The sequence below is a fragment of the Opisthocomus hoazin genome, chromosome 7 (assembly GCF_030867145.1).
Source record: "Opisthocomus hoazin isolate bOpiHoa1 chromosome 7, bOpiHoa1.hap1, whole genome shotgun sequence".
Lineage (NCBI taxonomy): Eukaryota > Metazoa > Chordata > Aves > Opisthocomiformes > Opisthocomidae > Opisthocomus > Opisthocomus hoazin.
The window spans coordinates 62,953,746-63,215,884 of record NC_134420.1 but is presented as its reverse complement, the minus strand read 5'-3'; the positions used below and the strand labels follow the sequence as shown (position 1 = coordinate 63,215,884).

The window sequence follows — 262,139 nt, the reverse complement described above, 5'->3', positions numbered from 1 at the left end:
GTGTTTTTGGAGCAGTTGTCCTGGCTGTGGTCCGCGGGCGTCCTGAGTCACCCTGCTCTGAGTCCGGACATCTGAGTCATGGTCCCACTTCCCTGCTGGGCCTGGAGGGTTTGAATCAGAACATGATGGCATGAATCAGATCTGGAAGGAGCCCTTCTCCTGAGCGTCAGGAGGCTCTGAATCAGGTTGTGAAACAGCCCTTCCTCCCCAGACAAGGAGGGCCTGAGTCAGGGTCTGAGCTGATACTTCTACTCCAGAGCAGGGGACATTAACTGTCATGGCCAGTATCCCTGGCTGGCAGAGTGAGAAAGGAAAGACCCTAATTGCATGGCTTGATTAAAAACTGCCTGGATGTTCTTGTTCTCTGCCAGTTTGCCGTAATGTCACAGGCCCTTAGAAGTGGAGGCAAGAGGGAGGAATAGAAAGAGGAGTATTCCTGAACAGTAATGATGATTGTGTTGGAGAACGGGCACGAAACAGGACATTTTCCATCTCCTCACAGGGATGTCTGGTTCCCAGAGACTATATCTAGTAGTCTTCAGCCCACTACGGAGCCACTTGCCTCATTGTCTCTACGTTTAATGCAGGGGAGCACAGTTTGTGCAGATTGTTATTGAAGTTTCGAGGACTCCTGCCTAGAGGTGGGAGATCCTCTGCACTGGGCAGAGCATGGTCACCTACCAGGAGAACTTCAAAAACCACCACATCCAGATGGACAACAGTGCAGGAAAGGAGGCACCATCCATACTTTGCAGAAAGGAGATTGACTTTATCCAAAGTCACCCAAGGGCACAGTGTGGCCAGCACAGCTTCAGGCTCAAATTTTCCTACTGCCTTTGAAGATTTGTTTTGCTGATGCAGGCTTCCTCCCTCTTTGTCAGGGAATAAGAGGTTCTGTCTCTTTTTGTGTGTTTTACACTTTTTCACACACATTCGTGCTTCGATTCATTGATTTCTTAGTGATCGGAGTGGGCTGCACATGTTTTTCTGCACTCCTTATCTTCTTTATAATTCTCCTTGATGCTAATAGTGCTCTCTGGTTGGGATGGTGATGATTCATGTGACACATTGTCATCTGAGAATGAAGTTGACAAGACATTTTCTTCCAGTCAGCACCGTGGTAGCATCTCTCAGAGTTTGGTGGTATCTAAGAGCTGTTGCAGTGGAGTATTTCTGTGGTGTGAGCCATCCAGAGAGCTGGTTTGTTGCAAGAGAAGATGGAGGTAGAAGTAAAAATTTGTTAGAAGTGTGGGCCAGGTCTATCTGTGTGTGCAGCACTCTGGTTTCATGGTGTGTATGGGACAGGACAATGGGGCCAGCCAGTGTCTCACTGCTGACAGCTGATGACTGAGAGACATGAGTAGATTATTGGGATTGCCTGAATTTTTTCTCTCCACCTTGGCAGCTGCAAATGTGACATCATGGCTGCCTCTCCCAGCTGCCAGTGTCAAGGCAGGAGATGTCAGAACACATTTGGAGAAGGAGGACAAAGAATGGTGTTTCTAAGGGCTGCTTTAGTAGAAGATGTGTTACGGTTGAAGACAAGACTGACAAATATCTGGCAGGAATGAAAGGATATTTTGAGCAATCTGTGTAACCTTCTGTTTCCCTTACTCTTTTCCTACAGTATTCCCTCCTTCCATTTCTTGCTGCTGTTGTTTCACATATCTGCTCGAGATCTGCTTTAGCACCCCTGGGAATCCCTCTGCTGACTTGATACAGTTCCTTTGGCAGGGACTTCTCATCTATCTCTGTGGTTTGTAGGAGAATTGCCATGCTAGGTTTGAGCCAACAGCGATGATCAGAGTACAAGTAATGCAATAAAAATAAAATAATGATAACTAAGTGGCATCTGCACATACAGAGCTCAGCACAGACCAAACCAGGCTACTGAAACAAGCAGAGCCCAGCAAGCCATTTCAGGCTATTGCAATGAAGTGCAACTATAGAATCATAGAATCATTTAGGTTGGAAAGGACCTTTAAGATCACTGAGTCCAACCATAAACCTAACACCGTCAAGTCCACCACTAAACCATGTCCATCACAATCAGGAGTGAAAATCAGCTGTATTTTCCAATTTCCAAACTCTGGAACTCTTCCAGCTCCTAGTCTAGAGTGCCTGATTTACCCACAGGGAAGTATCCTGCTTGTTTAATAGTAGATGATTTCTAATTTCAATCTCTCCTAAAAGGTGTGTCTACAAGGAAAACATCATTCCACAATCTTCATTTGCCTAGTTTTTCTCTATAGGTCAACTCAGGAACACTTAAAAAGTTTTGAATATTTATTTTTGAGGGCTTACTGAGAAAGATAAGGCTAAATCTGGAGAAGATCCATCCTACAGACTGGCATTAAATCTAACGGGCATCTCCAGTATTCTACTGTATCAAGAAAATGTTATGATAAGGGGAACAAATGGAAACACTCGTAGACACGCACAGGATCCCAAGCAGAAACGGCAGGAAAGAAAACCACCTCACATGGCTTTGTATGCTTAAGTGGACTTAAAATGCATGTGCAGAAGACAGATACTGTTTTTAGTTTCACTGGGCTAACATGTACAAACTGGGATGCAATTAATGTAGTGATTATTGAAGTGCCTCTGGGGTAAAACAGCTGTCACGCAAGCCCGTTCCACATGGCTGATGCCTTTTTAATGTCTCTAACAAGACATCGGCATTAAGCATTTGGAGCCACTGAAATACAGCGCTCAAGTGTGCAACCGCTTGGTATTAGCACAGCGTTTCTTGCCCCTGCACTGAGGTTGGGCAGCACCTTTCTCTGCCAGTTTTGCTTAACGTGCAGTGCCTGGTCCCAGGGTGTGTGGGTGCTGCTGGGATGCTGACATCCCTGAGTGTGCATCCCCCACCCCAGGGAGCTGCTCGGGCAGCTCACACAGGGACAGAGCTCCATCACTGGCAGAACGAAATAAAACTGGTTTCCACCATTTGTCCACCCCTCAGTCCTTTTCCACGTCAGTTACTGGTTGTGCACCACTGGAATTCACAACACGTATTTAGGTTGCCATTTAAAGAGGAATTTGGTACCTCAATTTAATGGGCAAGTTACAACATGAGGCAGATTCCCAGTCTGGACAAAGCCAACAGCAGCAGGCAACAACTTGGGATGAATTTTTGCTTTTGTTTTGCTGTAATCCTGCAGTATTTTCCAAGTGTTTATGTGCCTGTAAGAAGAAAAATCTCTCTCGTTTCCAGTATGTTGTCTGGTGGGAGTGTGATGACATTTGTGTGCTTCCAAAGAATCCCAACAGAGGAGGGCTGGGAAAGCAGGAGGAGGAGGGGGACGTTGCTTGCGTCTGAGCAGTGTTTGCAACAGAACCACAGAATGTTTGGGGTTGGAAGGGGCCTCTGTGGGTCATCTAGTCCAACCCCCCTGCCGAAGCAAGGTCACCTACAGCAGGCTGCACAGGACCTTGTCCAGGCGGGTTCTGAATATTTCCAGAGAAGGAGACTCCACAACCTCCCTGGGCAGCCTGTTCCAGTGCTCCGTCACCCTCAGAGGGAAGAAGTTCTTCCTGATGTTCAGACGGAACTTGCCGTGCTTCAGTTTGTGCCCATTGCCCCTTGTCCTGTTGCTGGGCACCACTGAAAAGAGTCTGGCCCATCCTCCTGACACCCACCCTTAAGACATTTGTAGGCATTTCTAAGGTCCCCTCTCAGCCTTCTCTTCTTCAGGCTGAACAAGCCCAGCTCCCTCAGCCTTTCCTCATGGGAGAGATGCTCCAGTCCCCTCATCATCCTCGTAGCCCTCTGCTGGACTCTCTCCAGTAGCTCCTCCTCTTTCTTGAACTGGGGAAGCTCTGGGAAACCTGACAAGAGTTATGGGTCTGGAGGCTTTGGGGTGTAGAGGCACTGCTGCTGGAGGCCAGGGGGAAATCTGTGGCTCCTGCTGCTGAGCTACAGAGCAGGAGACATGTCGGGAGGGATGGGGCACCTGGCACGGGCTGTCGCAATGGAGAGGACCAGCTCCTCCCTGCTTCCAAAGGGCAGCAGCTCTGATCGGCATGTGTCCACAGGGCTGCCAGATGTTCCTGTGGCTGCCCTGGTTTTGGCTCACTCTGATGTCTTGGCTTGCGGAGCGGCAAAAGCAGTTAGTGTCTTGTCCTTGAAAACATCCCCTTGGCCCTGCTCAGACACCTATGCCTCTTCCCCGCCATGGCCAAAGGATGTTCCCTGCCCAGCTCCTCTGCCTGCCAGACCTGCTTTGGCTGACCAAAGGAAGACCCTGTCACCCTGCACCGCATCTGCCGGGGCTCTGGTGGGGAGATGCACCAGCAATGACGGGGGTGATCTCAGTGCCAAGCAGGACAATCGCAAAGCGCAGCCCTCAGCAGGGATGCTGGTGTGCCACTGCCCTGCCGTGGGCTCTCCCTGGTGCGGTGGCCTGCCCGTGGGATGCTGCAGGGCCGTGACCTGCCACCCAGACCCACCCGAGTGCTCGGGGTGGGGACCAGCTTCAGGCACCCAAACCCTCCCCGGAGAGGGAAGTCCTGGAGGAGTGAGCCCAGCCTGGAGAGCAGATTTGGCTTGCCCAGGGCAGCACTGGCTGCTCCCGTGTATGGTTTTCCCCTCTCTTCTTTCACAACCCCCTTGCTTCGGGAGGGAGAGCGCGTCTGCTAACGGCAAGCTGACAAGTGGATCAGTGCATACGTGCAATCAGCAGTGCTGGGGGAAAGAAGCAAGGATTTATCCTCCCCCTGTTGTTTTAGACAATGCTTCCGCTTGCAGCCTGAGCTCCAGCTAAGGACGTTTATTGATTGCTTGTCTGGTTTACTACTGGCTGCCCAGGGAGCAAATAACAACATTTTAAATGAACAGGCTGAAATATGGCAAGGCAGGAGTTGGCAGGCAGTGATTAAGCAGCTCTCTGATCTGGAGGAGGGCACGAAACAAATGGCAACGTATATAGATGTATGACGGCTAATATAGCAGGGGAGAAAATTAACTCATTGCAGGAAGGTGGAAAATCTTTCAGCTACTCTTGTTCCTGTCTGATGATTAAGCTGCTGAACTAAAGGTTGCCAGAGGGAGGGATGATCAAAAATACGTTTTTAAAACCACTGCTGCAGAGCGATATGTATCCCTGTTCCTGCAGCACCCGCAGAAACGAGGGGCTGATTCAAAGCCTGCTGAACTGAACAGGAGGGTTTCCAATGACATCCGTGGGTTTAGATCTGATCCCTAAATCCTGGGCATGGTTTCATTGAAATAAACACTTCATACATGGCAGCCTTGGAAACTGCTCCCCAAATTACTGTCCTTAGAAGAAATGAAGCATTGCTGGTGAACTCCAGCAGCTCCTGGGTACCACAACAGCACCTTGGAACATGGACACGTAGTTTCACATTATAGATATTTATATTATATTGCCCATCTCAAGAGTTTAAGGGATTAAAACCACATTTTCCCCGCACCCCACCCTGATCCTGAACTGCCGTGTTTATAGATTGGCGGGTCCACTCAAAGGTGCTCTGCAAAGCGTTTTGCTAAATGGCTCATTTGTGCTTAATGGTTCATTTCTTATAGTTGGTACAAACAGCTTTTTAGACGGAAAGAGTCCACCTGCTGTTCTGCATGGTACCATGTGCTACCGCTGTGTCACCTCGAGCCCAGGCTCCTTAATCGCATATGCCTGGTGGTGCAGGTGCATTTATCTGCTGATAAGAAGTATTTGTATAAGGCAGATAGATTTTTTTTATATATATCCTGATATAAGAGGAAATAGGCTCCTGGAAAATATTGGCAGAGAACTGGAGAGATACTGCAGTTCCTATGACATCCCCCATCGGGCTTTAATCTCCCTCTGTCACTGGTATTACCATTTGCAGTGGGGTTGAAAGGCATTTCAAAGAGCTCAGGTGGTAAAAGCACTGTCTGCAAGCTTGGAGTCCACGGCTGAAGGTGACGTGCTGAGGTTGGGCCCGTGATGGCAGGTCTGACAAGCAGGTTGAAAATCAGGTTCTCACCTTGCAATTTCTTTGCTAGACGTGAATTCAAAAGCCTTTCAAGGTCAATGGTAGAGTCATCTAGTAGGCTGAGGGGAAAGGACTGTCTGCAAATAAACTTTTCACCAAATGCAGTGTTATTATAGAATCAAAGTCCTCTTTGTTTAACAAGGACAACTGGTTTATAAAGATCTTATCGCTGCTGGGATACTGCTGTTGCTCTGCAAAAGCACACAGCAGGGTGCCTGAGAGCATAGGAGTGACATTATATCACATTAAAACCTGTAATTTAAAGAATAGTTCTTGCTTGGAAAAAAATTAACAGAGAATGCCAATTCTTCAACTGTTTGCAGGCAGGCAGGATTCAGAGAGGCACCGTGCAGGTGCAGCAAGGTGTCCCTGTTACATGATGCTGGGCTGGGCCTTTAAAGAAGCAGCTGGAGAGAAAGCCCAGCAGCGGTGCTGCGAGTCGAGCCCTGGGGCTACGACTTTCAGGGGTCCCACGGGACTTGCCGCTGGTAGTGCAAACTAGCTTGACTTTAATCTCTCGGAGTTTTCCTTTCTTCTCATTAAAATTAACTTTCCCTACTGATATTTCCTCCTAGTTGCCACTTGGTGAGATGCTGGGCTTCCCTCGGGGAGAGGCAGCTGCAAGGCCGTGTTGTGTATGCTCCGTAACATGGACTTCGGAGGAAGGTGGGAGGAAAAAAGGTTGCAAATTTGGAGAGATGCAAAAGGCACATTTAAAGCTGTTATTTAAATATGAAATGGCAAGTTTTTGAAAACAAAGCATTTTCATGAATAAGAGAAGCTCATTAAGACTTCTTAAACAGTGCCAGCTCTAATGAAGAGACATTTTCGTTTAGCTCTGTGTGTTGCAAGGGAGAGTTTTTTGAGATTCTTGATGTTTACGTTGAGAACAGGCTATATCTTGTGAAGATCTGGAGAAAAATGACAGAATGCTCTCTTTACGAGATTGAAGCACTGCCCCTGTGCAGCCCAGCCTGGTGGGATGCCGGTGCGAGGCACAGGGGATGCGGCTGGGGCATCGCACCGCTCCCTCTTTAACCTCTGCTACCACAAGCTGATCTGGCTTCCAGCTGGGGCGCGTTGCAGCTGAGCCTGGCTATGGCAGCTTTGCTCCAGAGGCCTCCAAACACTTTGCTTTCATACTGGATGGAGAGTACAGAGCGCTTATTTTGTGCAGAGATAGGGCTGAATTATATTGGATTATTCCCCGGCTTTCAGAAAGCTTGGATATAAATCATAGGCCTGAACTATGCAATTTATGACAGATCTTTTTTTCAATGTACATAAGCATTCTAAAAGACATTAATTCACTGAATAAACCACTAATATGCTGGCTTTATAAAGCACCCTTCTCTTTGCTTTCTGCATAGAATCGATCATCATGTCCATGTGGTCTTTGTAGAGTAGAAACTAATATTATAAACAAGCATGTTAGAAGGCTTAATACGAAGAACAAACAGAGAGCAGAGTGCTAAGGGCAGTGCCAGCAGCAGTGTCTGGCCCCGTGCTGACTGACTGCAGAGTCCTTGCCCGTGATGGTGCCATGCTGGACCCCACTGACCCGCCCAAGGTCAAACACAGAGCCTGGTTTGGCAGCAGCAGGCAGGAACATTGGCCCTGCTCCATCGGATGAAGCGTTCCCGTACAGGTAATCATGTTTTCCTTGATTTCTTTGTTTTGACTTTGCAAGAAACTGCACATGGCAGCTGGAGGGATCGATTCCCTGGAGGGGAAGCAGTCTCCCTGCCCGTGCCCTCCCCAAATTGGCACTGGCGTTTAGCATTTCCTCAGTGACAGGGCTCACTGGGAGCAGGAGGAACTGGGAGAGAAGTGGAAAGACCAGTTTCAGCAAGGACCATGGCAAAACCCCAGTTCTGGGGTTTCTGAAGTTTCCTCCTCCCTCCTCGCTTGCTCCTGGCGAGACAGGGAGAGAACATGGTTCTTCTAACATCAGTCCCCTGCGGTATCCCAAGAGGTGCCAGGGGCACGGTGCGGGCACTCCTCCTGCTCCTGCAACTCACAGCAGCGCTGCCTCTGGTGTTCTCTTGCTGCCCAGCCTTTGCTTTGCAAGTGCATATTGATGACAGAGTGCCATTATTTGTGGTGAAGGTACAACTGCTTTGTTTTCCCCAAATAAAACCTTTAATGCAAAAAAAAACAAAACCCCATCCGTAACTAATGTCTGAATTGGCAGCACATGACGCAGGCAGGTAAAGCAATAAAGGTGATTACAGAATCAGAATCACAGAATCACAGAATAGTAGGGGTTGGAAGGGACCTCTGTGGGTCATCTAGTCCAACCCCCCCGCCGAAGCAGGGTCACCTACAGCAGGCTGCACAGGACCTTGTCCAGGCGGGTCTTGAATATCTCCAGAGAAGGAGACTCCACAACCTCCCTGGGCAGCCTGTTCCAGTGCTCCGTCACCCTCAGAGGGAAGAAGTTCCTCCTCATGTTCAGACGGAACTTCCTGTGCCTCAGTTTGTGCCCATTGCCCCTTGTCCTGTCACTGGGCACCACTGAAAAGAGCTTGGCCCCATCCTCCTGACACCCACCCTTCAGATATTTGTAGGCATTTATAAGGTCCCCTCGCAGCCTTCTCTTCTTCAGGCTGAACAAGCCCAGTTCCCTCAACCTCTCCTCGTAGGGGAGATGCTCCAGTCCCCTCACCATCCTTGTAGCCCTCCGCTGGACTCTCTCCAGTAGCTCTTCATCCTTCTTGAACTGGGGAGCCCAGAACTGGACACAGTACTCCAGATGAGGCCTCACCAGGGCAGTGTAGAGGGGAAGGAGAACCTCCCTTGTCCTGCTGGCCACACTCTTCTTGATGCACCCCAGGATCCCATTGGCCTTCTTGGCAGCCAGGGCACACTGCTGGCTCATAGTTAACCTGTCATCCACCAGGACACCCAGGTCCCTCTCCGCAGAGCTGCTCTCCAGCAGGTCCACCCCAAGCCTGTACTGGTGCATGAGGTTGTTCCTCCCCAGGTGCAGGACCCTGCACTTGCCCTTGTTGAACCTCATCAGGTTCCTCTCTGCCCAGCTCTCCAGCCTATCCAGGTCACGCTGAATGGCAGCACAGCCTTCTGGTGTATCTACCACACCTCCCAGTTTGGTGTCGTCAGCAAACTTGCTGAGGGTACATTCTAACTCTTCATCCAGGTCGTTGATGAAGAAGTTAAACAAGACTGGGCCCAGTACTGACCCCTGAGGGACACCACTTGTCACCAGCCTCCAACTAGACTCAGCGCCGCTGATGACAACCCTCTGAGTTCTGCCATTCAGCCAGTTCTCTATCCACTTCACTGACCACTCATCCAGCCCACACTTCCTCAGCTTCCCCAGGAGGATATCATGGGAGACTGTGTCGAAAGCCTTGCTGAAGTCAAGGTAGATAACATCCACAGCTCTCCCTTCGTCTACCCAGCCAGTCATGTCATCATAGAAAGCTATCAGATTGGTCAGGCATGATTTCCCCTTGGTGAATCCATGCTGACTACTCCTGATAACCTTCTTTTCTTCCACAAGAAGGATTAAGGAGATAAAGCAAAGGCTGCTGACTGCATTGCCTTCCCGTATGCCAAAGTGCCTTTCGGGGCATAAACCGACCTACCCCGTGCCTACCACGATGCGCAGAGCCGTGAGATGGGAAGGTCGTCCCCGCGGCGCTGCTGCCGTGAGAGCACCTGGCACCGTTCCTGCTCTGGGGCATCAGCCCCAACGCCGCCGCGTGGCCCCGCAGCTGAGGGAGAAAGGGGAAGAGATTTAAACCGACACATTACAGAGAGACCAAAATGACATGTTGTGCAGGCGATTTCAATAAATGCTTCAGAGCTTGCACTTGAAAATAGCACAGGGAAGGGGTTTTTAAGCCCTGTGCTGTATTTCTAAGTGGCTCTTTGGATAAATTGACACAAATTCCAGAGGGATTTTAAGTACAAGGACTGGGATCCAGAGCCTCTGCTCAGCCTGCGTGCGGGCTTTAACCATGTCATGGAAAAAGCCTGATTTCAGTTCCATGGGGCAGGGACAGGAATTTGGGAAAGGAGCGTGCTTATAATGTGCATGTTTGCACAAGGTTTATTAGGTGGTTTTTAGGATTATTTATGGTACCTGGCCAAAAGTGTATGGTGCAACACAGGCTCCCTTCAAATAACAGACGTAGTTTTCTGAGAAATTACAAAATAAACATCTACCTAGTGAAAGGCACAGGAATAGAGTTAATTTTTCTTTTATTTTCAGCCTGATTTCTTGCTAAAGAAATAATTCTGCTGTTAAAGCTCCATTTGCAGAGAAGCATGGTCTTGAAACGGACTTCAAGCTGCATCATGGGGAAAGAGTCTTGGGGACTTCCCAAATAATACTTTTTTTGGCGGGGGTGGCGGTGGGGGAAGAGACACACAAGCGTTACTAGGATCCGGTCAGCTCCTGCTGACTTTCCCCAGCTACCGCGCCGCGGTGCAAAGCCGCTCTGCTCTGAACCACGGGGAAGGCACGAAGCATCGCGGCGCAGGTTCGCTCCAGGTGCTGAAGAGGTGAAAGTGGAATTTGTCCTTCCGCTGGCAAAACCCGCTGCTTGCGCTGTCACCCCCCTGGCAGCGCAGTTCCCCATCCGTCGTTAAACCGAGCTGAAATGCCTTGCAAGGCTGTGCCGACGCCCACAGCCCGTGCCGCGGCGGGGCTCAGTCTGGTTACGGGGCCGCATTGCGAAAATCAGGCTCCAGCACTGGGACATTCTTCAGATGTTTTGGAAGCCGTCTTGCCTCTTTTATCTGTATTTCAAAGATTAGGAGCCAAATTTCTGATGCCATTGGTTTACATTTCCTCATTAGCTCTAATTGCACTGGGTATGAGCACGGGGGCTCTGGGCAGAGACGTGGCAGCCTCCTGCTCTTGAGTAGCGAGGAAGGGCTTCGGTGGCGATGAGGGGAAATCGTTAGAGCAGTCTCGTGTACGGGTATCCCCCAAGTAACCGCTGAAGGTGAAACGGTCTGGGACGTTAATCAGATCAGATCAAAGAGCAGAGCCTGTCTGGCCCAATCAGCCCTGACTGGCAGCTTGATAAGGTCAGCGCCAGTGAACTCAACCGAGAGCCCTCCCGTGAAACCGGTACCGGTGGGATCAGGAGGTCACCCTGACTGCGTGTGGCTAACCAAACAGGAACGCAAAACCACCTCTTTAACACACCTGGGATTTAACAATGTCACCTTAGGCACGACGGGTCCGGTTCCAGAGAGACGGTTCCAAGTTTGTCCACATTATCCCATCAGATGCCAAGCCTGGGACAGCAGAATCCTCCCCTGGGACCAGCACTGAACCCACTTCCCCAGCGCGTTTCTTAGGACCGTGACTGTCAGTGGCATTTGTTGGATGGGGCTTGAATCACGGGGCTGCCGCCGCTTCCTCCTTGCATGAACGCCGCTATCGCAGGCAGACAGCTGCTTTTGCCTCTTCTCCGAAATTCTGTGAATTTTGGACCCCGTTCAGGACTGAGCAAATCAGCTGGGGACTTTCCATTGTTTGCCGTGCGCTGCGGAGCAGCTGTTATTGTTCTTCATCAGCGGCTGGAACATTTCTGATCGAGTTATTGTTGTCTCCCAAGGAAACTTTTAGAAGACTTTCAGAATGAAGAAGCCTTCACATATTGGCAAAGCGGCTTTTTGGTTTCATTCCCAGGGCAATAGTCAGAGTTTTTCCTTTTTGCTGACGTCATGGCTTTTGGATGTGCTCAAACTAACTCGTGGGTGAATTCAACATTCATCCTCATAGCTTCTGCTACATTTTCCTTTTTACCCCGTGGTGGTTTATGGCCACTAGTTCTTACAGAATCATGTTTAATTTCCACAAAAGAGAGAAGTCAGAAAAAAGTCTTTATTCTTGACATATTTAGAAGAAAAAAAAAATTAATTGCTCTTGCTTAATATCCCAATGTCTTTTGTTTTTTCTTTTTTTGCAAAGGCTTCTTACAAATACCTCCATCTGTAGCCATTTTTCTGGTGCGTCTGGGCTTTGTCTCTCTCTTCTTGTGGGAAGACTGATGGGCATTGTCAGCTCTTTCCAAAGCTGTGGACTTAGAGATCCAGAAATCTACTAATTAGTTCATGTTTAATCTGCACAATTTGCAAGAACAGTCCTGGAGTCTTGTAAATTTGTTCCAGCACAGTCAAATTATGCTGATTGGATTGGTAAAAAGCCAAAAAAATAGCATAAATAGCAATTATTTTAAATAAACTCCAAGCACATAAAGACTGATTTTAGCCTGGGCTGTTGAAGAATTTCATGCAAATTGTAGTGTCTGTGTGTTGCATTTTTTTCCCAAATGAAGTGGAAGAGTTGGACTTAGTCGTCAGAAAAAAGTTGAAATGCCCTCAGCAGCTGTGATCCAGAGCAGTGAAGCAGCTACTCCCCGCAGCTGTGCGGAGCCTTGCAGGGGACAGCACTGTCACCTTTGCTGCGTCGCCTGTTCCCGAGGCACAGAGCCGGCTCTTCAACCTCCCAGTAAAATCCCAATGCCTGTAAAACAAACTGCTCCTGCCGAACCATGCCATCTCCCAGGGTCACCCCAGGTGCCTGGCGGGGGGACAGGGCTGCTCCCTGCTGCAGCCCAAGCCCCGCTGCAGGACACTGGGCTGAGAGGTGCTGTCGCAGCACGAGGAGGGTTGCCCAGCTCCCCATCAGTTCGTGCAGCTGAAGGTGCTACCTGGCAGTGCCCTTCCTGGCACTGAGGGGGTGGCTGTCCTCATTTTGGGGGTGGAATGGAGTTTAAACGAGGAATTTAAAAGTCTCACTCTCTGGTTCATCACAAATTCAGGGATGAGAGCCAGGAGGCTGCTCCCCAGGCTGCACGGCAGGTAGGAGGCTTCTTCCATCATTGGTCTCACAGGACTTCTGCACTTGCTAAACAGCAACATGCACACTCAGAGGATAAATGCAGGGTAGAAAACAAGTCAAGGATAATTTGAATGTTTATGGACACAGCTGAGCAAACCCTCTGCCTTTCAAAGGCTTTCAGATGTTTAGGAAACAAAGTCATAATGAAAACCTCCCACCTTACAAGTGGGCAAATGTGCTGTTAAGAACCACTAGAGTTTTGCAATATAAATCTTATTACTGTGGTTGAAAACACAACTGCAACTTGACTCTGACTTGCAGAAAGCAGCCATTACATGTTTTGGGAAGTGTCACGGAGCTTTACCATGAATGTACAGTGGGACCTTGGAGTAAATGGCCACAAGCTCCTAGGCGACCTCCACTTAGTCACGCTCTGCTACGAGGTTTAAAACTGCTCCTGTGAAAAGGAATAAGCCTGTCCTTCCCTCGGAGAGGATGATGGTGCTCCTCTCAGCCGTGTCACTCATCCTGGAGCAGCTGCTGCTGGGAGCTGCTGCTGAGCACCCAGCTTCTTCCTCCTGCTGCAGCCCCAACACCTGGTACCCAACACCCATCAGCTCATGCTTCCATAGGGTTTCCCCCCTTCCCCTCACCCTGGCAGCCCTTTGCATTTATCTACACTGAGTTTCACCTGCACTTTATTGCCCAGTCAGTCATTCATTAAGAAGGACTCACCTGTAAGGTCTTTCTAGAGTTCTTTACAACCTGTCCCCATCCTTATTGCCATAAATAACTTTGTGCGATCAGCAGACTTCCTCGGCTAACTGCTCAGCCCTTTTTCCAGGTCATTTACAACTATGTTGAGCTGCACAAGTACCAGCACGGACACAGGGATGTCACTTGCGACCTCCACGCTCCTGTGAGAGTCAGCTAGAACCTCTACCTTCCGTCCCTTACGCCTCAACTCATTACTTTTAGCCTTATTTATCCTACAACTAATGGCTTCAGAAAGTGCCTTAATTCCATTAGATTCCTTAGCTTTTTGTGTGGGTAGCTCTGCAGCCTTGCTCATGGTATTTCAGTATTACTTTGAGGTGTATAATCGAATTCAACCGCTCTTAGGTGCTCTGTAACGCAGTGGGGCAGAGCGAAAGGAAACCGCTGGCTGCGTGGCATTTGCGCAATTAGCGGCCTAGACTGCTGCTAGGGTGACTGCACTGGATCCAGGCTATCCGAAACCAGTGCCATGTTTCATCTGGCAGGGGAAAAGTATAGGCTCTATCTACAGTCACTGATCCTTCTAATTCACAGGGAATTTGGAGGGGTTTTTTTCAGCTCTGATAAAAACAATGCAGCGCATAAGCCTCTTTGAGTCATCCTCTCTGCTATAAGATCAACCATAAACAGCTGATTTCTATGAGGCAGATGTATTTATAGGCTTGGGATAGAATACGGGTTTAAAAATGCCACTTTTCTGCTTCAAAGAGATCAACTTACATTTTTAATCTATAGAAAATTAATCCAGCTAATTAATGAAAATGGCTACAGAGTAAAATGAATTAAAGTTTCAGAAAATCATTAAGCATTGATGTGGCTGCATGCTCTGATTTGGTAATAAGTCGTGACACGGTGAACGTTATCTAACTACATTTGCATCCAGATACTGGAAGAACTTGTGGGCAATGAGACGCTGCCATGTGAGAGCAGGAACAGCTTTGCTCTGGAGGAGCTTTTTGCTTAGCATTAGGGGAGCACTGTTATTTAGGAAGGAGCTGTAACCCTGCTAGCAGAGGGAAGATCTGGGATGCCAGGTCCTGTTTTCCATCCTACCACTGACTCACAATCCCCTCATGTATCAGCCTTCAAAATGAGCATGGTGCTGAACGATTCCCAAAGAAGCCGATGCAACCAGGGCCCAGGTCATCCAGGCAGCTGTGGCGAAATTCCACTGAAATAAATGAGTAAGGAAAGTCATTTGGTGCTGGGGCATGAAATACCTTTACCTTCTTTGAGAAATCTGCTTTTTCTTTCTGCAGCCAGCCGCTCCCTAAATCAGAGGTACCACCACACTCTCACAACAGCAGCAAGTACTTCCATCTCCCGCTGCAGCCGTTCTACAGATCCCTTCCCCTCCCTGAGTAAATGTTTGCAGGATCAAAATCAAACTGCGTGAGAAATGAGGAACTGTTTCCTTACAGAGCAGAAATCGTGTCTCACACGGAGATTTATCACGCGGAAGAATCGCATTTTCTTCTCCTAGGGAGGCATGTTGCACCTTGACTCCTCTAATATACCTCCATCAGATGTGATACAGCAGGAGCTGGCAGGTGCAAAGGCGCTTGCTCGGTCTGAAGGAAACACCGAGCCCTGCATACTCCCTCGGAGGCTGAAAATGCTCTGAAGGGTAATGCACAAGATCCGGCGCTGTTCCTGAGGTCGGGAGACAGCCCTGGGCTGGCTGATGCGCTGTGCGGTCGCACCACGTTCTGTTCTGCCTGCGGCTTGCTGAGCGGTGAGCTCTTCGGGACAGGCTCTGCGGGCAGCGTTCGGCCCACCTGGTCCTCTTGGTGTTGCTTTCATGCCAGCAACGTGTCGGGGCTGAGCATAATAGTAGCAACCCACTGAGGCGGGATACAGTCCCTTTTATAGTCTGTGTAAGAAACCCTAAGGAGTCCAGCGCTGTCGTCCTTGCTCTGACGTGTGTCCACAGGCTGGTGATCAGCCGTAGCCATGTGACTGTCTGCTCTCTCTGCTGAAAAAGGGCAATTTTCTCGCTCTTTAAAGTGCTGCTAAGATCAATGAGGAAATGTTGACAATGAAGGATCCTCCTGGGAGCACCGTGTGGTAAAAACTGGAAATCAATCTCCTACCTGCGAGGCTTTGTGTGCTTGTGGGGTATATATTCCCCTCAAGTATTACCTGTTTTCTTCAATGTTTCCACCTTATCTGAGAGGGGACAGAAAAACACAGTAAGAGAACATGCAGAAACCCTAGCTGCTGTCTTAGTTAAACCTGATTTCTGAACACAGGTAATCAAACCTCTTTCTTGTCCCTTGCTCTTGCCAGTAGTGTATTGAAGCAGGTGATTATTTTCTGTATTATATATATTGTAGAGGTGTATTGTATATTTTGCAAAGATAATTTAGACCACTTCTGTAACAACAGCATGACATGATGCACGTGTAATCCAACAGGTTGAACGGAATGCAGATGCTTTAAAAATCTCTTTTCCTTTCCCTCCCTCCTTTCCACCCCATCAGCTGTAGATCCCAGCCTACATGCCTTGTTAAAACAGCCTGACTGAACCGACATCCTCGCTAATGAGCATTTCTGATCCACTGCTTTCAAGGGGAGCAGCTGGAACCTGCTGGAGAATTGCCTCTTTGTTGCAAAAGGCCAAGAAAGGAGGTGCCTTCTCCCAGGAATCATTCTCTACCTCGCTACTGCTTCTTCCACTTCTTCCTCCAAGCAGATTTGATTCTTATATCCAGATGATTCGTAGGAATAGGTGGCTCTTGATTTTTTTTTCAATTATTCTGAAACAGTGCATTATGGACAATTTTTAAGGGCATGGGGGACCAATGTAAAAAGTACCACCGGGCCTACAATCTCATCATCTTCCTCACCCTTCCCAAGTGGAATAAAACAACTTGTGGCTCAGAATATTTTGGCATCACAAATTTTCATTCCACATAGAATCATAGAATGGTTTCAGTTGGAAGGGACCTTACAGACCATCTAGTTCCAACTCCCCTGCCATGGGCAGGGACACCTTCCCCTAGAGCAGGTTGCTCAAAGCCCCATCCAAACTGGCCTTGAACACTGCCAGGGAGGGGGCAGCCACAGCTTCTCTGGGCAGCCTGCGCCAGGGCCTCACCACCCTCACAGCAAAGAATTTCTTTCTTAGATCTAATCTAAATCTACCCTCTTTCAGTTTCAAGCCATTACCCCTTGTCCTATCCCTACAGGCCCTTGTAAAAAGTCCCTCTCCAGCTTCCTTGTAGGCCCCCCTTCAGTTACTTTAAAGCTATAAGGTCTCCCTGGAGCCTTCTCTTCTCCAGGCTGAACAACCCAACATGCCAGGGAGCAGCCACACCGAGTCCCAGACACCTGTGTCAGGGGTAACTATGCTAATGCACTTTTGCCTCAAGGAAGGAGAGGGGTCTACAGCTCCCCCCAGGCAACAGAAGAGAGAGGAAAATCTCAGTGCAGACTTCCCGTCCCTGCACGGTGCCTAATACGAAGGGAGGCTGCTAAAGCAACAGTTTCTCCCGTCTGACGAGAGTCAGTCATGCACACGGGCTTCGCGGTGAATCAGTGCCGGTGCTATCAGAGAAAGACGGAAAACGCTCCCTCCTCTACTTGCGTAGCTTTGACTGCTCAGCCAGCACCTCTGGGAGCAGTAGCTCTGAATTCACTCCCTCCTGGTCTCTGACATTTCCTGCAGCTCTCAAGACCCCTGGGGAGAGCTTCCCCACAGCTCCACTGGAACCATTCATGTAAATTGCCCTCTTAAGAACTATAAAGGAATAAGATATCTAGCATCAACCCACTGAGCCCCCACTGAAATAATTTCAGGCTGAGGTCTTCAGCTGTGAAGTGGAATGATGCTGTGCTGTTGCCAAGGCAGCACACCGCTCTCGCAGGGTGCCCGGCCTCAGGAGCGGCCTCTTGCCGCAGCACCTCGCAGCAGCCATACCTGCAGAGCCTCTGCGGCTGCATCTCCTGATGGGGTGGCAAAAACCAGCCCTTCTCCCCGCCTCGCGGGCCAGCAAAGAGAAGGGGAAAATGCCTGCCTCTGCCAAAAGCCTGGCTGTGCAATCTGAGTCGCCTCGGAGCGCCAGGAAGAGCTGGTGCGTGCTAGCAGTACGGCTGTCAGCTTTGGGTTTGAGGGCAGAAGGGGGGAGATGATGGGAAGGGGCTGCTCTGCGGCAAGGGAAGCCCAGTTGTGGGTGATCTACCTTAGCAGCCAGGTAGAAACACGAAGGTACGGTGAGGTGCCCCGCAGGCCAGTGTTCCCAGCTGGCTTTGGCATTCATTTCTACCAGCATATCAGCCAGCGAAGAGTTCAAAGCTGTTGCCCTCCGGCAGAGAACAGCGCGTCCTGAACAGCCTACAGAAGGACACAGAGCTCCTGGGCGATATGCAGGTAAAGGGCTGGATACCAGTGAGGAGGATTATTTTTATCTGACTATTTAATTCAAGGTTTATTTGTTCCCTGCGTTGATACTGATGCAGATTCATTCCAGCTCAGAAGCCGTCACGTAGGGAGAAAGGAAATAACACAATCTGCCTCCCCTCTTTTGGCATCTGAACAACTTAGTTCCTCGGGAGCACTCCAGAGGCCAGCAGCATGTAAATACTTTCCCTCATGGTGACACAGACGGAACTTTCTGGTACTAGAGTAACCCCTTTCCTCCCTTTCACTAGCCCCAGCTGCACGTACCTTTGGTGTAAGATCATGGTTATGCAATGCTGACTCTCCCACTTTGCTCTTATTGTGCCTCTCTCACATTTGCAAAAGCAGAAGCTGAGACAGAACCTGGCAACGGCCTCCGAGAGCTCAACCATTTCTCAACCCTCCTTTTCTGAGCCTGTGCTGCTCCCACTGGCATCAGGGGTGAGCCAGGGGCACCGAACACCACTGAACTGCAGCCCAGGAAGGTGGAGTTTTCTCCACTTTGTCCAGAAGGAACCTGGTAAGGCATGAACGTGTGGGCTGCCCAGTGCACTCACCCACCTAAATGATGCAGACTCCGCTGGGATGAGCATTAGCATTCACAAGTAGATCTAGGCTCGCTGCATCTCTGGGCCCCCCTCCTTTCTAGGTCACCACGACTTCCGCAGTCATCCAGTTGACCAGGACTAATGGAGCACAGATGTGCTCTCGAGGGAGTGAGCGTGAACCAGAACCCTCATCTCTGCAACGCTTCCCAGGAAGCACCATCTCCTCGCCATCACGTATCCCAAAGTACCTAAGAAGGCAGAGCAGGAAGAGTGCCTTCCTAGCATTTTTGATACTTTATCCCTTTAAGGTTCTCAAGCAGGATTTATGATCACATCTTCTTCAGAGGAAAACAGTGCTGTGCTAACAGGTAAGCAGGAAACAACCACAGTGAGATACAGATCTGTCAGGCTTTAATTAAAGCACAGGTAAACAGCGAACAGCAGCAGACCTCTGAAGTGTTTTGCAAGCCTCATCTTTGTCATTACTGTTTGCCTTGTAGCTCACAAGGTGCCCAAGACTGCTCTCTGCGCTAGCCTGTAGGGCATGGAGCACAATGGGACAAGCTGAACCTGGCTGTCGGGCAGAGCTGTGTGCTGGTGCTTGTCCACAACAACTGAGGGATCCAAGCGCACGGCAGCAATGAAAATGCGCAGCCTGCCAACGTGTGACCCCACTGTGTCACGGCAGGAAGAAGAGATGTTTCATTCCAGACTGAAGATTAAAAAGTATTAAAAAGATAAAGGAGTCTTTGAAAGTGTGGCCCCGGCAGATTCCCCCTGTGTGGCAGGAAAGATCCATGTTTCTGATTTACCACTTTTGGCAGGGAATGTAGCCAGAGTGTAAAACATGGGTGGTGATAAGCAGAATTAAGCAGCAGGGGGTTCTGGCAGCACAGTACCATCCACGCTGGACAGTGTGGGATCCTCCTTGTGACCCTGACAACAAAGCAACAGCAGGAAGCGGTGCGGTGCTGCTGGCCATGGCTGTGATTGGCAACAAAAACACAGAAGCCTTTTTAATATTGCAAAGACAGAAACGAAATCCTTCTCCTCTTACGCAATGCTTGCCCTTCCTCAGCAGGGATCAAATCAATATGGGACCATGCAAAGTCAATGGTTTATTTCAAGAGGTTTTGAATCGGGCTTTGTAGGCAAAAAGGCATCAGCCTTGTTTCACGCTCCACGGAGACACATCCGTATTTCCGTAACACGTCTATTTGTAGGACAGAAATGTGACTTTGTTCCTCTTTAATCCTGTTTAAATGTTACACTATTTTAAAAAAAGGTCTGTCAGGAAAAAAGGATCAAGTCTAGGGCTGGAATTATCCCTGGTGAAGACTGAGGATCCCACTTGACAGTGAACAAGAACCACCTTGAAGGAAGTTAAGAACAACCTTATAGCATTAATGTTGTGTTTCCCCATCCTTTCTTCTGGTTTCTTGTTAGGACCTTAGCAGTACTGTTACGGTGGTGGTTAAAGCACACAGACATGTGCATATGCATAAATATGCAAGCATGTCATTATAACACAGCTACCAAACCATATACACAGTGTCAGCAGTAAGCACCCCTTTCTGGAGGACCTTAGCAGCAGAAGGAGAACTTTCACGTTATTTCTGGAGAAATGCTACAGCTGTAGGCCAACTTACATAACTGATTTAGTTCAACAGAATTGCTTTCTGCCTTTAATCTGCTCAACTGTTTATCTTTGCTGTCGTGATTGGTTGAGCTTTCTTTAAACCGTTATGGATTAGCGTTCTGCTATAACACGTTAAAAGCTTAGCTTTGTTTATTTTTGTCAAGAATGGGGGAGGGATATCAGGTTCAAATGTTCAGGCAGCAGTTTATGAATGGTTATTTTTCTGACATAGCAACCAATATACTCAGGTATCAAATGCAGGGCACAGCTAAGCGCTTCCAGAGACAGTACTAGTGGCTGGAATAAAAGTATTCGTGAATTCATTAAAAAAAAAAAAAAGAAAAAGAAAAAGAAAGAAGGACCTTTATAAATTTGCATAATTATTTTAATCTGAAAATACAAAATTTAATCCAGTATTGAAACAGTTTGTCACACCCACCAGCTTTGTATGGAAGACCAAAGAGTAAATGGTCTGAAAGGTTAATTAATAAAGCTGGTTGAGGATTTTACTAAGTTTGCATTGTTGTTGCAATCTGGAGACAATTTCTGCCAAGAGCAATCTTTCTGTCATTCAGCTGCAGGAAGACAGTACACCGTAATGCACACAAACCACCAGATGAACAGAACCTCCGCCACAGTGCTTACAAAGAGGTGTTCAGATAATATTAACCAGCTGTTCAGTGAATTTTCACAGTGGATTCATCAGCTATGAAAGTGGACGATCTATTAGCAGACTACAGTATGAACCCAGGTCGAAATTTCTACTACAAATGGATGAGCACAATATACTAATTTAAACCAAATCCAGCAATCAGCATACTTCCTCGACCTTTGTGTAATCTAAATGATTTGCAGATGCCAGCCTGGAATGGAGTAAGAGGTTGTGTTCCTGAGCACTGCCAATAATCCTCCGTGTAGCCAAACTCTGTTCCAAGGAAACACTAATTCTGTGATCAGTCGTGCTGGCAACCCTATGACCTTGCAACTTTCGTATCTAAAAGCATGCAAATAGGCACTCTCACATTCATAAGAGCTACCCAGACACTAGAGAAGTTAAAAAATAAAAGTGTCTAGTAGTGCTAGGAAAACATAAAAATGTAAACCTGAAAAAGTAATTTGGAAAAGAGGAGGAAAAAATCCAACTTATTTGCAATTAGTGTGCTGTTTGTTTTGCTTTCTTATCGGGAGAGATCTTTATTCTGTACGTTCCATTGAATGGGAATGGCCATTCGCTACTAATTTATCTTCTTTCTGACGGCAAGTGGAGCACCATTCCAGAGTTTCAACATTCCCTTGATGCTGCTCTGGTTAATGCTTGTGTGCTATTTAAACAAAGCATATTCCAACCCAATCTGACTATATATGGAATTCCCTGACAAGTAAAAATTTGGATGCCCTACAAAAAAGAACCATGAAAACAGAATACACACACAAGCACACAAAATGCTCCAAACTGCGCAAACTCCACACGTACTAAAAGAGGCTCTTGGTAGCAAACGTCAGGTACCCAGTGTGCCCGACCATCTCCCTGAGCGGCACGCCGCTTTTGAACTGCACAGTTCCTTGCTGCAGATTGGTGCACCAGCTTCCTTGATTTGATGGGTTGCTGCTGTCAAAGCCAGTGCTAGCATCACCCTCCGCTGCTTTTCCAAGGTCAGGGATTTGCAAGTTAATTGTCCTTACATTGTACACTCGGAGAAGAATTTCCAAGGTGTTAATCTCTGTAAAACCATATTCTTCCATCGCTAGGCATGTTCTCTGGACTTGTTCAATGCAGGGAGAGAAAGAGCAGATGCGGCCACCTGCAAAATGAGACAGGTAGTGGAAAAGAGAGCAACAACCCAAACAAAGCACTTATTATCTTTTTTTCACGTTCTCCCAGATGCACACAGAATTCCTATTATACAGACAAAATGAAAACATTCTTCAAGAAAATCTCCATGAGGCAACTATGCGTGTTTGAAGTGCACAAAACCAAACATGGATGACTCCACATGATGCTTCAGACCCTTTAAAAATTGCAACAGCATATTCATTCATCTTCCAAATCCACTGCTGTCCACCACATTTGTTCACGATAAAACCGATAAAGTTGATCCCTTTAGAGCAGCCACTCTTTTGGAATCACTATCCACTATCCTGGACTGAGGCACCGAGCTGAAGTTGGCACCCATACAAAGCCAGAAGTCATTCCCCACACACTGTACAGAGTTGCCTTCATTAGAATATAAGTGTGCGTGCACACTCACTCTGACAAAAGCGGCTGTGTTTATTTGAGAATGATGGTATGCGTGTACAGAATAAAGTAATCTCTCCAGGCCATAGATGGAGTGCTGTTAAGGCTTTACCCTTTTAGTCAAACTGACTAGCATGTCTCCTGAGCATTAAAGTTTACTGGATATCACAATGGGCAGTTTTAAAGCAAATGCTTCCAAACTCTGGGACAGGACTTCTAAGTCATAAACTAACACTTGTCTCCTTGTCTGTGCACAGCTCAGATTTTTGATTCTAAATACAGAGTATTAATAGGCCCCCTACAACTTTCTGCGTGCTACAATGTCACCTTAACAGCTGAGAATAGAATGATTCAGATTTACTCTGAAAAGCTACAGCCAAATCAGATCAAAGAATTATAAGGACACTGTCTGCCATAAAGCCAGGGCATGTGCTTTAACCCAGGACACAGTGTCCCACACGGCAACTGCCCTTCCTGAAGAGCTTTTGTGCTGGGGAAGGAACACTGGGCAAGGCAGCTTCAGCTATTGTTTTACTTATTACAATTAGATGGAAATGCTTGCTGACCTGATTTGCATTCCTTCCCAGCCGTCTCCCCGGCTCATGCAGTCAAGCCTTCCAACACCAGTTGCCTAAGTAGTTAAAGAACCCGTGCAAGCGAGAGCGAAGCATCGGGCTAAAAATAGAGGCTATGCTGGGACTACATGCAGCCTGCTTTATCTCAAACTCCTTGGTTTTTTCCTTTTTCGTTTCTAAAGTCACATCTCTAAAAAAAGAAAGCATCAGGTCTGAAAGCATCATGTAGCACTCTAGTTTACTGTGCAGCAATGATGTGCTGGGTACTGACTGGGGAAGAACACTTTCCATGACCGTTAATCCACCATACTCTAAGTAGGATTTAATTTTAGTCCTGAAATAAAGTCTCCACAGCCAGGGGTTCTTATCATGCATCTTCAGATCAAAGTACCCTGGACAAGTAATTCCCTGGAGTGACAATGAAAAAACAAATCTAATAATCACCTGCAAAATTAATGCTGGTGTGTGTCATTATTAACCAACTCTGTTAACGCCAATTTAATTGCACACCCAGTCCACTAGCTCCCATGAAATTAGATTTATATGTTCACCAGCATGACCAGGGATATCAAAATCATTCTGAATCAGACAGCTAATCTTTTCTGGCCAAAGCAGTACATGCTTCTACCATGTCTGTAGACGTAAAAGAGAAAAGCTCAGGAAGAAATTTCTGTTACGTAATTAGAAAGCTACTACAATGCACACAGGTCATAAAGAAAGATGTTATATTCTTGTTGTGTAGGGAACTGAACAAATGTCTAACTTAGCTAAATGTCAGTTCACAATAACTCTTTGTCTTCAAAGCAAGAATTTGCAGAGACCAGAGTCTTACTACTATTTCATTCAGACTTTTTGTTTTTGTCTTTTATACTGCAACAAAAAATGGAAATATATTTACATTTACAGTAAGTCTGTTCTTATTTCTTCTGACAACAAGGGTTTCGAGATATGTTTAGGCTTTCAAATTCACATGCTCTAGATTTACAGTCAAAAACTAAGAAGCCTGCACACAGCTGGTGCCATACAAGCTTCAGAGCCGCCCACAGTTCTTGTCAAGCCTTCAATTAAAGGCAGAGCACCCTTCATTTTGCCTAAGGATGGTCAGCTGAGCACAGCATGTCAACACCAAACTTGATGATTTATCAAGACTGCCTCCTTGCAAAGCAGACTGCTTGGGGGAGTAGGGTTGCAGAAAATGGGCTTTCAAGCCACTTGGTAGGGAAGAAAGCTCTTTCTTGCAATAGCTAATATCCAGAGAGGAAGTGCGAAAAATAACATTACTTTACTTAACTGCACTGCTGGGAGCTTCTCAGGTATGACGAGTGAGAAAACAGCGTAATAGCTGGTATTCCATGTAACTGAGAGCATCCAGTGGGTTTTAGTAGTTCTGCCAATTTCATTTTTTTGCTTTCATACCTATTGTTCTGGTTATTAAACATCTCTCCCAAATAAACACACCTACAAACAGCTTAGAAGCAAAACCACCAAGCATCTTTCTTTACTCCCTAAGAAGTGGGAGAGGCGTCTCCTCTGCTTTTCCCTGTACACACCACCGGGCAGGCCGCATTTGACTCTCAGGCTGGACTTGCTTGCTTAGGCCGATATTAAGAGAAGACTGGAAAGCTACAACAACAAAACTGCAGTTCCAAACCGAAAAAGTCTGTCTAAAATAGAGAGATTTGGGAAGCTTCAATTGCCAGGGTGCGTTCAGACCAGCAAAAAGAAGTGGACTCTGAGCAGCAGACCACCAGCACTCAGAAGGACATGCTCTTCTGTTCCAGGAGCAGAGGCCCTGTCATCTTCAACGCACCAGATGCTTCTGAATTCTGCACGCTGTAGGCTGCCCTCTGCACCCCGCCGGATTACCAGCTAGGCAACACCCCTTCTGTCACAATCACCAAACAGATATAAATCTAGATTTCAGCATTCACAATTCTCAGATTCTCTAAGAGCCCTCTTGTCCTTCAGACATCAAGAGGCATTTAGGCTTAAAGGACTTGAATATGCATTGCTTTGTCTTGCCATGCCGAGGATTCCTTAGTGAATGAAGAAAAGACGTGTAACTCCCCCCCTCTCTGCTCGCTGGGGCACACTGCTCTGTCTGTGGATCACAAAGGGGTGGACTAGACTAGAGAGCAGTGAAAACAACTGAACGGCAACTTTTTGGTATAAAATGAGTTTGTGTTCTTTCAGAGTCCTCCTTTTAGGAAAGATACCATTCCTAAATTTGTTTAATGAGATCTATGTGTCATCATAAATTGATACAGTAATTATCTGAGATTAATCCTGTTCACATTGGGAAGCTGTGTGAGCTTTTTGATCTGAAGAGCTGTCTAAAAATGTGTTTATTCATGTATAATGCATCTGACAAGTGCTACAGTTGAGGAGAAGAGAATAATGAGACTATATAAAAGACTCAGGTTTTTTCCCACCTTCAATTTTACAGGGAGTGAGTTAGTTTGAAACATTTAATAGAGAGGTTAAATCTCCCAAACTCGTAGGCTGGAACAAGCCCACAGAGTCCTGGCAGTCACTGTAACCAGCAACAGGGTCAAGAGCCTATGAAAACCGAAGTACAGTTCAGACTGGAATGACAAGAGCAGCGAGCTTAAGGGAAGGTGGAAGGGAAGCTTTGCATCCACATAGCGCTGCACATTTTGAAACACAGAACAGACAGTATCTACTTAATAATCACGGGACACACCCTTGCATCTTTACAAGCACTCAGTGCATTCAAAGTCACTCCTCCTTCAAGAGCAGTTCCTGGTACGTTCCCGTGCAACGCCAGACAATTCTCTTTCTGGTTTGTGTAAGCAAGGGCTAACAGCTCTACCAGCTCTATTTAGCTAACAACTGCATTAGGTTTCAAGTATGGAAAATCTGGCAGTGCTACCCAATTGATAAGAACTCCAGTGCATGCTTACAATACAGAAAACGGGTCCAAGTTATGTGCTCTCCCCTCTGTAGGTTATAGTATGTGTCACAAGTGCTCTGACAGGTTTTTTCATCATCCCAATACTATTCAGAAGATGTGAAGAGAACATGTGTAGTGCAGCACCATTAAGTTCCAGGGAAAAGGGCCTGTAATTTCAGAAATGGTTCTGTGATGTAAAGAATACAACACAGCATTTTTATCTCTGGTAAGAGAACACAGCTCTGCGTTTTGGGACTTCAGTGCATTGTCATAATTGGAAGATTACGTTACAAAGATCTCACGGAAGAAAAAAATCACACAGGCATTATCATTATGTAGGGGCGAGGCAGGAGAGTCACTGAGCAGCATCACCACGGCATTTACGCTGTGCTAGGAGGACACTAAAAATATTGCCTCTGTAAAAGGGGACAGAACGTCCTTTCAGTGAGTGTGCTCGTGGGCGATTTGATGCAGCTTCCCTGACAAGTGAAATTAGAGGATTCGGCTGTTGGAAGAAATTAAAGGATGTTTCTTGATTCAAAAAAGAAAATCTTCTCCAAATCACTTGCCAGCTCATTAGTAGCAGCTTGATGTGATTTTCTGCAAATGTGACCTTAACCTCTACATTTGTAGGTGCACCCTTCAAAAGGAATTTATTCCTCCTCACTGTTATGGGCTGGCAAAAGCATGCAACAAAGACATTAAAAAATCAGTCGGCTCCAAATTGGGGAAGAAAACCCAACAACTTCTTTTAAGGATCCTTTCATCCCAAACGACTTCCTACAAACTGTAAAGGCTGACAGCTTTGGCCAGCACTCCACAGCAGGGATTACGATGCAGGAATCCTTCTGCTTGACTCTTGACACAGGAGAGAACCACTTTTACTTCAGGCGAGGCCCATATTGTGCACCTGACCTACCAAGCCCTGACAGACCAGAGCTAGGTTAATGCCCTCCAACAAGACACAATTAGTGGGGCTGGCTCAGCAAACAGCCAGTGCTTGGGAACCAGATGAAGCTGCTTTCTGGGTTAGCACCCAGGCCTAGATCCTCTCGGGGCAGCTTTGCACTAGATCAGATGGCCTTTCAATGTTGAGAGGATATGCTTCAATTTAAAGTTAGTTTGCGGATTTTTAACCTTACCTTGAGTTTATTCTCTTTCAGATCAAAGCAGGCACCACACTAGCAAAGGCTGGTGCTGACATTTTAGCAAGCACTTTTTGCTTCATCCATTTATTCCAAAACAATCTCCTGGGGACATGAGCAGTGTTGACACCGACTTGAGTCCCACCTGCATGGGTGAAGGAGGACAGTCTGAACAGCATGCTAGACTGTCAGGCTCCACGTCCCGCCTTAACAGAGTCCCCGTGCGTTCCTGAGGCATCCCCAGCCCAAACAACATCAGCCTGGATGCCACTGCCTTCTTCTCAGGGTGATTCAGCCTGGGGTACCCCAGATACCACAGGGGTGAGATGTGTGGCCAGGGATTTCAGCTGCTCCTCAAAGCCACACATGGTTGGTTTAAAAACAGGACCAATGAACAACTCTGAGGCTCCAGAAAAATAGCCAGTGAGATTTTCCACGTGGACATGGCATTCCCTGAAAGCTCAGAGGAGCAGTGAGGCAAGCCCAAGTGAAAACTGAAGCTAGCTGAACCAGGCAATGCCGTACCTGCACCAAAGGCTACTGGGAGGATGAGATATTATTTATTCTCTTATACAGCATATGTAATAACCAAATCTGGCATGTTAGGACAACAATTGATGGCTATGCTAAAAAATGCGAACAAGACCTGTCTTAAGTCCATTGTGAAAAAATGAAACAAACAAAAGAATCTGGAAGTGAAAACCAACTACTGCTACAAAGAGCAGAGTACTGCTGAAGGGCTTCTATGATAGCAGGAAACGCAGAGGCCCAAACAGCGAGACATTCAGAGGGAACCTTCCCTGCAGAGTTTTGGGGGAAGACCTGAAAGCACCACGTTACCTGATTAAGGTGATATCTCAAGGATCACAATTTTACAAACTCATAATTTAGGGGCTTTATGATGCTCAAGAGAGAGTGGCAAGTCTGGATTTAAGAGCAAAATCTCTTAAGAGAAAGAAAGGAAATAAAAGAGAGGTGTTTTTAATAATTTTGACTCAGGCTGTTAATTTAAACACCACCAAGCACTGACTTGTAACGCAAGACACCAACTGATGTATTTTTCCATCTCCCTACCTGAAACTTTAAAACCTGTATGAAAAATACTGTACAAATGGGTTTCTGCCTCATATTGCACAGCCTTGGAAGAAACAGACAATATTTATGAGAGTTGAGTAGCTGGGTGCAGAATTATATTCAAAGCACTCCAGTATTCAGCTGTGAGATGACTGTGAGTCAAAAGTTTCAGGGCATTTAAGAACAGTAGAATATTGAGAATATTTTTGTTACCTCACAATGTTTTCATTTTCTTCATTGTTTTTAAATTTAGCCTGAAGGGGTTAACAGCACCTTTGCAAAAACCACCAAGGTCAGGTATTGGGAACAGCAGCTATGACTACAGAAAAGCATTAATCAGCAGATACTGCAAAAGAAAAACAGTGCAGGTCTGGAAATGAAAGCACGTTCTGCAGTGCAGCCATGCCTGAGGGATATTAGAAGCAACATTTCTGCTGAAAGTGTGACTGGTGAAATCGGCACAGAGGGATGCAGCTGAGATGCAAGCCTGTACTTCAGCAGAGCACAGCACCAGAGAACAAGAAAGTTCTAGTCATGAACCTACTGTGCCATTTTATTCTTCCAGCTCTTCAGAGGTTGGCAGTGCTTTAAATGGGAGGCCAAGCTACTCTGCGTAGTGTACTTAGAGCATACTGCAAGGCATAACATGAGTGACAAATGTACTCTGCAAAGCGGATCATTAACACTCAGCCTACTAGGAGCTGCAACTGTTCAGGATCTTGAGCTTAAGTAGGAGAGAAAATACTGATTTGATAAGGTTTTGTTAATGTTAAGAACTCACTCTTACATACTGTCTCAGCTGAACACTCCATATTGAATACTGTGTTTTTAAAGAGGAGGCTAGCTGATGCTACATATCGAATTTTCTTAGCTCTGATTTCATTCAAAATACCTGAAGACTTAGGGAATGAACTACCACTATCTGGCAGCACAGCTGCGATATTTGCATGGCACATCACAATAAAACCCACAGTGTGAATGGTTCAAATGTGACCATGTCCAGATGTGAGAGAGAGGACGTGGAGGGAAGAGTGGAACGACTCATTTTCTCCAGTGATGCTTTATCACTATACTAACCCTTGGAACAGCGGTGAACAACGGCAGTATGTGTACAGAATGTTCTTACTGTAGAAGAGATTTAACTATTTGAAAACAAAACAAAGGAGCACTATAAAATTATCTGTCTGCGGTAGAGAACTGGAAGCAGTTACAGATACCCTCCCATCATATTTTAGATTTTACAGCAGTAAAAAAAACCACAACGAAACTACCCACATGATTTGGAATAAAACAGAAATGTGTGTAAGTTTGTACCTATTACTACTGCAATCAATTACATTTTATACGAAAAACAGCTTTTGTTTATACACAAAATAGCAAAATAAAAAAAATGCCCCCTGGCTCAGTCAGGTACTATGCAACCCAAAAGATGAGCCTTGGACCAATACCAGATCTCAGATGCTGGTGGCTGTTTGCAGCAAAAACTGCAGCAAGGATCAGCAACTTTGCCTTTTAACTGGTACCTACAGGGCACGATACCACAAACAGAAAAATACGGGATTTAAAGTATTATTTATATTGCCTAAGCAGATGTAACATTGTAGCATAGCACGGAAAAGTATAGCCAGATGGTATGGCCAGTTTGGGACTATAATACCTTTTCTAGGATTTCAAATGCTGGAGCGAGACAATGATTCAAAACCTGAAACTGTTCAAGCAGCTCTGCTTAGTATTCTAAACATGCACCACTTCAATAATTCAAATTGGACTGCGCAATGCAGCGCCTTCTAAGCTGGCAAGTCAGCTGAGTGTTGTGCTCACTAGATTAGATAATTTGAGCATGGGAAGGGCATTGTACAGTGCAGCAAAAATTACAATTTCTCCCAGGACACACTGGAAAGCAGCTACAAATTGAGCTGTAACTCTTGCAGGTACAGAGTGCTAACAAGTCTCTCTGTATTTATTCACTTTTTAAACAAAGCATGTGTTACATTGGTATTGGAAAGCCTTCGAGAAAATTCTCAGTAGTAGCTAAGGCAGCCTAACAGTCCCGACTCAGCAAGGTAATGCACATTCAGTGACCTTTAAGAAGAAGCTTAAACTCTGTGATTTCTAGAAGACCTAGCAATTCACTTAAAGTCAGGTTTGTGATTATGTATTTTAACAAAGAACTGGGCCTTGGCACATAATCAAGTTTTACTAAACTTGTATCTGAGCACGGGCAGTGTTCTGATGTCTATGCTCTCTTGACTAGAAAAGGCACTTTTGTAGACAAAAGGTTCAGATCCACACTAGTATAGTTACACTAGTATAACATTAATCAGGGGAAAGCTAATTCCAGGATAAAAGAATGATTTATTCACTGAAGCTTATTTTTCAATAGGGAAAAGATTTACAATAAACTGATGAAATCCATCCAATAACTCGACGGTAGTTCTCACTTGCTGTCACCATCCTGGAGTAACTGGCATAAGCTAGAACAGCCTTTCTGTTCCATTCGCACTACAACCAATGGCAAACTTCTCATTAGCTCCAACAGCAGAGACTTAAGGCAGAAATTGGCAAGCATATTTAACTATAACCACATTTTCTTTAGCATTACTGATGGGGTGCTCTGTTAAATAGGTCCAAATCTGCAAGGATTGATGTGAAGTGCATCTGAACACCTTTTATACAGACACCTTTCCACTGAATTGACAAAGAAATTTGCTTTCAGCATTTATTGTTACTGCTGCTTCCCACACACTCTCAGATCTAGCAAAATGCACCTGACAAAGTTTCAAAGGGTTTTTTATAAACTGCCCATGCTAATTGTAGCAGCTAGCACAGGCCTGTAGGAAAAAGTTGTTCTTCTTTCAAATCTTCTACTGTCAACTGAAGACCTCATCTGAAGGTTTTTCAGCCTTAGAACTGCCTAGAGACTTCAACATTTGAGAACAGTGATCACACAGTGGAAGCGAGCAGATCTAGCATGCGGCTCAAAGGCAGAGCGGTGTGCATGCATAGTACTTCCTGAGCAGAAAGAGGCAAGTGCAGTTACCTTCAGCTTTTAACGCTGACTTTGCATGTCCTATGGCTTCCCATGGAGATGGAATATCTAGGAACACAGCATCCGCAATGTTTGAGACACCAAACCCATTTTTGCAGACATCCTGGTTGGTTACGGTGACCAGATGCTCCACGCCATGCTCCCGAAACTCCTCCCTGGCCTTCTCAGCCCTTTGTTGGTGGAACTCCACTGTGTACAGGTGCCCTGTGGGAGCCACTGTCCTGATGAGAGCATGGGAGAGGGATCCACTGCCCGTACCTAGAAGAGACAAACAGCTCATGAAATATCTTCTAACAGTGCTAAACATTAGAATAAAGGTGTTCTCCATTAGTCCTCCTGCTTGGAACACTTACTCAAAACCCAAATGAACAGAAACCATTGGTTAAACTACTGAAAGAGAACAATCCTTCCTTCACAAGGAGAGAGGAACTAAATGACCTAGGAAACAGTCTTCAGGGTCCTCAAAGCATTAATTAAAAATCTGGCAAACTCGGGACCTGTCCTATCTCCCTGGCGTAGTAAAATATGCCAAGGGTCAGCTCTAGCTCTAAGAAGTGCCAGAAGAGAACACAAGGAAGTAAATGCCACAGGAAAAATTCAGGTAAGTTAACCAGAGAGTTTTTCTCAAAGTGCCAATCTTCCAGAGTGAAAAGAGATGAAGGCAAATTTTAACATATTCTCAAAACCTTGTACTTCATTAAAACAAAGACAAGATGTTGGCACGGGTCCAAGCTGAAAAATCCTGTTGGCATCCATGCAAACAAATGGCCTTCAGGATATGGAGTCTGTTTGCCCAGGCCTTTTAAGAGACACTGGCTATCCTCAACTCCCACCGAAATCATCCAAAACTAAGGCCTCTGGGCTCCTTGCAGTCACACTGACCAAACCACCTCGTTTCACTCACATACATACACACCTACACAATCTTAATGAAGTCCAATGAGATCCATCATATACCTGAAATTGTATCTAACTACAATTACCATGTACAACCGGAAACTAACTATTAAGACACAGATTTTTTTCCTTGTTTCAGTTTGATAATTTAGGAAACTTACTTTAAATGATCCACTGGTGTATTAAATAGATGAATGACTAATAACCAACGTTTTCACTGAAGAAAACACCCATATACCAATTCACATCACAAATTACTCACTCAAGTGGCATTTAACAGAATAACCCCACAAACTCAAAACACCACAGCAACCCCAAATTATGTGTTTATTGATTTACAATTCTGTACTTGCAACACATGTCTCCCATGGAAAGAAAATCTGTTTCTAGCTATCTTCAATGACTGTTCAGGCTGAATTTCAGCCTGAAGCAAGTTCTTTCAACTAATATAAAACTTCGAAAATGTATAAAGGACAGAAATTGAAGTACAGCAGTGGTGAAGAAAGCTCAGAAACTACTAGAAAGGAAATTAATTAGGGGACACAGGGGCTGGTACAGCTGCTTAATTGGAGTAATACGTTCCGTAACTGTACAGGAAGTCAGAGTTTACCAAGGGATCCAAGGTTCTTGCCCTCTAGTCACATAAGAGGAGAAATATTGTTGTGGCACTCTATTTAATCCGACAGCTCTCAAAGGGGAGCCATTCAGACTGTAAACAGAGCTCAGGGCCCATGTTTGCCACCAGATCAACTGACTGCACTGCGGCATCAGCACCGCTCCTCTGCTTCCCTCTGAGAGGGCTCTGACCCCAACGAGTAGACCAGCACCCACGCCCCAGTCTTAATGGGCAGATTAGACAGAGAGGGAGGACCTACAGATTTTAGCACTGGCTCCAAAGAGATCCAAGGGAAGAGAGAAACTATGACACACACTTTTTTAAAGTGAAAATCCATGCATTCATGCCAGTATTAAAATAAAGCAAACGAAATGCAAAAGACACTTACATGTGCACACATGGAAAACTATCTGGTCATGGGACCTGTACACTCTAAATGTCAACATAAACTCTTCCCTGGTCAAAAGGAGTGATGGTAGCACAGTAGCCACATGGTTGTAAAAACTCAGTGATATATGTGCATAGCAAAAAACCAGCATTTCACTGTTGGGTTTTTTTTAATGACAAGAGCAGGGAACTGTTGTTCACAGGATGCTAAAATGACTGAAATTCTGCCTTTACATTTCATGCCAGAAGGCAGGACTGCACAACTGAGATCTTTTGCAAACTGACAGAATTTAATTATTCTACCTCTCAAATGGGTAATGCTGCACACTTTCTGCATCTTTCTCTGCTAATCTGAAGGAGTGAACAGAAGGCCTGTCAGCACAGCTGGGCTGTAAGCAGAAGAGCGAGGCAGCTTGTGTATGTATCCAGTTTCCTTGTTCATATTCTTTTACATTTTTAATCACTTTCCTTTTAAATCTGCTCTTAAAAACACCCCAGAAGATACAGTTTGTCTCCTCCCTAGGAAAACCCATTAAGATTTTTTGGCTTCTTTTCTGGCACTCTGTTTTTATTCACAAACACTCCAAGCCAAACCCTGAACAAAACCCAGGATGCTGGAAGTCACCACTTGCAGGTTTATTACAGACCAAGCTTTTGTTAAACAAGGTTGCCAGGAATCATTTCTTCTTGACTGGCTACCACAAACATGAGAATAATACATACATATCACATTTTAATATATCAAATTCTATCACACTAACATAATTAATGAGAGTATTTCTGAAGATGCTGCCTGCCTTCTCTGTGACAACACTCTCAAAACTGCAGGAAACAAAGAACAAGATGGTTATCAATCACCCACCATTGTAAAATCTCTCCTTGAAGAGACAACAGACTATAAACCCAGTCCTGTGAAATGATGAAGACCCTCAACTCTCACGTGCCTGACATCACACTTGATGTGATTCATCACGAATATGAGGGTCTGGCAGTTCAGCATGAGTCCGTACTCAACACAACCCCTGAAGCCCAAGCAGCACCATCTATAGAAGGCAGAGGTTCAACCCTGTGCTTCTCTGATATTGCAGAAGGGGAAATGAATGTTTACATTCACCTTCTCCCCTGCAAATCTGCAACAATCAACATTTGAGTCCTCCCGCCACCTTCTCAATTACTTTTCAATTTTTCTTTGTCCATATTTCAAAACCACTACTGAAGAACACAGTATTCAGCAATATATGACAAAGAGGCTTAGGCACCTGTCTGGAGTAAGTTCTAGTCAGGTTCAGGTTCAGGCTTCCTTGTGAAATGAGAGGTATCCTTAGCACAATATAGAGTCAGTCAGGAAAGCAGCAAAACGCAAGGAGTACTACTGAAGACATGAAGTAGAATGCTACAGCAAACCTGAAATATCATAGCTGAATTACCTGTATATAAATGAACCAAAAACCTGAATGCTCAAAAATTAATATTTTGTATCAGAAGAGGCAAGTTAAGAACCGGATGGACTTCAACAGATTGTTGTTCTCATACAGGTGCAGTGAGATGCCCATGTTCCTCATTTGACCTAGAAAGCGGAAGGTAAGACAACTTCTAGAACAAATACCGTTCCTAATTTTTACACCAGGATGCTTGCCTTTCTGACAGCTTGCACTATAAACAGCCTTAGAAGCTCTCTACCACAGGACAATGTCCATTTAATTACAGCGTATTAATCATGAATGGACTCTATAGAAGAGAGGTAAAATGACGATAACTCAAACTGTACTGAAGACATTCTTAACACCACAGCTGTTGTTTTAGAGCTCACTTAGGTGAGAACTTAGGTCACTGCTAGTGCCTTTGGAAAATATTATGCTCTTTTACAGACTATTCTGTGATCTTAAACACCTTAGTCAAAAAGCAGACATCTGCATTGCTGGCATTTAATGAGACACTGCAGGGTCCCCAACATACCATACTCTAAGCTCAAAATCTGAGGGAGGAGACACTGTGTAGGGGATCAGCATGCAGACTAGGAAAGTGTCCATCTCTGTTCAAAGGCATGAATCAAGGTCCTGTGTTAAAACCACACGAGTTAGGTGGCTAATGACCTTGCAGACTGATTTAGCATCCTTCCCTTCATCTTGGGCTCAAGCACACCCCGTTCTTCTTCTCTGATACACCTAAGCTCACGGGAGTGTTTCTGCCCTTTGCCAAGACAAGGAAAACACTGCAGTTTTAGAAGGATTTCAATCCTTAACAAGTGGACTCCTAGATGAAACACTTCAGCTCAGCACCTACTGGTTACTTCCTTTTGATTTGTAGACAAGAAAGCTAATCAGAGGAACTCCCTGATCATTTCCCTGACCTCAAACAGATCAGTTCTTCTCACTCTCTGCTTATTCAAATGACAGGTGTTCTGCAGAGCAGCCTCCACACACCTCAGCCAGCTTGAGTCAATGTCCATGTTAAGATCGTTTTTCACCTGTGGAGAACATCTGAGCTGTTCAAAAACACCACATGGTATTTCAGTACAGTACAGATACACATCAGAATGCTGTCAAGAGGAAACATGAGTGTTACCACAGCATCTAGCATAGCACTTGACTGATAACTGAGTAAGAGAGTACATTTTTACACTGTTTTCTGTTTAGTCTGGTTTTCTTATTGCAAAGGATATTTGTCTAACTTCCTGGAATCCCACCCGTGCTATAAACATAAGTGACCTGATTCTGTGTTCCACTACATTTCCTCATTGCAGGCTATTGCTAGACTTGTCTTCCCTAAAAATTTCTCATCGTGGGTGCTTCTTTTTAAAAAAGGAACTACAAATAGTGATTTAGGACCCATAAATGTTTACAAGAGTGCACAAGCAAATGCACTTTGGAATACAACTGAAGAAGCTCTTCAAGTGCATACATAGGTTCATATTGCTTGAAAAGAGGAAAAGTGAAAAGTATGCAGGGTATTACTTAATACTGGGTCAATACAATATCTAGTAACATTTTAATAGAACTGAAGTTTCTGCTGAATGTTTGGCTACCTAAGATATTCTAAAATGAGTAAATACAACAAAACAATGACAGCGTTGCTGTATTGGTCTCCTAGCTACGCCACTTAGACCCAGCAAATAATAAGACAGGTCATGAGTCAGCCATGAGAACGGAAGGAGCCTCAAAGCAAAGGGAAATGAATCTTCAGACACAGCTAACAACTCCACAGCTAATATCTATCAAGAAACACTGAACAGAGAAAGACTGCTCACTGTACATGACAAGTCTGTGTAACAGGAGAATAATTAATATTTTTTAGCAAATATATGAAGAAGTATTAAGCATCTGATGGAAACTAACCCAAAGATCTTACTGTGAAGACAGCCAAGGGCACAGATCATGGTGGCAGAGGTGAGACACGGCAAGAGCAGGGACAGGGAGAGAGATGAGGAGAGTGGGGAAAAGTTTTAAGGAGATGAGCTGGTGGCTGAAAGAGGAAACAGCGAATCAAGAAGCTCTCTTTACAGAAGACAAACTCTTTCTCCTGTTGTGAACACCATACTGAAACAGGCATTTTCAGCAACAGGCTGGAGGTCAGAGAGGGCCACAGCTCACTGACCAGACTGAGGAGTTGGGGGAAGGATAGTAGGCAACTTCTCATGACTGGCACTGCCTACAAAAGCAATGGGAATGCGAAGACTGCAAAGAATTCTTCCTTAGAGATTCAAGAATGGGGAATCCTTTAGCGAGGGATCTTCTGCAAACGAACATAATATTGTTAAGTTCAGAGCTGCATGAGACACCCGCGTGGTGATCAAGTGAAACGGTAAGATGAAAGTAAGTCCAGAAAGTCTGGAAACAAACGCTTTAGGGTATGAACAGCATTCCTCATCAGCTGCAGGTCAGCCAGAAGTCTGAATACATTAGTGATGCCTCATGTGGCCACAGTTTTGGTTCATTTCTTTGATATATCAAGAGAATACTATGCTCGCCAATGTGTGTACTGATGAGGCCTGCCTTATACTTCAAAAAGTGCTATACAGGCATTGGGTTTTTGAATTCTTCTCTCACTCTAACCTGAACAGCTGCTAAGACATACATACAGGAGGGGTTATAAAACATCATTAGTATGAGCACGTTCCAAAATGAAATTACTACTTAGAAACTTTGGTCTGTACTTTACACTAAAGATAGAGCTGCAAACAGTTTACATATACTTATGCCCCCAAAACTATAAAGACATGAGCAGCATTTGTCAAAAAGTCTATACGCACTTCAAAAGAGTCATAAGCATACAGCTGACTTGCTGGGACTCCACAATAAACTATTAATCATTTATTGAGTATCCATTAATCATTAAGTCCTCATTAATTTTTTATGAGTGTACTCTTAACAAAATCTATACCCAGGCTGTGAGTTTGAAAATTTCATAATTGCTTTTGAGAAGCTCTAGTGTAAAGCTGTTCAGCAGCTCTCATTACTCTGCCACAGAGAAACTATGAGAACCCAGAATGCTGTTTTCAGTCTTCCAAAATCCAGTCTGTGGGCTCAGAAATCCATTGCTGTGTGGCAATGAACAGGGTTTAGCAATTTTTAATTTGGGATTTAGCTGAAGGGAAACGAAAAATCCAATTAATGTTTTTGTTCATGTGAGTCTGCTTTTGTTGAACGCTGAAGGATCACTGGAGTGGTGGTTAGAATACTTTTGACTAAATTACATTTTGTCTATAAATACAATGCTCCATCGAAGCCAAAATACTTGTGAGATTTATCAGATTAAATGAGGTTTCACAGTGCTGTATTGCATTCCCTGAGTCACTTACAGGGCTAGGACAGACATTTGTTCAGGCCTTACCAGGGAGAGAGGCCATTAAAAAAGCCTAGCTTCATGGGCATTGGAAAGACATAAAAAAGGGTTCCACACACGTTTGTTTGGAAAAAATACTTGAAAGGTTTCATATTGTTTCCAGTGTACTAGAAAAATAAATGTAAAAACCTCAAAATTTGTTGGCAAATGGAGTTCTTCTACTATAGGCAGCTGTAATCACTGGACTGACAATAGCCTTGCCTGGGAAGTTGACATCAAGATTAGTTTTGGAGAGTGTGGCGACACAAAAAATAAAAAAAAGATTTGGCTTATTCCTTTATCTAGACGGTGGCTGCACATGCAACGAACACAAATGGGATCAGAGTTACCTGAATTAAAGTTCCACACTACCAGACCACCCACAGCAAGTACTCTAGCTGCTATCTCAAGTGTCCTTTAATTCTGGAAAGATCGGGCTGTTAGACTGTACCAGAGTGGGGAATTCCTCAGACCAGGGACCAATGCTTTCAAGAGATCTTAGCTCCAGCAACAGTGCTAACAGTTTTTAAATCTCAAGATACCTTTATAAATTAGGTATTAGCAGAAGACAGAAAAAGGATCATATTCCTACACCTCCATCATGAAACATCAGGCAGATGCCGAGTTCCCTTATAACCTCAACAGAGTATGCTTCGATCATTTTAATTATGCATGCACTGCTGACAGGCTTGCTCTTCACGTATTTATTAAAGATGGTTAAAAATAGTAAAAACTGTATTAATACATGTTTATATCATTTATGAAAAATCATGACTAATCAATTTGAACAGCATAATTCAAGTGATATAAAATTAAGCCTTCTGGTTATTCTACTGAATTTTTCTAATCACACACAAAAGATCATTTACACTCATATCCACAGCATTACAACATGACACAGAGGTCATTACTTTATCAATCCTTTCTTCATAGAGTTGTGGAGACTAATCCATAATTCTGCTTTCTTACGCTGGGTAAACGCAGGGCACTCTTCCACAGTCTAATTAGTAAGACGAGAGGAAAAGAGCCTGGCCTCCTTACAGTGCCTGCTTTGCCAGTCCATACCGTAACTATGTATATCGGTTCAAATTCAAATAATAAAAAAGACAGACCTCCATGCTAATTAATGCTCAAAATACATCTAAAACCAGCACCAGCAGGAAGCAGACTCCAATGTCATTACTAGACCAGATTTCCTGTCTTGTTTCTATTAATCGCCATTGGGCCGGTTCCGCCTGGGCCACACAAGGTTAATCCAGAAATAATGATTTTGGATCACTGAATGCTGTCTAATTCAGGATGGCACCAAAGTAGGTTACATCATCACACTGGAGGCTCCAGTTGTCAATACGTGTAAAACTTTTAATTCAAATCACCACTTCTGGTCAGTTGCAAGCAAATTTGCAGTAAGATCTCTTGCTTCAAGATTAACCAGATGAATTTGATGCAATACTCTTTCTTTCTTTCTCTGTGAACAGTGAATCTTTCAAGCTATACAAGCAAAATTCTCGTAGTAAAGCTTCACTTTCCCTGGAAAGCTCAAGTTACAGTACTTTGGCAGCACAGGCATTAAAATAAACCTGGGGACAGGTTCCCATTAGCGAAAAGGATTGTTTGTGGCTATGACTTCTGACTCGTAACATTTTTGGGAATCTGGATAGGTTACCTCATCAAGTGTTTCCATTTCTTGGCTGTTTAGATAAACGAGCTTTTAAACATTTTCAACCTCTCTAGTACCTTTGACATTACTGAAAACTTTCTACGTGCATCTCTGTACTTTTAACATTCACCTATTCCAAGCGAGGCAGGACACGGAGAAATTCACATCTCCCCCACCCTGAATAATTTGCTGTGTTTATTTTTCCCATCCTGTCTAAACATAGCAGGGAGGGGAAGAGGTGAAGAGCTGCCCAATGAACAATACTGCTACTTCCCATGACAACCTTAAAAATGCCTGATCTTACTACAAACCAAACCAAATTACAAACTCACAGGACCCAACCATTCTAGCAGTACCAGAGGTTTCTGCATGCGGCTTTGCCTGTTGAAGTGCTGCTATACAGCATCCAGCTCCACGTACCACCTCCTTCTTAACGGGTGCAACTGGACGCAGAGATAAGCGGCGTTTCAGTTGTGTTGGAAAGTGGTCATTACGCTCAAAAAGCTGCCCAAAGTTATGCTTGGGTGGGAACGGGAAATGTTAAATGCAAAACACAGTGCAGCACAAGCCCATCACGCTGATCCTTTGCCTTATTTATGCCTGAGAGGGAAGTGTATGAAACCGCTGCATAAAAAGACTCAAAGGAAACAGCCAGAAAAAACAAGGACAAACTACCTCAGTTTGTATTTTTCCAAACTAGAGAGATGCAATCAAATCAAACAAGCCTCATACTGCCTGCAGTAATAGTCATGAAGGCATTATTATAACCTGTATCTAACCAGGAAAATGCCTATTAATATAAAATTTTGCTCCTTACTTGCAAATTAAGCAAAATCATGGAAGCTGTATTAAATTAAACCAAGTTTAGAAACAAAACACAGCCCTGTGGTTAACACATCATCCACTGTATTATACAGCTACAGTGGTTTTGCATGCAGTTGCAGTGCTACAAGTGGATCACGCTTAGGAAGAGAAAGACAAAAATACATGTACTTATATGGTATCACATTATATAAATACTGCCAATTTATTTCTTTTATTGGTTCAACGTCCTATCATCAGAGTCTCTTTCACTGGTTTATCTCAATCATTTTCTCTCAAACTGCAAATACAATGCCTGAATTTCGATTCAAAGCATGTATTTAAAAGTACTTAACAACAGTTTCAGAAAAGGGAAAGACAAATGTTTATATATTTATTTTAAGCAGATGAACGAATCGAACACATACTCAGAGGTATACCTGCAGATGAGGCCAGCATACTGAGTAGCATTACATGTTGAAGAAACAGCAGCTGATAGCACGTGCACATGAAATAGAACTACTCCATGTGCAGGCTGGGAAAATTATTATCACAAGGGAAAAAAAAAAAGGGAATTTTTTCAAAATGTAAAGACAAGCCCGTTTTTTCATGAAAGTGTTGGTGTTAGTTCTTCATAAAGGATTTCAACATATTAATTACCTGATTCGCACACTATGGAGCCTGGCTTCAGTTCTAACATCATGGTGATTATAGAGATGTCAGTGGAATACAGAATCTGCGTCCTGTGTGGAAGATTCATGGTCCACAGTTCTGGAGTTGGATGAAGAATAAACACCCATCCTCCTTTACTGCAGGTCACTTTGGAGCCGTACTTCTTGCCTATGAGGTCCGTGGAATGCCTGATGACCCCGTACTTAGTCTGAGTTACAGTGCCATGCTGGACTTTCACAGGAAACATGGAATCATGGCCCAAGAACACAATAGCTGTGTCACCATCCTTTATTGTATCTCCATATTCAACAAAACTCATTGTGACAGTCTTGTACTTGGCTGGTGGTTGTCACCTAGAAGAGAATAAATATGTCAAGAGAGTTTTGCAGGATCATGATGGAGCTGAAACTACAGACACAAAACCAAGTTATTTTATTTACCCCAATAAAGAACAAGAACACACTGCAAATGAGACGTTAGCAAGAGAACTCCGTGAAGTTCAGGGACCTCCCCGCTGCTGCTCTCTTGGTCCAATTAAAATCAATTGAAAGATCCCACAGATTTCAATACAACCAGTATTTTTCCTATTTTACGGTACGTTTTAAAAAATATTTAGCAAATACGTTATAATTTACTCAGCCTGCTCCACAATATCACCGAGAAACTTGCAAGGTAGTAGCAGTTTCAGCACTCTGTTCAATTCCATTTCAGAAGCTCTCCGAGTATGTTGTTAAATAGTAACTTCTATTTCCATCTGCTGGCTTACCCCTTGGTGATTTACAATATAAGACAACTGCTACTTGCCTGGGTATCACTCACTAGTTATTAGGACTGCTAACAAAAGTTTACTTGGAATTTTTTCAAATGAAGTTTTAGAGATAGGATAAAGGTAGTATCTGCAATAATTTATGCATAAATTTAACTAACTACAAGGAAAACAGAATATGTGGCCTTTAATTTGACAGTGGGGGTGCAAAGTAATTGCCTGGGAAGTGATCTGTGCTGCAACTACACGTAAACAACTATTTGCAAGCTAACGCAAACAGTTGTATCACTTTAGCCCCATGGTCTCAGAGCTGTAATTTAGAGAATTACAATCACAAGACAACCTAGAAATGAGAAGACAGCTTACAATGGAACCTGGCATTGCCTGTTAACTGTCTAAGCTTCAGGTTGATCAGTTTGTAGAAGGAATTGTTTAATGAAGTAACAGTGATCCCAAAGTTAGAAATTAAAGCCTATGACAGAAGGCTTTGAAATTCAGATTTCTGGTACCTCTTCCATGAGACAATTCAAAGCAGTGTCACTTTTAGTTTCAGAATAATGATTTGATTCCTGTGCTTTTGTATTTGACGTGTAACAGCTTGGTCCTACTTCATCGCTTTCATTAAAAACTTTTAGTTCTCAAATTCTAGTCTGTTTTTGTTGACCAAAACTTGTAGTTCAATTTGCTGTAAAGCAGCTAGATTTGTAATCTTTCTGCTGCAGTCGAGACCAATAAACAGATGTGCCTGTGGCCACAACTTCCAAAGCTTATGACGTGCTTATTGCGTAAGGTATTCAGATGCTGAAGCAGAATTGGCCTGTCTGGACATACGGTGAAATAGTAAAAAGGGCTTCCCACGAATTCAAAAATGTATACATACTGGACTTTGTGAGGTAGTACAAATACTTAATGATGTTTTATAGCTTGCACGTTCTGATTATATTCATCTTCTTAATCTTTCATAAATGGCACTCGTAGTTTTCATTCTAGGTATTATTACACAGAATCACAGAATGTTCAGGGTTGGAAGGGACCTCTGTGGGTCATCTGGTCCAACCCCCCTGCTGAAGCAGGGTCACCTACAGTAGGCTGCACAGGACCTTGTCCAGGCAGGTCTTGAATATTCATCTCCAGAGAAGGAGACTCCACAACCTCCCTGGGTAGCCTGTTCCAGTGCTCCGTCACCCTCAGAGTGAAGAAGTTCTTCCTCATGTTCAGGTAGAACTTCCTATGCCTCAGTTTGTTTAGTTTTTATTAATGCAGTGTAGTTTTCAGCTCTTAGTTTGAAAGGAACTTGACTGTAATCTATTTTGTTCAGAGTATTTAGACTATAGTTACACCCCTGTACAAAAGCAACGTCCCTGCAGCATGTCTGCAGAGACAGAAGCACAGAAGCATACAATAGCAGGGGTTGGAAGGGACCTCTGGGGATCATCTAGTCCAAACCCCCTGCCAAAGCAGGGTCATGGAGAGAATTCTTCTCCCTTTGATTACACAAACTGGCTTCCAGTTTCTTTGCCTTCCTTTGAGCCGCTGCACTTACCACAGCTGACTGTCACAACAGTGCATGCTGACATCCCAAGCGACAGACCTCTCAGGCTCAGATCTCACCTGTAACATTATACCCACACACTTGGGGTAAATTTGGGGTCTGGGAAGAGTTTCGGTAGTCTCTTTCCTTCCTGCCACTCCCCTACGGCAAGGAGCACAGAGATCTACAGGCACTCGTTTTCATGCATTTTCAACTGTTTTCCACTCCCTGCCAACGCAGGGCCTCGTGTTCTGTTGTCGCCCCGTCTCTCTCGTTGCCCCATCTCCGCTCGCTGGGCAGCGCGCAGATGGCGTGGTACGGGGTCACCTCTGCCTCACGGGGCTGGCGGGCAGCAGGGAAGGTGAGGCAGGGGCTGGCAGCTGGGGGTTCGGACTCCTCTACGGGCTTGCCATGACTCCAGCAACCTAAAACCAACGAGCCAGGCGACCCCTCGCAGCCTCACAAATCAAACCACCGAAACGATTCTGTTGTTCCCTCCAGACAAAAAACCAAGACACACCTCTCCCTCTCCCGACCGGCTTCCACCCAGAGCCGGCAGGCTGCCTCTGCCCTCTCCGAGGAGCCCGGCTGCTCGACACGGCAGCCGGGGAACCTCCCGAGGAGGAGGAGGCGGCGGCAGGCACCCCCGCCTCACCTCCCGGGCAGCGCAGGGCCCCGGGAACACGAAGGCCGGCGAACCCGCCGCCGCCGCAGAACGCGGCCTCCCGCCCTCCCCTCAGCTGCGGCCCGGCCCCTCGCCCCGGGCCGCCGCCTCTCCCCCCCAGCAGCCACCGGCCCCCCCATCCCCACAGCCGTTACCTTCCGGGGCTGAGCCCCGCCAGCAGGCCCGGCCAGGCCCGGCCCGGCTCTCCCCACACGCGGTGCCCGCCCAGCGTCTCCTCCCGCCCCGGTCGCAGGCTGCTGACGCTCCCGCCGCCTCCGCCCCCGCCAGCCCTGCCTGCAGCCGCCGACTCGCCGCCGCCCGCCTGCCCGCCCGTCCCCGCCGCGGTCCGCACCAGCGCTCACCGCCCGCCGGGTCCCTGAGGAGCGGGGGGGGCGGTCACCGACCGCCCTCCGCAACCCGCCGGGCCCCCTGCGCCTCGCCTCATGGCGAACCTGGAGGGGTCCCCGTGGGCGGCGGGCTGCTGCGAGGGGCCGCGCGCGTTACCAGTGAGCCCAGTGGGAGCTGGTGTTTGTCACCCGTCGTGTTTGGGGGCCCTGAGCAGGGGGGAAGCCCCTTCCCCAGGGGATGGCTCTGCCTTCGCCATCGGCCGGCCCGGCTTCCAGAAAGCTCTGCCTGCCCTCCCCCGGGGCAGCCCGCTCGGGGCAAAGGCAGCTCCAGGCCAACCAAGCTCTCTCTATGGGTTTCGTAAGGCTGCAGGAGAAACCACAGTGTGGGCTCAGAAGCAGCGGAATTGTTGTCTAAACCCCAAATAGCACGGTACTGACTCCTACTTGCGTCTCGTGTTCAGGATTGAAGCGGTGTGGGGAGCCCCGTGTGCCCCGGCAGCCTGGGGGATGGAGTCAGGAGGCAAGGAGGAGCAGAGGAGGAGAGTATCGCCTCATCTGCTGCTTGCAACAAGCCCAGGCCACCGGGCACGGGAGGGGTACGGGCGCAGCAGGGAGCAGGTGAATCACCCGGGACGTGCAGGTAACAGTCCCGGCTAAATCAGATAGCGCTCCGTACCATGCTGCCTTCACCAGGGTCCTGTAGTGCACAATAGTGGAGAAAAAGTCATCCTTCCACCATCAAGAACACGATACTGGAAAGCCGTTTAGATCTAGATAGTTTGTGATTTTTTTAATTAATGTGATTCCATCAAGTATAAGGGAGTTTTTGCGCATTGCCTTCAGTGAGAATGTGTTTTTTTGTTATGCTCTTGACCTGCCCATATCATAATTGCAGTAGTCTGTGTTATTGAGTTATGAAACTCTCCTCCATCTAATCTAAACATAACGTATGCAGTTTCAGAGGTTTCTTAAACTGCAAACTCCTACTCAACTGTTTTCCTCACTGGCAATCATGGCTCTACTGCGCCTTTATATTTGTACCTACCTTGTTTTTTTTCTGTCATTTTTAGTGTCATTGGTTGCATTTGTCATTGTTTCTGTTCTTACGTCCTTTCTTTCCCATGATTAACTGCTGTTCAGATCACTGTGGGCTGGACTGTGTACAAGATCAAGACACTCAGCAACTCCTAGGTTCCACAGGCACTCAGCTCACTGGAAACGATCAGTAATTTTCAACAGGCTGCCTAAGCAGTGTGAAAAAATATGCCAAGGATAATAACTAGGCAAATATATTTTAAGTGATAAATGTAAATAGGATGAGAAGTTTCATTTGAGAAGTTAAGCAGATGCAGCTATAACCAATTTCTTTACGGAGACATGAGTGTTACGTTTAATTTTCAAGTGCTGTTTAGTTGTCGGTTAGGGATTGGAAACAGTTCAGTTGCTTGTAGCAAACAACTTTCTTTTGCTGTTTCCTAATTTGGAATATTCTTCCTAGATTTTCAAGATGTTTATCCCCTAATTCTTCAGGTTCATCTTACGTTCATGTGAGTAATTTCAGAAGACCCATTCACTAGCTAACACCCATCTCCTCTTGCAGTTGTACACTGCACAACATTTATAATTAAGCCTCTTAGGAAGTTAGCTGCATGGCCCATGATTAACTTCCCTTAATTCTTCATTGTTAAAGCTCAGTGCAGAGATCTCTGGAGTCATCACCCCACCTTCCCACCCCGAGCTGCAGAACGGCAACATAGCGTATCAGTCACTATGCACTAAGGTATCATCCCAGCACGGACAGTACCAGTACGTATGGGTGCCTTTGTCACCGTCTAACAGCCCATACAGGCTTATCCAAAGAAAGCATTCTCTCAGCAGATGAGCTAGATAAAACGGTTGATCAGAGACTGTTGACACACTGCACAGCATCTATAATTAAGTCACTAGGGAAGCTGGGATGGGGTGCTGTAACAAAGGTCGGATCCAATTTACACACAGCTTTCAGCAAATCTTAAAGTGCCATCTGAATAAAGCCCAGTGAGGTAATAGCCACTTCTGACTTCCTGCATGCTAGGAATTTGTCAAACAGTGGTGAGGAAAAGGGAGTAGCGGGTGCATTGTTTATTAAACACGTAAATGGGATATATTTTGGTGGTTTTCCGCCTGTGACTCTCTTGCCATGTCTCCTGTTCAGACAAAACTTTTGTGAAGAAGAGGTGTCCGTTTGTGTCGGAAGTGCTATAATGACTGGCACACTAAGAATACTACCAGCTACTGGTATTCGCTGTTCTGCAAGACCAGGGGGGAAGGAGCGTATCCCATGAATAGAAATGGATCCTTGGATTTTGGTTCTTGAGGTGACCTTGAGTCCACAGAATCTCCAGAACAATTATAGTACAGAACAGTTGGTTGCTTCTGTGTTTGCGTGGCAACAGTTTATGGAGGAAGACAAAACGAGCCTTCAGTACCTACCCTGATACACTTTTTTTTTGTGAAGAAAAACAGCACAAAAATATGGTGCAATGTAAGAAAATGCTCTTAGTTGTATTTCTATTGTTCTAAGTTAAAAATAAAACCTGAGTGTTTTACATTAAAAAAAATCTACAGTCAGAACTGTTTCCAACTGAGGTCATCCCGCAATGTTACATTTATTTTGAGGACTCGGTATGATTTTACACATTCTTTTCATGCTTGCTTAGCGATGACATCATTTGCAACTTACACTATTCTGAAGCATGAGCGTTGTGTGAAACTAGTGAAACGTCAGGGAAGACTTTGTGAGGTTAAAAGGCAGAGGAGAACTACAGAGAGGATTTGTTCTTTGATCCGGGAGATGAGAGAGCAGCCTTGCACAGATGCCGAGCCCCTGGCTTCTAGGGGAGATCTGCATGCTCAGCATCTCAGTCTATCAGACCTGGAATAACTCGGAAATCTGGATGGCAGCCAAACTCAACGCATTTTTATTTGAAGCAGTCTGTGCTTTTGATTTTGTAATGGTTCCCTCTATATGTACATTATTTTTTTTTTAAATCTGAAGCAGTTCTGTACAGCGCACAAGCTTCTCGTGGTCGGGGTGAGGGCACTGGTTGTGGTGCTGAAAGATCTGTGGTGGGGAAGGAGTTCCAGCTGACGCCTCCCGACATTCACAACTTGTGTCACAGAAAGGAACCTGGCGACGCAGATCCGTGTTCACGTGGGCAAGTACAGTCTGTTTGGACAGGAGGATAAACCTGGGTTCTGTTGTGAGAAACGCACGTCAGAGAAAGATAAACTGTTATGTAAAGGTGAAAGTCAGAGCAAGATAGTCGTTCACGTCGCTAGTGTATTTATTTCTGCAAACACTGGGATTCCCAGCTGCGTCTTAGCGTTGGGACAAACCCTCGTTCCTACGAAGAGACCGATGGAAGTCACTATTTTCAGGAATTCCCGGTGAGCTTTAGATGGGTCAAATCCCAGCCTTCCTGCCTCTGTCTTCAGCGGGAAAGCAACCACTCTCCGCTAAAACTTCAGGCTTTGTTTTTTTTACGCATGAGAAGAGCAGGAGAGTCTGGCGCAGGTCAAGAGCAGGAGACTGGCTGCGCTTTACATCACCACCCCGCTTCCTGTCCAGCTGAGGCACAGCAGGAGCCCGCGGCCCCGCTGGCGCTGGGGGCCTGGCGCAGGGCGAGCCGCAGGCCCTTGCCCTGCGAACCAGGCCCTCGGGGCCGAGCAGCAGACCCACCACCGTGCCGGCGGCTTCCGCCAACCCAGCCTGGGGGCAGCTGACTCTGGGCGCGTTGGTCCCGGCACGACAAAGCCCGCACGTGTAGGACGGTGGATTGTCACACTGGCACTGAATCCTCGGCCAAGGTGTGAGGCCCGACCAGCAACCGGCCGCATGCCCGTGTCGGCGCGGGACGGCACCGCCGCCTGCGGACAACCCTTGGCCGATGGGACGTGGAGATGAAGTTCCGCACGCATGTCCGCGTTTGGCGAAGCGGCCGCTGCGGGGAGCAGCCCCGGCGCAACCCCGCCAGCCCCGCACCGCTCTGCCTCCCCGAGGCCAAGCAAAATGGCGGCAAGCCCGGGCCCGGCCAGCGGCGAGGCGCTCGCCCCGCCCCCCCGCGCCCCGCCCAATGGAATGAATGGGCTATAAATAGTGGCCAATGGGACGGTGGGTGGAGCTGTCTATAAAAGAGGCTCGGCGGTTGTGACGCGGCTCCAGTCCGGCTCGGGCGGCGGCGGGGCGCAGGGCGGGTGCGGAGGTCCTTGCTGTGGCTGCGGAGCCCTCGGTAAGTCCCGGGGCAGCCGAGCCGTCCTTCAGCTTTCAAATCACATTTAAGAAAAAAAAAAAAAAATTATTCTTTTTCCCTTCGTCGCGTGGGGTGGAGCCGGTCCGGCTGAGGAGGGGGAGCGGGGCTGCAGGGGGGCAGCGCGGGGAAGGGTCGGGGGACGTGGCGCGGAGCTCCGGCGGGGCAGGTGCTGGCCGGGCGTGCTCCCACTCTAACACCGGATTAACCCGGTATTTAGCAGGGTAGTTACATATGCTCGCCCCAGCCGGGTCCCCCGAGGGAGCCGTCCGTTGTATAACGCCCTGCTGGGTGCTTCCCAGCTCGGGGTGGCTCGCCGGGCGCTGCCGCTCATCGGGCCGGGGCCGGCGGGACCCCCGGCGGCGGCGGGAGGGGGCGCGGCCGCCCGGCGAGGGCACGGCGGAGCCGCCCCGCTCACCTGCCGCGGGGCCGGACCCTCCCCGCAGCCACCGGCGGGGTCTGCCCGGCGCGGCCGCTCCCTGCCGCCTCGGGCGCGTCCCTTCCCCCGGGCCGTGTCCGGAGGAGCGGGGAGCCCCTGCCCTGCCGCGTCCTCACAGATCCCGGGGCAGGGCTGGTGGAGGCGAAGAACTTTTTTCTTTCCTCCTTCCTGGCTTCTCTGGAAGGTGGTGCGGCAGCGAAGGTGTGAAAGGCAGGGGTGGAGCAACAGCCAAGGTGACCTTGCCTGGGCGCCCGGCTTCCCACCCCAGGCGTTTCGGGGGCCTGCCAAGCCCCCCGTGATAGGCTTCCCCTCTTTCTCCCCTAGTGACTGCGGTAGGGTCAGACATGCCCTTCTCAAACAGCCACAACCTTCTGAAGATGAAATACCGTACCGAAGAAGAGTTCCCTGACCTGAGCGCTCACAACAATCACATGGCCAAGGTGCTGACCCTGGACCTGTACAAGAAATTGAGGGATAAACAGACTCCCAGTGGATTTACGCTGGATGATGTCATCCAGACTGGGGTTGACAACCCAGGTAACGGCTGGGGACCGTTAGATCTGCGTAAGGATCTGCTCTCCCTCCTTACTGGAAGTGCTTCTGGACAACAGCACCCAAAGCTCTTGAGCTACTGAGAGGCAAATCTCATAAAGTGTTGTGAGATGGCTCTGAACCCATGGCTGTGTTAAGAGGCCTTGTTCTGTCGAGCCACGTTCCTTGCTGTGATCTGACACATTGCTTCCCAGACACTTCGATTATGTAACTGCTCTGCTAAATACTTTCAATCCGAACAAAAAAAAAAAGCAAAACCCCAAATGCATTCTAATTATAACACAACCGGGGGAGGGAAAAACCCAACCCTGATGTTATGCGGGCTTACCTGGCTGTTCTGGTCTATACCTATTCCAAACTGGTTATGTGATGTTCTCTAGCACTTCTATGAAAAAAGGGGGAGCAGATGTGTTTTCGTGTTAACATTACAGTATTTATTTTTACTCTAGCAATATCAAAATGGCCCAACTAAATAATCAGAGACTGCCTCCTGATGAGGAGTACCCGGACCTGAGCACCCACAACAACCACATGGCCAAAGTTCTAACCCTGGATTTATACAAGAAACTGAGAGACAGAGCCACGCCCAGTGGCTTCACCCTGGATGATGTCATTCAGACTGGGGTTGATAATCCTGGTAAAATGCATTGAGAATATTCTGTGTGAGCCAGCTGGAGTAACTGGTGCTTTAGAGTGTGGTGACTTAAAGCTAATCTTGTGGAGGTGGTATTTATGAGCGGACTACGGAAATGCAGCTCTGTCTGTAGCAGAAGGAACAAAAAGCGAAGCATGCTTGCCTGCAGCAAAGCATGATGGTTCAGACATAAAGTTGTATCTGGTGGTCTAAACTAGCTAGCGAAACTGGATGTGCTGTGCAAATTTGTCCTAAACCAAGCTTGACAAATGAGTGTGATTTAATGGCAATAGCTGTGGCTTTCCATAGCACTGCATTTGCCTAACTGGATGCAGTGTAAAATGTAGGGCTTCTGCAAGTGTTTGTATGTAAGAATACGTTTCGAAGTGACTAGACCTACCACTAAAGAACTTGCCTGGTTAGTGCTGTGCTGGAATACAGCCAAACATCACCCAAACTTAGCTCTTCTGACTTTATTACCACTCCAGGCCATCCCTTCATAATGACAGTAGGATGCGTAGCTGGTGATGAAGAGTCCTATGACGTGTTTAAGGAACTCTTTGATCCAGTTATCGAAGACAGGCATGGTGGTTATAAACCAACTGATGAGCACAAGACCGACCTGAATGCTGATAACCTGCAGGTATGAACTTTTGATCAATTACTGATGCTTACTGGTCTGAGGGCTGGGTAAAGTTGTTGGCAGCTGCCTAAACTTGACTGCTCAGTGTCTGTCCCTTCACTTTCACCCAGGACAGACCCATAGGCTGTGTGTCCAGTGCAATCAGACTTAAGATCTTGCTGCTGTAGGATGTCAGTGGCTGGGTAGAACCAGGCAGCTGGCATGCAGCAGCAGCTTGCTTCATGTGCTGCTGCAATGTAGGGCATGCCAAACATGTTCGACATGTATTTCCATAAACTGTGGGCTAAGTCAAGCTAAACAGCACTGGCCTAGGACTCTCAGACTGTCATAAAACTGAACACTTTCTACGATCTTATCTTGGATCTTAAATGTCACCTGGTGGTCTTGTGCTATAGAACAGACTTTGTTATGGCTAGGAGTAAGGATTTCTGCCCACTTCATGAATTTCAAATGTTACTGTAGACTTGAGGAATTCCTAATGCCACATTGATTGGCGAGCCATAGGTCATCTTGAAAAGAGACTTTGGATGACAGTAGTGAATAGTTCTCATTTGCAAGAGTAAACGCCTATCTAAGCAACAAGGGTTTGCCTCATGATGACACCTCTAGATTGCAGATCTGAAGGGGTAATGGAAGCCCAGACCTTAGTTTGAAATGGGGATAAAACTGATAGTCTGGTTGTATCTCCGTCTTCTGGCACTACTTAGTAGCTGTAGCCTTAGCCTCAAAACAAGGGTTGTGTTACACATATGCTTGAACTAATGCTGAAGAAAATGGTCCTGAAATAAGACACTGACTTACAGGCCAAGTAGTCAATATCTCAAGTTTAAGATGTATGCTTAAATGCATGGAAGCTACATGGATTTACGGTAGGTATCTTGGCAACACAGTTGTACTCACTGGTTTCCTAACCTTGTAGGGAGGCGATGACCTGGATCCCAATTACGTGCTAAGTTCCCGTGTCAGAACTGGTAGAAGCATCCGTGGATTCTGCCTTCCCCCGCACTGTAGTCGAGGAGAGAGGCGGGCTATCGAAAAGCTCTCTGTTGAAGGTAAAGCGCGTTGGGGAAACTACTTAAATCCTTTGCGCAAGAGGCGTTCTTTGCATTTTGAAAATGGAGGCAGTTGGCAAAAGCTGCCTGCCTCAGTACTTAGTCTGAACACAGAGCCTGTCCTGGAAAAGGCTGGTTACATTACAGCTGCCTCAGCATTGCAGTTTGTAGCTGAGAGCAAGAGCACATGTCAGAGGGAAGCTGGACTGCATTAAGTTGGCCTTTGCCAATCTTGACAGCTTCTTTCTATGTGTGTGGGGAAAGAGCTTGGTTCATCATGACTCAAACTTGAAATGCAACAGGTACGTAGCAACTTCAGGGCTTGAGTCATGGTTGCAGTATTTTGTGGCTGCTTTTTAATTGACTTTCATTAACGTTCAGCTTGCTTAGAGGTGTAGTCTTGCTCCAAATGTGGACTAGAGTAAGCCCTAGTTTTCAGTGGAACTCCTCAGCTGCAAGTTTTTTTTTCTATTGCCTCCCAACTCTATTGAGAGGAAAGGATATGCTCAAGGTGCAGCTCTGGAAACTGAGAGTGTAATTGTTCCAAAACCTCTCAAGGGCAGGGTAACAGTCCTTGACTAGAATAATACTGTTTGTGTATTGATGACCTTGATTCTCCTTGGAAGAAAGCACTGCACTTCTACAGTTAAGCAGCAGTAATGATTCTATACTGCATGTGAGGAACAACGGCTACTTGTATCAGCCTGGAAGGTGCAGACACATCATCTGATACTGCCTAAGTTCCGTAATGCTGTGAGGGCATTGCCATTGCAGATTAAAGCGAGGGAGGAACCAAACCCAGCAGATCAGACCTTGCCATACTTTGTGTGTGGTCTCTGACATGCTGGTAGTGTCTGGCATCTCTGGTCCCATCCTAAAAGTGACTGTTTCTTTCAGCTTTGGGTAGTCTGGAAGGTGATCTCAAGGGGAAGTACTATGCTCTGAGGAACATGACTGATGCAGAGCAGCAACAGTTGATTGATGATCACTTCTTGTTTGACAAGCCAGTTTCTCCTCTGCTGTTGGCATCTGGGATGGCACGAGATTGGCCTGATGCCAGGGGTATCTGGTGAGTATGCCTGGAAGGGAGGAGTTGTACAAAGTCCCTGCAAAAAAAAATCTTGCAGATTTGCTTGTAGCTCGTACTGTTGGGCAAAGTGGCAGCTTCTGAACTTATATTACGGAATCTAATGAGAAATGTGTGTTATCCTCTGGGGAAGCTACATGTAAACCAGCAGAATTTGGACAAGTGTTACCATGAACCACACTGGGCTGGTAGAAACAAGCCAGTTCGACTAGCCTGTGACCAGAGCCTACCCATCCAGCACAGATTAGTGAAGCACCAGGCAATAACTGAAGCAGGTTGTGAAAGTAGATCACTTGTAAAGGAGCAGATGTGCCACTACCTTCAGCTCTTGTCCTGGGAGCTTAGAGTAATGTGTGGTAACAAACCGTAGCGTTGGCTTAGCTCAGACTTGGTACTGGATGCATAGTTGCTTCCTTGCAGTCTCATTGCTTCTGCGTGCAGAGGCTCACTGATGCTGGACTAGTATGGCTTTACTTGGACTAGTGATAAGATTCCCCCTTCCCCCCAGCCCCCAGACACTCGGTGACATGAGTTGACTGATGAAGAGGTGTGGAATGGAAGGATTCTGCTTGTCGGATGTAGGTCACCTACATAAAACTCTGCATCTCGGGAGCTTCTGCAGCATAATTAACTTGCTCCCTTCTAAGCCAAGGGCTAGGTTTTCTCAACTGGAATGCTCTGACTTTATTACTGTAGCTGCTTCAGTACAACGCAGAGGAAGCATGCTTTGTTTCTGTAGGTCACCTTTAAGATTGCATCATCTACCTGGAGATTGCCAGCACTAGATAGCGCTGTCATCTGAGCATGACTAATCTACAAACTTGAAGTGTAAAGTCTCAGTGTTGTCTGCATAAATAGCTTTCCTCAGGTACTAGTTAATTTTTGATCCTAATCAAGCTGAGAAATTATCAGCATGATAAATATTGATAGTACTTGCTTCCAGCTGCAAGCTAGGACAAGAGGGGCTCATTGGTGTTCGGAGGCTTTTATGGTGTCTTGGAAGAGCCCTGATCTAAAATTAATAGTGAAAACTCAGCTTAGTTCTCTGGTAAGGTACGAAGTGCAGTTGAACAGAATCTGACAAAATTCCTGATAAAAGGCTTTGTTATACATTGTCAGCGTGGTGTCATTATGAAGATCACTGTACAGGGCTGCCTCTAAGTCTGTACTGATCACCCTTCTGAAAATTCTGCTGAACAAGTGAAATCTCCTAAATTTGTAAAGTTAGGTGACAAGTGAGCTAGGGGGATGGATGGATTTTAGGGTTTGTTAGTGTAAGACTGGCTAATGTCATGTTATTAATCATTCTTGCCTGTTTAGATACAGGCCAATTCAAACTACCTCTTGAAAAGAGCAGGGTGAAAACTACTAGCTTAACTCCATTGAGTCCTGTGTGGACAAAAGAAGTAAGATTCATTTATTTGAAGAGGCGACTAAGTGAGCATCTCGAAATAAAAGCTACAATGATGAGTAATTTGGTGATGTAATAACTATACTGAAAATGTCAGGTGGGACAGACAAAAAGTTGTTTGCTTTGTCTTCTAGGCACAATGATAACAAGACCTTCCTTGTTTGGATCAATGAGGAGGATCACCTTAGAGTTATTTCCATGCAGAAAGGTGGCAACATGAAGGAAGTATTTACCCGCTTCTGTACTGGGCTAACACAGGTAAGTCAATATTGCCCGAGCTGTAGGTTCAAATAGTACGTGTTTCTCTGGTTAGAGCTGAGAATGCAAACTCTTCCAAGCCCTTTCCCATGTCCTGCATGGTGGTGCTTCATAGCTGGGGTCTCTGGGAACACCATGATAAGATCCAGAGCTGTGAGGGCTCTGGAACACCTATACTGGCAAAGCATTGCAGCTATGAAATCTAGAATAACTCCTCTAATGTGGCACTCTTACCCAAGTGTCTAAACTGTACTTAAAGAATTTCTACATGGTTCTATAAATGGAGTGTTTAGAGACCCTGGGTGGGAGAAGAAATTCCTTGAACGTGGACAGGCAGAGCTGAACTGAAGTTTCTAGGCTGAAAGTTCTTCTATGCTTTTGGTCTTGATATGAACTTGAGCCTTACCAGCCGCTTCCCTAATCCAAACAGATGTGCCAGCTTGACATGTACTAAATCAAGCTTCCCAAAAGATAGTGACTTCAGATTTTGTAGTGTAGCTTAAACTTAGCCTGTCTCACTGCTAGGAGCAAGATAAAGCAACTTACTGGTGGCCCTCTTTTTTCCAAATGGAAGGGGCTTATGTGACTGCCTTAAATAGCTGTTCAAACTGTTGTGGCTGTTGCTATGTAACTGAAGCTGTAAATGAGCACTAATGGATGACCTGCATCCTTCAGGCAGAAAACAATCTCTAAACATACATTCTCTCGATTTATAGATAGAAACTCTCTTCAAGTCCAAAAACTACGAGTTCATGTGGAATCCACACTTGGGCTACATTCTGACCTGCCCATCCAACCTGGGAACAGGGCTCCGTGCTGGTGTGCACATCAAGCTACCAAACCTTGGGAAACATGAGAAGTTTGGAGAAGTCCTGAAGAGGCTTCGGCTGCAGAAACGGGGCACAGGTGAGAGGTGATAGTGATGTCCTACTCAGGCTGCCCTAAGAAACCAGCAAAAACCTGGCAGAGTCTGTCAGACTGTCCAAAAGGCACCCTGGTAAAAGCACATGGAGATAGCCAAGCCTCAAAATTGTATCTTGAAGCTGGGGGTGCTAGTGCTCTGCTTGTACCTTACTGTATCTGGCTATCTAGGTGTGTCCTGTGTGGTATTCTGAGCACCAGATAAGGGGGACTTGGTGGCAGCTGTTCCTGTTGTAAGCAGGGGTGGGAATCCTGATGTAACTTCTGGCTAGGAAATAGCTACAGTGGTTACTTCTGACCACGTTAGCTTGCTCATGGGTTAAAAGAGCAAAGAGCTGGCCTAATGGCATGTTCTGTGGCTCATGCTGGCAGTCACATGCAGCTTTATCTCCTTGTGTGTAGGAGGGGGCAGCAGTGGCAGCTTGTAGAGAATTGCCTTGCTGTGTTCCCACCTCAAGCTAGTGAGGGAGGAAAGGTAGACTCACCTGCTCCAGCAGTGGTTGGTGTACTGACTAAGTCTCTTGCTCCAGGTGGTGTGGACACAGCTGCTGTCGGAGGAGTGTTTGATGTCTCCAATGCTGATCGCCTTGGCTTCTCTGAGGTGGAGCTGGTGCAGATGGTGGTGGATGGTGTGAAGCTGCTCATCGAAATGGAGAAACGCCTTGAAAAAGGCCAGTCCATTGATGACCTCATACCAGCTCAGAAATAAAGCACTTTGTTCTCATGCTTCCTAACTTATTGGATGAATAATAAAATGTCACTCCAATTCAAACCCCTGGAGTCAGAGCCCACTTAGTTACACTGTAGAGAAGTCTTCCATCCATCTGTGTTAGAGTTTATTTTTTTGATGGCTGAGATGTTGCTGAAAACAAAATAAACTATTGTTTTGGCCTGAGATGTCTTAGATGTGTGAGCTTAAATGTCTTTGAGAATTAAGTGACTTGGTTTTCTTAGTTATGCTAGATGGGCTGGTTTTGTGTGTTAGCACATCTTCCTGGCTGTGCTGCTGCAGCCCACTCAAGTTGAAATGTGGTTAAAGCAGTGGCAAATGTGAACCTTTAATGTGATTATAGTTGCTGCAAACTTGAGAACTAGTGTTAAACATGAGTCACTGCAAACATGCCCTACCTCCAAGGCTTTCACTTCTGCATCTGCTTGCGGCAGCTGTGAACTGTCATTATCCTGACTACAGCAAGCTGGCCTGACTGCTGTAAAGGAGGGGAGACAGATCTGGGTACAAAGGGCTACTGTTTTCAGACAGGTCCTGCTGGGGCTGCAGGGTGATGCTCTGAGGTCAGACTTCAGTGTATAATAATACAGACACTAAGCTAGTTTGTGGGAGGAAGACCACATCTTTAATCTAGAGATGTGTAGAGAGTTGGTACAAACAGCTAATCTCTCTTTTGGGGGTAAGTAAGGAGTGGAGTGAAACCCATGCTTCTTTCTATGGGGTTTCAGCTCAGCCAGGAAAGAGATGGGGGGCTGTAAGCTGATAGTTACAGGAAAATATCAGATAACTGTAGCTTTCTTCAGCTGACTCTTGTTAGCCTATGCACCAGTTGTCCCACAAACCTAAAAATGAACTGTGTAGTTGGTTAAAACATGGTAATGGTCATTTTTTTTTCCAAGCTGCATCTGACTTGCAAGCTCAGGCTGTTAGGCTGTTTGTTCTCTGGGTGTGAGCTTACATTGTAGTATCAAGTAGGTCTGTTCTCCAGAATGGCTGTTGTCAGTGTACATGGTGCTTGCTGTGTGGAAGCATCACATCAGTAACCTACAAGAGCAACTTTTTCCAGAAGTATTGATAGTTAGGAGCATTGGACCCTTGGTAACAACAGCTTTTGTAGCTCGTGCAACCTGGGAAGCAGATAGCACCTGCCCAGCAGCTCTACCCACTGCTAAAGCACAGCTTCTACAGAGGGAGCGTGATGAAAGGTTGATACATAGCTTCTCAGTGTGCAGCTTTATATAGGTTCATGTAGATAACTGAAGTTTTCTTTTGTAGAGGCTGTGATATTTCTAAGGCTGTGATTGCAGGCTGTCACTTAGCTGAAGTGATGATTCCAGCTGGGGTACGCTAATTAAATTTTAGTGAGGGAAAAGCTGAACATCTTAGATGAGATTTTTTTTTTTTAAATATAGCTTTCTATGTGATTCAAATTTAACTGGGTGGGGGAGAGGAAATCACATGTAAGAGTTTTGTTGGGTGCTGGGTGATGTTCCTGTATTTGAGTTAATCAGCATGGGGATTTTTCTGCACAAGGCTTGTGAGAGCATGGAAGGGAAAATGGTGCAAGAGACAACCGGTTGGTTCTGTGTATTCTTCAGATTCCCCTTGCTATGCTTCGTGTCACTGTTCACAGGCGCTTGGCAAATAGCTGGTGCTGCATCTTGTAATCAGAGAGTGTTCATTTAGTGGTGCCTCTCCTCAACACGGTGTTGTTACTGTGCTGGTAGCAATTACCTAATGGAAGGAGGTGCCTGAAAACTTGTCTGTTTTCTTCGAGCTATATCAGCTGGACTAATAAAAACCTCTCTCTCCCTGTGCACCTTGTTTCTCCTATGTCTGTAGCCCACCAGAGCTGCTGTATCTCTTTGTCTAGTTTTAGCCCCTGGGTCCCTGCAGTCTGAGGCAGGACCTGTAGCTGACTAAAAAATTATGGTCAAAGCTGCAGGCTAGTTTTGAATGCTTGCATCCAACAGGAAAGTATTTATTTTTAATTGGTTTTACTTCCCACCCACCACCTTTACTGTGTTCCCTGCTGTTGCTGCCACGAGGAATAACACGACCGTGCTTTTGTTTCAGCTTGCACAAAGCAATTGAAAATATTCCAGAGAACGAACGTGTCGCGGCAATAGGCTGGACACAGTGACCTACTCCAGCTGGGACTTGCTACAAGCCTGTGATCGAGAGGGAAACTAAACCTTCCACCCCCTCACCTTCAAAGCCGTGGTTTGATTCCCAGCCTGACTCACCGTCGTGCCCCAGGTGCCAGCCGTGGGTCGCCCAGGCACTGCGGCCGGGCGAAGTAGGGCGTGCAGAGCGGTCGTTCCTCGGGCACCTGGAATTGTGCTGGGCGATGGGAGCTGCCGCGGGCCCCGGGTGCCTCGGCCTCCAACTGAGCGCAGGAGAGGGAGGTCGTTCGTCGCTATGCTTTATGCAGGGGAATGGCAATCAGCCTGGGTGGCGGAGCCGCCTGAGTCACGTAGCTGCTGGGAGGGACGCGGGAGCTGGTGCAGCCGGCTGGGCCCTCTGGACGGGCGAGCTCGTGCTTTGTGTCGCGCCCAGCGGCGATGGCGTCGCTCCTCACCGTGCCCGGGGCGGTGCGCGGGCTCCGCGGTTGGCCCCGAAAGTGCTGACACATGCGGCTGCGGGCTGGGGGAGGAGAGGGGCCGGGAAGCTGTCCCGTGGAGTTTCAGCTGAACCTCCCTCGCTTCCAGCCTGGGGAGCAGCGATGGCCGCTGCCGTTGGGGAGAGGCACCGAGCTCCGCCGGCTGCAGCGCGGGCCTCGCGTGGTGGCCTTTCCCTGCTGCTCGCGATGGCACCGGGTTTGCAAAGGGAATTTCTTTTTCTTTTTGTCCTGCAGAAGGTTTCTGCTTTCCCTGGGGGAGCAGCTGCCCAGCCCTGGCTCACCCCGTCCCCCTCCCTCTCGGCACCTTGCCCGCTGACACCCCAGGGCCCTCGCTCAAGAAATCCACCCGCTTGGGAAACCATTCGCCTCTCACGTGGTGATTACTGGCAGCAGACCGCCCATAAACACTCCTGATTCCACAGTTCGTGCTATCGGCCATCAGGAAAACGATTCACGGCCTTTTCCCTGCTTGCGGACTAAGCTGCAGGGAGGATGGCGGCGAGCTCAGCATGGCGGCGCGGGCCCGGGGCACTTTGCCACGCGGTGGGCAGCTCCTGGGCTGGAGTGGAGCGCTCCAGCTCCCCGCACGCTCCCTCAGCCCCAGCCACGCGAGGGGACGGCGTTGCTGCTTTGCGGGGAGACCCGGCCACCCCGGGGAGGCTGCTGCTCCTGGGATGAGGTGGCCGAGCCCTGTGACTCCTCTCTCCTGAGGACAAAGTTTGGAGCGAGTTGGTTTTAGCTGCTGGACACCTGGCGAGAGCCCTGCCCGGGGTGCGGGGGGCTGCTGCTCGAGTCCTGCCCTCCGCCGGGGATCCTCGCTCGGCTCAGCCCAGCCACGGCCGAGGCCAGGGCAGTGCTTTCCTCCAGGTTTCCATTTTGCCCAGTGTAATTAACTCATTGCCAGGCCTAGAAGAGAAAGGAAGGTGCTGTTGCCTAACGTCTCCGGCACCCATCAGGGAGGGAGGAGTTTTAGGCTCCAGCCTGTCCTCAGATGAGCGTTACCATGTTTTTACGCAATGTGGGTGATTTTTCTTTTTTTTTTTTTTTTTGCTCCACCCACCCACCCACCCACCAAAATTGTGGTGGCGTGGTGGGCAGGGCACTCTTCTGGGAATGGGGACAGCATCCCAGCTGTTTCATCTCCTGTTTGCTTTTCTTTTTCCCCGGGGAAGCAGCAGGCCAGCAGGCTCCTTTGGCTGCCCCGCATTCCTCCGGCTCGTCTGGCTTCCCACTTCTCCTGAAAAATCATAGTAACAAAGCTGGAAATAGCCCGGGTGACCGTTTGCTCCAGCCCTTCACCAGAGGGACAGGGCACTTCTCCACCATCCCGGGGCTTTGTTGGGTTTGCTTGTCCCCAGTGAGGGGGAGCCAAGCCCCGTGCTGGAGGAGAACACCCCACAGCCTCACACGTTGAGCTGAGAGGCTGATCAGAACCAGGTCTCTTGCACTGCTTGGCCCTCTTCCCCTGTCTTTGACGTGCTGGGCTTTATTTTCTCATACAGAAATTACACAAGCTCCCGGCCAGCTCTGTTTCAAGGCCCAGCCCCCTCGCCCCGGGTTCCCAGCCCCCCAGCACCTCTCCCTCACCGGCTGCGAGCTGCCGGCTGCCGCGCAGGAAAACCCTTGGGCTGCAGAGGTGTTTGTACGTGAACATACGGGGCTTCCCCCTCCTTTTGAAAGAACATTTTTTTTTTTTTATTCAAACACTGCGTAGAGCCAGGTTGAGCGCGCCAGGTGAGAAGCTGTATCTACTACACCCGCAGTATGGGTCCAGTAATTAAACTGGCAGCGTGGGCTCAGACGGGGATCGACAATTAACGGGGAAAATCTGCATTACCAGACAGGGTAAAAATAAACAGAGCTGCATCCAAACCTACCAAAGATTTTTGTTTTCCTCCTCCAGCCAGTGAGTAAGACTATGAGAAACCATATGTATATTTATATATACATATATATGTATAATTTAATATATAGAAGTGTGTGTATATATATGAATATAAACACTTTCAAAGGGTAAAATGTCTCATACTTAGCACCTGGGAAAATGGATAGAAAGGGTAACACTCAGAAAAAAGTGAACGTTGAGGTTTTTTATTGAATGTCAAAAGCTTCAGCTAAAAATACAGAATGGGCAACCCCGAGCTTTCTGCGATGCAATTTCAGAACAAAACCAGCACTGAAGATGAATTTGACAGACACACATGAAAGCCCTGAATTTTTGCAAGGACCTCAGCTTCCCACTGGGTTTAGCGCAGGTGGGTATGAGGTTCAGCCGACAGCTGCGATGTGCTTGCTCTTTCCACATCCAGTATCGATGACCAGAGAGTAAACTGAGAACAACCTGTGCTGAGGAGACCTTGGAAGTGTCAGCTTGTGTTTTTGCAGTGACTTCTTGTGATGGTGTTTGGTTGTAGCACTCGAGCACAGCAAAGCTCGTCTGGATTACTCGGGAACGAGCAAGACTGGAAAACAAGAGAGTTAACTCAGCTGAACCCCCATGTTGTTTCGCCTGGTCCGGCAGAGCAAGTAGCACATACACCGAGGACAGTTTTCTGGGGCTGTAAGCAGCGGTTGTTTGCAGTTCAAACGCTGCCGCGTGTTCAAGGCGCAGTGAAACCAGAGGGAAAACCCAGGGCAGGTTCAGTGCTGGCACCAGCCCTGCCCGCGGGACCTGACGGAGGTGGCGGACTGGCTGTGGCACCGAGGGGGTTTTTCCTCCTTCGCTGGCCTGGGACAAAGCTGGAAGCGACCACGGCTCCGAGAGGCAGACGAGACAGTTTTAAGGCACTGGGTGGTGAAGTCATCTTGGGCGGGAAAACTGGTGTTTCAGTAAGCGTGGGCCAGGCTGCGTCTGCCCGCAGAAACTGGCCGGTCTCCCTCCACAGCTGTGGTGAAATCCCCTGAATCGCTAATCACCGCTCGGGCTGACGATGTTCCCGGGCTGCTGGGCAGAGCGCGCCTGCGATTACCAGGAAGCCGGCAGAGCTGTCCTGCGCTGGCCGTGCCGATCCGGAGGGACGCACTGGGACCGAGTGACTGACCGTGTCCAGATGGGCGTGAGAGGAGAGGTCTCCAGTGGGGAGGGCCACCAGGAGAGCCATGGGACCATGCTGCTCCATGAGTGGGCTGTCTTCAGCAAAGGCCATCAGGATACCTCCGTATCGAATCGCTGCTGTAACAGCCTCCGAGTTGGGACTTGTCCGGGGAGAGATGGCTCCAGAGATACTTGTGGGTTCATGCATGAGAAAAGGATTGCAAAGACTGGGAATGCTCATGGTCCCAGAACGTCAGCTCCTGGCCGTGGGAGAGTGATGGCTGGCTTGTTTTTTTTATAAGCCATTGTTTTAAGGCAAAACATTGTTGAGCATTTTGAGGATGCTCTTTCAGATGCTCTTTCCCCCGGAGCTGGAATAAGTGCCTTCCTTCCCTCTGCCTCGGGGATGTCCCCCCTGCCCACCTGCCGGGCCAAGGAGACATGCTGCTGCCAGCACTGCTTCCTCTCCTCTGTCTGGTGGGTGGCATGGGGTGCTCTCTGCTCCCATGGAGGGGTAGCTGGTGGGGACCCAGCAGTGCCCCAAACTGTGCACCTACCTAGAGGATGGAAAGGGCCGTGAGGAATCAACAGCTCAGCTATTTCACACTGCTGAAAACCTTGGGAGAGGCTTGAGGACTTCTTACAGCTGTCCTGGAGGCCAGAGGAGAGCAGAGGTGGGAATGCAATGCCAAGTGCCCACCGGGTGCTCTGGACACATCCCCATTCTGCCCATGGCTCTCCAGAGGGTGATCCCCAGCCTGTGCCAGCTCTCACATCGTCTCAGAAGGTCCATCCTTCCCCCACCAAACTCTTGTGAAGCCCCCGTCCCAGCAGCAGGAGGTAAGTGCTGGGGAAGGGTGGACCTCCCCACCGCAGGGATGTCTCAAAGGGCTGGGTTCTGGCCGGCGTCCCTGGCCACCGGTGACCGTACAGCCCGTTTCTCACTGCAAGGCACCTACCAGCCGCATTAACGTGGAAGGGAGCCAGGCGGAGCGGCAGCGGGGGTTGCACCAGCCGGCTCTCTGCAGGGCTGTGTGAGATGCACACTAATGCAGCAGCTGCTGCGTGCCGCCCCTCGCATCTGAGCATCAGCCACCCTTGTGCAGTCGCTAAACTGCCCATTGGTCATCTCACCGAGGCACTCGCTTGGACTTACTCATTCTGCGGGGTGATCATCTGGGCCAAAGGCTGAGCTAACCTCACAGCCAGCACGCAGGGGACGTGGCCAACCCAGAGCCACAAGATACGTGTTCTCTGTTACTTGGTGGTTTGGTCTTTTTGGGGGCTTTTTTTTTCCACGGTGGTTTTTGTTTGCAATGAACCCTGTGGTTTGCAAAGAGACTTGTCAGCAGGATGGAGGCCTTGCGGCTTAGCATGCGGGGAGCTGCCTGTCTCGGACTGCAGGCAACAGCCCGTGTCACTGGGGAGCCGGAACAAGGAGATGAGGACAACTTTGGCAGGGGACGGAGAAGGTCCCTCTCTGCCAGACCTGCCGCTTGCTGCTATGGGGCAGCACCCCTGGCATGGGGGGCTGGTGTCTGAGTGTGTCAGAGGGGAAGGGTCTGGGAGGCAGCACAGGGCTCTGCCTTGGTTCACGTGCCTCACTTCCTGGCAGTAACCTAAATTTTGGGCAAAAACAGGCCCCAGCCCCAGTGGGAAATCACCAGTCTGGCCCCAGCAGCCACCCCGAGAGCATCCAGCCTCTTATCCTGCCGGCTGTCACTTGTGTCCTCACACAGGCAACAGGACTGCGTGTCTCAGGATGCAGCCCGGGGCTGATACCCACTGTTGAAAAGGTCCCTCCCCTCCCCTCCCCTCTCCCTCCCCTCCCCTCTGGGACAGGGATGTCTCCAGCGACTGAGCACCCCTCCCCATGGCCCCCTCCTGCTTCCCTCGAAATGCCTTCGCACTGATTCAGGTGGTCCTGGTGCTTGGGCATGACACTCCTGGACGCGTGGCTGGGAAGACCCTTGCATGTCATATAAAATACATTTCTGAAAGCAAACATAATTTATACTTGGTTTCTCCTCACAAAGAATAAAGGATCAGCCCTCGAGCAGTATTTATGAGGAATGACACCAAGCAGTGGGTCAGCTGGAGCCCCTGAAGAGGCACAAGACAGCAGATGGCCAATGTATCTTTTCCAAACACTTTTATGTAATCAGTGCCAAAGCCAGCAATGACACGTCTTTGCAGACAGCCTATGTGCCCTTTCAGCCTTTACTTTCCTGGGCTACCTGTACAGTCCTTCTCTTTTGAGATCATTTCCATTTCGCTTGCCATTGACGTAGCCACATTCAGATTTTTCATACAACTTAGTTCAAGAGTGAAGCCTCCACCAAGAACAACAGCTCCTCCGGAGAGCCATCGTCTCGTATAGGGTCTGTTTAAATGCCCAGCTGAGGTGCCTTTCAGCTCAGTTTACTCACTTTCAGTTAAAGCCAGGCCTGAGCAGGGGCCACTGAAAACGCAGATTAGATTACCTAGAAGGGATTTGGAATAAACACATCAAAAAGATATAGGGAAACAGAGAAGTACGTTTATAAACCCAAGAGATATTCGAGGCTGAATGGGCATGGGAACAGTTATTAAAAAGACTCATAAAGGCAAAACAAAGTTTAAGATGCTGAGAGATATCTTCCAGTGGGTACCAGTAAGGGGGGAACCACTTTGTTGTTTGCCGGCACTCTTAGTCCCATGACACTTTCAAACACAAACATCCACCATTAAACCTTTATTAATCCTCCCTTCTGATTTTCGTGTGGGTCATTTCGGATTGCTTAATACAGAGCTTAGGGGAAAACCTAATAAACCAACCACTAATCTTTGAACTCGGCACATAATTCTCCGTTTGCTGTTTCTCAACATGTTGTTTCTTGTCCTTCCACCCCACTGAGAAAACCCTGGAGTGCCGGCAGAGGTAATTGTGGACGGCAGCAGCAAGCCGGCCGGCAGCCAGGCTGCCCTCATGCCGCCATCCGGGACACGGTGGCCGTGGCCGAGTGGCTGTGGTTTCCAAACGAGCTGTTGCGGGAGATATTTTGAGACCTGGAACTGAACCTCTCAGAAAAGGTAACCTGTGGTGAGGGACTATTATCAAGCCACACTAAGACTGTGGGATCTTTGGAAAATACGACAAGAAAATTAAATACATATATATTTATTTTAAGCGACAGCACTTACACTCTGCATGAAGCATGCAGCTAAAGCATATTTTAAAAGCACCTAAAAGCTTGGCAGTATTTTCTTTCCTTTCCAAGGTACAAAAGCCCCCTGCTACCCTCCTGGAGTGGGGGGAAAGCGATGCTAAGCAGGAGAGGGAACCTCCAGGGGTGGGCTTTGGGGACATCAACAACAGTGAAACCCCAAACACTGGCTTGGAAAAGCAAACAAGATCCCTCCTTCAGCTTACGCCAGTCTTAGTGCTAACAGTGCTTTGCACGTGCACGATGCTGCATTAGCCAGCACCGCGCAGGCTTTTAACCGGCCTGTGGAGAATGTCATCAGCCCCATTTCACAGTGGGGAGGAAGCAGCTCTGCTGAAGCTGGGGACAGGGTGGTTGAGATGGCTCTTGGACAGGATCTTCTGCCTTTCCCACTCATCTTCTTCAGAGGTGAGGGTTAATCTGGTCACTTCTCTTCTTCTCCAGATGGAATACAGAAAAAAAAATCTGATTTGAGGTACAGAATCCTCCCTTATCTGAGTGTCTCTGTCACGCATAAACTCACTCATAGCCCTGGGAGAGGATTTCCAGCACATACTTTTGTACCAACTAGCTGGACTTTATTTATGCCCTTTTTAGTCTGTTCCTTCCTCAAGATTAAAAATAAAAAAGGCAACAAAAAAAGTAAAAATAAAGTACAAAGGTCTCAAGAGAGCTCAACCTTTCCTCTCCCTGTTGCCTCTCCTGCAGAAATAGAAAATTCCTGCAGAATTTCTCTTGGGAATGGAAAAGACTGTATAAAGCATGTTATCGGAGGTGAAGAATCTCGTGGTCCACTCGCAGCCGGAGACCCTGGTCCCCTCCACAGGCCACCTCCCACCAGCATGGGGAGGGCACCAAAGGGGACATCACCCTCCAGCCCAGCTCAGGGCAGACCTTCGCTCCAAGCCAAACGCTGGCAGCAATAAAGCCCTGCAGCAGATGTGGATGACCCCTGGTCCGCAGCCCCCCAGCCCCTTGTTTCAGATGCTGGGCTTTGTCCTCCAAGTTTTGGCCATTTTGCGGTGTGGGACCCCTCCTGCCCCACACCCTGGGGTGCTGGTGGTGGTGGGATGGGGGCTGATGCCCCAGGAAGGCTCAGAGGGCTTGGGAGGCAGCAGGAGTGGTTGCAGAGAGCAGGGACCAGAGCAAAGGTCCACCCCAAGCATCCCCAGTAAGGAAGGAGGGTAAAAGCAGGGAAGACCCGGGGAGAAATCTCCTCGCAGGGTGAAAGCAGAGTCAGAAAGCCGAGGCCGGAGCGGTGCTGCCCTGGCAGGCTGTGTTCCCTCGTTCTCATGGAAACAGGAGCAATGCCCTCCAGCTTGGCCTTTTGCTCAGCTTATTTCTAAACACGGCTCCTGCTTACGCTGGCGAGCATTCCAGCAGCCCCCTTCCTGGGGGCTCTCCCCGGCAGGACCCCGGGGCGGCCTTCGAGGAGCAGGGCAATGCTGTGAGGCCCAGGAGGGAGCGCAGCCCCTGTGCCATGGGAGCCATGTCTAATCAGGGCAACGGCTGGAGCCCCATACATGGCAGTGCCGGCGAGCCCCGGCCCCATGCGCCAAGGAGGCTCTGAAAAACTGGTGGTAACGCCCGTATGCGCTGCAGGTCAACGCCACATTTGGCAGAGGTCAGGAGCGCAATCTGGCAGCTTTCGACTTCACCTCTACGCTGAGCAGGCGAGGAATCTTTTAAATAAAACAGTATCTCCCTTGGCCCAAGCGCAGCAAACAGCCGCCTTTCGAGTAGCTGGGTTGAGCAAGAGACTTCCAAATCAGGGCATCCCAGTCCCCCCGTGGCTCTCGCGCTGCCTGCGTGCAAGCTCTGAATGGGGAATGCTCTTTTCTCCCCACGCTAGAAACGGGTGCCTGTCTGTTCCTATTAAAGGACATTGTTTAATCTCCAGCTGGGCTGATGTTCAAGCAGGCTGGAAGCAGCAGCCCGGCAGAAATCCTTGGCAAAGTCGTGTTAGGACCTCGAGTCCGTTCGGGGATGCTCACATTCCTGCGAAGGGAGCAGCTCCAAAGCACAGCAGGGCATTGCCGTTGCAGCCAGGGGTGCCTGCAGCAGAGCTGATGGGTTCCTGGAACTGGGCCTCCGCCCCACCGCTTCGGTGGTGTTTCCACGGGGCAGTCCCCACCAGTCAGGTCTTGCAAGACTCATGCAGGTCTGAATGATGCTTTCTGAGCCTGACCATCACTCCGTGGGTGACAAGAAGGCGGCCCAGGGGAGGTGGACGTGGCGCCTCCACCTCCATCTCCACCATGGCAGGTGGACAGGGCAGGCCAGGACCCACTGGACGGGAGGAGCTGGGAGCACAGGACTGCACCGCTCGCAGTGAGCAGGGTCGCAGGACATGGCCGCAGCCACCACCGGGAACCCAGGCACCCAGCTGGATTTGGGCCAGGCTCAGGGACACTTATCTTGGCGGGCGGTGAAGGCTGCTGCCATCACCAGCCGTGACCAAACAGTGCCAGCAGGCAGGGCGCAGCCCTTCACTGTCCAGGATTTGGTTACCCCCCAGCTGCATCACCCTCCAAACCCAGGCTGACTCCAAAGCAGCAAGCTGCGGACTGGTCTTCGTGCACCTTTGGAGCTGTATTTCCAGACCATCCACCCGCAGGCCACAAATCCACCACCAGCATGAGCCGCTGCAGCTTGGGGCTGACCTGTTTCAAACCACAGATGGTCCCTCCTGTCACCTCAGAGTCCGCCAAGCTGAATGGGGCCAAACTGGACATGGTGTTTCCTGCAAAGCATTAAGGTTTCTGCTGACATGTTCACCCCAGTGAGGTTCAGCTTGGCCCAGAGCTTCACAAAAGCGGTAGCTGCCATTGCCCCAGGGCAGTGAACAGGGAAAAGCGCTCCCTTGCTTTTTCCTACGTGCACACCAAGGCATTGAGCTTTGCCTTTAGCTCAGGCACAGCCAGGTCCAGCCAGCAGTGTGCCGAGACACCTCCATCCCTCCTGTCTGCTCGTCCCAGCTCCCCAAAGGCAAGGACAGGCACAGGCTCATCACAGCAGCAGATGACTTTTTCCACAGAAACCGATGCCTACTTTGACTGACGCATTGTCTTTGTGTTGAGCTGAGTGCCGCCTATTCTGATTGTCACTGTTGTTATTATTTCCATAACCATTTCTCCTCCAGGCTTCCAACACATTACTGCTCCAGGAACACATTATTTCAGCCCTGCCTGCTCCCAGGGCATGGCAGCTTCAAAAGGCATCTGAGAGAAGTGTCCTTCCTGGTAACGTGTTCTCCTTCCCTTGGATCCTCTGGGGACATCGTCTGTAGTGCGTCACACATGGGGAGTAGCTGCTCAAGAGAGCAGGACCACGACTGTGGCCATGGCAGGAGGCATGTCCCACCAGCAGCCAGCCCGGGAACCACAAGGCTGGGGAAGGAGGGAAAGCGGCAATGGTCTTGGCTAGCACCGAACCAGAGGGTGGCTTCACTCCTTCTCTGCCAAGGGAGAAAGCTTTCCTTGAATTCAAGCACAACAGCCTAAGGAAGAGCCAACAATTGAGGTTTTTCTGGGTTGCTGCAGGCTAAAGGATTCACCAAACAGCTTGCTGCTTCCTTCAGCGATGGGGTGAGATGGTGACAGCAAGGTGGTCACAGCTACCCTTCCGGAGAGGCTTCAGCACACATCCCCATCTCCCTCCCCGGGATGTCCACAAGCTGGCACCGGCGGCCACGCTTCGGCCATAGCCTGGGCTGTCCATGAGATGAACAGCCCTTTTCAGCATCGCTTCAAGCAGATGTCAGCTCCTTACGGTGAGGATTTGAGAGACCTTCTAGGCTCCCCAGAGATATGACTGGCCAACCATCTGCCCAAGCTGACTGTGAATATTTATGATTTACAAAAAGGACAGCAGCAGCCTGTGCGCAGGACAAATAACCACGGGGCTGATGAATTGTGCCTCCTCAGAGTTCTTTGCTGAGCCATATGACCGTAATACAAGGTTGAAGGTCCTCCTGACAGCGCCCTTGGATGCTGTGAACCTCCCCTTCCCTTCTCCAGGAGAGAAAATTTCAGCGAAGTTCTCACAAGACTATGTAAAATCATCGCTTTACTTTGCTGAGAAAAAAATTTGGGACCCTCTCAAACTGCTCCGCTTACGTCTACCATCAGAGAGCTTTTGTTGTCCTACACATCAGCCTACCCACACTCCTTGCGGCGGCCAGGAAGAGATCTAACTTGAGACTTGGGAAAGCCTGCCTCCTACTCTTCCCGCCTTGTGACAGACACTTGCACAAGCTGCACCGCTCCCCGTGTGCGAGGCCAGGACCTTCGCTTCCTCTTTCGCACAGGGGCCAGCCCGGCCCGCGCAGAAGGTCCTTCCGAGGAGCACCCAGCCAGCCAAAGGAGAAGTAGGTCTAGCAACTAGACAAGAAACCGGGGCTAGGAAGTGTCCTGGCCCCAACCCAGCCTGGATTTGGGCCAGAAAAGAGAAATGAAACCAGCCGAGATAGGAAGAGGCTTTTGGCTACGGTTATGCAGCGGCTTGTCCTTCACCCTCCAGCCCACCCCCGTCCTGGGGTGGCACCCACCCCTGGCACCCACGGCTGCTGCGCGGTGGGGTAAGATGGCAGCAGAGCGGGGTGCTCATCTATGGAAAGCCGTAACTGGAGAGGGATGTGTCAGTGGGTGATCTTATTTCTCATGGGTGCTCCCCCACACCGGACCCTCGCTGTGGGCAGGCAGCACTGGTGACCCTGCGTCGGTTGTACGGGGACTGCCCCACAGGGGTGCAGCTTGAGGGGACCCTGTTGTAAGCACACGACAGGGAGGAGGAGCAACAAGTTGCTGTCCTAAAAAACTGACCCGATCCTCCAGCCGTGCCCGGGAGAAGCGTGCTGAGGGAACTCCTGCTACGTTGTTTTCAAATCCATCGGTCTGTTCTACCTACTTGAAAACAGAAGCAGACATCAGCTCACTCCAGCCTCTCTCCTGGACTGGGCTCCACTTCTGCTCAGTCTGCTGCTTCAGATGGCCTAGTTAGGGACCCCATCACCCACGACAACAGATTTTAGTACCTTTTCCTGAATCTCTGCCCGCTCCCGGATTTTCCACACGGCAGCTGGTGAGTGGGATTGCTGGCAGGCCTTTTTGCCTTCGATGGCATCAAGGCTGAGCAGGGCTCCGTTCTAGTTCCTGCTGGGTTTAACACCTCGTTTCCTTCGCTGTCTGCTGCAGAAGCACAGGGAAAGGAGGCTACGCGCCCTTTAGGCTCAACAGCAAATTGTGCACCACCACACCAGCACAGAGAGCTTGGTGCACTGGCCTGGGAGCTCAGATCTGCTGGTGCCCGCATCCTCTTTGCGCATACGCTGATTTCTGAGCAGGCACAAGCTGTTCAGCAGGGTGCCAGAGAGCTGGTGGAGGTCCTCCTAAGCTGCACAAAGAGCGTCTTTGCTGGGGAGGCTGCCCGTGCCTCGGCCCTTCGCCCTGCAGCAGAAGCCAGGCTGGAGGGTGCTCTGCGCCTGTGGTGGGTGTCAGAGCAGAGGCTGAGAAAGGCGTCCAGAAAATCCTCCTCTAGCACAGCCAGTTTGACGTGGCCAATATTGCACAAGAGGTCCCAGCCAGCGTGACCCATGTTTGGAGATGTCTTCAGCCATATATTTGTCCACATGGTAATTACAGAAAGGGCAAGTTACAGCAATGAGTGCTGACTCTTCATGCTCAGTTTGCTGTAATCTTCAGACCTGTCTCCTGCAGTAATTTAGTTTGAAAAGGCTGACTGACAGTGTTGTTTCCAAGACATTGCTGTGGACACAGAAAAGTGGGAGCTTCTGGATTTTTCCCCCGGCAGGCTGCATGGTGCTGGGGCTGGGCAGAAGACATGGCTTCAGGTATCCCAGCCCCAGCAAAGGGTTCAATAAAGATTTGGATGTGATACCAAAAGTACACACAAATCTGAGCAGATGTTGGTAAAAAGGTTTGAGCTGTTGGAAAAAACAACACTGGACTCGTAACAGAGGTGGACCAGCAGCCCCCTCCTTCCTTACTTCTCATCTCACTTTCAAACTTTCAGGGTCTCCCACCTCTCAGGCCACGGGGCTTCTGCAGGTTTAAGCCGTGTAGAAGCGGATCTCTCCAGAGCTCGGGTTGGAGCAGGCCCGCATAGCTTAGACTTGCTAAGTAAGGGCAAGAAATTACCATTTTCTGTCTCCAGGCATACAGTCTTTGCTCTAATAAGCTGCAAAGGTTGAGCACTGCTGGCAGGAGAAAGGAGAGCCCTAGCACAGTGTCCCACACAGCCCTTGGGTGGGGAGAGTGGGGGGATCAGATCCTTTCAGAGATTGGAAATTGGCCTCCAGCCTCTACAATGCCCTAGGGTTACTCTGTCACCGGTGAACTTCACAGCAAAACCCACTATTTCTCTGCAACCAGCTGATGCGACAGAAGAGGTCACTGCCACCACGCTCCACATGTCCCCAGGCAGGACACTTGCACGTGTCATAAACGAAGATAAAACAGCAAGTTACTGCAGGGAGTGTAACAGCAGCAGCACAACCACTAATTTCAATGCAATGCCATGCTGATCCAGAACTTTCCTTCCAGGTTTTTGGTCTTCCATTTAGCAGCATGTCTATCTTTGGTTCAGTCCAAATTTAGGACTTGTTTTCATCCCCTGCCTTCCCTGAACTCAGCTGCTAAATCAATGAAACGCAGCTTTGCAGTGAAATGCTGAGTGCTGTGCTTCCAAGGAAGAAACTGGCAAAAGGCATCATCTGAGTGACAAAACAAGGCGAGAATGAAACATTCTTCATTCTCGGATGTTGTTGTAGGACAGAAGGGGAGGGTAAGGTAGAGGTAACAGGGAGTTAATGAGAGATGCTGGATGCTGGTTAAATAAACAGCGTGTATCCCCATAAACCTTGGCTCTCATCCCTCTGCTTTATTTTCATCCTTGACAAATGCTTCTGCCACTGCCTTTATTTTTACTGCTTTGGAAAGGTGCTTCCACATTTCCCTGCTTCTTCAAATATCTCAAGGGTGGGTGTCAGGAGGATGGGGCCAAGCTCTTTTCAGTGGTGCCCAGTGACAGGACAAGGGGCAATGGGCACAAACTGAGGCACAGGAAGTTCGTCTGAACATGAGGAAGAACTTCTTCCCTCTGAGGGTGATGGAGCATTGGAACAGGCTGCCCAGGGAGGTTGTGGAGTCTCCTTCTCTGGAGATATTCAAGACCCGCCTGGACAAGGTCCTGTGCAGCCTGCTGTAGGTGACCCTGCTTCGGCAGGAGGGTTGGATTAGATGACCCACAGAGGTCCCTTCCAACCCCTACTATTCTGTGATTCTGTGATTCAGCAGAACTAGCCAGATGCAAAAGAGTCGGGGGGGGGGGAAAAACCCCAAACTGTCTTACATCATGCAACGCTCACCCTGGCAGACCAAGCTAATAATGTCACCCATAGAGAGAAAACTGGAGAACAGTCGTCGGTATTTGAAGTTACCCAAGATATCAGGTGCACAAAGTAGAGCTGGCTCCCTTTTGCGCACAGCAGAACCCACCCCTACTCCACCAGGATTCACCCCGAGCGCCGCTCTGACCTGAAAAGTGACCTTTTCAGGACAGCTGCCTCTTGCTCGGCAGATCTGGTCCCTGCTCTGAACTGTCACGGTTCTCAGGCCGGTTTCCTGGAGAACCAAGCCTGACGTAGCCACGCGCCGTGTGTGAGCGCCTGCGCAATCTGTCCTCCCTGTAGCTGCCGACCCTGCAAGCCAGCTTCAACCAGGGTTGCCGGGCGGACGGGAGATGGGCGTCCCTGCAAGTGCCCCGAAGCAGAGCTTAGAGGAGGAACGGGCCTCTCCGCGCAGCCCCTGCGAGCTGCAGCAGCACCCTACGAGCTGTCTGCACCAGAAATTAGTGGTGCAAGATGTACGGGAAATGGTACAGCTGCACCCCAAACACAAACCCATCCGAACCCAGGGCCCCTTGAGGTGGTGCTCACCAAGCTGCTCTTTTGCCCCCGGTAAAGCTCCCGCCACCCTTCCCTTTACATCTTGCCACACTCCTTTTAGTGCCTCTCCTAAGCAAAGCCAAAGGGCCAGCAGGGAGAAAAATGGACACGGTTCCCTACAGCAACACGACCAGGACGAGCTTGCCCTCCTGCTCGTGGAGGCCTTGCAGTGAAGAGCAGGCTGCTCCCTAGAGACCCACAAGAAGAGGACACTCCTGCTCGTTTCATCAGAGCACAGAGCCCACGCAGCTCCTCGCTGGGGCATTTTGTCACCGTGCACATTGCCCACCGCTGCGCAGGCCCTGCACGCATTACAGAATGCACCTAATTAAGTATGCATCCTGGTGAGGTGTCTGACGACCTAACGAGAAGTCTGGAAAGCACCGATGAACTGAAGTCATCTGGAAGAGGTGACTTGCCTTCCTCCTCATGGTACTTACGGACTGCTCCAAATTCAACCATTCGCTACAGCCTTGTGCTTACTTGAGCTAAACTGTCCCCCAGGTCTGACGAATCACTTCAGCAACTGAACAGCCAGGAGATCCCTTTGCTTTTGCCATGCTCTGTACCACAGACCAGCGCCGAGATGCTTCAGGGTGCCCTCCAGCACTTGTAAATCTTCCCCCAGGTAGAAGTGCGCTTACGGACTTGGTCTGGAGAGATTCATGGAGCTCTGACACCGCAGAAGACCTCAGAAAGGACTGTCCCTTCAATCGAGACCTTAGCTCGAAGAAGTGTTCAGCCAGAAGGGTTCAGCCAAGGCCCATCTCTGGAGATACGGAGACAGCAACAAGTTTTAGATGCCAGGGACAGAGGAGTTCATAAAGGGGTCAGTTAGATAAAACCACTAAAATATCTGACCCAACAGATTCTCTCTGGTGGCTGCTCCCAGGCTGGTGATGAGGAACAGAACTTCCTGACAGCAGAATTCTGCTTTCTTTGCTCCCACTGCGCAGCCACGACTTGCAGCGATGAGCCCTGCAGCGCCGCGAGTCCAGCTGCACCCGACACCTGAGGGCATCGCCTTGGGGGCGCAGAAAAGGGCTCGGCGGCCACCGATGGGCTCTGCGACTGCGGGGACGAGGGGACGAGGCACGGGGCTCCTCCATAGAAAGAACACGTAGGAGCCTGAGATCGACCGAAATAAACAGCTTCTCCATTCCCACCCGCTGAATCCAAACATCCCAGTGATAAATATTAGTACCAGTCTTTGCTGACTTGCCTGGATTACAATAAAAGTGAAAGCTGTAGCAAAATATGCGATTTGAACAAAATCCTGAGCAAATAAGGAAGTTTCACTTGAAGCACAAGCGACAAGATTTGTTTGAAGATTGAAACAGACTGCAGGCATGGAAAAAGCCAGGCATAAAGCTTTCAAATTACTTAATACAGTGAAAAAATAAATGGCAAGTGATCCCAGATTATTTTAGAAAAGACTGGCTGCGATTTACAGCCTTGATTAGACTGATTGCTAAACGATGAACAGCCAAATCGCTTCAGTAATTAAATTTCCAAGCAGGAAAACAAAGATTCTTACTCTTCAAAAAGCTGGAAATCAATTTCAACATCCAATGCTCCTTTTACCCTTCTCAGCAGAAAAGCCTGCTGCCCGACAAGGTGATACTCCAGGAAAGGAGACGGAGCAAGGTTTTCCGTGGCAAAGCTAAAGACCACGTAGCTACACCTCGGCTCCGACAGCAATACAACCCGACGGGAAGTTGCACGTAGCATTCGGGGATTTTTCAACCTGAAAAACACGCAACTTCCCTCCATATCTTGTGGTGCGTTTTCCCCCCCAGTGCTTCTAACAACGAGTGGCAGCTGCCCAAGCGGGTGGTGACACCAACACCCCGTGCCACCCTGGGGGCTCCTCTGGAGCGCTCCGGGCCAGCATCGACAGGAGCCCTGCCTCTGCGCCTGGGAGCCATCCCCTGGCCACGGCAGACGCTGCAGCAGCCCTCAGCACCTTGCCCAGCCTTCCAGAAGGGTCTGTCCATCCGTCCGTCCATCTGTCCATTCATCCGCCCACCGCCCGACCCTGCCGGGCAGCCTCCGGCTTTTCGGCGGGCGCCGCACCCCGCCACCCTTTGCTCCCGCAGACACCAGACAACTAAACCGCAGGCGGTCCAGTGTCCCCGAGCTCCCACCGGGCCAGTGTTTTTCCCATCTACGTGGGAACGTGTGTGAAAGCGATTCATTTCACGTAAGCCGGGGGAAATAATTCTGTGCTTGGAAAGACTTTGGAGTTGGTTACAGCGCTCATACTGCGCTGCGGTCTTGGGACAGACAGGCAAATGATCGCGACCGTAACACCAGCAGTGTTCCACTTTCTGATTTGGCATCCCTATATGCTTTAACAGAATTATTTTCATGGTGAGATATTCGAATATCTGCTTTTATTCACCTAACACATTCAGTGTGATCGGCAACTACAAGGAAACATGAACTGTAGGAATATTTTGTTTGTATGCCCTGAATTTCATACGGATATTACTAAATGATAACATAAGGGTATTAACAGGATGAGAACTGCAACATTTCTATGTCTTGAAATTCAATGCTGTGGTTCCTACAGCAACCATAACCATGGCCACTCTGCAGGCATTTTACATCCCCGTCTCCGAAGGCACAGTTCCAAGTGCTCAACATACACAAGCAAGAACCGAACGAAAGCACTTTTATTCCTGCAATAAATATCTTACCTGCTAAGTCACAACCACTGCCAGGTGTTAACGGCACTTGTAGGCGAAGATCAACTCCCCACAACCGGCACTCAATGCCCTGAACACAGCTCCTGTGCACAGATACTCACCGGATTGACACAGCTTCTGCTTCCAGTTACTGCTGGAACAAGAGCCCACTGTTTGTCCCAAAGCTTAAACCATTCTTAGAAAGCTAAAAAAGACCACTTCAGGGTCTTTCAAATACTATAGTTTCGACTTCAGAAGCGCTGGGTGAAACGACTGCTTCTCCATGGTTGTGCTCTCGGTTTACCCAGCCCCTTTGCTGGGAGGCAGTACTTGGTAGCACATGAAGAAGAGACCAGCAGACGCAGAAACATGAAAACCACCGAGTCACCCAACTGAAGTTCATGGGTTAGCTTTTTTCTGCTCTTCAGTTTGTCAGAAGCAAGGAGCACACACACACAGAGAACAATTACTGTATCTGTCTTGTTTTTCTTGGATTTATCCACGCATTCGCTGCCGCTGGAGCACAGGACACTGACAGGCTTTTGCTATGGAGAAGTGTAACTTTTAAAAAATTCTTACTAATTGCACTAGGCTGAGCTTTTCTCCAAAGCTGAGGCCCTTCCTGCTGGGTAACAGTTTCTCCTCTGTAGTGATGGAGTCATGGTCAGTGGTGAAATCCATGAAACAATTCACTGCCACTGGAGGTAAAAACTCCAGAGGTGGAATTTTCACAACCAGACTTACTCAGAACGTCAGATCAAGGCTTTCACTGGCAGCGCCAGTGATTTGCAGTAACGTGACCCTATCTTTACGGGAAAGCTCCAGGGCTTTTCTACACAAATTTACAGAAATGAGATTGTACTGACAGTCAGAAGTACAGGAAATTGCAAATCTACATGTTTAAAATTAAATGTTAATCTACACTGGGATCGGCTTTCTAAAACTATATTTAATATTTCCTAAACATCTGCACCGTGAATTAGAAAACAAAAATTTTGAGTTAGTATGATCCCCCCCCAAATAGCAGAAATAGCACCTACTACTGAGATTCTCTAAATACCTCGCTCTTTGGGTTACCGAGACAAGACCTGGTCCTGGATCGCTGACCACAGACTGCGCAGCAGGGAACCCCCCTCCAGCCCACCCTGAACCATGGAGAATGACTGCAGCTCGTGGGCGGCCTCTGCCCACCCCCAGCGAGGCACCCAAGCTCCCCAGGAACTGAAACAGCATGGCCAAGTGCGTCTGAACTCAACGCGGCCACGTACATCCCACTGCCCCAGGCCAGGGCTTAGCAGATTCTCCAGGCTGGCCACAGTCCTAATGAAACTGCAGTCCACAGCACGGTGTACGGCACAGCAGCTGTGGGAAGGACTGATTAAAAGCCTCTACACATTATCCCAATCGGCCCATGTATATCCGAGCTTTTTACTGGATTGGAGAGATCTCTGTTTAAAGTCCAGATCTGCTGCAACCCTCCTATATGACTAGAACGACTCCTGAACCTCTGACTTCAGTTCTTTAACACAAACACGTGCATACTAATTTCAAATTTTTTTTTAATAATCTATCTTGACAAAAAGTGCTGTAATTAAAAAAGTCCGGGATACAGCATCTCACTATATTTGAACTTGAAATTTCACTGATGTACAAGAGAAAGCTGAACCCTGCTCAAATCTGAACTAAAAATCTTTGAACCCACAAAGACTGGACCAGATGCTGCAGTTTTAATAAACGTAGTATGCAAAACACTCAGACCAGCAGAACTAGCTGGTTCTCTAACCCACCTCTCCCTACTTCTTCTCAACACGGTCTAGGTCCTTCGACCTTGTCTTATGTCTAATTCATGACAGGGAGACAGACTGAAGTGTTTTAGAAAGCCTAACTACAGGAAAGGTTTGCAGGAGAAATTTTAACTGAACGCATTTAAACCACGTTCAACCAACAGGACAAGAGGCAACGGGCACAAACTGAAGCAGAGGAAGTTCCGTCTGAACATGAGGAAGAACTTCTTCACTCTGAGGAAGCCATGGAACAGGCTGCCCATGGAGGTTGTGGAGTCTCCTTCTCTGGAGATATTCAAAACCCACCTGGACGAGGTCCTGTGCAGCCTGCTCTGGGTGACCCTGCTTTGGCAGAGGGGTTGGACTAGATGACCCACAGCGGTCCCTTCCAACCCCAATCATTCTGTATTTGTTCCTGCTCCACGTTCAGATTTTCTTTTTTAATGTACGCATCTCTCAAAACTTTCATTTAAGGCAGTCAACACCCTCCCCCCTAACCCAAACTCTGACGACATTTTTCTCTGTCGGACCCAGCAAGCAAGAGACCTCTTCAGCACTGCATGATGTGAGTTTTAGCGACGCAAACCTGCAGTCACAAGCCCATTACAAACACCTGCCAACACACCACTCGGACCACGCATTCCAGGACACCAGTCATGCCCTTACATAAAACCACCGGCCGGCTGCTAGACACACATCTCAGAAGGCCTAGGCCTGCTGCCACATTCTCGCCACACGCTGACCTCCGATTATTTTTAAAGCTCGTCCCTTAAGGAGAGACAACCCAGCCGTAGTTCTGCAGAGCCGTATCAGCAGCAGTGCTGATAAACGTACGCTGATGCCCAAGGAACACGAACAAGTACAAGGTCTGTGTTCGGGAAGAAGTTCGTCTTCGGTCTGGAGATCTGGAGGAAGCAGTTTTCCAGGCAAATCCTAGAAGCTTGAACAGTGAGCGTCAGGATGCTAAAGAAACAGGAGTATATTCTTGCAACCTGATGATTTTACAAGGCATTTGGGAAGAAGGCTGTTAAAAATCTGGTTCTGATCATAAGAAGTGTTTTTTTTTTTAATACCTCGAATACAAATTTACTGTGAAAACCTTCTGAGAACACTTCAAGAAAAATACTTCAGTACAAACTTTAAATATCCAAGGTATGATACTGGTGCACTTTTTAGAAACAATTACATACTTAACAGGTGAAGTAGGAAGAGAGTATTTCAGAAAACATTTAATATGAAAGCTTTGGAACTTCCATCGAATACAGATTTACATCGTTTATCAGAACACTTTTTCAGTTCAGACAACAAAGTGCGCTGCTGGGTGAAAAAAAAAATACATTTGGAGGAGTGCTTAAAACGTAGGAATTGAAAGGATAGGTGACCATTCACCTGAGAAAGTACAATGACTGCCCTGAAACGTCTTATTGCTATTACAAAATAGAGTTTTCATGGAAAAAACCATACTGAGCAGCACAGGCACGGGCAGAGCACTGAAAGCCAACTGAACTCCGGCAGCACCTGGAGTTCTCAAGCCATGGTACAGAATATACAGAGAATAAAATGCAAATTCAGGAATATTTACTACATTTAACAACTATGATTACCCTTTAAACTAGCATAATCAATATCAACGCTTAGGGAAAGAGAGGGGAAGTCTGCTGCCATCACAGACTACAGATCACAAGAACTAACTTGCAAAATATTATGGATTTTGTATTTTCACCTTGGGTCAAATCTGAACTGTGTACTAGGAATAACTATTAGCTCACTGCAAATTTTAAATGCAAATTTAGGCTCCAGTTTAAAGCACATGTTAAGTACATGCTTAAGTGCTTCACTGAAATATAACCATAAAACATTAATACAAAAAGTCAAGTAGAATGCAGGGTATTATCTACAGAAGTCCTCGACGAAATAAACTGAGTATCAGTAGGAAACAACACATGAAGAAATCTCTTCATTCTAGTTTGCAAAATCAAATCCAGGCTCACCACAGTGGTGGTTAAGAAGTGGGGACCATCCCGGAGCAGCTTCGCATTCTCCAGAAAGCTAGCTGGCCACTGGAGTTCACCAAGGATGGGTTTCCACACTGCACATCCAAGAGCAACCGTGGATGCCCTGCACAGCAGAAGCCAGACACACAGCTGGCATAAAGCCACCAGAAGCAACACAGCCAGAGCCAAGCGGAAGCACGCTGGAAGAGAGCTGCAAGGAAAAGTTATCACCGCTACTGCCTACGGCTGTAGTTTAGCAAGCTGAACATTACAACAGAGGAGATCAGCAGCCAACCTGACTCCCACTTTGGGGCTTCAATACTGTGCGTGCCCAGAACGCAAAGGACGGTATTGCGGCACGTGCAGCACTACCTCACAACGGCACTGACTCGCGTCAAAATACGGTCGTTATCCGAGAGTCTTTTTGTGCTTGTATCAGTCTGACCTAGTCTAACATGGAGAACTTGGTCTGAAAGAAAAAGTCACTAGTCAGCATTTAGCACATCCTTTTAGACTGCCTCATTCCGCAGAGGAACAACAGAAGAGTGTTCTTAGCTGCAAACAATACTCACAAGCCAAAAGGACAAAGATACGATTTTAGTAGTTTAGCAGAAGCAGAAGAATGGAAGCATTTACCCAAATTTTAATGCACTAATCAACTACACTTAAAAAATTTGATTCAGACTTAAATAATAAATAGGTGGGCAAAATACAATGCAAGACTTACTCAGTAAAAGTGAATTTTTAATAATCTCATGAGATCTACTTAGAAAACAGGACTAATAATGTTCACAACCGTAAATCCAAACCCTTCACACACTTCTTTTTTTCTTAACACAGCAGTGAACTGTAAACCTGCACTCACTGGTTACCGCTTCAGTTATTTTAAATATTAACTCAAGTGTTTCCTCCTTGGCCATTTCAATTTTTAGCACCAAAATTAGCCCAAAAAGAGGTACTGGTACAGCTCGATGTTGTAAATGAATTGTTTACATATAATACTTTATATATTATACACACATACTGTACATTCACACGTCCACACAAACGGAGGCATATTTAAATGAATATATTCTGTGTTTCAATTTGTTGTCAAAGACTTAGGAGCAATGGAAATAAAGCAGAAGGGGTAATATTTTACATAGTAGGCAACTTTAATGCTGTAGTGCACTTATAAAAAAGTCCAACTCTCCCTCCCAGCTCAGCAGCTTTTTTTTTTTTTAATATCACTATTCAGAAGGATGCAGAAGTTATTGCCTAAATGTTATTCTATACATTTCCATCGGAATTCTCAAAAACACTTGAAATTGCTAACTAATTTACAACTTAACTATTTTTGTTGTTACAGCTTTAACTCATTGGCAATTTTGGAAGCAATGTTTTTAAAAGCTATGGATGTTCCCGATATCCGCTTAAAGCGAACTCCATTCAGGGACAGTCTTGGCAGTTTACACACCTCCATCTCCCACTGTACAAGGTTTTCTGCATGCCCATCTCCATGGACGCAGAAAAGCAAGAAACGCTCTCTTTGTTCATAGTCACAATTATTGGCATCCAGGACCTTTCGTATTTCCCTCATCATGTCATTGGGATCCATGGAGCTGGTGGTTTTCATGCTCCAGGTAAAACGCAGAGACCGAGGCTTGGCTTCCTTGTTCTCGTCCTTCTGATCCACAGCTACATTGCGGCTGAAAGACAGGAATTCGTCAGTTAGCAGGGCCAGCTACCTCCTCCACATTTCATGTTAGTGAAGCAAACGAACACTCAACGCACACTACCGGGATTAGAGCAGCATCTAGAGGCTCCGGCTGCGAGCAACGCCCCGCGTTCCCAGCTGCTGTACAAACACACAGTCAAGGTAAAGCATTAGCTGTTGGGGCTGAAACGAAGGTACGGTATGACGGGTGACACAACTGGAAGTCACTGGAGTTAGGGAGGGAATCGGCCTTGCAGAGGCAGAACCACATGCATCACCTACAACTCGATTGTTAGTCAGCTTCTGCTCAAAGCCCTATTCTCGGGCCGTGCGGACACCTGAAACACCAGCTCTGCGCTAGAAGTTTCTGGAACATTCAAATAGCCGTGGGCAGTGACAAAAGGGCGCTGAGACCAGGTCGTGGGAGTGCCAGACCATGGGAGGCACCCACTCACACACAGCCGGGGTGAGCCCATGGGGGTTCCTCCACACCACCTCCTGTGCACCAGGATGGAGACCAAGCTCCAGGAGGGCCCGCGGAGTTCCAGGACCACAGCTGACTGCGAGCAGGACCCGGGGACCTTGCAGGGGCCATCCACCTACCCACTGCCTCAGGGCCAAGGCGTGCTGCCCTGCTCCGGCTGGTTTGGTGCCACTCTGGCCTTTGAGATGGTCACTAGAGACCCACCACACTGTAGGCTACCGGGGTTACCTTTAACAGGGAGGAAACACTTTGTCTAAGCTGGTCAGTAATTCGTTTAACACCAACGACTGATACAGGTAAGGACACGAAATCTTTCATGGCTACAAGCTATGCAACTAAGTGCCTTTGAGGCTGAAATGCAGCAGAGAGACCTCATCAACATCATTAGTAAAGACAGGGAATAAGAGTGTTATTGTTACTGACAGTTTTAAGAGATAAGAGCACAAAATATTGAAGCTGCAACTTTTTTTTTTTTAAATAAAAAAAGTTTTTCCTTTGGTAAGGGTAAATAAAGTTATACAGGACAAAGAAAAGAAGCGTTCCAGAAATTTCTAGTTTGCAGTGATTCTTCTACTTCCATTAAAATCAGTGGTCATGCAGCTAAAGAATAAGGAATTATATTTGGACCTGGGGGGGGAAGACAGATTTGCTTTATGAATATTTGCACACTGTCAGTTGCCTCTTTAAACTTACTTGTCCTCAGGACAAGACGCTTAAATATACTGACTGTCATGCTTAAATAGTTTCTGAACATACCTAACCTAGCTGACCCCAAACCACACAGTTTAGGTCTCATGTTGAACTTCAAAGCTCAATTTACAATATTAAGTCAAGCTGCTCTTTAAAATAGTTGGCAAGGAATTTCTGGTTACACAATGCTTTTCCTTCTATCACCATTAAGCGGGCAATTATGAAAAAAATAAAAAGTGATAGCAAGGTCAAAACTAAATAAAAAGCTCTCTCAAAGATAACCTATTTCATAATTTTACATTCTACTAGAAAGACTTCCAGTAACTGAGAGAGCCATAGGATTATGCTGTCAAATCCAAATATGTGATTTGCTAGATGTTCTAAAAATCAACAAGCAATTTGAGTACTTTGCTTAACTTTAAAGCTTTAATTTAATAACGCTGTTAGGGGGCAGCGGGAACACAGACTTTTATTCAATGCTCATTTTATTTTTGAAAACTTCTTCTACTTGAAAACAGTTGGCAGAACCAGCCCAAGTTTGATCATTTCTAGCATTTTTTGATATGCAGATTTTGGAAGAAGAGTATAACATGAAAAATATTGTTTAACTATCTGTGATTCTGGAGATGAGAAACATCTTCTCACCCTTCAGTGGTTATCCCACACATTTGCAGCCTCACTAGAGACCACTTAGCTACACATCTACAAGACAACAGCAAACTGTAACGACTAAAATGCAAAAAACCACACAAGGGAAAAGGCAACAGGAAAGATCAAAGTTTAGAACCAAATCAGTCAGTGCTTTAACAGCTGTTTTGCAGACAGAAATGCTTCTTTGTTTAGTTTCAAAGCCTCACACGAAACAAAAGCTGCTGCCTGAAGCCACTATGCCACATAATCAAGGGGAGAAAGGTTCAAACTCACCTAAGTAACATTTTAAACAAAAATTTTACCCTCACCTTGAGCCCTCAAATCTCCCGTTCCTCTCATATTCAGTCGGGAGCCTCATTGAAAAGAATGCAGAAGCAAAAGGAAGTGGGAAAGAGAAGACAAATCTTACACTACAATATACAAATCTGAGTAGCTGCTAAAAGATATTGCAAGCATACCAAAGGTGTGTTAAGATACAAAGCAACAAAGATGTAAAGAACTTTGTAGGTTAGATCAAATTCAGAATATAACATTATGTCAAACCAAATGGAAGTCTATAAACTACGTTTCTTTAAAAGTCCATAACTAACTTTTACAATGTATGTTTCTTTATATTAATGTTGTAGAACTCATTGAATAAAGCTGAACTTTTAGCAGCAGAAAATGTTAAACTAAAGTTACAAACCATATTGAAGTTTTTGTATTATTCAGTAAGTACCTCATAAATAACTCCCAATTATTTTTAGGCTAATTATATTTTCAAGTTTTATATTTAATATAATACATATTTGAAAAAATACACTGTTTATGGACAAGTCTGGTCACCCTATGCGTTTGCATGCACATGAGATCTGAGGTATTAGGTGTTAAAACAATGCTAAATACCTCAAAGCAAAAGAACAAGAGGTATACACATTTTAGCAAAGATTTAGAGGGAAATCCAAGATTTCTCAAGCTGTGGTAAATCCATCCTATTCATTCCCACACCAACCTATCTTGAACACCGGAGTGAATTTAAGCTTTCTGTCCTGCTTGCATTGACTAAAGCATGTTGCTGATCACTACCATTTTTTAAAAGCCCAGTATCAAGCAGAATTAAGCGGTAAAATCACCTTCCTCTACCTTCCCTTTACTGCAGTACCATGGTTCTATGTGTCAGTGCTAATTCTGCTCACAGGGAAGCTGTTTTTATAAGGCTCTTATCAAGCATACTCTAAGCTAGTACACGGCTTCTTCACTGAATAACTGATTATTAAAACAGTTTGGTTGACAGGTGCCTAGGGACAGGAATGTAAGACAGTAAGCTTATACTTTGACGCACGTTGGTATTTGTATCAGGGTATGTGGGGTGTTACAAGGCTTAATTTCCTCCTTTCCTGCCTTTTGAGGGTTGCAGTGAGGAAACAGGCTTGTCAGAGGGCTCTGTGCAGTCCCTGTCGCAGGGGAATGGACGCTGTGTTGGCACTGCGAGGAGCACGGTGGCCGCACACGCTGCCCCAGCTATGGAGCCTGGTCCTTGCTCAGCACTGACGCTGCTATCACAACAGAAATTCAGTTAAGAAAGTGGTTAAGTCACTCAGCTATGAACTGTTTATCACAACAGCATCCGATCAGAACCCTGCGCTCCGAGGTACTGCCCAGCCCACGGCCAGATGGGGTCTCTGCTAGGAGACGATTCCATCGACTAATGCAAAGCTGGCCCAAGCAAAAAGGACAAGGAAGATAAGAGGAAAAAAACTGACAAGTCCTCAACTACTTCTAGAGTTTCAAATCATGTTTTTCATGGTCATCATTTTCATCATAGCACAGTTTTATATACAATTGTTAAAATTCAACTTTGTTAAAAAAGAAAGAGGGAGAGAATTGTTCCCCTCAGTAACACAGGAGGGCAACTCACCCAGAGGCTGCAGACCTCACGACCTCCCAAGGACCTGACTGCAACCAGTACTTGATGTCAGATTTCGGAAACCCACATTAAGAGCTGAAAATGTCAATAGCACTGATGATCATTTTAGTAGGCAGATTAAGATCACGTGCTACTTTACTATGGTGGAAATCGGAGAAGGTGCAAAAAGACTTACAAGGTCTGCAGAGAGTCCATGAACTCATCCTTTACGACAACTCTACAGGACTGAGATGGGGGTAGGTGGGAAGAGAGCGAACCACCACATGTACCAACTGAACAAATCCACACCTTTCAGATGACAAGGGAAAGGCTTGTTTTACTGGGCAAAACATTCAACAAATCTGAAGATACTGCTCAACTGAAAAATTGAGAGTACTTGAAGTTTAAAGGGTTTACTGTCTTCCTACCAAGCGAAAGATGACCTCTTCAAGATTTAAGCTTGCCAAAGGTTGTAGAAAACAGGCGCATAACCAGTCTACCCAGCAATGAATAGTCTTACTGTTACTGGAATCTGTCCAGAAAAGTCTGGGAGGAAAAATCCCTACTGATGTTCTCAGACCCTTTTTAAGCTGAAATTTAGCCAAATTGTTCCGTTTCTAAACCACTGTAGTCTAAATCTAAGAAAGGTCATTATTTACAAAATACCTGTCACTTTGAAATAATAAACTCTCTTTCACAGAAGCCTCTCAGAAAATCCTTACTTTGCTCAGCTTTTCCACACATCACTGTTCCATTCAGTTAGCAGCGGGAACTGCATTTGGTGACACGCACCCTCAAATATGAGCCGTCATGGCAAACTCTGGAGAGCCGTGCCAGTCTCTCCAGATACTCCATCCTTCATGAAGGACAAGGTTAGGGTTGAGTTCCACAGCCCAGCACTGGTGCTGTGGGAACAGTCACTTACTGTACTGCCAGCATTGTTTCGGTGGGTCTGCAAGTCAGATGCAGCCCTGAGGCCTCCTCGCTGCTAACACAATCTTCACTTCTGCAGGAACCGCAAATCGATGGTTTGTGTTCTAAATTTTCTGGTTTTGCTTGTATTTTTATATAAATTAACTTTATGGACCAAAACATTCCTTGGTCCTGAGAATGGAACAAGTATATAGAAAAGTTATGTTCTTACTTGTCATGCGATGCCTATACACTATCTCCTTTATGCTTTTGATATAAAGTTTGTGAAAGGCTTTCAAAAATAAGAGTGCTTCCATACATCTGTCCTGAGTTATGCTGTGTTTTCTGTTCTTTACATCTTTGTATAGTCTGTGTTAAAAATCCAAATAAACACAAAAACAGTCTAAAAAGATATGGAAGAAACAGCAAAAAAATACAAGGTGCTAAAATAAGACCAATTTATGGAAATGGAGAGAAGATGCTGCAATAAAATTCAGAACACAGAAAGCAATTTTTGCTGTCAGAAGAGAAGTCAGACTTCCACAATATGCAGACTGGCAAAGACAGTGCATGGTACAAGAGAGATATATCTATATTTTATATCTCTGTGTACCAAGTACAGTATTAGAAATCATCAGTTTAAAGAGGAATGACTGATTATCTAGCTTTGTTCAGCTCCCTAGAATGATGCTGGAGTGCTATATATACGTGCTATTGGGTGATAGTAGTTCTTTCAGTATCAAAGACAGCGAGTTTAGGTAAGATTCATAGCATAAAAAGCACAAAGAAATTGCCAAAACCCCCAACATTTTCAGTTTAGTTTTGTACCTCCCATACAGATCAGGTATGGAGGGACACCATGCACCCTTAAACAGAATGTAAAGAGCACAGTCTGGTCCCGTGTAGGTGGTGCAAGACTTTGCAGATCTCTTATTCAAAAGACATATTCATAGAAGCTGCAGCAGCTATTTCCACAATAGCCTAAGATTCCTGGCCTCAGGTCAAAGGAAAATTTTAGAAAATTATTTTTAAAAATTACCTTTTTAAAGTCTCAAATTTTAACAGTAACACCCTAGTTTAAAACTGTACTCGTATTAGAATTTTTCACCTTTCTTCAGAGCAGCAGAGTAACAACCTTATATGCATCCAGCTGTGGAAGTTGCACAAATCACAATCCTTTATTTTACAAGGATTACAAAGCTCCCTCTTACCAAGTGGTATGCACCCCACAGCTCACAATGCACACTGGGTAAAACTATTGCCGCTGCTCAGTTTCATCTGTATACTGTGCTGGATGGTTTCTTTCCTTGACAAACAGTTGGTGCATGTTCCTTTTCTCAAGTCAGCTGTGACAACGCCAGCCAACACAACCAACACCAGTTCTAAACATAGTCATGTTTGGAAAAGCCCTGATTATTATTACTGTGGCATGGAATTTACTCATTTAACCATGGGAGTACCTTTAGACTCAGACTGTACATAATAAACCCAAATTTAAGCTGCAATTTATGTATCTCGGGTCTCCCTAATCTAAGTATTTCCTTGAAACGGTCTGGAAAACTTCACTTTACAGTCATGCACATAGCCTTGCCTTCTGAAAGTTAAAACAGATGTCTGGTTTTTGGCCCTGTCTCCCTAGGTGGAAACTGAAAGTATTACCCTTTAAGAAGCTCCAAGGTATAACTAAACAGAGCATCACAAAATTCTACTGGAAAATTTACCTGTTTACTAACTTTTGTGAGTCATAATGGACTAACAAGATACATATCAGCTTGACTCATACCCAAATTGTAAAACTAAATTCAATCCTTTGGACTTGAAATGTGAATCAGACTTTTGAGTGTCTCCCTTTTGTTAACAAATTTGCATAGATGTTATACTTCTTGCTTATAAGTGAAGTGCTCTATTTGCACTTCAGCTAATGCATCTCATTTTAAAAGAAATACACAGCCACTGCATCTTCATTCAATCTTCCATACAAAACCGCTGGATTCATAACTGTGTTCAGTCTTTCTACTGTATCAACTCCAAACAACACTTCAAACTGATTTGTTTTTTATAGAATACCATACAACAAAGAGAGAATGTAAAATTAGCATCACTTACCTTTATTTGCTCATAATCTTATGTTTTGTTTAAACTTTCATCATTGTTATCAAACACCTCATTCTTCAAACATAAACATGCTAAGTGTATTAGTACAGAGAACAGAATTACTTTGGTACTACCAACTCTATCAAAGAAAGAAGAATTCATGAGGCATGCTTAGCATCTTGTTATACAGGTGCCACAGATTCTTAAGTATCATCATGAGTTAATGGATTTATTCTACGCTTTCCTCTCAAGAAAGAAAGTATTTAGTTCTCAGCAGAAAGTTTAGTTTTCAGAAAACCAAGGCTAGAAAGCCAAATCTGTTGTTAATTGCAGGAGCCACTTTTTTTTTTAAATATAAATAAATCCTACCTTTTGATAAACCTGAATGACATGTTTCTAAAAGAAATTAAGCCAAAATAATAATTAACAAGAAGTTTTACACAAAATAAATTGAAAAAGCCATTTAGAGTGAAACATGCAAAAAGACCTCATTTAAAACGCACAACGAAATTACACTTTGATACATTCTGAGATTAGGCAGATGATTTAGGGGCTGAAGAGTCAAACTCTTAGCATTGCTACTTCCAAACTTAATTTTCCTGGGAAATATGCCACCAGTTGTTATTACAAATTAAAATACCTACTGGTGTCAAAACACTTTAAAACTCCTAATCTGCAAGGTCACATAAAAATATGTTTGGATTTTCTTCATGTATTTCAAATAGAAAGCAAAAATCAATAACTACTATAATTAGATCTCAAATATCTTCAGAGTTAGATTTCTTCCTTCCTTCGCAACATTAGGTCAGCCATGTTGTGCCAAAAACTGCCTTAAATACTTAGTTAATTTAGTGGCAGAAGCTGTAACAATTGCCTACACCAGAACATAATTAAGTTCATAATCAAAAGGATTCTGATCTCCCGTAGAGAATGCTAGAATAAACTAACAGGTTTTAAGGTTTCATAAATTTATCTAAAGAAAAGAAATATAACTGCGTCCTTTGATGGGACTATTCACCTCCTTAGTAGTTTGCACAGCACCTAGTACAAGAGCCCCGACTGTAAGAGGTCCTCCAAGTGCAAACTTAACCATCTGTAACAGAACTATTGTGTTGCAAGTTATTTAATCAAGTCCAGCTGGAATTTAAACTATTGTCAAAAGTAGTGGGGGAAAACTTCTTCAAGAAAACCACACTGCACTGCCGAAGTTGAAACTTGGAGGTAACGACAGAACTTTGAATGCTGTCTAAACAACTGAGTGACACACAATGCTACATAGTATGTTCCAGCAGCACAAGTGAAAAGCTTGCATGTTCACAGCTTGAGCGTCCGCATTTGGAACGTCAGATGGAAAATTAAGTAAGGATATTACAAACAAAAGTAGAGAAAGAAAGATGTGCCAAAAGGATGTCTTTAAGACTTCACTTGACAAAAAACAGATGACTTAATTCTTAAAAAAAAAAAAAAAAAAAAAATTCAAATTAATCTTTTATCTCTCTCTCAACAGAAAAAGAAGGAGAAAAAAAAAAAAACCCAAAATCCAGGGAAGTGTTACATGGCAGAGTGCTGAGCAGGGTAAAACTTTGACCAAAGGCTAGGCTGTCACATTGTTATTTTTCACAGAAAATTCACTCTCTAAATTGAAATCAGCCAGTTGTGAAAAACTGACATCTGGCTTAGCATTATTTTGTAAGAATAGGAGACTACAAAGAGGATGCTGAGAGGGAGGCATGTACAGTCACAGAACAGACAGGAAGGAAAAGACTTGGTGCTGATGTGATATAAACCTAAAATAAAAGCAAGCAGGCCAAGACCAGAATGATATATTCCAAAAAATCTCACATGATGAGGAGGGTACAAAAGCATGGAGATCCTCTTAAGGTAAAGACAAACAAACCCCCACTTCTGCAAACACAAGCTGTGGATGTCAGAGTGGTCTGAAGTATGCAGTACGTAACCGACAGGTTTTAAATACAGGTGGTTTTCAGTTTTAGGGTTTGTAGGAACTAACTCAAAAAATCGTACACAGATTTGAAACTAGAAGTCCAATTAGAATAAAAACTGTTAGTGCATGAACAATACCTGCTTAAGCTAGGCTCTGGCTGGACCAACACACCTTCACACCAAATCTAGAATCTGCACATGAACTAAAGGTCAAAACAGGAGTTTTTCAAGGTCTGACCAGACTCCTGCCTAGGCTGAAACCACAGTACTACCATTATTTTAAGATGACCTATGCTAGCACCACTGCCAAAAGAAGCTTTTGTCTCCTGGCCCTACCCTTTCACCTGTGACATTTCTATTCGTGTGCTGCCAGCAAGATTATTCTTGAAATATTATCAGCTGACTGGGAAACACAACCTCAGCTTCTATCGCTATGTTAAATATCAAGACTGGGATCCCAGTTTATGCCATCTACTGACAGACCATGCAATCAGAGTGAGCAACTTTTGACCTAAACTGAGATGTTTCAGCTCTGCAGCATCTGTGCCTCGGATACGAGGATGAGGAGCACTGAAGCAATAGCACAGACCCAGCTGTCTCACTTTTTATCCCATTTGATTCAACTGCTAAAAACAAATGGCTTCTGTAACCAAAAAGAACTACGAAAACCTCATAAGCCAGTGCGTTTTAAGTTGCAGAAACTGTTAAACCATTAATCAGAGCATGTGGACAAAACAACCTAAGCAATAAACTACTAGGTATGTCTACTACCTGATAAAGAGGAAATGTTGCACTACCATTTTAAAAGGCTTACCTTCTTGTTAGTTTTGAAGTTAGTTTACTAAACAGATTAGTGGAACCCCTGGTCCGAGTCTGTGAGAGTGGTGTTGCTTCGTGGGACAGACTGGGGGAGGCTGGCGGTCCGTTGTAGGTAGCAGTACGTCGCTCTCTGAGCTGGCCATGGAAAGTGCTCCGACTAGCTGTTCCTCTGGGGAAACGAATACGATCAGGTGTGGTCGCACTGCTAATGCTGTGAGTTGAAGCAACAGGAGTTCTTTGATCGGGAATAGTGCTAGAGCAGAAAACAAAAAACAACGCTAGAACAACTTCACAGAAGCACTACGGTTCTGCAGGAAACACAAAACACTACGCTCTACAGTAAAGCAAAAGCAGACACTCTTATATAGGCCAGGGTTGCAAATATCAAGATCACTACAGCACTGTATGGAATCAAAACTTGTAAGAAGTTAGGATTAAAAGGCTGCCAAAACAGAAATCTACATAGGCAGAAAAACGCAACAGGAGTATCCTGGAAAAGACCAGATAAACCAGGCATACAATGTTTCACTGAGAAGACTGATAAAAGAATAGATGAGTAAAGTTTCCTCCCAGGAAAGAGAAGCAATAGGTAACTTTAGTGTCTCTCCCTCCATATTCTCTATACACATCTTTGAAAATATTGCTAATTTGAAAGCATCCTACACAAAATTCTCTACAAGTGAACAAGTAGTGAAGTCCTTCAGGATACACAGTTAAAGTCTCCCACAAACTCTGACAATAGGGCATGTCCAATACTCCTAACACTAGGAAAAAAATTAAGGTTCATTATTGCAGGATTATGTCACAGACAGCCTGACACACCACAAGACAAATGTAAATAAGACTAAAAAAAATGAGGAAACACACATCTTGTGGGCAATATGTACTAGAACAATCTAGGACTAAAATTCCACAGCACAAAGTTAAGAAGCAGTGGGTATAAGTTAGTTTCACAACGATTTCAGGTTCTTACATAGGCCTGAAGTTATCTGCGCCATTGTCTATTGGAGGCAACATCATCTTCGTGTGCACAGAGGCTGACATGGACATCGACTTCTGATGTCGCAGCCGAACACTGGAGAAGGATGTAGTACAAACTGAAGCAGGGCTAGCTGCGTAAGCGAACATTTCTGTCAGGCTGTGAGGGGGTTTGGGTTCAGGCAGAGGCAGAAAGAAGAGCATGATGGACCAACAACAAACTACTGCATAGAAACAAAGCAAACTTTTCCTTCTGTTAATTGGTTTATCAAAGAATATGAACTCTAACAGCCCTCTCGTATGTAAACAGCAGTAACTACCCTACGCTCCCCTTAAAAAGCATCTTTACTATAGGCATCTTTACTATAGCACTTGACATCTATGAAGTGACCATTCTCTTACCATTAGCATTAGTTTGCAGCAAAACGCTCCTTGATGTACAGAACCCGAGTAACTCAGTGTTCTGTGCCAAAGCACTAGTATAAAGCACTGATATAACTCGCATTGGTCTTAACATTAAAAAATGCATTAAACCACCAACTGCACTTTCCGAAAGACTGATGATAGCTCCATCCCAGTGTTAAAAGAAATCAATGTCAGCTGGGCCAGCTGTCAAATCTTGATCTACATCTGGAAACTGAGGGACTTCACAGGCACAAGCGAAACCAACAATATCACGATCTTTCACAAGTCCAGAGAGGCCCAAACAAAAACATTACTATTAATCAACCTGTACACCTCAGAGGCAATGAATAATGCTGGGTGCTCTGTAAAGGAAGAGGTATGGCTGTTGAAGAGCATCTCGTATTGCTTGGCCATAAACCTTAAATTCTCCAAATTACCATTCAGGCTTTGAAGGAATGGTCTACAGTGCTATCTTAGCAGAATGGCCAGTAAGCTGCCAGCCCTATAATATGTTAAAATAGGAGCATGAAATCTATTTCTTTCTTTGGGCCAAAATACTCTTTGCAGCCTTCACATTACCTAGTAACGATAAGGACGTGAGGAAACTGAGAGGCCACAAGATGTATCCGGCCTTTCAGGCTACCACACCATATATCATTCATCTTAAGTTTGCTTTAAAAGTAAGGCAACTGTAATTCAGAAATATCATCTGGGGTTAAGAAATCAGTAATTGTCAGTGAAAGTTTCATGACACTGCATGATCACTTCCAAGTTATCTCATGGTTACACATACTGAAATTCAAGTCCTGTTATCTCATTCTAGTATGTCAGACTTGGGCGAGGAGAATGCCAGTCCAGCTACAGGTACCAGCTGACCCACCCCTCGGGCTTAGCTCTCAAAGCACTGGTAGAAAACACCTCACAGCTCAGACATCAGAACTGCTGGCTAACATGGTTAGCAAAATCTACTCCTGTTTGTTCTTAACTTTTCAGAATCTACAAAACTTCATCTGAGTCATGCATGCACCTCTTTGCTGAATCCAGCAGGATGCCGACTACAAGCATTACAGCAATGAAGCCTGCCACATAGCCCAGCTTTTACATTACCCCAGGGTACTCAGAAATTGCAAGGAAGTGAACATTCATCTCAAAAACAATACCCTGAAGTCAAGTAATCCCCAAATAATTGGTCACTAGCCTCCCAAGCACTTCTAGCCCTTTTCCTCTCCATTTGTTGCAACAGACAAAGAAGAAAGAATCTAGTTTTACAACACATTAGACCCAAGTTTTATTTAGTCATCTGCCTCCAAAGATGTGATAGCTAAAGGTATCAATAAGGTATCAGAGCACATATTAAAGCATTTACAGCTCTTCCCCTGAAGCTTTGCTAGAAATCAGCTTCCTTGGATTACTAGCCTGGGAACACAGAAACAGCGAGCTAACAGTCACCAATTAGTGCCAAGCCTTATTAAAAATCTGAGGCTGTTGTAAATCACTTGTTACAAATGTTTTTAAGCAATTGCCTATCATTATGACGAGTGTTTCATGAGTCCCCAAGTGTGTTAATTAATGCTCAGGCTTTGGAGGAAAGCCAACAGAGTCATCTCCAGTGGAATGCTTGTGTCAGCCACACAATGCATTAAAGCAGGGATGTGTGACTTAAAAACCCTTTGCTTGTACCAGTCTGGCACGGGGTCTTCAAGACTACTTTCTCCAACGTCCAGTTGACTAGCTGCCTATTGAGTCTTCAAAGCTTCCATGCCTTCAGAAATGGTGCCTTCTCAGAATTCAACGTGCAAGATAAAAACAGAACAGGCAACATTTTAACACTTTCTCTACAGAAAGAATAGACTTTAAATGTGACCATATTGCCTTTTAAGGCAAATCCTTCAAGTTTTCACTTGGTCACAGGCAGTATCTGACTGGCTATGGAAAAGCTAAAATCCAATCTGTAACAAATCACTTGTAGTGATTACTCTTGTCTTCAACATCTGTCACCAACAGACATTTCAAGAGCACAGAAAGCATTTTTAACAAAACCTTGGATTTATACGAAGCCCAGGTTGTATTTCAGATCTTGCTTCACAGAAGAAAAAACACTACAAGTTTCTAAAGTTACTTTCTGCCAAGTTGAGAGTAGAATAATTAGAGACACTACAGAAACACCTGGAAGGCAGGCAGAACTCATTCTGAAGAGCCAGTCCCATCAATAGCCATGTTTTTTTTAGCCTGCATTAAAGGTCTCTCCATTTCATGTCATCAGTCCAGCCTTTCCCCAGTTTCAGCAACAAAATATACTCAGACATAAATTCTGAACTCTGTGCCAAATCACAGTAATTCTGAAACTGTGCCAAAACGAATGTGGTTTAGCACTGAAGCATTTCAGACAATGTGAAATCTCCAACTGTAGAACAATTAGCAATACAGTCTCATCTTTTCTTGTTTTAACTCTCTATAAAGAGTAATGAAAGCAGCAATCAAAAGTACGCAAGAAAAGCTACAAAGATCCCCCCCGACAATGAAAATATAAATGCTCAGACACTTCAAATGACCCAAATAGGACTAAGTTTGCAGGATAAGCAAATGATGTTTGGATACCATATTGACAATAAAAGGTAAATTACATTAGGACACCAATTATGGATATGAAACAGAATTAATATAGTTGCCAAGTACTACTCAATGTTAACTTTGAGCTTAATGCCCATACTTGACAAACCAGAAAGGCAGCAGTTTGCTGAGAAACTCAAAGCTGGGACAAAAGAATAAGTAACAACTTCAAAAGACAGCTCCTTAGGAGTATGAAGTTATGCCTCAATTAAGGCGACATCTGAATCCCAAGCATTTCTAGTAAACAGTAGCTAATAGAGAAATTATAGACAAGATATTGCAAAGATATTACAGATGAACAAACCCCAAGAAATCAGGTGACAAATCTGACGAAAACTACTTTGGATAGAAAGATTCATTTTTCAAAGAGATTTCGGAAAGAAAAAATAGCTATTAACATACCAAATCAAAGAAAGGATTGGGAGTTTTAATCTAAAACTTGGTAACATTAACAAGGATTAACCAATGAAGGCTGAGAGAGACACACTAAGAGACAGTACCAAATAGCTGTGCTGTACTTCACAAGAGAGTTGACTGCAGGCCCAGCTGGCCAGATAGACTTTTGGCACTCTTCAAACTTATACTTGACTTTTTCCTTAATCACTTTCAGTTTGCAGAAAGCTAGGAGGAAGAGACAGGGTCAAAATCATGTTTTTTATCCCTAGGGTCCAGGAGCAAAACAAGGGACAGACAGACTTTCCATTCAACATCACAACTTCGCCACTCTTCCTGATAAACTGCCGAAAAGTGAAAAATGGCGTGCAATAAATGGCAGGTATTTCACAAGCTTCAACACGAGCTAGAAGAAAACTGTTCTCTTCCCACCCTTTACAATACACCATAAAATTCGGAAGGGGTGGAGACAATTGGGAAGAGTAGGAGAGAGGTACACATTCCTCCAAGCTTAAGTATTTTTATTAAGTACTAGCTATCTGGGCGCTCTCCTGGCAGCGGTCAACTTACTTAATGTTAACAGCTTTTGAGACCAATAACATTCCGTGAAGAACAGTTGGTTGGAACTTAGAACACCTCAGCCAGCCACCAAATGTGGTGCTATTCTACACAAGTATTACTCTACATCTAATATCTACGTTAACTATTCATTTTCTACATCTTTCCTCAGCCTTTGGTACACAGGGAACGATGACACTAGATGTGGCACATGAGCGGGGTGACTCCAATTCCATTGCATGCTCTAGTCAGGCTTTCATTCGGTAAAGTAAGAGGAAACCTGTTATTTCTGTTTTCACTCAGAATATGGAGATATCAGTGCTTCCCTTCTTGAGGTGTAAATACTGGAAGGCAATTACACTACAAGGATATTGGTAAGGAATGTTACTAGTCCAAGACAATGGCCTATTACTATTTCATCAAAAAAATTACTTTCTCCCTCAGACTTTGCAGAAAAAACAGCATTCCAAATAATACCAAAGTACAGTTTCAAGCGAAATGTAAAAAGAGAATGGCCCAAGAGAGATGGACTTCGTAGTCTGACACTAAACAAGCCTCTTCTGCAAGCATATGTTGGTTGGCCACAGGAGTTAACAACTGATTAAAGATGTAGGCTGTACAAATAGGACATGTATTTCACCAGAAATCGGGAACTCCCTTTTACATCCTAAGTATAAAGACTGCATGAATTATGCATAGAAAAAAACCCCAACATACTTACACGTGCTCCATAAGCAAAGATGTGTACTCACCTTTCATTACGAATTATACTAGCATATTACTGATTTTTAAATTAGGCATCACAATTTTTTGGAAATGTGAAGACAAGGGACATACACCATAGGAAGACATTGCATATACCTGTTCTCCTTGCCGTTTTGTATCACTGAATGCCTATCAGCAGTGGTTCTTTCACTACAAACATATGTGTTGCGCCGTGTCATTGCTCCGGGGGCAGTATTATTCTACAATTAAAAAACATAGGCTTGTTATTCCCCACAAAAAGGCTTTTCTGGGGTTAAGTCTACATATAATTGAAGGCTGTTTTACTACATGCTAGTTCTACACAGTTATAAAACTTACAATAGCTAAATAAGTTAATACACAAACACCTTCCAGTATTTTTAAGGAATAATGCAATCAGAAAAATGTAATTCTAACAAGCTGTTCTTGTACTTTATGTTGATGGCTCAAAATTAGTATCACTTATAATTACCAATGTTCTGAATTACGAATTCTCAGCATGTATAGCATTTGTCTACATCTGTATGGCCGTATCTTTCTCACCTATTTTTTGAAATACTTTACCACTTGTAGATTGTAGAATTTTCCTTTAAGTTAAAATCATACCCTTAAAACAAGACAGGAAAAGCAAAGACTTAAGAAACAAATGTGGTAAAATTCAGTAGGAAAGTAAACATGGACTTTTAAATATTAAAATACTATAAAACACTAGACAAGTTTTAAAACCAGGGAAGAATAAGTCAAATTAAAGAGACAAATTGCAGAGAATTTTAGTAAGACATTGGAAAAAATACATTTAAATACAAGCATAATACATTGAGGACAAGAGAACCAGGGGAACTTAAACTACAGACCTTACTTTAGAGGGGAGAAAAGAAATAGAATTACTTTGCCTCTGTCTTTACAGAGAAAGAGGGTGGAGATATGCCCAAGTTGGCGATCAATTTTCCAGGAACGACTGAGAAGCTAGGTAATTCACAGATAACAGAATTATAAAAAGTTAGATGCAATTACTGTAGGAAAAACATGGTGGTCCAGACAAACATGCACCCCCAGGCTGTAGAGGAAGTAAAAGCCGGCAAGCCTTACATTTTTTTCCCCCACCCCAAGAACATAACACAGGAAACTGCACATGGTTGGAAAGTGGAAAAAAACCTTGAAAAATTTTCTTTAAAGAAAAGGATCACGGGGCAAAGCAGGAAACAAAATAGGCTATTAACTTTAAACATCACTGCTGGGGAAAGTCTTGGAGGAGGCTAGCTTAAGGGAATGACTGGTCAGCACCTGGATAAGCACATGTTGAACAGGGATGGCCACTAAGAATCAGGCAGGGGACTTCATGCTCAACTAACCTTTTGGAGTTCTTTGAAGAATTACTGCTATGGTAGACAAGGGAAATTCAGCGGATTTTAAAAATAGCACTAAGAAAAGGTTCACATAAACGGTCACAGAATCACGGGAAGAAGGATAAAAAAAAAAAAAAAGGAAAAAACTAGTTCAACCACAAAAGGAGAGTAGCCAAATCTGTTTTGTTTCTGAACCTGAAATAAAACTGTTAAAGTGGAGTATTCTCAATAACCAGCAAAAGCTCCTCCAGTGCCTTAAGGCAAAATATTTGCCACACAGGGAGTCTGAAGCAATGCAATCCCCGAGTTGCAGATTTAACAATGAAGCCACCTTCCCTGTTTAAAAGAGTGCTGACCTGTTACACATCTTCTTGTGAATGTGCAAATAAAAATGAAAGAGTGAACTGCCCAACGTCCTGGTGTTAAAAAGTACAAAGAGTATCACAAGTATTTTAGATTAGCAGAACTATTAATTAAATCATAAGATGCATGTAGTTGTCAAGGATTCTCAAGTATTCTTCACTGGATATTCCTTGGTGATAGGCATGTGCCAAACATCAGCAAAAACCATTGATCTGCTTTCCTCTGACATCTGTCATTGCGCAAACTCCCCTCTCTTTACTAAACCTGCTAGCAATGAAACTGTGCACCTAACTAAGTTTTGTTTATATGTTCTTGAGACATCACGCTGTGCAAGCCACTTTTTGGAGCCCTCACAAACCAATGGTACATTGAAGTACTGCATATTAATATCTGCATATCATTTTGTTCTGTGTTCCTGAACATACTAGAGAATGAAGCACCTAGAACATCTGACATTGTTTTTCTGGTGGGAAATACGCACAATAACAGGTGGCTTCCTTCCTTCCACCCGCTCCCTTAGAATATTAAGTATTTGGTTCCCTTGAGAAGACACCACATAACATTAAAATGTAAGGTGATGTCTTGTCTCTGTGCTGGATCAAACTTTAAAGACTATGTGTTTTCAGGTTTGGGAATGGACAAGTTTTGGTGTTAGTATCTGAAATCCAGAGGACTCTAAAGATGCACTTTCCCAGCTCTTCCGAAACACAAAGACAGAAGGATCTGTACACTTTTCTCAGATTTCAGAGGTTGTGAGAGGAGATTTAAGCATTTCAATCTTCCCAATTTCAGTTTTAGCAAGAACACAGTCTTGGTCTTGGGGCCTTTAAGACTTTTCAGCGTGCAACCTTTCATGATCCATCAAGGAAATTCTTCAGCTACAACTTTTTTGTTCAACCAACCTGCAGGCTATCAATCTCTGGACATGACTAAACTGCACAGGGGCACAGCACAGGAAGCCTGAAACTGGTGTCAACAGCACCACACTCCCCAATGGAATGACAGGCCCCAGGGTTGGGGTTAGCTGGCTAAATTCATCCTGGTGGCATTGTCTGCCTTCTCTGCAGGTGTTGACACTGCAAAAGCCCATGCTGAGACTTCTGACCATAGGCACAAGGTCCATCCACCACAGCACGATGGATGAATTTGCGGTACAGAGTCCTCCTCTTTTCCTAGAGAGCCTTGTGCCCACTGCTACGCCAGGCTATTTTCACATGAAGAGGCACCACGGAGAGGACTAATGAAAAACTTTCAAAGGATCAGCTTCTGACTAAAACAATGAACCAATCTATTTACTTAAGAGCACTAGTATGTTTTTCGGTCCTAAAGGATTTTAAAAACATACCATCTACTCTCCTCTTCCAGTTTTCTTGAACTATACTAAGGGCTCTGGGGTAGCCTTATTACAAGCACTGAGGAAAAACAGGAAGCTGTGAGTAATAAACAAGGACTTATTAAAACAAGGAGTTATTAGTTGCTGCTAATTATGTAACCCCTGTCGCAGGTTTTCGTTATTAATTTGGTATTTGCCCAATGAACCTGAAGATTCTTTTGATGTGCACTTGTCCAGCTTACAGAACTATTTAGTTTGCAAGTGTTTAAATGCTCTGTCAACTTCACAAGTACAGGTTGGAGCCGCTTACTCCAATGCCAGACTTAGCTATCCGCTCTACAAACACAACTCTTATCCTTAAGTGCATGCTTATAAGCTTTGTTATTTAATAAGAGCAGCACACAACTGGCTAAGGGTCTCTAGCAAGGACCAGTTCTACTACTCTCACTGTATCTGTCAAAGTAATAATAGTTTTTAAACAGTATTTTTCTTTCTCTTCAGTGATTTTCTCATCATATTACTGATTTGAGGACTTAGGTGCTCAGTGAGAACACAAACTCTCTCCACCTCAAACTTTTTTCAGGATAATATGGCAACTCCAACACCCTTTTTTTCCTCCTAGATGCATGTCAATACTGTAAGAAATAAAACTCCCTTATCAGTTCCAGGAGCTGTGTAAAAAGCCAGTGCTTCCCTCCGTTCCCAATAGCCAGAAAGCAAAAGACTAATCTACAGCAGGGGAAAAAAAAAAAAAAGAAAAAGAAAAAAAAAGAGTTTGCACTGGCTGGCATGAAGAGCTATAAACAGAGACAATTTTAAACACTAATTAACTGAGTGACATCACAAGTCTGATTCCATGTTCACCACCTTGTACCACGGCTTGTAAAAGATCAGTTGGATCAGCTGCACAGTGAATCAGAACAGAAGAGTATCCTATGGTTACGAGCTCAAATTTCACAAAATTTGAAATAAGACTACCACATTAAATCCCCAGGATCTGGGAGCGGTGTAGAATAGCAGATCAAAATACTAAAGATACCAAATGTAAAATATGTTGTTAACTGTGATAGTAAGCTCTCGAATAAGGCACTACACAATACTGCCTGAAGTCCAATGTAGGACAAAACTGACTTGACTATCCTACCATTTTGAGTCTCAGTAGCTAAAGAGCTGTCAGGTAAGAAAAAACAAAATCTGAATGGTTCATGGACTGATCAAAAACCAAGGGAAAGGGCAGGTGACCACAAAAATCAGAAAATGGTCCCCCAAAATCATGAGCTCTCGTTCACATTGATGAATAACAGCTGCTACAGTAAAAGGCAGTTTTCCAAGGAACCTCTTTGCCTGAAATCCTCCAGCCAAGTCACTATCAGCCACTGAGCCAAATGACAATACAGAGCCAACCAAGTAAAACAAATCTTATTTTACTACTTTTTGCTTCAGATTGTCAAAAAGCTGTGAGCTCAGGAAGTTCAGTTCTCATTTGTTGTAAGTAATGGTGCTGAGTGTATGACCAAATATGACAGCTTTGTGGGACAAGTTTCAAAAAAAAAAAAAAACAACAAAAAACCAAAAATCACTTAATTACAAGTTGCATAAAGCACTGGGAAGTTACTTCTTCTGAAAAGAAGGAAGTTTTTCAACACAAAATCCCGAAGTTTTAGAAATTAACTGTTACAAGACTAAGGAGTTATGTAAAAACAGATTTCCAACTTTGCCTCAGAGGGGGCACCACGGAGTATACAAGTTACAGCTAAAGCGAACAACAGATTTTCTTTCTTTTGGCACACTGCCTACTGCTTGACTCTGTAAATTCACTAGTGTGGTTTTTTTGTTGTTGTTAAGTTTTAGGGACAGGCAGGGGAAGCCCACAAGGACAAAAGCCAGTCACACTGCTTTTAAATACAGCTTGAAATACACCTTCGAACAGTTTTTAAAGCTACACTTTGATAATCTTAACATACATAACTATGACTTGGAATAGCTTGTTTGAGAACAATGATTAGGTGGTGCCTTACACATAAGAAACTAAAAAAAACAGATAATAAAACTAGATTTCATTCTTCTGTACAGAGGCCACAGACAAGTAGTTCGTGAAATCAGAAATAACTCATACAAAATTTCAGGGGACAGCCTTTGGGTTCAGTTTCTTTTTTTAAAATGATTTTTGAATATCCAAATTATGTCTGTTGACTAACAGCTACTAGTGCTAATTACTGACACCTACTAACTACTTCAGGAATATTAAGAGGTAACTTGAGTAGCTGACTGACGCAGGGGAAAAAAGGCAACAGCATCAGATACCTGTATTTACTTTTGATGAACGAAAAGTAGAATCAGCACCACTGATAAATCACAGCTTTAACATTTCCACCCCTCAACAACATTTCATGGTTTTGATAAATAAGCAGTTTTACTTACACTAGGAACAGCCGAACTCTTCTTACGTTCAGGAATATCAGCCTTATTGGGATTGCTGGCATTTCCAAGCATTGGACTAGCTGGTGCAATTCCTCTTCCTGCAACTGCACTACTGCTGGATTTTCTCGACTGAATTCCTTCCTCTTTGAGGTCACTGTCTGTAGTACTAGTCTGGCTTCTTTTGGGATATGCCACTACCGAGGGGATGGATGGTCCAGCTTAAATAAACAAACAAACAAAAGAAACAGGAAAAGGCTTTTTCTTCTCAGGAGTTCCGCAGCTATTTTTCACTACAATGGAAATGTATTCACACATGAGAATCAAAACAACACCGGGAATCAGAGTTGCAAAAAGGTAATTATTTAAATTATTGAAGTGCTTTATTGAAGCACAGGAAGTTCCGTCTGAACATAAGGAAGAATTTCTTCACTCTGAGGGTGACGGAGCACTGGAACAGGCTGCCCAGGGAGGTTGTGGAGTCTCCTTCTCTGGAGATATTCAAGACCCGCCTGGACAAGGTCCTCTACAGCCTACTGTAGGTGACCCTGCTTTGGCAGGGGGGTTGGACTAGATGACACACAGAGGTCCCTTCCAACCCCTACCATTCTGTGATTCTGTGAAATACACGTATTTCAGAAGACAGTAAAATATTCTGAGAAGCAAAAACTTTTCTAGGTGAGAATACTACTTGAATTCCACAAAAGAATTACGAATTTAATGGAGGCTTCTGGTGTTTCATTACTGACACTGGTTTGACTGGCTAGGAAAAACCCTTTAGAGTCATCTTAAGGACACTTGACAAGTAACTGACTCATTCAAACCAGATGATCCTTCATCAGCACAAAGCTAGCATACACTGTTCAAGCTGATTTCTGATAGAATCGGGCTCCTGAGACAGGTACCTGATGACACAGCCCTGGCCACCAGCAGCCCAGGAGCAGTGGCAGTTTGCCACCAGCCTCCCTGCCTGCGCTAGGACAGAAAGCTGCTCCAGCACATCTAAGACTGAGGCAGCCCCCTCCGCAGGCCCAAGCTCCCTCTTGCTTTAACAGGTTCCCGGACACCGGGAAAAGCCTGTGGGAATGCCAGGATTATGTCTTCTGCTGTCTCAATTACAGCTCCTCAGAAGAGGATACATCAAGATAAATCAACTTTGTAGTTAGTGTTTTAATAACAATTAATCAAAAAGTGTGTGTATATACACACACATACAAAAATACATATAAACATATATAAAATATACAACCATATATGTATTTATAAATGTATTAAAAAGCATCACAAAACACAGTAACCGTCATCCCAGGGCAATCCCCAAGGAAAGCAACCTCTGAATGCACTTGAGGTATTTAAAATTAGACCCAAACAAAGACTCCTTTTATGAATTAGTGTCTGAGCAGAAAGATGTTTAAGATATTTAGAAAACCCTAAGCTGCTATCTTGCACACTCATTAGGCAGAAGCGTTCTCAGTTTGTCTGAGTCACCGACCTTTAGAAATTTAATTCCCACAGGACAATCAAGTGACACTACTCTCAGGAAACAGGAAACAAGAAATATTGGCAAACTGACATTTCTTCAAGTTTTAGACACAAGCTGACCTACTAGTGTCAAAAGAAAACAAAAGCTGAAGAGACATACAAGAGCATGGGGGAGGAGTGCTGTGCTTTTCATGAAAAAGGGAGCTGCAACATTCTCTTCAATCTGTGTAACAACACTTTCCCAGCATGGTCAGGAATGCAAGGGACAACACAAGGCAGAGTAAGAGAATTAAGTTGGTGTATTCAGCATTCCTGTAATAGCTGTTTTTAAAGGCTTTATAACAAAACCAATTTTAAAATAAAATAGTTATTCAGTAAATTATTTAACCACAATGCTGTGAGCTACACTGTTTTAATCCTCCTTACCTTCAGGGGATGGACACAAATTCAGAAACCAAACAGAACTAGAAGTCATTATATTCTGCAACACTGAAAATGAGAATTGCTCACCATGATCACTGTACCGCCGCTGTTTCTGGCTAGAAGATATGCTTCTCTGAACTTTGTGATGAGGAGATTGTCCAGTGCTATTATTAAGATCACTACTTGGCCTAACTTTGGCAAGTGAAAGATTGCTGCTGGAGCTCGAATCACTTGCATCCAACTGCAACACAAATGAGAATATTAAAACAAGGAGTTCAGGCAAAAGAAAATTAAACATCCACCACATTATGGAAGCAGTAACACGGAGGCAGCAGGAAGGTGGCTTTGGTACACAGGAAATTCTGTGACAGCAAGATAGTTGCTTAGAGGTCCCAAGTTCTCTTAGATTCTTGCACAACTGTCTTAGGTGAAACTCAGCAGAATTTGCAGCTCCCCAAAGGACAGTCAGATAAAGAAAATCCATCTATACTTTCAGTACTCTCTTCTGCGAGCTGTCTAAGACTAACAGGAAGAGAGGATACATTTAGTAGAAGCCATCACACCAACTCCAGCCAAGGAACAAAGAGTAAATTACTGATGCCGAGCCCTCTCAGCATGATATAGAACAGTCATTTACAAGGTAAGAATTTTTTTTAGATTGATCGGTCCTGCTCCTTAGTTGTCTTAAAATATTTACAGCTGGCGCACTCACACTTCAGTGCCTAGACTAGACAGGACAGTAACTGGCATACAAAGTCCTTCAGAGGAGGAACTGCTGAGCAAGCAGGGCAGTTTTGGGGAGCCTGAAGGCAAGAGTTTACTGACTCAGGTCAGGGTCAGAACAAACACAGCATTACTTGGACAGTTGACACTGATTATTAGAGCAATGTGATTTTAAGTGTAATGGACTTCTGTGCAGGAATGCAATGCCTACAGTTCATAGTACTGACTTTATTTTTGCTTCTAACTTTGCTAAGGACACTTTCCAATTCCTTTGTTTCTTTGGATTTGTAAGAATGGAACTTACCTCTGACGATTTCCTTCCTAGCAGTAAGTATGTGGCTGTGATTTCATCATACTTCATTTTGCTAAGGGATTCTTGAATTTCTTCTTGAGAATATCCCATTCCTACCATAATATCTAAAACCAAATACACACTCTGTAACAGAAACACTCTGAAGTTTAGGCTGGCGGAGTGTTTAAGTTCAAGAGAAAGAATGGAACAAGAGTTAAACAAAACACTTCAGTGTGAAAACATAAGTCTGATGAAATATCAGTATTAAAAAGTTACTTTCTTTTTCCAAATGGCAAGCAAATACAGAGTGCTAGAAGGAAAACAAAACCACCCACCCATATCTTTCAAACAGTAACATATTCTGAAAATACTCGATTACCTATTCTTTTCTGGTCCGAGATGTCTAGTTCTGGTTCAACAAAAGGTTTAAGTTCATCCTCCTCATGACCTGCATTGATCCACCTGTCCTTCATAATTTGCTATAAAAGAAAGGGGTTTGTTAGTGCAATACACTTACTAGCAAACAAAACAAGCTGTTGAAAGAACAACTCCCCTATCTACCAAACACTAACACTTTTTCTAATTTTCCTTTTGCAGGACAGGCGCCAGCAGCTACTCAGTTATGTTTTGCTCCAGTGAGGAGAATCAACTACGCACATCAAGCCAAGCTGCTTCCCAACCAGCTGTATTCTAGCACATAGCTGAAAGCTAAAAGCCCATAACACAGACCAGGAGCAGTGCGACAACTCTGACAAGTCCAGTATGTCTAGACTGGACTGTGGAAGTCCATGAAAGCCAGAAATGCTCCGCCTTTCTCCTCCATGATGGTACAATATGCAGGCAAAAGGCAACCACACCATAATCTAGCAGTCAATACCTCCAGCTCACTTTTGAAAATGTGGAAAATGCCCTGCTGGATCATCCATTAATGCAGGAATCCACAAGATAACCATCAGGAAAAGTTACATGACATATGCAGTGTACTTTCATATTCATTTTGAAAGCAACTGTGGACTCAGCTGCCTTGTAATCGCAGCAAACAAAATCTTAAAAAAAAGTCATATGCTTTACTTGACAACACCCCCCCACACCCTGAACCCACTCCAAATAAACTATTCAGGAACAATATGACAATAATAAGTTACAGCTGAAAAATACAGTTGCAAAACATTATGTCTACCTTTCTGATGCACCTTATTTGTGCTATTACCTCTAGAGTGCCTCTTTTTGTTGGGTTTAGCACCAGAAAACGTTTGAGGAGGTTTTCACAGTCTGTGGACATGTAGAAAGGAATCCTGTATTTTCCCCTTAGCACTCTTTCTCTAAGTTCCTTGTTAACAGAAGAAGAACGGACAGTAACTTGTAAGTAGCAAATCACTTAAAACATTAGGTAAACACATGGAACACATTCCACAAAAACTCACCTTTAAGTTCTGTCCATCGAAAGGAAGAGATCCACTCACAAGGGTATAAAGAATAACACCTAAACTCCAAACATCTACTTCAGGTCCATCATATTTTTTCCCTTGAAAGAGCTCTGGAGCAGCATATGGTGGGCTGCCACAAAAGGTGTCCAGTTTATTTCCGACTGTAAACTCATTGCTAAAACCAAAGTCAGCTATTTTAATGTTCATATCTGCATCTAGCAATAGATTTTCAGCCTGGAAGAGAAAGAATGGTTTGTAAGATGAACTTAAAATACTTGATTTAAAATGTTATTGTCCATTTTTACTCATTCTTAAAAGGCAAAATGCAGAAATATCTGTTAACACATCCTCCCTTGCAAGGTCTTTAGGTATGCTTTAGTCTATTATTCATATATCCCCTATTTTAAAAATCTGTGTACAATGGCTTGAGACTATGAGAGCTGTTACGCTACCTGAAAACTGTGTTATTATCATCTATCTGTTTACTCCACATAAATGTATGCTGAGCTACTGTAACTTGGATTTTTGATCTATTAAGACGAAAATAAGATATAGTCTAGCTATCCATACTTTACGTGGCATTCTTGCAAAAGTTTGGTAATGCACATAACCCTCACAACTTTTTTCAAGTATGTTCTTTGTTCTTGTTTTGTTTTTCTTAGGTTACAAAGGTATGATATGTTGAACAAGTTAAGTGGCAACACTATTAATACAAAAGGCACAGTTTAAAGCAGAGACATACCATTTTATGCCAAGCTACAAAGAAGCCATGCTTCAGTTTCATCATTGCAACTGGTAATGCATTCTGTTCAAGACCAAAACTTGCCATACCTCTATCAAATTACCTTTTTTTTTTCCCCCCAAAGACCTCTCAGCTAACACTGACCTGCATCAGATTTGAATCTGACCACAGGATGAGAGGCTGTCTTTCAGCAGCCACCAAATTACAATTTGTAAAAGTCTTACAAATCCTCTTCCTTCTATTTGAAATGGTTCTATACTGTAAACATTCTTCAAAATTTGCTATAACACATGGAAAAAAATAAATACGTCAGAAAGCTTAATATACACTACATTTTATGAGCACAATAAAGATCAAACCCACAGGTACAGAAGCTGACACACACACTTCACACACTTTCTCCTACTCACCTTGAGATCTCTATGAACAATATGCTTTTGATGGCAATACTGCACTGCAGATACTATCTGGATAGAAAACAAGCCCAATTATATAAGTGACATCTCAAAGAAACAGCAGCTTTAACCAAAAAGTTCAACATTTATTACTAAAGTTGACATGTACTTATCCACTCAGAGCTACATAACCATTGACCAGCATATTTGGGGAAAAGCTGCTAAATAACTTTGGTGTTTGTTATTTGATCTGTTTGGTTTCTGCTACACTTGAAAGAGGATTTTGTTTTCCTGTGTGGCTAATTATAGACTAGTAGAAGGAATGACTTTCAGAAAGGTTACTGAAGTATTTCCATTCCAATACTGTATACAGCTATACAAGCTTTCACTCTAGAATGAAGTTCTCCAGTCCCTCTCCAAAGGCAATTTTTCATGCTGCAGCATGGAAAGAAAAGTGTAAGAAACGGGCTTAGCTACTCGAGAAACTACTGGGAAACAGCTTGTTTGTCAAAACTTACGCAGTGAGAAGCAACTGTGCATCTGACAGAGGTCTGCTGTCTAATTGCATATGCTTTATTGTTTTTTGTACACTGTACAAGAGTAGCAAGCTCAATGGAAAAACTCTCTATGTCTCTCAAGTGCAACAGAGTAATTTCTTCCATCACAATTTCCAAATATCATTTAGCTTTTCCTGCTTTATATAGCAAGCTACATAAGCTATTTACACAGTACAGTGTCCTAGTACATTGCCTTAAAGTCATAAGCACTGCTGCAGAACTCTGTATGTATGGAAAAGCTGGATAAAGTCGTATTGTTACATGATCACAAATGCAGTCAAATGCATTTTATTGTCATGCACACATGGTCAGAATTGAGGCAGATGTTATGACTTCTTAAAATAAGTGGAACTGCAAATAAAAATAATTTACTGCAATAATTGTGTTCAAATAAATGTATTTCCATTCTTTATTAATGATTAATAAGATTTTCAACACAGAAAGATGAGATATCATTACTGTTGCAAAAAATAACCCATGACCAGACTGCCCAGCTTAGCCTAAGGATCCTCCTGTACCTATAAGCAGCAATAGTTCTCTCCCAGTATTTAGAGTAGGTGAAAGTAAATTTCTTGGTAGGTCAAAGAACTGACCTACTAGTCAATTTTGCATTCGAAACTTAAGCACTAATATTAAGATCTTTGTGCCACTGTATTACTGAATAACGCACATGCAAAATGCCACCTTGGAAACCAAGCAGTCTACGAAAAATATTTCCATCCCTTACACTTGCATTCTGGTTTTGCTTGTTCCTTTTTGCATTGGCTCCCTCTTTCAGACTCCATGTTCAGCTTTTTTACAATTACTGAAACTGTCAAAGTGCTCCCACGCCATCACTTGTACCATCCTTTTGGTTTTCCTTCCTTTCCTCTCCGCTACCACTACTTTAGCGCCAGTCACAAGCTCACTCTGCAGGCGCTTCCAAGGCTGACAGCATGATAAACACCTCAAGCTTTATGCAGGACTGAAGAGACACAGCACTATACCATTCGCTCCTAAACTGCTTTTACTCTATTTAAGAGCGGAAGGTCTAGCAGGTGATCAATCAGTGATTTCCTTTGGAGATGCTTTTGAACTACTCTGCATTGCAACCAGATAGCACAGAGACTGCAGAAGCGAGTCCAATCTAAATGGAAGCGAAATAATGCAATGTCTATGATATTAATAATTGCAGAACAGCAGTCAAAACTGAATGAAAAACAGCACAAAGCATGGCTGCACTGGATTGAGCCCCTTTGTCTCCCAACTTCCATCATTGTTTGCACTGACAGCCTCCTCACCCGCAACCTACTTGAGTGCAAGAAATCTGCTGACACCTGGGAGTGGGGAGAAGAGGGGAAGAAACGGCAGACCTTTTTGCTACAGGTAACAATGAGAGCATTGAAATATATTTCTTGGGAGGGATTTCGAAAATCTGTATAATCATAGGTTTTAAAGAACAAGTTAGAACAAGTTATTTCTAGGCAGAGAAACCATTCTTCAGAAGGAATAAACAACAAAAGAAAGATAAATGACCTCTCAAGGTCCCTTCCACACTGCCATGAGTATTTTCTTTCTTAACTGGAATGTACAAGTAAGACGTATTTTGTGGATTTTTTTTGTTTTCCATGATCTGTCCTAACATCTACCAGCATCAAAAATTCTAAACTGCTTCTACAGGGCAACAGTGGGAAGACTGAACGAGGCCAGACCTAATCAACTGCAGTAAAGGAAGAGAGGGAATTAACACAGATGGATTTTGGGAGACCCCCTGCCCTGAGTCTGGGCTTCCCATTTTTGCATTCGTTATTAACCAGATAGGCATATTTTTCTACGGAAAAGGGATAGTAAGATTGAACCAGAACTGCCTGGAATCCAGTAATAGGGAAACTAAAACTAGGTGACATTTAGAATGCAAAACATTCTGGATTCGAATTTCTCACACATGGCTGCACAAAAGGAGCTTGAAATGCAGAACTGCAGAGCATGGCTGTATTTCTAGTGTTTGTACCTCTTCTGTGTTCCTTGTTAAGCATGACTGGAATAATGTAATCACTGTCTTGTACATTCTTTGTTCCTGCTAAAAACCTTCAGTATGCGTAATAAAATGGACAAAAAATTAATTTTTTTTTAACAAGCAAAGAGGGGAGAATTAGCAAATTCTGCTCTTTGCCGGCTAGAGAGGAAGGGCCTCCTCAGATAAAACACAAGTGTTTGATCCAGAAATCACATCTACTGAAAGAAGAAACATGATCTGAAAACAAGATATAATACAACCTATTGTACGAACTAAGCTCAATACCATGGCACAACTGTTTCTTCAGTTTAAAGAGACCCACCGTCTGTTAAACCGGTCAGTGAATTAAAAAAAAAAAAATCCCTATTATGTCGTAAGTCCCCATCTAACACAAGAACAGCTGCACTGAATCAGATAGAAAGTCTACAGAGAGCATTCTCCCTCCAACAATGGCTAAAAGCTATATGAAGCTATTCTGGGCCTACAGTAAGGTGAAATGAATAGTTTTATGACCTGTAAACCCAGTAAGATCTAGTTTCCTTTCCCACTGTCCCACAGTCAAGAGTCCTAGCATCTAACAGATGCCAAGTTCTGACCAAAGTTGCCTGACTTCTGTCCTATGTACACGGTCTTTTCTCTAGCAAAGTGCAATGAGCTCGTGCTATGGTTTCTCTCCTCAGGTTATTGCTAGAGTTCTCTCTTTTCTTTCCAGGCGCTCAGGCTTTTGAGGCTCTCAAGAAGCTCCCATCTTTGAGACCAAGGTCCTGTAAAATTGGTTGCGCTCAGTAGCTGGGAAGTCAGCTGTTGAGGGATGACAGAGCACAGCTGCCTGTGCCAGGAGACAAGATTTACAAGAAGAAACTGAAAACACACTTCTCTATTTCAGTGGATTCAAGTGAGGCTATCTATGTATCTTTACAAACAGCATTTAGTCTACTGAAGTAAGGGGGCAAGTAGCGAATCTGAAGTACATGAAATGAACTGTTGATGAGTCAAATACCCAGCTTGGCAGGTAACTACCTTTTAAATTCTTTCCCCTTCACATTTGTTTTTGAAAAATGAAGTTATATATATCCCGTACTACCCACATTATCCCATAAAATTAAGCACTAAATGTACCTGTAAAATGTTTGACCTGTTTCCATGAGTTTTCACTTAAAAGGGAGTCAAATTGTTAGAAAAAAATAGGTATTTGTCACACAAATGTGCAATTTCAATGGAATTACTGCAAGATCTTTTTCCACACAACTGCTGAAAAACAAACTGAGGACAAAAAGCAGAGAACCATACCAGCAGAAGTTTTCCACATTCGCATCTGAGAGAGAACAGCAAATCCTCTCAAGTTACTCTGAAGCTCTTCAAGCAACATTACAAAGAGCAAGGCAACAGTCTGGGATTTAGAAGAGACGGCTGAAGTGGGAACGACTGCTCTACAACCCGTCACATCTACTCCAACACTGCTTAGAAACTCACACCAGAAACCCTCAATCACAAAGGAAAAATCTCTACTTGTCAGAATATGAAAGGGAGGGAAGCAGCTTTAAAAAGACACGTAAGATTTCGTTAAAGGAGAAAAATTTTCCTTACTATCAAGCTGTATTAACTCCAGTAATCACAAATCACTTCTGGGGATATGAAGTACGCAGCTGCTTTTTTGGGTTGTTTTGGTTGGTTGGTTTTTGGTGTTCAGGTTTTTTGCAAAAGATTCAAGAGGATAAACAGAAGATTTAAAGAGATGAGAGAAAATAAAGGAACAAGGATTTCACAGAAATGCTTTTGTTGCCTCCTTATGTTGGGTTAAATACATTTCTGTTTTTCTTTACTTTCATTGCTACTTTTGACTTTATTGTTTATACTGCTTTCACACAATTCTTACTATATGAGACAGAGGGAGCAAAACAGTTGTGGCACAGTTCCCTAGTTCCCAAACTGTTCCTTTCGGTCACACTACCCTCACTAGAGAAGCGTAAAAGTTTTCTTTACAAGACATCTTGTGAAAGTCATTAATCAATTTCCTGGAAGTCTCATACGTTATATCACATTTCTTCTACTTTGGTATAGCTACACTTAAGTGGTGCATGAAGCTATCAGAGACTCCCCTTCCAACAGTGAAACTGACTGTCACGTCATTGCCACAATTTGCCAGTTTAAAACCCCTACATATTGTTCAAGAAACCCACTCTTGTGCCTATACATTATTATAAAGTGTCATTAAACAAAAGCATAATCTTGGTATTCATTACTTTTCACAACATTATTTAGCTTATCCAAGTGACCAAAGGGATGGAAATAATGTAGGCTTTTACAAATTTCTGTACAAGAGCAGAAAACAAACCATATCAGATCAGTCAGATCTGCAAATGAAGCTCTAGATGCTACAGGAGCACAGATTTGGATTTTAATTCATTATGCAAAAATATTTGGGTATGTTCAATACTGCTTTACTGTAGAACAGAACTGCTTTTTACAAAGCAATGAAATTCCAACATCTTTGCAGGGCACGTTTATCCATCATAAAAGCAAGCTAAACTCACAAGCCTATTAATTGCTTTTCCATGACTTATTAAAACAACTATTAAACCCCATCTTTTCATGTAAGTGGATGGATGTGAACGGATGCCTGTTACATGCACTGCCTGCGTTTTGAAACTGGCCTGTTTGTAGCCTGTTACATCCGAATAACTTCCAAAAGGTTACAGACCAGCTGAACTAAGGATATATGAAATCAACCCAGAGGAAATGAATTTTGGAACAGAATACACTTCCCAATCAAGCGGTCACTGTGTTCTGGCACTCCTGGACACCCTGGCACACAGCACTACGGAAAACAGCAGCACTGAACGGACTTCTAACCCCTTTTACAGTACTACTGCAATCCAAGTCTTTTCTCACTCGGAGCTATAAGTCCACAGCATTCTGAACACTGTCAGAAGTTAAAAGCAAAGGACAGCCATTTTACTCGTTTCAGCATAAAAACAGCGGGGGGTAGGGGGGGACGGGACAGGACGGCAGTGGAAGCTGATGTATGGGAATGTTATACATACCTGTCTAAATTTAGCTCTAGCCTCCTTTTCCTTCATTCTTCCATGTGCAACCAGATAGTCAAATACTTCCCCTACAATTGAACAACGAGACACATTAATGCTAATTTCAGAATCTAGAGATTCTTCCCTAGCAGTTGCCCACAGCAGCTTCACTGGAATGACTGTACTTCAAGTTTATAATTACAGGTTAGCTCAAGAGAACAAGGCACAACTTCTAAGCAATTTACTACACCATCATCTCTTATATAAGAAAACAATAAGACTTAATGAATGACTGGATATAAACAAAAAACCCCATTTCCTTCTATTTATTTATGATAGAAATTGAGTAGTATACTTCTGTTTTGTAAATAAAGATGATGTACTCCTTCACAGACTTTCTCACAAGGGTTTCTTTTGCCTCACCAAAAAAAGCTTCACATATGAGAACATCTGATGATATTTAGAAACACTGTCATACCAGCACTACAATTTTTCTTTGTGCATGTGTATAAAAGTGTTCTAAACAAAATCAGAAATCTTAGCTTTAACCTAGGCTTGGAAGAGGTACCCACAAGGAAGGTCAAAACAATGAGCACAGCAGACTCATTGACATAATCCATCACACAACCATCAGATCCATAAGATACACTGAGAAGGATTACCCCTAGACAAGCCCAATATTGTATGGCTGTGGATGACTAAAGGAGGTTACTGAAGCAGTACTAAAGATCTCTTGCACTTTAGCTTTTTTCCCTTTAATCAACCCAGTCCTTTTATAGCACGTCAATACAGACTACAATGTTTGAGCTTTAGGTGCAGCCAACTGGATCATGAAACATTAATATGTTCGTGAGAGTATGGCAGATTTTCCTTACTAAAAAACAGTAGTCACGTACATAAGAACTCCTACAAACACAGACTAGTACGCAGTTTTAAAAATTCTTCACTAACCTGCAAAATCAATAAAAACTTTAGTAGTGGAACAAATAACTAAATATTTTCTACTGAGCAAGAAAACACTGTTTTGTAGATAGCCATCTCACAAGGGAAAAGCTGAGTAACTTCACATTTATTTTTTAAAAGAAGCAACTCCACCAAATTTACTGCATTGCTTGATAAGGGAAGACCAACTGGTGTCATCTACATGGACTTGAGCAAAGCATTTGACACTGTCCCGCACGACATCCTTGTCTCTAAATTGGAGAGACATGGATTTGACGGATGGACCACTTGCTGAATAAGGAATTGGCTGGATGGCCGCACTCAAAGAGTTGCTGTCAATGGCTCAATGTCCAAGTGGAGACCAGTGATGACTGGCACTCCTCAGGGGTTGGTAGCGGGACTGGCACTGTTCAAAATCTTTGCTGATGACATGGACAGTGGGATCGAGTGCATCCTCAGCAAGTTTGCCAACAACACCAAGCTGTGTGGTGCGGTTGACACGCTGGAGGGAAGGGATGCCATCCAGAGGGATCTGGACAGGCTGACGAGGTGGGTCTATGTGAACCTCATCAAGTTCAACAACACCAAGTGCAAGGTCCTGCACATGGGCCAGGGCAAACCCAAGCACAAACACAGTCTGGGAGCAGAATGGACTGAAAGCAGCCCTGAGGAGAAAGACTTGGTGCTGGATAACATGTAGCTCAACATGAGCCAGCAATGTGCACTTGCAGCCCAGAAAGCCAACCGTATCCTGGGCTGCATCAAGAGAAGCGTGGCCAGCAGGACAAGGGAGGCGATTCTGTCCCTCTACTCCGCTCTTGTGAGACCCCCCAGGAGTACTGCGTCCAGCTCTGGAGCCCTCAGCAAAGGAAAGACATGGACCTGTTGGAGCAGGTTCAGTGGAGGCCACAAAAGTCAGAGGGCTGGAACACCCCTCCCATGAGGAAAGGGTGAGAGAATTGGGGCTGTTCAGCTTGGAGAAGAGAAGGCTGCACGGAGACCTTACAGCAGCCTTCCAGTACCTGAAGTGGGCCTAAAAGCAAGCTGGAGAGGGACTTTTTACCAGGGCCTGTAGGAATAGGACAAGGGTAATAGCTTCAAGCTGAAAGAGGGCAGATTTAGATTAGATATTTTGAAGAAATTCTTCACCATGAGGGTGATGAGGCACTGGAACAGGTTGCCCAGAGCAGTTGTGGATGCCCCCTCCCTGGAAGTGCCCAAGGCCAGGTTGGACGGGGCTTTGAGCAACCTGATCTAGGGGAAGGTGTCTCTGCCCATGGCAGGGGGGTTGGACCTAGATGATCTATAAGGTCCCTTCCAACCCAAACCCTATGATTCGAGTAAAAACCCCAGAGTCATACAGCAGGTAAAGTAACAACTGAGCAATCTGCGGGAATGTCAGGGTTTTCTACAAAATAGCCTTACTTCCCTCTCTAGTGTATCATTTAATACTCAACTTAGATAAATACCTCAGCTGTATTTCACAGCTGTTTCTTCAAAAACCTTGAAGGAACAAACCTGAACAAAAAATAACACCAGAGAAAGAACTATCCCAAATTTAGCACAGTGTTGCAGTTGTAGCAATAGTTTCTTTCATCCTTTGGGCACAGAGTTCACATGTTGCAATTTATCACAGTGTTGCAGTTGTAGCAATAGTTTCTTTCATCCTTTGGCCACAGAGTTCACATGCATCACATGTGACCAGCATCTTGATAAAGAGGAAATATGGGAAATTGACGGCTGACACTGAGATTACCAGCCATTCCTGTCTTGTACACCATGGCCTTTTAGACCAGTACAGTATGTATCTATCCATTACCCTAAGAAAGATCCTCACTGCTTTAGAGAACCACTGGCCCTTCTACCTCCTAGAAGCTAATCACTAGATGGCAACAGGACTTCACTTTTAAGTCCAGTACCATCAAACAGCACAGAGATGCCTCCACAAACACCTGTACTAGCCAATATTTTAACAGTATTTTACCAACTTGATTTCCTTTTAGACAAATCTTGGCCGATCATTTACAGAGCTGCTAGAAGAAAACACAGGCAGGTAAAGAATCATTACCTGATGTACAGTAATTCATTAAACTTCATGTAATCCAATGTCAGAGGCACAATTCAATGCTGATTTTCTCTGACAAGAAGCCTCTGTGTCTCCCTCCCAAAACTAAAGAAAAGCCTCAACTATTTGAGATTCCAGCTGCTGATGCTAACGGGTCACGCTGGCAAACTGAGTGCTATTAGGTTTTAGCCAGCAAGGAGTAACTTAAGCCCAAATACCTTAATCCAAGCTCTCGTGAAAATACCTTACATTGCATGATTTGCGCTCTCCTCCTGGAATAAGGAATAAATGTTTAACTTCTTCCTAAAATGGCATAAGGCTAAGCCTAACAATTCTTGACAGTAGAAGGTCTGTCATTAAGATACATCGAATATCATCAACACCAAAAAAAACATGAGTTGCAGTACTCGTGCTTTTGAAAGCCACAGTTGAAGAAACATAGGAATGTTTCATCTGAACATGTTTTTACCCATTATCTTATACAAAATAGGACACTAGAGGTAGGGAGCTGAATAGAATAAACTGAGAAGGTTGCCACTTGTTATGGACAGGAACAATGGATCACCGAATAAAGATTGCCATTAAATTTGAATTGTGAAAACAAAGCAAATGTTACTAAGTTGCAATAAGTTCAGAAGCTGGTTTTACAAGTTACAATTAATTATGTTGCCCAAAGAAGCCCCAGAGAGTAGTAAAGATTTTGCTTAAGATTTTACATTGCCGTGACATTAACATTTGATGAAAAAGCAAGCAAAACTTTGAAGAAAACCATTGCTTTCTCCCACTTGCCAATTTGTTTACACGTGTCATCACAGTCCAAGTACTTACCTCCACTTGCATACTCCATTATTAAATAGAGAGTTTTTTCAGTTTCGATGACTTCAAATAGCTTCACTAGAAAAGAAAGTAATTTATTAATCAGTTAACTAGTTGCAGAAGTATTGTGTTAACACCACAGAGAATTCTGTCAGAGAAAAAAAAAACACCTACTTGTTTGCTACTTGACAATATCAGACTACTACTCTAAATAAGCTTTTTCTATCTAATGTTCCTAAATGGAAAATACTGTAACACACTTGGTCAACTCATATATACAAATGTTTTCTCAAGAAACAATACTTTTCTTCTGTTATGTGGGAAAAGCAAATAAATTAAGCAGAACCTCCACAGATCTGAGCATCAGCAATAGCCATTTTTATGCACCGAACTGTAATATATGATGACAAATGAGTTATCAGTCAGTTTGCTGACAGTCCCGTAACAATACTACCTCATTTAAATGCACAATTCTGAACAGTTTCTTGACCACTTCTTGGTTTTGGTACGTACCTATTTTTCGTGAGAGTCTGAACTCAGTCAAAAACAGTATTACACTCAAAAGGCGCAAAATTACCTGCTATCCAAATAACAGTTCTGTGCAAAGGGACCAAAACGTTTTGTTGTGGGGTTTCCCCCCCCCTCGCTTTTTTTTTGTAACGACACAGCTCTGAAAAGGTATTTGTTACTGCTACTTTACAGTAAATTGACACCCTAGTGCTTAATCATCTTTTAAACTCATACCACAAGAACAGCAAAAAAGCTAACATTTCTCCAGAGTTGGAAATTATGTGAAAGAAACAACGTACCTATATTTGGATGATTTAAGATCTTCATTATTCTTACTTCTCTAAAGAGCTGAAATAAAACATAAAACATGAAATAAGTTAATGAAATTTGTCCTAAAGCCTGATCCTTCTGACACATAAAGACAAAGGGCAAACGTTAATATTAGCATTTCAGTGAAGTTCATGACATAAGCACTTCTTGGACAGAAGAGTTAAGTGCCTGCTTCTTTTAACATCCCTCCCCTAACAAATCAACCCTCAGAAACCTGAAAACACCCACGAAGCATTCCAGATAGCTCAGGAGGGAAGTGATCTTAGCTGTTCACAGACTTTTGGGGCCAGAAGACCACGATGAGCCCATGCAGCTTCTTGCTGGCCAATACATTGCATACCACCTTTCACTCAGTCACAGAAAGTAGTTTCAAAGCTTCAGCAACCCTCGCCAGAACACCTTTTAAAGACCACTGCACTACGTTACTGATATGAACTCGTCACTCTTCAGTACTCTGTTAAAGCCAGGGAATTGCTGTGCTACAACAGCAACTTGCAGGTGAAAAACCAGCTGCTTATATCACGCAAAAAGCATGTTATCCAGCTACACCAGCAAGGAGTAAGTTTTAAGGCGAGACGGGGAGGCAAGGCTCCCTCTCGGCACCTCAGAAGCGTTCCTGAAAGGCAACCGAGGCACAGCAGCATCTAGTCCTGGTTTTGTCACCACAGCTCCACTGACTCTCACTGTCAGACATCCAGCCTCCAAGCCTGCTTGGCTAGTACCACACGCTGAACGTACTTGCCAAAATTAATAGGCGAGAACACAAACAGTGTTTTCCTGACCCAACAATCCCCAGCAGACAGAAGAAACATCATTACTTCAGGAGCACAGGCTCAAGGGGATCAGCCAGCTCCCACCCTCTTTACCACCCACTCTCCTATGTGACAGCATCGTACTGCTTCCCTTTACACAAGCATCTGTGCTAACCCAGATCGATGCACAAGGTCCACAAATGAATTAAACAGAAAAATCTCACAAAACACGCACCTCCCCCAAATAAAAGCATTCCAAATTTTCTGCTGTAGCTCCCTTGTCCACCCCAGCACACGGATTTTGGCAGGATGGGTGGTGAGGGAGTACAACTGCCCATTCCAAGCTGCAGCATGACGTCAGATCAACAGTGCTGCATCCAGATACAGCTGATTACGTACTGATTGTAAGGATCTTATTCCCCTAACCCGCCACTAATACCCATGTGAAGAGGGTCTTGCTTGAGCAGTTACTTCCACAGAGTTCAACTTTGCCTGTCACATTGAGTGAACTCTCTTCTCCTGCAACCAGACAATAATACAGGAACAACATGTAACAAACCAAATCAAAGCACAGTCTATTACTGATCAGCTGTTAATTATTTTCACATTGAAAACTCTCTTCTGCAAAAGACAATTTTAAGATGCACATTAACCCATATGTGTTAACACTAAAAATGCCACGGGTGTTGCTACTGCAATATAAAACACTGTTTTTAATGAAGTTGGTTAATAGCAGATGAAGTAAAAGTAGTCCCACTTCTCCCAGAAAAGACTCAAGATAAAGTACTATAAAAAGCCTTGAAGTGCAAATACTATCGCATTTGGAAAACCGGAATAATTATCTTTGTATGCTATGTTGCAGTCAAGCGCGTAGCTGTTCTCCCTCTGCAGCTCCCCCCATGCCAGCCCAAGACTCCAGAGGGTTGACATTCTTAAGCCTTGATTATTTTCTAACGTGATGCTTCAAAAAGCAGGAGGAATCAAGGGGCTTTATACTAAACCTAACACCAATTTCTACGGGAATACCAGTAACGTAACAGAACATACTGAACTCAATGTAAAGAGAACAAAAGTCCACAGCTCCACAGGAATTCAGACATGGGAGAAAAGAAAGTTTTTTAAATAAGAGATAACAGCACTGTTTTTAACAGTAAGTAAGCAAAAAGTGCTGCTGCAAGATCTGCCTCAGGTCAGATTTCAGATAAAGCAAAGACATTTAATATGTCTACATGTATTACTAACGACTCAAAAATCTGTAGGTGTACTTACTCAGTAAAAGTGGGGAAAAAAAAAAAAGTGAAATATTGGAAACAAACTGCAAATAACCAAAGAGTCAACAAAACAAAATCCTTGTGCCTTTGGGTCTTTTAATAAAAGGAAATGTGGGGGGTGGGATTTAAATAAATAAATAGGGGAAGAAAAAAAAAAATCACAAATTGTAGACCAGTTGTTCTAACCCTTCTCTGCTCTCTGATGTTTCTGTACAGGCTAAGACCTGGTGAGCAATCCTCACTGCACTGCCCAACAGACCTTCTCCCCCATGCTACAGCCACGGCGAATGACACACTACCTGAACACAGAGTAAAACCAGTTTTCCAAATGCTTTTAACTATCTTATTATCCTTATCCAGCCTATGCCTGACACTTCGCTAGATGACAAGCTGCTTAAATGCAATCAGGATTGACCCAGTAAGTTTTTGGCCATGCAAAATAAGAGTTTCAAAAACTTCACATGCATGTTTTCTTTTTCCCCTAGAGAGGTAAGTAAATTACCTTTTTTTTAAAAAAAAAAACTATGTTATTTTTGGAGCTTTTTCCTATATAATTCAAAAAGGTAGACTACTTCACCATCTCTCTCTGATCATCAAAAATATAAGAACAGTTGAATCTACAGCTATTTTTTTTCTTACTTTTCATTCACTTCAGCTGAACTGGTGTGCAATATATTCTGAATACTCCATTAACACGTTTAATCACAGCTTATATAACTGAAAGCCTCTGGTCAGCTTTTAAAGTTTTGAAGACGGTTTGCTTAATTCACTCTCAACTGATCGTTATCTTCCACCCCCACTACTTAGATAAAGTCTGCTGGGTCAGACTCTCACCAAGGGCAACTCCACTGCTGCACAGGATGAAGACCTTGGCTGTTATTCAGCCATTAGCCTATTTATCATCACCTCACGCACCTAAAAAAAAAAAACAACACACATTCATAGGGTGAAGTATGGGAATCCAGGCTGTCATAACTGCTTTGGCAGGGAGGTTGGACCAGATGATCCACAGAGGTCCCTTCCAACCCCTACCATTCTGTGATTCTGTGATAACTGGTGTCACCAAACAAGAACAGTCAATCAAGGGCAGTATATAATAAGACAGTAAAAACGAGGCTAAAATTCACATCATCATCATATAAATGAATATATTAATTACTTTTTTTTTTTTTAAATAAAGTATGCTGACTTGGCTGGAGCCAGCTACTTGCTCCACTGTACACTATACACTTTGATGGTCTAATGTGATAAAATCAGGCTCATATCACATTTTGAGCTGTTCTAAATATAACATTGGTCCACAAGATGACTACTCTGCGTTACTAACCCAAATGAAGCATGATAAAAAAGTAGCTGCTACATATGCGCCTTTTGTTGAAGTGGATGACTAGAAACGAGCTTTTTAAAAAAAGACTATTTTTGTCTCGAAGTAAAAATAAAAATACTTGAGAACAGGATACAACCACCACCGAATTCTTTATTATAATTATAGTTAGATACATGAACTTCAGATTCTGCTCCCCTAGCCAGTTTAAACGTTGTGTGGCATTTCGACAGAGACAGCAACCTCCACAGGGGTATTTGCGAATGTTTGACATTATTTTACATATTATGGTCTATTTCTGGTAGAGAAACACAACATAAAACATCACACAACTTTCACACAGTATGCTGAACAAAGGTTTCTCAGATTACATTCCCCCAAAATACTACATGCATCAACTTCTGCCAAATGAAGCAGTAATTATCATCACACACAAAATTCATTGCAAACAGCCAGGTATGACAAAAGCCCACACATCTGAGGTTCTCTGCCACAGCAACACAGAAGAAGGGGTAACATAAGATGTAACATGAAGGTTCTCAATACAGAAAATAATCATCTTCGTTTCAGGAATTTACTTGTCATAACGAGACCATAAAGGCAGACAATTAACTGAAAACAGTGCTAATCAGTTTAATTTCTAATACTGAGATTAAAAACTACTCCCAACTTGCTGAACAGCTCATTTTCCGTCAACAGGAGCTCTACAAATGTTTCTAGGCAAAGACAAACATCCTTAGTCTGCCAAACAAATGGCTTTCAGCTTTGTTGTGGTCTGGTCCTTTGACTGTAAGCCATGTTAGATACGCGGAAAGAATTACATTCAATTAATGCTGCTAGCCGACAGACTAAGTAAAAAAAAAACAAAAAACCCAACAAACCAGCCATGGAAGTAGAGAGGCATACTGAGTAATAATCTTGAATCAATTTTACTTGAACTTTATTATGCTGACACATCCGAAACAACAAGGGAGTGGGGGGAAAGCAGGACCCATCTTTTAAGCCAACTCTCTTTGAACACAGTGAAAGGCAGACCAGAAGTGATCCTGCATTAGCTATTGCAAGAGTTTTGGTAACAAAGGATTTCAAAAACACCAAAAAAAAGATTGCTAAAAAGCAAGCCAGATGCAGAGTACCAACATATCCTGGCCTCCTCCCCCCCAAAGGCAGGGGGACTTTTCACAAGATACTGTCCCAAGCCAGCTCAAGCTTTACCTGTGTATTAGGTTCCTCCTGATAACTCCTCCACTAAAATATGCCCCACATATAATTCGGAGCCTCACGCAGGAAGCCTTTACACAATACAAGTTTGCCTCAAACAAATCACAACTTCAAAACAGAAAAAATACTTGTCACAAACTGCAAAGCCTGGGCATTTTAAATTCTCATGCTCTTCTGGCAGTTTTTAAAATACTGATTGACCCACGGACCGAAAGGACATTGTCCATGTTAAAAATCGATGTTTAAGAACTCTAAAAACCTTTAACAAAAAAATGGCCCAAACAAGTGGCAAAACATCTGCACATAATGAACAAAAATATTTGGCTGAGGAGCCAAGTTCTAAAAAAGGAAAAAGGAGAAGTGATGTAGTGCTATTACATGGGCTTGGTAAAAAAACCTTGCATATAATGGCATTGCTAATTCAAAAGAAAAAAAAACAAACATTTTTTTTTTTTTTGGTCTTAGGAGGAAGTGAACTACTGTAGCATCAGCACTTGTTTCCAGTGAGACCGATATTCACTGGAACCGGGTACACAAGTACGTTTGTGGAGAACAGTGATTATGACTAACACTACCAGCATGGGAAAAAAGCTCCAAGAATTCCCTTTTCTTTCAAAGCAGGGAAGTACTGGTTACAGTTTCCCCTTCACTAAGCAAGGGTAGCAGAGTAGTAATTAGGTCCTAAAACAACAGTTAAGAGTAGCTGCATGTGGCTGCCATAGACTTCCTCAGCAGCAGACAAGAAACCCGACTCTTCTGCAGAGCTGCGCTGCTGAACACGGAGCGGCCAGGACTGCTCCAGAAAGCAAAGCAAGTCCTTAACAAGGTTAACATCTTTCCGGCAACTTGAGTATCGGTGTGGAAGACGTAATGCACAGAAACCAGAACCAGCAGCCTTAACCACTATTTGTTTCCCCACCTAAAGATGACGAGGGTATGCAGCCACACCGCAGCTGAGACACCATACCCACACCCTCTTCACGGCACAGCCCTTCCCTCCCCACTGTACCTCAAACGTTTTATCGCTCTCTCCAGAAGTGCAAGATCAGAAGCACTTCCATCTCAGCTTCCCTTGCATCTACAGGTCGCGTGCGCCGATGGCTGCAAAAGTGCCAAGGCTACGGCACTGCTGACAGTGCTGGGGGGAAGGGGCAAGAGTTTGCAAAAAAAGGCTTGATAAAGCAAAACTGGTAAGTAGCAAGTTGTGCATTCACTCTGGTCACTATGACAAGCAGGCATTTGGTTTTAAGACAATTACTTTCAATTTCTGAATCGAGAACACTGACATATCTTGCCAAATTTTTTCTGTGCTCATATAACAAAGGAGCTTAGAGAAGAGAGCACAATCTCACTCCCCAAACTTGATCCATTTTCTACCCTGCTATTTTGCACTATTCTTCCAGACTCCCATTTAAGAAACCCTGTGGTAGAAAATATCAATTCACAAACCACACCTTCTAATCTGATTTTATAAATCGTAAATAAAAACGAAATTGCCATGGAGATGGAGACGTGAGTGGACACTGAGCAGGCTGAAACCCAGAAACCAAAGGGCCAACAAGCACACTTCCAGCTTGCAGCCTTGCCAGCTGAACACCTGTGACTTGTAAAAGGTTTGCTTTGTACCTGAATATGAGCTCAAGCTAGCATTACAGCTCAGTCTCAAGATAACACCATCTGCAGGATTAAGATTTTATGTTTTTGCCTGAAAACATGGCCTCTCTATTCTCTTCTGACCGTTTTCCCATGCCCTGACCCCTCCCCTTCGTATCACACAGCTTTTGTTTCTCTTCCAAGTGCTTCAAGCATTTAACAATTTTTTCAGGTATTCAAAGTTGCACAGATCTGGCACACAAATCAGCTTTATCTAATCCATCATATTACCTGATTTGCATCTCATTTCCTCCCTGCTTACCTAGAAATTACCAATAACCTCAGGGATTAAGCTGAAAAAAATTCTGAGAAAACTGGAACCACAGTATCTATTTTTACCCAGTCTACAGAGTCAGTAGGAAGCAGCTACCTGCTCAGACAAGGGAGCCTTTCTTCTACAGGTCATTCTTCGCCTCTCAACCAAACCGCACAATATAAGAACTTGTGTGTTTTTCCAATTTACTTTTGCACCATTAATTTTGATAAAAACATCTAGTCACATGATCTTTTTAGTACTTGTATAAAATCCAAATGTGTATATTCCCCAGTTTACTCCGGTTATTCTACTTCGTTTTGTTTGCAGGTAAGTTCTGGCTATTCTCTCATTGAAAGAGAAATATTGCAAGGAGCTTTTTTATCAAAGTACTGAAAAGTAAATAAAAAGCCTTTGACTGCAGCACTTAAAAGGACATAGTTCGACAAGTCCTAGGTAAAAGTGACATTTAAATGTACTTCCTGCAGGCACTCCAGAGCAGACTGGCTTGCTTGATGAAAGAGTAGGATTTATCACTACTTACTAAAATAGATAAGGCAATACAACTGTAACAGCACATTAAACATTTGAGGCTAGAGGGAAGAAATCAGAATAGCCACGCACCAGTTTGTTCCATGAACCTCCAGCACCTTTTCTTCTGCAAACTACACGAACGGCATAGACACTGCTTGGCCTTCAGTCCAGCGGCAGTATTTTCAAGGCCAGTTTAAGAGGACAGAACATAAGTTTTGTGTTTGTAAGTTTAACAAAGTGACCAGCAGGAAGGAGACATGGGGCACGACACCAAACCACAAATGTCCGTCCTCTCTACAGTTAGCTGTGCTAGGGAGACAAAGGAAGTGGCTAACACCACTGTTTTCTCAGTTTACAGCTCTGTACGAGTTCATCTCGAACAACTGCAGGGCTGTCAAAAATATCTGCTACAAAACTAGTTATTAAATACAGTAGTCAGATGTGTGCAAGGTATGAATGCTTTAGATTCTCCAGCACAGGCATTCAGGGTTAAAGGAAGGCGGTGACGAAACAAAACAAGTTACAATACAGTTGAAAGATTAAATGTAAAAACCTACCTTTTGCAGACTAGTTGGGTTCAGCTGTGTTTTGTCAATTATTTTTATGGCAACCTAAAGGAAGAATTCATAATCAGTATCTTCCATTTCAACAATGCAGCATTATTACAAGATGGTCAAATCCAGTGAAAGAAATAGAAAACGTGCAAATTACACAAAAACCACTCAGGTTTCTGCAGCAAATTATGTACTTGTATTTAAACTAGAAACATTTGGAATTAATGGCTAAAGTGTAATTTACTTCTACTGCAACAAAACTAAATGGGACCATGGAAAAAACCCTAGTATTTTAAGCGTTTGAAGACGAGAAGCTCAATTAGTTTTTTGCTTGACATTAAGACCATCACACTTACGACAGTGGAAGCCCCAACACCAGACAGTGCCCCGACAGAGAGTAGTGTGCCTACCGATAACATTTACACTGTGTAATTACGCAACACATTACACAGTACTGACTGGGCATTGGCAGTTTGTGAAGATGCTTCTAAAAGCAGAGATTTCAGAGCAAATTGAAAGTAATCCCACACAGATTTTCCAAGAACTAAGTTAACCTTTAGAAATTCACTGAATATTTGTATCAATTTGCTCCCTGATGGATATGAAAAGAAGTATCACTTGTGCATCAACAAAACCCCATTGGCTGTAGGACAACGTTTTGAGTAAGTTCACTCCTTTACTGGTTGTCATCTTTTCAGTAAATACCGCACAGAAATATTAAAGAATAAAATAAAAAATTCACAAAATAATCCAAAGAGAAATTCAGTACCATGGTAACGAGTCAGAACCTGAAGATTCGAGGCAATCAATAGCCAACAGAGACAAGCTTCAGTGCAATGCAATTTGGATACAGGATAAGTCAGAACAGGAAACAAGAATCCTTCTAGAATTACATGCCAATTGGTATTTTTCCTTTCTAAATTAGAGACTAAACATACCAGAAGAAACTCTACAGAAGCCAAGGAGATGGTGACTCTCAAAGTGGCAAGATGCTGCAACTCAGCTGATTATAATACCTCACCGCTGCAAAGCAAGGGCTTTCAACTTCCCTTGAATTATTGGCTCAAGCAGTAGATGCTGCTCCTTCCCATGCCACAGCTCCCATTTCCCTGCAAAACTTAGTGCTATCATTGTTATGGCATTAACCTGGGGTTGGCAACATATGGACTAAAGAATACCTTACACCAAAGCAAATTTATATCCCTACATTGAAGTACAAAAATTCATGGATGGATCGTAACGATGGAGAGGGTGAGAGGGGAACAGCGTGTTCAATGCTTGGGTGCATCACATAGTTCTGTGACGGGTATGGTGTTTTCTGAAACTGAGACTCAAGATTTATTTTGAGCCTTTCTAGATGCAAGATATGATGAGATGTCACCAAGAAGCCATCTAAGAATACTTCTGTTTTGGGAAGTACTTTTTTCTGAAGTATGCTACTGAAATTAAAGATCATTATTTCCCGAGGCAAAATTCCATTACAAAACCTTGAGAAATCACTTTGAAAATACAAACAAGAGATAAACACATTAAGTAATAGGTATTTTTATATTAGCAGCTGTGTACGAAACCAAGAAAGATTTTTATCTCTACTTTTACTCCTGTTGAACTGTTGTCAGGCAAGTAACAAAGTTATTGACTTCCTGCAATCTCTTGTAAATACATGCTGGATGTAGAGTGACCACTGCCTTTTTCAAGAGCAGATCATGTTATCTGAAAGTCAGCTGGTGTCCCAAGACTACCTATGCCACAGAAGACAGCTGTTTGCTTGGTAAGTGCATTCCACTCGGAGAAAGCTGGATTTGTGTTCTGAGCTCTAACCATTCCGTTGAATCTTCGAAAGACGTAAACTTACTTCAGCCTGAGAAATCTTAAGGTACTGGGGGTTTCTACAAACGCAGCTCACCTCTCTCACTGTGCATTGATGCCAGATGATCAGAGAGGTCTCTGACAATGGCAAACAAATTCAGCCCTGGAGACACAGGGTAGGTACACACCTCAGTTTTCTGAGAGGCAAACTCACAGGCCTGTTCAGTGCGCTAATTATAGCCTTCAAGACAGAATGAATTTAGAGAATTCCTATCCACGTGAACACCGAGAGTACAACGTGTTAACACTGACTTTGAGAGGCTGAACCCATCATCAGAACAGGGAGCAATTTCAGGTGCCTTGATAAGGTCTCCAAATCACAGGCAAAGGGAGTCTGCCCTCAAGAATAGTTCTGATGAGCCCAAAAAAGAAAACCCTCCGGTTTTACTAAGCTTAGTTAATAAAGCATCAAACTGCCTCCCAAAGCAGAAACATTGCTGTATTTACACCAAGTGAATCTGGAACAGTTTCCAGCATTGTGTGCTATGGCCAATGTTGGAAGAATGCAAGTCCACCTACACTGTTACACCGCTGCACTGGCCATGATATTCTGTGTGAGATCGTTAGTAGAATTAAAATTAACTTTGCTTTCACCATTCACAATAACATGAGTTAAAACATTCCTCCTACATGGCTTGAATGAGGGAGCTAAAGCAATCAGAAAGAATATGAGACTCTAGGCAAACTGGCCAAACTGCTACAATTCAGAATGCTTTCTCCCTCTTAAATTTCACTTTTTTCAAGGGAAGAACAGAAAGAAGATGACAATAGATTGCTTGGAGGCAGACTGGGATCCTGTAAGAATCCCGTCTGACTAGGAAACTCCAACTTCCTGGCTAACAACTGAACACACGCCTTTAAAGAACAGAAGGGTCCATGTATTTTTGGCTGTGATTTCAACCACCTCGGTAACAGCAAAAGGTAGTTCTATCTTTTAGATTAATTTTGGCAAGTATGAAAACTTGTCAGAGGAAATAATGTCTGATAAATTACACCAGAAAATACATGGCTTAAAGTCAAAGAATTAACAAAAGCAGATTTACAATGAAGATTCTTGGTTTTCAAAGAGCACACTACAAATAATACTCTCCTAGACAGAGGATCTCAGAGGAGTGTGTTTCCAAACACCAGCTCTAGCACAGTGAAGTCAACCCTCCCTCCACACCTCTGCAGTGAGCAGGCAGCCACGCACTCCTTGGCAGGACAATTCAACCACCTCCAGTTAGGCTGATTTTCTGATCACCCCTGAAAGGCTAAACATTTCTCCCCTTCTATAATTTGAGGCTAGGATCTCATTATATATCCTGCAGACACAGTAAAGATGGAAATGCAAGTGTCCTGGAACTTAATGCAGTTGGAAACATGAGAGTTGTATCTCAAGCAACAGGAAAACTCATAGGGAAGGACTCCAGATGTAAGGATATGAGCAACTGCCCTAGAAGAATGCTTGAACAAACATACCTTCCTCTCAAGAAGTGACAGAAAAGTGCTGATCTGCTTCATGATTTAGAATTAGCACAGAGATAGAAAGAAGGAATTGCCATGGATTGAAACTGAACTGGACACTTAAAAATACTTACTTAAAAATAAAAAACTGGACACTAAGAATAGCCACACAGATAACAAGGAGACGATAAGTAGGGTTCAGATACAGCAAGGAGGTGAAAATTCATTTAAGCATGACTCCCAAAACTATTTTATTTTAAGTTTTGGTACATAAGTTGGAAAAAAGAACAGGAACAAAGACAGGACAGCCAGCAGGAATGAGTGTGTAAAGCAGGAAATCACATATTCAGGAAGATGAGCGCTGTCTGGCTGAGGCCAGACTGAGAATATTGTCCTGGAATTCTTAAGAGTGGCAAGTTTAAAGTAAAAGAAAGAAAAAAGGAGAAAAGTGTTCTCGTAGCAGAGATTTCTAACATCTATCAAGAACAAAGTGACAGCACAGGTTTAAAAATTATCAGACTTCACTTTGTTTTCCCTAGTAGAGCCATTTACCACAAAATTCTTGAGCTCGAAACATACTTGCAGGCAAAAAATAGGGGAACAGACAGAAGGGTTAAATGCAACATATTTTCCTATGGTTAATTGTGCCCAATGGAACCACACAAGATATGACTATCTGGACTACTGTTAAGCCTCATCTAGGAGGATGCATGGAAATTATTGAACTAGATAAGCTGAACTGTACACGGAGCTTTTTTAATTAAAAAAAAATGGCTACAGAGATATCAGGTTGGAAATAAACGAGTAGAAATTTTTCAAGGGCAAGACGTGGGACCAATCTCATTGAGTATGTGTATCAGTGGCCTTGGCATGGGAAGTCAAACCATAATGATTAAGTCTGTTGAAGGAGTTAAGAGGCACCATCAAATACAATGGAAAACTGACATAAACAACCTTGGAGATGAGTTAGCAAAGAAAGCAAGATTCAACAAAGCACAAGGTGCTGCTGATCACAACCAAAAAACATCAATCTGACAGCCATGAAAAAGGTTAGCACAATCTAAAGGTTGATCAGATAAATATTTCAGTAAGGGGAAGGGTAAATTAATGACACTGGTGAAATTATTCTCCAGAATATTGTGAACAATTCTTGTGACACACATCTAAAACATGTAGTTATTACCAATGCTGTACAGTTCACCTAGCAAGAAGAGAAACTTCTACTCATCTCTCTTAGAAAGAAAAAAAAAGTTTAAAATACCTTCAAGATATTCCTATAATATCAGCTTAATCATTCCCTTCAAAGGAAGGCAACTCATTCTAGGTAACCAGGACTGATGGTCACATCCTGGAAACTATTTATGCTCTGAACTGATTGAATGACATCTATTCCATAAGAGTTAAAGAGACTTAGCACTGAAGTATTTCCAAATTTGGCCAAAGACTTTACACTGTCACTTTATTCATTGAAATTTCAAACAAAAATAATGAACCACTGGTCAACACAGTTACGTGCAAGTAAAAGAAAATGTACTTCAATTTTTGAAAAGCAACGCATGACACATGATACTTATCTCCAACTCCTATACCTATAATAACAGCAAAGAAATGCTAACCAAATACTTGCACTTCCCGTGTTAAGTATCAGTAAAAAGAAGAGGGAACTGAAGTGGAAAGCAGTTAACCAAAATCTTGTTCTACAAATGAGAACTAACCTTAACACCAGAAGACAATGCTGATCACTGGAACTGTCAGCTTAAAAAAAAAAAAAAAAAAAAAATCCCTCCTAATAGCTCTTGAAAAATTATGTCCCTTCTGTTCCTTCTAGTGCCACTGGCCTCCGTATCAGCTCAGAAAAAAGAAATTCCCTTAAAGCGCTGCAGTCAGCCACATAGCTTTCTTTAAAAGTTCTTTCCAGTATCAGCAAACATTTACCTCATTAGACAGGTTTGGCAAGAAAAGGTCAAAAAGGTGTTTCTCCATGTTTCAGTATGCAGAGTTGCTATTAATAAAACAGCACCAAGAATAACCTTCTTGTAACAAGCAAATAGGACTACAGTTCACCAAATCAGAACCATCATTCAGTGCAAGTTATTAATTACATTGCAATGGCATGCAGAAACTAATTATGGAGCTGAGTTGACACTACGAAGAGATACAAGAGAAAGCTTGTCTACGCCACACAACACTGAGCAACAGACACAGAAACTGGCTCTGACAAACTGAAGTGCCTTCCCAAGGCTGCCCAGCACTGCAGACACTAGCAGAACTCCTGGGAGACACACTGCTTCGGCAAGAAAATACTGCGTTCGGGCTACTCAAGACCATAACCAAGAAGATATATTAGTTCTCATTTCTGACTTCCCCTCCAATACAGTCCTGCACCGTGCAGTACAGAGATGCCAAGAGGCAGTCTTTCCAGAAAGCTTATTTAATTGCTATATATTGAGCCTTTTTTTGGAATGCAGGGTTTAGCAGACAATTCTAGTAGCAATCTTGAACACAATTCAGTTGGACAGGGACTTGTCAAAAACACCAATTTAAGAGATCGTTTTCAATAGAACTTCTTTTGTAATTATTACTAAAAAAAAAAAAAAGAGTTTTCCATTTCATCAGTGGCAATCTCTAACAAAATGTGCTAAACGTTCACAGACTTAGATGATGATACTCTAAGACAACCTTCACACCTACTGCAATTCAACTGTTGTCATACACCCATACCACTTTACCTCTCTGCCAGTTAGGATGTGCCTTGCCAGTTTTACTTTTGCAAAATTCCCCTTTCCAATCGTTTTAAGGAGTCTGTAATTTCCAATATGCGGCTGCTCATCTGCGCAGGAAGCTATAGAGTTCCTGCAGCGAGCTCCAGAGCGCCCAGTTCGAGAGGAAACTTCCTGTCGTCCGTCTCCATGGGACGTGTGCTGCAATAAAAACATACACAGATAAGGCTAAGAAATAAAGACAAAACACATCAACGATGAGAAGCGTACAACATTCAAAAACATTAGCAACTCCTTTGAAGAAACCATCAAAGGATCCAACTTGAACTTCAGATTCACGTTGAACTGTGATGGGGACAATAAAACCACTCCCAGTTCATAACACAATATCCATTCACCACCTAGGAAAGACCATGCAGAACGTCACCTGAATTGCAGCACTAGTTGAGCATTTTTAAGTAACCTACGTGGACTGCCGAACCAGTTATGGAACATGGAGGTATTTGATACTATTTCCCATTTGTATTACTGTGCCTAACTAGAGCTGAAAAGCCTTTGGAAAGGAGACACAAACAAAGGTTTTGCAAAAGCCCACACAGTAAAATGTTCACTCTTATTGGACAGTTTAATGCTACCAACAAAATAATAAAAGGGTGTTTTTCTCTTGTACTGGACTCCTGCTCCTACATAACCACAGGACTGAAAATTCCCAGGACAGCCTGGAGAGCAAGGAAAGGAATCTTACCTAATCTATAACAACCTCAAATACTAACAGGCTGAGCACCAGTTACAGAGATCTGAGATACTGTCTATAATCTGTTAAATTCCATTCACTTGGTTTCCCTGAACAGCTATTAATTGTAAAAATCTGTGGGTATATTTATCATACCTATAATAGTCTTTATTCATTAGATCACATGGTTAAGATAACAGTAAAGTATTCTTTCATTTGAAATTCACCGTGCAGATGACACCAAGCTGGGCGGGAGCATCAATCTGCTTGAGGGTAGGAAGGCTCTGCAGAGGGATCTGGACAGACCGGATCGACAGGCTGAGGCCAACTGTATGAGGTTCAACAAGGCCATGTGCCAGGTCCTGCACTTGGGTCACAACAACCCCATGTAACGCTACAGGCTTGGGAAGGAGCGGCTGGAAAGCTGCCCAGTGGAAAAGGACCTGGGGGTGTTGGTCGACAGCCGGCTGAACATGAGCCAGCAGTGTGCCCAGGTGGCCAAGAAGGCCAACAGCATCCTGGCTTGTGTCAGGAATAGTGTGGCCAGGAGGAGCAGGGAGGTGATCGTGCCCCTGTACTCAGCACTGGTGAGGCCGCACCTCGAGTACTGTGTTCAGTTTTGGGCCCCTCACTACCAGAAGGGCATTGAGGTGCTGGAGTGTGTCCAGAGAAGGGCAACGAGGCTGGTGAGGGGTCTGGAGAACAAGTCTTACGAGAAGCGGCTGAGGCAGCTGGGGCTGTTTAGTCTGGAGGAGGCTGAGGAGGGACCTTATTGCCCTCTACAACTACCTGAAAGGAGGTTGTAGCAAGGTGGGTGTTGGTCTCTTCTCCCAGGTAACTAGCGAGAGGATGAGAGGCAATGGCATCAAGTTGTGTCAGGGGAGGTTTAGATTGGATATTAGGAAAAATTTCTTTACTGAAAGAGCAGTCAGGCACTGGAACAGGCTGCCCAGGGAAGTGGTGGAGTCCCCGTCCCTGGAGGTGTTCAAAAAAAGTGTGGATGTGGCACTTTGGGATATGGTTTAGTTGGCATGGTGGTGTTTGGTTGACAGTTGGACTTCATGATCTTAGAGGTCTTTTCCAATCTATGATTCTATGATTTCCTGATAACCTTTTTATGAAAGAGCAGGTTCCCTCAAGTCCCTTAGTTCTCAACTCATTGCTGAGGTCTATACATCAACTTCACTAACTAAAGTATTAGTTAGAAACACTCAGCAGTCTGCAAATGTGGAGCAAATGTCTGGCTACGCAGAAGATGACACGCTAAATTCAGAGTCATCCAGAAATCACAGATCTTGCTCTTCTGCTACTACTCTTGCTGAAACCCAGGGGGGTCGCAACCAAAAATCTGGCATACAGCAACACTCAGTCTGAAAAATCACTGTAGCATAATGATGTGAGATCACAACTAAAGAGCTAAGAAACATGGTACAGGCACAAATGAACACATCCATGCTTGCACGACACTTGGCAAGTTTCACCCTGTTTAATAACCTGATGTAACCTCGTGACCATATACTCTGGCACCCTAAGTTCCTTGGTTTGTTAATTTGAGTGCAACAGCTGTGATAAATTATTTTGAAAAACACATTCATTTCCTTTAAGAAATATTACTGATAGTAATCTATGGCAACTCTGGGAAAATTGTTCCAATAGTTAAACGATTTTAAAAACCACCACACACACACTGTGGTGCATGTAATGTTTTGGTATCAATCTGCCTTCAGCTTCTCCTTAATGCTCGACTACTGCATCGTCACTAGGTTTGTACTTCCCATCGTCACTAGGTTTGTACTTTGTGAACTGGACACACTGTACCAACCGTAGGTGCAGTAGGACTAACCACAGAGATTGCACCTTCTGTTCCAACACTCCACTGATTTACAGGGACAGAACTAGCCCTTCTTGGCAGAAGACCATCTGTATCTGACCACCCAACACTGACCCTAACTCGTTTGAAGAATTATTGCTTCCCTTTCTCTAACCACACATAATGACTTTCGTTCCTGGTTCCTTACATGCATGATCTCACACATGGCTGAAGTGAAATGTGGAGTTTCCTTACATGCAGGTTATTATGTGTTCCTGGTGACTGGCCCATCTTACCTGATTTAATATCCAAGCAAGCTTTATCCTAGTTTTCAGGAGCAGTAGTACACACTTCTTCCAAACCACTAATAAATGGCACAGGAATGAGAAGCACACCCATAAAAAGATCCAGTCAAAATACAACGCTCGATAACAATTCAAGTTCTCACCAGTATCTCAAGACCTATGACAATTGGATAGTTGTTTATCAATCAATAATTCTCAAGGAGAGGAAGGACAAGACCAGTTGCCCAGCTGAAGGAACTACTAAAGCCGGTGAAATTCTCTATCCACTGCTTTGCATGCCCTTAACGCCAGGCTGGTGCTGGTTGTTCAGGCCATCTTATTTACCCCTGTACATACTGGCACAGCAATGCCAATCCTCTATATTTCTCTAAACTTTGACTTTCAACAAGCCTTGCAGCACACAACGCAGAGAACTTCTGTCGGCTCCTTCGGTACTTTCAAGTGTCAAGTTATTCAGATCAGCCAGAAAAAAAGCAGCAACTGCTGATGCTAGATGTTAACATCCTCCTACATTGCTACTCCCAGCAATTTGGAACCGAGATGTTCTGTGCACGGTCACTAGAATATTTCTTGGATATATTAGAGGAAGGCTCACTTTTAGTTCAAATACAGCATCCCAGGAATACAGCTGTACTACACCGAGTTGATAACACAGCTTAGAAAAAGCAGCATACCGGAACTATTTATACTATAGCCCTTTCACACCTGGGCACATGGCACAGGCACACAAGCTGGCTTTCTTGGGCCTGAACTAACAAACTGTGTTAGACCTGAGCTAGCCTACAAGGCAGCTGAGACGTGGGCATCAGGTACCATGTATTCCCAAACCCAGAGAACCTGTGTACAGGTTATTCAGAGCTGATCTTACTCATACCAACTCTATATAAACAACACTAGATAAAAGGAAGATTCTGTTATACTAACAAGTTCTGTTCCACACAGCAAACCATCCCAGTTACTACATATTGAGAGCTTCACTGTCCTCTGCTGAGGAATGACTTCTTGGGTCCTACTATTTTTTTTCATGCTTTTTAGCTTCGCACTTAACGGGAGGAATTAACAGCTGTGAACTTCTTCGTACTAGCGTTCATAAATTTAACATAGTCTCCTTGTACGAAGGTTTGCACTTCCACCCTAACCCAGCTTACTAATTTTCAAAAATATGACCTTTTCAGCCGTGGTCTTTGAATATCAAGCTGTGTGTTCCTAAGCAGTTCAGTTCTCTCCAACTGACTTGCTCATAGCTGCATTTCACTCCATAGAAATCCGTTTGTTTCCAAGCACATCTAATTTGGACTTTATTTCAATTCACTTAACTAAATCTATCAGCAAGTCCTTCCTCTGTCAAATACAAGACTATTATATTGAACAGAACACAAGCTTTCTAAAAACTGCAGAAAACAGCTTCCCAGTTTCAACATGGATTTTCTTTTGCTTATGGAAATGAAGAAAGAAGAGGGCTTGGTAGCAGACAGTACTAAAAGGCATAAACTCAAAACTGAATAGAAGTGTTTCTCCCACCCAAATCACTCTTAAGAAGCCATGACAGGTAGATGGGAAGCTAGATGGTGTAGGCAAAAAGTAAAAATATAGATGGTCAAGAAGAAGTTCAAGTCAGGCATTGACTTGTATAGAATTTGGCTGTACTCAGCTACTTCCCCGGGTAGCTTCCTCAGCAGCTACTTTGATGCAGCAAAACCATCACAACAGATTAACGGCTCCAATCTCAGCCTGGAGCGATAGCATCCCCTGCTCTAAATTGCAATGCAGGTCATTTGTCTTTTCCCAAGCAGGCCCCTTAATTCTGCAGACTTTGCCTCCCTCACCTCCTGACCCCGAAAGATCCTGCCAATTTCTGGATTCTTTCCCAGGTCCACATTTATATGGCTTCAAAAAAAAAAGGGGGTTTGTCTTACAAACAGAAGATTTAAACCAAGCATGTCTGTGTTTGTAGTAAGTTTCCATAAATTGTGGTAGGCGAGCTGTACCTCCTGGATATGCATTCTGTGGAAGGGTAGCGTTCATTCATGACACTCACCATGGCTGAGGGATTCCCAAAATACTTGTCTTCATGCAAAGAAAGACCATGCAGATGGGGAACTGATGCAAGGAGGCTGGATGCTTTGTGTGGCTTGAGACTAGGCAGTCTCCATCTCTTTCAAAAGTTGTCTCCTGAAATCCACTCATGACAGTGAGCACTTTCTTCCATATCTTGGCATGCATCAGGTTCCATTTCAAAATCTTTTAAATAGTTTAAAGGGGGTTTTTTTTGCACATAGTAGGAGGGCTCTCTAAAAAAACTATCAATTTTCAAGCCAACAAGGCAATCTCCCTAGTGAAAAAAAATGCATTGTCCTCCTCCCCCCAGCCCCACCCTGGTATTACTCAACCCAGAAGGAAATGGAGTAAAACATCTGTTCGTGAGAAACCTTACTGCAAAGGAGGGACTGAGCCTAAGAACAACTATATTTGGAACACAAAGCAAAACCCACCTTTTCGCAAAAGCCTTCCCCCAGTGATGAGCCGACATCCTTTCATAGCCAGATAATGATTAGCGTGAAGAGAAAGAAAAAGAACAGAAAAGAAAGTAAAAAGCAAATAAAGTATGAAGGTGCCAATAACTGAAATCTTTTTGGTAGATGTTAGCTTTATCCAGTATCTGTATGATTCGAGATATCTTAACATTCGGAGCATCAGAAACACACAGGGCAGAGGGTGACCAGTATCAAAGTTCTTATACTGCTTAAGAAGGTGCCAACAGCTGAGAAAAACCTGGAAGAGACAGAACCTGATATCCATTTGAAGAGTTGAAAAACATTAAGAAATGAGCATGCCCAAGACCTGCAAAAATCCATGTTTATTTATAGCAAGTAGGAAGCTTTCTTTCTAACACATGGAGACAAATGGTATCAACATTTTTTTAAAGCATTTATTTTATACAATACTGTAAACAATCTTCTCATCATCCAAATCAACTAATAAAATGTAATCTTACAAAAGTCTCTAGGAATGTTTATTAACTTATTCATTATCTCATCTTTGCATGAAATGCTACAAAGTGATATTATAGAATTTCTTGGAAAGCTGTCAGGTCAGTAACAATCATGACAGCCTCATTCAATTCAGTATTTTTAATCATAATAAGAAAAAATTGTAGTTAAAGCCTATCCCACACAATGTTAATAATCTAAACATTCCAGGACATGATGAACACTTGAGACACTAAATTGCTTCATTACCCTAACTTGGGCATGCAACATATAAATACATTGTGATTTCTGGCTGCGCACTCCCCACCAGCACTCTTATTTATAGAAAACCTTAATCAAGAAACACAACATAGGTTTTTAAAACACAAAAAGATTTTAAATGAAACACATGAGGACTAATTTCATTGCAGCCCTTCCCAACAAAGCGTTGTATTTTATTTCTCATTTATCATTAACATCTTTCAGAACAGACTGCTGAGTACTACTCGGTGTAAGAGAAAAAAGGTTAGCGCTAAGGATATTCACAGAGGTAGTATCTTATTGCACAGATATACCCACGAAACAGCACAGCAGGGCATCCTGCGACTGCTGACGAAGGAATTCTACTGGAAAGTCAAAACACAGACCTACATTTCTGGCAACCACCAAGAGGTGTCACAGCAAACACTCAAGCACAATTGTCTATATACCAGTTACTGCTCTGGGAATCCCTCAGTCATCCTACATTTAAAATATTACATTTTTGTCCTATATTATAAAATAGGAAAACACCAGGTGAAGATGTCCTGCACTTGTCCTCATTTTACTTCCCTCCTGCCACTGACCAGGGCACAAATCAGGACATCGAGCAACGTGGATTTTGTGAGACCCAGTATGCCCGTGCCGATGTTTGCATAACCAATGCTTTGGTTCTAGCACATATAATTAAAAGGCAGTTTTTAGACTAGCTTGCTACATAATCAGTCCTTAAGGGTGAACAGTCATGGCTTCTATCTCATGAAATTTTAAACACCCCCTTGAAAAGGAAAATGTTATCCAACATGGCACTAGAGTTATCAATCCATGAAGGCAGATTTATTCACTGAAGAGTGGTACACCCTTAACATTATGGATGCTGTGATCGAGTGGAACAACTGAGAGGCTCAGAACTCAGCAAGGGAGACAAACAGACCTTTTGGAAATAGATTATAGCTGGTAAAGGAGAGAAATCACTAATTTGGATGCTTCCGTTGTCAAAAGGTGAAGAATCCACTGCACAATTGTCAGCCCACCATAGGACTCATTTATTTAACGAATACGACACTTGATGAAAATGAGTGGCTAGTTTAATTAGGTCATATTTGTCAAACAACCCGCTTAAAGGAAGAACCTGAAGAGTAAATACAATCTTCAGCACACGCAGGCTATACCTCTTGACACACATTCCTAATTCTCCCTAGCCTCAGTGGGGAGGGGGGAAATAAAGGAGAAAACAGGAGTAACAGTCAGGACAAGGCAGCTACAGCTCAAACCGAGCGCAGAAACAGAACTTCCCACACTGGGCAGCCTGACGGAGGCAGACAGCATGGACCAACATACAGGAGACTGCCACCTGGCAGAAGGAGTATGCTACCCAACGCCGTACCCGCACGCCCACACTGCTGGCCACAGGGCAGCAGCGGGAAGAGCTAAGTGGCAACTGCACCACTGCCCTGAAGGTCAGAGCGGGAGCACCGACAGCCCTCAGCGAAGGAAGGCTGCACCTCTTCGCAGGCACACAGGGTCTGGAGTCCTTTCCATGCGTAACCATCACGGCCTCTGCCAATGTGTCTGACATTTGGTTCATACTCTATGCAGCATATAAAAGGGAGGGAATCTGTAATTCCATGATTAGCACTGAACAACACAACAGTGAAGAAATCCTGCTTATATAATCAAAAAGATAAGTCTGGTGCCGGTTAGAAAAGCTTTTTAAAAGCTCTTTTGTTGCTTCACATTATCAAGATCTGACATTCATCATATCTCTCAAGCCAAAGTTTCTTTACTGCTGATTAAAATGGATATTTATTGACATCAGCCTGGGGAATAATAGCTGAAGAGCCAACCATATTCTATTCTTCATCAACAATACTGCCAACTAAGTTGTTTCCAGAATCATCACTGTCAGTAATTACATACTAAACAAAAAAAATAAAAAAAACACCTCACAGTTGGTTTTCAAAGACCACATTGAGCTTGCAGATAGAAAACTTTGTTTAGGCTTTAACCCTGCAGGAACAAATTTTATTTGAAAGTTAATTTTTGTTTATATGTATATACACACACGCTGAGTTCAAGCTGCTGCTTTATAGGCCAAGAATTCTTCTTAACCCAAGGGTTTCATCCAGGAGACTGACTGCACTGTTACCATAGGTGTACTCAGTACCTTTCAGGTTTATGTTTTAAGAGCAGTGAGCATCTATTCATCATGCATTCTAAAGATTCTTAGTAGCAGATGATCTCCACACTAAGCAGAGCCAACCCTGATATGCCATGAGCCTAATAAAAAAAAGCAACCTCCATTTTTGATCTGGCTGACATCCATGAGGCAGCCTTACTTGACTGAGAGGAGGAGGAAGTTGCAGACACACGCTACTTATTTATCATACGAAATGGAGATCTGGAGAGACAAATGCCTCCACTCTTAGAATTCCTTTGACTTGAGTCACCTGAGACTTGCAGTCAACAGGAATTGTCCGATTACAACACCACAAATGTGTCTTTCGACTACAATTAAAATGGAGAATTGAGCAGGTAAGGTGAGTGGGTAAGAAAACCTAAGAAGTCATCTACGACGTTCAGTGTACTAAACCCCGTATTTCCTCTTGTTTCTTTTCTTTCGGTAATATCTGTAGTTGTGCTCTGTTATTCAGAGGAAAAAAAAAAAAAAAAGCCACTTTTCTTAAGGATTAACTTCAGCCCGATCAGAGAGCTGACCAGACTCGTCACACAGCCCTGCAGTAATTAGTGCTGGCCAAATCACTGGTGGGAAGCTGCCACTGACACCCGTGGTAGCCTCCCATCACTTTGAGCCGACAGCAGAATCAAGTGATTAAACCACATGGCACAGGCTGTTTAGCAGAGCTGAAGAATGAAACTTCTCACTTCAAAATGTGAAAAATACTAACAGTCGGTGGCTGACTAGCAATGCACCACAACCTGATCAGGTATTTTTTGAGTCCACACACAGTACCAGACCTATCAGGCACCCCAGGCAGTAAGAAATGCACAAAAAGCATTTTCCTGCTCTGTGAAAATTTGGAATTAAAAAATACATCCCAGATGAATTCCTAACACATATTTTATTTCTATTTATTTTGTCACCTTCATCTAATTTAATTCAAATCAGAACATTTATGATGACTGGCAAAAAACATGGAAGAATGTAGATGGTCCCTGTAGAAGAAAATCTAGCAGAACTCTTGGCCACAGGCACGCTTCCCTCTTCACCCCCTTCTTTAAAAAAAAAAAGCAGGATTTCACGCTCTGGAAAAAAGCATTCCGATTACAGATCTATCTGTAATAGGAGAAGACTGATAAATAATATATACAATAATGCAAGCTTGCATATTGTCTGCAAATGCTCTAATGCATTTCATGGCTAACTGGTAATAAATCAAGACTTACCGCACTAACCTTAACAGTATCTTAAAAGTAAATTTTTGAACCTAATCCTGCCTTTACTAAACCTTTTTCAATTAAAAAAAAAAAAAGACAGTTTTGCTGCACAGAATCCTTTTGTATAGGCTTGTACAAGCACAGTTGCCATCACACTGGCATTTTTCAATAGCAAATTTTTCACATTAGGCACAGTCATGGAGATAAGAGTGTATTTTAGTCTCGCTTTTTCTCAGATTACTTAAATTTTGAATTCAGATTGGCCTGCATTACTAACACATTCAAAGCAGTTACCTTTTTTTCCTCCAGAAACACAGCTGTGCAATGGACACGAGGTTCAAATTAAACTGTTCAAAGATTTTTGCTCTTCAGTTTCATGCTCTCAAAAAAAACCCCTCCCAACCTCCATATTATTATATTATTATTATTTCCTTGATTCTGTCTACTGCTCTCCATCACCTTGCCATTCTTTGGGAATTTTTTTTAACAAATATTTGTCCTACTCTCCACAATCTCTTTTCTCCTGCTCCTATTTCTTTGTTACGAGTTGTCCTCCATCCTGCCATAAGCACATTTCTCTGTGCCTCCTCTCATCTTTCGTTTTCCACTGTCTACCTTCCCTTCCCATTGTGTTTCCACACACTTTCCTCATCCACCTTCTCTCCCTTCCTCCTCATCACTAGTAAAACAAGTTTACTCATTCTTCTGTCACCTACAGGTCCTTTGTCTGTGTCTACCTTGTCTCCCAGTTTTGGATGAAGGAGGTCTCTGCTGCCTCTGTTGCTTTTTCTCCCTCATGCAGCACGTAATTCTGCAGAAGACAGCAAAGATCCGATCCTCTCATTCACTTCTGTCCCCTGAGCAGCTGGCAGCCATTACTGCACAAGACGGGGCCAGCAGGGAGCTGCTCTACCCTTGCGGTGAGAAGCCAGCTCATCACAGGCCAACAGCCAGCTTCCAACTGTCCAAGTGCGAAGTTCCTATGATCACAGATTATCTGAATGCCTTTCCTCTCAAAACCAGGTGACTCGAAGCCAAATTCTTTAATTTCAAAGGCACGAAAGGCTTGATATCCGTGAGTGGCTTTTGGGGAAAGTCACTGTGACAGAATTTCCACTTCAGCAGCACATGCATGAAGTGTCTCGATAAGAGGTGGTATACACTGCCTTAAAAAAAAAAAAAAAAAAATCAAGTACTGAGAGTTAGACCTCGGCTATTCAACAGGAGTTGCCAACCGCCGAATGTGGTTAACTACAAGCATAGACAATGATAATTTAAGCTCACCGTCATTCTGGAGGCAAACTTCATTTTCAAAACTGCAAGTATAGGCATGGACAAGCTATGATCAGCATGCTTCAACCAGATTCAACCCCAGCCAAGCCTGTGCCAGCAGCGGTAACCTCCGAAGCAGAGAGCAGGCGGTAAAGGGTCCAGGACCACGGCCCAAAGGCTGTCTGAATACCTTGGTACCTCTTAAGCCTCTTCCCACCCAAGCTTCAGAGAGTCCTATGAATATTAGCTAATTAGACTTCTCCTCTGTGAAAGAGAATCAAGGGCTCAATTTACCTGCCAACACAAAACAGCCAGCTTTGGGGTGGAAGAACGGTTAGTTGAAGTATCAAAATTGTCACATTTGGTATTAAAAAAAAAAAGAAAAAAAAGACTTGGCATTCACAGCTGCAGGGGTTATTCAGACAGACTAAATGTCAGATTTCAGTTCAGTTTTAAGCAAGGCTGAAAAGAATGCGTTTGGTGCATTTCTAGATAGCTGATGGCCAGAACATCAGAGACAGCTTCTTGCGGGACACAGTCATGTACCGAGGGGGTTGCTTCAATGGCTTCGGTGATTACTCAGATTAATCACTCCCTGTCAGTATCACTACTTACAGGTATTTCTGTGGTCACCAGCCCAGATTACAGCAGTTAAAAGACATGCCTTAATCTAAACCTAAGGCAATTCATCTGCAAGTAAGACAATCCCCGTATGTTAAATTACAAGATTACTAAAGAGAAGTGTTAGACCAATATTCTGAAGTGAGAACAAGGTGCCTGAAGTGGAAGACATGTAAAAATCTAACTTCAAGTGCTAGAACACACAGCTTGTGAATAATGTATTTCCTCGAGCATGTACTAAGTCTTTCCACCGTTAAGTTGTCCATAACAGTCTGAATTAATTATGTTAAAGAACCTGATCTGAACACTTTCTAAAATTATTTACTGTGTGGCCTCCACACATATACATGGAGCTTGAAAACCTGAGTCAGGTTTGCTTATAGACTAAAACAATTACCCAAATAAACTCTGTATAGTGTTTTGTTGAGTATGCTACAACTTCAACTCTCCCCATGGCATAGGAAGGGCCACATAGTATTTTAATTCTTTTCTTCCACAAGGCAGGAAGCTCATTGAGATTTTACAGCCAAATATGCTTAGTTGGCTTTTTGCTCAATACAGCCCTTAGCCTGCAGGTTGCATCTAGTGCTAAAACAAATAAAGATCACAGAAGTTAGAAGTGCCTATTATGTCAATAAAATCTAATCCCTAGTAATGCAGTAATTGTTCCATGCAGCATGTTTTCTAACGCTTTGTCTGGTCTTGTTTTAAACAATAGGGCTACCATCACTTTTCTTGGGACTATTTATGGTCTGGAACAATCCAACAGTTTTTCCTGATCTTTAACTAAAGATTCCACTTTTTATGCCAGTCCAAAACATAAGCAGATTTTTGAAAAAAAAAAAAGTCTCCTCTGTCAAGCTTAGCATCCGTCTTCTAACGAATATCAGATAGTCTTTACAGAAAGCCAAATACAAAGTTTGCTGATCGACTCATTTTAGACCACAGTGAGGGACAACTCCCTTCTGTTTATCGTCTGGGGACATGTCAGAGCCTATTCAGAAAAATGGTTAGACAGGAAACACCAGGATCAAGTAAGTTTTAACTTAAAAGAAATACAGTTCCTATCCGCAGAAAGGGAGTCTCCTACCGTGCTACATTTGTAGCTACCTGCTCATGTGGTAGGACTGCATTTTTTTTTTCTTTCTTCTCTAGCACACGACCTGTGCGATTGTTAATACAGTGTTTGACTCAATCTTGTGAATAAACCGTCAATTCCTAAACCCTGGCTTTGTTAGGGGAAAAAAGACAAAAAAAGGGGGGCGCGGAGGAACAGGCTCCCTTCTCTGGAAGACAATTCCAATAAAGCAACCCTTTTAATGTCATCTGAACAGGTGACGGGTCTACCAGCGTCACTCCCGCCGAGAACCCCGCAAACGAAGCAGGGAAAGGCCTATTATCTAGGTCACCTAGCCCACCCCCACCACAGCCCAACCATCCCCACCTCTTCTCCAGAGGTTCACTCGGCCGCTTTTAGCGGTAACTCTGCGTTATTCGGAGCAGCCAGCAACCCACCCGGAGCCCCTCCCCACCGCGGATCCGTCCCCTTCCCCGCCGCCACCGGGCGCTGCCCGGACACAGCGCCGGAGCGGGGACGCCGGGCTCGGGATGCCCGCCAACGCCGCCCAGCAGGCGGGCCGCGCCGGGCGGGAGTTAAAAACGCCATTAATTTAAAAAAAACGGGTGATCTGGGAACAGCAGAAGCGGCAAGAGGTTAACGCCGGCCCTCCCCAGGCGCTGCCCCCCGCCCCGGGCCGGACCCCCCGCGGCCGCCGGTACTCACGTTCTCGGTGTCGCGTTCGTTCACCGTGGGCAATGGAGTCCGAGTGGACATTTTACTTCCCGCGGGCGGCCGCGCTGCCCGCGGCGCGCAGACAGACACACAGTCCCCAGGCTCCGAGATGGTGGTCGCAGGGAGCCACCATGAAGGACGCGGTGGCTGGCGGGGGGGGGGGGGGCGGGCGGCGTCGCGTCGGTGCCCCCCACCTCCGGCGGCGCCCCACGCCCGAGCTAGATCCCCCTCAGCGAGCGGAGCGGCCTCGCCCCCTCCGCGTCCCGCGGGCTCATCCTACAGCCAGGCCGGGGTCCGCGGGGGGCGGCAGCGGGGAGGGGGCCGCCTCATCAAGTGGGGAGGGACGGAGCCGAGGGGAGGGAGCGGCGAGGGAGCGGCTCCGAGCGGGGGGAAACGCGGGGGGGGGCGGGCGGAGAGGAGGTGGCAGCGGGGCGCCGCGCAGCCCGGCTCCTCTCGCCGGCCGCTCTCCGCCGCAGCCAGGGCACGGCGGCCAGCGCAGGCCCGCTGCCGAGGAGCTCCCCTCTCCTCCCCCGCCGCGGCCCCGCTTCACCGGGCCGCCCCTCGCATCCCGGCCCTCCCCAGGCTCCGAGAAGGCTGGCACCCCGCGGGCCGCGGTCGGGCTAGGGAAGCTGGGTGCCCGCCCGTCCGCCGCTCGCCTGCCTGCCTACCCCCCACCCCTCCGCCGCTCCCGGACGAGCCAAGATGGCCGCCCGGCTTCCTCCGCGCCGAGCCCAGCTCCGACATGAACCGGAAGGGCCCGCCCGGCCGCGCCGGCGGCTTGTTGCTAGGGGCGGGGGGCGGCGGCGCCCAGCGGGGCCGGGCCCAGGCCCTTCCTCGGGTGGCCACCCCCCTCCTCCGGGGGCCGGCCGGCGGGAGCCCTGCCCGCCCCCGGGGGCCGGCCGCCCCTCGCCCCCCGCAGCAGCCCCGGGGCGGCGCGGCCGGGGAGGGGGGGAGTCTGCTAGAGGGGCTCGCAGGTGGAGGGGTCCGAGGCTTAGGTACTGTGCAGAATCATTTTTAAAGTGTACAGGGGAGATCTGGTATAATCACGAGTAGATCTAGTTGTGAAATAAAAGTGAGAAAGAGAAGTAACTTGTGTATATTCGGTATATAGGTGGTTTAGAAACAAATCTCTTTTTTTGCAGAGAAAATGTTAACTTCTGTAGAAAAAAACCCGCTAGATCTGGTGAGATTTGTAGAAACTTGGTATCTCTGGGGCTCTGGCAGCCCGGCGGTAACATTTTGTCTTTCTAAAGCATAATTTCTCTGACAAACTTCATGTCTCTCATAAATACGTACCCGCTTAGCCTTGAAATCCATCCTACCATTTAGGTAATGCTCCCTTCGCTTCTGAAGACGTGAGTGCCTATAAATGCCTATAGATGTCTTCAGGGTGGGTGTCAGGAGGACGGGGCCAGACTCTTTTCAGTGGTGCCCAGCGACAGCACAAGGGACAATGGGCACAAACTGAAGCATGGGAAGTTCCGTCTGAACATGAGGAAGAACTTCTTCACTCTGAGGCTGATGGAGCACTGGAACAGGCTGCCCAGGGAGGTTGTGGAGTCTCCTTCTCTGGAGATATTTAAGACCCGCCTGGACAAGGTCCTGTGCAGCCTGCTGTAGGTGACCCTGCTTCGGCAGGGGGGTTGGACTAGATGATCCCCAGAGGTCCCTTCCAACCCCAAACATTCTGTGATTCTGTGAGTGGGGAAAGAGATAGCCTTTGAACACTAACCAGTAAATCAGGTGATTGTCTCTTACTTCATCATCAGGACTACACAACGCTCCATGACACCCGACCCGCAGCAGGAGAAACGCAGCAGGCTTGCGTGACGCCTTCTCTTCCCTCCTTGCTCTCGAGCTGGCGCCTTGCTGTGTGCCAATGGCAGGAATTTTGGGTTTGAACATTCGCCTGTTGTGCAAATGATCTGTGTTTCTGTGCATACATACATGTCCGTGTGCATGTGTGGTCAGGCGGTACATACTCGTCGCACAGCCACACGCGCTGGGGAGCTGGCAGGACACTTTGCACTGAGAAGGAAGTGGGAGTTGCCTCTACCTGGTGTGCCAAGGCCGGTCACCGAGTCTGAAGCAAAGCTAGGAAAAATACCCAGACCTCCTGACTCTACTTTTGCCACAGGCTGCTGCTTCATCTTTTTCTTTTCGTTCACCAGTAGAATAAGTTCTTTACAATGTATTTGTAAAAAAATGTCATTGACTTTGGCAGAATCAGAAAAAGGATAAAAAATAGAGGTTTTCTTGGGTTGTTAACCAGACTAATGCTCTCACCCTGCACTCGTGGGCGCTCCAGCTGGCATGAGAAGGCTGAACTGCGGGCCTTGGAGCCGGGGAGCGATCCACAGAGTGCGAGCAGCACACTGAGCTCAGCGGTGCTGTTTGCACCTACGCGTTTACCCGTCCCGCCTGGCAAAACTGAGATCCGTGGAAGTTCAGTGCACAGGCACAAAGGGGTGTTAGAGTAAGCGAAGCGTTGTGTTACATGTACTTGCATTGCCATTCCATGGAAGCAGTGGTCACTCAGATAAAATCTGAACTATACCACAGGGAGTAGTTAGGTGAAAACCCTAGGCCCGTTGGTGCCATAAGAGTTCTGCTATCGCCCTCAATAAAGCCCACATTTAATACTCGCAGTCCAAATAAAAAGGGGCTGGGGCACAGGTGCAGGGCGAAGGGGAGTTGTGAGGGAAGGAATGTTTGTGTCTGTTTCAGAGTCATGTTTCTGACTGGCAAAATGATTTTGAAATAAGAACTTTTGAAGAAAGTGCTTGAGACCACTAAAATAACAGCAGCTGATTTTGCTGTTTTATTGCCAATAAACGGCAGCATTGATTAGTGCTGATTTTTCTGTGTAGCAAAACTTGCACAGGGAATGACAAACTGTGTAGCAGCTACTTTCTTTTGTATTTCAATGTTGCTATATTCTGTTTCTCCCTTTCAAAGAGATGAGTTAGTTTCAATGTGTATTCATTTTCTGCAAAGAAATTGGGCCACAGTCAAAAAGCTGATTGCATGGGTTTCCTATTTCTTTGTTGTCTGTATATATTCTGCATATTATCAGGTATTCCTTAAGCCACATTCACAAATCAGAAGGTGATTTTTTTTCCTATCTAAAGGCTCTGAAAACTCAGAAAAGCAGTCTGGTAATCAAATTGTACTTTCTGGTTCTTGTGCTATCGCTAGTGATAGTGACAGTGATTTCGTAAGTGGAACTGAGATGAGAAAGTTTCTATGTTATCCTGAATAGGCTGCAGCTTGTGCTCTGAGCTGTACTGGCTACAGTGCTAACAGTTGTACAAACGTGTTTTTGCCAGTAGAGTTGGAGAATATGACTCAAAGACACACAGGAAGCAGATCTGCTCATTAAGGTGTCTTTTTTTATGTCACCCTTTTGGCTATCACCACACACAGGAAACAAAGAAATGTGATGCAAAACAACACCCTTGTGGTGAAGAATTTAGATTCTTTTTTGTTCTTCTGGACATTAAAAGTCACACTAAGAATCTCTTAACACTGCACTGCAGAGAGAGAGTAGACCCTAACTTGAATAGCATTGGCAATCAGAGCAAAAAATGATGGAATCAGTTACAGTTGCTGGACAAAACATAAGGATAGATTTTAAAGTATTTGAATGCACAGGTTTTGAGTCTTAATTCTGGAAGAAGGATTGCAAATGCAGAACTGGCTGAGGATTTTCTATTCCCCTCACCTCACTTTAAAGGCTGGGGACCGAAAGACATCAGTTGGTAGAGGCAAGTAGAGAACCAGCTGATGCAATTGTTAGAGCTGCCTCATTGTGCACTGCAGATATGGCAGTGTACACCAGGTGGGAATCTGCTTAAATAATAAATCATTTTAGTTTATACAAAAATACCAGTTTAGACTGACAATTGTTAGCCCTGATGCGACTTTCTGGTGTTTCTTCAAGCCTTTACAAAACACATTTTAAAATGTATTACATCCACAGGGATGTAAGCAGTATTATTCACTCTTTTTCCAACGCCTTATTATTTTTTTTCTTGTAGAAATTCTAGGATAATCCCATGCAGTGGAAGATTTCCAGAGCTGTTTCATCATCAGTGTTGCTTTTAAAACTAAAATAATTTCTTATGCCTGATATCATTATTTGCATTTGCTTTTAAAATTTTAACTTCCAAAGAATACATAACTGTTCTATTATAGGAAGAAGTGTGTGATTTTGAAAATGGCAATGACAAAGCTATTGATAGGAAAGAACAGGTTACTCTCTGCAACCTGAGTCGATAGTCCATGCTCAGTTATGAGGCCCAAGTGCAACCCACTGCAAAGCCAGGGTGAAATGTGGTTTTGACAGCAGAGAAAAAAATGGAAAGAGAAAAGATCTTCCTCCCCAACTTCATGCCCGGAAGAGAACAGGATCTGAAAGGCGGGACAGGATTTTGTGTGTGTTGACTGCTTCCTTTGGTCTGTGCCCATTTAAGTTTCAAACTCACCTTTCCATACAGGAGGAGAGCGAGTCCCTGGGGACAGCAGAGTGGCCATGGCAGTGCAATTGCTCTGCATTCCTCGGCTACCGGAGAGGTTCAGGCACTGGGCTGCAACTATGAGAAAACAGGAGCAAACAGTGGTGGTGCCTGGACTGCACGCCTCATTAATTCCTTACCTGTAAGGCCAAGCACACTGTGCTTTGCCTGCAGAGCCATATGGCATAGTTCATGGGTGAACCTTCGTGATGAGATCGCTATCAAGTGCCTGAACTGCACTATTTCCTCCACCATTTAATACAAATACCTACATGTATCGTAGGGTCTGGGACAGAATCACACTGCTCCAGAGAGATGGGTGAGAGCATTGCTCTGATGGGTTGGAGCAACATCAGTGTTCAGAAAAATGAGAGAATTGAAAATACCTCCTCAGCTTTCCATAAACCTGACGCCTTGTGGGATAGAAACAAAATGCAAAGGATGAGTAGCCAGTTGGCAGTGATGCTAGCTCTGAATTTGAGTCTGTATGAAGCTAAAATAGGTGTTTTATAACCAGCCTTTACCGTTCCTACTAGTGCATGACCCCAGCAGAGCTGCGTCTTAAACATAAATCCTTTCGGATGCTTTGCCATCTGAGTCAGGCGTGTTACTGTTCCTCCTACGCTGTTTCCTGTGTGGCTGATACTGAATCAAAGACTCTGTTCACAATGATGGCAAAAGAATAGATGATTCTAGCACACATAATGTTTTCAAGCGCAAATTAATAATTGGTGTGCCCGAGCATTAGCGGGAAGTAATTGTTTCGTACCGGTGAGATAAATTCCAGGGTTTTTGGGCACAGGTTATCTAAAAATGGTATAGCCCACGCTTGTTCAAAAAGGAACATCTAAAATTGTCAACAGGCTAATGGAAAGTATGCAGCTCAGCTGAGATTCCTAGGGCCCATAATAAGCCCCAAGAGCTGGGTTTTACTTGGAGAGACAGAGCTTCCTTCTCCGTCTCCAGCCCCACAGCATCTAGCATCTAACCTGCAGTTCCCACCTGTAATAACCATTTGCATCTTCAGTCAGCAGTGGGGCCTCTCATTCGCCACCCGTGTTGCTTATACCCTCCCCTGCTCTTCTCTGAGAAGAATCCTTTACTCTGGAGAGACCTACAAGTGTGTCTACACAGACAGATCAGTGTTAACTCAAACCACTTGTAAGTCCACCCTATTTTGTGTGCATTCGGGTCCAAGCTCAGGCTGAGTCCCGGTGGTCTCTGAGGGCACCTCAGATGAAGGTAAGTTGGGCAGAGAGGAACCTGATGAGGTTCAACAAGGGCAAATGCAGGGTCCTGCACCTGGGGAGGAACAACCCCATGCATCAGTACAGGCTTGGGCGAACCTGCTGGGAGCAGCTCTGCGCAGAGGGACCTGGGTGTCCTGGTGGATGACAGGTTGACCATGAGCCAGCAGTGTGCCCTGGCTGCCAAGAAAGCTAACGGGATCCTGGGATGCATTAGGAGGAGTGTGCCCAGCAGGTCGAGGGAGGTTCCCCTCCCCCTCTACTCTGTCCTAGTGAGGCCCCATCTGGAGTACTGTGTCCAGTTCTGGGCTCCCCAGTTCAAGAAAGATGAGGAGCTACTGGAGAGAGTCCAGCGGAGAGCTACGAGGATGGTGAGGGGACTGGAGCATCTCTCCTACTAGGAGAGGCTGAGGGAGCTGGGCTTGTTCAGCCTGAAGAAGAGAAGGCTGAGAGGGGACCTAATATATGCTTACAAATATCTGAAGGGCAGGTGTCAAGAGGATGGGGCCAGACTCTTTTCAGTGGTGCCCAGCGACAGGACAAGGGGCAATGGGCACAAACTGAAAGCATAGGAAGTTCCGTCTGAACATGAGGAAGAACTTCTTCACTCTGAGGCTGATGGAGCACTGGAACAGGCTGCCCAGGGAGGTTGTGGAGTCTCCTTCTCTGGAGATACTCAAGACCCGCCTGGACAAGGTCCTGTGCAGCCTGCTCTGGGTGACCCTGCTTCGGCAGGAGGGTTGGACTAGATGACCCACAGAGGTCCCTTCCAACCTCGACCATTCTGTGGTTCTGTGATTCTAATTCTGTCCAGGTTCTTGCTCATGCGATCTCCAGAGCATTGGCAGAACCAAGTCCTGAAGTCCCCCTGTGTGGATTTCCCTGAAGTAACTTGTGTTTGATTTAGATTGTATCTTTCAGGAAAAACAAGGTTAATCTTCATTTAAATATTGCCAGAGGCAAAGAACCCTTGTCCAGGAAAACTATCCATGTGATTGTTCCCACTCACTGTTAGAAAACTTTGCCTGTGCTCTGGATACACCTAATGACAGTTTCCAGCTACTGGATCTCTCCTGTGTTTATCTGGTGGATGATCAAAATTTTACTCCCAACCAGCATTGGGGTCACCCTGCAGCCATCTGTTTAAGAGACTGGAGACACCGAAATCCTGGGGTCTGTGACCAAAAGGCATCTTATTCCAATTCGTAAGCACTAGCATGCATGTTTTCCCTGCTTCGTCTACACATTATCAATCCGTTTGTGCTGCAAATACCAGACATGAACATGGTATTCCAGCTGTAATAACACAAAACCCAAATACCGGTGTGATATAACTTATTTTGCTGATGCCACAGCCAAAGAAGCCGTTTAACCCTTTCAGATATAGAAACCCTGAAGTCTGGAAACTCAGGCTCAGCTGTGACTGATGTGTCCTTTTCGGTATGTCTGACCCTTCCCCTCCGCACGCATATCTCCCATCTTGAAACTATGCTTTATTATCCCTACAGGTATGCTTTTAAACTTTGGTCATGCTCAAATGTGTATCGTTCATCTCAATGCAATTTTGCAAACTGGTTTGCTCCGCACTGGTGACACATCCTTTAATTTCCACCTCTCCTCTCCCTTTTGGTGTCATCTGCAAAGCTTGTCAGTAATCCGCTCTGTTTCTTTACAGTCCTTGATAAAATATCAGTGGTGCAGGTGAAGAACTGGTTGTGCAGGGTTACAGGACCATATTGCGGTTTTCTGCCGTTAAAAAATAATTCAGAAGTAGTTACCACCTTGAAAGTTCACACAACACACCAGCCATCCCAGGCTGGGAAAGGGCTAGAGGGAAAATAAACAACTCGCAGAAAAGCCGGCTGATTACAGGGGTCTGCCGGCAAGCAAAGGGAAGGGGTGCAAGGACTGAGGGCTCAATAAATGGTTGGGGAGGGACACTGAGCCCAGTGTCCCAGGATGGCACCCAGGGAGCAGAGCCAGCTGCCCGCGTTGCCCCGAGCACCCTGCCAGGAATACCACGGTGGTGTCTGAGGGATGATTAGTTAGACAACCATTTTATATGTGTCACATCGGGTTTGTAGTGTTCCGGTTTCTTAATCAACATGTCCTGCTGCAACAAGTTGAAGGCCTTAAAGAGGTCCAAGTGCTTTACATCAGCTTTGTTACATTTATCACTCATTTATCACTTGCAATCTCCTTGGTGAAAGGTAACAAGTCAGTTTGAAAGGGTCTCTTCCCATAAACTCCTCTTGATTGGCATTAATTATGTTTCCCTCCCTTAATTCTTTGTTAATCTGGATCCCTATGAGTCACTCCGTTATACTGCTGGGGCTCTTGTCAGGAGACAGGCCTATAAATACTTAGATCTCTCTCTCTACCTTTTTCAGAAACTTCCCCAACATTTTCTTTTTTTCTTTGGAGCTTCCCCACTGCCTAGGAAGTTACTGGAGACCACGCGCAGCTGTAGTGCTGTGCTTATGTATTGGAGAAGACACCCTTGATAAATCACCCTGACAAAGCCAGCCGTGTTATCTGTTCTACTGAAACAAGGGCCTTATAAACAACGAATGAACTCTACAATCATAAACAGCTTCTGCAAAAGGATGGGAAGAAATACTTCATTTGCATGTTTATCCTGCGTTTCTGTATCACGGCCTAGTACTGTGACTACAAAGGGTCTTTTTTAAATGCATGGATGATTTAAAAAAAAGATTTATGGAAGACCAGCCAGAGGGATGCATAGCACAGATGGGTTCTGTGTACGGTCACTAGCATGGTGCTTCACAGCACCTTTGCTCTTGTGTTAAACCACCTTCTGCCTTCCATTCTCCTCAAACAATGGCAGCCACCCAGGAGATGAAAAAACAGCCCCATACTTAGTACTGTTACTGGAGATGTGAGGTAACATCATTGCTTTTTGTTTGTTTGTTTGTTTCAGAACATCAAGGAGATGACAAATACATAATGTATTTGGGCTTGTTTCATAGGAAGAGATGAGCTGCTGATTTGAAAATATCTGCTAGAAGGTCAACAGCTTCAAACTGAATTTGAAAAATATCACACTAATGCTGTTGCCCCAGTCCTGATTAGAATTCACATCACACGAGAACAGAAGAACGCTTTTGGAGAGAGAAAGGATGTTTTATCATCTAAGCACAGGACAGTTTTCAAGAAGCCTACAAGAACAAAATTAATTAGAAGGCATGTTTTAATATCATCAAAATAAAAAGCAGGAATTAGGACTATCATTTCAAACACACACAAATAACAAACTGAAGTCCTGGATTTATCTGCATCTGGATTTATCTGAACAGGTATCTGAAGCTGCTGGTGAGGGCCAGGTTCCCCCCGGCCGCCCCTGCGGCGAGCCCGGCAGGCGCTCCCGGGCAGGGAAGATGTGCTCCCGGCTCAGGCTTTGGAGGAACGGGAAATCTTCGTCCCGAAATAGCCAGGCCACTGGCTCTGCTTCTTCCCGGCCATGAGTGCCAGTCACAGCTTAGCCTTTTTTTCACTGATGACAATAAATGCTTCCGGATTAGGTCTGCGGTCTGTATGAATCACACAGCTCGGTGTGACTTGCGTGAAGCGCCCGGTGCAATTCAAACCTGGTCAATGAGTAGTCCCTTTTGGCAGTGAAGTCTCTGCATGCTGCAGGTATTCTCCATAGAGAAAATTCAGCCTGCGGCATACAGCTGAAGAGTTTTCTCCGTATATCACGGAGTTTCTCTTTAAATAGTTTGCATCAATTTTCTTTTCACATGTTACACAGCATCACATGATTTGCAGGCAAACCTCTAACTACAACTGTATTACATTAATTACCATTCGTTGCTTTTCTTCCCTTTTGCCCTTCCCTTTTTTAGCCTGGGACTTCTCCTGGGACTTGTTGGACCAAAGTCTCCTTTCACCATTCATAAAAATGCCATCGGAGCTACCGCAGCCATGAGCTGCTGGGAGCAGGGCAGGCAGGGAACTCCAGGGACCCTCTTGCCTGGGCAGTGCTGCTTTCAGGGGGCTCTGCACCCCTCTCCTGCCCTCACTAAACCCCCACTTTGCCACCTTCCTTCTCCCAGGCCTCTTTGCTCCTCTGGCAACGGAGCGGTAAGCCTTGCTGGCAGGATTTACCCTTGCAAACATAGGATCCCGTTGAGCTAATAAATGCTTCCCGTCATTGCCCAAGGTTGCCAACAGTAACATTCCCTTCCCCATTTACAGGAGGTGTTGAGTATGGCGTTGGTACTGTTAACACCTTTAACGTTTCTCCCATTAACATTTTCTGCCCATAAAAGGGTTCTCGTATTTTCTGCCCATAAAAGGTTTATCCTATATTCTCTTGGTTCTGGTTTTACTTTCTGTTGTGGCTACTGAAGTTTGAGCCACCTGAACTTGGGCAGTGAGTCTTTTATTTTGTTTTAAAACTTGCCCGATTATTATAGATTTTTCAAGCTGATTTTGAAAAGCAGGGTAATACTGGAGAGAAATGCGGGGGCATGACGCTGAATGCTTTAGAAACCTTTCATATGTATGCTTTTTTTCAGTAGCAAAATGGGAAAAAGGAAGAGAGAACCAAAACACCCATGAAAAAGAGCCACCAATAATTTTTAATATGAAACTTCTCCAAGACTCGCTGAACAAAGGAAAGATTCCTCCCTCTGGAAGCCAGCAGAATGGAGAGGACTTTGCAGATTTTTGAAGATCCCGTGAATGCTTGCTCCTGTTTTTCAAACAGCTCTTACTGAAAGGAGTTTTGCGCATCTACATTAGCAGATGAAATGGTTTCCACCCCAGTAAGTGGGGAGATGGGAGCCGTGCTCGCTCCTGCTGCCTTGCCCGGGGAGGGGTAGGGAAGGACAGCATCGAAGGGCCGGGACTGGGTGGGCTGTGCGAAGCTTCTGCGGGGAGAAGAGGAAGGCAACACACGTGCAGGACGTGAAGGAAGATCTGACAGACTGGAAAAGCACACGGATCTGAGGGATGGGGAAGGAGCTAGTGGGTGGAAAAACATGCAGGCACAAACCCTGGGAGAATTTTCCTGTTGAGTAAATCCGCTCCTGTCATAAAGAGGAGCGAACTGAGAGGCCATGTTAGGTCCCACGCTGGGTGTGATCCTGGATGGTCTGAGTTCGTGTTTCCTGGTACCTCCTGGCCTCAGTGAATGAGCCACTAGGACACCCTTGAAGAGCAGGAAAATCATTCTGCCTCTTTGTGTGAGGCAGACGACCTGCTGGGGTATTTGTCCCCATGGGACATTGCTGAAGGTCTGAGGTGTCACCTGAGACCAAGCCTGGGCTCACCTGAGACCGAAGTCTGACTTCAATGAGTTGAGTGGGGATATTTGGAGGACATTAAAGAGATCCTTTAACAGGGCTGTCCATTAGAGGAAAATGCGATGCTTTCACAGGGCTGTGTTTGCTCCGTGTTTGCCATCCGGTGCCATATCCCGTAGCCCTCTCCATGGCATTATGCCCTTGGACTTCAGGACCTCCCTCACGGCTTCTCCAGGAAGACCCAGCATGGACTGGGAGATGGCTTGGGAAATGCACTCTGTCCTCGGCAGACGCAGCCAATGCACCTCGGCAGCGCTGACAAATGCTGTGTAAGCAGCCATACACGCACATACACATATTTATATCCCTGTGTGTGTGCACACAGATAACAGGAAACCACCTTCTGCTCCCTTCGTGACAGACTCTGCTGGTATCTGTAAGTGTGACACATGTTCCCCTTGGGAATCCATGGAGGCTGTAGTGTATAACAGAGCGGGATTTATCACATTCCCTAGCACGTAGGGAAAAGACTAATACAATTTTCTAAAGTACTGCACTGTTTTTGGGTTCAGCTATATGCTTTTAATATTTTATGTGTGTGAATGTGATGTACTGCAACGAAAAAACCCTTATGTCTTTTTCTAATAAGTGCGTCTTTCAAAACAAGGAATGATGTCAAATGATGGAGAGGAGCTCTGGTTGTGGAAGGCACAAGGAAATGCATAAAAGATGAAGTCTTATTTATGTTTCTTGCACGCATGTGAAAAAAAAAAACCAACCAAAAAAACAACCCACCTACATTAGAGGAACGCTGTTCAAGCTACAAAGGAAATCAGCCGGCATGTGGCCTCTCTGTTCGTGCACATTAGGATTCAGGCTTTAATTCTGCTTTTCCAGAATTCCCCACGTCCAGGATGGGCTCTGGGGGTGCAGAGCTGCGCGTGGGAGAGGGATCCCCTTTGCTGTGCTGCCGGATGTGTGGAGGCTGCGGGGCCGGGGGGGAAGGTGTCTCCCCAGGAGGCTGCAGCCTGCAGACCGGGGTTCAGCAGGGGCTGCAGAACTCCCCGGGTGCTGAAGTCCAAGGGAGATTTGTGCAACGTCAGTGTGGAGCCAGCACGCTGGCCAGCGTGGAGAAAGGAAAATCTCAGAGCTGTTCGCCCGCATACGCCGATGGCGCACAGCCGTGCTGTGTGGTTAGCTGGGTTAGAGCAGGTACCTCTACCAGCAGCAATATAAATGCGTTAGCGCAACGAAGCGGGCGAACTTCCCCTAAGCTCGGCAGTTAAACTGCTTTAGGGCTCGTGCGGGGCTGCTTCAGGCAGCTCTCCAAGCAGGATTTTTGCTTAGCTGTTGTTCTGCAGGTGGGAACCGTCCGTTTTGTGTGCGGAGATGATCCTGGGTGGGGAGCCCCGAGGAGACAGTGAAACGAGAAATGTGCAGAGGCAGCCTTCGTTCGGCGTCTCCTAACTCTGGAGTGGCCGGCTGCGTACCCTCCACTTTCTGAAGGTCGCGTGCCTCTGCATGGGCACTCCTGAGTGGTGGGAAGCAAGATGGACATCCCCAGCAGGGCCTTGGTGACAGGGCCAGCAGCAGAGCGGGAGTGCCAAGGCCACCAGGCAGAAGTGTGACGGGAGCTAACAAAGCATTTGTCGCAGAAGAAGGCTGCCATCCACAACGTGTCAACCGACGTGAGACGTAGGAACAGAAGGTTTCAGCTGATGACAGAGGAGAAATGCAGCAGGGAATATTTTGGTCATCCCAGGCATTGCAGGGGACACATACTAATGGGGAGGAGAGACTCCTCTTTCCTCCTTCTGTCCCATGTCCTCTGAGGTCCGGCTCCTCCTTTCCCCCAGCTCCTCATCTCAACTTCCTTCTCCTCACCCGTCCCACTCCAATCATCTCAGACATTCTTACTCTGTCCCCACATCTCTTTACTTACTCATGCTAGAGCTTTCCCAAAAGGTCAAGGACAAAGCATACCATCCCTCAGCCTCACCCTTGCTAAACTACATTGACCAAGCCCTCCTGGTGTGGCCATCAGCCAGCACGTCCGAGGCCAGCCCAGGTGGGTAGAGCCTGGCAAAACATAAGCGACTGAAATAGGTCTTACAGCAAGAAACGCCGGGCCGTGCTGGCAGCAGGCAGTGATGCCAGTCAGCAGAGACCTCTTGTGCCCAAGCAGCCGGCGAGAATGGCTGGCAAAGGCAGGGCACGTTCCTGCAGGCTTCATTCCTGGTGGTCGTGTGGTTGTAGCCATCAGAACACAACTTGTGGATCCTTCTGCCCTGTTAATCTGGGAAAATAGTTGGCTTGCTTCTCACGAGCATCTCTCAGCGTCACCAGCGCTGGGCTTCATGGTGAGCCATTCCTGGGAACCGGATCGCCGTTGGGAACAGACACTGCTGCTGAAGCCGGTGTCTTCTGCTTTCCACCAGGCAAGGGTCTGGCTCTGAAATTCACTTCAGTTGCCCTCTCTCCTGAGGAAGCTGAATGCTTGCATGGCTTTGTGGGCTTGTAAGCATTTCCTAACTTAATAATAGGTCACATATTAATTCATCTTTTTGTTCTGCCTTTACCCTTTAGAAAGACGGAAGTTATTTTTCAGAAATAAAGCATTGCATATGCCACATGTGGGAAGTGGTGATTCTAGCTATGGACTGAGGGGGCAAAATTGTATAATTTATAACTGTATCATAAATAATGAGTCTGATGCCTGAGTTACTGTGATTTTACACTAGTCTAAAAGTGGAGTCATGAAGCTGAGAGTCAGCCCCAATATGTTATCACTCCATTGCAGAGCTACTAAACATTGGGAACCAGATCCTTGGCTGAAAAAGAAGAGTTTCATTAACTTTATTTTTCGGTTCAGCTAATGAGCCAGGCTGTGAATCCTTTGCATGAGTCAAACCCAGCACTTTTGCACCAGAAGGTAGGCTGGGGTAGGTGTGGAGTCCTGGATAGAAATCAAGGGCTGGCAAAATGTCAGGAAAATATCTGCTCATCCAGACTGCCTTCAGTGCAGCTACCCTGACTTGCCCCAACTGATGAGCTGGCCCTGAAGTCACAAGGCAGCACCCAAACCTGCAGCCTCTAATTTCTTTGGGAGACAGTAGTGCAAGGAAGGATGAGGTCCAAATCTCCTCAGTGGGTTCAGTTCAGAGAAGCAGATGTTTGCTCAGTCTTCCTCCAGCATGCCCACGTCTCCAGCAGCTCCGCTGCCATGAGGGACTGAGGCGTTTGAGCTCCATTCACGGCACATGCGTTGGAACGCAGAACATGGGCAGGGTGAAAAACCAACCCGAACCACAGCGGCACAAAATGCCGGGGTGCGGCTGCCCAGGTGCGGGTTGTGTTCTTCCAGCAGCCACAGGCTGTGAATGAGGATGGAAGGTGAGGCTGGCACAAGGTCCCCTCTCGTCTTGCCGGCCCCTGCCATGCTCTGTGCCGCTGGGGGATGCTGCCCGGCGCAGGCTCCCTCCCCAGTACACAGGCACACACGCCCCCCTTCTCAGCCTCTCGCGCTGAGACGAAGCCACGTGCCGTTTGCCCATGAGGGTTTATCCATCCTGATATCCTCAGGCTGCTGCGTCCCCACGCCACTGCCGGGAATATCCCCCCGCTCCCAGTGCTGCTGCCTGTGGGTGCCCCTCGCCCTGGCTGCCCCTCCGCTGCCAGCTCCAGGAGCTCCCCAAAGGCCCGATCCTCCTTTTGTGCCAGAGAGACAGCTGCTGTAGCCACTGCTGGCAGCAAAGTCCATTCTGACGTTGCCCTGCTTAAATGAGAGAAAACCCAGGCTCCTTCACCACGGGAGGAAGGCTTCCTGGCCGAGGGAAGAAGATATCCCCTCTGCTGCCCTCCTACCAACGAGCCCTTTCATTACTAGCACTAGTAGACCTTTCACTACAAGCACACAACAGGGAAAACCACAGGTTTGGATGCCAACCACAAATTTTCTAGTCTGATGAATCTCATATTTTTCATTTCCCCAGCAGTCCCTCTGGTTGCAGGACCAACTTCATGGCAGGACTCCTTCCTCTCCCTGTGCGAGGGGGATGGGATGATCTTTCAGTGGGTTTGCCCTTCCCTAGGAGGGGAGATCCCAAGGGCCATGGCTGCCATGGCTCCCCATCCCCAGGGCCAGCCGCCGCGTGCTTTCCCAGTGAGGTTACACAATGGCTGTGGGGAACGGCGTGTCAGGACAAGGCGTGTGAGTCACAAAGGTACCAGAGTCTTATACAACCCCGGCACACATCTTTGGAGTGCGCTTCAGCTGAAAGGGCTGTCAGGAGCCTTGACAAAAGCGACAGCCTCGGAGGAGCAGGGCAGAAGAAAGCAAATACTGCAGTTCCTTTTCCCCCTCTCCTTATATTTGATCCTTCTGCCAAGACCTTTTCCGTATCCAGGAGGCCCTGGGTAGTCGGAGGGCCAGGCACCTCACACATCCCATGGTGTATGATGACAGCTACTCCAGGAGGAGCTTCACTGCAGTGTTTTAGGTCCGAATCTGAAATCTCCATAAACAGACCAAATTTACCTCCAAGCCCACTGTCCTCTGTTTCTGACCCAGGGCTTTGCCTTATCCTCCATCATCTGAGCCTGCGTAATCCCATTTCCCTCTGCGGTCTTCTCCATGGTGGTATCATGAGCCTTTCCTAGGATTTCTGCCATCCCATCTGCACAAGCAGCCAGGGACACTGGGGTGCAGCAATGACAGGGCTGCACACCCGACCCACGGCTGACAACACGCATGTGAAACCCCTTGTACAGGGCCCACACCAGGATCTCAGCAGGATCTCCCTGAGGAGAAGGGCTTCATTTGACCCGCGCTCAATCCTGCACGCTGGCAAAGAGGGACGTGGCACGAGCCCAGCTGCCAGCCTGGGAGCGTGGCACACTCAGAGGTGTAGTTTAGGAGAACATAGGCGAGGATCAGAACAGTTTCCAAGCAATGGGGTAAGTTGCTGATTGCTTTAACTTTGAACTGAATGCATCTTCCAGTTCCTGCATCAGGCCCTAAGTCTGACGATGCAGCCGATGTGTGAACTTCCACCAGCAAATGTTCACTTGTGAAAGCCAAGATGTTTCGTGTTTCAGGTTTATCTAAGCTTTCATGAGGCGGCTCTCCTGGCTCCAGGATGGGCTCTCCAAGCAAACCCAGGGCCAGAGGATTGCAAAGGTTTATGGGACTCACCCAAACCACCAGGACCCCAAGCCAAGCTCCATCCCACGCTTGCCAGCAGCCTGAACTGGAGCTGGTGGGCTAAGGAGATGCAAGGCGTCTGAACAGCTTGTGCTGGGCTGGTCGCACTTCTCCACCAGCAGGAATTTAACCATTTGCATCATGATTCCAGCTCTCCCAGGGACTGGGAAGCCCGGGTTGAAGTCCTGCCCCTGCTGAGGCTGAGTTGTGTTGGTGGAGGGGAGCGGGCCACCCAGAGGGACTGGAGAGGGGCAAGAGAGCAGGACAGGGTGCTTCCTATGTGGGGAGAAAGTGGCAAATGAGGGAATCTCTCTTTATGAATTGGGTAATTTCTGCATAAACAAATGTTTAACAAAGTCTTGGCTCCATCCCAGCACGGAAGTGGAACACTGTCTGAGACCGCTATGTCACGGGCTCCCCCAGATGCCCGAGGCTTTCTGCAGTGCAGCAGAACACGGCTGGTGTGGACGCCACCAGCACGGCCAGGGATTGACTCGCCATCAGCCAGGAATGACAACACATGGGGCTGGGAGAACCAGGGGCACACCTCGGAGCTGGACTTTGCCGAGCAGCATCCACAATGGATGCCAGCATGCGGTTGGCATCTTTGCAGGGAAGCAGGGACCGGCCCCCGGCACAGCTCCCTCTCACCCTGCTGGGGTTTTCTCTAAATGGAAGAGGGTTTCAGGATCAAGCTCAGGGGCTGCACGGGTCACGTAACTGATGTGACAGATTCCCAGTGGATGCTTCCTCCAGGCGTGTGCTAGCTCAGGCTTGAGGTGCCCTGTGCAGCACCTTCTCCCCATGACGTTCAGAGCTGGTGAGGAGCCCAGGAGCTGTCTCTAGTGGGTGAGAAGTCCCTCTTCTTCTAGCCAAAAGAACCCAAACATCTTCCTCACACTTGGATACCATGAGCCCAAGCTGCATAGACCGTGTATCTCCGTATCTTACGCAGGCCAACCCTGCAGGCATTATTCATTCTGGAAAGCCCGGGAGGGTCCTGCAAATGAGCCAACTGCTTCCACAGCTGGAGGGAAATGATGCGCTTGGCAGCGCACCCCACAGCTGCAAAACAAAACCCGCATGTGCACACCAGCCCCAAGCACCACTGCTTTCTGGCCGGCCTGAGCTCAGGGAGGAAGCAGGGCTGAGAACGGACAACCTCGGCACGGTGGTGGTGCTGCTTGGTGAGGAGACTGGGGCTGTCCTTGCCCTGGGGCTCGGGTGGCAAGGTGCCACCGCATCACGCGGGGCCGGTTCCTGGGTCTCTTCCCCCAGGCAGCTGCTTGCTGGGCCAAGCAAACCTGGCGGTGGGGCCGGCCCTTTGGGGCTGTGCAAATTCTGACAGCCCGAGCAGGCTCCTGAAACGGGCCGGCCAGATGCCGCTGCGACGGGGCAGGGCGGGATGGCTCCAGGGCCAGGGCTGCCCTTCCCCGCCAAGCAGCTAATCTTAACTGGGTACATGAGTGTCAACAGGTGCCATGGAGGGAAGAGGGACGAGGGGATATTGGTGCAGCTGGAGGAAGTATTTATAGATGCTTTTTGAAAAAAAAACAGTGTGGATCACATCTCTGTTAACATATGTAGCACAATCGGGAACCTGAGCTTTTCATGACCCCGTGGCTGCAGGATTTCCTGTGGAATCCTCTACCGGCCACAAAACCAAGTTAAAAATAAGTGCATTAAAAATGAGACTCATACTGAAACACCTCCATGCCCCTGCCTCCTCTCTGGCCAGTGAATTGGGTAGTAGCAAGAAGGGCAGGGAAGGGGACATCACCTGGGAAACTCTCTGTAATAGCTGCTCTGGAGCTCCCCGTCCCCAGAGAGCTCCAGGCATGGAAAGGTGAGAGCATTCACGATTGACAGGGCGTTCAGGAGTCCTAAATATAAAAAGCAGTGGAAGTCATGAAATGGGAGGAACTCGCTTCCCATCAAAATTTCAGGAGATTGGAGTGCCTTGTTGGTTCATCCTCCTTGAAAATATTACCGGGAGTTAATTTCCCCGAATGCAAGAGAGTAGGTCCAGTTCAGATCTCCCTGGCTTTACACCCTCTAGTGACTCAGCTAACTCTTGAGCATTATTCTCCATTTTATCCAGGAGGAAGAGAGCAGAAGCAGATCTGGATCCCCTGAGTTGGCAAGCGAACATGGCGAGCCTGCCTGTGCCCTGTGCAGGCTGGTCCCCAGCTCCCTCCAGGAGCACCTTCCAGCCCGCCCACCGGAGCGAACACCACCACAAGGCTCAGAGCTCCGGAGAAGCAGACCTGCATATTTAGCACTCTCAAGTATTTTAGAAAAAGATGCAGAAGCAATGGTTTTCCATTCACTGAGAGATGGACAGGGCCACCAGTTCAGCATTGGCAGCTGCTGGGCTGCCTGTGAGGCTGGCCAGCGAAAGGCAGGGAGAGGGTTTGCATCAAGGCACGCGCTGGTACGGATTCTCGTGGGCCAAACCCTATGGGTAGCTGTTGGCCATGCTGGGGTGCCCCACGACAGAGCATCGCTGCTCCGCAGGGCCTCCTGGCCCCCTGTGCCAGGCCCCGGGCACCAGCTCCACTGGACATCACGGCTGCGATAGGATGCAGTTTAGTTCCTGGAGGGAGCTGTGGGGAGCAGACAGGACTCGGAGAGAATGACAGCATCGCCTGGAAGCTCAGCTTCTCACCTTTGGGCTCCTCACCTCCTCTGGAAGGGGACCAGGATGCCAGGCCACCTTCTCCCCTGGGATGGGTAAATCTGTCACCCTGGTGCTGCTGTCTGACACCTGGCTTCAGTGTGTAGCATCACCCATTAACAGGATACATCGCTAATTAGGACAGCGCCAGAACTGCTCAGAGCTACCAACAATGTCCCTTGGCAGGAGGGGAGGGAGATTCCTCGCAGCAAACACCCTGCAGGCGGCAGAGTGAAGGAAGGTGGCTCTTTCTGCAGATTAATTCAGCTGCTGCCTTTGTTCCAGCACCGCCGCAGCGCCTAGCAGCTGCTTACCCCGTGTACTCCTGTAACGGGACTTTTGGCAGCGACACATGCTCCTGGCTGCCACCAGCCTGTGCTTTTTGTGGAGTCACTGCACACAGAGGCGGCTCTGTCCCCTGTCCCGTCAGCGCAGAGGCAAAAGCATCACCTACAGCACAGAGAGAGGGGAGATATTCTGGTCGCCGCTGTAACCGCATATCAAAACCTTTCTCTTGCTAGGAGGGCACGTAACGTTATTAGCAAGAAGGTGGCTTAGATGAGCTGCTTTGGCATATGGTCCCTTCCCCCAGCGCTCTGCTGTTAGCCGCCAGAGATGAAAAGCCGTGAGGTGCAGAGAGAGGGCGGGAGGTGTCAGAGATGTCACCTGCAAGCTGCTCTTTGCAGGGATCGGGATAGGATGGGGATGGGGTGCGGGAGAGCAGCCAGCTGGAGGGAGCAGAGCACCCTCATACCGCAGGGGATGGCAGGCAGGGTTGGGGCTGCTCGGCTGTCCCCCACCCTGTGCCCACTCCGCATCCCCACCTCCTGCCCCATTTCTGCCTGCATCCCCCACAGTGCGGGGGGGAAGAGCCTCCAGCATCTGGGGATGCCTCCCTGTGTGGGAGGGAGGGGGCTTTCGCAGCACGAGCACTGGGGGACATGGAACGGGGTTCCTGCAGTTCACCAGAAAAACTCCCTTCCCAACGGGCCGTCTTGTGCAGAACAAGCTACAGATGTGAAGGCTGATCCCTGGTTTTAATTTCTGGAGTGATCTTTAAGCAGCACCAAGGGAAGGGAGGCAACCCATGGAGAGAGGAATAGATTTACCCTTTCTGTGCTGGTGGGGAAGATGATCTACAGGTCTATTGCTGTCTGCCTCTGTTCAGTGTTCGGAGGTCAGACCCTGTCTGCTTGGATATTTCTGAGTATCCAAGCTAGAGAAGAGTAGGATAAAGCCCTTCACATCTAGGGCGGCAATGTCTCTCATCTTGTATACTTCAACCTCTCTGGCTGTGGTCACAGAGTGTGCACCCCTTCAAAGCACTTCTGCAGAGCTTCTTTCCCTGGCTTTTTGCTTTGACAGGTTTTCTATGCATGGCTTCCCTAGCTCTTCCTTCCTCACTGCATCCGGGAAAAAAATTATCTCTCTTTTCCTGGAAGGCTCTTTACAGCCTTTTCACATCAAACATGTGGTGCCAACCAGAGCCTGGTCACTCTTTTACCAGATACTTGCCAAGTTTCCCTGTGAATGATCTTCCTCCTGCAGAGGTATTTCTACCTTGCAGAAAGGTTCTGCGAATGCCTTCTCATCTTCCTTTCAAGCCTTTTTTAAAAACCTTCCATTAAACTTTAAACCAGAGACAAAGCAAATCGTGATACCCTCCCAAGGCTCCACTTGCTGCCACAGGTGTGACCCTCCGGCAGGTCTGAGCCACCACCCACCCCGTGGTTGCTGGAACCCCATGGACACATGGCTGCTCTGCACAGTCCATTTCAATTCCCCTTGCACAGCAGTTCTGCCAGCTTCAAGGAGCAAACCGAACCTCCTCTGGAACCAAACCAGCTCAGCCCCTGTCATCACCCTTGGTGACCGGCGCTGGAGGCTGACGGATCCTGCCCCAGCCTCTCCATGAAGCTGCTGAGCCCGCCCTGTCTGCACCCACCACCCACCCAAACCTTCCTGGGTTTGCTTCCTTGCACAGGTGGGCACCTGCAAAGCAGCCTGGGGCTTCTCCTGTTCAAGAAACAGGAACCTAACTCTGTATTTTTGTCTCCTTGCTGTGGACAAGAGCATGGACCCAGTGAGGGCTGGCAGGTCCCCGCCACTGCGGTGGTGACCAGCCAGGAAGGGTGGATCCAGGGTCCCACGTGTCCTAGGCTTAGAGTACAAGGCTGCCCCAGCTTCTCCTCTGCTGAGGGCAATCCCTGCTTTCCCAGTGGCAAAAATGAGAAGAATCAGGCCCAAAACACCCTTCCCACCCTGGGCTGAAATACTCAGAATAGTGTCAGGAGAACTCAAAAAAGCACAATGCTATTAATACAGATGGGAAGGGGAAAAATATTTTTCAGACCTGGATTTTGGGGTGTTTGAGTAAGAAAGACCTACTCAGAATCACTGTATGGCCTGACGGCTGCTGTGGAGGCAACCACGTCAGCTACTCCTGCCCCATCCCAGCTGGATGGACCAGACGCAAGCCAGTCCTCATAGGACTGCAAGGCTGGGGTTGTTTTTCTGTAGAATTAACCACCATGGCCCCCAGCCCTCTCTTCATCCTCCATTGAATCCATTTTCCTGTGAAACTGGAAACCTTGATTAACAGCCTGCTAGGGGAGACAAATCCCTGGGGTATTTCTGTGTGCCCAGGAGACTGTCCCTGCCCTGGGGTAAATGTGTGCTTCGTGTTTGCTCTTCCAAAGGGAGAAAGGACTGAGCTGTCCTCAAGGAAGATGATAAATTCACAAGATAGACTAGAAAAAAAAGCAGTTTCTTTGGAAGTCATTTTCTCTTAAGAAGTTCTGTCTGCATTTTTTATTAATAATACAACACCCTGGATGTGTCAAAAAATATGAAAATACATTTCCTGGTGGGGAGCTCCAGCCTCACAGAGCCAGGCAGTGCAGCCCGGCTGTCATTTGCTTCTTGGAATTTCATTTCCTAATCAACACATCTTGTGAAATCACTGTATTTTCAAAGCTTAGTTTCCAGAGCTGCTGGGATCAAAGCCTGGGGAGGGGGGGGGGAGAGTGGGGAGGGGGGAACCTGCTGTCTCCATCAGCAGCACAGCATGGAGAAAATACCTGCCCTGGGAAAGCCTAAGCAAGGGGTGGTTTAGTGCCCCAACCTGGGTTTCATGTTTCAGAGCAAACAAGAAAATGGGGACACAGAGACCTAGCTCTCATCACACTCCATCTTTGGGGGAAAAATCCACTTCTTAGAAATACAGGGACCCCCTCGAGGTTTGCAGGGTCTAGCTGATGCCTCCTGGGATGGGAGCACTGCGGAGAGCCACGGGGAGCAGGGGAGGGAGAGAGAGCTGCAGGGACCCTCCAGAAGCCGCCCTGTCCTGCTGCGGGGGATGTGACTGGCACTGCCTGCACGCTGTCCCCACAAAAATCACCGGGCACCCAGGCCCAGGATGGCAACTTGCCCAGTTTTTCAGCTTCGGTGTCCGTCTGGTCCCACCTCCCGGAGAGACTTGGGGCCAAGCAGCCTTTCCCCAGGCATCTGATCTCACAGCTATCAAGCAAGAGGAGCTCAAATACATTAAAATTGCCCAAATCTGAGCCAGACAATCCGGTTTTTGCTTCCCTGGCACCTGCAAGGCCATCAATTCACTTGTCTGGCAGTCACCTAAAAGCTCTCCCAGAAGATGCTGGTGATGCTTGTGTTTGAAGAACTTAGGAAGACATAGGGAAAAAAAAATCTTTTTTTAAAAAAAACCTGCTGTCTTCATTTATCATGAAATATGATACTTTTTCCCATTTTCAAGAATAGACATCACCTCAAAATTTTCCCTTTTCTCCGTGATGATCTTTTTCCTGCTCACGGTGTGTAGAGATGCCGGTCGGAGCTCACCTGGTGCTCAGCAGCTACTCATGCTGCGAACCCACCATCTTGAGGAGCACCCCTTTGGTTCCCAGGCAAGAAGGAGATGCCCACCCATGTGTTCCAGAGATATCCATAGCCCCTGGCAGGGTGGAGTCGCTTGGCTCCAGGGTGCTGGTGGGAAAGATCGGGTGAACCAACCAGAGGTGCTAAGGCAATGCACGGAGCAATCAGCCCTGTGGATTTGCACCCACTGCTGTTTTGCAGCTCATTTTTTGGTGGAAGCTTGTTCAGCCCTTCCACCAGGCACGGGCAGGCGCAGCTTCCCGCGGGGAGACCTGCGCCTGCCCGTGCCGTGCAGAGCTACATGGATGCAGCCATGGCATTTGGGCAAGCATAGCTGGTGAAATGGCTCGTTCACAAGATGTGTCACCTGGAAACAGAGTCAGGAGCAGCACGTAGAATGCAGATCCTGACGCTGCGCAGTGTTTGCTCCACTGGGCGTGGAGATGTTGCAGTTTCTCTCCTGCAGGCAAAAGTGCTGCTGAGGGTAAGCAGGCTGTGTGTGGTCTGAATGTGTAGGGCACTATTTTGCCCTCAGAGCATGTGAACTAAGATTACATGGACCAGGGGTTTAGGTCCATCCTGTGTCCAGTTCTGGGCTCCTCAGTTCAAGAAAGATGAGGAGCTACTGGAGAGAGTCCAGCGGAGGGCTACGAGGATGATGAGGGGGCTGGAGCATCTCTCCTATGAGGAAAAGCTGAGGGAGCTGGGCTTGTTCATCCTGGAGAAGAGAAGGCTGAGAGGGGACCTTAGAAATGCTTATAAATATCTCAAGGAAAGGTGTCAGGAGGATGGGGCCAGACTCTTTTCAGTGGTGCCCAGCGACAGCACAAGGGGCAACGGGCACAAACTGAAAGCACAGGAAGTTCCGTCTGAACATGAGGAAGAACTTCTTCCCTCTGAGGGTGACGGAGCACTGGAACAGGCTGCCCAGGGAGGTTGTGGAGTCTCCTTCTCTGGAGATATTCAAGACCCGGCTGGACAAGGTCCTGTGCAGCCTGCTGTAGGTGACCCTGCTTCGGCAGGAGGGTTGGACTAGATGATCCCCAGAGGTCCCTTCCAACCCCGACCATTCTGTGATTCTGTGATTGGTGAACACAGGCTGGAGGATATCAGCAGTTAAGTCCTCCATGGGTGTGACATGGATGCAGTGTATACTTTCTGGAAGAAAATACCCCCTGATTTATAGACTGTGCATGATGCAGAGGCAGCTGTAGCTCTTCCTCTCTCTCTTTAACACTTTTTTTGACAGTAGTTCTGGGAGAGGATTATCTCCACCGCCCTCACCTCCTTCCATCACTGTCCCCATCTCACAGCTCCCCGCTGTTGCCATCCGGAGGGGCATCTCCTCCGCCGCAACGCTCCATCCATCCCGGGGCAGAGTGTGACATGACCCCCTTTCCATCCAGCACTGAGAATTTTGCGCTTCTTCCCCAAAAAGGTGCGGAGGGCGATGCAGGTTCGGTGGGTGCTGGGAGAGGGGAGACCGATCCGAGCAGATCCGTAGCCATAAAACATTCGGGAGTGTGGAAACTGGAGGGAGGGAGAATTTTTTTTGTGGTTTTGTTTTTTCTTTCTTAGTTTTTCCTTTTTCTTCTTTTCTTTTTCCTTTTTTAAAATCTTTCTGCTTTTCTTTTTCCTGTTAATTTTCTCCCCTTTCACAACAGTTCCCCTGTCCCCCCTCTCCTCCCGCTCCCCGCGCCAGTCGCGCCTTGGGCCCGGGGCGGGGCGGGGGACGGGCGCCCCCTGGCGGCCGCGGGGGTGTGTGTGGGGGGCAGCGCGAGGCGGGGCCCTGGCCGGGACCCCCGCGTCCCCCCGCAGGGGCTGGGCGGAGGGGTCCCTGCCGCCGCTCCCCCGGCCCGCTTCGGGGCCGAACCCCTCTCCCTGGCTCGGCGGGCGGTCCCCGCAGCCCACGGCCGCCGGCCCGGCCTGTGCCCCCCCCAACGGGTGGCTGGAGAGGGGCCGGAGGGAGGAAGGTGGCCGCCGCCCCCCCTCGCCCTCCCGGCCCGCTGTCTGCAGAGCAGGCTGTGTCGTGCCTGCAGCCGCTCCTTCCTCGCCCCGCACGCGTCTGCAGGTTTTCCCGCAGAACAGGTTTTCTGGTATGAGCGATACCGCGGCGTCCTTCTGCCTTCCCGTCCCACCGCCCAGCCCTGAGAAGAAAAAAAGGAACGAAGGCGGCGACGGTATCAGAAACGACCACGTGAAAAAAGGGAACCGCAGCAGGTAGCGCCTTGTGCTCGCGAAGAGCCGCAGCTCCGCGGTGCGCATCACTGCAAACCCCCGGAGAAGGCTCTCACGGCAGGCTCTCCTACTTCTCCTCCCACCAGCAACGCTCAGTTCCCTCTCGGTGATTCAGATAAAACCATCCCCTTGCCCAGGACAAGCCTGTTGGTGTTACCAAACGGGAAGGCCTCACCGGTTGACTCCCACCCCCTCCACCACCTGCCTACCACGGCCACCTTCACCTCCCGGCTTCCTGCTGGCTGACCTGGACCAGGATGGAGCCAGCAGCGCCCGTGGTGCTGAGCCCGGCTTCCCTCGTGCCTCTCTCCCAGCCCGCACACTCCTGCCCTCCCCAAGGGCACCGGTCCTGAGCAGGACTTTCACCCTGGCACCCAAACCTGGCTGAGCAAAACTGAAAGCATCTCCAGGTCCGTGCAAGGGAGGAGGTTCACCAAGCCCGGTTAGCGGGGAGAGGCTGGCGACGCAGCTCCGGGGGCTCCATGATCATCTCTGTCTTCCCCTGGCATTTGTTTTGCCAAAGTCAAATGCGCTGCTCCTGTTTGCTGGCATCAGGATTAACCAGGAGCTGGCCAGGAGCACTCATCACCCCTCCCATTCCATTTATTTTTAATCAACACGAGGACCACACAGTTAGTTAGTTCTGCATACACGTAAGTACTTTTTATCATGTTTTTTTTTTCATCCCTGGACTCTTGACTTCAGCAAGTCGTGCTACTAGCTAAAAACCCCGCTGCGAAGTGAAGATGGTGTTCTTCGGTGACCTCCGCTGGGCAGGATCCAGCCTGCTTTCCTTACAGGAACGTTTCCCTTCCCTTTTTCCGTACCGCTCCGCTCCACCTAAGCGGGGACTTTGCCCTTCTGGAGGTGGCGTGGTCCCGACAGCAGCCTGAGCGGATGCGGTCGCTGTCTTGATCTTGACCTGGCTGACGTCGTTCGTCTCGTTTAAACTGGTTCTCCTGATTTTTTGAGAAGTCCACCAAGAGTCACTGACTTTGCTTTAGCTTGCCCCTGCCGCGTTGTGGATCTTAACACAGGAGTCTTTCAGCAGAGTAAGTGGAAACTAAAATCTAACCACCCCGTTCGTGGAGAAGGCACGGAGAACGCAAGCTCCTGGATTAGACATCAGGTGAGAAATAAGAACCTAACAGACATTATTTAAAATCTCATGACTTTCCCCACACAAAGCAGTATTTTCCCATCGTCGCAGCTGTGCTCCTACTTCCTGTTCCCCCCCGGAGTGCACTCGCCCACCGACCATAGCCACGCCGAGCCCCACAGCATGTCCAGCTGCGACCACCAGCTCCGCTGGCTCACGGTACAGAACATGAGCACAGGCTGCAGCAACAACGGAGGCAAGAGATGGAAGCCTTTAAATTCAGATTTCCCAGCCTCAGAGACCACGTGAAAGACCCTTAGTCTCTTTATTTAGTCTTTTCCTTCTTTATTTAGTCTTTTCCTATGTGAACTACTCTGTTCACCATTTCTATACCTGGAACTTTGTCCATAAGAGTGATTAGTAATTAATTCATTAATAATTTATTAACAATTCCCTGACAACACAGGGATAGGATTCTCCTGGGGAAATATATATTTTCCTCCCATTTCTTTTAAAGACGCCAGATGCCCACCTTAATTGCACAGATACAAAGCCAAACTCCATTGACGTCAGTGCTGTTAGCTGGGTTTTATTAATATCAGGTAGATATAAAAAATCAGCATCAAGCAAAAATTCAGAGAGAATAATACAACACCCACACAGCCCTCCCGTGGAGGAGTTCCTGGTGCTGACACTTGTCTCATTTGCCATGCATGGCTGAAGCGCCTACGGCCCTCGACTCGCTCCAGAGCTCTCCTTTGCATCGTCTCTTCCCCTCTTGAGAAAGAAAATGCTGTGCAGAAAACGCATCTAACGCCGTGGAGCCGAGATAAGATCAGTAGTGGAAAAGCCAGCACGCTTCAGCCTCAGCCAGCGTCGGGGTCCTGGGAGCAGGAACAGGCTCCGCAGCCTCTCCCCCCCTCGCTGGAGGGTGGCTGCCCAGGTTTAGGGTCAGCCCCAGTACGGCCTTGGAGCTGAGTGACATGGGAGCAGAGAAAGAGCCGGGAGAAGCCTGGAGTGGGGCCTCCCCGCCTCGGCCCTTCGCGCTCGTAAAGCTGGTGTATGGGCACGGCTGCACCCAGCCGTGGGCCCTCCTGATCCCAGGCTTGCCTATGGACCTGGCATCCTGGCTTCACCCTGGACCTGCCCCATCATGGTGGCCATCGCAGGAAGGTAATGGCATCCCCTGCACAGAAACGCAGGACGCAGCTTGCTGCTGAGGCTAAATTCCTAGAGAGGCTTCGCTGTTTAGTAAGCACCGGCTTTGAAGCACGTGCAAGTAGAAAAACTGATGTCCAGAAAAGATGGTTTAACACTTATTGGATTTCCCTGACACTCATAACAACAGGAGGAACTGTGCCCTCTGGTTCACTGGCAATGATCAGGTGCACCCCTGTTTCTTGGGTTCCTAACCCAAGATATCAAAGATTTTTTTCTTTTTCCTCTGAAAAGCATTAAGGAGTTACAGAATTTTACTGAATTAAAAGCAGCAGCATCTGAGTGCCGGGGCCGTCTCCTTGACAGATGTCAACCAGAACAGCTCTGAGGAAGCTGGGGAGATACCCTGGTGCTGGTCCACACTAGGCGAGGAAGTGAAGTCCTGGAAAAGCCGGTCAGTGGCCCCAGAACAGCTCCTCACCAGTTCCAGGTCCAGAGACAGACTCCGACACCTTCATGGCAGCGAGATTATTGTCTTCAAAATGAAAAACACAGACAACACCAGCAGCCTGTCAAAGCCCGTAAGCAATCCCAACGGCTCCAACAGCTTTATAAGACTTCAGCTGAAATTAAAGCGTGCAAACACTATTTCACAGATTAAAGCTTTGAAGAGCATTGTTTTCAAGCTGCTTTTTATTGTCTTTACTTCTGGGTTTTCTGTTTCACATCTTCATGGTTCAGCGGCGTTACTGAATGCCGAGGAGTCAATCCTCAGCAACAGCCCTCCGAGGCTCTTTCGGAGTAATCACTCTGAGAAGAAAATAGCTGCCACAGTTTGCAAGACTAATCAGCGGGTCAGCTACTTCTGATCCATCTTTCCTTGCCCTTCCGTTCACTGGTTTCACTGGGAGCCCAGAATTGCTGCCATCTTTCTTCCTGCACTGTAGCAGCCCTCAAACGAAAGGACAGCTTCGTTGCAGATCGCTACACAAACTACTTTTCAGTGATTCCTCTTCTTTCCAAACATCAAGGTTCAGAACTTGCGCAACTGGAACACACCCACATAGTGTGCATTATTCGTTAGAGTTACAAATCAACTCTTGTAACTCCGTGGTACATCTGGCCAGCAACAAATCAACTGAGCTGTTCAGCTTTGGTGGAGACTGGGATCTTTCAGGGAGTACCTCAACCCAAAGCACAGGGAAGCACGACAGCCTTGCGGCAATCCCTCACGCAAGTGACCCCACTGGGGCAGCCGCCACCACAGCAAGGGGAAATGAAGAGCATTCAGCACGTTACTGTGCCTGCTGCAACCCCTTCAAATCGCTTTTCGCTTCGCTGTAGTTTTTGCCTCGCTACAAGCCCGAGCCGTACGCTCTCAGGAGCAAAGAGCATACTTTTGTGTAACACGCATCTACCATACCCAGCTGAGCGGGGCCCTGGCCGCTGATGACAATTTTTAGGCTCGCATCGATAAAATAAAACCAGGCAATTGTACTTGTACACACAACCACCAGGATTTTGAATCCTGCTTGAAGCTGCTGAGCTCCTTCCATCTGCTCACGACGCTGCTCCAAGCACAGCTGTCCGCTGAGCAGCAGCTCCCCGCTGTGCTGGGCGAAGGGGAGCCGTGAAGCTCCTGATCGCAGCTCCTGGAGGGAGATGAAGGTCTGTAAAGCCAAGGAGGGTGGACCTGCTGCTAGACCTTCACCTGCCACATGGCCGCAGTCCCGCTGAGGTTGTTAAACAGAGAGACAGTATGGTACAAAGAGGGGGGGAAATCACCCAGCATACTCACTGCTCCATTACCAGGAGTCTCTCTGAAGCTTTGAGGAGGTAGTTTCTCAACACCAAGCTGCCTTTTGAAGATGCACGTGTTACTTTTAAGCAGATAACAGCAGCAATAAATTCAAAGGTCCAGGCAACTTCTAAGCCAGACCTCTTCCTTCCCCACAGAAACGCTCACAGAATGAACACCCATTTTTATCAGCTGGTGGAACCCGCAGTTCGTGATCTGAGATGGGAACAACAATGCGTGTGTGAAAGTAGCACGAGCAGCGTACTCGGTGCCGGGAATTTCATAGTTAGTGGTGGCCCCCGTGCTTCTAGAGCCTCCCCGTGACTGGGTGTTAGGGTAGCCCTGTATAGTGCACTTAATCTGGTCCATCTTCGGGCTGCTACAGACAAGAACACTTTCAGTCCCTGCCCACTCCCACCACGTTGACCCCAAAGCTACCATCGTAGAGCTTTGCTATGACATCATCATTTCACTGATCCCATGGAAAACTGTTTTTTTGGCAGATTTATTTCCTAGTTTTCCTACTGGAGGCAACAGGTCTGCCTTGCTCCTCCCTAGGCCTTGGGGTAGGAAAAAGAGACTCTCCCCTTTCCCATCAGCCTGCAATTACGATCACGTCTGCTCTGGAATGAAACCAGCTACACCCCAAGTGAAACTTCACCGTGTCACAGCTGGTGGCAGCTCACACCATGCAGCAAGGGCTGCAGACAGAAACCTGTATCGAGCCGGATGCGCTAAGCCACAGCCGCAGCCCAGCGGCACGGAGCAACTGATCGCTTTGGTGACCTGTGCTGACCCCCACTAGCTAAGAATCCGGCTCAGAGAATGAGGAGAGGACTCCCTTGTGCAGTCAGTTAAGGGGCCACAGTGTTTCTCCTCATTGCAATTGTGACCTGCTCCTGGGAAAGAGCAAGGCTTCTCTTTATTCCCTCCGCAAGCAGGAATTTTGTTCAGAAAGGCAAAGCCGACTCAAACCCCTACCCAAAGAACTCGCCCGCTGCGCAAGCGCCCACCTCCTCCTGCAGCGGGTGACGGCCAGGGAGGCACAGCTGGAGGAAGAGCAGTCTTGCACCCACATCACCAGGCGAACGATTCTGCTCTCTGGGTGTTGCTAACTCCCCACCTTTTGATACAAGTGAGCAGGAAGCCCAGGGCTGAAACCTCACCTCCAACTAGCCAGTGTTTTTAACCCTTCCCTCTCTGTCACCAGCCCTGAAGTTCTAGTCTCGTCCTTAAAAAGAGTTCTACAGATTCTAGAATTGCCACCTGCAAACTAAAACCCACCCACAGAGTTTTCCACAGCAGCACCAGGCGAAAACCACCAGCTCAGCAACAGCTACGCTGTGTTCAGGTGGGATTTTTTCAGGGATCTCCACCTCCCGGACTCTGCTTGCAGCCGGGCAGGCAACACCGGCGATGGTGTGCTCACAGCCCTCACAGGAGGGAGGCCTGAGCCTGCACCAGGAGGAGGAGGGCTCTGCCCAAGAGGTCACTCGGGGACTAGCAATTCACCCTCGAGGGTCCCAGTGGGCATTAACAACTGATGGTTACTTCTGAAATACAAACCCAGTTTAAACAGAAAGGAGAACAAGTTTTCTTCTACGGAAATTTGAAAACCCTTGTTTTTGTACTACTGCAATAAACATCTATCTAAAATAAAAGGGCTTCCAGACGCTTCACCCCATCTTTCTAACGCTGTCTGCCACATCTGCTCATGCCAAGGGATGCTTGCTGCGGGGCCCCCCGCAACACAACAGTCAGTTCACAGACCTGCACCCACTGCGCGGCTCAGCTCGCCACTGTCATAACCAGCAAACAAACATCCTCCCTTCATCTAATCCCACTTTCTGCTAGAACAGCAATGAGGAAAAGCAGCTCACGGTGCGCTGGAACCTCCATCTCTCAGAACCTGTAACACTCAGTCTCATGATAGAAAAAAAAACAAACAAAAAAACCCCCACAAAACCCAAAGCACTGTCACTCGCCCCTCCTGGTCCCCCAGAGCAAAAGGCTGTGAAGGCAACACCCCCTCCCCGCATGTCTGCCCTGACCCACACCCCCAAGCCAAAACCTGTCACTCGCCAGTCACATTGGCTTCCTGCTGCAGCTGGGTGTCTCTGTGCTCTGTTTCTAAAGGCAGCGGGTGCCTCAAAATCTACAACATCCACTTCCCAAGCTGTGCAGGTCAGCTCCAGGGGCTCCCAAGAAAGGGACTAGTCCCTTCTCCCACCCCACCCCACCCAGGCCGGAGCCAAGCGCCCAGCTCCTCTGCTCAGGGGCAGCGCCTGCCCACCACCGAGACACCACTCCCCGCACCTCCGATCAAAGCCCTGTAGCTCGTGGAGCTGTGGAAAATTTCAGCAGGCAAAAGCTGTTTTTGTTAAAAAAAAACAGACAAAAAAAAAACACCCCAAAAAACCACGACAACAAACCTAAAAAGATCAGAATGCAGGCAGCTGCCTTCTGCCTGAAGAAGCTGGCACCTGCACACAGCCGCTGGCCCAACACCTGCCTCTTACCAGGTTTCAAATCTCCACTGTTGCAACAGCCTCTAGGATAAGGCTGTTTCTTTTTTTTTGGTCTCATTCAAGAGATTTTTGTCATTTTGTCTCAAACTTTGCATGTTTCACCATCAGTGTAAATACTTACTTGGAAAAAAAATATGGGAGTTTAGGGTCACAAGTGAAGATTGACCAAAACCAAATCCTTTATTTCCACAACTGTATAAATGTGCTCCAAATGTGTCCAACACAAGTTAGAACAACAAAACAGAACATGCCAACTGCAAACTAGATCAGTCCACCGATGTGCTGACTCCTTGGTATTAGGCTTAGTTACACAAGACCAGTCACAGTAAAAAGATACATTTTAGAGTACAAAGAGTAGCAGGATGTTAAGCCATTTCAGCTTGTGCACGTACAAGTCACACTTCTGGCAGAAAATGCAGAGAAGTTTGCATTATTATGCTGGAAGCTATGCTGCATCGCTTTAAATGGCATCAATATCGATATCGTCATCTTTATTGTTTGCAGGCTTCACAGTTTCAACTTTTGGTACACTGGCAGTTGTGGAGTACACCACCTGTGGAGACAACACACACACACTGTCACTACAACACCCAGTGCCACGAAGCGCTCAGTAATTTTAACACCAGGCACTGCAACACCCGCCCGCTCCGCAGCCCTCCTGCCCACAGCCATCAGCGGCTCACCGCGCCGCTCCGTGGTCTGCAGCGCACTGCTCGGCCCCCTCCCGTGCAAGAGCAGGGTAGGGGAAAGCTGTGTTCAGACACATTGACACTAATTACACCTCAACATCTGTCGTTAGAAGGTAGCGGCGTGTGTGTCTGCAGGAAGCAGGATCTCACACCCATGGCCAAGAGTAGGTACTACTGAGAGGAGACCAACCAGCCAGCTCACATGCAACACAAACCCCAGCCACAGGTAGCCGAGTGCACCTAACAGATTTTACCTAGGCCTAAACTGTGAGGAAACAGCCACTTGTTCTTTAGCCAACTTTTCTAACCACCACACCCCTGCTAACTCTTCCAAAACGCGAGGCTTTACACATAGTGCCTCTTGTCCATCTTCAACTGTATCAACTACTGCTGTGCAACAGACTGTGCTGTTCCATGACCACGGTCTATTGAGATGCACCTGTACTGTTACAGAAGCGATCTTGGGCAGACCAGTCACAGCATATAGCAAAAAGGCTCTGACAAAGCATTAGAAACGAGGTGTTCCTCCAGCTCCCAACACACACAGCAGTACGTGAAGTCCGCTGTTTTACAATGCATCAAGACAAAGCACAAAACTTAAGCGTGCAGGAACAGCGCAGCCTTGGACTGGTTTACAGTAAGTGAGTCTTTCCTACCTCTATGTTTTCGTCTTCATCCTCTTCTTCATTACCGGAAGATTCTTCCTCAGCTTCCTTCAGCCATTTAATAAATGGTTCTGCTTTGACACGGATTTCTTTGGCAAGCTCCTTTGAAACATATTTCTTTGAGGCCTGAAAGACAGAAGTACACAGACTTCGCTCGAACACTGACATCGGATCACACCCAAATACAGCAGGAGCCTAACCCAGAACTCTAACCTCACCCCACCGCCTCCAACAGCCCCTTTCTGCAAGGGAGTTTTCTCCCAGACAATACGCAATCTCAGATTAACCGCTGAAGGACATCTGCACAAGTTATCACACCAGAACGGAGATGACAGATGCAGTATGCTTCATTCCGGCACCTAGCTGGCACAGTACATGAAACACTATCCCTTACCTTTTCTGCCCAGCCAAGGATGACTTCTTCTTCCAGAAGATCTGCATCATACATTTCCTTCAAAATATGTGGTATTTTAGAAATAAGCTGAGACTGATGCATGGCTACCACACACTCAAAGCCATGAAGAAGGTACCTCTGAGCTTTTTTGTTGTTGTGGCAGAACTAGAATTGTGATAAAAGCAATTAAATTAGTTTATTCTCCTCTCCAGAAAGAAATGCTGCTTATGCTCTCAATGAGACAGCAAGACTGACAACAGCTCATGCTACCCCTCCCAGCCGTTTTTCCTAGTTAAGTAGTAGTGGTTTAAAAACAAACTACTGAAAGTCTTCTTCCCCACAGTACCAAGCAATCCAGAACCTCGTCAAACAGTTGCTACGAACAGCAGCTGCTATGAACAGCCAACTCAACAGTTGTGACACTGGGTGCCAAAGCAGAGACTGCTTACACGAAGGAAGTGACGTCTGTATTTCCGTATCTGCTCACGAATCTTTTCGTCAAAAAGGACTTCAGTGAGAACTAGAGGGCCCATAGCCTTCACGTCCAGTCTCTCTGCTTCTGCTACAATGTCTTTGTCGGAAGCATCAATGACACCTTCTTCCTTCTTTTTCTACAAAGACAGGAACAGACAGAAGTGTTTTAAAGCTGCAGAGGTATGCGTCAATGCTCTGTTGCACCGCTTTCCTTCCCCACCACTGGTGGAACCGGTACTGTAGTGGAAGCTCAAGCAGCTTGCGCTTACTCTCCGTACCAACATGTCATACAACTACAGCAGACTGGCTACCAAACAACCAAGCGGAGAATAATACCTTAACAAAATCAAAGAGTATGTTGACTCTCTCTTCCACTGTTCTTTCCAGGTCTTCACTAAGTGTGAGGTTCTTTGCATGGTCACTGATTTCATCCATTCTACGCCTCTGGGCTTCTTCTGTCGTGTCTTCACCCCAGTCATCATCATCTTCCTCCTCCTAAAAATCAAAACCGAACCAACAGGTTCAGACAATGTTGATATAAGCTTAGCAACAGGTGAGTGTTGTTTCCAGATACAAATCTGAGACCATTTTTATAAACAGGTACTTCTGATTTTTCCCTAAAGAAAGGGCTATGCTACCATTTGGAAGTCAAATATGATGGAGAAAGGGCAGATGTAAGAAAGAAGTAATAGAAGCTAGACTTGAGTTTGCAGCCATCTGTGGGAGTACCTGAAGTGCAGTTTAGCACTTTATCTAGTACACTCATGGGATGTTCCTTTCGAGGGGAACCTGGATGGTAAAGGGCACGCAGCTCTCACTTAGCAAGGAACACAAACATTGTTACTGCAGAGCTGATAAAGCTGCTACAGAGGAGACACAGTGATACCTCTACTCCAGCAGTGAAGTTCTAGGTACAGTAAGAACTTTTGGTGCAACACTGACTCACAAGGAGTATCAGTGATCTAAAAGTTTCAAACCTAGGCAAGACACCACACCCCCCAGGTCTACTTTCCCTTCTACTTACCACAACCTGTGGAGGAGTAATCTCCTCTGGTGGGGGGGGTGGAAGTGTCTCACTGCTGGACACAGAACCATTCTCTTTGTCCTTGCCTTTTCTGTTCTTCTTATCTTTTTCTTTCTTTCCTGTACCAGTGTCACCACTTTCTGCAAGGGAATTTTCATGTTTTACTCTATGAACTACAGAATATAGAGTCCCTGCACTACTGCATCTCTGCCAACGCCCCAAGTGGGTCTAAATGCTTTCATCAGCAGACATTATATACAGTACCCATCCCCAGATGCACATCTGCCCTGAGTGTATCTGCTGGGGAAACCCCTGGTTCCAGTGAAAGTCTTTTGTTTCTTGGGAAGACATAAGGTTGTCCAAGTCTATATAACAGGTGACCTCACTAAGCAGAGACCCCTGGAATAGGTTAGACTTTTCTGTTCTGGCAAGCTTAAATTGCAGCAGGCAACTAGATGCTTACCACAGAGTGTTGCTTGCACAGTAGTATGTTACAGCTAGCATTTACTACACCGTTTTTGCTTCCTACCCCTTCTACTTCATATTGACTTGAAGTCAGAACTGCAACGAGCTCCTGATGACTAGCTCTCCTCCTCAGCTTTGTCCCACATAGGCAAATCCAACTCTTCACAAACATTTCTACTGGGGAAGGATACAGATTACAAGGGAAGAGACTGCTCATATCGAAACTATGAACACAGCTACCTCATCCTGACCCACAAACATACTCCAGGAGTATGCTGGAGCCTTTTTACACTTTAATTAGATGCGAGCCATTTGTTTTTCTACTTCATTAATAGTACTCGATGTTCCATTTACCCCCAATAAATAAGGAAACACACTTACCAGGTGGGTTTTTGAGAATGAACGTGCAGAGTTTATGGTTTGTGTCAAGCATGCCTCGATAGCCACAGGCTTTGCAAGAGTTACCTATAGTTTGTTTCTTAGGATTGACATGCTGTAAAGAACAACAACCTCTAGTTAACACACCACTCACTGAACAATGACACATTAAACCCTAAACCCGATGTTTACATTATCATCTCCACAGGTTTGTTTGCTACTTCCGAACTTGCTCTGTTAAGGGTGATATGAAGTAATCTAGCTCAAAAGATCTGAGCTGTTGTAAATGTAAAACCTTCCCTAAAGGGGGGTGTGTGTGTGTGTGTACTGGATTTTCTCTTCACAGATACTCAAGCTGTTAACTTCACACCAGTTCCACAAACATCTAATGATGTGTTTCCACAGTGCTACCATTAACACAGATGGAAAGCACTCACCAGATCAGTTTCAGGATTCTCACACTCAGGACAGAGAACAAATTTTTTAATGAATCCATCCAACATGTCTTGCAGCTTATTCGCCTCATGAGATCCATTGACAATGTAACGGTCATTCTTAACATCAAACTGGGTCTGTGCTCCCAGCTCACAACCAAAAAATTTGGTAGGATCTGTAAAGAAAGCATAGTAACCACCAATGCTCTCGTATTTTCACTGTGATTTTGAACAGTAAGTAAATACGCCATTGCTTTGTTCTCTTCCTTATTCCATCCTGAAATAATAACATTTCTTTCCTACAAACCTCAAAAGGATGGTATTAATACTTTACTAGCTATTTACCACTACCACTTCAAACACAAAAGCATAAAAAAATGCTGTGCCACTCCAGACTACTTACACGTTGGAGGCCGATTAAGCGCCTTTGCAACGTCAACCATGTTGACTATAACCGTCTTTATTCCATTTCCTTTGCCCTCCACCTAAAGAAAAAAAGTGTTTTAAGATTAAGCGACTGCAACAGCCAAACCCAGTGTGTATTCCCCATTTCAGAACATCAAAACCCTGCTTTGAAGTGTGTATTCTTAGAAGGGCTAACGTCCTCTTAGTCTGGACAGAAAAGAGCAGACATCCTCCTCGGCCTCTGACTGGCTAAACATTATCATTACCTCACACCTAGCTCCCTCCTCTATCAAGAGAGAAAGCGCTGTGAAACAGTACCTACTTACCACTAATAGTAAGTTACCTTGGCAATCAGACGGGGCATTTTGTAGCGATAGAACTGATCTGAAACACTGCGGTTGACGTTGACAGACATTTTGCCTTATTAGTAGCTTTATCAATAAGATGAAGAGATCTTTGATTGCAGTTTTTTGGTATCTTCTGTCTGGAGAAGACGGGATGACATAAACGACTGCAAGAGTTCTCGGTCTCTGACATGAAAAAATTTTCGCCACTGAGGCTGTAAGGTTCTTGCTTGTACGCTATGTTTCCCCAATACAGGTACCAGTGGCTGCGCAACAGCTCTGCAAGTTTTAATAAACAGAAATGAAGTTTATCTTAACATGTACCAATCAGATTTTGCTATAGAACTACATAAGGGACTATGTTTAGCATGAAAGGAAAAAAAAAAAAACAACAAACCCCAAACATTCTTTATGCTATGGCTTTCCTCAACTTGGGGAGCTGAAAACACTAGCCTTGAATTTTATTGCTAAGTAACTTTTCCCTCAACTACACCACAGAGCTTTCCACCCTCGTCTTATGTACTACCCAAAAAACACTGAACAGCTTAAAATTGTTTTCTGTACAATTAACTCCTGTAGGAATGCTGTGATCGATAAGGAAGGGAAAGGAACACTGCTTGATTTATTACAGAAATCAATGGCTCTTGCACCAAGAGTGTCATGTGATACATTTCAGGCTGCAGGGTGGAAGAAATCAGGAGAAAGATCTGGAAAAGTTTCCAATTCCACATCATAGCATGAACCTATCACATAAACTGAAGTCTGTCAGAATGTTGAGAAATATCAGTGAGATGAAGCAGCAGCAATCTGTAGCCCAACATAGTTTTTACATGGCTTACCAGTTTTTCGGATCGGAGTGGAAAAGAGTTGAAAATTAGGTAATTCTCCCTCACTTATGGATTCTCATAGCAGCTTCTCTTGAGTTTTGACTTAACAATAAGCCTGATAAAGTCTGACATAAGTTGCTTCACTGTAGAAAGCCTAGCAATGCAGAGGTACAGAGCAGTGCAGCAGCTTTTCCAGTTGGTTATTTTCTTAGGGGAAGGGGGGAGGGGAAGGAAGGGGAAGGAGGATGAATCCTATTATTAAAGTTGCCTTAAGCAGTATTTACATATTTAACACGTGTCTCTATAATCAGATCTAAGAGTACTTAAGCCACAACTGGCTGACTAGGCAGGCAACCCTGACCACAGCATGGCTATTCTGACACGTCATTGTGTTGTTCTCATTAATGACAGAAGCATTGACACATTAAAATAGCCTTAGTATCTATGCGTAAGAGCACATCTATTGGTTCCACTTGGTCTGAGCCTCTCTGGTCAGGCTTGCTTTTTTTTTTTTTTTTTAAACACAAGAAGTGAGCAGATTTGTACGTGCCTCGTGTTCCGCATTAGCCCAGATGCAGTTTTGCCTTTCCTCAGCAAAAAGCGCACCGTGGACTTTGTCTCAAGCATGAACAGCTTCCTTCCTTGCAACATCTAAGCAGAGCCACCGCGCGACCCGACCACACGCCCACAGCAGCGCCGAGGAAGCGGGCATCTCTCCGACAGAGCCCGCCGCTCCCCCTCCTTCCCGATTACAGCTTTCGTCGGCCGCAGACTAAAGCTCCCTCTCCTGGTCCCTAGGACACCTCATCCCAAGCACCACCCCCCCCACATGCTACGCAGGGAGGAAGAAGCGGGAAGGCAGACAGGCTCCCTGCTTCAAAGCGCTGTGTCCCCGCCCCGCTCAGCCCTGTGATGAGTCATAAATGCAGCAGTTAAACACTGAGTCAGCGCTGGAGGAGGAGGCGGGCGGAGACGCCTCCAGCCACGCATGCGCAGTCCGCGGCGCCCCCGCCCCCCCCCGGGCTCGCCCCCGAGGAGCGGGCGCCCCCCCGCGCGGGGCGGGTTTGTGACTGCGCCACAGAGCACCCCCCCCCCCACCCCGGGCCGGGGAGGCGCGGCCCCAGCCGCCGCCATCTTGTCTCGTCGCATGGCGGTGGTGGGGAATTACAAGGGGGGAAAAAAAAAAAAACCACCAAAAAAAAAAATCACACAAAAAAAACAAACACCAGAAAGTGGGTGTAACTGAAGCCTCGGGGCTGTTAAGTTTGTTTGGGTGGGTTTTGTTCCCCCCCCTCGTTCCTCTTCCTCCTGGCACCAAGGTCCTGGGCATTTCGTTACACAAAACCTCTCCCACTATCTATCCACCAGTTCGCCAACAACCCCAGCCCAGCCTCAGGCGCCCGCCCGCTCCCCCCACCTCCCCAGGACCCAAAGCCTCCTCTCAGTCGCGGCTGCCCTCACCCGCCCTAGCCCGCTGCCCACACTCACCGTTTTCGTCCAATAAAGACATAAACCCAACGCTGCTCGCCCCGGGCTGCGACGAAGCCGAGTGTGCGAGGAGAACGGGGCCGTGGGGGCACTTATATCCAGGCGGAGGGGGAGGCGGAGGCGGACGCCGCAGCCTCCGGGTCCCGGCGTCCTGGGGCGGGCAGTATCAGCAGGGACAGCGACGCCGGGCAATCTGCGGGCAAGACACAATCAGGGGCATCGTTAGCGGCAGCACCTGTGAGGAGAGGGAGGAGGAGGAGGGGGGAGAAGAGGGAAGGGGGGAGGGAGAGGCGGCGGCCGGCGCGCAGCTGAGGCAGAAGGGGGCGGCTGACGGGACCCAGGCAATGGCCGCCCCGTACTCACCTCTAGAATGTTCTCGCTCTGACTGAACAACGCCAAAGCTGGGATCAATCAGCCAGCGGCGTGCCCCGCCCCCCCACCCCCACCATTGGCTCGCCGCTCGCTTTGGGACGACGCTATTGGCTGAGGCCTCGCCCTCCCCCTCACCCACTGGAGGCGGCCGCTATCAATCAAAGCACTCCTGGCTACGCCTCCTTCCCCCCCCGCCAGTGCCCCGAAGGACATCGCGTCTACATCGGCCGAGTCTCGCGAGAGAGCGCGGGAGCTGGCGGGGCTGAGTCAGTGCGGCAGGGCCCGGGCCCAGGGTTGGGGCGGCGGCAGCGCCCGGGGCTCCGAGTACACCCCCCCCTCCGGCCCCCCGTCCTCCCTACCCGGTGTGCTGAGACCTTTCCCGCCCGCGCCGTTGCGCTCACCGGCGCTCCTCGCCCTGCATCAGGGAGCCTCCCCTCCCGGGGAGGTCCCGGAGCGGCCCTCGGAGGGCTGTGAGAGGGCTCTGCGCCTTTGGGCCCGGCCCGCGTCCCGCTCCCCGGCCTCACTTTTCGTGGGCGAGCGGCGCGGAGCAGGCCCGGGGGAGGCCGGCGGTGCCCCCTGCCGCGCCGCGCCGCGTGGCTGCTGGGCCGCGGGTGGGGGAGGCCTGCGGGGCCGCGCTCCTCGTGGAGGCAAAGCCCGCGGGGCTGGAGGAATGAAAATTTGGGTGGGTGCGCCTTGTCACGGACCGGCGATGACCGAATGCTTGGCATCGCTGCAGCTGCAATTAAGCTGCCGGATAAATGGTGTTTTTCCAGCGCAGCCTGCTTTCAGAGCCTGTTACTGAGCTTCAGTGTCATCCAGGCTCAGCTGTGGGCAGCGCTGGGTGCTGAGGCTGCCTTACAAAGGATGATACAATTGCCGTGTGCATGTGCTCTGTATTCTTAATGTGAAATGTTGCCAGCCCTCCGTAGCTGAGTTGGGACACTGGATGAAATACGTGTTTGGATTTACGTTCGCTTAAGAAGCAGAAAACTTTGGTCCTTGCTTCCCCATGCTCTCTTCTTTCCCAGCTTCTTCCATCTCCATATTTCCAGTATCACAGGAATTCCTATTCTGGATGGTTTAGAATGTGAAAAACGTTCAAATTGCGAAGAACTTTTTTTGACTTTATCAATGGGGTGATGAACCAACCCTCTTACCCCTGTAAATACTCCCCAGCAGAACAGTACTCGTCAGTTCTGTCACCGTGTCTAACTGAATAATGTTGGAAAGCTCCTTGATGGCTGTGTGGGTGTACGAAGGAAAAGAGAGGGAATGCAGATAAAACCAGTAGTGACATTAAATAATGTCATATACTCTCAGTCTCTTCCTGCCTGAAGGTAGTTTTGAAACGTGGGTTTCCCGGCTGTCTTCGATAAGATATTGATGCGGTCAAAGGAAACAGCCCTCCTGTTGAACCTTCAAGTACATCTTGAACATTTTTGGTGTGATACACAAAAGAACTGCATTAGAATATAAAGGTGACTGATAGATGAGGTTTTCTTAGAAAACGTGGAAGCCGGGCTATCGTTATTAACACTTCCAGTGACACACAATAAAAATCTTGTTCCCTGAGCTGGAGCAAGCAGAGATAAATGTGCACATCTCGATGCTCTCTAACAAGACCCTTCTATGAGATGGCTGCTGCCCTAGTTATACATCTGTTTTCACAGCAAGTCTTTGTAGCCAGGACACCATCCTGTAAAACATCATGCGAGTCTGTCTTGGACTTCACTACCTGCATTTGAAAAGGTTAAGAATTCCTCAGGATGTGTGAAATGTCTCCTTGATAAATACAGAACATCGCTTTTTAAAACACGAGAATGAGGGTTAGGGCAAAATGACGTAGCATCTCCAAAATACGCTAGGCTTGGCAGTTACCATGAGGGGAGAAAAATCATAAAAATGTAGGAGGCAACAAAAGCACAGCAGGAACTCCTTTGCTGTGAAAATATGCAGCATGTATAACTTGCTGAATGCCTCCCGTCTGTGGCTTTAGTTCCATGCTGTACCACCTATGAGGTTAATAAACTATGAGTGTTAAAGCATACTGCTGCCAACAGCACTTTACTGAGCAGCAAAAGGGAAACGAGACCCTGGATTTGGTGCTATTTGACGTAATGAATAACCCTGAACAGTTACGATTACTAGCATGAAGAAGGATATTTTTGTTTTTATTTTGTAGTATATAAATTGACATCATTAAGTTAAAGAGTTACCCTTTAAGACAGTGTTCCTTCTGCAAAAAGCAGGTCCCATACAGATGAAATCATATGGTACTCTCCTGGATTATACAAAACAGACTAAAATTGTGCATTATTGTCTTCTTGGTGCCTACTTGTTGTTTTTTTTCCCCACCAGAACAATTGGTTAATATTAAGTGTTGGATCCCAAATATTTTTACTAAATCTTAATATTTATAGTTTGTTCATTTTAGTATTTTGTGACTTGGACAAGACAGAAAAATATTTTCTCTCCTCCCACTGTAAAGTGTTGTGATTTCATGAATCCTGAAGTTCATAGGTCACATTGCTTGTGTGACTTTCAAAATACAGAACACTTGTGTGCTTTGCACTTCACTAGTAGAAACTAAGCAGGGTTTGCATATACTTCTGTAGCTAAGACATTTTAACTTGCATTAGTAAGTGAGGTTTTGAAGTGGTTTCATGTCTGAGAATAGGAAGTTTTCCGCAGTGGACCTTAGGGTGCGTTTCCTTATCACAGGAATGCTGTATTATCATTCAGTTCAGCCTTGAACAGTTTAACTTTGTTCTATGTTGCCTTAGTCATTTTTTTATTAAAAATAACAGAGTCAATGTCTGTTATAATGCAGCAAAATCAAAGCTCTATTTAAAATCTTAAGATAGGTCTATATTTAAAATGTAGATCTTCAAAAATGGACGTTGTAATCATGTGTGTGAAGTACTGCGTTCAGCTCTGGAGCCCTCAGCACAAGAAGGACATGGAACTGTTGGAGCGGGTCCAAAGGAGGGCTACAAAAATGATCCGAGGGCTGGAGCACCTTTCCTATGAGGACAGGCTGAGAGAGTTGGGCTTGTTCAGCCTGGAGAAGAGAAGGCTGCGCGGAGACCTGATTGCAGCATTTCAGTACTTAAAGGGAGCCTATAGGAAAGATGGGGACAATCTGTTTAGTAGAGACAACAGTGACAGGACGAGGGGTAATGGTTTTAAACTAAAACAGGGTAGGTTTAGGCTGGATATAAGGAAGAAATTCTTTACAATGAGGGTGGTGAAACACTGGAACGGGTTGCCCAGAGAGGTAGTGGAGGCCCCATCCCTGGAAACATTCAAGACCAGGTTGGACAGGGCTCTGAGCAACCTGATGTAGTTAGTGGTGTCCCTGCTTGCTGCGGGGGGGTTGGACTAGATGCCCTCTAGGGGTCCCTTCCAACCCAAAACTTTCTATGATTCTATGATTCTATGATATTGTTAGATAGACAGCCTTGCGTCCTGTCTGCAGTTGATTTTTCAGAAAGTTTGTTGTCTGTCAGTGCTGTGGCTGGCTGTAAACATAACCCTATTTCAATACCCACTTGGTAACCGTGGCCTTGAAGAATGCTTTTCTCTGCTGCAAGCTATACGTGTTATCTCACAGCAGCTGGTTCAGAGCTGTTATTTTGTCCACTGCAGGCAGGAACCCTTGGCAGGTGAGTAAGTGATTCCTCGTCATGCTGTCGTCATGGCTTTGGCTGTAATTTCAGTAATTTCAGAAGATGGAAAGAGGGACGAGATTATGTATAGTTCCACTGAACCCTGAATAGCAATAGCCTTTCTTCTTCCTATCTTGGAAATGTGTAGAGAAAGTTCAATTATTTACATGCCAGGTTTGAATATGCAACCTTTGGGGAAGCATGAGTCCAAAATCCATCGGGATTGACCCTAGACACTGACCAGTAGCAAGGGCAGAGGTTAATTCTGGTTTTACTGTTCAGCAGCTTTACATTCATTGCTGTCCAGCAGCTCCCTGTTCATCCTGGGGAGACTCACTTTGTGAAATGCCTGCCTTTCTGTGGTCTGTAACATTACCATTCGTGTTAGCTATTATTAGTAGTTCAGGAATTAGTAAACAGACAAAAAGTAGAGCAAGTGTATGATGTTAGATGCACATACAGCCATGATTTATGACAGTTATTTTTGTTGCTTCTATTCCTATGAAGAAATGCTAAAATTTCTCAGCTAGTGTTTGGGTCCTAGTGCACCGAGCCCTGCCCCAGATCTGCTGTTACCATCTGTGTAGACACCGTGAGGCTCGCTCCCACTCTCTCTCTTCCATTGAGCGTCTGGCAGGGTATGGCAGCACCTCAGCAAGGAGAAGTAGCCAGCCTTTTCTGCAGAATATAAACTAGTGTTTGATAGGTGTAAAAGCTAAGGGAAAAGGATGCTTTTTCTGTATGCCAGGGTTTCCTGTCAGGATGCGGTGTGGGGGATGAACACAGCTGGCTGGGGAGGGGAGCGGTGCTGTGGGGGTGCTGGGCCTGGCTCTCCGGTTAGCGCCGCTCAATGTGAGACCCACACGCTGGGTCATCTGCTGCGGGTGGTCACTGCCCGCCTGTTACCGACGCTGTATCCGACACCAGGTGTGTTCACCGGGTTGCATTAAACAGAGCAGGGGGTGACTTCCCGGGACATCTTCAGGTCTCACGGACCTGTTGTCACTTTGGCTTCCGTGAACAAGGCTCAGGTGGGCAGAGAGCATACTGGCTCCATCTGGATGTGAGTTTGCTGGAATACCCTTTCCAAAATAACAGTGGTAACATATCTTAGATCAACTGGTACATCTGGAAGAACTAGCAAGCTTGCTGAACAGCTGGGTAATACCTGTCCATGTAGGCTGAGAGAAGGGCTAAAGGCTGTCATGTGCATCTCTTAATTTTAAGCAGTGCGTGTCTTCAGCAATGCATTAAAAAAGTGGATGTTTGGGCTATCAGGCTGCATGTACTCAGTGGGCATTTGGGCAATCCCACTGTTTTGGTAGGATACCATGGATTTTTGCCATAGTATTTCTTTTTTAACATGAACACATTGATTTGCATTGCATGTTTTTTTTTCTGTGTTGGTGATTTTTCAATAGTGTACCTTTACCTTTGGCATTGCACTTGGCTGGTTCTTTGTCTGTGGGAGGAATCTGTTGAGAATTTTACAGACAGTAGTTGTTTGGATAAAAGGACAAAATAAAACATCCTTTTGAGCAAATAAAACCAGGCTGTCTGTGTTTAAAGAGGCAAATAAGCAAAGGCAAACTCACAGAAATGAATGAAGAGTGCAAATGGAATGGAAGTTCAACCAGGAGGTGAATTCAGCGCAGCACAGTTTGGAGGCCTGTGAAAGAGGGATGCCCCCGGCTTGGAGAGCTGCATTTTCTCCGTGTGTCTCAGCAGTAGGTGGAAATGTTGGTGACAGCAATTGGAGAAGCCAGGCTTCCTCAGTTGCCCAGGTAGCAGCTTTGGCTATGGGCCTAACTGGCGACCACTGGCACTATCTAGCAGCTGCATGCTTGTGGTTGACAAATCTGACTGCTGCATTTACATGGTTGGTGAAAGATGTGGATGTGGAAGATAAGGAGTTCCTGGGGAATAGATCTTCCAGCTGAGAACATGCTGTCGAAGCTGCCTGCCTGTTCATTATGCCCATTAGCAACTGCTGCATTTACGTTTCCCTGCTACTTGTCACAGCCAGGCTTCAGACATCAAAATCTGTCTGCTTGTGTGTCATTAAATCTCTCTTCCAGTATCGTTTTAGCCATTTACACTTTCATTTCTATTTCAGTGAAGAAATTGCTCAGGTCCTCTGCAACTGTTGGGCTTTGCCAACACCTTCATATATACAACCTCGCTCATCCTTTTCCTTTGGCCTCTGACAGTCTGGCAACCAGTGCTGTGATTATCAGTATTGATTTCCCAGCAGATTTTAACTCTAAGTAATAAAAGAGAGTAATGAGTGATTAGAGTTACTTATTGGCTTTCTACTTTTCCTAAAAGGAAGGTGTGGTAGCCCCTGGTTTTGAGAGCCTATCCCCAGAACGTCCTCTCAGTCTGGGGAGACCTTGGGGATCTCAAGTGCTCTTAAAGCTCTTCTCCCATGAGCAGAAACAAGTGGCTACTGAGCTGCTTTCTAGGGGTCCACACTGCTGGTCACAGCCTGTTTTGCTGTTTTCTGCTCATTTGAGCATGGAGGCGTTTCTTTGCTTCAGAATAATGTGGGGGCGTTACTGGCAAAGCTGGGTGGTTTGGAGGCAGTCCTGAGGCCCAGCTAGGGATTACATTTGTGCTTCTGCGGGCAGATCTGGTAGAGGAGAAGGTATCCCTGATGCTTGTGCTGAAGCAAAGGAGAAGTCTGTTTTGAAGGCAAAGGAAAATCTTCATGTTCTCTACAACTAAACCTTCAAAGGTGCTGCTTGTCTGGGAGGGCAGAGCCATGCATTTTGGAAATAGACAGCAAGACGTACAGCAGAAGAAGTTTTGTCCAAAGTCTGATTTTATATCCCTTACAGAGTTGCCTTGCTTGCAACATTGAATGTATTTTGCAGGGCACTACATGTTTTGTAGTGCATAATATTGAGTTTTTAGGTTGTAATTCAGAATTTGCTGCTTGTTTCGTATGCTTTGCCTTGAGTGTGAGTACAGCTGCGGGCTTCTTAATAAAAATACAGAGATTACCGTTTGTAATGAAGCAAATAATACATGACTGCGATGCAGTGCCAAAGTCTTTGAATGCTCTGGTGGTTTGCAGCTCAAATATTTATATTACTAAAGTAAATTGTTTGCCAAACTGGAAGAAAAATAAAGGAGTGGTACTTAAGAGAACAGAGGCAGAAACTTTGTTCTGTGGTTTGCACATGCGAAGTGTTATGTATGCTGAGGATATTACACAGACTAGGAGCAATATTAAAATAACTGGTAACACACATGGTTTCCAAGAATGGTGTAACGAATTAGGTCCAGTTTTGGTCTATGGGTATTCTGTGATGGCTAATAAAAGCTGACTTGAAGCACTAATAATGTCTCGCTCTACCCATCTACCCGTGCCTCATGAACTTGAATGTCAGTGTATTTGGAATTATCCAGGGGCTTCAGGAACAGGTAGATGGGGCTGAAGAGACAGGCAGGTGCATGCACACACACAGATACACACACCACGATCTTATAAGTCTTGCTTGTTGAAGAAACAAGGCTAAAAATACCCTTGAACGTGAATCCAGGTCAAACGTGGTGTTGATTGTAAAATCTAGCATGATTTTATTGACCTGATGTAGATTTTTCTTTCTGAGAACAACTGAGGAGACACACTGAAGGCAGAACTTTCTTTCAAGGATATTACCGCCTTGAACTGTTTTCAAAATCAGTGTTTGAAAGGTCTTATGACACACAGTTGGGTCAATGAATTCTCAGATGCGTAATGGAGGCTGAATTTTGCCTTGAAGCTGTAGGATGTTATTTTAAGACTCTTAAGAAACAGATCTTGTCCACATTGATTATTTTTGAGCTTTTTACTCAAGATAGGAAACAAGCTTTCCTGAAACAGGCATTTTCATAGAGTTGGAGGGATCTAAAATATATGCTAATAACATGATTTGTGGCTACCACACTCATCTGGGAAATTATGGTACCAACATTAGGTAGTAGCTGTGAACAGTTCGGCACTGTAACTCTTTCAGAACTTGATTTTAGGATTCAAAAATGTTCATGTGCATGTAAGTGAGATCACTGGTGTAAAGCATTATTCAGTCCTTGGGAGTCTAATTTATACTTATTTCATTAGTGCCCTTAATATGCCTTTTTGTTAAGTTAAGTCTTATTTGCACAACTAATTTTAAGCACAGTAGCATTTTTGCTTCAGTGCCTGGTGTAGTCATGGGGCATCTCAGTGAGCTGTAACTTGCGGTTGTGCAGTTCTCTGTGGACTTGGTATCTGGTACATCTTCTCTGCACTAAAGAACGCAAAGCAGAACTTGTTAAAGTTGCTCATAACCACTCCACCCTCTAAAAGACGAGATACTCAAGAAGAATACAGTGGCTGTTTTCAGTGTTGTTTTGCTGCAACTCACCCACAGTTTGTTTTTAATCATTGTCATGAATGATTCACCGTTCCCTTTCTATCATGTTACTTTTTCATTGTTGTTTCCAGCAGGCAAAAAGCTTTCAAAGGGTTCTTTAGGGTTTAATGTATTGTTTGTCCTAGATACTGGGCATGACTTATTCAGAAATGTGTAATAAATACACGGCTCCTCTGGTTTCTGATTGTTTGCACAGGCAACAGATTAATGGATGACTAGGTGATGGATGATTTCTCTGTGCAAGATGAAGTTAGGGAGGGTGTGTGGGGGCAGGTGGGATCTCAAAGGTCATGTGTAAATGCTTGTGAACTCATTCAAGTCTATGGAGATACACCATTTTATAGCAGTGGATAATGTGCCAGTTCAACTCAGAGACTTTACTTCTAGGATGTCTTTCCTGGTAGTGGCGTTGTGCACTTATCCCTGATTATGCCATATAGAAGCAATACTTCTGTCTTCAAAGATGTATGCTTATAAATGATTATTTTTAGTTTGTAGATATCCAGTTCTTGTGGTTAGTAGCACCTACTGTGGCTAAGGAAGACCTTTATTTTCCCTGCTTGCTTTTTTTCCTGGTGCACTGAGACAAGGAGTGCTGCAACAGGCTGTTTTGATAGTTTCGTCTATCAGCCGCGAGGGTGAATCTCTGTGCGAGTCTGTGTGCTCTGGAGGATGTTTACTAGTACACGTATGATTAAAGTTCTTTTCATTGTACAGATAGCGCATTGTGAATCTCAGTGCCACTGCTGCTCCCACAGAGGCTCACAGTGAACAGCTGAGTCGTCCAGATGAAGCCTGAAATATCTCTCCTCGCAGATGTGAAGGAGTCCCATCGCTTCCTCTGCAGAGAGTCCTGAGCTGCTGCATTCTGCACTCTGCAAGGAGCAAGAGGCAACGTGGCCCCTGCACCTCATCCAACAGCGTGCTAATTCTGGTGCACGGGGAGGCATATGCTGTGACATACGCAGGCAGATCGCTCGCAGCTTACTCAATTCCTGGAGCAGCAGGGAAGCGGGCAGAGTGCAGTGGGCTGCCAAGTCACAGCCTGCTAGCTAGATTGCTTGAGAGTCAGCACAAACCTCCTTATCCCCTGCTATGGAGTAAACCACTCAGTAATGTCTTCTCTTACCCTAGCAAAGGTCTTAAAGAGGCAGCTCTGTAGCTTACTTTGGGTTGTGGCAGATTTCCCTGATTTTTGCCTGTTTACTTTGCTCCAGATCTGCGAACAGTATTGTGTCTGCCATAGTGATTCCAACCTATGTATTTCTGCTGAGGTATCTCTGGAAGATGTGATCAGTGTTGAGGAGGTCCATCTCCCTACATCCGTGGACTCTGCACAGGGCTATTGCACAAGAGGCTGTGCAATATTTTTTTCCAAAAAACCTGCTAACGAGAACAAGTGGATCAAAGGACTTATGAGTCATGGGTTTCCCATCGCATTTGTCTCTTTCATGGAGTGCTGACTAATGGCTGCTCAACAAATAAATAAAAATATCAGATAAAATGAAGTCGAATTCTTAAGCCTTTACTCAGGACCAGCTAAGCTTCAGCCATTTGCTCTGACCACTTTTGAAAGCTTGGCATGCATCACTTGCATGGGAGAGCTGTGTCAGAGCTGTGTAAAGCCCTGTATGTCTTAACTCTTGTCCTGTATCTTAAATCTTGCCCATTTCCCACTTACACTGACTGTGTTTGAAGCCTTTTAGAGGGTCTGTCGTTTGTGCACAGTCCACGCTAAGGCATGAAGGACAGACAGGATTCTGTTCTTAAATCCTGCTTTGAAAATCTCTTCATAATATGTCCCTACAAGAAACTGCTAGTTTGTTTATTTTGATTTGTCCTTTGGTTGTGGCTGGATGCCCGGTCATGGGCCAGAATCAAACTGGCCGAGTACCAACACAGAGCAATTTGCAGCTCGGTGTAAGTGACTTGAGTTCGTTTTGGCCATATCTCCGCAGCATTTCCCAGAGCCAGTCATCTGTGCTTCAGCTGATCGGGGTGCAAACTGAACTCTGGCTTGCCTGGCTGAGCCTGCCAAGAAAAGCATTAGCTAAGCAGAAACAGCTTGTAGCTGAGGGCAAAGGTGAGCATGCATTAAGTATCCACATCTTGATACAGAAAGGATGCAGCTACAATCAAAACAGGGGAAAGGGGACCGGGCAGACAGGCAGCCGCCCGAGGTGACCCAGGAGTGCATGCCGCACTGCTTACTGAGAAAGGCTTCTTTGTCTCCCCGCATTATGCCTGCCTCTTTTGACTGAGGTGCAGAACAAATGCAAGAAATCCACCTATATGGCCTTGATGACATTTTTCTGTTTCTTGGCATTGCTTTGTTGTGCTCAGAAGGGCCTTGAATGTGTTGGACCATTGTGTATATCTCAGCAACAGCCAAGCAGAGATATTTGTGCAGCTGGCTTTGCAGTTCTCCTTTCCCTAATGTGCAGGCTAGGAAATAGAGAGGGTGTCTGAATGCTGGGGCACCTTTCTAACAAGAGTATTCACTGCTGAATCACAGCTGAGAGGCAGGAGAAAGAGACTGACGTTCTCCTCTGTGTCTAGGAAAGAGTGGGGAGCAGAGGTGAGGAGGAGACCTTTAACCAGCACCTACCCCTTTAGCACTGGCTGGTGTGTCTGCCTGATCCCATGTCATACAGTGTGGCAGTGTTTGTATTGCTCCCCTGTTCCCATTTAGGTTAGATCTCGACCAGTGTGACCTGCATTTCCACACCTTATTTTGAGCATAGCTAATGCAAGCCTTGCTCTGGCAGAAGGCCTGCTGTGTCCGTGAGTATCCCTCAAAGAGACAGGGCAGTGCTTCTCACCAGTTCTGCGAGGAATGGTCTTATCAGAATTCTGGGACTTCACCTGGATGTGCACAATTCCTTCTTGTTCTTACAAGGCTTTACCACTTTGATAAATTCTGTCTATAGCACCCTCCCCCCCATAGGCTATAGGTAACATGATAAAATGGATTTGACTTCCAGTTACAACTGGTTTTCTTTTCGCACTGTCTTTCATATCTGTTTCTGCACTGGCAAAATGGTTGGGCTGTGGGCCTTGACGCCCTAAGACTGAGCATGAGAGATACCAGTTCTGTGTCTTCCCGAACTTTGGCAGCACTCAAAAGACTGGATTTACAACCTGACCTCTGTATCTACCAAATGCCTGTTTGGCAAAGTAGTTTTCTTGAATGGCATGCCCCGATTCTGGATTCAGCTTTGCGCTGTTTGATGGGGCTGATTCCTGGGAAGAGGTGTCTTCCTCCTCCTGGGGTGAGTTCAGGTCCAGCCAGGAGACACCTTGGGTGTTGGCATGAGGTAATACAGTCCTTTAGCAGTCTGGGCAATTCTAGCAACAGAGAATGCCTGGAATGTAATGCTTATTTCTTTTAGTTGCCCCTTACTTTGGTGTCCAGCAGGGACAACCTCTGAGCCTGTTGGCATGACAGTAGCTTTGGTCACTTTTGGAAATTTGGGGCTATGTGGGCTCAAAGCTGCTCCTTTTGCATGGGAGGGCTGAGATAAGCCCCATGTCTGAGCTCCAGTCCTGTGTCTTACTTGAACATTTCCCATTGCCCATTAACTGTGGAGCTTTAAAAGTTAAACAGCAAGCCTCTTCTTTTCAGACCCTCTTCTTTCTTTGTTGCTCTCATGTTCGTTCTCGTTCCAGCTCCCTAAGGGGAAAACCAAATACCATTTGCAGTTCAGTGCTGTGTGTTACATTTATTGCCTTGGTCTTGCTCTCTCTCAGAGCATGAACCAGCCGACCAACTTCTTATCAGTTTGGCAGGCTGTGACTGTTGTCCTGGTGACCAGCGTAGTTGCACTATCATCATGTACAGCAAGCAGCGAAGGAGACGCCTTGACCTGTGGGTGTAGCTGTGCTTGCGCATGATATGCCAGTGAAGCCACTGGGATACACAAAGATAAGATCCAAGTTTTGGTCTGTGTATGCGACAGATGAAGCAAAAATAAAATGGAGAAGCATGCAAAGTTAATAGCTATAAAAGAAGAAATAAGAATGTGTGTAGGAGTTGCAGATGCTCAGCTCTTCTCAGCATCTGATCGGGGTACCAGTCATCTAGCGCATTTGTATTTGAGAGATACTTGTCCCCCAGCCTGCTGTCTCTTTGCCTTTCTGTCTTTTTCTACCCACTCCCTCATTTCTTCCATTTCTTACGTTTGTGGACATGAGAAAGAATAATGTTAGTAACACTTCTGAGTCACATTATCCATCCAGACACACCATGCTTAATCCATTCACATACACGTTCCTGAGCAACGTCGACTCCAATTCACCGATTGCTCATGTGAACTGATATGGGTGATTTGGTGGTGCCCTGTCACAGATTATCTCCTAGGTGCTAACAGAAAGCCCTGCTTTGAACAGCGTACAATCTGAGTGGAAGACAGATGGAAAGAGATTGGTAAGGGAGCACAAAGGAACAGTGAGACATCATTACTCAGCACATAGGCAACGGTGTCAGCACACCAGCTGCCTAATGCTTTGGGCAGCTTTTGCAGGCTATGCAGCATGTTCTTGTTTTAGTGTTGGCTGGTTAACTTAGATATTGACAGCTCTCAGCCATCAAAGAGAATGTGGAATGGGGTAACCTAGATAAAATCAGATCCGGGCTAGTACAGGTGATGTTAGTTAGGGGATAAGAACATATTCAGGTCTTTTACCTTTGAAAAGTTTGTAACAAGCCTGCCGGTTTCTGTGCTGAGCGGGGGCAGCTTTAATCTGCTGAGGTCCAAGCGGGGCACAGCCCAGAGACTTGTGAGCCCTGTGTTGTGCATGCAGTGGCGTGGTGGTGTAGCCTTGGTTGGTACGAGGAGGCAGCGTCTGGTTAATCCCCAACCCAGCTAATCTTCCATGGCTAATTGAGAGATGAGTATGATCGGTTTACTGTAAAAGCTGGCCTTTCAGAACACTTGATACCAGGCACAGCTCCGCAGACATCAAGAGTCCTGCACTAGACCCAGAATCGTGGGAGGGTATGTTGGATCTGCTGCCTGTCTTGTTTTGCTTTTTTATCTGTTGCCCTTGTGTGTATTTGCTTATCTGTGAGCTCCAGAGGCCTTGCAGCAGATGGGGTGCTCCGCTTGACCTGCCCACCCTCCGCTCACATCCGTGTATCTCCAGACCGCCTGCGTGGAGGAATTTCTGTGGGCAGCGTGGGGAGGGGGAGCTGGCGCAGCAGGTCTGTCTCCGGGGAGGGTCTCTGAGGAGAGGCTTCAGGGCAGGCTGTGTTTCAGTGGTGGTGGCAGGGATAAGGAGTAGGCTTGTGAACAGCTCAGCACCCATGCGAGGGCTCCTGGTGGGAGGTGCCACATCTCCCTGCTGCAGGATCAGAGCCCTGCTGACTAACGAGGAGAGGTTTGAGGATCTTGTGGGATGAAGCTTCTGTCATGTAAAATTTATGGTGCTAGCAGGCCATCCTAAATAAAACATTACCCTCCCTGAAATGGACACAAAGTCTTCATTTCATGCTTGTAAAAAAACCACAAGGAAAGGATGTTTAAAGAATGAGGGAATTCAGGACTCTTTTGTGTGCCAGTCTGATGTGACCCTGAATCTGCTCTCACAGCAGTGTTGCACTGGAGTGACGTGTGCTCGTTGCCTGTGAGGAACTGTAGCATTGAGGGGAGCATCGCTTCGGTTAGAGGAGGAGAGGACTCGTGCTTTCTGGTTGGCAGAAGCAGAGGATTTGCATTTCTCACCTCTGCAACAGCTTCATCTTCTGGGATGGCTCCATGAGCTTCAGTGACACAGTGCATGGTGCTGGTGGGCAATGGAGCAGACCTGCACCAGCTCTCTTGTTACGGGACAGCTGATCACCTGGCTCCCATTACACTACTTCTGCTTTTTGTTTGCCTGCCTGCCTGTGCCTCTTGTCCTGCACTCATTAGTGCTTCTGTTGCCAAGATCAGTCTGTTTTCCTTGGGCTGCTCATAACTCTCCTAGCTGTTGTGTATCCTGAAATTTCTAAGGGACTTGTGAGAGTCCCGTGTACCTTGAGGTAGTAAGGCATGATCATGTGGCCCTTCCTTTGTAACATGAGTTCTTCCTCTTATGGGAAGCCTGATAAGTGAAGAAGAAGCTATTGTTTGTTGTTGTTACAAAAGGCTCTTGAGATAAACGGGAATCTGGCACCAACAACTAACTGCGTAATTTCAGGAGGGTAACTGAAATGGCTGGAAAGCAGTTTTTGCTACTAATGAGTGCGGTGGATAATTGCTGCCTGTGGTTCTTTTTCAAGGCAGTGTTAGTTTGCTGGTGTGAACAATAAGATAGAGAACGCGTGTGTCAGTGACTGATAAAGTATGTTTTATTTTTGTATGAATTGATCCCCAAAAACTATAGTTACAGAAAACTCAGTGCAACATCACCTGCGATGAGTTGCAGGTGATAGGTAGCAGAAGTGACCCTTGTGCGAGTCTTATGTGAGGGATGGAAAGAAAATGGAAAGTTTGGGGTAGAAGAAGCCATATTCAAGATATTTGTCCCAAACCACTGTTTTTCCTGGGAGCAATGTTAGAACCCTGTGGCACAGCAGTGTTAGATGACCACACAGCGATGCATGGCTAGCCCTCCAGCCAGCTTGTGTCACCCAGGCCATCCTGGCAAGTTTGCAGGATATGTCACGTCCCATGTTCTTAAAACACTTCTGAGCATCCCTGTGTGTGATTCTCACTCACCCCCCCTGAAACGCAGAGCTGAGTTCCCAAGCTGTAAGGTGGCCTAGCCAGATGCCTGCCTGTCCCCATTCCTTTGTGCCATTTCTGTTTGCAGGAAAATCTACCATTGCCTGCCCTGCGTGGAGGACGTAGCTTGTGTGGCTTTATCTGCAGTGCATACCTGACGCTCTGTGACAGTGTGGTATTTGCTGAGGAAAGAAATGTTATTTGTGGTTTGGGAGTTGAGTTGGATCTGGTCCATTTGTCTTTGTCTCTGCCTATGTTGTTTCTTTTGAAGTTTTTGTTTCTTCTTCGGGGGAGTCACCTAGACTGTACCAGCAATTAGCTCCAGGAGGCAGGCTGCCTGGGATGGGAGCTTCAGGGCTGAAGATCAGTTAGAAAGGACAGATGAAAACAGCTTTTCCAACCTTGAGTATATGCAGTGTGTTGGTGGATTGCCAAAGAGGCAATTGGGACCCCAAAAGGGCCCTTGTTCCTGGGGCAGCTGTTCCTGGGCAGAGGCAAACAAGGTGTCAGCAAGCACCAGGCCCTCGCAGCCAGCTCAACCCCTTCCCTTTCCCCCGTGGCAGGGACATCCTGTCTTGATGCTTTCATCCTCTCAGCAGCAAAATCTGATGTTTCTTGTACAGTTTTGGAGCAAGAGCCAGCAGCATCTCCCAGCCGTGCAGAAGCCCTGGGCTGGCGGTGGTGTCCTGGGGAGGTGGGCAAGCAGGATGCCTGTGCAGGGCTCCCCTCTTGTCAAGATGAGCTGGGTGCAGCAAGCGACTTTTGCTGGGGCTGTTGCCAGATACGCAACCCAAAAAGGCACAGGAATCATCAGCTGTACAATTGACCCTGTGCCCTCACAGACTACACACGTCTGAGTTTTTTCATGTGAGTGGAAAGTCAGAAGACCTGTGGGCCTGGGGACTAGTTTCTGACACTTTTTTTGGTGGTTAGTTTCTGGAAATTTAGGCTATGGCTTGTCTGCTGTGAAATACATGCATCGACATCTGAGCTACTCATTCTGAATTCCTTCTGTTGTTGATGGAGAGAATTAGGCGGTGCCTGTATGCTGCTTGACTGGCCTATTTTAGATGTCTGCATTTGCTTGAGAGAAGAGCACTGCCTATACCTGTGCTTTTTTTCTGGTTATAAGAACAGTCTGGATCATCAGCAGAGATGTAGATTTCTTCACACTGGCCATGCAAGGTTAGTAAAAGGATTCACACCCTCAGAACTTGAATTGCCTGTTAACTCATGCACTGGGCAAAGACTCTGGATTCCCTAGACAGACCAGATGAAAACCAGGGAGGTAGAGACCTGGCCACAGAGAGTCCCTGCTAGGTCCCTGCTTAGAGGGGATCCATCCTGGCTTGGTTGTCTGATGGATCTCGACTGGGGCTGTGACCACTAACCTGCTGAATGAAAAGCTGGTACAGGGTTTTGTTGTCTCAAGTTTTTTGTTTGTGCCAAGGAGTCAAGAACAGGTCTCAGAAAATCAGCTTGGACCTCTGGACAAGTTTTCTGTTGCTGAACTTGTCTCTCCTGCTGACTTTTGTCTAGCTGCTGAGATCTTGTGTTTACCCTTTCAGGAGTTGTGAAGACCGAAGTGCAGTGTTTTCTATCATCCTTCAAACTCTGCCTCATTCCCCACCTCCTGTAACCCCCTGGCATTTTTCTGGTCCATATCCTTGTCCCTTGTTACCTGCATCACTGTCTTGCCTTTTCATAGCCTCTCCATGCTCCTGTTTGGTTTGGTTTGCTCACTGCTGCATGTGCTTTGTTTTGTTGACTCCCAAAGCATGAGACCTGCAAGGTCTCTTGATTTGGTCTGACTTTGCCTTTTGAAAAGAGGCCTGAGATCTCAGTAACCCACTCAAAGAACTAAAAAAACAAACCATCCCAAACAAGACAGGGAAATATACAGTGGATCTTTCTGTGCTCTCATAAATAAAAGTCAGACAATCACATGGTTTTCTAAAAATAACACCCATAGCAAGTGTTTCAGTAGGAATAATACTGACCTAGTTTGCATCTTGCCCACATGCAAAAAATAGGTTGATGAGGAAAACCCAGTTGCCTGATCTGATATTTGCATTTGCTGAACCAGATCTGAATTGGAAGGTGGTTAATTAGATCTCATATTCACCTCTCGGTGGCTCCTCTGGAGGTTTCAGGGAAGAGGAGGAGATGCTCCTGGGAGATGCTCGTTGGCAGTGTGGCCTACAGCAGTCGCTTGCCTTCTGTGTGGGCTGGGCATGTGGGTTGTGCCTGTGTGCTGCCATCAGTGAGGGTCTGCATGAGCAGAAGTCCTCTTCTGCGGACTCAGTCTGGGATGTTCATGACTGGAGGAAGGGCAGAATATCTCTGTGATCAGACGACCTGAATTTATGTGAATTTATGTATGTGAATTTAGCTTTCTTCCTCCATCCATGAATCAGAGCCAGATCAAAACTTTTTGGTATTGAAGGAGACCTCCCTTGGCTGCCCAGCTCCTGCCCACCCTGGGGACTCCATCTTTGCTGTTGTCCTTGTCCCTGCGGCCAGCACTGCGGCATAGCCCTGGACTGGGAGCTGTACGTTGGTGTGTTGTGCGCTAGCCCCTGCCTGCCCGCTCCTTCCCATCCCACCCGAGGGGATGCTGCTCAGGTGGTGGGCTGGACCTGGACATGTTCCCTGTGGGCAGCTCAGTGTTGGTGACAGCATTGACAGCAGCCATCCAGGGTTGGGAACAAGCTGGCATCCCTCACAGTGATGGACACCCTGAGGCTTCCCTGAACACTGTTTTGCTGAGTATTACTGATTAATATGAACAGTTACTGAGCCTGGCTTACAGGGGGGCCCGCTAGGATTGTGGGGAGATGAGGAAGGTGATTGTAGACAAAATGGATCAGTAGCAGAGGCAGGAAAAAGAGGACTCAGAGGTCCTTACTCCAGGGCTGACCAGCCTTTCTGTCCCTCTGAGGCACACAGCACTGTCATTATTGTGTTAGCACATTTGTTACTGAGTGCCACAGGATGTGCTTCCCATCTCTTGGAGAACTGGCGGATGGAGAAGTGTCCTGTGTGGTTCACCGGTAGGACATGGCATTGCCTTGGCAAGGCCTCCCTTGCTTCTCCAGTGATGGATGTGCACTGCGCTGTGCCTGCAGCTGGATCCCATCGCGACCTGGCGGTGTACGGCTCAGCAGACCTCGCTGCCTTGTTTCCAGGGCAGGATCTGCCTCCGAGCTGCCGGGAAGCCGTGGGTGGCTGTGGAACAGCAAGCTGGCCGCCCCACTGTGCTGTCATGTCCTCCACGGCTTTGGCACACCTTGGCCTCTCCATGGCTGCCTGGCCTGCCACGTGTGCTGAGGTGAGGGCTGCAGTCCTTTCCAGGCTGAAGAGCGAGCAGAAGCCTGTCAGAGAGTGCTTTGTGTGGATGTGGATAAAGCTCTTTCATGACTAACGGATGCCATTGCTTTCCCTTAAGATTGTATCTTTGGGGTTTTTTTCTCTCCCATGATAAGCGATACATGAATTCTGACTCTCTGAACAGCCTCGGTGCTGGGAAAATGCTCTCATTCAGGCAGAGAATCTGGGTCAGCTGTTCATAAGAATAGACCAAGCCTTCGCTGAACGCAGTGGACGGGCCTTCAGCGGGATGGGGGTTTTTACTGGCTTGTTTTGTTCATAAGGAGCTCCGAAAGTTGACAGGCATTTTGTGGACGGCAGCTATCGCTTCCTGCCAGCAGGCTAGATGCAGGCATTACTGATTCAGTGCACCACAGGGGGAAATCAATAATATGAAATATTTATTGTGATTTAAAAAAATTTTTAACCTAAGATAGGGCACTCAATAATGAAGATCTGTACCTATGTTCAAGAGGATCTGATTCATAGGATGTCATGGTATTAAAATGGGGCTTACATTTTTTCTCTGATTCCTCACCTATAAATAACTGCTCTTACATATGGCATCTGATTATTTAATTGTATATGCAGATTAGATAGTCATTTGCATGCTGTCATCAGTGACAGCAACTAATAGCACTGGCAGTTATTTCCGGGCGCATATGGTAATGCCAAAGGTTTTAAATATCAGTCAGTACCTGCCATACATATCAATATCTCTTCCCATCTCTTCCCTTCAAAAAATGTTAGAATAAGTTAATATCACAACGTGCATCTGCTGCTTCTTGGAACTAGCTGGACAATGGCACACCTGTTGTGTTACATATTTTGTGTAGGACTACAGTCCAGCTTGGAGTTCCTGATTTCTCTGTGGGTGACAGCTCCCCACGACTGGGAAGCAAGGGGAAAGAAGATGTTAACACGCTTTTTCTCAGTCATGTTTACACATGCGAGGGGTGGGCGAAGGCAGTTGCAGACAGGAAGGACTCAGGTTCCACTTGTACAAAGTGGGATCCATAGCCATTTTTATCCAGAAGATATTTTACAGCTCTTTGGCTTTCCCTTTGCATAGACCTCAGTGGTTACCTAGGGTAAGGTTAGTAGGAATAAGGGCCATTGCGTCTTCTTATCCTCATCAACAGTATCAGTGCAGTTGCCTTTATTCTTGATGTAAAACAGGAGCATGAAATCTTATATTTTGCTGCCGTTTTACCCATTTTGCCCATCTAAGGTATATTTAACTGGGAAGAGCCAAGGAGAACCCAGTGAACATGTAACCAGTATTGGGCTTGGAAGCTCCCCATTAAAACCTTGTGCAGAAGATACCATTAAAATGCCATTTGTTCAAGCAAACACACTCCAAGGAAGCTGCCTTAAAATCCAGTGATTCTGTGCTGTGTCAGGATCAGCTATATTAAACTGGTTTGTAGTTCGTGCGATTTTTAGATGTTATGGACTCCAGGGCATTTGTTGTCATGTAGCCATGGAGCATGCAAACACCACTCCACACCACTATTTCCTGCTCACTAAACAGATATGTACAGCTAAGAGGCTGAATATTCTCTTTGAAACTAAAGGAAATAGACACTTATTTAAATCCTTTGTTGGAATGTGGCTTTAATGCTCTTTTATTAATTGAGTTTCAAGAATTTCGGCTCTTGAGAGCCAGTAAATAACATACTGGAGATCTAAGGTTTTAAGAATACAGGTAACATGCTTGTTCAGGATGGGAAAAAATAGTGATTTCTTTTTTAATTTGCCTGATAATTTAGAAACATCCTTACAAATTACCTGATTTTGGTTCCCTGAGGACCACATCTTTCTCTTTTGCGGGGAAAAACTTGCTGTGAGCGATAATCGCCGGCAGAGAGGCTGCGATGAAGGCGGTAGAGGAGCACTGCCAATGTGCTGGTAGTGGGTGCTGTGCAGCTCTCGGGAGCTGGGTTAGTGTCTCTGAAGCTTTATATAGCGCTCCCTCTGCTTTGCTGAGAAGTGGGCAGCAACGGAAAGTTGAGATGCATCCTGATACTGGCAGCAGATGAATGCATTACAAATACTCTTCCCTTCCTGTACCTTGCCTGTATCTGATGCCTTCCTCCCCAGATTTTGCCTGTATCTTGCTTTATCGGTGTTTCTTTCATTCTTGTAAGAGAAGAACCAGTCAGAAACTGCTGAAGACTCTCAGAGAGCTTCCATATCAAGTAGCAGTGCTGAATTTTCTAGTTCCGTGTTTCTTTTAAAAGGTTTTCGGGTTTTGGAAGAAAACACAGTGGTGCAGTGTAAATATTTTACCACCAAGTATTTGGGAGGCCTGCTTTATTCAGCTTGAACTCATGCCGATAAAAATTTAATGCTTCTCTTTGTGCTCACGCAGAGTTCCTCCCCGGGGTATTTTTCTGAAACAATTTCAGAGGATGATTAGCTCTCTCCTAGGACCCTTTGGGTTCCTCTTGCTGTAGCAAACCTCTCACTGTAGCTAGCTAGCTCCAGTGTTTAGAAATCACAAAAATCTCTTATAACTGACCTTTTTACAGTGTGACATGGCATCTTCTTGGATATCCTGAGCTTTACCAGGGCTAGTGGCTAAACCAGCTCCCCGCACACTGTGGGGTGGGAATGGAGTTCTTACTGGCACCGTCCAGAAGTGACAACCGGAGATGTTAGGTGCTCAGCATTTCTGAAAATGTGATTTATTTATGTGCCTGTATGAAAGCTGATCTCTTTTCTCTCACTTCCTCTTCTGAATAACCTGTCTGCCATGTGAGAGTGTTCAGCAGTGAGGATAAGGGCCTTGAGTTGTGTTGTTAATATACCCCATCCCATATAACAACTCCTTTGGCAGTGCAGGTGCATGGGGTGTTCCTGCCTTCGCTTGTAGCCAGAGATAGCTGCTGTGAATGATTAGTGCAGAAATGGTTGAGGTTTGATCTTGTGTTAATATTTAAATGTGCCCAGCTCCTATCTGAGAGGTCTGGGGGTGTCCTGGAAGCCAATCTGTAATTATGATTTTTAGCCTCCAGATGGTGTCTGGCAGATGTGCCTGTGGAGCCGTGTCAGTACCGTGGGGGTGAAACACGGGAGACTGGAAATTACACGATCATTGGCCACTTGTGGCAGTGGGAAAAACATGTGAATGGTGTAATGTGGGTTTTCAGTCCCAAGTCTCTGCATATGCTGCTCCATGTAGGGCTGTGGGTACAGCTGTGTGTAGGAAGTTTCCTGTGAAGTTGTACCTAAAGTTTTTGCTTCTGGAAAGAATCTATGAAAAAATGCACAGCGGAATCCTGTCAATCTAAGCCAAATGAAAAGACTCGAATAAAATAATTTTAGGCTTGTCTGTCCAGATGGAGATGGAATATTCATAATAGAAGCTTTCAAAAAAATACCCTATTGGACAAAATCATAGATCATCTTGAAAAGAGACATGGTGGTGGTTGAGGTAATGCATTCTTTACCACACTAGCAAACAATATCCGTAATTTATTTTATAAAAAATTATTTGCATCCCAAGGATAGCAAGCAGCATTGAAATTATAGTTTTCCTCTGACAGACCTGCCCCTGGAGCCTTCCTTGGGTAACACTTCAGGTAGCTCTTTAGGATTAGAAACCAAGCTGCTGGGTGACTGCTCTTCTAGGGATGCGACCAGACTGACAGCCCGTAGCTCGTAGCACTATGGTGGTTTCTGTGGCAGAAACGCTTCCATTAGCTGCTGGGCAGGACTTGGGCTTTCTGAGCGCTGAAGTAACGAGGGTGGGCCCTTAGTAATAGGAGATAAGGTGTGAAAAACTACTTCTGGGATATTTTCCTCCATGTTTTCCTGATCCCTTTTGAGGCAGAGAGGCCAGGTCGCCTGTCCTTCAAACCCCTCCTTGGCACAGAATACTATGCAGTTTGGCATGGGATATATATTGTCTGTATTGTTTACATAGAGGTATATGGTAGGAGAACATGGTCAGACAGTCTCACTTCTTCGCCTGCTGCCCATGCAGGACTCCGGAGGCCTTGGGAGAACACAGATTGGGTCAGCCAGCCTCACTTCGTGGCCCTGATGTTTTCTGTGCTGCCTGCTTTCTCTGATAACTTGTTGTCCCTGGAGAAATCGGGAAATAGCCCTCAACCCTTTACAGAAACTTTACGTCCTGCCCAGCCCACACTGTACCAAGCAGCAGGGGGGCTTCTACCAAACCGTGGTGGGCAGGGTGAGGGGATGGAGCCAGTCATCTCCATCCCCTCTCTGATCCTGGTCCGCGATTCCCCTCCTGTCCCCATGTCCCTGCAGGTGCCGGTGCGATGCTGAGGGCTGCAGCCCCCATACCTCCACACCAGTAATGCCACACCAGCCGCTGGCCTCCCAGCAGAGCTGGGGAGGGGCATGCAAACCGCCTCCCACTCCTGGTAGCTGCTATTTCTGCACCTCATCACAGCTAAATATAACCTAGCTCCACACAGGGCCTTGGGGTTGGTGAGTTGTGTGAAAATGAACACGTTTGCTTTGAAATATTTTATTGCCTCATTTTTGGGGTCTGGAGAAACTCTTTTTTAACCAGTTTGTGTTGTGTGCTATGTATTCTGTCTGGTGGACAATTCTTTCTCCCTCTTCCACTGATGCTGAAGGAAAACAGAAGGAAGTTGCAATTACTGCAGTATCCTCAGTTCTTGCTGGAGGCCTGCAGGGCAAAATCAGGGAGTGGGAATTCCCAGCTTGGTCTCAGTTTCTTTACTGAAGACTAAGTTGCTACTTCAGGAAGCATTGCTTTATTCTTCTCTTACTACCTGGATAGGATATTTTTTAATGCAGGGGTTTTTAGAGTTACTTCGAATATCCCTATTGCTTGGCTTTCCACAGGTCATCTTTAAAAGTCTGGGAGTTGTGTGGTTTATTTATTTATTACTACTGTTGTTGTTGTTGTTTTAAAAAGGGGAAACATCTTCCTTAAAGCAGTGCTTGTTTCATTCTGAAAAAAACCCTGAAATTAGGCAAAATCCCCAGGAATTAGCTAAAAATGTTCCAAAGGAATGGCAAAGTAGGTTACTAATTAAGTGAAAATTGAGGTCAGTTTGGAATGAGGTCCTCACAGTCAGGAGGAAAACAGAGACAGCGTAAATTGTACATCAACTCCAAACTTGTTTTGTTTCAGTATTCAGGGCAGGGGAAGGGGCGACATTCGGTTATTTGGGGAACTTACTCTTAGGACTTCAGTGTGGTTTCTGAAACTGCTGGGAGCATGCAGCCTGTCTGCCTGTCTGTCAGTCCATCTGTCTGTCCCTTCCTAATAAATTCAGTTCCTCCAGAGCAGGAGAGAAGTCTCAGATTAACTTCTGCAAAACGTGATGAAAATCAGTGCCTAAGCAGAGAAGAGCTACTCAAGCGAACGCACTCAGTAAGAGAAAGGAGGAAGGTTCCTTCTTTCCCTTTGGCTCCGACCATGGCTGTCGGGCAGCAGCGGCAGCTCCAAATTAGCTCCAGCTCGCAGCTCTTTGGCCTGTTTGGGGTAACACAGATGTCGAGGAGGTGAGGGGGTGCAGCCTGGGGCGAGGAGGCACCGTAGGGAAGAGCTTCATTTCAGCTGTTGCTACGGGAAAGGTTGCTTGTATTAAATATTTGTGCTGCTTTATTTGCTCTCACACACACTCAGGTTAGCTGGAGAGTAAACAGGGGATTTAGTGAGCAGCAGAGGCGAGGAAACCATGTCTGTGTACCTTCAGACTGAGCTGCCAGGTGGAGTCTCTGATGTCTAATAAAGGCTCAGTTCATGCCATGTTTTGTTCCTCTGCAGGAGCAGTGAGGGTCTCTCTTCTCTCCTCAGCCATGTATTTTCATGAAATGTGTAAGGACGTACTATTCTGTGCCAGCCACCCTCTGTCAGTTTGGTTAAAACTGGCTTTAAAATTGGTTAAAACTGCCTTAAAACCCACTCAAGAGTGTTAGGGCAGAGGATCAGATGAACAGAGATGCACACCATCTGTGGCTGCAGTGTCCCATTCCTTTAGGCAAAGGGGTTATGCTTAGGAAATAAGAATAAATATATGCTTTCCACAGAATGACAAACAACTAATTTTGCACAAATAACAAAGCTGCCTCTTACATATGACCGTTGTGGCAATGACAGCTGCAATGTCAAACTGGAGGGGAAGGGTTTTTTGTTTTGTTTTGTTTGTTTGTTTGTTTGTTTTCTCTCTCTCCAAAAAGCCACCTTCCTTATGATACAGACTGGCTGTTCTTTGATTGCTGATGAAGGCAAAGATGATGCGTGTGGGTGGAGGAGCACATTGTCAGACTGCAGCATAGCTTCACAAAGTGCTTTTGCGTGGATTCATATCCTAGGGAACCACAGGTTTCTGTGCTGTACTCTGCACGCTTTATCATCATAATTAATATTCCTTTCTGCTATCTTTCATGCCTTTGGTTCGAAGTGGTGGAGAATACCAGCATGTTCTGGAAATAAAGAAGGTGAAAAAACCCGAGATCTCTCTCTGCAGATACTGCAGATCCATCCCGCCTATTAGGACTCAAGTGTATTTCATATAACAGATGCTACTGAGCACAAAGTTTCCATTGTATATGCCTGGCTGTGTTCATGTGGAGTCCCTGCAAAGCAAGCAGGGGGATGACTGCATTGCTGGAATTGGAATATTAATGTAATTCGACTCTTGCAAAGTCATTTCATTTCAAGTGCTAATAGTCTGACTTCATCCGATTAGCATCCAGACCAAACAGCTATTGTTCAAGTCAGGCACACAATCCACTTATTATGAAAAGATTTTATCTATACAGGCAAAAGAAATGGGAAGCAGCAATAGAAAGAGTTAAGTCAACAGAGAAATAACATAACAATTTATCCGAGGTATTCGCTTGTTTAGTGAAAGATCCCAAAGACAAAAGAGTTACAGTTTTTCTGAAATAGAAAGACAGAATCTCAGTGATGTGGGGAGGCTGTGGGCTTTTCCAAGAGCTCCAGGCAATGGGGGAAACTCCAGAATGCTGGGGATGTTTCCAGAAGACAAATCTCTCCTCTTTTGCAGTAAACATAACAAGGGTCAGGACAGAAAGGAGAAGGATCCCCATAGAGAACATCACACGGTGGATAAATAGAGGCATTGAAACACCAGGAAGAAGGATCGGGGGGGGGGGGGGGGGGGGGGGGGGGGGCGGGCTTCCAAGAAGTGGCTTTTGAAGAAGAAGAAGGTCATTTGGTACACCTGACAAAGGAGATTATTCAGAAGCAGAACTGTGCTTGTCACGGTGCTGTGTCTTTGGTGTATCCTACTGCCCTTCTTTCTGCTTGGAAGGACCCCTCTTGGTGGGCAGCCCAGAAACCTGCAAAAGGGGCAGGTGCAATGTAGCAGTGCCCTGATTCCCCTGCTCAAAATGATGGTTTTGGATCTTGACACTTTTCAGCTCCTTTGCTGTAAAGGTGTAGGTTCCGTGCAGGCTTTTCTTGTCCAGGCATAAAACCATTCATGGAAGCACTTCAGTAGATGATGTTCCTGGAGGTGGATTCAAATCATATTTTAAATGCAGAACTTTGGCCTGAGCCATAAAATAGCGTTAGAGACTGAGGGGAGAGGCCTGTGTACCCTGCATGTGCTGTTAAGGCACGTAGACCCAGAAAAGCAGGCTGCTGGTGGCCTTTTGGCAGCTTCTTTGCAGCAAGTCCTCTCTCTGTGCAGTGCATTCCAGATCAGTGATGCCATCCTTCAACCCTTGCCTTTGGAAAGTAATTGTGGGCAGAGGTATCCAGAGTGGGTAAAGGTGGGATGAGGCTCCTGCTGCAGCAGGAGTGATGGGGCATCACCTCATGCTGCTGGGAGAGGATCAGCACCCACAGTCCAAAAGGCCATCCCCAACTTGCTGTCCCTTCGTTCCCCCAGGCAACTGCCTGCTTTGCCTACACACCCACTTTGCCCCTGGTTTGTGAACCAGGTAGGGGTAGAACAGATGAGATCTGGGTGGTTGGTGCTGCGGTGCTCTGCTGGGGTGTGCGCTGAGGGCACTCTCATCTTGGGGAGTGCTTTGGTGGCTTTGATTGAGTGAGTCGAGTGGGCCATGGAGCAAGAGTTGATCGTAGCCTGAGGAAGGCTATCCGTCTGTGCTCAGTCACTCCCCGCTTTCCACAGGCTCATATTATATTCCCTTGACAGAAGCTTTCTGGGAAAATACAGCAATTCCCATACATCATGTTGCCCCAGTTTAGGGCACGATCTGCAATTGTAGTGGGCTCAAAATCTGTACGCTGCAGAGAATCTTGCCTGCAGGACTGGCACTTTGTCATCCAATTTCCTTCCACAGAGAAGTCTGAGGAAATTTTTTTTGTTAGAGGCAGTCTTGTTGGAAAAATGCTGATGAAGTGAAACATAAACACATTGTGTTGGAATTTTCATGGGAAAATGTTGCTGAAGGGTTTCAGCACGCCTGGAATGCATCTCTTCAGTACCAACCCTCTCACTCCATCTTGTATTCATATCTAATGCAGTTAGAATATTCCAAAGGAAACATTTTAACCACCAGTTAAAAATTAAGGTCAAAATGGAATGTACAGAAAGCCTCTCAATTTTCAACTTTTTTTTTCACGGGCCAGGAAAACACTCTGTTTTGCAACCTCAGTATTTCCTGCTGACAACAGCTCAAATGTATGACCACTGCTGGAATTTCTGTTTGTCATTCCGAATGAAATGTATTTCTTTCTTCCTCCTTGTCGTTACTAATGAATCAAAAGGCTCTGTGATAACATGCTGGTGGAATTAAGCACTGGGTAAAAGAGCCAGAACAACACATTTACTTGGTTTCCAAGCAGGAAACTAGTGGAATTTTACTGTTACGGAAATGTAGAAAATCTTGGAAGAAACTGCAGGCATTAAACCCAGAAAGATGAATGCACATATTTGGATTAATCTAGATGCTGTGTGGGAAAACTGCCCCTTAAATTCGTACCCTCCAAAATCATTCTTGAATAGTGTATGGTTTTGAATCAATGCAGCTTGTAAAGGCTAATACAAGACTCTGTTCTCAGCTGATGAAAATCCTCAAGTTCTTGATTTCATTTTCATAATAATGGAATGGAGAAATAGAAACCAATTTGTAACTATCTAGCAAAGAGAGAGTGTGGTAAGGACAGCATTTCAGCTTGTCTCCAGGTGTAGTGTCTTCTCACAGCAGTGCAGGGACTTTTTAAAAATCTGTTTTGAGCATGAGCTTCTGGAGTTAAATGACATTTTCTGTGTAGCAATTTGTTCTGAGGTTTATGGTCAGAACCTTTGACAGCCCCGGACTCACTGCTGCGGTCCTTGCACATATGGGTGGGCATGTATGCATGCACACATTAGTAGTGGATTGCTGCAATGTTATGCCATTTATATATGTGTGTGTGTGTATAAATATAAAATAATATAGAATCATAAATCATTAAGGCTGGAAAAGACCTCTAAGATCATTAAGTCCAACCCCCAACCCAACACCACCATGCCTACTAAACCAATACATAATAGTGTATATAGTTGCTGGAAAATTGCGCAATTCAGAAGGTTGAGATCACTCTTATCTCCTCTGAACGGTGCTGGTAAAGCCTGAAAACCAGTGCCTCTTCTCTGGGGCTTTACTTCCTTGTTGGCTAACACTAGGCTTGCTGGAAGGTGGGGAAAAACTTGGCTCCAAAGCCAGGCATGATCTCCCTGCCAAGGAAGAACTCAGGTGCAGCCGGGGTGTGTGGGGTGAGTGGAAAATGATGTGTGCTTCATAGAAACTATTAATAATCAACTCCTTTGAACTGATAGGATTGTCATCAAAATAACTGGCAGCGTGTAGGGATGTTTTAATCATTTAGAAAATGCTGAAAATCCCGCTGGCTTTCCCCAGTGCTCGTGGTTAGATTGTGTATGAGGTTTTTGACATTATTTTCCTAGAAGAGAGAGAGATTACATAAGAGGGCTGGGAGCCTATAAAAATGTCCTCGCTCAGCACGGGCAGGAACCAGGTTAGGCTTCTTCGAAGGCAGCTGAAGCCTGTAGCTGAACAGAAAAAAAATAAATCGGGGGAGAAATCACTGCTCTGGGAGACAGCCGCTAAGATCACCTTGCATAGAAGTGTTTCTAACATGTTTTTCTGATAGCATTCCCAGCTGGACAGCAAGCAACTGGATCTGCTGGGATCATGAGGAAGACAAAGTATTCCTGGGCAGCCTTCGTGGGAAGAGGCAGCAAGTGGGAGAAGATGGCTGGGGAAAACACAAGGATGCTGCCCACGGCCACGCGTGAGGAGAGAAAGAAGCAGGAAGCAAAGAGGAGGGGGAAGCTGAAATCCATGGCAGGCAAACTGCTGAAGGCTGTGGCCAGTGGGAGAGAGACAGCGGAGGAGAAGGCTGGTGGTGAGGATGCGGCAGGGAAGTTGCTGAAGGTGGCACCCAGCAGGAAGGCAGTGGAGGGAGAGGCACCTCCAGGTAACCTTGAAGTTATCTCTAGGTCCAGTCCTGGACCTTCCCTGTCTCTCCCACCCCTGCATGCTCTTGTTTTCGTTAGCTTCTGGAGTAGGCGCTTTACACTTTTGTCCTCCCCATCCTTCACCTGAGTTCTGTCTTTTCTGAGCTGTACACTTGCTCTTCTGGAAACTTCTGTATCTTACTTTCCCTTTGCCTCATAAGCATTTTTCTTTATTTTTATCCCTGCAAAGACTCCTGATGTGCCTTGTGAGAAAGACGATGTATGTGTGACTGACACCCTGTCAGGTGTGACTGTGCTGTTCTTCCACGGATGGGGAGGGGGGAGGTAGGCTGTGAACCGGCTGACTGTGCCAAGTAACCATTTCCTAGGTGTTGCATGTATTGAGGCAAGACGAGTGCATCTTGCTAGACCCCTCCTGAGCGGCTTGCCCATTGCTTTGCTGAAGAACCTTGCATCAACCCTTCTCCGTTTTGTGTCATGTTACTCCCTCCAGTCCTGTTTGATTTAATTCTTACTACAAAGACGAGGTGTTTTCATAGAGGAAAGTTAGGCTACAGGTGAAAGGTAATGGAAGCTCATACTCTCTCTTTCTTCATTCTACACCCAAAGCTGTATCCTGAATTGATACCAGAGTCCCACTGTGTCTGGCCTTGCTTAACTTTCCCTGGGTTCTCATCAAGTTTGATTTTTCCTCTGGATTCTGCTCCATCTACCTTTGGGCAAATCTTGTTAACCTTTTGTTGCTCAATTTTGTCATCTGCAAAATGAACAGGACAAAACCCGCAGCTCTGGGCACCTGTTTTAACCCTCAGTAGTGGGTGGAGTGTGATGGGTTAAGATGGTTTGGAAGCAAGCAGCGGTGAAAAATGTCTCCTTCCAGCTTTTGAACTTTGAAGATTTCCCAACTGCCTTGACGGAGTATCTGGTGATTAGGGCAGTGGCTCAGTCACCACAGCTTCTTGAGGATGTGGAAGTCATGGGGAGTTACGTGAATCCCCTTTGCTGAGACACTGCAGATAGGTAGACCACCTCCTGATTTTCACCTTTGTGTGAAATAGTACGTGAGGTCGTTTGGCTTAGTTAAAAAGCCCTGGCAAAGGGAGGGCCCTGGACTGCACTGAGCAGCTTCGGTCTGAGATGAGAGCTGGCTGGCAGGAGTGACTCCCTCTGCGTAGCCGTGCCAGACTGGGAGCAGGAGGGAGGGACCTTACCAGAGATTTTGCAGCACTTTGGTCCTGCCAGGGTTTCTGTGGAGAAGACAGAGGATTGCTTCTAGGCCTGACTTTCAGCTGTTGACTCTTTCAGAAGATGTCCTTTCACTAATGCTTTTGTTTGGACAAAAGGTACATTCCTTAAAGAAAGACTGCCATTAATGAACCTGCGGTACCCATATGAAGAGCTCTGCTGAGGGAAAGCTGCAGAAGACTAGTCTGCAGGGAGAGCAGCCTGGAGGAGAAAGGTCGAAAGAAAGAAAGAAAGAGGAAGGAAAGTGCTTGCCTTAAGGAAACAGAGATTTCTAGTGCTAGACCTTAGGTGAGATTATCTTGAGTAGATCCTGAGGAATTTTAAGATACACGTAAACTACATACTTCAGTACTTGGATATTAAAGTGATGGGTCCTATCAAGGAGTGAACAAACATCAAGTTGTCTTGTTACTCTGTCTGTTGCAGGGGAAGCCATCTGCAGATTAATTGAGCAAAGAAAATTTTTTGAAGCTTGTGATCATATTTATGGTCTGGAGCATTCTGGAAACGATGGTGTGGGAAAATCTGAATCACTTTATATGCTACTGGCTGAACAAATGTGGACTGTGGTGGGAGAAGCACTCAGTGAAAGTGGTAGGATGTTCCTGGAGCCATTGCAGTCCGTGGGGGAATCGCTGAAGTGGGAGAAGCAGAAGGAAGCGGAGTGGCCTGGCAGCAGCCAAGAGACGGAGTCTGTTTCCGCCTGGAGTCCAAACTTCTGGAGGAAAGATCTGGAGGAAAAACTAATACAGTACATGACTGCCCAGATTCCCCCCTTTGGTTCCTCCAGTAACACAGATGAGACTGCACTAAAACAGCACCTGAGTCAGCTGGAAAAGACATTTCTGCCCAGCCTGGAACACAGAAGTGGTTTCTTCAAGGAAGCAGGACTGTTCGTCGCTTACACCCGCTGCTGTGATGCCTCTTTGTCTTCTCACATTTCCACCCTTACTGACAGTAGCCATTTCAGCTTCAGCCAATGTCTTTTAGTTTATGAGTGGGTCCTTAAAATGTACAAAAGGTATGTTTGAAGGACTTATTTTTCTCTACATTTTTCCTACATCTCTGTTCTTCAGTTCTGAGCACAATCCCTGCTTCCTGTTAGCGCAGAGATGCTCAGGACTCCTGCTGAGTTTAGACTTGCCCGCTGCCTGTTTTATTTTCTGTGCTCTCAGAATCAGAGCCTTTTTTCATTGCAGTACTGCCTCTGTCTAAATCCTTAGTACTGCACTCAGGAGCTTACCTGAGTTAGGCAGGTATTTCTCTGCTGGACTCCTGTTGGACATGCACAGTGTCTTGCTTTCCTGAACAATTTCTTTTCTCACATTAAGCCTTTTTTAGCAAGGTCCATAATGCTCTGATTACTCCAGAATAATTTTCTCTTGCCTTTATGTCAGCGTTATGCTCTGTGGACTTCTCTTGTCATCTCCTTGGTTCTCTTGCTGCTTGATCCGGCTTGTAGTTTGACCAGTTGTTTCCATATTTCCTGCAGTAGTGTTCAGATCACAGGAAAAACATATAGCAGATCATTAAATTCCTGCCGAAGTTGGGGAAAACAGATGTGGCTTTCCCCATGATCTGAAGAGCGACACGTCTGGGACCTGTCAGCCCAATGTGAATTCAAAGCCTGTGGTTGTCGTCAAAGCCTGAAGCTTTCTTGTGATTTCTTTATGTATGACAGTGGTAGATGAGGTGTTTGATTCTCTGTGTCCATGGTTACTTTGCTGCTTGACAGCTCCAATCTACTTGCATCCTAATAGTTTTCAGCCCTTTTGTGTTATCTAATTGCTTCCATCCAAGCCTAGAGCTTCTCTTGTATTACTTAGACTTATAAACCATTGATTAACTCATAAACTGTTCATGAGGTGGGCTCTTCCCCTTACCAGTTCCTGAAGGAGGGAGGCAGGGTAGTGGGTGCACACTGGTGCATGCTGTCCTCAGACACGTGGGAGACTTGTGGCCAGGATGCATCCTTTGTACTGCTGCTTTTATGGGTTTACAATGGTAAAAGTTCTGTTTTAGATAAGAGTAATGGATTGATGAAATATTGAAAACCTACATGCAATTGGAGGTGAATAATTATGTAATGAAAAGCTCAAAGATAGGAAAAAATGTGTTATGCAAATGCTGAATTCCTTCAAGGAAAGAAAAAAAGCAAGAGCAGCCTGTGACTCTATTAGGGTCGGAAGGCAGTGAAGAAGGTGGAAGTGAGAAGAGAGGAGATGTCAGACTTAACTATTTGGATTTTCCTCTTTGAATACAGTTACAACCTTAGTGACACCTCCTCTGCAGATGCAGTTGTCCTGGTATCTAGCTGCTTGTTAATCCATTCACAGAGAACATGTGACACTTGCAAAACTGTGCATCCATGGAAGTGTGCTTGGGTGACTCTGCCCAAGCCCAAGAAGGAATTCAGCAGCAGGGCTGAGGGGAGGGGAGAGGAAAATGGCCAGCAAAAAGTGTAATCTGGGCAGCAAATATAGGAAAAAGGAAAAGAAACAATGTGGAAGAACAGCTGGCAAAAGGGCATGATAAAGATCATCTGCCATGGTGTGGCTGTCCCAACACTTGCAGGGCACCCCGTTTGCTTTGTGTGAGGCCGTGGGGGTGCGGGCGGGCGAGGGGAAGCTGCGGGAAGCTGCCCCTCTGGCTGAGCTCTTGTTTCTATACGCAGTGGCAGCGAGACGTGTCTGAGAGCTGGGCAGAGCCCCCAGCACAGCCTTTCCCTTGGTGTACAGAGCCTTGTGTGGATTGCTTTGAAGACTGAGGAAAAGTTACTTGCAGTCGCCCAGGTAAGAACTCAGGAGTTTTACCCCAATCTGCCTGTTTTATTCCCACGGTTTTAAAATAAGGAATGCCCTTGTTAAATTAGCTGCTCCCAGATGTGCGTGAGCTCCAAGGTCTCCATCTTGGCCAGGTTTCATTGCAGAGCCCAGACATGCAGATTCATGACTGTCTTCTGCCAAAGGGGTGCTGCCCTGTCCTTGCTCCTTAACAAAGAGATGCTGGGATGTTTGCCAATCTCTCTTCATCCCATTGCTGCACCTTCACAGTGCTGCAGCCTACTCTGCTCAGAAGTCAATGTATCTGGAGGAAAGGGAGGCTATGGGTGAAATCCACTTCCTTACTGAGAGCCATTTTGAGTTGCTGTTCATCTTCACTCTGGCTGTTAATGAGCCCGTAGTGTGCAACAGTTGGGTTTTTTTATAGCCCCTTTGCCTCAGTTGTGCAGGACACTGAGGCCACTGGATTTGGCTGCGTGTGGACCCCTCACAGCCCTCTCCAGACTGCTGGACTGACGCTGCTGAGGTTATAGCAAAGATGATTTCCAGAGCCCAGCAGAAGAAATCATGCAGCACAGCCCTCCTGTAAGGTCGGAGCAGGGCATCCTGCCTTGCGATCCCCAAGGTGACCTCAGCTCCAGGGCTGCAGGATCTCTTTCTTTGCTCAGCAAAGCTCCCCCTTTGAAGGATGCTGTCGAGGCTTGTGGAATACAAACGAAGCAGGGAAGATGTGTTGTAGCAACGGGGAGCTCCAGAGGAAACCGTGCTATTTGGAAAACTCAGCGGGGCCTTTTAGATTCGGCTAAAGCCAAAATGCAGCAGCAGGAGTTACCACACTCATCTCTCTCGCTTTCCCTTTCCACCAGCCCCCGGGGAGCAGAGGAGGGGAAATTCCGTGGCAAATTGCTGAATCACCCCAGGGAAAGTACTCTAAATGGCAGAGATTTTCCTCAAGACCTGTTCCCTGAAGGAGAACACAAAGGTAGTCACAAACATGGGAGCAGAGGTGCCAGCCGGTGACAGTATGCTTGAAACCTACGGATTTCAGTGTTTAACATTAAGCATCTTTATGGACTGTTTCTGATCATTACCCTGGGGAAGACCACATGTTCTTAAGGTCTGTTTTTAGCACATATTTCAGTGAAGGAAATGACTTTACGCAGGGTAGTGCTGGTGAGGTTATCTTAGAGCATGTCACTGAGTCATTGACAAACCCTCACAGATGCTGACTAACAGTGACGGAGAATTTAACACTTTTTTTTTTTTTTTTTTTCTGTTCCCTCTAATGTAATGGCTGGAGAAAGCTTTTGTTTAACCATGGGCTTTCTGCTTTCCTAATACACCATGCACTGAGCAGGCTCACCGAGATCTGGCAGTGGTTATGAGCACTTGTGCCATGCTGCCCTGAGCTGGCTGTGCTTTTTTCATGCCACCTTGGATCTGGAAGCATGGCAGCTCTACGCGATGCTGCATTGTACACAGACAACAGAGCTGGAGTTGCTGGAGTGAGTAGTACAGCAGCATCCCAGCTCGCTTCAAACCTGGCCAGCTTAGGAACAGCTCCATGTTCAAGCTGCTGAGCTTAAGTGGACATGAGCTGACTCCGTATGGAAAAATTATGGATGTCTCTTCACTCAGCTCAGTGGCATAGCTTGTAAAACCTGCTTTATCCCTCTATTTCTTTTTTCCAGGATACCCCAGACCTTCATTATTCCAAATATACAGGAAGCTGCTATTGAGCAAATGTCCTCAGTTAGTTCTGAGCGATTGTAATATATAATTGTGACTGTAGATCACATGGTGCAGGTTTTGCCACTTCAGTGGATAACAATGTTCTCTAAATGAAAAGAGACTGACCAGAATAAAGCATGGTCTGCTTTGCCTACGAAAACCTGGATTGTCACTGGGAGTGCCAGCCTGATATCTGTGCAAACTAAAAGCACTTGAAACAGAAATGAGCGATGAGAACTGTGACCACATCTGAAGGTGCTGAGAGCTCAGACACCACGTGGGGTTCAAAACCACTTTCAAACACCACTGCGGGGAGCTCGGCCAGCTCTGCATGCAGGCAGCATTTCTCAGCCCAGACATGTCTGGGGCAAGGGGGCTTTGCGCCTTTTGAGGTTGCAGGGTTGGTGAACTGGAAATGACGGTGCCATCGACTGGGCTGTCGATGCGTCACCCCTGCCCTTGCTGTACTGGGGAATTTGACATGAGTGCAAGGCAAGCCTTCCAGCATGACACCAGGGTTCATTCTGATACTGAGAGATGGAAAATGAACTTTCCATCCCTGCTTCTACAGGCTCAGCTCAAAACTGGGTCCTTGACATGCACACCTGGACAAAAGCTTGAGGGTTTAGACTGACCTGCAAAGGTTCACTTGGTTCTGTGTCTTTTTCCCTCCCTCCCTCCCTCTATTTTTTTGAGTAGACAAAAGGAGAACTGAGAAGTTCATGTGCTTTGGAGAATCTGGGCCAAGGACCTGCTGCTGCCCAAACGAGTAAGGCTGGGCCGTTGTTCTGCCCACCTGCCTGCCGGTGTGTCAGCGGTGTGCTCCCACCCATGATGAGCCTCTTAGCCAATTTTGACCGCACTTGATAACGATGTTGAGGTCTCAAGGATGTTAAATTACTGCATGTTTTAAAACAGCAGCTGGACAGATGAGGGACCCAAATGATAGCTCAGCCCCTTGTATTTTCCAATGCTGGGCAGCCAGCACTAGCAGGGTGGGCATCCATGGATCTGAAGCTTTTACAGCATGGGGTACCATGTCTTGGTCAGACAAGGAGAGACAAGGAGGAAACTGGAGGTTATTTATGGGGCTGTTTGTAACAGCAGAAATTCTGGTCCTCTCCACACTGGAGCTGTGGTGCCTGTGGTGCTGGTGTCACCACAAGAGCTACAAATGGGCAAGCTCTTGTAATTCAGACACATCATCTGATCCAAAGCGTACTAATCTAACTACTCTGGCTCAACAAGTTATTGTCTTGCAGTTACTAACTAAATGCATACTTTGTCCCATTGGGGAGCAAGACCTTCGTGTTGGCTGAAGCTGACACATTTTACTGTGCAGCTGGGGCAGGCTAGAAGTGTTTGTGCAGCTCGGCTGGGATGTGTTATCTCAGCACATCATGTTCACACAATTGCTTACAGTCAGGTGATGGCACTCAGGAGGAAAGGAATTTTTTCTCGGGTTGTTTTCAACTGCTTATTTGTTTTTGATTAACACTTTTCAACGAGTATGGCAGAGCAGTTGTTTTGACTATACTTTTGACTAAATTCTTCAGTGACAGCCACAAATTTCCTAATTCATCAGCCAGAAAAGAACAAAGACAAAAATGGAAGATCAGACTTTACACGCTTTCTATTTCCTTGGAGGAAGATGCAGAAATGAAAAATAAATAAGCGAGCCAGGCTTTTGAGTTTAAAGCTTCTGTAAAGGTCAGATCGTGTTTTAGGCAGTGAGCCCTTTCTCTGTTAGTTTTGTTTTTACAGTCCATTCAAAATAACACAAGCCAGCCAAGTCTTAGGAAATTTCCCATCGCGCAGCCTCATGGGTCTCTTCTCTCTGTGACAGCAGCTCTAAACATGAACCCAACTCCTCTTTGCGCTCACAAGTCCCCAGCTCAAGTGAGGGAATGCTTTTAATTAGCACTGGCTGGTTTATGCGGGTGCTGGTTGGAGCTAGGAAGGGTGGGAAATCTCAGCTACAGTAGCTGGCAGCACAGTGTTGTGTCTAAGCCTTGTTTTGCTATGTGGGTGCCTTCATTTGAGCCAAGCTAACTAGGGAAGACTGTAGATAACCCAAACTGACACTGGGATGAAAGGAAGCTGCAAGTCATTTAAACTCAAACAAACAATGTAGAACAAAACAGAACAATGTTATTAGGTCAAGTGGAAAATAGCCAGGCTTTGGCTTAAATGAGATGGCCAAAAAAATAGAGGCAGAAACTCATCTAGTCCAAATGCATAATGAGAGGCTGGGAAACCTAACTCATTACGAATGCCATTGTATCTCAACTGTTCTTTTTTCTTTTCTTTTAATATTTAGAAAGAACTAGGGAAAGCCCTGAAAGAAGCCTTCGACATTGGGAAACCCCCTTGTGCAGATGCTGCAGTCACTCAGGTAAACCGGGGGGAACTGAAAAGCTCTCATATTTTGGGGCAGTTGTGTTTTGGCACACAAGTATGTAGGTATTTGGCAAGACCCAGTTTTGCACGTCTTGGGCTAAGCTCAATGTGTTTAAAGCTTGCAAGTTAGCTGTGGTACTTAAACTGCACCTGTTTGCTCCCAAACCTGTTTTTCTATTGTGCATATGTGAAGAAAACTAAACTAGCTGGAAAAGGATGAGCCTGAGATTAGCTGATTCATGCTGAAGATGCATTTTCATACATGCACCTGGATTTTCATATAACCTCTTGGAAAGTCATGGTGTGTGTTAACCGGTCTGCTCTGTATGAGTTCTGCAGAGCGCTTCTATAAGAGCAGCACGAGTTGCCAAACCATGGCAGGTCCCCAGATCTGGCAGTGTAAATGCAGGCAGCTTGCTCCCTGCTTATGTGCTGGGTACAGCTGCGGCTGCTGCCTCAACGAGTTAGGCAGCACAAAGGGCTGCTTCAGAGCACCGCGAAGCCAAGTGCTCAAAGGGCATTGCAGGAGCACACCCTGCTGATTTATGAGCAGTACATACCATGGCCAGAGGGTGTTTGGATCAAGACCGGCAGAAGGCTTAGCATAAATCCTGGGGTTTACATCTGGGCTCAAGTGATGCTAGAGATCAGGGGCAAGCTGTGGGCTGCCATGACTGTATCTTTCTTCTCCACCACCCCAGTGGCAGTCCTGTTTCAGGTCACAAGAGAGGGAAGTAGTCCCATGGTCTTCTGTGATGGCAGACAACCTCAGACACCCTGATGGAGACTGGTGGTAGGCACTGCTGGTCAGCAGCAGTTGGCCTTCCTTGTGAGGATATAGCTTTAGCTGGCAAAATCTGGCTTTTCTGGCCCAACTCAGACCCAGGCAGCAAGTGCAGAGCTCACGGAGGGGACTGCTCCCTCCTCGCCTTGCCCTGTGCCTGCTGGAGCAGTGGAGCAGTGATGTACTCCGTGATGTACCTGTGGCTTTTAGCTATCAAGCTGGCTTTTTTTTTTTCTTGCTTCTGGCTGACAGAGCAAAGGTTTCTAACAGGGACCATGTCAAAGCTGGGTTTGAATACTGTGGTCCTCGTATCTGCAACATCTGGCTATGCTTCAGCACGAGTGGTTTTGCTGTTGTGTATGTAACTGACAGCTTTGAATGCTCTGGGGTAGGTGATGGAAAAGCCTGGATAAACAGGCAAGCCTTATGAAATTACCGCCTCCTCAATTTTCTCAGGTTAACACTTAAAGATCAGATAGAAAATGAACAAGGTGTCATGGAAACTCATCAGCCATGGCTTCCTGACACTATGGGGTGGCATATTTTATCCTGTCCCTTTGGGTCGAACATTTACATCTGTTGTGAGCAGTGGAAAAACCCATTCATGACGTGAGTCACCCTTTGTCTCTAGCTGACTATTCCCTGAGCACTGGGAGAGCACAACGTATGAGTCCATCTGTCTCCTTTTATCCATCTGGCTCGCCTCCCCTTGCAAGCTTTTGTTTCCACAGAGCAACTAATGGGCAGCGTTAAGTTGCCACCTGCTCAAGCCTGCCCAATGTGGGGTGCCTTTCCAGCTGTCTGGCACAGCCCAACTCCTGCAGGCACCTGGGCCACCCAGCTGGGGTCAGTGGGGTGGGACAGGCGCCCTGGGGTTCAACACGCATTGCCATGTCAGGTGTGAGCAGTGGTGGCTGGGAAGATGCCACCCATCTTCTTCAGACATCCCTGGTAGAGACCCTGGCAGAGGCGCAGGGCATGCTGCTGGAGCTGCTGAACTTTTTTTTTAGCCCAGATTTATCTGCATGAGTCACGCAGAAGCCCAGGTGCTCCCACGGGGCATGAGCTGAGCTGCCAGGCTGGACATTGTTAGCAGAGAACATCTGTAGGGACAGGCTTTCCCCTGAGCGCAGGACTTGACTCCAGCCTGTTGACCGCAATGAAAGCAGCGGTAGCAGAGGTGCAGGATCTGGCATCAAGATCAGGCTCCTAAAAAACACTTTTATTTCCACAAGCACTCTCAAAACTGACACAGAAGTTATTGCCTAGAATGCAGAGGGGCTGGCAGCAAGGTGAGGGATGGGATATATTCCTTTCACTGCCACAAACGGCTTTGTCGTGCTCTCCTCTCATGCCTTGAAATCCACAGATACTAACAGAGAAGATGGAGGCTGCGTGGCGTGTCAGTGAGAGCCTGAGCGAGAAGGTGGAAGCTGTGTGCCTGGAGGAGTGCCTGAGGTTCCTGGAAAGGTAGGAGGATGCTGTTTCCCTCCTTGGCAATGTCCTCAGTGCTCAAAAGAGAGATATCCTAACAAAGTGACTGGTCATGCTGCGTTCACCCAGATCTACCGTTGCCCCTCTTTAGTCTGATGGCTGTTTCCCATCAAGCTGTTACTGGAATGACAGCGCTTCGCTTCTGTTTATGGGCTCAGCATTTGCTGTTGGACTAAAGCTGAGGGAACAAAGTGCACCTGGACTTGCCTGGACAAGTTAAAGCCTTGGGGGATGTTTATTCTGAAGAGGCTCAGACCTTAAAAACAACCAGAAAGAGGGGCGGCGGCGTGGCCGGTGCCCAGGCTTGGCCCTTCCTACCCTGGCTGTGCTTCCTAGGCATGTGATTTCTTCTGGCTCCCTGGGAGGGTGAGGAGCTCTGCTCTGTCCTGCTTCTCAGAGGAGAACGAATGTCTTCTTCTCATCTTCTGCCCTCTCACCACTTCTTCTGTGCTCCCTTTATCTGGTTTTTGTTCTTGGGCATCTCCCTTCCACTGTATCCCCTGCAGCAGAAAATGCCAGTACTGCTGGTTGCAGGTGACTGTTTCAGAAGGAGGTTTGATTTAGGATCCTTGGCCCTTCACATTATGAGAGGAAGGAAATTCCTGTAGAACAGAGTTGTCCAGGAGCCGTTTGTGTGACGGAGACTGCGACGAAGCAGGTGACAGCCTTTGTGGGTTATTCATACACGCTGAGGCTTTATTCTGCAGCTTTATCGGCAAAGCCCGAGTTGCTTCCCAGAAGGAAGTGTTGCAGCAACAGCAATGGTAAAACGAACCTCTTGCCTCTCGATCCCTAGCAGTGGCACCCAGCCAGCTTGAGGGCTCTCCCTGTGCCATTCCTGTGCTCTCCTTCCTCGCCAGCTGGGCAGGACAGAGACTGTCTTTGCCCCGCTGCGGATCCCACCTTGGGGAGTGAAGCTGTGCGTGCTGAAAAGACAAATAGTCACAGAATATTTCCCCCATTTGCTGCAGTGCTAACACTGTCAGATGCATTACAGAGCACGCCAGCTTAAAGATATGTCTTCCTGTTTTAACTTAGCTATGAAAACGAAGTAAGAAGCTTTCTCCAGCTTGGTGGCTGCCCGGGGATCTGCAGCAGCTTACGAATCCTGGAGAACTGCTGTATTCTCAGGTTAGAAACCAAACCCTGCTGACATGTGGAGAAAAATGATTTTTTCTGCTGTCTGATCTTCTTCTAACTCTGCCATGGGGTCAGCCTCGCCTCCAGCTGGATCTGGTTATCCAGCCCTATGCACACCAACCCTGACGCACGGAGGGAGCCAGCTGCGGTCAGCAAGACCCCTGGAGAGCTGTCCCACCTGCCCTGCAAGAGAGAGGAGGCCAGGACTACTGCATTGGCAGCGTGGTGCTGCTGCTTCCCACCTGCTCCCAGGCCCTGCAGGTGCAGGGGCCATAGCCTGTGGTCCACCATCTCGCTCCTCTTGGTGCCCACGACCCTGAGCAGAAAGCAGGCAGCAGTGCTGTGTTGCATGTGGGGACATTATCCTGGCCAACCCTGCCATGTGTTGGGATGTGGTTCCTCTCCCTGGCTTGGTTCTCCCTCATTAGGAAAGCCTATAAACGTTGCACTGAGATGGGTGTGCTAGCGCACTTCAAGGTAAGCCCAGGCTGAAGTACTTTGCTGAATGAAACCCAGTCAAGCATGCCAGGCTTTCCCCGGGGTTGCTAGGAAGGAGGGAAGCAATAAAGCACAGAAGGGTGGAGGAGGCTGTTTGCACCTACGAGCTAATTTCAGAAGTGCTTGCAGCAATGGAGAGAACAAGGTTGCTTCTCTTCTTCCTGTGTAGAATTATCTGGGGCTCTGGAGTCAGCAAAATGCCCCAAATCAGCATATGCACAGTGTTTACTTAACATTGGAGCCTTGTGTTGAGCCTAGGTAGCTGCTTTATTTGTTGTATTTGCATGCTGGTGATGCTGGATCCTAGACTGAATACTTATGAGGCTCTTTTATGTAATTCTTTACAGTGATACTGAGAATAAAGTTATACACTGAGTCTTTCCAGAAAGTAAAATGTCTGGTTTCAAGCTGGTGATAATTTTTACCATCAGACTTGAAGACCATTCTAATGGAAGATAATTATTGATCTTGTATTTGTAGGGTGTCAGAGGCATACAGGATGCTCACCCAGCCTCCAGTTTTCAAGGCCACTTCATGCCTACTTGTTTTAGAAAATACTAGAATTTTTACTTACCTAATCACGCTAGTGATGGGTGCAAGTGGCATTTGTGTGCATTGAGCTTTCGTGTCCTTGTGGCAGTATCTTAACGAGAGCTGTCCCAAAGATGGGTGCACATATGTGGGTCACTGAGCTAGCCCTGGACCTAAACATTTGTCCATTCAATTACCCAGGCAGTCATGTGGGTTATTGTAGGAAGAGTTTTGATCTGAGAGAATAGCCTGATTTAGTCTGATCAATACTTTCCATATCCCCTCCCTTTTTTTTTTTTTTTTTAACAGGACTGTCTGGCATAAGCTAACACACATTTGCAGTGCCAGCACTGGTCAGGATGTTAAGGTAAATGGATATCTAGACAGGATGGAAGATGAGATTACGGAGCATTTTCTGCAGACAGTCGCTTCTAAAGTCAAGGTATGGCGGACCCCTGTTAGCACTGAGTATTTGCAGACTGTAGGGCAGGCACTTCACTCTCGTGTCCTGATTTGGAAAGGGTGCAACCATAGTTTGATCTTCAGCCCAGTACCCTCCTCTGCCTTGTCTAAAGCTATATATTGACAGCTTTGTCTTTTCCGGTTTTGTGGATCCTAGTTCCACTGATTGTAGTGTTTGCTGTTGTGCTACAAATGGGTACTCCATGATGCCCCTGGGCACCCAGACCCCAGGAGTTGAACTTCACCTGGTACCTACTCATCCCCAGCAGCTGAGCATCTTCCTGGGGCAGCAAGAACTCAAAGAGCCCAGGGCTGTGATGGGCAGTCAGGTTGTAGAGAAGGCTGACCAGAAATTTATCCCTCACTTGGGAAAAGTTCCTCTCCCTTCACACTTTCTAATATGAGACTATTAGCCCAGACACCCACCTTCATATCCTGGACTCCAGGTCTAGATAACACAGTTTCAGGCTCCTAATAGTGTGTGGTGTTATGCGTTTCCTTCGTTAAGCCACGACACTGGGGAAGCTCCCCTGAGCATCTTGAGGCCCACTGCACGGGCTTCCTTGAGCATGCTGAAGGTAGCAAAAGAAAAACGACAAAACAAACTCTGGCCAAACTGCAGTTTTGGTCTCCAGAGCTCCTTGCCAGCCTGTCCCATGGGCACACACATTGAGATGGGAGCTGGGGGTGGTTCTGACAGAGCGTGGGCAGCCCTGGGAAGGAACAGGAAACCTGGGGGTCAGGTTTTCAGTCCTGCTCTTGATGTGTCAACATGGGCCAGAATCATGTAAGACAGAGTTTATCCCCTGCCTGCCTGCTAAATGATCCTTGTATTTTCTCATTAAATGAGAGGCAGTGGCCATCTATGCTGGGAGCAGGATGCCACAGCAGAAGGGCGCAGAACAGCTGGCTCTTCATACGCTCCCCATCCGTAGGGGCATGTTTTACATAGTCCCTGGATTTTCCCCATTTTTCATAGTTTTTGGTCTTCCAGGTTTGGGCTTAAGAACTTAATACATCCTTCCTGAGTTTGAATTGTTTCTTTCTTTCATGTTTTGTTTTTCTTTGAAATGAAGGCACAGGATGCTGCAGCTCATGGACGCGTCTGTTTCCGAGAGCAGAAGGAGCAAAATCACAATAATCTGTGTCTGCTGTCTGTGTGGTGTCTCTACATGTGCATCCTTTGACTCTGTCTGTCCCTTTTCCTCAGGGAACACTGAAGGAGCACTTCAAAAAGTGTGACAGTGGTTTTGACCACATCCTTGAATCCTTAAAGCAAAGCTTTTTGGCATTTGGGAAGAAAAAAACAGACATGTATGAGGTAAGAAAAAAATAAGCAAGTAAGAACATGATATTACTCAGGAAATCACTAAAACTAGTCCTTGATGGCACAGTATTTGAACATTAATCCAAACTACAATTTTGACTGTTGTTAAAAGGGCTTTTAAAGATCTAGCGGTCTCAGTCCAGTTCCTCTATCCAACAGAGCTGGGCATCTTCTTCACTGTGACAGCTAGGACCTTTCTGTCATCTCAGCAGAGAAACAAACAAGTGAAGAAATGTGGAAACTGAATGTACCTCCCAAATACAGAGGGGGAGCACTGGGCCATCTCTGATACTACCTTTGTCCCAATACCATTATACTGGAAATCTTCTCAGCTGCTAATGTGCTCCAGCCTTTGTAGTAAGGAATATTTATCCCTTTCATGGAGAGTGGACACAGGGAGAGGGGAAAAGTCCAGATCCCCAAAGGACATAGTATCTCAGGCAGAGTTAAATATGCCAGGGCTGGCAAAGAACAACCTCACAGAGTACCTAAGTTTTTTCACCTTTGCAGTAGCCCAAACAATTTGTCTAGGGTCTCATGACACCCTTGAGTCTGTCTCTTTGGCAGTGAGATCGGTACCCAGGGCACCCTCTTTTGCACGCAGGTTGGATTTGCTGCTGCTACCTGCGCCGCACATGTGCCCCTAAGCACTGGACTCCCTTTTTCTTACCCTCCCAAGTCTGCAGGCTCTTTGTCAGTGCTGATTTTAATTAGTATTTTGAAATGTGGAAAAAAGTAATGGAACAGAAAAAACTAAGAGCTATTCCGCTGTTGTTCAGAGCCTGCCACTGGACATTATGTCACATTAGTGCTGGGGCAAGCAGCAGCTCCGTGGTGGAGCGCTGTGCCGGAGCTGTTTGTCTCTTGCTTTGTCTGTTTTGGACGGGGCTGGGGATTTCCTGTACCTTTGGACTGCAGCCTAAAACTGCTCTTATTTCAATTGCTAATGGAAATGTGGTTTCTGTGCAGCAGCCCATCTACCCTTAGAGACACTCACTCTCCCTCCCTCTTTAGGCACTGCGTAGTCTCGGCACTGGGGTTTCTCACCAGGTAGTGGGTGGCTCAGAGTTGCCCTGGTGACCTCTCTGTGCCCAGCCACAACTGTGTGCCCGAGGACATGGACCTGGGACATGTCTAGTGGGGATGCTCCAGGAAGGCTGGATCTGACTTCGTCTCTAGTCCAAGCTGTCCCCAAGTGACGTATTTGTCAGCTTGGGGCTAAGTGTCACTGCTGCTCTGGAGCTTGAGTGACCTCTGGCTCAGGTAACTGGTCCCATTGCTTTTGGTTGGATGTCTCCATGCTCATGATCAATGTTTAAGTCATCCACATACAGCTTGGAGGTACTCCATGTGTTAGACCAGGCATTTTAAAGGGATACCTAAGCAGAGAAACGGGACACCAATCTGCATGGGCCCTATATCCCCTGTCTACACTGGTCCTAGTCCTGTAGGTATAGTCTGGTCCTTGCTCAGTACAGGGAAGTTAATTTGGTCTTCTTTGCTCTGGAACAGGCCCTCGTCAAGGCTGTCAACGTCATCATTATTACAGAGTATGTGCAGGCCCTCCTGACCACTTCCAGGAAACCGTCTTCTGTGCAGAGGAGGAGGATTGTCAGCCAGATGGAAGAAGATCATAGGATGCTGCAAACCGTCTTTAAAGAGTGCTTAGTAAGTCTTTGATATGGTTACTGTTTCGCTCTCTGTTATCAAGGACAGTACCAGCAGAGAAAAAGGCTCTGAAAGAAACAGAAAAGCTTAAGAGGTCTTACCACAGTGGTACCCAGCTTCACAGAAATGACAATCAAATGCACTGACGGCCCCTCTGATCTGCCAGAAGCTGTTAGTTTGTAGTTTTGAAATGTGTGACTCAAGGAGGCAAGATTCACACTCCTGCCACTGAAATAAGAATGAGGCGCGCTCCTCTGAGTTGGTAAGACAGCTCCAAAGCTGTCAGCTCCCCAGGCAAGCCTTTGGTATGTGGCAAGGGGGTGCAAAACAGGAAGGACTGTGTTCCTCCCCACTGCTTTCCCTTGAGCCTTTGGAGTGATGAACCAAATCAGCTTCTCCGCATCTTCACCTACTCTGTGGATTGCCTCGCACGCTGCTCCTTCCTGGACATGGGGTATGCATTGTTACCCCTCCGCCTGGCCTCCTCCCTCCCTGCAGGCCCTTCCCGGCCCCTCGGAACTGGGCTGATGGCTGCGTGAGCCATTTCCCTGTGCTGCAGCTTTTCCTCACGGGCAGAAACAAGCTGATGCTGTTGTGGTTGGTGACGGCTGCAGGGAGGAGCGAGTCTTCCTGCGGGGCTAAACACCTCACGCCATTAGGAGGCGAAGATGCATTGCAGAAGGGATAGATTGGGTGTAAAAGCAGAGCCACACCTTTGAAGAAAACTTGTGGAAAAATGCTAGGTCTGATTTGCTGAAGCAACTTCGGGAGCTTAAAAAAGCCTGTTTGCTCAATTAAAAATCTGGTGTAATTGGCAGTGCCGCACACGGCGTCTGCGGATGCCATCAGGCTGTCACATGGGTCCCTTAATTACACAAGGGCAAGGACTGCCAGGGCCAGCAGCAGCTCCTCCAGCAGCTGCTCCAGTCGGAGAATCGCTGCCATGCTACGGCCCTGGCACAGCTCTTCTGCAAATGCAGGCTGAGAGCGCTCAGGCATTGCCCTTCGTTAGAGGCTGGACAGCTGCAAAGGTGGGCTGGTAACGGGACTCCAATGGCACAGAGCAGATAAAAGGTCTCGGCTTTATTGGTTTTAATAATTTCACAAAATCTGAATCATTCCCATGACTTGCAAGTTTAAGTGCTAGGGACTGGCAATCTGTTTTTTCCTAGACGAGTTCCCCTGCAAGTCATTTCTCAGCAATTCTTACTTTGTCCGGAGAATAAAATGAAATCAAAGTGATGGTCCGTAGGCTCCTCTAAAGCCTCTCAAAGCCATTACAGTTAGTGCATCAGTTTTGTGGTGGAAAGCTGGGAGCTGGCAGTGCTTTTAGCTGAAGACCCACCTCTCCTGGAGTGATCAGTCATCACAGACAAGTCAATGCTTTGAGAAATTGAGCCACTGGGAGAAGCAGGACGATTCTCTAATTCCAACTGAATTTTACCAGTAATGCTGTGCTCAGCATCAGCTTTGGATGCAATGTGCAAGGAAAGCTGGTTTTATAGTGCAAAGGAGATACAGGAAATCTAATTATCTACTAAGCCCCTACATTCCGCTTGGGTGAAAAGAGTCCGCATCCAGTTAGCACTGTTTCCCTTGCGTCCTCCGTCTGTTCGCTTTCTGTTTGATGTGGGAGCACCAAAAACCTCGGGGAGGAAACGCGTAAGCAACTTGCAGGGGACAGCCCGATCCTCAGTCAGATGAGGTACATGGTTATGCATGCAAAACACGTACTCTGCTGCAGGCTGAATTTATCGGGCGGTTGCCGCACAGGCTGCACCTGCTCCCTGCCCTGCTCTGCCCTCTCTTCAGGCCCTTCCTTCCCCTCCGTCCTTAAAGCACATTAGGAAATACCTTGCTTCTCTCCTAAGAGAGAACGTGTCAAAGGCGCTTAAGCACTGCTGACAAGACACTTCTTTTTTGTCCTTTTACATTGCAGGCTGTTTACCTCCGACCTTGCCTGTCTGTACAGTGCTTAACTAGATCTGACACCTTCAAATTAATTAGCATTTTGTAATAGTGAGCTTGCCAAGTATGAAGACTTAAAGTATCAGTGCGTTTGGAGCCGAGTACAGCTTGTGTGTTGTGCAGAGCTAGACATGCTGCACGTCTGCAGTGTGGAGGAAGGGAGAGAAGGCTGTCTTCAAATATTACTATTATTTTTAATTTATGTTCAATACGGAGGTGAGCTGCACCGAGAATGCAGCCTACTGTTTCTAATGCCCTGTGGAGATCAGGAGAACCTGGGCTTCTCCTGCCCCGGTTTGGCAGCCCGTTCGCCAGGTTTGCTTTGTCACAGAGGCTTTGTTGACATGATGGCATCAATAATTCAGGGAAGCAATTTAACTGCATTACTGCATGGATGAAGGATGTGAGCAAGACCTGAAGCTCTCTTTTGGAAGTTCATCCGCATTCTGCTTCCTCTGGCTTTGCTAAAAATGCTGTGTGTTTCTGGATGAGGCTTTCTTCTTCTGTATGCTCTAGTTCAGAGGGACCTGACCATGGGCAGCATCTACCAGCCATGTCATATCCTGCACAGTGTCCACCCCGGCTTCCCATTTTTTCTGTTTTTCCATTAGAGGGTCTGTGTCCCCTCACCCCCTCCCCAAGGTCGCTTTGCTGTCCCTGGGCTTGCGCCAGGGCAGCCCAAATGCCATCAAGTCTGGCCAACAGAGCTTGTTTTCACGTGGGTACAGGGCTGTGCTTACCTCTGGAAGGAAACCACTTCCCAAAGGGCCAAATGGCCTCCAGAGGACAGGCAAGAGAGGGAAAACTGAAGTATATTTGCCCACTTTGCCAAAGGACATGCAGGAGGGGATTCTGCGCTGCTGAAGGTCGTCACCCAGACCCCCTGGAAGCAGTCTCTGGTTACACCCTCGTTTCTTTTCTGCTACCCTGGAGGGAAAACAGGCACAGACAGTCCCGCAAAGCTCCTAGCCCACACAGTGAGATCCCCAGTCTGACAGGAGTCCAGCTCTTGATGTTGTATGCTGCTTCCCTTGCCCTGAACACACCTTTGCTTCTCTTGCCAGGGTCCTGTGGCTGCTCCTCTTAAGGATCCTATAAAAGCAATTTTAGAACTTATTAAAACTTCTGATGGTGAGGGGATGAAAATAGCCCTTCTGCCCATTCTCAAAGAATTTCCTGATCTAAGGTAAGGTCTTTTATTGGTTTGACTTCTGTAGTTTCTTACATGATTACTTGTCACCAGCAGACCTACAGCAGTATTAGTCCTGCAATACTTTCTCTTTGCAGCATCCTGGGCCAGGCACAACGCTTACCTTTGAATGCACTTGATGCTGCCTATTCGCAGGTGCTGACTAACATAGTTTATAGCTTTGCCAGACATTAACCAGTGGAGTTGAGATGTCCTTCTGTGAAGGTGAAGGATGGATGAAATGGCTGTCAGGAATGTTGTGACACAATACTACCTGAATGGACAGTTTACAGGCACCTGTCTGGTGAATGTAGATTTCAAGAACATCCTTAGGCATTTCATAACTTCCAAGCACTTTGCTTTTGGCTTTAGCAATTCACCAATTCTTTTCTAGGTATAACTATTTCCAAAAAATCCTAGGTGTATTCAGCAAAATATACACTGCCATTTCTCACAGGAAGCTGTTAATAGAAATGAAACTCAACTTTTATTGGGAAGGTGAGATCTAAGCTAATGGCATTGATTCAAAAATCTGTGGTTTATTACATCCATCTTTTGTTCTGATGTCTTGTGCTAGTGACTGTATTTTTCCAAGTTAATATGATTACAGTGTAGAGCACTCTGTCACACGATGCTGTGAAGGCCAAAAGTCTGCATAGTTTCAAGTGGGGAGCAGACAATTTGTGGTAGATAATTGTTTCAGTGCCTATTCAGCATGGCAGTCATGATATAACCCCCAGCAAAGGAAGTCCCTGAACTGCAGACTGCCAGAAGCGGGAAAAAAAGAAAGACAAAGACAGATCATGTTATGCTTTGTCTGGTTGCTGTAGTCCTTTCCTAAGCATTTGCTACATTTGAAGATGCTATTGAGCTAAAAAGCTGCTTATCTGGTACAGCATAGCAATACTTATTCTCTTACTATGTATATATACACATACACATATATAAATAGTAAAATATATGTATAAAACTTCTATATATTTATGAATATATATATAGGAAGTGAGAATAGGAAGTACTCAGAAGGATATTATTTTGATCAGGGTCTCAGAGGAGGTCATCCTGGTGTGAGTAGGTGCATTGTTCTTGCTTTCAGCACATTCCCGTATGTTTAAAACTCTTTGGCTTGGATACATTTGCTCTGTTTGTTAATCAGACTAATATGTTGTGGCCCTGCTCAGCGAAGCAATGCTATGTAGAACAAAAATCCTATAGACTTCCAGATGAGCAAGAAGTAGCACCATACGAGGGAAGAAAAGATATCAAAGATGCTTCCAAATGGTCAAATGCAGAGATACTCCAGACCTATTATGGTGGATACAGACCTTTTTCTAGGAGAAATCTGAGGTGAAGATTTCTACAGTTTCATGGGGCTGCTATGTGCGCTGGGCTCGGGACCCATGAGCTCAGCCATATCCCACACCCCTTTGTGGTATGGCCTCCTCCTTGCTAGGTGGTCAGAGGGTGTCAAAAAGCAGCTCAGCAGCTTCCCATCTTTGGTCTGGTCCAGCAAAATGGAGTGATAGGAAGCAAACTTATCTCCTTGACTCTTTCACTGACCTACCCCTTTACCCTTTTGGAAAGGAAGGAACATCTGAGTGCAGTGCTGGACATCAAAGACTCGCTCCGCCGAGAAGACAGAGCTGCTCTCTTGAGGGCATTCAACGATAACTGCAGGGAATCAGAAACAGAAGCAAACTTGCTTTTTGCAGACATAGAAGTAAAACCTAGAAAATATGGACTCTGTGGCTGCCTCTGCTGTTAGCAAAGGTAGGTGCGTGTGTGAGCGTGCTGGTGTGCAGCATGCCTGCCTGCCCAGGCGCAGGCATTCCTGCTTTCAGGGAGGTGGAACAACTCTGGCTGCTGCATCACCTCCCCGAGGCCCTCGTTACCGTGTACGCTGGTTCTGCTTCCCTTCACCTGCAAATTTCCATGTCATGAAGCACGGTGTTGTAGGAAATGTGGGGCGCTGAATGCTTAGATGCGTGATTCGGGTTACTGCAGGGACAAAGGAGAAGACAGGGCTCTTCCTCCCCGTCCATGGCTGCTGTCTGTGTGTCCCCACAGCCTCCCCTCCCTCCCCACTCTCACCATGTGTGCGGGGACAGGGTCTCCCAGGCAAGCGCTGCTGCCTCTGGGCAGGACACGCTGAGGGATTTTCTCCTCCGTGGTCCCCCTGCTTTCCTGGTGCAGAGGGGAGGGCTACGTCAGCCCCACTGCTGCCCCTCTCCATGAGAGCCGTATGAATTAAACTGGGCTCAATACTGTCCTGGTGACCTTGCCCCCTCTGTGCCCGCAGCAGCAGCAGCCAGTGGCAGAAGGGAGGAGGGATAAAAGTCAGAGGGATGACTGTCACTGTAAGGTCTTAAATCCCCTGGCTCATCTGGAGCACCTGCAATCTCCTTTCAGTTTCCCAGGTGATTCCTTCGCAGTCACAAATCGGGGATTCTGGGGGGTAAGCTGCGGCAGATCTTGAACCCAAGCAGTTCCTCATGGTTTAAAAATACTTCTTAGTGGAGAACATGCAGCTGTTTGCTCGCTTTAAATAATCTGCAGCTTCTTTTTAGTCTGAATTTGTCCAGCTCTAGCTCAGAGCCAGAGAATTTTGTTTTATCTTTGCCAGGCCAGAGCCCTTGGCTATCAGAAATAGTCTCCCTCAGTTAATATTTACAGATTGTCATCAGCCACCTTCTGTTGGGTGAGCTGAGTAGACTGAGTGTCTCAGGTTGAGCAGCACAATCCCCTTCCACCTCTCCGCCGCTCTCCGGTGTCACCATTTATTTATAGTTCCCCACGTTAGCAGATGAGGGATGAGTTACACTGGGCTCTGACCTGGGGCCTCCAGGCACAAGCAGACAGCAGGCTACCCGGTTAGCAGGGAGAGAAAGCAATTAGAGAAACAATTAATAAGCACACAGATTTTCCCTTCCTAATGACAACTGATTCTGATATAATGAACTGGCTATCAGCTACCCAATTTTATACCCTCCTTCAAAGGAATTACCCATGGCGCTGCCTTCGCTTTAGATAAGATATTCAGGAACACGTTTTTAAAACGGCGTAAGTCACTTAATCTGTTTGCTGAGATCCTCTGGGTAAATAGGCTCCCGGGTCCCCAGAGACCTGGCTGAGTCTGCAGCGCAGGTCAGCAGCCTCGCCCGAGCCCAGGGGCAGCAGTGACGGTGAGATGGGTGGTGGGATGTGCTCCAAGGGAGGTCACCTTCCTCCTGCCTCCCGGCCCCCCGCGATTTTGCTGCCACGCACTGGGGCGTGACCTGCAGGTACACTGGGCACCACCTGCTTTCTCCCAGCCAGGAACGCAATAGTTCCACATATTTGTCCCTTCTGTAAGCAGCGGTAGGAGGACTTCACCACTACAGGCTTGGGGCGGACCTGCTGGAGAGCAGCTCCGTGGAGAGGGACCTGGGTGTGCTGGTGGACGACAGGTTAACCATGAGCCAGCAGTGTGCCCTGGCTGCCAAGAAGGCCAATGGCATCTTGGGGTGCATTAAGAAGAGTGTGGCCAGCAGGTCGAGAGAGGTTCTCCTTCCCCTCTACTCTGCCCTGGTGAGGCCTCATCTAGAGTACTCTGTCCAGTTCTGGGCTCCCCAGTTCAGAAAAGATGAGGAGCTACTGGAGAGAGTCCAGCGGAGGGCTATGAGGATGGTGAGGGGACTGGAGCATCTCTCCTATGAGGAAAGGCTGAGGGAGCTGGGCTTGTTCAGCCTGGAGAAGGCTGTGAGGGGACCTTAGAAATGCTTGTAAATATCTTAAGGGTGGGTATCAGGAGGATGGGGCCAGACTCTTTTCAGTGGTGCCCAGTGACAGGACAAGGGGCAATGGGCACAAACTGAAGCAGAGGAAGTTCCGTCTGAACATGAGGAAGAACTTCTTCCCTCTGAGGGTGACGGAGCCCTGGAACAGGCTGCCCAGGGAGGTTGTGGAGTCTCCTTCTCTGGAGATATTCAAGACCCGCCTGGACAAGGTCCTGTGCAGCCTGCTGCAGGTGACCCTGCTTTGGCAGGGGGGTTGGACTAGATGACCCACAGAGGTCCCTTCCAACCCCGAACATTCTGTGATTCTGTGACTTCAGAAAAGCGTTATCTTTGGCTGTTTCATGTTAATGTGAAATGACTTCCCGAACAGGAGTGAGTAGGGTTGGCTGGAGTGGGCAGGGAGCAGCAGGGGTGCTGCCCGCGGCTGCGGGCCCGTGGATTGCGTTAGCCAGAGTAGCCCAGGAACTGGACATTTTCAACAGGCAAATGCTGATACAGCTTTGTGCAAGAGTCTGTGCATGGAAGGGGTGGTTTTGCCGCTTGACTCTTGCACGTGTCCGAGGAGTGTTATTTAATTACCCAGATGTTTTCTTGCTTTCCCTCAGGTCTGCTGTGAGAAACAAGAGGTCTTGCTCCTGTGTGGCGACATCTGCAATCAGAGCGCCTTGACAGCTTCAGGGGCTCGTGCAGCCGGATGCACGGAGAAGCCTGACAGCTACAGAGGACACAATTCCTGCTCTTTTCCAGGAGAACCACGTGGCCCAAATTCTAATCTTCTACGCAAAGTCCAGGCAGAAGATGAATGGGATATGGCAGAAAGACATTCCTTCAGAATTGCCTAGAGATTGCTGCTTAGCTGAGTCCTGGTGGTTGTTCCCAGGATGCGGCATGGTGGTATGTGGAGGAGGAGGAAGGTTCCCCCTGGCCTAATTTCTCTGTTTCCAACCCTTGTTCCATGCGATCTCACTTGAAACCAGGGACTGCTGCCCCATACGGTGTCCTAGCAGGTGACATGGCATTGCAATCTCCTCCAGAGACCAGGACCCTCTGTTAGGGAATCCTGCCCAGCCCATGGTGCTGGTGGTGCCTGTGGGTTTGGGCACCCGGATCCACCCCCTAAGCCTGGCCTGGCACCTACCAGGAGGGGTGCAGAGAGCCACCCCTTCCCTCGGTCCCCACACATGAATGCTGTGACCCGCTTTGGGGGCAGCCTGCCATGGCACCGGCTGTGGGATGGGGGGCTTTTCCCTTGTGAGTTTTACAGCTGGCTCTGGAGCAGAGTCTTGCATTCATTTTTATACTTCCGTTACTGGAAATTTCCTCTTGGAGAGGGAGGGGAAAGCCTCATGGGAAGCAGGCAGTGAAAGGAGCCGTTTGTCCCAGCCTCCGGGCAAGGTCTGTGCTGTTTTCAGATGTAAATAGGCAATTCCACGGGAAAACACTGACGTTTCTTCCCAGTTATCTATGGACTGGTCACAACCTCCTAGCTGGATTTTGTTCAAGGCCCTCCTTTGCTATTGTGTTAATGTAGGCCATTACTGCTCCTCTCTGACCATGTAAACAAGCAAAAAAGGCTCTGCTACCTCAGACATGCCAGTGCTCTTCTGAGCGGCCATTCCTCCTCAAATCTGCTTCCCTAACAAGAAAAGGGGCAAATCTGTGTGTAACCCATCAGTGTGTGAAGCTGGGGACACGTCTGGTCCCAGGACCCCGGGGAAGCGCAGACCCAGACAGGTGCTGCCATGCTCCGCAGTGCTGTGCCCTCGCCCCAGGGACGCTGGCGTCCCAGCTCAGGGGCAGCTCGCCCTCCCAGGGCCCTGCCTGCAGACGTGGTCCTGTGAGCTTGACAGGAGCTGGGGCAGGTTTATGGTTGCCATGAGCTTTGCTTCTGGCACAACGCTGAGCGCGGAGTGAGTGGCAGAGAAGCGGGCAGGAACAGGCTTCTTCATCTTTAGTAGGCATGGTGGTGATGGGTTGACGGTTGGACTTGATGATCTTAGAGGTCTTTTCAAACCTTAATGATTTGTGATTCTATGATTCTGTGATCTCTCTATGAGGACAGGCTGAGAGAGTTGGGGCTGTTCAACCTGGAGAAGAGGAGGCTCCAGGGAGACCTTATAGCAGACTTCCAGTACTTGGAGGGGGCTTATAAGAAAGATGAGGACAGGCTTTTTATCAGGGCCTGTTGCAATAGGACAAGGGGTAATGGCTTTAAACTAAAAGAGGGTAGATATAGACTGGATATAAGGAAGACGTTCTTTACAGGGAGGGTGGTGAAACACTGGCACAGGTTGCCCAGAGAGATGGTCGATGCTCCATCCCTGGAAACATTCAAGGTCAGGCTGGACGGGGCTCTGAGCAACTTGATCGAGTTGAAGATGTCCCTGCTCACTGCAGAGGGGCTGGACTAGATGGCCTTTAGAGATCCCTTACAAACCAAACTATTCTATGATTCTATAATTCTATGGTCCTAAGATCTGCAGGGAGTCCTCTGTGGGCTTTCGGGTCACCATGAGATCTCGGCATCGTTACACTCCATCCCTTGCATCGTTAAAGGGCAGCGAGAGTGTCCCATGGCCTACCTGCCCTTTCTGCCCTCATGTCTGCTTCAAAGGCCCAGCTCCTGTGTCCCTTGCATTTCATAACTGTCCGTTGCATCTTCAGCGAGACCTTTCCCAGGCCATGTGAAAGCTGGGGGAACCCACGGAGCTGCAGCCTCAGAGGCCGGGCTGTGGGGCTGGGTGGACGCCTGCCCTCTGAAGGGTGCCAGCCTTGCCAGGCAATGCTGGGCCAGTCACCCTCCCCTCCCACCACGTTTTTTCCGAGGACGAGAAGGGTGTACAGACCCGACTGGGGCAGCAGGGTCAAAGTCAGCCTCTGCCGATGGGGATTTCGAGCAACGAGCCTTCCAGAGAAAATGAATAAAAACCCCTCTGACATTTTGATCATGGCCAGGCTAAAAATAATCCCGCAGCACGTGGATGGCTGCTGCCACGTACATGTCGATGGCTGTGTACGTCCCTGCCATTTGACATTCGCAGTCTGACGAGGGTACGCTCTGCTGGCCAGCAGCAGCTGGGAGCTGTGGGGGACGCCGGGCTCGCTGCTACCGGCCCTGTGGCTGAGGTGGCTGAGGACAAGCCCCGCACCATGGCGGCTGCTGCTGTGCCTGTCCTCGCTGGGTGGGCAGGGGACGGGCAGCACCTCTGCTCTCTGTGTGTCCATGGAGAAGCAGCACTTCCAAAGAGGTTTCTTAGAGGCAAGTTTCTCCACCTTGTGCAGAGCATCTGCTTGTGGACACAGCAAATAAAGACTTGAATTTGTCAATGAGGTTTAGTGCTGGTGGCATGTGTGAGGTTCTCCAGAGCTGGAGGGCCTGGGGACGTTGGCTGGGCCGGGGATGGGAAGGCGATGGGGAGAGGCCACCTGGCATGGAAATGGTGTGGGAGGGACGTCCTTGGCCACCCCAGTCACCTGGGGAGAGCAGATGGTGTGTGGGGAGGCTCCCAGAGGGTTGCTGGGAGCAGGGGGGGATGCTGGGTCGCTATCTGGGGCTATCTGAGGCAGTCAGGGAGGGGAGGAAAGGCTGTGGGGAAGAGGGATGAGGGATTTCCCTTCTTTGGAGGTGATTTCAGCCCGCTTTGCCATGTGCCTTGACCTTCCCAAGTGATCCAGCCTCCTGCTTTCTAGCCTTCACCCTAGGCCAGGGTTAAAGCGCTTGGGTGGGATTTGTGCTGTGCTCTCGGAGGGCCGGGTCACACTCAGGATCCTTCCACAGGATTATTTTGCACCCACAGGATGCGGGCGGGGGCAGGGTCACCATGGAGTCACAATGAGCATCTCCCACCTGCCCTCGTGCCTGGCGGCCCCCACAGCAGCTCCACAAAGACCCTCTCTTCACTCCCTCTGCACCCGGGGTTTGACAGGGATCTGCTTGGCGCCAGGGTCGTGCCACTGCCATGCTCACCCATCACCCGGACATGCCAGCCCCGGGGACATGGGCAGCAGGGAATGACATGCTACTTCTGGCTTTTCTGGGAGCTGTTCTCCACCCATCGCCTCTCCAGCTCTGCACCAGGCTGATGGGTGGTGTGGTGAGCAGTGATTTGTCACCCGTGTCCCCCGCATTGCTCAGGGCCAGGGTTTGGCTGGCCTCTTTGAAGTGCTTCGTGCCTGTGGCAGAGCCTCCCCAGCCACCGCAGTCATTTGAGCTCCTGTCTCCGAGGGTCACCTTCAGGGCTCGATGCTCCTTCAGGGCTCAGTGCCGAACACAGCAGAAAACAGACGCTCCTTAATCATGCTGCAAGGTCTGAGGAAAGACCTGACATTTGCTGAGGTGCCACCTGCGCTTCCCCAGTTTGCTTAGTGGCTTGGCCAAAGATGTGTGCTAGTGAAGGGAGGGCTTGATGGTGAAAAAACAGGTAATGCTGAGTATTTGGGACATGCTGAGCTCTCTTGGCTAGCAAATGTGTATGAGGAGAATCCATCTCTAAACTCATGAGACCCCAGAGAAGACAAGCCACTTGCTGATTGCAAAATGATGCAGAAAATCATGTTTGATTCCTTTTCCTCCTCCCTCCCAAGAGGAGCCTGTCGATGCTGAGGAACTCGTGCATCGATCCCAGTATTAACCGGAATACCTCGCACGCCCCGTTGAGGCTTTCATCTCCAGCCTGAGCTCTGCCCGCGCACGGCTGGGGAGCGGTGCCTGACCCACGGGTGGGGACGGGTGCGTGCGTGGGGTCGGCAGCACGACGAAAGCCACCACAGGGAATTCCCCCACGGGGAAACACCCCAGCACATCGCTGAAACCACTTGCCTTGATTTTAAGGCTGAAATGTCTGCCTTTAGCCCAGCACCCCGTGGTCCGTGGGGGAAGGAAAAGAAGGCACCGGTGTGGGCTGCAGCCTCTTGCTCTGCGCCAAGGGCTGGGCTGGGTCCCACCAGTTTCCCCCAGTGGCCCTGGGGACACCCCGGGCTGGAAAGGGTACACACCTGGTGCCATCTAGTGGCATCGGGACACAGAAAGGGCCGTGGATCTTTTATATTTATTATTTGTATTATTATTACTATGAGGTATTCGGGGGGTACTTGCCTGCGTGGCGTATCAGTTGTGTGGGCTGTGAGTGGTCCCTTACCGGGGTGTGAGACTTGCGGGAAAACAAGAAGTTGGGGATCCTGGTGTAAACTGGGATGCACAGAGCGTGTAGATATTTTTGCCAGCCAAATAACTGGCAGCTGGGGGGGAAGACTGTGACAGAGAGTGATGAACAGAATTGTCAGGATGCGTCCTGTGCTTCACAAAAACAGCTGAAGTTTGTGAGTGCACAGAGCAGAGGTCGAGAGACCGTGCTGCAGAGCCAGGACCAGATTTCTTCCCTCTCTGCAGCAGTCGGGGTTCCCGTAGTTGTCAGGGGCTTTAGTATATGGTTTTAGTTGGCTTAATCTGACCTAAGGCCATACTGGCACCAGAAGGCGGGTTCCTGGGCTCACCCCTGGCTGCCTGCCCACCATCTCCATCACATTGGCTCTAGGGGTTGGCTCCGCTTCTGGGACAGCAAATTAACAGCCAAAATAAATAGTTCTTCATGGGTTTGCCTCTCCTCTTTCCTTCTTAGGGGCTCTGGGGCAGCTACCGCTCCCCAAGCTCCAGCTGCCAGCTCCACACTGAACTCTTCTGACTCCTGCTGCCACCCCAAACCTTGCAGTTTTCAGCCCGTTCCCAGCCACCTTCCCCGAGCTGGCCCCTTGCCCATGCTGGACGAAGCTGCTGCTGCTGCCCGCAGCATCACCGAGAGCGTGGGGCTGCGGTGCTGCCTGTGCCGGCCTGTCCTGCCCGCCCTGGCTCCCGCAGCCCGCGCAGGGGCCACTGTACAATCCCAGATGGGCCCTTCGGAAAGGGGTGCCGGTCTGCCAGCAGTTCCCATGAACCAGCTGGGTTTGAAACAGCTGTTGGGAAAACGCCAGCGTTTCAGGGCTGGGAGAAAGTATTTGCATGGGGCCAGCGCAGTGAGGATGTCTGGAGCGGTTTGTTATATTGTGTACATATATATATATATTTGAGGTGGATTGAGAACTGGCTGACTGGCAGAGCTCAGAGGGTTGTCATCAGTGGAGTAGAGTCTAGTTGGAGGCCTGTAACTAGTGGTGTCCCTCAGGGGTCAGCACTCGGCCCAGTCTTATTCAGCTTTTTCATCAATGACCTGCATGAAGGGACAGAGTGTACCCTCAGCAAGTTTGATGATGACACAAAACTGGGAGAAGTGGTGGATGCACTAGCAGGCTGTGCTGCCATTCAGAGTGACCTGGACAGGCTGGAGAGCTGGGTGCAGAGGAACCTGATGAGGTTCAACACAGGCGAGTGCAGGGTCCTGCACCTAGGGAGGAACAACCCCAGGCAGCAGTACAGACGTGGGGTGGACCTGCTGCAGAGCAGCTCTGCGGAGAGGGACCTGGGTGTCCTGGTGGATGACAGGTTGACCATGAGCCAGCAGTGTGCCCTGGTTGCCAAGAAGGCCAATGGGATCCTGGGGTGCATTAAGAGGAGTGTGGCCAGCAGGTCAAGGGAGGTTCTCCTTCCCCTCTACTCTGCCCTAGTGAGGTCCCATCTGGAGTAATGTGCACAGTTCTGGGCTCCCCAGTTCAAGAAAGATGAGGAACTACTGGAGAGAGTCCAGCAGAGGGCTACGAGGATATGATGAGGGGACTGGAGCATCTCTCCTATGAGGAAAGGCTGAGGGAGCTGGGCTTGTTCAGCCTGAAGAATAGAAGGCTGCGAGGGGACCTTATAAATGCTTATAAATATCTGAAGGGTGGGTGTCAAGAGGTGGGGGCCAGACTCTTTTCAGAGGAGCCCAGCGACAGGACAAGGGGCAACGGGCACAAACTGAATCAGAGGACGTTCCGTCTGAACATGAGGAAGAACTTCTTCCCTCTGACGGAGCACTGGCACAGGCTGCCCAGGGAGGTTGTGGAGTCTCCTTCTCTGGAGATATTCAAGACCTACCTGGACGAGGTCCTGTGCAGCCTGCTATAGGTGACCCTGCTTCAGCAGGGGGTTGGACTAGATGACCCACAGAGGTCCCTTCCAACCCTGACCATTTTGTGGTTCTGTGATTCTGTATCCTTTCAGGGCTTCAGAAAAATTGTAAAGCAAATCTTAGTTCACAGGTGAGTATCAGATTTTTTCCTTCGCTGGAGTATGCCCTCCAAACTTCTCCACACTAATCTTTTGTGCCTAACAAAATGGGTTTGTGCTGTGCCAAACGATGTCATTTTATTCCCCTCCTGACTGCCCAGTGCTGACAAAGATTTGAGTCTCCATTCGCAGACACCAGCTGTGGCTCCGGCTGATGCTGCCGCATGGTCTGTGGCCCGTTTCGCTTGCCACTGGCCGGGATCTGCCAGTGTCTGCTGGGGTCTCATCCAGCACGAAACAAAGTCAGGAGGGAGAGCTGCATCTGGCCAGGGCAAGGATGAGCCCACGCTGAGGTGGGCAGCCCAGAAAGGAGCTGGGGGAGCCACTGGCTTCTCCAGAGTTAGAGCTCAGTGGAGGTAGGAGCACTTCTGTGCCCGGGCTGAGGGCTGCGCTCTGCCTGGTGTGAAGCACCCGTGTGAGGAACAGCGTGGAGGAAGCTTTGGCATTGCTCAAGCCTGTGTTTTGCAATGTTTTTGCACATACGTCAGTGGCCTCACCCTTGCTGCACGGGTGACAACGTACCGGGAGTGGCCTGGCGTGGGTGGCAGCACCCGTCAGTCCATGCAGCTCTGGGCCACGGCCGCCCCAGGGCACCCTCGGCCCCCCAGGTCTGAGCCGCTCGCTGCACCCGCGGGACCCCCTCTGCGGCTCCGTGCGGAGCTGTTGGCCGGGGGCAGGCGGGGGCTGGTTTGGAGCCGGTCTGTCGGTGGAGCCGCGACCCGCCGCTAGGTGACGCTGAAACCCGCGGGAACAGGCGCGGGACCAGGGGGAGGGGGCAGAGCTGCGGGGCGGGGGGGGGCTGCGCCCTGCCCCAACGCCCGGGGTGGGGTCCGGGGTGGGGTCCCCGTCCCCCGGCCCTCGGGGGGCTGCAGAGCCCCTGGCCGCCAGGGTCACCCCGCGCTCTCCTGCCAGGGTCGTGAGGAGCGGGGCCGAGCGCCGGGAACAGCTCTGCGCCGCCATGGAGGGGCCACCACGGATGGGCCAGTGCAGGGTCCTGCACCTGGGGAGGAACAACCCCATGCACCAGTACAGGCTTGTACTGTAGTGCAGCTCTGTGGAGAGGGACCTGGGAGTGCTAGGAGATGACAAGTTAACCATGAGCCAGCAGTGTGCCCTGGCTGCAAGAAGGCCAATGGGATCCTGGGGTGCATTAAGAGGAGTGTGGCCAGCAGGTCGAGGGAGGTTCTCCTCTCCCTTTACTCTGCCCTAGTGAGGCCTCATCTGGAGTACTGTGTCCAGTTCTGGGCTCCCCAGTTCAAGAAAGATGAGAAGCTACTGGAGAGAGTCCAGCGGAGAGCTACGAGGATGATGAGGGGACTGGAACATCTCCCCTACGAGGAGAGGTTGAGGGAACTGGGCTTGTTCAGCCTGAAGAAGAGAAGGCTGAGAGGGGACCTTATAAATGCTTACAAATATCTCAAGGGTGGTTGTCAGGAGGATGGGGCCAAGCTTTTTTCAGTGGTGCCCAGTGACAGGACAAGGGGCAATGGGCACAAACTGAAGCAGAGGAAGTTCCGTCTGAACATGAGGAAGAACTTCTTCCCTCTGACGGTGACGGAGCACTGGAACAGGCTGCCCAGGGAGGTTGTGGAGTCTCCCTCTCTGGAGATATTCAAGACCCACCTGGACAAGGTCCTGTGCAGCTTGCTGTAGGTGACCCTGCTTCGGCAGGAGGGTTGGACTAGATGACCCACAGAGGTCCCTTCCAACCCCTACTATTCTGTGTGATTCTGTGTGATTCTGTGTGATTCTGTGTCAGGAGGATGGGGCCAAACTCTTTTCAGTGGTGCCCAGCGACAGGACAAGGGGCAATGGGCACAAACTGAAGCATAGGAAGTTCCGTCTGAACATGAGGAAGAACTTCTTCCCTCTGACAGAGCACTGGCACAGGCTGCCCAGGGAGGTTGTGGAGTCTCCTTCTCTGGAGATATTTAAGACCCTCCTGGACAAGGTCCTGTGCAGCCTGCTGTAGGTGACCCTGCTTCGGCAGGGGGGTTGGACTAGATGACCCACAGAGGTCCCTTCCAACCCCGAACATTCTGTGATTCTGTGACTTCGCTCACCCGTCCCACTCACGCTTACGTCTCTCGTGAAACCCCTGCCAGCTCGCTCGTCTTTCCTCCCTGGAGCCTGAGCCATGGCAAAAGCGCTGTGCCAGCTCTGTCCCCATCCCGGCCCTGCCCCATGGCCAGATCTCACCTGATCCTAGTGGCTCCCCAGCTGGAGCCCGTTCCTCCCCTGCCCTGGGGAAAGCTCTGCAGCCAAGCTCCCCAGCCACGGTGGGGTTTGCTCATCCCAGGGCTCAGGCTGTCCTGGCTGGCCTTTGGCCCTGGCTCAGCCCTGTGCCCAGCACATGGGAGTTGCCGCTGGTGCTTCAGTCCTGGCAGGTGGTCCCGTAGCAGGAGTCTGTGCTGCAAGGGGAGAAACACCGAGTCCAAGCCCAAACCTGTGGTGTTTTCTTTATAGAGGCAGTCCCTGGCTGCTGGGGGTGTAACAGGGACCTTCCTACTCTGTTTTACGTCCCGCGCAGTTATTGATCGCCAACCCTGTCGTCAGCTCCTTCTTGGCTCCTTCTTAAACAAAACGGGCCCAGGCAGGCAGAGATCAGGCTACGACGTCATCATTAAAAATAGTCACGACCGAGATATTTTCCTCAGGACCGCCTGATAGCAACACGGCCTGGGATTAAGGTGCGGAAATGTCTCTGCGCATCAGACGCTTGTTGCGGGGAGAGAGGAGAGGTGACAGTGGCTGCAGGAGCCAAGCACCCATGTCCCGTGGGGCAGACGGGGGCCCGAGGGGCAGAGCCCTGGCACCATTTCCCCCATTGCCTGCCCCAAACCCAGGGCGCTGGAGGAGCATGGACCTGCCGGCAGACCTTGGGCATTCACAACGCACAAGGAGGCCTTGACCGAGTGGTTTGCTGAGAGTGGTCGGGGAGGAGCTGCCATCACGCGACCAAGGGCTTGGTATCAAACCCAGCATGGAGCTCAATTTCCCTGAAGACAGCCTCGCCTTGCCTTGCCTTCCCATCTCCCTATTGCATTTCTTTCTAGAAGCGTTTTTTACCTGCTTCAGGGCCAATATCTTGTCTATCCCTGCCGTCTTTCGTAAATTAAGCTATATGTTGGTTCCTTCAATGCTTTCCCAGACACCATGTTTCTGGACCATCAGTCATTCTGCCTCACCAGTGGGACACACAGTTTGTCAGCATGATCTTATTTCATTTATTTTTTGGCAGCATGATTGGTATAAGCAGCCCCCACTGCAAGTCTGTGTCCCATGTCCCCAGTCCCCGTCCCCGTCCCCGTCCCCGTGCCCCCCTCCCAGTGCTAGTGCTGCTCTCGGGGGCTGGGGAGGGGGCACCAGTGATGGGGGGGTGACAGAGGCTGCTACAGCCAAGGCTGCTGCTGGAGAAGATGCACATCCCAGCACTTGCAGTTGTGTTCCCCCGGTGCTTCTCATCCCTTGGTATGGGCGTCTGTGCTTCAGCTTTCCAGTTGCTCCCCAGAAAACTTGTTTTCTTTCTGTAATTCCTTCTTAAACTTCAGGGGATTAAAGAATTTATGATTCAGCTGAATTCCCATCATGCTGTACATCTTCCTTCTGCACTGGGAGATTTCTTCCTGCACTAAATATTATTTCCTAGGGAGCTGCCTGCTCCTCTGGATTCCACTTTCCCCTTAGACCGACCTGCCCCGGGGTCTCTCCTGTCGCATCTGCGTCTGCTGCAACCTGCCCCCACTGACTTCATTTTTCCAGTGCCTCCTGTCTTGAGGATCTGCGTCTCTCTGGTCTCCCCATCCCCTCAGCCCAGGGCTGGATCTCTTCTCCTACCCCACGAAGAAGGGGATCAGGAAAGCGGTGCTGAGCCCTGCATGCTCAGTGCAGGGGTGAGGAGCACTTCGCCAGGCATCCGTGGAGGCTCAGGCTCATGAGAGGCCATCCCTGGGGTGGAAGCAGGGCAGCCCACAGGTATGGCTAGGTCAACCCTCTCTGGAAGGGGGGGAGCAGCAGAGCAGGGGGCCCTGGAAGGAAAAGGGGGTCGCTCCAAAATAGCAGGCTAGGGGGTACAAGAGGTCTGAGAAGGAGAACAACGCAGGGGCTGAGGGCAGCCAGGCTGTTTCACACACGTGGCTGCCTCCAATGGTTCCAGCCTGTGGGGCGGCACAGGGCTGTTCTGGGAACAGGAACTACCCTGAGTGGGTGAACTCCAGATAAATCACTTCTGCAGCTGAGCTTCAGGCTGAAAATGCTTCAGGATGCCCAGGGAGACCTTGGCACATGGCCCTGGGAAGAGCTGCCAGACAGCAACACCGTGCCTCAGTCTTCATTTTAGAACTGCGGCACTGCTGCTACCTGTCCTGCCACGTTTTGTCACGAGTGTCCCAGCAGTAGGAAGGTGCAGGGGGTTTGTCTGTCATGTCTTGCTGCAAGGCTGTGGCAGGCAAACCCAAGCTGGTGTCTAGCTTGCATGTGTCCTGGTCTTCAGCAGAAGTTGAGCTGCCAAACCCTCCGGGGTTAGGCATGCATTTGGGACTTTCCCTCTCCTATCCCAGCAGAATGCTGGGGTTGTATTTACAGGCTGGCATAGCTGGAAGGATGCGGGAAAAGCAGTGATTCTGGGAAATCACATGTCTCCCCAGGCCTTTGGAAACCATCAAGGCTGCCAGGCATGACGCAAGCTCATACTTCTGCATGCTTTAAGGACTGTGTCAAAGCAAGGCTATAGCTACCAACGAAGGCAGAGCATGGCTTGAGTCATTTGGTTGGAAAAGCTGTGCTCTTCCCAGAGGAGCAGTTCCTCCATCCGTGGAGAAACGACAGAGCGCTGCCCCAAAAGAACAGCACTCTGGTTTTGCTTAGACACCATATGACTTCCATTTTCATAAATTCAGAGATGTTTATCTTAGCCTCAAATGTTTTTCACAACACTGGACTCCTATGGTTTCAGCACTGATGAAATTCCTCTTTCGCTTCAGATAGGATGCAGCTGGGTACCTCCCTCTTGGCCGTGAGGGCTGCGGACAGGTTTCTCTACCGACCGTGTTCTGCTGGGGCTGCCGGGCTCTGGCAGCATAGGCAGGGCAGCACTGCTGCCCACTGAGGTGCTGACACTAGATACCAACAGCAAAGGCTATCCTTGACCCTGGGCTGACACCTCCAGCATCTCCCCAGGGCTGTGCTGGGAGCCAGCATCAGGGGTCTTGGAGACAGGGGCAGCAGCCTGTCCTCTGACAGCCACTGGTTTTGGAAAACCACAGGTTTTGGCCACAGGGATCTCCACTGAAGTCCTCCATGTCTGAAAACATACACAGGAGAGAGTTGCTCCAGTAATGGATATGTTATCAGCGAGAAGGTCCAGCTGAGGGGTCTAGACGACATGGCCCATGAACAGCGGTTGCAGAAGCTGGGCTTGCTTAACCTGGCAAAGAGGAAGATAAAGGATAATTTGATAGCAACCTACAAGAATTGTGGTTACAATGGTGATGGAGTGGCCGCAGGTAGCAGTAGGTGATACACCGAGGGGAAATGGGCACAGGTTGTGGTTTGGAAAGTTCAGGTTCTACATCAGGGAAAAACTTCTTCCCTAGGAGGTGATGCAGCCCAGAGAGGGGGTGGACTCTCCACTTACAAGGCTTTTCAAGTCTTTGCTAGGCAAAACCATGGGCTGACCTGAGCTAGTATTGGTGATGGTCCTGCTTTGAGTGGAAAGATGGCCCTCAGACCCTCCCCTTCCAGCAGTGCCATCATTCTGTGAGACCTGTGTCCAGGCCAAGCTTACTTACAGCTTGTCTGAGTGCTTATGTGTAATGGATCATCACTACTTACCCACCTGAAAAGAAATAGGACGTGAAGGCTCTGTGGACTTTGAAGAATTGTTTTTCCAAGCATGGTGTAACGGGGAGATTGATGGAGCGGAGAACTGGGGTGAAGAACACTCTTCTGCTTCTGTAATTTTTAAACATTGACCTATTGTACTAATAGAAAGAGCAAAGAGAGGGAAAACATAATTAAGGATAGACTAGAGGGGTTTGCATCTCCTCAAAGTCAGGAGTCTGTTTTCTTCACCACATGCCACGCCAGGATGGGACCAGATGGGACAGACAAAGTCCCTGCCAGGGACCAGATAAGAGCAGAGTGGAAGGACGGGAATTTTCTTGTGCCACTGGATGGTGCTTCGCAGTCTGAAGCTTGTTGACATCGATGACCTACATTTTTGTGTCGCTTCCTGGGAAGCGAGGCCTCCCAAGAGCCTGTGGCAAGGGTGGAATTTCCCACAAGGCTTTGCTTTCTCAAGGCATCGAACCAAGAATTGATGCTTGCTCGGGATGTTTGTTCTTGTTGACATGCCTGGAGCACAAACACATGTCCTAGCTGCACACAGGGACAGGAGGCAGGGCTCCAGGCTCCCATGAAACCAGAACTCCACCATGAAAAGATTTGGAAGTTTCTGGTGAGATAAAGTTGACTTGAATTTATAAGTGCAGTTCCTCTCTTGTAAAGACATTTTCTGTATTTAACATAGTATCAGCCTTCTTTTGTTTTTGTGCTGGGTGACAAGAGGAAAGTGCACAGAAGATATTTTTGGGGAAGAACTAGGAGAAGGCCGATTTACCAATCTGACTTCCCAGACTGCTTTTGAGCTTGAAAATGAATGCAGCTGAGGTTTGGCAGAGTCTGAGGGTGACCTTTCATAAAGGCACTCGCTGCTTCTCCTGAACCTCTGGGCACTACACCAAAATTATTAAAATAAACACAAAATTCAGATAGTATGAAGCCAGATGGCACAACCCATGAGCCTCAAACAGCTGGGGAATCTGTGAGCGGGTGCAGGATAGCTGCCTGGGTAAAAAACCTCTCCAGCGCGGTGTCCGCTCCCTGACAGTGGCCAGAATAGATGCCCAGGGAAAGCAGAAGGGATGGGAGAAGCATGATCCACCCCGATGTATTCTCCCAGACATGAGCATTTTGCAGCTTACACATTTTCCAAGCCAGAGCGGTGTCTATGTTTAAAAGCCTTTGATGTCATTTTGTTCCTCTTGCCCTCTCTCCATCACTGTCTGGCTGCTTTCTACATACAGCTTAGCTTTTAGCAACCACAGCATCCTGCAGCAGGAGCTGCTGCAGCCTAATTACACTCTGCGTGAAAAAAGCTTCAGTCTTCTGGTTTTGGGTCTTGCACCTACTACCTTCATCTGATACCTCTTGTGTAGGAAGAAGTGGTTTTCCTCTTTCTATTCTCTCTAGTCCACTGTTATTTTGCAGACCTACAGGCTCAGTTGTCCCATTTCCAGCCTGGAGGATCTTGTCCTGCTCACCCAGAAGCTCTGCCATGACTCTGCTAACTCCACACCTCTGCTCTGGACCTTCTGCATTTCTGCTGGCACATCTTTGAGGTGAAGAGACCCAAACTGTGCACAGTCGTTGAGCTGGGCTGCCATGACTTTGTGTTATGGCATAATTTCTTCTTCCTGATCTGCTCACTTTTTCCTCTCTTAGTAACTCCTAGCATTCAGTTCGAGATTCCTGCTCACTTCCTTGCATTAGGTGACATTTCCAGAGCGCTGTCTGCTCAGGGTCACATTTGGCTCCCCCATTTTTGAGGTAAAACAAGGATTTTGCATCCCTTTGCATAGATCTCCTCTGCCACTTGAACACCTGCTTGCTCAGCCTCATAAGGTCACCTATACTGCCATTTGCAAATGTTGTGGTCACCTGCCTGTCCACCCTGCCCAGGTTCCTGCAGATACCCCAGCATGACTCTGCATGGAAGGACACCCCTCCAATATGAAAATTTCTCCTTATCTCCCATCTCTGCTCTGTTACTTGTCCCTGTGAGGACCTTCTCGCTCATCCTATTGCTTCCCAGTTTCTCTCTGAGCCTTTGGCAACAGCTTGTCAAATGCCTTTTGGGAATCTCAGTGGGTTACAGCAGGCACACCTCCTCTGCACTGCCTTGCTCACCGCCTCCAAGAACACCAGTGGGTTTGCGAGTTGCTGTTTCTCCTTGCCGAGCAGGGCTGGCTCTTCCCTAGTGTATCACCATGAGGATGGTGAGAAAGGCTGCTGCCAGGCACCAGTGCCACCTGACGGGAGGGGGCCAGGTGCTGGGGGTGTCTTCCAGGTTATTTGGAAACATCCAAGGACTGCCCTTCACAGAATCACAGAATCACACAGAATGTTCAGGGTTGGAAGGGACCTCAGTGGGTCATCTAGTCCAACCCCCCTGCCAAAGCAGGGTCACCTACAGCAGGCTGCACAGGACCTTGTCCAGGTGGGTCTTGAATATCTCCAGAGAGGGAGACTCCACAACCTCTCTGGGCAGCCTGTTCCAGTGCTCCGTCACCCTCAGAGGGAAGAAGTTCTTCCTCATGTTCAGACGGAACTTCTTATGCTTCAGTTTGTGCCCGTTGCCCCTTGTCATGTCGCTGGGCACCACTGAAAAGAGTCTGGCCCCATCCTCCTGACAACCACCCTTAAGATACTTGTAAGCATTTATTAGGTCCTGTCTCAGCCTTCTCTTCTTCAGGCTGAACAAGCCCAGCTCCCTCAGCCTTTCCTCATGGGAGAGATGCTCCAGTCCCCTCATCATCCTCGTAGCCCTCTGCTGGACTCTCTCCAGTAGCTCCTCATCTTTCCTGAACTGGGGAGCCCAGCCTGCTGCCATGCAGACCCTGAGCCGGAGGGAGCCTGCCTGCCCCTGCCCTGGTGAGGAGCTCTCCTTGGGCATGGGGCCGCGGGGCAAAGTGGGTACAGCTGCTTTATGCTTTTCCAAGGCTCACCCAACAGTTTTGCATCCTTCCCACTTGAATCTGCTGCAGAAAGAGGCAGATCTGCCAGGTTTCCTATGGCTTTTACATGTGTCTGTCCAAGTGTACCACACACCTCTCCTTTCTCCATCCCCACAGATCATTAGAGCTTGGTACCTCAGGTCACAGGGGTGCCTCCTTGTTGTTCCCAAGGTTTTGAGTTTTGTTTAATAAGAACTGCAGAGAGCCAGATGGGGACATGCTGGTGAGGCTGCTGCCTTACACCAGGGATGTCCAAACCGTGGTCTGGAGGGGAGCCCATGGAGAGAGCCTGCTGCAGCCGTGATGATGGCCTTCACTTCCTTCTGATAACCCTGGAGACTGTTCACTCAGTTTCGAACCAACAGGATTGGATGCTAAAGCTGGAAGCACAGAGAGGGGTTCCTAGCAGGCCGACCCTGTTGGGAGATGCTTTTTTTTTAAATTGAGAGGTCAATATCTGAGGGAGATCGTGTGGCAGGCAGGAAGGGTGTCTGTGGAAGAGACACAGAGGTGACGACTGAGGAAAAAACTCAGACACTCTTCTGGGGTTACTTAATGGTAAAAGCTGTTGGTTTAGTCGCGATGGGGAAATGACCCAGTTGTGAGTGGGAGGGAGTGCACATGTTTGGGGATGCTGTTCATGTGACAGTCATCCTCTCCCGGAGTGCCCCACGTGGGGCTGGCCTCTGGCTGCTGCTGGCTTACAGCAGTGCAAAGCCCTTGGGTCCAAGGGAGGCTCTCCAGAGCAAGATGCGGGCAAATTTGGATCCAGGGAAGTGATTTAAATTGTCAGATTTCTAGGAGCCCCCAGAAACAAAATTGCCCCAAAGCTGTAGAGTTCCTTCAGGTGGGTTCTGGGGGTCCAGGGAGGTGGGCAGCTGCCCTGGGGCATGGGGTGCAGTTTGGGTTATTCCCTCCACGTGTTGTGCAGCCTGGCTTGGCTGGTGCGTTCTGCTTGGCCAAGGACACGGTGACTTTTTCTCTGTCCCTGCTGTCCCTTTCCATGGGGTAGTTAGAAGCTTGCATGTTCCAGACTGCAAAAGATAATTTACAAATGAAGTAAAACCTGTCAGGCTGTGATAGCCAGCCCTCAGCCAAACCTACCCCTTGCTGGAACACACCAAAGTGTTCCAGGAAGAAAATTCTGCCCCAAAACATACTAGCTGGCAGGAGCTAACCTTTTAAGGGAAAAGACTGTGTTTCAAGACCCAATGGCCTTCCACACCCTGGCCCTTTCCTGGCACACAGAGCTCGAGCGTGTTTCCTGGCCCGTGTGGCCAATTAACCCGTGTTGATTGCATTGGTGGTTCAGCTTGTCTCCGGCAGCGCTGGGGATGCCGCAGCCATCCTGGCTCAACGTGAAGAGACACAGTCAGGGAAAACAGAAAACTTGCTGTTAAGTCCTATGGTATTAGTTCGCGGGCTTTGCCTGACATCAGAGGTCAGAGGCTTTCAAATAAAGAAATGAAAAAAGTGAAATCGGTCAAGGCAACAAACAGGGAAACTCAGTGACACAGGGAAAGTACAGGGGAAGTAAGCTGTTGTGACAGAGCTATGGGCTCATTGCGATAACGGGAGGTTGCAAGACCTTTACACGCTCTCTGGTTCCTGTGTCCCTCATTTCTCTTATTCCCCAGATATGACTGTTTTTAAGGGTGAAGACTGGCCCTTTGGGAGGCCTCAGGCACGCAACATGGGGGTATAGGTCAGCAGGGGGGTGTAGGGCAGCAAGCGTAGAAGGAAATTATTATATCTGGGTCCTTCTGCAAGGGTGGTGGGGTGTAGTTAACCACGCTGGAGTGAGAACTGCTCTTTCAGGTTGGTTCTCTACTTCGCTCTCCACCATGCATCTGGTCACAGATGATGATAGAGGTGCTGGGAGGACAGGAGATGAACAGGGATGGTGGCAATGTATGGTAACAGCGTCATCTGATGGAAGTCCTGGAATGACCATGGTCCAATACAACTAAAATCATCCATGTAGTGTGCGGTGAAGCTGGTTTATGTTATTCATGGGGTGTCCATTCCTCATGCACACTGCTATCCTTGCCACGTAAGCTTTGCAGCTGTTAAAGAAGAAAGCAAACCACCACTGCAAGCAAAAACCAGCCATTAGCAGTGGCCAGGGAAGGAATGTAAGAACCAGACATGTTCACAGGATGCTCTCTGCCACATCCATCTCCCAGCAGCATCCAACACAGGGACTTCCCGAGCCACAGCTTGCGTCTTCTTGCTGGCGCCTTTTGCATCGCAGTGCCATCAGTGTTGCGTAATAGATGTCAGAAGGGAGGATGGCAGGAGACTCTTCTTCATTTCTGAACCCCCTGCCTTAGCTGAATTAAAAATCTAAGCTGGTCTGGTGGCTGAAGGGTGCATGGGGACCTTTGGGCCTGGACTCCAGTCTGTCTCCTGCTGCAAGCTCACGACATGTGTCCAAGGGAAGGTCACATCTGTGTTTCATCTCCTGGTCTGTAAAACGCAGCACAGCTCTTTTCCCTGGCGTACAGAGAGAATAAAAACTCGCTCTGGGCTGTGATCCTGGGCACAAGGGGCCAGCTAAATAGATGGCTGTTCCAAGGAGGAGCAAGGCCAAATACCTCTTCCCCCCATGAAACAGCAGTGTGGTTCGAGTCAGCCGGAGCATAATGTGGTTTCTGCAGGATTATTGCTACACATCTGCCCTGAGAGAAGCGCAGTCCCTTGCTTTAAGAACTTTTTGGCTTGGCTCGATTCCATTTACATTGCGAACTGAAGCATGTGTCAATGGCAGCAGGCAAGTGCATTGCACTGGAGATGGAAAGCAGAGAGCACGCTGTAGTAAAGGCTACAGTCCTGTCCCGCTTGTCTACATGCTTAAATCTCTGCAGAAACACGACTCAGTATCACTTGTGTTGTTAAAACTAAGTATAGGTGTAGCTATATGGACTCTATTACATTAACTCAACTTGCAGGTTTTTGACTGAACTATGCAGGCTGTTTGGGTTTGATTTCTCCCGGCCATTGTTAACTTTGCAAGGCTTGAGATTGCGCAAAGTTCCCTTGCCAATGCTTTCCTGTAATGAGGGATGAATTAAAGCAAACAAACCCAAAGCAAAGCAAACAATTCAACTGCATGGAGGAAAGCCAATAAAAATAAAGCCTGATGTCCTCATTTTTTTGCTTGATGCAGGCTGACCTTGGGGACACACATTGTGGCTGTGTCAGCTGGACTGGGTCACGGTGAAATCTGTGCACACTGCTCTGTCGGGGATGCTTGACAGCTCCACTTACATTTGAAAAGCAGTTTTGGCTAGGCACCAAGCCAGCCTCACACATGATAGCTTCTTCCCCAGAGAGCTACAGGCTAAAGTGTGAGTTGGACAAGAGAGAAAAGTGAAAGAGCAGAGGGCAGAGGAAACATGAGACCGAGGACTTGCAGGGCATGTGCATTCCTGGGCTGATGAAATGGCCATCTGTCTTGCTTCTGCACAGGGTAAACTCAGCGCCCACGGTCCCATGACGGAGGCTGGAGGGAGGCTGAGGAAAGCACTTGCCCAGCTGCTGCTCTGATGGATGCTCAGCCACCGTGGGCTCCATGCGTGCCTCTGTGCTCTGTTTGCCCATGATGACCTCTCCAGGTAGCTCTTGGAAGGAGCAGTTTTTAGCCAAAGGTGTAACTGCTACCCAGGGTAAGACTGCAAAGGTTTCCTCCTCCTCACAGCCGAGCAGCCATTCCATTTCAACAGGTTGCACACTGCTGGTGAGTTACCAGTCTTCTCCATGTGAGAAGTGAGAAGGACCAATTTGCTTTCCAGAGCTCCCAGGTCCCCTCTGAGACCGACACCGCGTGTCCCTTGCACCTGGCTTCAGGAGGCAGCTTGGTGTGCACGTCATCTTCTTCCAGCGAGGCCACAATCTTTGCCCTAGACCTTTGCAGGCTGCACTCTGAGCTCCCCATGCAGCACAAACACAGCTCATCCCTAGGTTTCCTTTCCCTGTGAGCTTAGGTGGGCTGCTGTCAGATGTGAGGTGACGGCATCTGTCAGGGCTGGGTGGGGTGGAGGTGGCTGATCACCGCTCCACAGCCGGTGCTGCACGTGGCCGGTGGCCAGCGGAGCTGCCGGAGCAGAATCAGCAGGATCAGGGCCCCAGCAGACACAGCTCAGCATATTTCTGGCTTGGTGTGAGTCAGGGGCTCTTCTGTCCCATGGCTCCAGCATTGTGCAATGCATGTGAATGCACTCTTATTCTGCAGTCACCTCCTGCTCCTTCCTGCTCCCCCCTCAGCTGATCTGCATAATGTGTAGCATTTAGACATTTTGGTCTGGCTATAAGAGATGATAAGTGACACCTGATGACCTTCATTAATGACATCATTACTTGAATTCAGCTGGATGAAGGACAGGTGATGATGGGAGAGCAGACACATGCTGAGCAACACACTCCTCTCCCATCAAGAAAATGCCTTGATCTGGGCAGAGGGCAGCTAAAATTGGGGCTAGGAAAGAGCTCTGGCCAAGCAGCTCAGGAAGGACCTCTGTTTTCTGGAAGCGGCAGCTGAAGGCAGGGTTGAGTTTAGGACAAGCTGCTGCTGTTTGTGGGACTGGTCGCTTACAGGCTGGTGGAGGAAGATGTATCTGCAGGGCTGTGGTTCCTGTGGCAGCAGGGCAGCAGAGGGAAGGGCAGGGCAGGGCACTCCCTCCTCCTGGTTGCTGCTGCTGTTTAGCTAAATTTCGGCTCCGCACACACTGCTGCCTGAAACTTCACCCTGGAGAGCATTTTGGGCTCAAATTTGCTTCTGTGTGCAGCAGAGCTGTGGCTGACAGCACCGAAGCTTTGGAGATTGACAAAGAAATCCTGGCTGGGAAAGGAAACCTCTGCCTCAGGTTGTGGAAATACCACACCATTTCCTGGCATGCTTGATACAATATAGCAGGAGGGAAATAATCCATTCTCTGCTTGTTTTTTCCCAAGAGAAGTGAAACTGCATGAAGAACTGTTGGCCATGCCGAAACACAGCAGAGTCAGACAGTCTGAACCTCGACAACGTACCATCTGTCACTGACGGTGCTCATGTTACCTTTGGCGACGGTTGCCCTGCCTACAGATCAATGGAAGATGAGTATTTGCTTTTAGCTAGTTGCGTCACTGCCAAATATAGACCCACACATCCTAAGCTGGTGATCGTCTGACCTTGAAGGCTGTGTCTCTCTGGCTTTCAGTCACAGCTGTGACGTCCCTCGCGTGGCTCTGCCCATGTCCAGGCACTTGCCCCCAGCTCGTGCTGTGTACCAGAGAGCCATCAGGCCCCCAGGAGATGCCTTTGCTGCCCTCACATGCCATGCCTGTGGCTAGGAGTATTTGGAGGAGCTGGAGAACTGTGTTGTGGTGTTTCAGCCCCTGGTTGTGGGTTTGCTGTGTCTTTGGAGGAGGAGTGCCATGGCCTGCCAGGATAACCCGTTGCTACTCAGTCACCTCACGCTGCAGTCACCCAGACCAGGTTAAAGCAAGAGCACGAGCACAGCCAGGTGTTCATAATTTGTTCTTCCACCTGAGAACACTACTGCAAATGAAGACATGAAAGATGTGGAAGGCCCCTGCCTCTTCCCGCTCCTGTACTCTGGCTCGTGCCTGTTGGGAGCCTCTAACAGAGGCTCTCAGAAACGAGCAGTAGTTAAAGAGCTTTGCTCAGAGACCAGCTCTGGATCTGCCTTTGTGGTGCTGGTGTCAGATCACCCCCCTCTCCCACAGCACAACCATCCTCCTCTGACATCTTCCCAGGACATCCAGGCAGGCGTCACCTCCCTCCTTGGAACTCTTCCTGTTCCCTCCTTGTCCAGGAGACAGACAACCACTTGATTACAGCAATGGTCATTTCCCACCCTGGCATACGTAGGGATTTCTCTCCCACGGCGGCTGTCCGACAAGGGGTGACACTGCCCCTGGGCCCTGGGTGACCTCTCAGCCTGTCCTAGAGAGGAACACCACCTTCACCAGACTTCACAGGCTGCCCCAATGACACACCGGTGAAACACCTACACAGAACAACCAGGTAGCTTGTCCCTGGCTCCCGAGACAGGTCACATCAGCCTCTGAGGGCTGATGCCCACACTGGTCCTTTTGGGCATACCCTGCATGTATTTGTCTACCAAAAGCTTCAGAATCAGAGAATTCAGAATTTCACGACTGCCAATTTGTCAGTCCTGAGTACTGGAAAGAGAGGTAAGAGTGTAAGATGGTAACATGTTTTCTGGTTATTAAATTATTTTGTACATTAGGTGGGAATTGCGTGACCAAAATACTGAGGCTCTTAATGGCTCACAAACCTGGAGCAGACAGAGAAGTCCTCTGCACATTATTTGTATTTCTTTCATAATATGTCAAAGCTCCTACAACACTGTGAACTTTCATGGCCTGAATTTTCTATGTTTTCCTTGAAAAGAAAGTCACCAGAAGGAATAATGACCAAAACCCACACTAGGACTCATCTAAGCATACACTGGCAGAGTATGGGAAGAAAAAAGGGGTTTCACACATCAGCACGACCAGCTCTCAGGTCCCAGACTTCGTGGTTTGAGTTTGCCAAACAAAACACCCTGATTTGGCCACTCTCTGTGGAGAAAAATGTTGAATTTCCAGAAATCAGTGTTCTTTGAAGGGCTGAAACTGGGCAAAGGGCTGGAGCCAGACTGTCTGTAAGAAAAGCCGTTGTTATGGTAGTAGCATCTGTGTGGGGGCACTGTGTGCATGTGTGATGCTGGAGTCTTAGACTAAGAAATGATCTCAGTATCCATTACACTTCCAGGTATTAGCTCTCAAAACCCTATAGATTTTATTGCCTCCATTTCTGACTTGAAAACACCCCTATGAATAATTTTTTCTGTATATAGAGAGGTAAACAAATTGCAGAAATCTGCTGTGTGTTGATTCTCTTAATGATAATTTGCGCATTAACATGGAAGCATTGCTCATATACTACTGAAAGCACAAATTTGTTTTTCAAGTCAAGCTACATTGAAATGTATGAAAATGGGTAATTATTGTAATTTTGAATAATAAACTAAGCTTGTGGTATAGAGTTGTTCATATGAGATAGTAGAAACTTACACTGGAAAGAAGAACATCCTACCTGGATAGGAATAGTGTTATTTTGTACAGAAATAGTTTTTGGTACAGAAATAGTGTTACATGGAGAGATGGGCTTTTGCCCCTCGCCCACAGGGGACATGGAGGGTGAGGTTTTGAGGTAGGTGGAAGGAAAGTGGAACCTTTCCATTTTCTTAACCGTGGCTTCTACCCAAGAAAAGTTGTCTTAAAAGGTTTTTCTGGACAATGGATGAATCTGGTCTTTCGTCAAAAGCTGCTATTGATTTCATGCTGTACGTGCTGATCTGACAAAATGTTCCCCCAGTAAATGCAATCTGAGCTTCTTGAGAGAGACTTCGCAGAGAAATCAAATCAAACAGAAATGGGAGCTTGGGCAGTTCATGCATTCCACAGTAATACTTTAGTCTTTGTGATATTTTAATGGATCAGAAGGGGATGCTGAGCTGGACAGTTAAACAAAGACCAACAAAAGACTTTTGAGCACAGCCAGAGGCATGGCAGGTACTTGAAGGCTGCTCTCCCACCTCCTCAGTCTCTACTTCTGCAGCCTTGTTTCTCTAGGGCACCTCCTATGTTTCTCTTACTGATATACAGGGGAGGTTATCTGGATTACTGCTCGCGCTGTGTTTTGCCAGCTCCGGGCTTAACAGTGTTCCATGTGAGATCTTCGCAAGCTGCCAAGGTTCCTCCAGGAGCAGGTCCAGCCCACCCAGCATGTACAAGAGTTACCCTGGTTCGGTTTGTCCCCCCTTTTTCAGTAACTCTTATGGGTCTCTGCCCCATGAGCTCACAGGACTGGTCCGTGGGTCCTGCCTGACTCTCTTGAGTTACCCCAAGCCCTGTGATCCCTTGGAAGTGTAATGGGATGCCCCTTCCCAAGCATCCTGGGGGAGGGACACAGGGCTGCTCAGAGCTGCTTTCTGCAAACCACCCGTGCCTAGGCAGGACAGCAATGACACCTCGGAATGAAGTGTGGCCTCTGCAGATGACATTCCCTTCACATTTGCTTGTTGACCAAGGGACCTCCTTGGTCCAGGAGTGTCTGCACAAGCTTGTCACAAGCGGGTGGCTGCCAGGATTCTGCTGGGTCGAATGCCTCTCTTGGGCCATTGGAAATCCCTCTGTCAGTCCCCACAGGTTAAAGAGAGGGAGTGGGTAGCTTCAACCAACCTTTTTGGGTCTGCATAGCGCCACGAAGATTGCGAAGTGGCTGTGTCACAATGTGTGAAGCTGGGGTTGGGACCTTGCCAAAGACAAGGGGTCTGCTGTGCAGGAGCGTGAAGATGACAGTCCCTGCCCCACAGCTCAGATGGCTGTCACAACTTCTTGCAGCTTTGGTGTAGGGTAGAGGGGACTGCAGCGAAACAAAAGAGCAGAAACAACTCTCCGTTAACTAGGACATAGCACTGTGAACTTTATTCTGATATTTTATCTAACCTGTACTCTTGGCTTAGCTCTCAGGCTGCACTGCTCTTGCCAGTGGGACTTGGGGGTTGGCCTCCAGCCTTTGGGATAGGGCTTCAGCCTGTGGGATAAAGCTCAAAAGCTCTTGAGGACTCCAGAACCAATATTGTTCTATCCGAGAGTTTGTTATAATCTCCTTCCTTTCAGAGCTATTCTCTCTGCATCACAGCCATTCCAACATTAATGAGTACTTTTGAGAGCTCAGCTTTTCTGCTAAATTGTAAGTTTTCCTCTTTTATTAGTCCATTAGGGGAGTTATTACAGCTCAAGTGCTCTGTCCTATTTGGATGAAAACTACTTAGATAAACAGCAGTGAATTTCTTGTCCTCAGATGATGGTCTCTCTGGGTGCTGGTACACGACATGCCCTGGTGTGTCCCATCTGCTGAATGAAGGGTGAGAGGATTAGGAGAACACAACCCAAGGGCACTACTGGGTAGTGTTGGGAGGAGAGCTGGAACGAACATCTAAGACTTGTGAAGAGGTGAAAGAAGCAACTGTACCCTCCGAGGGCACAAGCACCACAGAAGAGATGAAAAATGGGTTTGCAGGGAAGCCTCCGATCTGGTCAGTTCAAAAGAATTTTTTAAAATCTGATTTCTAGAGGAGAAGGCCCTGGGTAGCAAGGAGAAACAGTATCCAGCAGGTGCAAACATTTACTTCACAGTAGCCTTGCAAACTTCACATTTCTTTAAAGAAATGCAATTAACCTTCCTCCAGTAATGTGCACCTGAACAGCCTGATGTGTGCGTCTGCTCCATCGCATTTCTTCTGGTTTTCCCAGGAGGTGAGATTCGCCTCCCTCCTCAGCAGTGTGGAGTTGCACCTTTGCTAAGGAGGAAATCTGTGGCTGCTGCACTGATGAGCAATTCTTGAACTCCCCTGACACTAGCTGCCATCTCTATTATTATGGCTACAGAAGAGGGATTTTGTATTTCAAGGCTATCAGTGTGGGTGGTGTGGCCACATCCTCTTTTAAGTCATGCAGGAAGGCAGCAATTAAGTCTCATGGGTTTCAATCTACAGCATGGCAAAGCACGATTTTCCTAGTGTCACACCCAAGCTTACTGGCCTCTAGCCCGTTCCCAAAATACCCTACCTCCCCAGCACTCAGCGATGTTGACTCCTGCCCCTTTGGTCCTCAGCACTGGCTTTTGACCCAAGCTGTGCAAAGCGGAGGCAGGTGATGGGGCAGCCCGTGAAGTTGTGCTGGGAGATGTGGGACCCGCAGCCTGTGAACCCTAATTCCCTAACCCCGGGGAAGGAGGCTTTGCCGTCCCCGGTCACTGCAGGCCCACCTTTCCTTTGGGATGCTCCATGTATTGCCAGGCTTCACGGTCTCTTCCGGTTGGATTGGGGTTTCCAGGTTTTCTCCTAGTAAAGTTCATAGAGCTAAACTAAATAAAAAATTTGCAAATGGAGGTCATCAAATTGCTGCCCCACCCTTTGTGAAGGTGTAATTGCACGTATTCTTCCTGATTTAAATCGAGTAGTAGGTGAGGAACAGTGTCACCTGTGCATGTCGCTGTGCACATCAGTGAAGCCAGCACTGTCCACCCAGAGACGCGGGCTGAATTCAGAAAGGCCCTATTACCAAAACACTTTGGTCTAGTGTGTCTCTCTTAAAATCTGCACACCAATAAATCCTATAGCCTTTAGTCCAGTGCTGTCATCTCTCAGGGGGTCCTGGTGAGACGATCCAGCCTCAAAGGGGAGGCACTGCAGGCATCCCGGTTTCTTAGCTCTTCATTTCCAGATCTGGAGACCCCGAAGTTTCTCAGCAGGCTCAAGCAGAAGGTCTCTGCTTTTTTTCATCATGTCCACCCTTGGGAGGAGCCCAGGAGCTCTCCAGCTGTTTTTGGCCTCCCCTGCAGCAGGCGCAGAGGTTCCCCAGGTGCCATCGGGGACTTGGCGTGCAGCAGACGGAGCGGAGGAGGCGAGTAATGCCTCAGGTGTGTTGTGCTT

At 46.8% G+C, this 262,139-nt stretch overlaps 5 protein-coding genes and 1 non-coding gene across 22 annotated transcripts; 2 read left to right on the top strand and 4 right to left on the bottom strand.

Moving 5' to 3' along the window:
• Positions 1 to 19,039: 19,039 nt before the first annotated feature.
• On the bottom strand, positions 19,040 to 44,461 carry TRMT61A (tRNA methyltransferase 61A). 2 transcript variants are annotated; one of them, XM_075426638.1, is made up of 4 exons: positions 44,363 to 44,461; positions 41,028 to 41,392; positions 31,177 to 31,443; positions 19,040 to 21,994 (listed from the first exon to the last, which is right to left on the bottom strand). In XM_075426638.1, the coding sequence occupies exons 2-4, from the start codon at positions 41,356 to 41,358 to the stop codon at positions 21,666 to 21,668; spliced, it is 927 nt and encodes a 308-aa protein (XP_075282753.1). In that variant the 5' UTR covers positions 41,359 to 41,392; positions 44,363 to 44,461; the 3' UTR covers positions 19,040 to 21,665. The 2 variants fall into 2 exon arrangements, with proteins under 2 accessions (XP_075282753.1, XP_075282752.1); XM_075426637.1 differs by lacking the exon at positions 44,363 to 44,461 and adding an exon at positions 44,156 to 44,240.
• A 4,064-nt stretch (positions 44,462 to 48,525) lies between these two features.
• Positions 48,526 to 58,182, top strand: CKB (creatine kinase B). 4 transcript variants are annotated; one of them, XM_075426634.1, is made up of 8 exons: positions 48,526 to 48,618; positions 50,077 to 50,264; positions 50,750 to 50,904; positions 51,824 to 51,956; positions 52,854 to 53,025; positions 54,589 to 54,712; positions 55,429 to 55,618; positions 56,164 to 58,182. In XM_075426634.1, exons 2-8 carry the CDS (start codon positions 50,087 to 50,089, stop codon positions 56,340 to 56,342), a joined length of 1,131 nt encoding a protein of 376 aa, XP_075282749.1. In that variant the 5' UTR covers positions 48,526 to 48,618; positions 50,077 to 50,086; the 3' UTR covers positions 56,343 to 58,182. The 4 variants fall into 4 exon arrangements, with proteins under 4 accessions (XP_075282749.1, XP_075282750.1, XP_075282747.1 ...); XM_075426635.1 differs by lacking the exon at positions 50,077 to 50,264 and adding an exon at positions 49,437 to 49,612; XM_075426632.1 differs by lacking the exon at positions 50,077 to 50,264 and adding an exon at positions 49,400 to 49,612.
• Positions 58,183 to 78,869: 20,687 nt separating this feature from the next.
• Positions 78,870 to 145,174, bottom strand: MARK3 (microtubule affinity regulating kinase 3). 12 transcript variants are annotated; one of them, XM_075426625.1, is made up of 20 exons: positions 144,457 to 145,174; positions 136,647 to 136,685; positions 131,316 to 131,507; positions 125,275 to 125,328; positions 117,679 to 117,727; positions 116,882 to 116,947; positions 113,065 to 113,135; positions 107,483 to 107,539; positions 106,328 to 106,564; positions 106,114 to 106,233; positions 105,283 to 105,382; positions 104,916 to 105,028; positions 103,976 to 104,129; positions 101,987 to 102,204; positions 96,641 to 96,744; positions 91,809 to 91,973; positions 90,831 to 91,004; positions 88,442 to 88,468; positions 83,490 to 83,534; positions 78,870 to 81,348 (listed from the first exon to the last, which is right to left on the bottom strand). In XM_075426625.1, exons 1-20 carry the CDS (start codon positions 144,505 to 144,507, stop codon positions 81,003 to 81,005), a joined length of 2,382 nt encoding a protein of 793 aa, XP_075282740.1. In that variant the 5' UTR covers positions 144,508 to 145,174; the 3' UTR covers positions 78,870 to 81,002. The 12 variants fall into 12 exon arrangements, with proteins under 12 accessions (XP_075282740.1, XP_075282733.1, XP_075282738.1 ...); XM_075426618.1 differs by having other exon boundaries at positions 90,831 to 91,088; positions 144,457 to 145,172; XM_075426623.1 differs by having other exon boundaries at positions 90,831 to 91,088; positions 91,809 to 91,910; positions 144,457 to 145,172.
• A 31,075-nt stretch (positions 145,175 to 176,249) lies between these two features.
• On the bottom strand, positions 176,250 to 184,103 carry EIF5 (eukaryotic translation initiation factor 5). Of its 2 annotated transcripts, XM_075426612.1 has the most exons (12): positions 184,045 to 184,103; positions 183,682 to 183,874; positions 181,366 to 181,645; positions 181,021 to 181,102; positions 180,621 to 180,793; positions 180,187 to 180,298; positions 179,341 to 179,480; positions 178,653 to 178,811; positions 178,292 to 178,453; positions 177,843 to 178,007; positions 177,440 to 177,574; positions 176,250 to 176,647 (listed from the first exon to the last, which is right to left on the bottom strand). In XM_075426612.1, exons 3-12 carry the CDS (start codon positions 181,435 to 181,437, stop codon positions 176,555 to 176,557), a joined length of 1,293 nt encoding a protein of 430 aa, XP_075282727.1. In that variant the 5' UTR covers positions 181,438 to 181,645; positions 183,682 to 183,874; positions 184,045 to 184,103; the 3' UTR covers positions 176,250 to 176,554. The 2 variants fall into 2 exon arrangements, with proteins under 2 accessions (XP_075282727.1, XP_075282726.1); XM_075426611.1 differs by lacking the exon at positions 184,045 to 184,103 and having other exon boundaries at positions 183,682 to 183,993.
• Positions 179,695 to 179,818, bottom strand: LOC142362108 (small nucleolar RNA SNORA28). The gene has a single exon (XR_012764679.1). It is a non-coding gene; the product is annotated as a small nucleolar RNA SNORA28 (small nucleolar RNA).
• Positions 184,104 to 197,052: 12,949 nt separating the features above from the next.
• On the top strand, positions 197,053 to 238,924 carry LOC142362072 (tumor necrosis factor alpha-induced protein 2-like). The gene is made up of 13 exons (XM_075427313.1): positions 197,053 to 197,121; positions 212,309 to 212,635; positions 214,308 to 214,902; positions 216,556 to 216,673; positions 220,716 to 220,790; positions 222,949 to 223,049; positions 224,112 to 224,204; positions 225,552 to 225,684; positions 226,915 to 227,025; positions 228,544 to 228,699; positions 231,732 to 231,853; positions 233,441 to 233,626; positions 236,238 to 238,924. Exons 2-12 carry the CDS (start codon positions 212,350 to 212,352, stop codon positions 233,619 to 233,621), a joined length of 1,971 nt encoding a protein of 656 aa, XP_075283428.1. The 5' UTR covers positions 197,053 to 197,121; positions 212,309 to 212,349; the 3' UTR covers positions 233,622 to 233,626; positions 236,238 to 238,924.
• Positions 238,925 to 262,139: the final 23,215 nt, after the last annotated feature.

Coding starts and splice junctions, on each gene's coding strand:
- EIF5 (XM_075426612.1), bottom strand. CDS start 181,437: ATGTCTGTCAACGTCAACCGCAGTGTTTCAGATCAGTTCTATCGCTAC. Junction 178,812..179,340: donor TTACTCCTCCACAGGTTGTG/GTAAGTAGAAGG, acceptor TTTGATTTTTAG/GAGGAGGAAGATGATGATGA. Junction 178,008..178,291: donor ACAGACGTCACTTCCTTCGT/GTAAGCAGTCTC, acceptor TCACAATTCTAG/TTCTGCCACAACAACAAAAA.
- LOC142362072 (XM_075427313.1), top strand. CDS start 212,350: ATGAGGAAGACAAAGTATTCCTGGGCAGCCTTCGTGGGAAGAGGCAGC. Junction 220,791..222,948: donor CAGATGCTGCAGTCACTCAG/GTAAACCGGGGG, acceptor TGAAATCCACAG/ATACTAACAGAGAAGATGGA. Junction 227,026..228,543: donor AAAAAACAGACATGTATGAG/GTAAGAAAAAAA, acceptor GCTCTGGAACAG/GCCCTCGTCAAGGCTGTCAA.
- CKB (XM_075426632.1), top strand. CDS start 49,420: ATGCCCTTCTCAAACAGCCACAACCTTCTGAAGATGAAATACCGTACC. Junction 51,957..52,853: donor CGAAAAGCTCTCTGTTGAAG/GTAAAGCGCGTT, acceptor TGTTTCTTTCAG/CTTTGGGTAGTCTGGAAGGT. Junction 53,026..54,588: donor CCTGATGCCAGGGGTATCTG/GTGAGTATGCCT, acceptor TTTGTCTTCTAG/GCACAATGATAACAAGACCT.
- TRMT61A (XM_075426638.1), bottom strand. CDS start 41,358: ATGAGTTTTGTTGAATATGGAGATACAATAAAGGATGGTGACACAGCT. Junction 31,444..41,027: donor CTCCATAGTGTGCGAATCAG/GTAATTAATATG, acceptor TGTCTCTTCTAG/GTACGGGCAGTGGATCCCTC. Junction 21,995..31,176: donor GTCAGCGTTAAAAGCTGAAG/GTAACTGCACTT, acceptor CTCATTTTGCAG/GTGGCCGCATCTGCTCTTTC.
- MARK3 (XM_075426618.1), bottom strand. CDS start 144,507: ATGTCCACTCGGACTCCATTGCCCACGGTGAACGAACGCGACACCGAG. Junction 106,565..107,482: donor TTGTTCATAGAGATCTCAAG/GTGAGTAGGAGA, acceptor TTTCTCTTCCAG/GCTGAAAATCTATTGCTAGA. Junction 106,234..106,327: donor TCGATGGACAGAACTTAAAG/GTGAGTTTTTGT, acceptor TCTGTTAACAAG/GAACTTAGAGAAAGAGTGCT.